This window comes from Brienomyrus brachyistius, chromosome 1 (genome assembly GCF_023856365.1).
Source record: "Brienomyrus brachyistius isolate T26 chromosome 1, BBRACH_0.4, whole genome shotgun sequence".
NCBI lineage: Eukaryota > Metazoa > Chordata > Actinopteri > Osteoglossiformes > Mormyridae > Brienomyrus > Brienomyrus brachyistius.
This window is the reverse complement of record NC_064533.1, coordinates 26,540,725-26,829,082: the sequence shown is the minus strand read 5'-3', so window position 1 is coordinate 26,829,082 and position 288,358 is coordinate 26,540,725. Positions and strand designations below refer to the sequence as shown.

Below are 288,358 nucleotides of genomic sequence, written 5' to 3'. Positions count from 1 at the left end.
GAACGGAACCGAACCGAACCGAACCTACCCGACCGGTGCTGTTAGTAGCCCAATGCAAGCTCGTCTGTCTACAGCTTTTCAGCTTGTGCTAGAAGAAAGCTGTTTATGCCGTTAGGCAGTTATGTAGCTTCGTGACGGAGCTGCGGTTGCGGCTGGCTCCAGGCTTCCACTGTAGCTATAACACAGTGGGACCGACTAGTCATTTAAACGTTTTTTAAAGCCTTTATACGGGGTAGGTAACCAGTTTGTATGTTTGGGGAAGAGCTTCGGAACAGATACTCCGCGGGTATCATCATGGTTCCGCGATCAGATGTTGGTAGGCTTCGACAGATACGGCAACTTATCCGGTCACCGTTAGGCCGTGATAAGGTGCCGTTTATGCTGAACGGCTGCTACGTCATTAACAGGATTTAATGGTTTTATTTTGATGTCTGTTTCCTAAATACCGAGACTGGATCGCCGCTGGGTAAGGCTTTCAGTCGCCTGGGCCAGGGGCGGTCGGCAAACGGTCCAGCGAGTCGCCCCATAAGGAACTGTGGTGTGTGTTAACTCCGTTTGGCGGACGAAACGAGCCTGAGTTGATTTCCCGGCTAAATCCTTCCCTATTCCTTCCCAAAAATGTCTCAACCCGTCCAGGCTGGCAGGCGTTGATATAAATGAAGACGCGAGTCTTAATATTTGCTTGATATCTGTTAGTGCTCAGTGAGTAATGTGACGAAAACACAGCGACCGTGAGCGGGAAATACATATTTATTTAAAAAAATAATCACCTAGCATGTGACATATCACAACTGATAGATCTTGTTCATGTGCTAACGTAAGTTCCTATGTCTGTAATCTATATTGATAAATGTGACACATTTCGTGCTTGCGTGACAAACTGTTTGCCCTCTGTATTTATGCGAGACAAAGTACTGGCTTGCATACAAACAAAAGACTTCTCAAGTATCTTATGCAATGAACTGAACTCCTGAATTATTACGCCCTTAATAGATTTTTTTTAGTAGTAAAAAGGAACCCATGTAAAAGTTTGTCTTTCTTACACAGGCATAAAGTGCACACACATGCTTTATGGCCTTATGTTATTTTTATTTTTAGACAAACAACTTGTTTCATTACTTTGCATGACCTTGTATGTGGCATTTCTGGGAAGAGAGCCTTTGGAAACATGTGTAAGTTAACTCAACTAAAGGCCTTTTCTTTTCCTATAGAGCCATTTGAACATATAAAGCTCTTCCCATTATTTATCTCCCACGGGTAAGGTCCCCGTGACCCCGACGCAGCGCGGGTGCTAGGTAAGACTCCCGTTTTCCCAGTGTGCAACACGCCTCTGAATGACAGCCATCTTTTCAGTAGAGCCGACCCGCTTGAGTGTGTTCTGTTCCAAAAAATACATTACTGGACCAAGTTTAAAAAATCTTGTAGACTGTCACTTAGCAGTTGCTGGAGTGCAGTAATATTGTGTAATTTTCATTTTGACTGGGGGTATAACTGTACATAAAATTCAAGGATCGGTACTAACCTTGATTTTGGGTTCATGGTTCTTTGTGATTTAGCTAGAGCAAGGAAAATGCAAGCTGTTTTGAAATTAATTATTGAAACTGCAAACACAATTAGGAACAGTTGTAAACCAAAGGTAAAGTGTCTGTTCATGTGTCTAAATAGCAAAATTTCCACATTGTAAAAATAAACACATGAAGTAAAATATATCATAATGACAATTTTGTTGTTCTCTACTGTTGAGTATAGTCATATCTATTTTGATAAACTCCTATATCTGTAGTTTTTTTTTTTTTTTTTTTAAAAAAAGCCCTGTCTCAGTTCATTGAGAAAAGCGCCTAAGATGCCATGGGGAGGCTAACTTGCCATAACTGTTTCTGCCTTGTTCAGGTCATCCACATGTCTTCTCTAATAAGTTAGCAACATATCTGAGTTTGGTATAACAGAGCCAACTTACATTCTAGCAACACACAACTTACATTCTACAACTTACATTGTCTGCAATGTGCCTGTATGGAGAGATCCTTAAGTGTATGATAGTGTGTGTTCTGTGTGTATTCTGTCTGTCAGTTGCAATTAGGACTGCTACTAGTGACTCTTTCTATGGATTAATCTTAGGGGTGGGCTGATTCTCATGGTTTCAGTTGCAATCTGATTCTGATATAAGACCTCTTTTTTTCTTTATTATATAATATATATACACATTAATATTTTAAAGCTAGTTAAATACAGATGGAAAAATGGATGCAATTTTATTTATTTTTTTTGCATTCTTGAAGCATTTTGCTGTTCAATCTGAATATCTTCCAGGAGAGTATACACAACTGTCGAATGCTTAAAATGGCCCACAATGTTTCTCCCACTGGCAACAGTTTGTAATAGCAGCCACCTTTGTATCACAAGCTGTAGCCAGTGTGCAAAACAGCTCCAGGTAGCGACTCCCAAATCAGCCATTACTTTTTTCATATTACTCACGTTATCGTGCACAATTGAGTGTGCTTTTAGTGGGATTTCCGACTAAACTACTCCCACCTCTCAAAACTTTTTTACAAAGACTGTAAATCACTGTGCTACTCATTGCTGTTAAAAGCGTAACATTCTTCCAGATCATGATTGTCTTATCTGATGTTATTATGCTCCTCGTACTCCAAAGGGTATTTGCGTGACGTCACAGCAAGTGGAAATCACAGCACCCCCACCCCCTGAGTAGCAACAAAAATGAGTGCAGCGTTAGCGTTCAGCTTGAATGCCGCAAAAATATGTCTAAAATGGGAAAGAGCTGTAGTGCAATTGTACAACTGGATTTAGTGTGTAATAGGAGCTACCTTTTTAAAGATTGCCAAAACCTAGATGAGTAAGTCACCGATATCAATCCGAATATCAGATCAGTGCATCTCTAATTAATCTATCGACTATTACTGATTGGTTGACTAACCCAAATGATTAATTTTCCTCCAGAATATCAGCTTGACCGTTTAAGTTCATTTTATTTTCATAATAAACTGTATGTCACTGCATGGATTTAGATAATGGACAATGACTTTTCTGCACTATATGGGCATTATTTTTTTGACCACAATTCGACAAATAGATTGTCTCCCTAAAATAGTAATGAGGTCCGTATTGTGATGCCCAAAAGTTAGTGATCTGCATAAATTCGACGTATCCTTATGCTTATTAAATTTGGTTAGCAGAGCGAGCCACATGCTACTGTCTTGGTAAATCATGGAAGCAATAAACACTGAAGTGGCAATGAAGAAGTGGGCATTTTAGCAGCCGTAACTTTTAAAAGTGGAGATACTGTAGTTGAAGGTAAAAGACGTTGGTGGCTGATAGTTTTCATTTTTATTTCAATTCACAAATTATTTTTTATTTGGTGTGCGATAATTAGTCCCAACAAGTCCATCAGACACAAACTTGCACCGTCAGTTAACATAGAATAAGTTCAGATTTTAGTGTAAATATTTTCAGATTCATTATTCAGGTGAAACACTAAGTTAGTAGGCAGACAGCTTTACGGCTTTAATGATGAGTATGTTTAGTAGGTAGACAGACAGAAGATGTTTAAGATGTTTAAAAACCTTTTGCCTTTTCTGGCTCATTTCCTCTTTAGGTGCTCGGGCGGAGTGCTACCGCTGTGGTATGCCATCGAAATTTTGCGCAGTTTAAAACCACCTTTTTGATTTGTGATAATTTGAACTACTGCCATAATTATGTAGTGATATTACAGGAAAACATTTGTTATACTGAATTGAAGTGGTGCATCTATTTAAAATATCAATGTCAACCTATTTTTAGCGTCAACGACTACGTTGACTATTCGCAGCAGCCATAGTTGCAATCCTATCATTTGTAGACACATCTAAAGTTCTTTTCTCACCCTAATCATTTTTGACATGTTGGTTAACCGGCAAAAGCAAACAGAAGGTAGTGCCTTGGATTTCTTCTTCTCTCCCTTTCACACCCTTGTCCCAACATGCCAGACATCCCCTGTTTGGCAACATATCGGCATGAGCAACATGCCTAAAAAGAATTTCACATCGGTAATATGGAACTTGTTTGGATTTAAAAACCTGACATAGTTACTGTAGAGTAACTTGCAGAATAGTTTGTAAACATGAAAAAGAATCAGGATAAGACCGCAGATCATGAAATCTTGATATTTTTGCAATATCGCCTACCCCTACCGCTGGTTATGACTGCCATAGCCATAACCGACTCCGTCACAATTAGAGTAATGTTTTTCCATGTTGATTGTAAACTTAGGTTTTCAATAAATGTATCCATTTGTTTCATTGTGCTTTCTGAAACAAAAATGGTGTACCGAACGGTACACAATGAATATGTGTACTGTTACAGCCCTAATTCTGACTGAAACATTTACAGAATTAAGCAGGCAAGTTTCTGGGTAAGATTGTTATGGGGCAAACCTTATTACAGCATGAGAAAATATGTTGCCTGTGGTTTTATATACAGTTCATGAGGAATATGATGAACATCTTTTGGAAGGCAGGATTTGCTGTAAGGATGTAACGATTGTGTTTTTCGCTGCTAAACCTTGTATCTAAACGGTCTCTCTACATAGGCACTGTCACCCGTATTTATTTCCAGGGCGGCCGACACAAAAGTAGCCTCACTTGTCAATTCTGTTTAAGATCCTGGGCCACTTTTATGTGGACCACCCTCTATATAATATTGCTTTTCTTGTATGTATTTACAGTATTTAGTTGCTTTTTATAATTTGTGTTGCAAATGTTGGCTTTAATTTTATGATTTCTTGTAATGTGGAAATGCAAAATTGCTGTGTGTTAATGTGTTTATTTTCTGTTGGACTTTTATTAAAGTGTTTTTCAGATTTTTTTTCTTTAAAGATTCATTGCATAATAGGCATATTTGCAGGACTGTTTTAATGAACTGCTGTGAATGGATTATTTGCAGACATTTAAGCTGTTGGGTTGAAGCACAGTTAAAAGAAAATGTCTGGATCAGCACAATAGTGAGTTGTTTGATGTGCAACACATGAAGTGCCTCTCTGCCTTTATGAATAACCGGTCTGTCTTTATGATTTCCATGCATATCTGTCTGTTATCCTGATGCCTCTGCCCACATCCACAGGGGGGCGAACATCTAACCATGGAGAATGGACAGGGCACTGGTGCCAAGCTTGGCCTGCCTCCTCTCACACCAGAGCAGCAGGAGGCCCTGCAGAAGGTGGGAGCTGCTGCCGGCACTGTCCCCTCCTGGGCTGTCTGCCCCAAATTTGCGTTGTTTCCATTTTTTTATAGGCCACCGCTTCTCGGGGTAACTTGTCGGATTTAAGGTAGTATGGACAATGTAAGTCAACGAAAATGAAGTTCATTTAAACTGGGGTACCTTAAATGAAGTTGTCTAGCGAACCAGCAAATCTTGCTTTGTGATACAGCACCTACAACATGCTACAGACACTTGTTTTCTCGTAGCCATCCATGCATGACAGACTGACAATATGTTAACATTTTCCACATGTGGTTCTGTAAGTTAGGAGTCTGTGCTTGTGTCCCCAAAGTCTCTGCCTAGGTGACTGGCAGAATAACTGTCATTGCTGTGCCTTTCAGTTTCAGCTTAACCCTAATAACTGGTACTGTGGTGCCGGAAGATTCCCTGACCCTGCAAAACGTCCCCCGGCTTTGTCTCAGCAGCATAATGTGTTTTATAAGAGAGCAGGCTGGCATATGTGAAAATAAAGAATTCCTGTGCACTTGTACAAATGGTGAATAAATAATCATTATCGTATTGTTTATGCCCTGCAGCAAATGGGGAACTTCCAGGGTCAGAGTCTGGCTTCAGCTGTGTTGTTTTGAAGAAGCATTCTGTTCAGCGCTCAGTATATCATCATGCAGTCAGCGGAGTGCTTTGTATGGCACTTCTGGATGGCGGTCTTCACTGATTACAGTAAAGGAGAAATGATAAATTATGAATGCAGTCCTTTTTGGCTTTAGGGGAAAAGCATTGACATATATCTCATGGTGCTGTGTGTCTACAGTCCTTTAAAAATCTGCATATGTCGATGGTGATAGAATTGTTTCACTGCCTTCAGCCGATATAGCAAACTCTTAAGCTAGTAGATTAGTTTGTAGTTGCTGGTATGTTCTATCTTGTAGTACTTGACTATTAGTCTGTGTGCGTCATCAGTTATGATGCTACATGCTGTCATGTTTCCTCATGTTTGTTACTGTGCCATTACCTTGCAGATAAAACTTAAGCTCGTGTTTCCCTCATTAGCAAGAAAATGAACCAAGTAGCGTAGTTCAGTTTTGTTTGCGTGTCATCCCGAAACTGGTGGGTCCTTTTGGATTTTACTTATTTAGCAGATGTATATCACTTTGGATAAAAAGCATGTTTCAGAAAACAGGGTCAGCTTGTCCCTGGAGCAGTTGGGGTTAAGGGCCTCGCCTAGGGGTTCAACGGTAGAATCACTCTGGTGACCCTGAGATTTTAACTGGTGGCCTTCTGATCACAGGCACAGCCTCATAACGTGAGGGGCCACACACCACCCCAATTGTTAGCTAATCATCTGCACTGCGGCCAGTTTTTTCATTTGAATTCTGTTTCTGCCTCGTCTCCACAGGCAAAGAAGTATGCTATGGAGCAGAGTATAAAAAGTGTGCTGGTGAAGCAGACCATCGCTCACCAGCAGCAGCAACTGACCAACCTACAGGTGAGTGTGCACCACAGTGCTCCCCCCATCCCCCATCAGCTACAGCACTAACCTCTTAGGGCTGTGGGCTCTGCCTCCCTCATCTGTCGCCGTGATGCAAGTCGACAGAGAGTAATTGAGTTTCTCTGCCACATTTGGATAATCTTACAGGACCGAGTTTAAAATGGTTCTAGATGGATGCCCCGCCTTCCACGTAATTTGTGCAAAAATGCCTCAAATACCAATGCAGAGAGGCTGAAACACAAAAGCATAATGTTTTATGTGTGAGATGTATTTGGGAATGGCTTGAACATTGTCTAATATATCCCTTTTCATGGGGGAAAAAGCAAGGAGTAGTGATAACTGCAAAATATTTAAAATGGGGAGTAGCTTTTGTTACTGAAACAATATATGTATAATTTGGAGCTCCAATAGTCCATGTAGCAAAATCTATGTACATGTGCTGTGATTGCTTTATTTTGTATGTTAGTTTGGGTAATGTACTTGTGAATGGTGAAGGTAGAGAAGATGCTGTACGTTACACTGCATTAACTGATTCAAGGTTGTTTGACCTTTGACAGTGCTCTCCTTTTTTGAAGTGTTTGTTTTGGGGCAGTAGAACAACTCAAAAAGAGAAATGTGTAACTTGTTTGCCTTGCACCCCCTGAGCTCTTGTGTTCATGGGGAAAAAAAATGTGGACTCTGGAGTTCAGGGGGGTGTGGGTATGGGTGGGGGGGGGTCTCGTCATATTAGATGGAGCTGAAAGACTGGTTTTTGAGAGAGGCAGTAGCAGCAGGTTTGAATTGTGTGTCTGAGTTGATAAGCAATGAGCTTTTAAGAAAGAGATTATCTAACCTACTTTTCAGCACTTTTCCATCTTTACTGTCTTTCAGATGGCAGCAGTGACAATGGGCTTTGGAGATCCTCTCTCACCTTTACAATCGGTCAATAGAATATTAAACTTTTTTCTTTGTGCGCACTCCTGTTAAAGGGACTGTTACCCTTCTTTAAGTGGCCAGTCAGCCCGGAACCTCGTCCCTGTTGAACTGATTAACAATGCTGCATATTTAAAAAGTAGACATGGCTTTGTGTGTGGTGGGAGAGGGGGGAGATGCACATACAAATGCAAAAACTACTGAATGCGATGAAGTGGTAAGTGCAGTTTAATTGCGTGTATTTCCAGCTGAATGGGCAATGATTAAGTTTGGCTTAAATTGGTCCCTGTGCCCTCATTGTGGACTATTTACTAGTCATATTGGCTGGACGGGAGCACATGGAGTAATCTTGAAAGTTGCCGGTTTAGTCGGGTCCTGGTGGGATGTGAGAATTTGCTATTCCTACAAAGTCAGGGCCACATGCAACCAAGTCAAACACCAGTGTAATATGCACACAATTTAGGAGGGAAACTCATCCTAATTTAATTGATATCATACTGATACCGATTTACCTTTATTTCACACGTAAGTCCAAGAATGACAAAGTATTTTCCAAGTCCAAGAATGACAAAGTATTTCTCCCCCCCCGAAATCTGTCCAAATGATGAGATTAGCACACTATTGGTGAATCTCAAGGTTAAGTCCAAGAATGACTTAACCTTTAGCACACTGTTGGTGAATCTCATCTCCTCATTTGGACAGATTTTGGGGGGGGGAAATGCTTTGAATTATCTGCATGAGAATTAGACTAAATAGCCAGAAGCAGTGTTGTGGGTTTATGGACTGTTATGTAATTAATGGGCCCGTCTGTCATATCAGTTTCTGAAGTTACCATGGTGATGATGAATGTAGTGGCAGGGATCCTCATGGGAAAAGTGGGCTACTTTGTGAGCATCTAAATAGGATCATGGTGGTGTGGCTTTTTTCCCTGCTGTTCAATAGCAGACAGCAGGCATTCATTGAAATGGAAACTGTTTAAGGCAGAATAATAAGACACTTGCTGGTTGCTCATTCACACCACAACAAGCAAAGAGGCGTTGTTCAACAACTCATTTGGCCATGTTCTGCCTGAGGATGGCAGTCAGGTGTGCTAAGGGTTAAAAAGATTATTGCATAAACCTGTATTTATTAATGTTTTTACGAGAAAGATGAGGATCTATGCTGCACAACATACCATTTAACCAGGGAGAATCTCAGCGCTTGACATGAAAGAAACATTTGAACAACAGTGTAGCAACTTTCAACCCCTTACGTTCCTGTGGGTTCTATCAGTAGTGGAGCTTTGGACAAAACTATTCTTTCGTTTGTATAAAATACTATTAGTTTCAGAGTTTGGATTGTGACGTGTCAGCTGATGTGCTCCATTCAGTTAATATGAATGGAAAAGTCATTAAACTGTTCAGCTAATTTTTGCTAAGTTCACATTATACGACTTTTGGAGTCATCATATCATTGTACTGTTCACATTACATTACTTATCTTGTAATCAGGGAACTTGGAAGTCATTGTGGTTTGCACACTCTGACTGATCAGCGACCGGAGGTCACAAATTCTGAGATTCTTTCACCCGGAAGAATCCTCAATGAGCGTGTCTAGTGTCCAAGCTATGCTTTGTGTCAGAAACATGCGAGAAATGACACACTACAAATTGTTAAAACACTTGAATCAAATCACAACACATGATCCACATTTACAAACACCTGCCAAATGAACCCTTGTATACATAGGACTTTCAGGAAACGCTATTGTATACCTCAGGTCTTTAGTGACCCGGCATATCAGGTCACATATAACTAACTTTTACTAAATACCTCTTCCCTGAACACTAAGAGCAGTTACTAGACAAATTGAACTTTTCACATGTTTTTAAACGCCTCTCCCTGGTTTCCTTTCATGCTGTCTTGCACTCTCATGGACTGTAGCATGTCACCACATTCATTGCCATTCCACATCACAACACTTTTCACTCTACTGGATTTGAGGTCGCCAACAGGTCCAAATATATAGCCTGCTAGATGTCTGACAGGTATCTCAATGCATCAGCTAATGTCAGGTCGTGAACAGTTCTGGAATCGCAATTGAGTGCCAGTTTGCCAGAATTGAGCAAATGCCTGTTTGCCTCTGATTGGAGGCTTTTGCCGGCGATCTCCAAAAACTGTTGGTGAGCAGAAAATCGTATAATGTGAACTTAGCATCAGTTAATGTTAAGATTTGTGAAACATGTCTTTGCGGGTAATGAGGTCTGGATTAGTTGGGCTTAGAGGATGGTCCATGAGGGCTATTAGCAATTCATCCAGAATCGTTGGGTGGGTGGGCTGGGCTGAATGTATTGCTGCTGTGAACTTAAGCCCATGTCTTCTTTATAAATATGTGACCACTTTGGAACAGGACAAATGGGTAATATGATCCTTGGCTTGGTATTAAAGAGGGCTAGCAGTCACTTTAAACCATCCTAAATTACAACACTGCTCAAACAGGGACCTTTTGTTGGCTATGTTGGTTGTTTTGGGGTAGGCCAAGCAAGTCATTTTTTTCATGTCATGGATGAACACTAAAAATTTTTTAATGTGTGTAGAAGCTTTTGGACTTCAGTAAGGAAGCCAAAAATCAGCTCTGTTTTAATAATCCACCCCACTAGACTCAAGCAAAACGTAAGTTCGACTGTTTTTATTGGGCCACTTTGGTGTCTAGATTGCAGCTGATTTTAGAGCTCTCACCTTTTCTGCATCTCAGGAGTGCCGGTCAGCTTCAGAGCCGGACAGCAATGAAGGGTGTTTAGCCCGGCCCCTATTGAAGTAGTAATGTATATGACACACTTCAGAGGCACACTTCAGATGCTTGATGTACTGAACCTAATCCTCCTCCATATTAATCATTAAATACATACACATCCTGAATTTTTGGTAAGAGTACCACTGCTTAGAAGCCCTCTCCCTTTTTTCCACGCAGATTTATTCATAATATTACACACTAACAACTACATTATGCCCCGTTTCTCTGACACTGGCCTTTTCGAGAGACACGGAGGACTTAAGGCGCCCTTACGTGCAGGAAGGTAGATGTAGCATTTACAAGCTGCCCCCCCCGGCCCCGCCCCATACACCCATACACATGTATATGAGCTGCTTGTGTGTGTGTGTGTGTGTGTGTGTGTGTGTGTGTGTGTGTCCGGCTGTGTAAACGCTAGTGGACATCTCTCCTCGTTGGCAGGTGGCAGCCCAGCGGCAGCGCGCGCTCGCCATCATGTGCCGGGTGTACGTGGGCTCGATTTATTACGAGCTGGGGGAGGACACCATCAGGCAGGCCTTTGCCCCCTTCGGACCCATCAAGAGCATCGACATGTCCTGGGATTCTGTTACCATGAAGCACAAGGTCAGAATTGTCCTTCATTTTTCTTTCTTTTTCTCCGCTTTTTGTTTGTAATATATTGTTCTTTATACAAGCGTCTCGTAAACCTTCACAATACACATCTGAACATTTAAATGCATGAACCAGTCCTTGCTGTAATAGCTGAATTTTACCTGTCTAGGGCAAATAATATTAATAATATTAATAGTAATAATAATAGTAATAAATAAATATGAACGCCCAGTGTTAGTCTGGTTATCATACAAGCATAATCTGTTTTAGCTCAAAATAAAGTACTGCAGCTGAATATTATATTCTGAACAGAATTAACCTTCCTGAGAAGAGGCTACATTCTCAGCACTGTTTAGCCGTCACACAGCACTGCAACATATTGATTAAAAAATTACGTTTTAATAGTATGCATTAGAATCCTTTTAAATTGCATCATAAAATATTACGAGTGAATGAAATTTGTAATGCGTCTATTAGATGGTTTTATTTTTTTTCTTTGAAAGGAACCTGTTTGTGGAGCGGTGGACTGCCAGTAGACTCCCTCAATGATGAGCCTGCTACTTACTTGCATGAATTAACCAGCAGTTTCCTGTGTTTCTTACATTACCCCCCCCCTACCCTGAAGAGCGGCACTCCTGGGGCAGCTGCTCTTCTCTTGTCGTCCTGCCTCTTTAGCCTGAGTAAGAGCCTGTTCACCTCCCCTGCAGGGCTTTGCCTTTGTGGAGTATGAGGTACCGGAGGCCGCACAGCTTGCCTTGGAGCAGATGAACTCGGTAATGCTTGGAGGGAGGAACATCAAGGTGAGGAGCCAATGGAGCGGCCCAACCCCCACGCTGCTCACGGGAGACTTTGAACCAGGACCCCTGGGATTGCACTCACCTCAACCCCCTTCTTTCTTTAAAGCTGGAGAAGGAACCTGCTGGAACGTCCAATTGTTCATTCTGACATTCAGTGTGTGTGACTGAAAATGGCACTTGTCTTTCCCCTCACATGCATTCCCAGTATGTTTGTTTGTTTCCCGATTCAAACGTCCAAATGCATGGTAACTTTGTGTGTTTGCACCGTGTGTCAGCCGGGTGTCTCCCTTCTCCATGAAATGTTGCTGTGCTGTCCACATGACCCAAAACTCTTTTAGAGAGAAGGTCCTTCTGGGATGCCCTGATTTCTCGATGTCCACCCGGGACAGCACTCCGCTGACTGGCACGAGCTCCCGTTGTGCTGATGATGGGCTGCGCCTGGCTGATGCTGCTTGGCTGCCCCACCTGCAGCACAGATACTGTACAAGTCGTCAGCTCAGTAGAGGAAGCTTGATCCAGCCTGGAAGGAACTTCTAACTTAAAGATAGATGCGCTGTGAATGCGTTGAGAATATTTGGCAACGCTGAAGCTCTTCCTGCTTCCAGGATGAGCCACTTTGGTTGTTTTTGGCTATACTGCCAGTGACTAAGCTGAGGGAAAATTCAGTCTGAGCAACTATGTGAGCGTTAGCTTGACGCCCAGAATATACGTGGCATGATGTTGCCTTGGTGGTCTGAGGCGTGTTGTAGCATACTATGAGATAAGTGTAGAAAATCTAGAGTTTCTTTTGCGTGACTTACGAACAGATCAGTTATACCGCCATAGATTTTTATTCTTAAGTACGTTGTAGGGTTATGAAAGGTTTACTTGAATAAATCACACTGGAACTGGAATCATAGTTGGATATAGCTGATTTTCATCAACTTGGGTGTTTACTCAAATTAGTTTTGCCTTTGCCATATCTGTATTTGTGAAGAATGATAGGAGCAGCTTTTTAGTGATATTTTCATATAGCAGTCTTAAGTTGGTTGGTATTAGTGTCTGACTTTATGAATTCATAAGAACCATCTCTGACGTTATTTAACGTCCAGTAGTGCTTCTACAGATAGCTAGTTGTGCATACTAGGTTCTTTGTGTGGGACTGGTAGGTGTAGGAGCAGCTATGTCAAGCTAGTAGGATAATTTGCTGAGATTTGTCAAGAACTGGTGATGTGAAGTTCCTCATGGGTGTCAGGAAGTTTGAGGTGCGTTGTTCAGTGTCTGTCTATGACACACCTCCATTGAGTGGCCCTGTGCTGGTATCTGTGCTGTAGGTGGGGCGGCCAAGTAACATCGGCCAGGCGCAGCCCATCATCGATCAGCTGGCAGAAGAGGCTCGCGCCTTTAACCGGATCTACGTGGCGTCCGTCCACCCTGACCTCTCGGACGAGGACATCAAGAGCGTCTTCGAAGCCTTTGGGAAGATCAAGTCCTGCACATTGGCCAGGGACCCTACTACAGGAAAGCACAAGGGCTACGGCTTCATTGGTGAGCAGCAGTGCTCTCGTGGTCCCTACACCGTCATGTTGGTGCATCGTTCCAGCCCTTCAATCTGGTCTTGCTCCCCGGCAGAGTATGAAAAGGCCCAGTCATCCCAGGATGCTGTTTCTTCTATGAACCTCTTTGACCTGGGTGGCCAATATCTACGAGTAGGCAAAGCGGTGACCCCACCTATGCCCCTCCTGACTCCCACGACCCCAGGTGGTCTGCCTCCCGCAGCTGCTGTGGCTGCTGCTGCCGCGACTGCAAAAATCACAGCACAGGTAAATATTTATGTGGAACGCTGAATAAATGTATAAAAAGTGCAGGAGTAAAAACAATATGTACAGAACTGTGGAAGATGTACAAACAGTGCCATAAATACAACGAGCAGGTCTGAAGATCTGGTCATGAAAAGACAGTCTTCCACTATATGGAAATATTAATATTCCACAGAGATACGATATTGAGTAGAAGCAAGTGATTTGTCGGCCCAGCAGTCTTTGCAGGCACTTGCAAGGCACCACTAACTTATTTTCCAGAATTTTGTTTTTAGATAAGTTTTATTTAGCTACATAGTTAATTTTCAACTCCTAAATAATCGCAAACACTTCAAATATTGCATTGGGAACTTTTGCCCGTATTGTTCAGCCCTAACATACGTTCACAAAAAGTCATCATTAATTGGGTATATGTACCGCATTATGTACAAATATCAAATAAAAATGAGGCTGTGACTGTGCTAACAGTTTTAGCAGCAATAATCTTGACATACAGGAATCACAGAAAGTAAACTAAGCACCAAGAAAGGCTAACCTACTCCTAGAGGTTAAATGGTGCATATCTATGGCTAACCTTACATTATTGGGTGAGCCTGTCAAACCTGAATGTCATCTTTTATCATGTATTTGCATTGCAGTCGTCCTGTGCTGATTAGTTCTGCTTCGCAATACTGGCTGATGGTTGCATTGTCAGTCACTTTTAATGTGAAGTGCTTCCATGCACATGATTCTTTCGCTCTTTATTTGGATCCTCACGGTTTGTGGTGTCTTCCTTCCGCCATATTGCAGAGTAATCGATTTTTCTCCGATGCATTTTAACAAGTGTTTTGCCCATCGTCTGAAGCCCAGCTTTTTTCTGCACATGTACGATACAATATCAGTGTGACATCACCCAGCCTTAGTTTCAGTAAAATCTTTTAGGCATTGAACTTTGAAGTTGTGGTTGAGTATCTGAAGTTTGCAGCATTACTAAAATAAGCAGATATTGTAGGCAGTTGTGACCTTCCAATGACATACAGGCTGTTGGCAAAATTTTAACTGTTGGCGCTTAGTTAATATCAGACATATTGCATACGTATTGAAATCTAGCATTTTTACAAAAATGGGGCCTTATACCCAGTGTAAGATCTTAACTGGGAACTTCATGCTTTGTTTGCTCTGTAAATATATTGCCTTAGGCACATGAGTGTGTTACAGCTATAGTTGGTGACAGTGGTCAGCTGACTACGCTCATTTCCAGTTAATTGTTACTCTGCCCAGTATATAGTTTCACGCTGAGTTTCAGAGTGAGAGTCAGTGGAGACTTCACTGTGTTGTCCGCCCTGTTCCATGCACCAGCTCGCTGGTGCTGCCTGCTTAACCCCAGCTCTGCTCATCCAGGAGGCCGTGGCGGGAGCGTCGGTGCTGGGGGCACTGGCCTCACCCCTGTCCCTCAGCCAGCAGCTCAGCCTCCCCCAGGCTGTCATGGCTGCCCAGGCACCGGGAGTCATCACAGGTACGCCAGGGAGGGTTCTGTTGGGAGTTTTAATTAATCATTTGATTTATTGATTCATTCATTCATTCATTGCTTCATGGGGGGATATTACATATTAGCAGCAGTGTTTGTACATGTGCATGTCGATAAACAGCCATGATGGATGCATGCATGAATATATGGATGGATAGCAGATCGAGAGAGCCAGCAATCCTGAAGGAAATTGCAGGTTTACAGTAGCAGAATATATACATTTAGATAGTAAAAACATTTAGACATTAATATGCCTGGGTGCCCCCACCAAATTGCAGCAACCCGTTTTGTGGACCCATTTTGGCATTGCCTGGTAAGCTTATCATTCTTTGAAAACAGCAGCAGCCACACAAATGGACATCAAGATGTTGGTATTATGTTTGTTACTGTAATTCTCTTTAATGTCAGTGATCTGTATTGAACAATGGAGTATCTCTGTGATGTACTGGAAGGCTATGTAGCCTTTGGAAATGATCTGTAGCTGATCGTACAGCCAATAGTACAATTTAGGATTAGGGCTGTGAAATACTACTATGTATATCAGAAAACGAAATAAAACCATCATTTCATATTATACTCTATTTTGTGACGTGGCAAAACTCACTGTTTACAGCAGCATTTTTTTCATTTGGATGATCCCTTGGTTTTCCAGATTTCTTTATGGACGAATTATTAATGTTTTGCTGGTTATGTTTATACTACACGTTTAGTAGCCCCACTGTCTTGTTTACAGTCACTGGCAGTGAATGGACACAGTGCAGTTGTTAATAAATTCGTGTAAAAACACGTATATGAGAAATACATAGTATGCATTGTCCCCCATAGTTTAATGCTTAAGGCACACTTAACTGGACATGTCTGTATTGTTTAGATTTATACCCATTTGTCCATTAATTCTGTTTACTTTAAATGGACACAATTCAGTTGTTTAGTAACAGAAAAATATTACGAGGGAATGCAGAACTATTGTGAGGGAACTCAAAACTATTTTTAAAATATTTCCGCAAACCTCTTAGGGAGTCTGTATACAGCAGCTGCTCTTTACAAAAACATCAAATTCATCACTGTCAAAAAATGTTTCTTTTTTTTTTTGTACAAAATCAAGTCCACAAAAATAGGGAGTGATGTGTGTACAAAAGGGGTTTTACATATTTCTGAATCACTTCCTGTCTATTTGTGGATCACGTTACATTTATTTCCCCCCTCTATTACATATGGTGTGATCTTTACATTTGAAACAGGTTTTTCACATCTGTGGATCATTTCCTGACTATGAGGATCGCGTTACATTTGCCACCGTGCTCCTTTTTATTTGCAGATTTTTGTCCAATTCGTACCGCATCTGATTTACAGAGGAAATCCATAAATATGAGGTGCATCTGCGATGTATGTCATTAACGGGATATGAGATTTTGGTCATATCACAAAGCCTACCTCAGGACTACGTAATTCAGTCTGAAACCTGTTACCACACAGTGTCTACAGGAGACCAGAAAATGCTTAAAGCATTAGGCTTATGAGGGAGTGATACTGTGATAAGTACGGTATTGCTGTATATGTGAACCATTTGACAAGACATTTTATCGCCTGAAGGTGCAGGCTGGTTCACAAAGTAACTACTCTTAAGCAGGACTGAGAAATGAGGCTGTGCCTGGGGCCTGGTAATCTGTTTTTACAACCACATATCACCCTCTAGGGTGCTGTAATACAGGTACTTAGTAAAATTTCAGGTTTGTACCCCCTGAAATTCATTTAGTCAATTTGCTCCCTCCTCCCACCTGGTAAAATCTATCAGGAGACACCTACGTGGACCCCACCCCGAAATGTAGTTCTGGTAATGGGCCTGGAATATTAAGCTTCTTTTTGTTTTCTCTTTTTTAAAAATACAGGTCAGTTTTTTTTTTTTTTTTTAAATAGGTCCGTTTGCCGTATGTTTTAGCAGGTCTGTTTCGTTTTGTCGCGTTCTGAGTTTTCCATCGGGTTGCGGCTAGATTATTCTCTACTGACCCTTTTGAGGTCCACATTGGCAGAGTTGGACACGTTTGGACCCATACAAGTTTTAGCAGGAATGGTCAGGTTCCAAGATTTAAATCGAGGTACAAGTCGAAAGAAATTCGACAGACCCGTCGATGTTCGAGTTAGTCGAGCTGAGAGGTGTTTGAGTTCCAAGGTTCTACTGTACTTGATGACCATGTTATGACGGCAAACTTAGAGACATGCATATTTTCAGTCATTTTTACAAATGATATTTAGCCAAACTTGGAACCCCATGCCCCCTGCAGGTGTGACACCAGTACGGCCAGCACTTCCTGTGCTGCCCCAGGTCGGCCTGGTGAACCCAGTGCTGGCCTCACCGCCCGTGCTGGTCACGGCCCCGGCTGCCACCCAGGAAGCCAAGAAGGAGGAGGAGGAGGAGGCGTCCCAGGATGGGGCAGCCCAGGAGATGCTGAGCGAGCAGGAGCACATGAGCATCTCGGGCAGCAGTGCCAGACACATGGTAATGCAGAAGCTGCTGCGAAAACAAGAGGTGGGTGTGGGAGACACACCCAGCCGCTTTCACCAGAGTTCTGATACTTAGGCCGTACCTGGGAGCGATGGTGACGCTGGTGTGCCAATAGGGGGCAACTCATTCTGCTCTTCATGTCTCTATAAAGATATTCCACCTCATTTCCTTATAGAAGTTGTTTAATCTGTTCACCAGTGTGTGTGTACCTAATAGAAGCACTCCTGATGCTCTCTCTCCATGCCTACAGTCTACAGTAATGGTCTTGCGGAACATGGTGGGGCCCGAGGATATTGACGACGACCTGGAAGGTGAGGTCACAGAGGAGTGTGGCAAGTTTGGCACAGTCAACAGGGTCATCATCTACCAGGAGAAGCAGGGCGAGGAGGAGGACGCCGAGATCATCGTGAAGATCTTTGTGGAGTTCTCCATGGCTTCCGAGATGAACAAGGCCATCCAGGCCCTGAATAACCGCTGGTTTGCTGGTCGTAAGGTTGTCGCTGAGGTTTATGACCAGGAGCGCTTCAACAACAGTGACCTTTCTGCATAGGACTCTGCGCCGCCTTGTCCCCCACACCCACTGCGATCAGTCATGCACGGCCCTCGCCTCTGCCACTAGTGACCTGGGCCTCTTTTAAACTTGTAATTACTTTTTTATTGATGTTGATATTAATATTATTAACCATCCCTTTTGGGGATTTTGGAAAAACCTCATGGAAGCCCCCCCCCCCCCCCCCCCCCAAATTCTCCTGTCACCTGCTGTAAAAGACTCTACTTTTTTTTTTTCTTTCTTTTTGCTATTCGAAAACGTCATGAGCTGGTTATCGTTCATTTTGCGATTTATTATTTTTTTTTTTTAATGATGACCAAAGGTGGCTCCTGTAAGGACTTGAATACCTTGCTCCAGAGCTATTGGTACCAGTTGCCCAGAACAATAAATTCTTCAATAATGAAACTTTGCAGTGTTGTTACTGTGTGTTGTTCAATATTTAACATGCATTAGAATTTTCTAGTAAATTCTTAAATATACAGTTATGGGAAACATTGAAAAATGCAGAACTTTGTAAATTTACAACATGGGTTACTCGTTAGCTGCTCTTCTGTACATGTACTACAAAGCCTGAAGATGATCTTTGCTTTGCTCATTGAGGGCTATGGTGCTGACTTGTTCTCATCTGCTACCCCTAACATAGTCTTGCGTGCTTTTGTGGTACCAGTATTGGTCTACCGAGAGAATCAAACCCAGTGGTGTAACTTGGGGGGGGGGGGGGGGCAATCCTAAGATTGTATACTCCCTGTTTGTGCGTGTCACCTGTTACCTAGAAGAGTAACTAGGATGAGTGAGTTTGTGTTTTTTTTTTTTTTTTTTTTTTAGTCTAAGTATTGTCAGCGTAGGTTTCTGGACCTTCTGGGGAAGTAACGTCTTGTTTTCTGACCGTAACACCTATACCCAGCAGGGTGTGCCACCGCACCGTGGGTGGGATATGCAACAGCCTGCAAATGGCCTCCGAAGCTTTAGGGGTCGCTGTCGTTTGGCCGGCCGCTTTATAGCGTATGCAGGGGGGCGGTTAAAAGGAAAGTAATAGTCCACAGCGACGAGGCGGTGCTGGTAAGCGGCGGCAGACCCCCTCCTCCTTTAGTTGTTTGCTGTGCGCCCCTGGGTGCGAACACTGGAAAATCCCTCCCCAGCTGAGCGGAAAGTAGGCGCCTCACGTCGGCTGCTCGCTGCCTGCATGAGGAAGAGACCTGCAGGGCGGTACGAGCTTTTCCCGGGAAGCAGACGAGCGGAGAGGCAGGCACAGCTGGCTGGTCCCTTTGGTCCCGGCCTGGCGCTAAGAGAGGAGCGAGACTCCATTTGGACGGGATTTTGCTTTTAATCCATTGATTTCTACCCCCAGCTCGCGGATTGAAAGGGCGCTTGTATCGTATCGGCCCCCGAGCCTGCTGTGTAGATAGTGCCTGCTGTGTACCGAGCCCAGCGACGGAAAGTCCGGGCTGGCCACCGGCACCAGCGCCGAGCCGTGAACGGGGCATGGCTGCGGGTTACGGTGAATGGGGGATCGTCCGCCGCAGTCTCTGCCTTACATCTCCCTGAGGAGCGGGGCGATTGAACAAGTCATCTAGGCGACCTTACAAAGGAAAGCGGTTTTTAATAAGTCATTTTATTATAATTGAATGGAACTTCCAGCTACCCGGACAAGCCACCAGCTTCAAAAGTAGAGCTCTGTTCATATTTTAACGATTCTTTTAAAGTTATTTAGCTCGTTTCTTTTAATGTACTAACTTAGTTACTTGCACAGAACAAAAAAAAAAAAACAGAAGAAACGTGGGGGGAGTGAAAAAAAATCACTGTTTTTATTTAATGTGACATAGCTGTGAGAACTGCCTTTTGATGGATTGCAGTATTGCAAAGGAAAGCTTAGATGAAAACCAGAGCTGCTGAAGACAACCGGGAATATTGCTTTTTACACACTTTCTATTTTTCCCTGGATTAATCTTCCTTTTTGAGAATTGTTCTACCCGTTGGATTTTGTGCGGTTTCCACATTTTTCTCCTGTATCGTTGTTTGTGGATATTGTGTTATCGCCCATCTGCCCCTCCATTTCCCCCCCTCCCCATCACCCCTACCTGCCCCCACCCGGTCACCCTGTCCGATGCGGAGTACCTGAGCGGCCCCAGCGCCCTTCGCCCTGCCGGACATGCTGAAGTGCATCCCGCTGTGGCGCTGTAACCGCCACGTAGAGTCGGTGGACAAGCGACACTGCTCCCTGCAGACGGTCCCCGAGGAGATATTCCGCTATAGCCGCAGCCTGGAGGAGTTGCTGCTCGATGCCAACCAGCTCCGGGAGCTGCCCAAGGTAAGCCAGCGCAAGCAGGGAGCCGTCCCGTGCCATCTACCGGAGCGACTTTATCCAAGGGGTGGGGGAAACTGTGGTTAAATGTTTATTTTTATGCAAAATATTAAGCTATCAAAATAATTAAGATTTAAAAGCAGTGTCATTTTTGGAGAAACGTTAATCACGTCCTTAATAAATGCCTGATCTACCCTAGTTAGTTCTAGATACTCGTTAAAAAAAAAAAAAAAAACGAAATGGCACGATAAAACCTGAAGGTGCGGAGACTGTTGGGTTGTGGGATTGTGTGGTGTGATGGGTCGCTGGAGCTTGGGGCACCCAGCAATACAAAGGATCAAATTATAGATGGAGAGGGGGAAGTAAGTGCTGAGCAAAGACCACCCACTCCATTTTATTATTGTTGCAGTTTTCAAACCGAAAATACCAACACCTTCATTCGATTAGTCCGCCTTGACACTTTGTGTTTTCCCACAGCTTATAATATTCGCTTTCCTGCGTCTTGTATTAACTGGGTCCGTTTGCTTATTTCCGAAAAACTGTCTCCATGAGAGAATGCGATCTTATCACGTATAGGACTATTTCATTTAATTTCCCAGATCGTAACATTTTCGTGAAGGGGGGGTCTCCGTCAAAAGGGGTCGATGCATTCCTTCTTTAAATGCATGCATTGGACGCGTTGCCCAACCGGCTTTAAAACCGGCGATTTGAATTGAAACTGTAGCACATAGTAGTATCAGTGGTGAACCCAGCGGAAAACTGCCAACAGTGAAGACGCATGAGATCGTTTCATCCCGTAGAGAAGGGCGACAGCAAAGCGTCCTTTTGTTGTTTACTTTCGGGGGGGGGGGGGCTCCCCCGGACGGAGCGTCTTTGTCCCGGTCCCCTGCATGCGGTTGTACAGAGACCATGAAGCGAGGTCGTTTGCCACTGCCCTGGCGATCCCTTACGTCTGCCGGCTAGAAAAATAAATAAATAAAATAAACAGATTGGGGTACTTTAGATGATGCTGTTGTGCCTTTCTGGGATTAGGCATAGGAATTTGCGTTTGTACAAAGTGTGCAGCGTTTGTCCTCTGCCTTTTTTTGTCTCCTGCTCCCCCTCCCCTTCGCGTACGACTTGGCCGCTATCAGCCGGTTCTGCCAGCGCTGACACAACGCGCTGTTTTACCGGTGCACAGACGCGCGCTTGTTTTATATTAAATCCCCCGCCCCGGCGGCTGGACGGTGTGCACCGGTAAGATGTAAAACCGGTTCCTCCCCAGCTTCTGGCGTTTTCACTAGACTCGACAGACCGCCACTTGCCAGCCGTCGGGCCGTGAGGCCGTCCCCTACGTTGTCCAGACGCTGAGTGATATAATTTGATATAACCTAAGATATTTTTCTCTAAAGTTATGTTGTTACCTTCCGTTAAAATGTCATTGAAAAACATGTTATTTCATTTCATCCTTGTCTGTTAACCTATAGACAAGGGCATCCATATTTCATATTTGTTTGAATTTGCGCCTTAATTTCTCCTTTAAAACCATATACTTCCTACTTTCCCCTCATCTTTTGTTGTTATAGTTCATTTCTTCTCTGTTTATTTTGGTTTATTTTCATGGCATCCTGTTTTATTCTTTATTTTAACAAACCTTGCCAGGAGATGACTCCAATACGCAGCGCTTCCTAAAATCAGACGCCGTCTGGTAGCCTCATGAGTGATGCCGCGTTTCCACCCCAGCTTCTGACGCTTCGCGAATTTTCCTGGTTATCCGATTGTGTGCCGCAGTCAGAGCTGGATTGGTTGACAAAGAAAGAAATTCTTTTTTCTTCCGTACAAAAAGATATCTAGAGTGACATTTCTGGACAGAGAAGTCATAAGTTGAATCAAGCGTTTTGGGCCAGTTTTTGCTCCCGTGGATGTGCTTACCGACTGGTACCTGGACGAGATGAACATGAGCTCTTGTCGTGTCTTTCTGTGCCAATCTTATGGAAGAGACTGCAGCCGCGAGGCCTCCCCTAACGTGTCAGCTGGCACTCGTTAATTTCCCTTCTCATGGGCCTCATGTTTCTGGAGGAACCTGTGGGTTTTTCACCGAAGTCTGTCACTGCACATTGCATTATACTGCATGTAAGTCAGCTGACTGTCGTTTCCAGCAAAAACGGGGCACTAATTAAGACGTATGTCAGAACCTGTAGTAGGCCAGACTTCTGCTTGAAAGGATAACATTTGCGATTTGCGTAATCTGAGCTCAGCCAGAATATATTGTGACTTGGGTGGGGGTGGTTGACAGAATGTCAGATAGATGACACGGGCACTGGGCCATTACCAAAGACGGCCGGGTAGCTGGACTCCCCGCTGGTGTCTCAAAGCTCTCCAATCCCTGTTGCTCCTCCTCAAACATTCATTTCGATAACAGTATATCTCGGGTGATGGCATTAAGCTGGGTCTTCTTGGCGGTTCATGTGTTCTGCTGGTGCCTCAACGCTAACTCAAGGTCTCCTGTCCCTCACTTTATATGTTTCGGTGGCTTGTGCACCTGGGGTCTGCGCTGTGTGAATTGCACCATGCAATGTGAGCAGAGCCTTGCTGGTGAGATGTACATCAGAGTGCTGCATTATAGCCTTTGCTTTATTTAGAACTTAGGAAATCGCTGTTTTTGGTTTTGCTTCAGTTGCGGATTCACTTTGAACTCTAGCACCTCGCACCTCTCATCTCCAGACGTCCTTCAGACCTTTTGAAACGGTGGAAAAATGGTAGATTCGGTAGGATCACACCTTCCAGGTTGTAGGTTTGAATCCCGCTCTTGACTCTGCTTGTGGAGTTTGCAGTCCAGAAAACATGGGGCTGGGTGAAGTGGTGTGTTGTTGTGCTGCAGATGACTGCCAGGGTGTCTCCTGACTCGTACCCCGTGCTTCCTGGCAAAGGCTCCAGGCTCTCTGTGCCCAGATACTGGATAAGTGGCGTGTCAGATGGTTGGATGGTTCGGACTGTTTCCAGTCGTTGGAACCCTATTGCTCAGGCAGTTGACAGCTTTCAACAAAGAGATGACCAGCAGAACATTGCAACCTCTCAGAGTACAGACTGAGAGCGCATGTTCCGGAGTTATGGTGAAAAATAAAGGCATAACAATGCCCCCCTTGTAATCATGAAATAAGTAGTTCTTGTCAAGAGGCCAGTGTTCCAGCGGCTGCTTGTTTACAGAGGAACTCTGCAGAGATACAGCTCTGTTCCTGTTGTAAGGGCACCAGTTAATCTGTGCTGTTCCTCATCGTTCCGTTAGAGCAACCGTTGAGTAATTTTCCACAGGCCAAAAGCCTGGTTGTGTTGGTAACAGAAACAAGCTGTTCCAGGGTTTAATTAAAACGCCGGTCCGAAATGCGGATTTGTTCTTGAACCTAACGGGACCTCCTCAGAGGCCTGGAGAAGGTTGTTTTTCAGGTTGAAATTAATTGCATAGTAAGTGTATGCCCTATGATTGCTTACAGGGCGGTCTCCTGCATTTAAAGGGTTTTACTGCTTCCGGAAACTGCCGTGGGGGACCTTTTTTTTTCTCCCTTTGTGGTGGTGTATGTTTATATCCTCTGACAGTCCCTTTTGAAGCCATGACAGGTTACAGTGCTGCTCATCCGCAGCACGTGCTGCACCTTTCCTGCTGCTCTGTGTATCGGATGTCCCTGCCTGTGCTCCCTTTCCTTCAGGGTATATCCAAGCACCTTCTAGTGTTCCAGGCCATAATCCAGAGTCACTCCCCCCCCCCCCCCCCCCCCCCCAAGTTTCTCAACCCAGTCCTCTGGGACCCCCAGACAGAAAACACTCTTGCTCCCTCCCAGAAGACCTCAACCAAACAAACATGAAGAAACCAAATGTTGAAGAGCACCGAATACCCGGTTTAGCTGTGCTGGGAGTGGCAAAAATGTGGACTGTCTGGGGATACCTGAGGACTGGGTTGAGAAACACTCAGTTGGAATAAAAGGGCAGGGGGTAACCTTTTTAGCCCCTCAAAGGTTAATGCCCCCCCGGAAATGCCAGCAAAATTAGTTCCTTAGCATTGAGTGAATTGTGAGTATGATGCCGGCGATGTGCAGCTGAGTCTTTTGGTGTGTTCGCACATTCCTTGGGAATCATGTGATTGTAGAGAATTCCTCTCCCCTGAATTGAAGAAAGTCCTGTACTCTTACTCACCCAGCCCAGCACTGAGTCTCCCATTCCTAAGGTCCACGTGTAACAGGAAAAAGGGTATTAAGTCACCCATTTGGTTAATATTTTACATTGTTAGTTTGTTGCGCAGGATCTGTAGTTACACCTCCCAGTTTCTCAGTGGAGGTTATGATCTTTTCTCAAGCCTTGTGTGGAATGCACACTTTGACACATCAGTTGAAATGTATGAAATAATCCTGTCTTGTATCTTTTTTTAATTACCTCTGTGACTCTGTACCTGTGACAGGAAGGTCGCCCGCTTGAGTTTGGACCTAATAGAAATAGTCACATTTCTATTGGGCCCTTGAGCAAGACCCTTAACCCCCTTCTTCAAATGATCCAGGCATGCCGGATAAGTGGCCTGTTCCCGTGCTTGGACTGCGCGAATTGCAAATGAATGATCATTTCTCTCTCCTATAGCTGTGCAGACTGGGTTCATAGCTTTAAATATCAGTCATGTTCTTTATCCAGGCCTCCAGGAGAATGTGGTTCTGTGTTGTTTAACTGCTCAACACTGTAAAATGTATTTTTTCCCCCCTTATTAGGATATTAGCCTAATAATGACAGACAGCAGTAGGATGGCCATGCCTTGCATGTCTGTCTGTGTGGGTTGTTTTAATGCTGGAGATCCATCACCTGGCTAAACACACCCACCTGGTCCTTTAATACAGGCTTGTAAACCGTAACTGGTGCCCTGTTGCCTTGTAAGGTTGGGCGTGGCATTTGTGTTTGTCAGCCCCCGTTATCTTAAGTCGCTTTCACTGCAACACGCCGTCCCTGGCAGGCTGAGTGTGTCAGCCTTTGGGGGGGGCTGTTTTCCAGGTGTGGGTCACTGAAGACTTTCATCAGGGTGGGATCTGCGGCAGGATTTGTTGTTTTCTGGTGACGTTATCGTACACTGAATTTAGAGAGTATGAGAGAGAGTGACATGTAGAATGTGTTATGAATGGCCCATTTTAATCATTAGTCATAATGCTTTATTGTAATACCAAACAATGACACGCATTTTAAAAACTCACTATTTTTTAACAGACCTGATGAGTAGGGACCTCACTTTCATGTGCATGACCGGTTTAATAACGCAAGTCAAATACTCATATGTTTGCTCATTATAAATGAGTCGTGACGCATCTTTTATCTAAAGTAGCGACTATACTTGGTCATGATTTGTTAATGATTTATGCTTCAGTTGTAACTTAGTAATAGAGTCATTACTAAGTATTGGTGGCCCCTCGAGTAAAGATTTACCAGTTACTTTTTTATTCAGTTTTCCAATTTTAATATCTTTCAACAAAAGCAAGCATCACCCCTTGGTGTTCCAGATTTCTTTACAGGCAAATTTTATTAATATTCTAGAGCTTAGCCGTCTTGCTTACTGTCACTGGCACCTATGAGTCCAGCACAGTGCAGTTATTAATCGATACGTGTCTCACACACGTTTTTGCGAGATGCAGCAAAAGTCCATGTGTTTTTTTTTTTCCCCCCCCCCTCCATGTCCCTTCCGGGACTCCACTGAAAAATTGAGGGTGAAATTGGCCAATATTTTAGCTGAAGGTTAGAAAGTCATTGCATTTCACTGGATAATTTCTCTGTGATTTGTGAAAGGAATATCAATAAGGTGTAGGTTGGGAGAAGGAATAAGAGAGATCCTTTGTTGCGTTTGTGGGCAGTTTAGAAATAATGGGTTGAATCTGAAGCATTTCTACACTTTTCTCCAACCAATGTGCTAACGTGCCTGGAAATACTTTTAGTCAAATGAGTGATCTCTTGCGCTGCTCCTTCCCCAGACAGTCTGTGCTGGATGAGTGGATGGAAGCTGTCTGGAAGTGCATATTATGCAAAGGATTCTCCTCTCCTCTCTCTCGTCAGCCCATTCGGTTTGTTTCGTTACTTCCTGTGTTTACGGGGAAGCGGAATGGAGCCGCAGTGTTTCCCATGCGGGCCGGCCAGCTAATTGCAGCTCGCCTTCCCTCACGCCTGTCCGGTTCAGCTAGTACCCCTTCTGACCGGGGCAGGGGGTACCCTCGGAGAAGCTTGGCGCTGTGGGTTTGGCAGTGTGGGGGGTGGGGTGGTACAGTGCCGGCCTGTTGCTGGACACACTCTCACGTCGGAGGGGGATTGTTACCCCATAGCTCTGGGCATCTCACATTGCTTAGAAGCTCCGGCTCACGGTCATTAATTTAGTCATTTGACTGGTGCATGATACATTTATTACTGCTGTCTTTCATGGGAGGTTGTACCTCCTGTCCTGCCACCATGATCCTTGTTTGTGCATCGCTGCTCTTTAAAGGTCCGTCTAATCAGTTGTTTGGTTTGTTCTTTGTTTGTTTTATGCTTGTTTGTTTGGTTCAGGTCTGTTGGGAGGGAGCAAGGAGGATTGTCAGGGGTTCCCTGAGGATTAGGCTGGTTACACCATCACAAATTCCGGCGTCCCCCTTACTGTGGTCTTCCTAGAGCCCCTCTGGAAATCCGAGGATTTGCTGAATTGAAAATAGTCCTCACATCCTGATTTCTCTCTTAAAACGCTCCATCCGCATGGTGACCCTGCCTGCATTGAATGACGCGGGTTGAGTTCACTGGCGTGGATGGGGGAGGGAGGAGGAATGTCACCTCACCCGCTCTCTTGAACCTGCTCTTCTGCCAGAGGCTGTTTCATGAAGCTGAGCTATCTGCCTCCCCCCCACCCCATATCGTCAATACTTTGGTTTGCCTGTGGTCTGAGATGCTGCCAGTTTCCCACGCCAGTCAGCCCGGCCCAGACTTCCAGGGATATGGGGGGGGGGGACACAGGAGCTCTGACCACAGGCTGCCCTGCTTTGCCTGAGCTCTTTAAAGCCAGTGAGGCATGTGGTGTTTCAAATCTGGCTCTTGGTTCCGCATGTCTGGTATCTTTTCTCTAAAAAGAACGAGGATGTAGGTGCATTTCCTGAGATCGGTGCCCTTGTGCCATCGTGCCGCTGTGTTTACATGTCAACCAGTGGCTGGGATCCGGCCGCACCTGCCTGTGCCCGTCTGTGCTCACAACACTCTGATTTGTCACGTGGCTCGTTGGCTCAAGAACAGAATGCATTCTGCATGTGACGTCCGACCCAAACTTATCAGCCAGTACTTAGACCTTGAACACTAATAAAATATGTCGTACCAGATCTAAAGACACAACTGTTACAATAATGGACATGATTACATTAGAAGATCGGCTATTGTATGTTTGACGCCAGTTTGACCACGAGTCAAAAACGTTCAGCAAGATGGAGCACATAGGACTTTAGATCCAGATGTTTTAAAGCTTGGGTGACTGCACGGTTTGGGGTTCTGTGAGGGGGGGCAAGTTTGCTATATGTGCATCTGCACGTGTGTCCTGTGTCCAGAGCCTTCTCATGTACAGGAAGACAAAATGATGGGTACGGCAGAATGACCTGCTGTTTTCTGCTCTGGGGTGTGGCTACACTGTCTGCCCTGTTCCTGTATGCTGCGGCCAGGTGGGGGTAAGATCCTCACACTCGCTTAGAAGTGCCCTTCACTGCACTCGGGGGTCGGGTGTGAATGGCATCGGGGCTCAGGGCATCCCCAGAAGGGCAGTGTCACACCCTCCACATTGCTCTCCTTTCATACTCCCTTCATACCCATGGTGCTTAGGCTCGGAGATGATCGGGTTCTGTTTGGACGTAGGTTTATGAATGGTCATAAAAGACCAGTGAAGCCCAGCAGTTTGTTTCTCTTGTCATATGAAGTGTCCCCCGCATGCCTGCATTAGAACGGCTGCATGTCTTTGGTCAGCAGATCTGGCTCCTGTCCAGGAGGCTTTCGACATAGCTCCATCGATGGGTCGGGTCGAGTCTTTGCAAGCAGCCAATGGGAGTATGAGGGGGTTGGCGGTGTGCTGTGATATGGGAGTAACAGCGGGGCGGGGTGGGGGGTGGTTGGTGAATGTGAGCCTGTGTTTGTGTGTCGGCAGTGGGCGGCGGGTATGTGTTGATAAGAATTGCTGATATCTGACTTTCTAGCAGTGCTTGTAATTGGACCTGTTGATTACAAAAGTACGTCATTTCCATGAAGTGTTGCTGTTGTCTTGGTGAGCCGGATGCCTCGTGTGAGTCGGCCCAGTTCTCTCCTTCGTTATATGGCTGCCTGGGAGATAGTGTGCCACTGGAGGAGCCGAACGTAGCCTCCCCATCGCATGTGGGACCCCCACCCCTGTGAGAGCCCTGCGTACCCACCTCTCCCCTGCCTCACATGCATGAACCCTCTGCGAGTGGCTCTAGTGAAGCGATGTCTCTGATTAGCTGGGAAAGTTTGCCTGTAAGTTTTTGTTTACAGTCTCTCAGTCAGTCGTGACATGAGCCCCCTGAGAGCAGAGGCCTCGCCGGCGGCGTTCTGCCTGTGACACTGCGATAATGGGGGTGTCTTCTGAGCTCTGCGCCAGCCATCGCCTTTGAGGGAAAAGACTGACTCTCCATTTTGATTTTGTAGATTTTTTTTTTCCTTTGCAGTCTGCTTCTTATGCCCCATCAACATTTAAATCCATTAAAGTCTTCCCCAAATCTTTTTTAGTTTCAATTACCATTTGTGTCTTAATGGAGACTTTACTCAGGATTTCTATAGGCCTTGGGTACTTAGAGCTATCAAATAACCACCCTGTCAGCGAAATCTACCAAGGATGACCCCAAACCCCCTGACTAATTTTATCGGGGGCAGTTGACCTTGACTTGTAACTTTTGGAATTTGGACCTTGGGGGAAAATAATTCAGTGCCCCTGCTTTAGGCTGTCTGTCTGCATCTGTTTTTTTTGTAATTGCCGATGGCCTGTAGGTTATCCTCTGAACCACCTTGGGCAGCAGCCGAGGCCTGCGGTTTGTCCCACAGCCTCACCTTTGGGACTCGGGCCTCAGCCCATGTTCCGTCTCATCGATCTCTGTCCAGCTCCTTTTTGTTGAGAAAATTATCCCATTTTTCCAGCACGGAAGCTTTTTGCGTTTCTGTTCAAAACGTAACAGTGTCTTGCTTGCCATACCTGAGAAAATAGCTTGTGTTTGTACAACATGCTATGTTGTTTTACTGCATGGCATTCTTTCCTCTCAATGACATCTCAACATACTTCTGATGATACTCTGTGTCTCATTGGCATGTTGAATCAAAAGGCATGTCTGATGTTAAGCTTCCCGGGGGACAATTTGTCTTGGGTCCCAAACCACTGCATTCCATAACATGCATTGCATTCAACAGAATCTCACCATACAATATACACAACATACTTCATACATTCATACTTATACGCATACTGACTATAAAACAACCTGTAAATAGATCCACTAATAATAAACAATAAATTGAAAAATTAAGACCTAACATACTGTAATTTGTTCTTATTTAGCATCTTAATGACAGATGGAATTAATGTTCTTGTATCTATTCACTCCACAATCTGTCAGGTTGCTATAAGAACAGAGAGGGGTCACAGTGCCGGGTTTACCTTTGGAGTCATTGTCTGAGCATTTTTAGATTTTGCTCTTTGTTCTCTCCTAACATTAGTTGATTGCACGCAACAATAAAGGTAGTCTGCTCAGGTGAGGTGGGCATTAAAGCAGTGGGTGGGATTATTGAGCTGTAAGTCACAGGCAGGTCTGCTTTTGTTGGTACCACTGGTTGGTTTTGATCTCGTAATGAATAATTTCACATGACGTCATACTGTTTTGGTGCGATACAGACAGGTTATGAAACAGTTGTTATGTCTGACTTTTTAGTCTCGAACCAAATCCAGCACTAAACAGGATTCATTATTTACATAGAGCTTCCTTCTCCGGAGATTTAGACAAGGCGATGTTGGCGCTCCCCAGTGACCTCTGTGCAGGAAATGTAGATCAGCCTTATTCACCGCAATTGCGGGCCCAGGTCCCCGCAGTCTTTCCATTCATTAATGCCATGCCTTTTGCCGCAGTCACTCTTCCTGTGAAAGAGCACGTGGGGAGGTTCAGGGCTCTTTGAATCCTACCAGTTATGTTGCTGTTAAGCCACCAAGTGTCTCTTTAAGTGGAAAACGCTTTTTGGCTTCCCACAACATTTTGACATTTGGCTAGTTCTGATTACAACTAGCGCTTAGAGTTATCCGTCGTTCGGTCCACCGTGTTCGACTCTAAATCGTTAACCTAACCAGATTCAAAACGGCAGGCAGCTGGGTCTGTTCAGGAGCAAGAGCATAAAAATGTGCAAAGCGCTTCACGGCATCCTGGCATGCGCTTCTAGGTCTAGCGTGTCTACACTCTTTGCCATGTGTTACAGGATATCTTAATCCATCAACTGCCACTGTGGCCACATCACTTGTGAGTGGATGTTGTTCTCCTTGACCTTCCGATGAACCCACTCATCCCGTTTCCCTGCCCGCCCACACTTTGCCCTTCCTGTTGGGCTGGTGGAGATCTGGCTCAGCCGTATTTGTGCTGTGAGGTCCTGCATGGCTGGGTTGCCCCTTGTGCCAATCAGTTTGGTCTGCTCTGTCCCACTGAGTTCTTTTGCCCCAGTGTCCTTCAGGAGTCTTTTCCATTGCCAGCCATTTGTTTTGCATGGTTGGCACATGCAAGCAGCAGTAGAGTATCCTACTGGTGGGTGGTAGAAATGGAAATGAGGTGTTGAGACTTGGTTAAGGGCAGAGGGCTCATGGGGGAGAGGGTTATGCCAATAGAAAAGTACGTCATCGTACAAAGTAGCCTCTTGTGTGCTAAACTTCATGTCCAGGACTTCCGTGAGGCCAGGCTGAGGCAGCCTTGAATTATAGATTATTTCTGTGGTGCCTGCAGAAGTCAAGAAGGGGTCCAGACGGAGTTTTGTGGTCCATTTATTAACGGATGGATCAGGGTCCCTTTACGAGCAGAAGAAACTGTCACTTTATTAGAAGAATGTCTGTAAGAGGGCAGGAACTTTTCTCCTTTTGGGGTGTCAGGCTGTATGATGTCACATTGCAATGTGCAAAATTTCCTCAAGTAACACTGATATTTACAAAACAAAAAAGATTACATTTCCTGAAATAAAGTTCTACTGGGCTATAGTTACTTATGGAGTGTGTCAAAAAAAAGACGGTGTTGCCACAAGTTGTGTCAACAGACACAAAACAGTGCTGACAAATCTGATAACTGTGTATGCGCATATTGCAGTGACAATGCTGGAATCGTATAACGAAATTCTTTAGTGGCTGGAAGAATCGAGGTCCCTCTAGGGCTGGAAGAAGCCCGAACAGAAGCCTGACGCTTAAAGGGTCTTTGGCATGGTCGCGGTCATCTCAAACCGCTGCTGATAACTCGTTCATTTTTTAAATGACAGGATTTGTTCAATTTTAAATTTTGCACAGTTAAGAGCAAAGTTTGTTTCTCTGTATTTGAAATTCAGCGCAAATACCATGTCACCTGACTTGGACATTAAGTATCACTTTGAGTGAAAAACTGCATCAATGGATCTGTCTCTCCCTGCCTTTGCTGCTGATTCCCTAATATATTTGTGGCTCATAATCATGAGCACTGAAGTGGTCTGATGTCAGCTGGGCCTGGGATAAATGACCCTGAACTCTGACATTGTGGCTCTAGAGTAGTTTGAGCTAATTTTGACCAAACGGTTTTGTTTTTTTGTTTTTTTGTTTTTTTTTTTAATCATGCAAAATGAAATCGGCTTTGGTTTTTCAGATATTCAGATAGTCTTGTGCTTGTTTGATTTTTGTCACGGGTGACCTGGTGTGTCCTTTTCCAGAATGATGCGTTTCATTCTAACAACTCATTTAGGCTATGTGCTCCATCCTGTTGAACGTTTTTGACTCGTGGTCAAACTGGCGTCAAACATAAAATAGCTGATCTTCCAATGTAATCATGTCCATCATTTTAACAGTTATGTCTTTAGATCTGGTACGACAGACCTTGAATTGGGGGATCACCATTGATGGATGACCAGCCATTAGCAGTGACCGACCAACTGCAAAGCTGACTCGGGAGGTTCAGGCTCAGTATTTTCAGAATAGCAGCCGCAGATCATCGTGAGGGCCAGTGGTGGTTTTGTGGGATGTGACTCCTCCCACAGGCAGGGGCTGAGGACTCTTATTCCATTGTGGGTAGGTCAGGTCGATGCTTGCCTTAGTCACGGTCCTTCCCTTCTAGGAGACTGTATGGAGATCTCATGCTGCGTCGTTATTTGCTAATGTGCTGTCCATCATTTTGGTCTCTCTGCGAACCGCCTCGATGTGCTGCTGGTCACCTCGGAGATGGCTGGTTGCCCAGCAGCAGGAGGGGGGAGGAGTTAAGGAAGAGTCTGTTGCTGCCATCCTAGGGCTTGATGGAGACCACGTGCCTTGAGTGACCAGTAATACAAACGTTCTCTGTTGGTTACTGGGTTATGAGGAAGTGTTTGTACTTGATCTGTGTTTGTCCTTGACCAAGCAGTGGTTTTATTGATTCTTGCGTTTCCCTTTCTCATTTCCCGTATCGGTTTCAGGTCAGGACATTTTGATATCTGTAGTGTAATTAACCGTTTAAATGTTTTTTTCATTTCCTGAAGATTGGGGCGTGGGGGTTAATTAGATCTATTGATGATTCTGGCAGTGGCATGCTCACGCTATTCACACCCTGACATGACCCAAGCGCTTCATTCCTCCATGCCTTAGGTGCAGCTGCCTGATCCTGACGCCTCGTTTGTATGGCTACTGGCTTCCTGTTTCCTGTGTTTAATATACAGACCCGCTTTGCTTCATCTTCCTGTTTTAGTCTCTGTTCAGGAGCGTGGATATGGAGAGAGAGAGAGAGAGAGAAATAAACCACTGATGTCTTAAGTATAAAAAGGAATCATTTAGGCTAATGTTTGCTTCCTTTTTTTTTTGACCGCAGGGCAGCACTGGCAGCTCATGCGGGGGGCCTGTCATCTGCAGGTGTTTCATCCAGGGCATCATGTCTTGTTTGACAGTGTAACTAACAAACCTTGGTGATGAGAGCAGCCAGTGGGTCGTTGTGGACTAAGGGGGGGCAGATCCCATGTTTTTCGCTTGATATGGCCGGGATAACTGCGACATTCGTCCCAGCAAGTTGCGTGTGCAGTGAGCCTGAGGGGGAAGTTACCTGATTGCAGGGGAGTAAAACAACGCTTTGCAAACTTCCTGTCACCCAACTTCAGTCGAGCTCTTGCTGCAATGTTTTAGTCTAGTACCAGCATCATGCTGATCCCTGCAAAGTCTGTTCTCTCATCAATGTTTCACTGGTTAGTTCAGGAGGAATTTTTTTTCCTGACGTTGCATATCGAAGAAATTTTGGTGATTTATTCTCATGGTTTAACACAAACTGTATTCCTGTCTATCAGTGCTTTGGCCCAGCCCTGTTCTCTTCTGCTCTCATTTTCATGCCACGAACGTCTGGCCGCTAATGAGCTGCATTAACCCCGCAGTGACAGGAGCACAGGATGATTTTAGTGAAAGTGTGTGAAAATCTCACGTGGCGTCTGTGATATGAGGATGTCTGCAAGATAATGGCTCACAAAAGCAGGAGTCAGTCTCTCTCCATTCTGGAAACTGGAGATGAAATCGTTTTGGTTCCTATAGCGGGACGAAGCAGTTTCAGTGGTTTGGTTTGCGTGACGGTGCTTCACCGCATCGCACGTCGATATGCGTCATGCACACGGCTAACTCTGATATGACTGGAGATGTTCTGTCCAGATTTGGGTTTATCGGTCACGCCGTAATTTTGTGGTCGCATCCTCTCCCCGACTTACCAGGAATCTGGCCAAGCCTTTCCATTGGCCGTCGGTTCCCTGCCTCAGACGGCTCTGACGTGTGAGAACTGGATGCTGTTGGCGGGAATATGGTCCAGCGGGTGCCGGGTGCCACACAAAAGCACAGCTTGGGCGCTTTCAGCATCCATTCATGCAAATGGGCGTCATACCGGAAAGCGGTCAGCTCTCAGTTGGACATAAGCTTAAGAGAGTCTGCGCTTCAGCAAATGAAAAGGACACTGTGCATGTGATCAGAAGGTTACCGGTTCAAATCCTGTGGTAATTTACCTGTTGGGCCTCTGAGTAAAGCCCTCAACTACCAATTGCTCCAGGGACTGGCTGACCCAGCTTTGCTGGATAAAAGGTTCTGCTAAATAAATTAAACGTGAATGTAAATTTCGTGTAGCAGTTGTGCGTCTGTATTCTCGCTCCCTTCCCAGCCGCCACTGGGATCTCTTCACAAACAGGCAGTGGTCCAGGCTGTGAAAGTGAGCTGCATTCCTCTGCTGTGCTCCGGTTGCTGGCCCACCCCCCGCGCTTCTTGGGCAGCCCTGGAACGCGGAGGCAGCCTCCCCCTTTCCCGGGCACATGATCCTCCCAAGACGGACAAACGATGCTTTGTCGGCCCTGCCGGCCTTAAATGCACGGACATCCTGCAGGCTACAGCACCGCCTCCTTTTACATACCATTCTGCGATGCTCCGACCCAAAGCCAGCAGACATGGAGCAGCCCTGCTGTTTTCCTCCTGGGATTAGGCCACTTGGAGCAGCTGCTGATTTTGGTATTTAAAAGCTGCTTACATTTTTAAGGAGGTTATCATGGCCTCCTCATCCCCTACAGATGAAATATAAAATTTATATGGGGCTTGGCACAGATTAAATGCCTTCTGGGTGTTAATGGAACTGGGGACTGTTTTGTTTTTTTTTTTTGGGGGGGGGGGGCTTTATCTTCCTGCTGAGAGAGATGCATTGTGGGGGCACAGGGTCCAGGTCTGTTTTCCGTTTTTCCTGTTTTTCCTGTTTTTCGCGTTAGCCGTTCAAGGAAAGGCTAACCTTATCACGTGAAGCTGCTTTAAAGTGTGCATGTATGTGTAATGGTGCATTCATGTGGCTAACTGCAGCAGTGGATGAAGAGGCCATTTTGGGTGTTCCTTACTGGGACGCGTCTTCCGTCCCCAGACAGGATACCCTGCAAATGAAACAATGCAAGGAGTGGCCATGTGCCCTGACGTCAGCGGAGGGTCACCATCGCCCTGTCGCATGCCGGGTTTGGGCCGTCTGCGGAAGAAACATCCAGCTTTTCCCAAAACAATGGGAAGGTGCCTCTGAGCCCCACCCGTCGAGAGGCTGTCTGTGACAGGGTGGGCTTGCTTCCGGAAATTCCACCGCATTTCAGCGGGGTCGTTATTTCACACGAACCTGGTGGTTATTGATAGAAGAGCCATCCCTCTTGCACAGCAAGCGCGAGCACATTAATCCTGGGAGCTTTCATCGCAGACATTGTCTTTGGCCCCCTTAGAGGCCCCACACCCTAAATAACCTCTGCCCTCGCATGTGAGTCTCTCGCTGGCAAACAGCACGCTGATCTCCAGCCCACGTGGATCCTCTTTAGTGGTTTTAGGGATCCACGACTCCCCCTCTCCATTCTCGGAGCAGGAGAGAATCTTGCTCACAGTCACCATCCCCCCCCCCCCCCCCCCCGCAGGTAGGCTCTTGCACTTCGAACTCCCACGCTGCTGTTTGTCTTGTAGTACATCCAGCAAGTTGGCTGTTTGAGGGAAAAGTCCCTTGAATTCTTCTCCATGAAGGTAGCCAGTAAGTTCTTTTCCAGAGATGAAATAGACTTGCAGATGTGAAGCCAGCTAAAATGCCAGTTGCTCTTCGACTTGCTCTCCCTATCCTGCAGCTGGATATTTCACTGGAGCTGATGTAGGACCCCTCCAAGGAGCACTGACTATCCTAAGGTTTGCTGGTTGCAGCTCTGTGAACTGCCTGCTTATATGCCAGACATATTTGTAGAAATATAACAATGAAATATAACAAGTCACTAGTGATCTGCGTCTGAGTATGATTACTGTTGCTTATTAAGGAGTTTTACCATTTACAGACCTGCACTTTATGTCACTTTTGTTGAGTGGCAGCAGTCAATGATCCAGCCAGTAATTCTTCTGTGAAGTCCAGACTCTTCTCACCAATGTCTGCTCTGGTCAGAGGTCAGATGTGGAAGGAAGGTTACTTTCTAACACTTCTTATTCTTCTTATTTCAGGAAAGAGAAGCCAATTTGGCAACAACCATGAGTTTGGGTTGAAGGAACTGTGTTTGGTGTGCATTATGTGATTGATGTGGTCTGTTCCATGTTAATTTCTAATGGGTGAAAGAATAAATATGAATAAATTCCAAAGAGCTTTGTTTTGCCTTATTTCAAGGCCATATCATGTCATGCTTACATAAGACCCAACCTGACTCTCTTGGTCCACATTAAGGCAATCAAACCCATCCAGTGTCAGACTTTTTTGTTCCCGGATGAAAGGATCGAGTGAAATCTGAGCCAGCAGGCTTGCCTCGGAAACACTGGGCTTTCATGGGCCACTGTTGAGGGAAGGAGGAGGGGGTCGTGTCATCAGGAGCTTATTTTTTCTGTGAGAGTTTGCCTTGACTCAGCTGGCACACTCTGTGCCTTGCCAGGCCAGGAATCGGACATGAAGAAAGTCACTGCAGGCTCAGTGTTGGAGAAATATGTGGACTGTGGCATGAGGCAGCCTCAAATAAGGGTTTTGGGGACCTTGTTTGTCAATAGAGCCTGTGAAATTCTGTTAATCCATTCAGTGGTTCACTGCCAAACGTGAGGGAATGGAGGGGATGTTACCAAACTATGAAGGTCAGGCTTTGAGGACCACCAAAGAGGCACTGGTTAGACTCTTCTGCTAGTGGGTCAGCTGTCAAATGGCCGCGTGGTCCCTCTCTATCCTAACGATACTTTAGGAGGATAGAGAGAGACCTTTCAGGGTTGCATAGTGATTCTGCAGCCAGACTCGGAAATTCACAAATCCCTGACCTAATTAAACTTGTCCTAAGATGGCGATACCATTATTCTGAATTCATGAGCTTAAACATTCATATGAATGAAGTGATGCACTAATTTAATTTGTGTTTTTTTTCCCAATGGTGGAGGTTTTATTAGGAGGAAACCTGTGGGTTTTTAAACTTACCCCTTAAATTTAGGTGTTGAATAACCTTTCTTGGCATTCCCAGAGTTAACTTCTAAAGCAAAGTCTTGATTTAACCCATAAAATGGAGTGAACATCAGCACTCCCCCCCCCCCCCCCCCCAAGCCCTTAAGGCCTAGGGTAATAAAATGTAAATGGTTGCCTATAAAAGAGTACTAACTGTAGGGAAAGTGTGTTTAGACTCTGGGAGGTGGTGGGGGGCACACAAGCAGCCCACCCTAAATGTAGAGAGAACAAAACGACTGAGTACTGTGGGACAGTGTGGAGGTCCAAGGACGGTGTCTTGGTTGGCCAGTCATTAGGACCTTAGCCTGGAGATTGGCCATGCTTAGGGGGTCAGTGGAGTGCGTCGTTTCACCATCAAGGAACCAACATCTCTAACGTTTCTTGTGTTGGTTCAAATCTTGTAATTAACTGGGGCTGTGTCCCAGGATGTGCTGCTGGCCTTGGCGGTGATCCCTTTACCACACCTCAGTTTACCGAGACCTTCCCCCTCCTAAAAGTCTGCTTTTTCATGCATGTGCCTTTCCTAGTTTAGTTTAGTTTGGCCATTCATAAGAGTGCTTGTGATTTGTCTCTGTACACAGACAGGGACTCTGAATGGCGTGTTAGGGATATATGCAAGGTCTGTTAAGGGTGTGCAAAGCTTATCTACTTGAATAGTCAGGTCTTCCTGGTGAGCAGCCAGACCTGTAACTTAGGTGCTGACCGACTTGCAAGGTGCTGGTAATCTGCTCCGTTGACATCAGCAGTCTAGGCACTCTGGCTCATCATTCCACAGCCCCATCGTGCTTATTTGGGCTTGCTGTCATTTCTGTGTCATGGCTGTGCTAACGATGACTTTCGTCAGCAGTTCACATCGGCGTAGAAAATTTGCTGTGTTAGCCAAGCTAACCGCTTGCTGCGATTTAGCTTAATTCTGAGGCAAGCAGATCCAAAAACAAAGCTGTGTTCTGTACAGGATACATGAAGGTTTTTGTTATTAATGGCTTTGAGTTGTCAACCGCGTTGTCTGTAGAGGCAGAGGGTGAGATTAATTACCTCACGTGGGAGGAACCACACTTAAAATAGGAACCTAGGGAACAATGGTGAGGCCAGGATCTTCCAGCAATTTTTTTTAATACCATATAATAAAAGTCTTATTGTTTGTATGCTTATTGAGTTGATAGAACTAGACATAATTGTCCCACACATGGCTAATTCATTAATTTCTCTGCAATTCCTAACACATGACACTTGAGAGCAGTGTTGTTGACAAGTAATTAAAACCAAACCTAATATAAAGGTGAGATTGTTAATTTGAGAAACGTTGTATAAATGTTGACTTGCTCCTTGGAAAGTGATTAACTTCCTCTTGAGTTTGTTCTTAACTTCCATTTGCGTGGCAGACTAGAGATGGTGGGGTGGAGTGTGACCCCATTCTCTGTAGCAGACTGGCTGAGGGTGGAACGAGGGACAGAGCTGAGCTGAACCTCCCACCCCCCGCCCCCCCAAACCAGGCCTGATTATGAGAAGCCTGGCCCATCCTCCTGGGCTGCATGGTGCTGCGTGTGCATCTGCTAGCCTGTCACGTGCAGCACTGCCCTCAAACACACGGACACCATGCTGAGCTCACAAGTCAACCAGCCAGCTTCTTGAGTGCACAGGTGGTCTGGCGAGTTGAAAAGAGAGAGCAAGGCCCAGACTGGACCACAGAGGCACCACGAGTGGAGGCCCCATCTGTGTGGGCCTCGTAGAACCGGCCCAAACCGGTTCAGCTGGGCACCCTCCAGCAAGCCCCTATGGCATTTGCATCATCCCCCACCCCCCAAAGTGCTGCTCTGTGTTTTACCATGTCGCCCACTTTACAGAGCACTACCTCTTCTGCATTCAAAACAGTCCGCTTTTCTGTGCGCTCGGAAATCCTACCCCAAGCCAGCACCCACCCCCCCCACCCCCCGTCTTTGGTGACTGTGCTCAGTTAGAGGCCCAGCTTTTGTGACTCTGCTTAGTCAGTAAGGGGCAATGCCTGTGGATGTGCCGGCTGGCATAGCGTGCAGCCTGCAGCCTCTGAGAGCTCCCCCATTGTCCCCATTGCTGATCAGACAGAAAGTTCCTGTTCCTCTGTTTAGACTCTGGACCTGAGGCTGTCACAGTGAAAAATATTGTCTGCGGCTTTAAGTGACTCTCCATAATTGAGCATGCTTTGAAAGTGGACTTATCGTAATGGGGGTGTACTTGAGGTGAACCTTTTTTTCCCTTATTCTTTCACTGTATCAACTGGATGGTGAATGGGGTTGGGGGGGGGGGGGAGGTCAACCATAACACCATGGATTGGAAATGCATTAATAGGAAATCGTTTCTTGTTTTTTTTTGTTTTTTTATGTGAAGCAGTCAGAGATGAGTGTGTGTGCGCCTGCAGTATGACTTGCTCCCAGACCCTTAAGTCTAAACCCGCCCCCATTCATGGGAGGCTCGGTGGGGATGGGTGCGGGACAATAGGCCAAGAGTCCATCAGCATGACGTAATGCCGGAACCATGGGCTTTGGTTGGTAACCTTTGCCTCTGCCGAACTGCATGAATAAACCCCCCACCCCCTATCTCTCGATCATACGCTCCCCCCACATTTGAGCCCCATAGTTTCTCCTTTTCTCAGATGCCTTTCCACTTGTTTTCTCTCTGTTCTGTTGACTCTTCCCTCATTCGCTTGTATTCCTTTCCTGTTATTGACTCTCCCTTCCATAGCCTCACTTCTCCCCGCCCCTGTCATTGTTGTCATTACTCTTCCACCCCTCCTCCCACTCCCTTTCTCCACTCTGCCCTTCTTCCTTCGGAGTTTAATGGAGAGGTTGCGCAGCCTCGACTAGGGGCCAGCGGGATGGTCTAGTGTTGGTCTTGCATGACTGACAGCCCTGTATTGGGCTCTGTGCCAACCAGCTTTGTTCCTGCGCCAAAGAAAAGATGGGGGGAAATTAATGGGGGGAGGAGGCAGATGTGGAAGCATTCAGTCCACCCCCCACCCCCCCCCCCCCCCCACCCCCGCCATTCAAGGCATTATTGATGAGGGATGGACACTGGGAAACAAGCCTCACTATTTTCATATGCCAGAGAATAACAGTGGTCATGAAATAACAATATCACCCCCCCTTCGTTAATTATCTATTGTACAGTCCATTGAACAGACTAGAGAAAGGCATTGGGAGCATAGCCTTGGAGAAGTCAGTGGAGAACCAAGGCGAGTCCACAGACAGTATAGTGATGCAGTGCACGGGTCCTCTGCCGTTTACCAATGGTGTCTGCTGCTTGAGATACTGCCTGTTTTCACTCCAGGGTTTCTCCCCTTCTAGTCTGGAAGAAGAGCCTGTTTTTAGCCGACTTCCTCCCCCACTTGGCTCACTCATTAGCTTGGCTCCCTCCCCTCCCCTTCCCTTCCCCCAACCATCCTGTGTTCCCCTTTTATGATAGGGGAGGAAGAATACAGCTTGTGGTGTTGGATTGGAGAAGGGGACCTGGGAAGGGGTGGAGAGGAGAGATTAAGAACAAGGACTGTGCCATCTTCAGTGTCTCTCAACCAGGGCTAGGCAATTAATTGAAAATTAATCAAATCCGACATTCAAAACTTCTAATTGATGTAATCTTGGCCATGTCGGTTACTTGATTTTTTTTATTCTGTTAATATTTAAGCAAATCAGTTAATACTGTGTGTGTTCATGTCCTGTCCCCTTAAATACTACTGCGTGTGTTGTCATGTGACTCCGCCCTATCCAGTCTGTGACGTGGAAGCAACATGGAGGATGAGAACTCAAACACTGAGCTGACTGACTGAGCAACTCAAGCAGCTTGTACCAAAGAAAAATGCCATATCCATCGTTTGGACACATTGTGGCTTTAGTGAGGAAGTCACCGAACAAAAAGAGGTCAAATGTAAACACTGTGGAAAAAAATTACAGCTGCCAAAGGTAATACTAACAATTGATTTCAACACTAGCAATATTTAAAATACAGTGAAAACTGCTTGTCAGTTATAGTGATCAACCACTTTTATGGATCAAAAAGCTTGAGACAGAATCATTCCTGTACAAATATTGTTTAAATAATTTGCTTATAGTAATCAAGTAGTTCACTTACAGTGTTCATTTTGGGTCTTTTTAAACATACATAAAAATAAAACTCTGGTAATTCTTTTTTTACTTGTCTACTTTGCCTTACGGTAACCTGTATGCTTCTGGCTAGCTACCTGAAGCATTTTAAATAGCTGTGCTGTATTTTGAGAATCAATAAAATTTAGTAAATAGCGACACTATACATTTTATTACCTTATATGCATGTAATAAATATACCACCTAATTCACATTTGTAATCTGCCTGAGAAAGAAATTTCAGATAATGATTATCTGCTTTTAGTGATCAGTTTCTCCCAGACAGACGTGATCACTGTGAAAGGTTACCACTTATTTCTTTTGCAAGAAATGCAAATTCTTTATATTTTACTTTTTAGAGAACTTGCTTTTTACATTTAAGCTAAAATGTGACCTTTTTCATAAGATGTTTTCATTTCAAGCAATTTGTGCGTTTATTTTGACTGTTCAGAATATTCAATAACCACAAATGATTCATCTGTGTGTGTGTGTATTCTTCAATTCTTGTAAAATCATGTAAAATGCTCAATCAATCGTGCGATTGATTTGAGGTCATATCACCCAGCCCTACTCTCAACAGCTTAAGAGGGTTATGTTCACTTAATGGTGGGTTATGTTCACTTAACAGCTGAGTCCTGATTTAGCATTAACAAGGAGGCTCAGATGAGTGGAATTTGCTGTGCTGGTGCTGACTATGAAAATTCAAGATGCAAATGACCGGGTGGCTGTGTGTTCGCGTTGTGCCTCCAGGTGCCATGTTGCAGTGCTCGGTGCCCATTAATCCATGTTGTCAAAGGGCAGCTGGTAGCGTAGTGGTTAAAGGAGCAGACCCACAATCCAAAAGTTGCAGATTTTTCAGAACACCGCACCCATGACAAAGATGCTTAACCATTACAGTGAGACGCAAGATACATCTAAGCCTCAACAAGAGGCTTTGGTGTAGAATTTGTACTTGTGACTGTGTTCATCAGCTATAGTTTGAATGGTGTTAGTAGGATCTCATCCTGCAGCTGTTTGCTGTTGTCTGTTGGACCAGACCCACTTTTACATAGACTGTGGACATAAAAATAATAGTATCCTCGTGCCAGTTCATCTTTTGGCGTGTCGTGTTTTCGGTTTCCGGCAATCCAGTACCACATCCTTGCTTAGCCAGTACCAGTTTGTGAGTGCCCGGGCAGCCCGGCCGGCAGCTTGTTTTGAGAGCAGTTGGTGTGTGAATGGAACCGCTTGACTGTGACGCTCTGGTCCCACAGCGCTGCCACTCCATGATGCCCCTTCCTGGTTCTGAACCAGAAGGAGGAATGTTTCTGAGGGCATCCAGTGCCACTTTGAATGAACTAGTGGCCTCTTGCTTCTGTGCTTTCAGCACATCATTCGGTGGTATATTTAAGTTTAACTGGTATCTCTTCTACAGTGTGCCTTGTTCTCTGTACTCCAGACTCATTCCACACAGGGATGGATAGATTTTTGATTAAATATTTGCATAGATGGAATGCAGACATGCAAGGAGTTGGATGAGGTTCCAGTGAGTGTTTAGTGTAATTTGAAACATTGAAATCATTGATGAACTTGATGTCTGTTGATTGTTGACATGTGATAGTGCTCTTGAGTTGCTGCGATGACCTTGTGGTTTCCAGAGCAACCTTATGGTAGATCCATTGTTTTTGAAGACCTTTCTCTGCAGGCCTGGGTCCTTTGTTCTTCTCATACAGTCACATGAATATCTTTGGATGGCTTGTTCTCTATCAGGCACACGCTATTGAGATTCCTTCCCTTTTGTCTTTTCTTACTAGGGCCATTATTGGTTTCTTTAGAAATACGAGTCAGGTAACTAAGTAAACTTTCAGGATGTTCCTCATGTTTTTAAATCCATCCTGAAGGGGGAGCTTGCAGGTCATTTCATATTAAACATGGTAACACTGGACGTTCCCTTACACTTCAAGGCGTTTCTCAATTTTATTCCCTCTGGGTTCTCCTTCCTTTTCTGTCAACACCGTAATTGTGATTGTTTATTGTTTTCTGTCATGGCCAGTCCTTGCACTTGGTTTTATATTGTAAAATGGCATGGGTGTCCCCATGGGGCACGTTTTTTTTTTTTAGTACGTTGTCCCCTGCCATAAAATTTTAAATAGCCTCCATGCTAACTCCTTGTTGCTTTGGATGACAGCAGCTGGCAAGCGAGTGAACACTTTGCTGGCAAGGAATCCAATAAAACCGACCATCATGGAATGGACGAGATATGGGGTGAAGTCAACTGCTGGGGATGCAAATAGTCATGGTGAGACATCAGTACTGCAGTATGTGGCATTTTAGAATGTCCCTCAGTAAAAACGGAAAGACATCTTGGGTAGTCCACCCATTTCAGGCAAGCTTGCCGGCCGGCCATGTGAATGCAATTCTGAGCTCGTCAAGGCTGCTCATGATAGCATGTCTCCCAAGTCCCCCACAACCCCCCCACCCCCATCCCACAGTGAAAGGCTCCTCTCTCCCGAACCACTTTACGGAATAGGACTGACCTATTTTCCATCTCCCAAAATAGGCTTCTTGGTCGAGAGTCAGTCCACACACCGCAGCGGGTCGTGGGCCACCTCTCACCCATTTGCCTGCTCCCCACTTGTCGCAAGGCTTGAGAAAACATGTGTGCCGCTTAGCACCCTAGCGAGATGCGATGAGGGCTTAAGCATTCACTTGATGCATGCCCGACTAATGGTTACCTACCAGGCTCTGTTTACAGAGCTGACAAACATTTACCATCAGCCAGGCGTATTACGAGGGCAAGGCTTGTCTTATTTGTAAAGATGAGACCACGGTTGTACGTGAAGCTGTGAGAGCCTCGGTATGCTTACAAACCTGCCGGCTGTTCAGTAGCTACACAAGTTCAGTTTAATTGTGCGCTATGCGACTCATCAGTCCATGACGGTGCAGTTTAGTGACTCAGGCTAGTTGTAAGCAGGCAGTGAGTAATAGGATAAAGACAGCTGCTGTGTGCACGAGACACACCCATACTTTGTTGAGTGGTATTTTTAAGTGTTTTGCTCTTGTTGTGAATGTGTTTCTGTAGAGGTTGCAAAATGGTTTGGAGTAGACCCAGTATGGTGAACCAGGTTACTTGCATGGTGGTTTGAGATCATGAAGTATAGGAATATAGAAACCCTACATATATATTGGGGGGGGGGGGGGATTTATGGGTCTTGTTGATAAGCCAGCCAGGGAAACATTGAATTGTACTGTACAGGCTAAATTTTATCAACAGCATAGAACCAAGGACTGGCTCAGATATTCTTCTGTTATACTGGTTTAAGTTAGGCCAAACCTTTGATACTTGTACACTGGATTTGTCCAGCAGGCTGCCTATTGAGAAGGAGACTGGCCAACTCGGCTGACGTGGCCTAATTTCAGCTTGAGGCATCCTCCTTTACACCATTGCATTCCTTTAATAAACGTTGGTCTTGCCATGCTACTACTGACGTTAGCTTGGACACTGTCTGTGAACCAGCAGGGAAGTCGGCAAAAATAAAAACTGGTTGAGTAAACAACCCCTTCTTCCTTGTAGGTGGTAAGTGGGGGGAGGGGGGGGTTGGTGGCTGGCTGCATGGGAAGATCCTTCAGAATCTGCTGAATGGAAGCCTTTGTGATGGCCTCATAATCCACCCTTCTCTGGGCTTATTGCATTACATATGCGACGGCTGAGTGGGGGAGGGGGGCTGCAGCTTTAGGAAGAATTAACGCAAGCTGACCAGCTAATCCCCGACACAGCAGCAACTGATGGGAAGCAGTGGTGGAGGACCTCGATGCACCAGCTGGGCCTCCCTTAACGGGCCCCATTCTCGTTGGCACTTGAGGCGAGAAGGTTTACTCTTAAAGTACACTGTTACTGTAGGGGGAAGGCCTCAATTAGCATGTGGCAGCACAAAAGTCTTGATGTCTGGAATGAAGCGTGTTCTCTTGATGTGAAGCTCTCATTTTGCTTTGGAGCTGCTGTTCCCTTTCCTCCCGCTTTCCTTGTGAAGGTGACAGTCTAGACCATCATCTGTTCATTGAGCTGCCCTCCATCTCCACCCCACTCACTAGAGCCTCTGTGAATGTGCATGTTTGTGGACTCCCTTTACCCAGGTTAGCTTTCTCCTCAGCGGTGTGCTGAAAGTTCCCCCTCCTTTGAAAAACATGACACGCCTTCCTCCATCAGCACTGCATCGACCCAGGTCAAGCCGCAGGGCAGCCATGGGGCACCTTTTCCTTTCCCAGAAGTCTGATCTGTATCTCCTTTCCGGCGATACAAGGACAGTTAAGATAGAGTGGCGGTCACCTTTCACAGTCGGCGTGGCCTGATTCATAAAAACACTCTACGTCCTTCTTTTCCCACTCATTTCCTAGAGCTCTGGTTTTCAGAAACCCGGTGAAGCACGGCAGAATTTCAAAGAACAACATGCATGCCAATCAGCTAACAAGCTCCAAATGCTGGCTTGGTCAAAAGGCTCTGGGAATGTGAGCTTAAATCCTGATTTTGGTGCAGGAGCAACGTGATCGTTCCTTGCAGAGCGCCTGGCACGCTGCAGCACATCAGCCTCTCATACCCGCCGCTGCAGCGTGTTCCTAAATTCCGGTAACCTTGCAGTCCCTCAAAGGCGTCCCTTATTCTCCACATTCCTCTCCAGCATTTGAAGTGAAATCATGCTAGTGATGTGCATTTAGTTTCTTTAGCACACTTGGCAAAAGCTCAATGTGTTTCACAATAAAAGCAAGTTTACTGGAATTCCTGCTGTTAGTGGGGCACTGATGTGAGAAGTTTCATAACTGCTGATTACCAGTATATGTATTCTTTCTAATATTACTGATATCGATAACCGCCTGGCCTCTAAGCTCCACAAATCTAGTGAAGCTGTTGATGTTACTTCCTAAGCTCTGTGAATGTATTTTCGCCATCACAAGAAATAGCACAAGCAGTGACACAACATCAAAGTAGCGTTGACTTGGAAGGCTATAGTGAAGTTCTAAGTAGTGAATGAACCAACAAAATCCCTTGTTCTCCCCTACAGAAAATGCCTGGTCATCCAATGCAATTATCTCCATTATTTTAATATTCATATCTTTACCTCTGGTGCTTACTTTAAATTTTGGTGAAGTTTAAATATCGACTAGCAATATCGACCAAGAGTGACACATCGGACTAATTTTCTGAAGTTGACCAAACATCGACAATTTCCAATATTTTAACTGACATACCATGCATCTCAATCTCTATCTATAGCTAAATCTTGTTTCCTTGGATGCTGCTTGTCTCATTTAAACTATAAGGTTGTTCTATTAATGAGGAGGATAAGCAGAGGTACAGTCACCTATAGTGCATAATTTGGTCCTAGGAACTTATGTCAATTTGGACCGTTCAGGTCTAGAAGGACACGTCATGGTTGGTATATAATGGAAGTCACATGGGTCGGTGACCCAGTCCCAGCAGGGGCCATTGAGAAGAACCTCAGTTCAGTGTCCTCTCTCTCTCTCTCTCTCTCTCTCACTATCTGTAGCCCTTCTTCAGGCTGCTGAACCTGCGCAAGCTGTGCCTGAGTGACAATGAGATCCAGCGGCTGCCCCCAGAGGTGGCCAACTTCATGCAGCTGGTGGAGCTGGACATCTCCCGCAACGGTGAGGACGACGTTGACACCTGCTACCCCACTTTTTTTTTTTATTTTAAAGTTCGCCATTGCTTTTCAGCTAACTCTGCTAACGCAGAATTTAAAGAAATGCTTAATTACCTTGTATATTGATAACAATTTGTCAGAATATAACTTCTCTAGCTTACATATACACAGATTTACCCTACATCATGGCTGCACGATTCTGAAAAAAATGTGAACCACAATTCTTTTTCTTGGAATTGATCACGATTCTCTGTAATGTTTTTTTTTTATTTTATATATATATATATATATAATATATATATATATATATATATATATATATATATATATATATAATTATTAAACATTTATTGCATTCCTGAAACTGCAAAAGGAAACACAACAAAACATGACTGTCCCAAAGATATGACTGATCCAGGACTAGCGTATCAAGGAAATGTTCAATTAGCCATTCATTTCGGGTAACCTAAACTGGTACACCGAAATTTCCAGTATCAAAAGTGCCAGTGGGGTATTTTTTTGGTACTTCAGTACTTTCGGGTCGGACTTGAAGCCTGCTTCTTAATTGCAATACAACCGCCGCATTGAAAACAGTTGCGAGCTCTGAAAACAACTATAAATGAAGTAAAAAAAATTTAAATAATACTCGATGTGTGGACAGATGAAGTGGCCCAAGCTTTAAGTGCAATCTGGTTGGAAAAACCAGCAATCAGGATAGCATGAAAAGAAATAAAGTGTTTTGTATAATATACTAGGACAGCACGGTATTGGAAAATTTCTACATATTGCAATGTGATTTTGTGGTAATAAATATTGGGGTATTTATAAAACAAAGTTCAACATAAATTTTAGAAAAAACCTATCTAAGAGTGATTTAAACAGCAAGGATGAAAATAATTATGATGTCTCTGAGAACGCACGCAGCAGTCATGCAATAGCAGCAGAAACTTTAAACTGAATTTTAAACATATACAGTAAAACCTTGGATTGTGAGTAACCTGATCTGCGAGAGTTTTGCAAAACAAGCAAAATTTAAAAATAAGTTTTAACTTGATAAACGAGCGAGTTCTTTCAGTACGAGTATTATGTACATGCTTTGTCTGCCTAGTGTCACTTAATCACGACTGAGCCGATGGTGGTTCTCTCTCTCTCTCACTACGGGATTGTGGGTAATTGTCTCCCATGCTCGGTCTCAGTCGGCGTGCTTCACTCTTATAGAAAAAATTTAGTAGAAAAGCACCACCCGAATAAGGGCGTAGCAGTGCGAGCGATGAATCTGTTTAACGACAATGCAATGTCCACATTTCTGTTGTGGAACGAATTATCTGAATTTCCATTATTTCTAATGAGAGAATTCGCTTTGATATATGGGTGGTTTGGATTACCATCATGTTTCCAGAACAAATTACGCAAACCAAGGTACCACTGTACTAGATAATCTTGAAAAGGAATAATAATTAAAATTGCAAAACTTTACTTTTTTTTTTCTCTGACGGAGTAAAAATGTTTCAGCAAACTCCCTGCGCTATAATGTCCGTATACAGAATTGAAAATAAGAGAGGCTGGTCTTCATCTAGCTGACCGGCAAAGAAAGAATTGTACGTGCACAACATGCGATATTAGACTTAATATCACACATCAGCCAGCCTTATAAAATACAGCCATTTTTCGAATTCAGTACAAAATACCCCGCCTCGCGCCATGATGTCATTCAGTACTAGTACTGGTTTTTACTCCAGTGGAAAACCAACACTCTGAAATACCATACTTTTGGTATCTTCTTGAAGTACTAAAAGTAAGGTACCTGGTGCGCTGGAAAAGCACCCTTTAAAGACAATGCAGAATTATGGAATGCTTGAGCCTCTGGGGGGAAAAGTAGGCTTGTTTTGATCCGTTGTCATTCAAGACTGAGATCACATAGATCACGTTTTTTTTGTTTACAATTAATTGTGCAGTCTTACCCTATATTTCCCACTGATTGCGTCTTCATTGCATACACACACACGCACACACACACAGAGGCGTACGCACACAGTCTCTGTGTGTCCGCTGTTGTCGTATGACTAATCACTTGGGGGTCTTCTAGGATGACCCGAGTCCCTGTTAAGAGGCCTCAGGCAACTTGATCCATCTTTGTTTGTGTCCCTGTTGGCCAGACACAGTCATCTCTGTCAGCTTCTGTACTGTGACAGCCAGCGAGAAACTTCTGGAAATAATTTCTGGCCTGCCTTTAAGGGTACTGGCATAGCGGCTTTTTATCAGTGCTTGACTTAATAGGGCACCATGGTCAAAGAGCAGATCACCAGGGTCCTGCACCACCAAGTCAGACGCCCGTGATTAGAAAAGGTATCACTTGGCACCTCTGAAGGGACAGAATCACTAAATATGAAATCACAAAGGATGCAGCTGTCACATTTGAAGACTTGCATCATAAAAGTACTATGGTCTGGATGAGTGGTCACTTAAGGCATCAATTTCAGCACTTCAACAGAGGTGGAGAATATTGTCTTTTGTCTTCAGACAGAGCTCAAAGCTTGAGTCTTTGCTCAGTTAAATTTTTTGCTTTAAAGCCTTCAAATCGTACACGAACGTAACGTTTTTGGAAGAAACTAGCTACCACCTACGTTTCAGACTAGGAGACCTCCTCCTCACTGATTGGATAACAGGGTGCAAGCCTAGCTAGTGGTGATTATGGAAATCACACACCCCCAGTGAGGCAAGAACCACGTCATGGACTCTTATCTTGCCAGCACAAAACATTTCATTTTGTGGTCTTTATCAGTTTGTTCTTCAGTCAGTTATGGCTACTGTGCTACTTCCTCAAGCCAAAGAGGAAGCAGGAAGCAGCCCCTGACCCCTCAAAACACCTACAGTTTGAGTCGTACTTCATTCTGGATCAAGTCTGCGATCCATTTGTTGACAAACGAGGCTTAGTCATAATCCCTTGTATGCGGGGAGTTTGCATGGTGTCTCGCTGCCCGACTTAAAGGGCCCCCCACCTACAAAACAACTTGCCATGTATCCCAAGTGAAATCTCATGCTTCCTCAACACATTTTCCATAGAGGGATGAGGGCGATGTAATGCCTCATTGGTTTGGGACTGTGCCTATGATCCAAAGGCCGTCGGCCCAGATCCCGGGGTCAGTGATTCAATTCTTAACTCCCAGTTGCTTCAAGGATCGTGTGACCCTGTTTTCTCAAAAAATTTATGTTTCTCTGAATAAAAGCATCTGTTAAATAAGTAAGATAATTAACAGCTAGCGGGGGCTTTGCTGAGATTCTGAGTTTGTCTACACGGGAAACATTATGGGGAATCACGCTTGGGGTCAGACGCTTGCTGCCAGTTCCAAGATTGTCTCAAAGTCCTTCCTTCTAGACCATCTGGTGCCTATTTAATGGGGAGCCTGAACACGTCTGGCGGCCCTGCCCCCCCTACGCACCCCTAGTCTGTAAGCAACCTGCTCACCACATAATCCCCCCTCTTCTGTTATAGACATCACAGAGATCCCCGAGAGCATCAAGTTCTGCAAAGCACTGGAGATCGCCGACTTCAGTGGAAACCCCCTCTCCAGGTCAGTGTCATCCTGCTTATGTGTTTGTGAGCTATGGGGGGGGGTGGGGTGTTGTTATTCTTACAACTGGTGGAGGGTCTTGTGAGCAGTCGGGTGTTACTGGCTCAGTGGGGGAGACAGCTGTTTTGTTTTAGCGCAGTAATTAATCACGGCAGAATGTGTTTTCTTGATTTAGCCATGCACAAATTGGCGAGTGGGGGAGGGGTTTTTTACCATGCTGCCATTTGACCCCATCAGGAATGCGATGTAGGGAAGATGAGATGGTTCAGCTTTCTCTGAACCGGCTAATGAAAATATAAAGTAACAGACACCGTCTAAGATTCCTCGTTTACATTGCCGTGGGATTACCGGTCACCTGGTGCGTTACGGTATTTAGCCCAACTGTGCCTGAGCCACGGGGTGGTAATCCTCTCCGTCACGGGTAGGACTGCTGGGATGGGCCCAGGATGGTGACAGCACTTTTCAGAGTTTGGGGAAACTGACCCGGGGCTCATTTTTAGTTTGTTTTTTTAGCTCATCAAATTTAAATGGATAAAAAAAAATAAGACAATGCCTCAATAGAATGTTTAGCCCCACCCCTGAGGCCATCCCATTCACATGGGGGGGGGGCGGCGGCATCTGCAGCTTCCAGGCCTGCATGCTTTTGTAAATGCGCTGTTGTGCAAGGTGCCTCCTTCCTTCCGCTCCGCACCCAGTAACAGGCTCCCACCCTGTGCTGGAAGGGGCTGGCCTCCAGGGGGCCCTGGGGTCCCCCATGTCTGTCACATTCACATCCCTCGTCCCAGGAAGGCACCCCCAGATATGGTTCAGTTTAACTGACATTTTATTTAAACCGTTTCATGTGCCTTTAGGCCATTTGTATTAATAGTGAGCTGAGGCTTTCGCCATCCTGACATTTGACTCTGTGGGGAAGACGAGATGGTTCAGCTTCCTCTGAACCGGCTAATGAAAATATTAAATAACCGACACATCTCTGCTTCCTCACTCACATCGCTCTGGGATTCCCAGCCACCTGGCGCATTGCACTGTTTGGCGCTGTCAATATTAATAGTGAATACTTGTGCCTGATACTGACAGTTTTGCTCCTTTGTTGATTGTTGGGGGGGGGGGGGGGTGGAGGTGCCCCGGGCTTGTGTCCGGCCTGAAAGGGTGGGTGGTGTGTGGCTTCTTGCGTTTGGAGAATGTTCCAGTGGTCAGATAGTCGCTGGTTCGAATTTCAGGGTTAGCAGAGTGGAGTCACCATTGGGCCCTTTAAGCAAGGCCCTTAACCCCAATTTCTTGAGGGACTGCCTGACTTTTTATTTTTTTTTTAACTGGTGTATCATTTTGTATAAAAGCGTGTGCTGAGTAGTCAATCAACATAAACGTCCCTCTGTCTGTCTGTCTTCCCCCCCTCCAGACTGCCCGATGGCTTCACCCAGCTGCGAGGCCTGGCCCACCTGGCCCTGAATGATGTGTCGCTGCAGGCTCTGCCCAGCGACATTGGCAAGTGAGTGCCTCGGGCGCCGGGAGCCCCCGCCTCCTTTACAAATGCCACTGCCACTTCGGCTTTCTGCCCCATCCGGAAAAATCACCCTTTGGGTTTCTCATCCCACAGCCTGGCCAATCTGGTGACCCTGGAGCTGCGGGAGAATCTGCTGAAGTCTCTGCCCACGTAAGCAAGCCGAGCCCCACCCCCGAGGAACACCGAAATTTCACGAGATCAGGGAATCCCGACTGACCAAGATTGCCAGTAATAGGAATGTTAGGAAGGATGCGTGTTATTTTGTCGGATAAAGCCTGGGAGTTTGGAGGGGCTGTGATTCGTCCAGAAAATATCGCATAAATCACAGGTTTTCTGACTTTCTGGGTCTGCAAAGTAGTGGGCACATTTGTGTCTGGGCCGTCCTGCCCAAGGCTCTGCCCCTTATGTGACCTGGTCATGTGACAACAGTTATGATGTCATGAGTACGTGACTGGCTCCTACACCCCCTCAGTCCAGCTTGCACCACAGCACTGACACGGTTTCATCTGGACCCCGCCGTACAGTCCTGTTGTTGAGCTTCTTGAATGTAAATGTGCAGGACGGACACCTGACCAGGAGAGCCTGAAACGCTGAGAACTGAAGCCCTGAATGAATCTGAAAGATCCTTAAGTGATTTGTTTAACACAGATGTTACAGCCATGTCTTCAGTCTGACAATGCCCTGCATCACAGCAGTCCTTATCTGGGACCCTGTTTCCCATAACGTAATAAAGCCACCATCATAACTTCAGAGAGAGAGTATTGTAGATGCTGGGCCTCAGACAGATTGGGTCTCTGGGTTTTGGGGCTACGCCCTTTTTATCATAAGACCCTAACCACACCCCTGCACCTGACTGTCTACAGCAGACAGCCATGTTTGTTTTGAGCCTCGTCTCAGCTGCTGAGGGGGGTCTTGTAGCTCTCCATTCATGCTGAGCACTTGGCAGCCCCCCCCCCCTAATTCCTGAGACAGTTGTCACAACATTTGTATAGCTCTGTATCTCTTTGGTCGAATCTTCAACCATTTCCTGCTGGTCCTGGTCGTTGGGGCAGACGTCTGCCCGTCTATGAAATGGAACCGAATCGAACTAATCGTTGCACCCAGAATGGGGGTGCCCACGGGCCTGCCAAAGGAGGCTTAAATCACTGCTAGGTGGTATCCATTTGCTGATTGTGGTGTGGGAAGCAAGAGCAATGAGGGTTGGGGGGGGCAAAGGGTGTCAGCAGCAGCTGTCAGTGGAGCCTAAAGCGCCCCCCACCCCACCTCCCATGCTGACAACTGTTAATTAAGGTCTGCTGTGACCTGTGGTCCTGAATGTTTGCATGCCTGAGGAGCATTGCCGCTTGTAGCAGACCCCCTGAGGACCCACCCCCTCTTCTGTGTTTGGAAGGGGGGGTGTGTAACTGAATGTGGCTCATACTGGCTGACCATCCCTCAATAAACCCAACCCTCCTCGCAGGTCGCTGTCCTTCCTGGTCAAGCTGGAGCACCTGGACCTGGGCAGCAATGAACTGGAAGTCCTGGTAAGAGCCTGCCCCAATTAACCGTCGCACTGTCAGTTTCTGCATGGGTGTGTGTTTACTGGTATGCTCACACGAACTTGCATTGACCTTTCTGGAAAAAAGCGTTTTTGTTCTGCTCTGAATATTTTTGTGTAAACGACAATGTGTGTGTGCGTGTGCATGTGTGCCTGTGCCAGTGTGCATGTGCATGTGTGCGTGTGCATGTGTGCGTGAGGCCATTGACAGTATGGACTCCTAACAAGGCCCAGTGAACTTCTCCCTCCTTATTGTACCTGTGGGCTCTTATTCTCCTTGAGTTCTACAGCCCAGCAGAGGTGTCGCCCAACGGGTCTGACCACAAACATGCCTGGGTCATTTCATTGGTGTTCGTTGCAGATTAAGGAAGTTATTTTTATATTCGATATATTGGATGGATAGCGGGGGTGGGGTGGCACAGGTGGTGGTGCAGATTCAGCTCAGAGATGTACGAGCTCTGAATCCCAATGCTGTTTTTCAGAGAAAACACACTCAAGGGTGAAGGTGTCAATGGGCAGTCTCCTTCCGGGGCGACAAACCCCACTGATGTTTAACGAGGGCGGAAGGGAGGACTAGGCCATGGGGGGATTTTGAGGCCGGATCTCGTGGGCAGTGAGGCCCCTGTTCGGCTTTGTTCGTCCGGATTGGATCAGCAGCAAAAACTAACTGTACAGAGCGAGTATGAAAAGGCATAAATGGAGTGGATTAGTCTCTCCCTAACGACATCACTCAGTGTACCGCCTGCCCCAGGGCCGTTTGGCTCTCCTCCTCGTCTGCTCAACATGCCGCGGTTTTCATATGCAAACGATCGCGCCAGCAGGTCCCTCCCCGGCATTAGCCCATTATCCGCCATTGCGCTTTGTGTTTAGAGCGCAGCCGGAGCCCGTAATTAGTGCTCGTCACTGTGACTCAATAGCTGTTTTCACGACTGTATAAGAGCCTCTGTCTGACAGTGTCGCATCGTTGGTGCTGATGGGCCATTGTTTTGATCTGCCGTGTGTCCCTGTTTGGATGTGCGTGTGTGCCACTCGTGTGACTGCTGTATGAACTCACTGGGGAGTGACAGTCTTGTGTCTATGCTGTGTGTCCTTACTGGGGTATATGTGCTACTTATGCAGCTATGTTGTGTGTCCTCATTCCTTCCCAAGCCTGACACACTCGGGGCCCTGCCTAACTTACGAGAGCTGTGGCTGGACCGGAACCAGCTCTCTGCCTTGCCATTGGTCAGTATCAACCTCTCAGCGCCTCCCCTCAGTGCACACTGGTCTGTGGACTGCTTTCAGCGAAGGCCTTTTTGTGTGCGTGTGTGTGTGTGTGTGTGTGTGTGGGGGGGGGGGGGGAGGGGGGCGGTGTTTCAATTTGTCGAGATCAAATATCCCCTCAGTGTGGTAAAACCTCTTACTTTTTATCTTGTGGGGAAATTCTTATGGTCTTCACAATATAAACATCAATTTGATGAAAAATGTGACTGCAGTCAAAAAACAAAGTGAAAAGTGAAACCAAAAGTGTTGCATTTTCTTTGGCTACTAGTGGTTTAGGGCTAGGTAGGCGTTAATATTAGCATTAGGGTTATGCTCTAAGCAATGAATGGACTGTGTGTGTGTGTGTGTGTCTCTGCCTATCTGTGTCTGCCTGTCTGTTTGCGTGTGCATGCACTCATGTTGAGAAACCATATAGTTTACATAAAGACCTTCCTCGCCTTTGGGATTTCAATGGCTGCTTTGTTAAGGTTGGCCAGCCACCTCATGCTCCAGTAGACCTCAGCTTGATGCTGATGGACACCATCTTGTCCCTCCCATCTCCAGGAGCTGGGCAACCTGCGTCGGCTGGTGTGTCTCGACGTGTCTGAGAACCGGCTGGAGCAGCTGCCGGAAGAGCTGAGCGGCCTCCTGGCCCTCACCGACCTGCTGCTCTCGCAGAACCTTCTGGAGAGCGTCCCCGACAGTATCGGTGAGCGACCCACAAAGGAAGCTTCCGGAACCAATGTTGTATTAGTTGTTGTTGTTGTTGTTGTTACTGTCTCTGATGTGGTACCTTAGTATTATTGAACTGTAATGGCCCATTATCAGACCATTATGGCCAATTCCAGCAGGTCCCACACAGTAATTTGGGGGAGGCTTTTCGCCAGCTCACACACCCATCGGTGCACTGGGAACATGCCCAGTATGCCAGATGGCCAGTCCACCCCAGTGTTCCGGCCATAGATTCTTCCATTCAGACTGAGTGACATTGATAGTTTCATTTCATTGGTAGCAAGGGTTGACCGACTGAATTCACTGACGAGGACCATTTTGAATGAACTTTAATACCTGAATAACAGTACTTATTTTGGCCTGGAAACTACCTATATTTTGGCCGCAGAGAAATGATAATCCTTGCTGTCAGTCCTATAGTATGTTGGGAATTTCCACCTATTGGTTGCTGGAGCTGGGTGTTGTTTAGGTATCATAAGGGGAAACCTTTGTCTGGGAAAGGTTGGAAATAATGGAACTGAGCCATAAGTTATTGCATGCTACTGCCCTCTGCTGGCAGGACTCAGCCATTGTAACCATTCTGCTTACCATCTAATCAGAAAGGTTCTGCGTACATTCTGACAAGTGCTTCTGCACTCAGGCTCCCTGAAGCAGCTGTCCATCCTTAAAATGGACCAGAACCGGCTGACCCACTTGACGGAATCCATCGGCCAGTGCGAGAACCTGTCCGAGCTCATGCTGGCAGAAAACCTGCTGCAGGTAGATGCTCAAATGCCAGTCGCCCTTCCCACCTGTCGTCCTGACCTTCCGTTATGTCATCTTATGACCTGCATGAGAATGAAACGGCTTTCCATAAACCTTGCCAACCATGCAGTGCCTTAGCCGCGATGGGATGCCCCTAGCACCTTCTCAACTGGATAAAAAGAGGAGAAAAGGTTGTTTTCTGCTGGCGGCTTGTAATTCAAGACTGATGAATGGATTGTTTTCCATTATGTCATTTTCGCTGTTATGTGTTGCATAGGGGAACCTTGAAGCTGTGTGTGTGTGTGTGTGTGTGTGTGTGTGTGTGTGTGTGTGCGTGTGCGTGTGCGTGTGCGCAATATCCCCCCTCCCTAACAGTGTACCTGAACTTGGCCTCATGGAAATCCTTTTTGGACGGTTAAAGTGTTATGAATGTGACGTTTAAACTGTTGTTGGCAAACAAATTATATGGACAAGCTTGGTATCAATGAGTCAGTCTCTTCGCATTATGCATATAGACAAATCCTTAAAATTCATGTAGTGATTTTCACGTTAAAAATACATAGCATTTTATCAGCGTTTTATATCTCTCTCATTACATCCTGCCATCTCCTTTGTCGCATTTTCTTAAACTCCACCACAACCCTGTCAGACGCTGCCGCGCACAGTGGGCAAGCTGAAGAAGCTGACCAACCTGAACGTGGACCGCAACCGGTTGGGCGGCATCCCCGTGGAGCTGGGCGGCTGCTCCAGCCTGAACGTGCTGTCGCTGCGGGACAACCAGGTGGGCCGGCTGCCCAGTGAGCTGGCTGGAGCTTCCGAGCTGCACGTGCTTGATGTGGCTGGCAATCGGTGAGCGCCCCCCACCTTCCCGGAGGCCATACTACCTCATCTATTATACTGGCGATACAAATTATTATCTTGTTTGAGATGTTAACGTAAACCCTGCCCTGATAATTGGAGACCTGCCTTTCACTTCCAATAAGAAAACTGAGGGTGAAATTTACCTATATTGTTGGTCAATCTGTTGAAAATTCATTGAGTTTTGATGGATAATTTCAATGTAGTTTTTGAAATAACATAGGCATAGGTTGGCAAAAACGATAAGACATTATGTTTTATGTTTGTGAAACTAGTTGTTTAAATGTGACATTTCCGGACAGAGATGGAAGCTGAAGTGGAGATTTTTGGGCGCTTTTTACACTGTCCTGTAATCAATGCACTGTGCTGCGGGTACCTGCTTTTATGTTCTTCGGGGGTGGGGAGTGTTTGGTAAGTTGTCTGGCACTCCCTGGGTTTTGTGACAGCAGTGGTTTAAAGGCAGTCATCTGTTATGGAAGGAAAACTAACTAGAAACCAGGGAGACTGAGTCTCTTCCCATCTTTCCATGCATGTTCGGGATAATTCCGTGGAACTGTGCTTGATTTCCTGATATCTGCCCCAGGCTCCAGAACCTGCCCTTCGCCCTGGCCAACCTGAACCTGAAGGCTATGTGGCTGGCGGAGAACCAGTCGCAGCCCATGCTCAAGTTCCAGACGGAGGATGACGAGCACACGGGGGAGAAGGTGCTCACCTGCTACCTGCTGCCCCAGCAGCCGTCTCCCAGCCTTGGTGAGAGACCCCCCCATCTCATTACCTGCCTCTGACAGCTGTCTCCAACAGCTACTACAGCCCCACCCTGGGTTGACCACATGTCCTAGAAAAATGTAGAAAGGATACACGCATCACTTCCCTGTCAGCTGTCATTTAACGATGGCCGCTAACCTCCACTCCCGCACCCCCATCCCACAGAGAACCTGCTGCAGGAGAGGCCCGACGACAGCTGGACAGACACCAACCTCAATCGCGTGTCGGTCATCCAGTTCCGGGACGAGGCCAAGGAGGAGGTGGAGGAGGTGCCAGAGGAGCGCAAGGCAGGCACTGTAAGTGAAGATGGATGGATGGATGGATGGATAATTGCTTACTTACTTGCCCACTTAATTGCAAAAGCTTAAGCAGCACAGTACGTACATTTAAACGGGATAAAACACATTTTTTATATTAATTGGCATATTTAGGATACACTTTTGCCCAAAGCAACATGCAAGTTAGGATAATAATGGACAGTAATAATAATTAATGCACAATAATTAATGCAATACACAGTCCATTCAGCCAGTTGGTCCTGCCCGTCATTGGGCGAGTCTTTGTAGTGTAATGGTTGGGTTGAATGCATGACATTCACAATGATTCGGTCCGTCCATCTGTCTGTCAAAGGGCCTGCAGCGGCGGGCGACACCACACCCCAGTGAGCTGAAGGTCATGAAGAAGGTGATCGAGGAGCGGAGGAACGAGGCATACACAGCCAAGCCTGACGGGGATGCAGATACGCCCGAAGCAGAGGTGGGCGTCCGCAAACGAGGCGGATCGTTAGAGCTTACAGCTTCAGGCGGGCACTGCTCTGTGACTGAATGGGTCTGTGAATTCTGCTAAGCTAGTGGGACTCTGGAAGCTCTTATGCTGCTCAGCTGCGGAGAGTTAGGGTATCGCGGTGTGATATGGAGCTCCGCCCTCATCTGGCAGACGTGCTAGACCCTGCGGCTTCCGGAAAGCCCCTCTGATCGTATTTCTATTTGCTTTCCTAGGAGAAACGTCTGAGCGGCCTGTCCAGCAACAGTCACAACTCCCAGGCCTCCTACAGTACGGCGTCTGCGGGTTCTCATGAGGAAAGGCGGGACCTGCCAGCTGAGGGGGAGGAGCCAGAGGATGTATACACCCAGGATCAGGAAGAGGAGGGGCTCGATGAGATGGAGGTGGAATATATTGAGGTTGGTCCTACATTTACGGAAGTATCCAAAAAAAAATGTGGGGAAAAAATACTCATCACTTAATGATGAGTCAAAGTACAGCAGGAGGGACCTGATTAGACTTTGTTTCATTTCTATTAAAACTTGTAGATTTGAGGTTGATTTTGGTAGACAAAATAATTCTTGTTTTCTGCTTAACTATATTACCAAAAAGTTAATACATCTTTGCCTCTCAGCCAACAGTGCACTTTGCCGATGAACCCATCATCCGTGGAGGGGACGACGAGGACGATGAAGACGAGGAGGATGGTGACAGGGAGCGTAGTGATGAGGAGGAGCTGCCCGCCTTACCTGCCGAGCGGCAGCGGCTCATCCGCAAGGACACCCCCCACTACAAAAAGCACTTCAAGATCACAAAGCTGCCCAAACCGGAGACCGTGGCCGCCCTCCTGCGGGGCTTCACCCCCGACGGGGTTGGTGATGGGGATGACGAAGAGGAAGATCAGGAGGGGCCAGCTGATCCCAAGCTGATCGCCACACTTCAGGCGGAGAGCGAACTGCCAGAGTCTGTTGACAATAGGCTGCTGGACAGGATCACCTCCCCCTTGCAGCCCATCAAGGTAGGGAGACGTGTGAAGGGAGATACCGGCCGTCCTCTGTCCTCTAAAAACGCTCAGGGATCAGTCAGAGAAATGGAGCTGCTGCACACCCCAGGTAGTGTTCTGGGTTACCACGTGTGGATCCATTCTCCCTCAACGTCAGCATTTTGGATGTTTCTTCTTCATTCTCAGGATTTCCAGTCTCTCGAGTGCCGGCCAATATTTTGCACCCAGAAAAGCAGGTCACAGAGCTTCTTGAGGTGCCACGGAATTAACACCTTCTAATGTCATGTCCTTCATCATGCCATTTTAAATCTCTTTCAGGCCTGCAGTTTGGAGAAACCTATGTGTTTTAGGTGCTATTAATGTACTTCACTGAGAACCGCTCTAACGCCTAGATCTCAGACTTTTTAATGTTCTCCAGAGCTAGAGACTAGGGGTGTAACGGTACACAGATATCACAGATCATTATGTACCTCAGTTTGAAGTCACGGTTCGGTATGTTTGGGTACAGCGGGGGTAAAGGTAACAAAACATAAATAGCTTATTTTTTCTTTAGTAAACAGTGGCTTATTGAACAAAGTATGACTGTCTTTCTTCAATAAAAAGTCTCTGTCAATACCGCTGCAACCTACTAATATAAGTAATTTACTTAAAAGAACATATTTTTTCAAACAAATATCCATTAAGGTGCACATTTACAAAACTAACTGTACCTGATCTGTACTGTGTTCACATCAGCAGCTTTCAGTTTCATATCAGAACTTTGAAACACAAATATTGTCTCACAAAATACAAAGCATAATGAAATAAATATCCATTATGGTGCAGCATGTAAAAATACCTGGGCTGTACTTGTGTTAACATTAGCAGCCTCCAGCTTCGCATGTGTAGCGGCGCAGATTCATCCACCCCTTTCTGAATGTTGGTCGGAGGAAACACGCAAACACACACAGGTTCCGCGTTTGCTGCATTTGTTCGGTACATATGCGTACTGAACCGAAAGACCTATACCGAAAAATTTTGGTATGAATACGTGTACCGTTACACTCCTACTAGAGGGGTTTTGTCTGTATACTGTCCCACCGCTTATGGTTGGTGTCATGCTGCAAAACGTGGTTTAGCTATTTACCTGCCAGGGTGATGAGGTTGGGGTTAGAGTCCTGAGATTGTTGTAGGCATGGTCAGTTTTGGTCAGGCTCAAGTTAGTTTGAACAGCTTGTCTCTTTGTTCCCTTTCTGCCAGACACGGGGACTCAGGATACATCTATGCCCCTTGGGGCACTAAAAACTTTCAGATCTTTGAGACTTTTATAAGTTTGTAGAGCCAGGTTTACAACTTCGGCCGTCAGGGACTCCTCCTTACACCTCAACCCACGACAGTGGATTCAATGAAACTGTCTGAATGAACGTTGTAGATGTATGGAGAACCATGTCTTCTGCTTGGTCTTGCCCTCAGTTCCAAGGTAGACTCTCCTCACTACCCTGCTGTCAGTGTCCCTCTGACCACTCCCAAAGTCGCTTGATGTCTTTTGTGTTCTGTTTTAAATTTTCAGTTGTAAATGCCATTAGTTGACCTTTCTTCTGCTTAACTCGGTGACCTCTGAAGTCCACAGCAATTCAGATGTGATGTGAACTCCTTGTTTCTGCCTCTTTGATTCCCTTCAAGTGTTTGATTGGCTGCTCTTCTCCACAATTTCTACAAGCACCTCACCTCCAGTCTGATAGCTTCATACCTGCTATGCCTCCTGTCTAGATACTCATGAGATTCAGATTGGGTACTCAGATGATGAAAGTATTCACCAGGTGCTCATTGCAGATCATGAAAGAATTCACTGGCTACTCACTAGAGATAGTGACAGAGTTCAGTGGATACTCACTGCTGAACTGAGCTGAACTACAGAGCTATTCTAATACAGTCTAGTATTCAGTAGCTAAATTCAGGTGGAGAGAAGGTGGTGAAGCATTGAGTGTCAGGGGGTGGGTCTTCACTAGCAAAATCCTTCCTGTTCTGCAGAGTGGAGCTGCAAGTGGCAGGCTTGCCTGCCCACCCCCACCCCCCCAATGCGTGCGTGCGAGTGCGCGGTGTTCATTTTTGCCCCACTAATCCGCATGCTTCTCGCTGGTTCCTGTCCTAACAGGGGGTGTCATTTGATCAAGTCAATAATCTGCTGATTGAGCCTGCTCGAATTGAGGAGGAAGAGGTCTGTACCTACTCTTTCCCACCCATCCATCCATCTCTGTGTCTCTCTTTCTCTCTCGCTCATTTTGACATAGCAAACACCTTAAATAACCCAAGCCAATCACGAGGGATAACCTCTAAAGTTTGCCTTGGAGAGACTGACCCAGCTTGGTAACACCTTCCAGAAAGGCTATTGTATTTTTATGGGATGCCTTAACCCACAGGCTTGTTAAAGATGTCACTTGTCAGAATGTTATTAGCCTTGGATATGTGGTCTTGGGAGAGCACCAGCTTGGTCAGTCAGTCCTTTCCATTCTTTTCTGGTATCTTCACCCCGCTGTAACTGGTCCACTTCTGGTTCACTTGACTTTCAGCCTCTTTTCCCATCCTGCCGGGTTGTAGCCTCCCAGGCTCATAAGATGGGCTGGAGGTGGGTGTAAATGCTAAGAGCTGTAAGTTGTCATCACGTCCTTAAGGCGAGTGTCAAGGGCATTTAGGGGGGATGGAACCACAATGCCCTGAAAGCTGATTGGCCCCTGGAGTGCCCCCTCTCCTGTCACTCACCAATTCTAAACATATCATTGGGTAATTAAGGTTAGCCCCTCTGTATGAATTACTGCCCCTCTTCAGCCCCTACGAGCACCCTGGCGCTGTCTTCTGTGCAGTGATACGATTGGTGTGTGGAGTTTGGTAGAAGAAACTAGTGCCAGCATTTTACCGCTGACTACAAAGTTTGTGAATTATCTTGCGTAACCTGGTCATGATTTTTGGTAAGAGACTCCGCTGCTGGATTTTTGGTGGTTTAATCACCACCGATAGAATGTAATTCACTCCATTGTATTCCAGACCAACATTTCTCCAACCAATATCTCCAACACTAGGCAATTCCCAGCAAAACGACCCAGATAAATAGATAGCACTAAAGCCCCCTACAACATATTGTTTTCCAGTTTTAGGGTGAACTGCCCCTTTAACGTCTTAAGAACATGCTGTCAGAGATATTAATCGCCTGCTCTGTTTTTGTTTCCTGTAAAGGAGATGGGTGCAAGAGACATTACTGAAAAAGAGTTAGGCTGATGGAAGGGATGGGGGGCCACAAGGGCACTGTCTCCAGCTGAAAGCTGATTGGTCCCTCGCCCCCTCCCCTGTTACTCACCAATTCAAATATACCATTGGCTATTGCTACGGTTAGCCGCTATGCGTGAATTATGGCCCCTCTAATGTCCCCCACTTTAAAAAAATTCTAGAATTGCCCCAGGAGAAGGTGCAGAAACAGCACTGTAGACCTGTGATATGTGTAGATCATCTGGCTTAACAGTACAAGACTTGCAGTGCGGTGCCGTGAGCCCGTACAGTATTAGGGTTAGTCTGTTAGGGTTGGTCTATTACATTATTACGGCAGGAAGGTAAACTATTGCATGTGTATGATTTCTCTCCTCACCATACTAAATTTTCCATCTGCACTAACTCCGATCTGCCACGGCTTGCCTCACTAACATCCACGCCTCGGATGGGGTCCCGATAGTTGTGTTGTGATTTATTAACACCCCCTCCTTAGTCGTGTTTTCATGGTCTCCCGGTTCCACGTCGTGGTTTGCAGTAGCTTCCCGCACGTTCTCGTGTGTGTGTGTGTGTGTGTGTGTGTGTGTGTGTGTGTGTGTGTGTGTGTGTGTGTGTGTGTCTCTGTGTATGCAGAGTTGTCTGTCTAATGCACCTTTTACAGGTCGTCCTGCATTCTGAGGACCTGCTCTGTTCTGCATGTACTCTGAGGTGCCCTCCTGTGGCACGGATCAATCCCCCTGGATGGGGGGGGGGGGGACCAGCACATCGTTTCGCCTTCTGGCTTCTCCGGGCCCGGATGCTTCTCACAAAAAGAGGGGAAAAAAACCCTCCCCAGCTTTTTTTTTCTATGTCGGGGACAAATCATTCTTTACAGGCCTTTCCAGAATGTCCCCTTTCTACATTGCTAGTCACCACCTTTTACCCAGAATCTCTCCAGTTGAATGAACCCTCCCGTTTCCCCCAGACCTGGTCAAGCCATCCTGTATCCCAACCCATTCTCCGATCCCATCCCTCCCATCAGTAATGTGACATCTTAAGTTTCAAGGTATAACAGAATCTGAATTAGCTGCCCTGCTCCGGGCCCCCAGAAAACAAACGGCAAGCGTTGTTTTTTTTCCCTGGAATGTTCTTGCCTGGGACTTTGCCTGTGTGGTGAGTGCCCCCTGGTGGCCGGCCCCACCAGCCGTGCTCATCCATCTCCTCTCCTTCTAGCTGACGCTGACAGTCCTACGGCAGACGGGTGGCCTTGGGATCAGTATCGCGGGGGGGCGTGGCTCCACGCCGTACAAGGGAGATGACGAGGTAAGGTGGGGGGGGGGGGGGGGGGCTACGGAGCATCCAGAGCTGAAGTTCTGTGCCGGTCTCTCGTAATCCTGCCTTTGCATTGGCAGTTTGGAATGGATAGGGGGCAGGTCGTCCAAGTGATGACCTTTGTCCAGTTGGACACCCTAGCAGGGGCACAGGGTCTCACAACTGTGGCGCTCCACCCCCCCAGAGGCCTGTGGCGAAGTAGATGGTATATGAACACACATGTCGGGCCGCATTTTACCTTCATGCAGTAGGGATACCCTTCGCCACGCTGGGGTCATGCCGTCACAAGGGCCATCATGATCATTCGTCAATATACAGCATGATTCAAGCGTTATTCCTCTCGGGGGACAAAACACTGACCCATTCATTCAATACATCTATGCCATTGTCATCTATCCTTGTGTCACATGTGAGCCTTGAGGTCACTCTGATCAATGCTGGCCAGTGTCCACTGGCCGATCAGTGACATTAAGGATCGCCAAGGTCTCGCCGCTAATGGTACTTGCTCTCCCGGCTTCTCCGGGGAGGGTGATGCAGATCACTGTTCTCTAACAGGCCCCCGCTTTGTGTTTTTAAAGAACTCTGAGGATCAGTGAGTACCGGAGCTTGGACATACAGACTGGAGTAAACAGATGTGGTGTCTGATTGGAGCAGTGTTCATTTTTATCTTAAAGAATATGGGCTTCTCAGAGCTCTGTGGTCTAGGGTAAAGCCCCCCCCCCCCTCGTTCTTTGCGTCCTTCACCAGCCCCTTAATGGAAAGCTTGATTGCAGCAAGGCCTGATCAGCCGCAAATGAGTCTATGGTATAACTGCAGACAGGTATCCCCAGTCTCTTGGGATCTGTGATCGATTGCTTAGGTTTGCATTATTCCAGACTTTCTGTCCTTCCCCGCTCTCTTTTCTTATACGCAAGCAATATTTACTTTAATCGTGTCTATACCTGCTGCCCTGCAGAGTACGGCGTCTTTAACAGTCTGTCCTGAAAGTTGTAGGTAGTAGGACGTGCTGTTGTACGTTTAGTCAGGATATGTAGCTGAAATTGAAAGGAAAAATTATAACTCATGTCAAAACGGTGGCCTGTTCAAAGCAATTGTTCCTATATTTAACAGCTCTGAGTGTGTCTCCCCACCCCAGGGTATCTTCATCTCCAGGGTGTCAGAGGATGGCCCGGCTGCCCGCGCTGGGGTCAAAGTGGGAGACAAGCTGCTGCAGGTAGAGAGAACCCACAAGTCTTGGGCTGCGTACACATGCGTGTGTTTGTGTGCTCGTGTGTTCGTTTGTTCCTATGCCTGTGAATGTCTGTCTAATCGTGACATTAAATAGGATTGATTAAATAACCAATCAGAAATGGGAATGTGTCTCCGTCATACATTAATATTATAACCACCCTGTAGATATGAAGACGAAACAGCTGTTAACTTTATGGTTCTCTTTAATCAAGTGACAATAGCCAGTCAGAAATGGAAATGTCTTCTTACATTAATAGTAGAACCATCTCATCTTATTGAAATGACAAGGCTAACAGCTATAAACGTATAAATGGGGATCTTTAATTATATGACACTTAATAACCAATCAGAAATGGGAATGTCTCCCTCTCATATTAATATTAGAATCACCTAAGCTTGATATGATGAAGCCAACGGCTATTAACTTTGGGGTCTCTCTAATCATGTGACACTTAATAACCAATCAGAAATGGGAATGTAGATGTGATAAAGCTGACGGCAGATAACTTTATCAAATATTGCAAATTTGTATTGTGAAATAGTACCTTTCAAAGGTCCAACAGCAGGCCCTAGCTAGACTTTTTGTGTGCCCAGGTAAATGGTGTGGACCTGCAGGGGGCAGAGCACCAGCAGGCAGTGGATGCACTGCGTGGCTCTGGCACTGCTGTGTCAATGACGCTGCTACGGGAGCGCATGGTGGAGCCCGAGAATGCTGTGACGACCACGCCACTGCGGCCCGAGGACGACTCGTTCCCGCGTGAGCGGCGCGGCAGCGGCCTGCCCTTCTGCCTGGAGCCTGCCGCCGGTCGCCAGCGCCTCAGCGCCTGCCTCATCCGCAACGACAAGGGCCTGGGCTTCAGTATCGCCGGAGGGAAGGGCTCCACCCAGTACCGTACCGGCGACACCGTACGTCAGCTCGCGTCTCCTTTACTCTTAGCCCTACTTTACTGTCGCATTTTATTTATTTATCAGACACTTTTATTCACAGCAATTTACATTTTTGAGAAAGCAGGGTCAGCCAATCCTTGAAGCAATTAAGGGTTAAGGGCTTTGCTCAAGGGCCCAAGAGACACCATTCACCACTGACCCTGGGATTCACTACCCAGAACCGTCTCGACCACTGGCCCAGGGTCCTAACCCGCTAAAGTAAACTTTACTGGTTTGGTCACTAAGGTATTTAAAGCACATTGTGTGGTTGGTCCTTAGCCATGTACCTCTTGGTAGTAGGGGAGAGGCCAGGCACCTGGCTGGTCAGATCTCTGCGCACATGAACAGGTAGGGGGCGCTGTGTGTCTAAGTGGGTAAAGACTGTGGCTGGCAGAGTGATGTCGCTGGCCCTGGCACTGGCCCTGGCACTGGCCCTGGCACTGGTCCTGGCACTGGTCCTGATCGCTCCAGGGACTGGCAGCCCCTGCTCTTTGCTCATTTCTACATTGCCTTAGACAAAAGGTTCTGCTAGCTAAGTAAAGCTAGGTAGGTAAATACGAATGTACCATGTGAATGGTGCAGTTTCCCAACAACCCGAGGCTGTGGCTTTTGTGTGAGGCTGTCCCACTGTGCCAGCCAGGTGAGTCACGAGGCTCTTCCGTGACTGAGTGACGAGTCAGCGCTGAGTCAGAGTGAAGAGACCTCGGTCTAAATGTGAGAACGCTGTCTTAACCACATACCCTCACCCCCCGCTGGATTCCCGTCCGAACGCCACCTGTTTTCAGTTTGGACGGGTCGCCGTGGCAACATGGTTATGAATAGCAGGCATGGACACACAGTCAGACCCCCCAGTGGTATTTCGGGGGCTGGTATTTTTTTTTACCTCAGTCCCCGTGTCCTGTTAGACTGGGATTCAGCCGGTGCGGACCAGCACTGCCTGATCAGTACACGCGTGTGCGCTCTCTAGACCCGCTTCTGGTAAGTTCTGCCTTGTACAACTTGCGTCACGGGAAAGCTTGTGCAGAGGGCCGCTCAGGATTGCCAAGTGCATTCTGATCATGAACGCGAGCTTGAGAATTAGCGGTAGCAGGAAACGCGTTTCTGACTTGGATTTTAAAGGCCACCGTTAGCTACACCGTCCTCACCCAGGCTGGGGGGGGGAGGGGGGGGCTGTCGAGCGTATCGCAAACGAAATGTCGTCCATCAGCGATCTCTCTCTTCGTGACTCAGGGTTTAGTGGGGGGAGGTGGCTTTGCATCACAGCTGTGTCCAATGGTTAATGTATCCAGTGACAGAATGAGCAGCCCCCCCCCCCCCCCCCCCAATACGTGGCCTTTCTCTATAAGTCCCAGGGATTGGGGGGGCGGGGGTGTTTCGCTGTCCTGGTAAAACATGGGTAAAACGTGGGTCGCTGTGATACCTTTTGCATTCTCTTGGGGATTAGCAGGATACGGCATTGCCTGCAGCACTGATACAGTGAGACCCTGAGAGGGTCCGTGTACCCAGAAGAGGGCGCTGTATCAAGCATGTGTCCCCTTCCATTTTAGACCCCTAACACCCTTTCTGTTCGGTCTTGTTCCTGGGGTCCCGAACATGAGTGTCACTGTGGCAGCCCAGAAGATGTTATCTCACACCCCACAGTAATCGCCCTTCTTCTGACCACCTTCAGCTTCCTTTCTCTCCTTACCACGTGTTTGCGTTGTTGGTCTCTGCAAATGAGCTCATGACCCCAAGCACGGTAACTTAACACATTTGTTGAAACACTGCGATTCATTTATAGGGGAGTCTGTATGTTTACAGCTGACTGTGCAAATGTGTGTCTCTGCCCTTTGTCATTTATAATTACGTAACTGTATGCCTGTGAATATAAGAAACGTGTCTGTAGTCTCTTGAGCATTTAAGAGTTTAACTGTCCTTAGCTACTGAAATTAAACCCTCACACCCTACTGGTTCGCTCTGTCACCAGTACTTAGTTCTGGGGTCTTTCTCTGCCAGCAGGGCATCTTCATCTCCCGGATCGCCGAAGGTGGGGCCGCCCACCGTGACAGCACGCTGCAAGTGGGAGACAGGGTCATCTCCGTGAGTACCACCTCCTCCTCCACCACCTCCTCCTTCACCTCCTCTTTCCCGCTGTATATCCCTCCAGATCCGATATTTAATTCTGTTGCTTACGGGAGTGAGCCGGCCTGTTTCGTTTCATTGCTGATCTGCTCAGGGCTCTGACCTGGGCTCTGCTTCTGCTCCTCTCTGTCTCTCCCCTTCTCTCCTCACCTCTCCTATGGATCAGTTTATACCTTGTATGGCAGTCATTTCCCATAATTCCCTTCGGGTTACCCTAGCACTTGCGTACTGTTAAACTTCACCTGAAATAAGTTTTACTTATCATGGGCTTATCTGAGTATAATCAGATCTGGTGGTGAAGAGGGCAGAAAAACACAACAGGGGGCCTTGCTTAGGGAGAGGAGCTTTAAATCATTGTTGCCTGTTGCCCCCCACCCCCAAGCCTTATTTGGGATTGGCAGCTACATCCCCAGCCGCCAGTTTGGGAGTCACTGCACCCCTGGTTTCCACACGTCAGTGCTCACCTGTCTGGTGTCTGTTAATTTTGGGTCTTGAGTCGTGGCTTATTGAGCTGTCAGGGAAGCTGCTGACTTGGATATTGGGTGTAAAATGATTATTTTAGCCCACAGTGATGTTTTCATCCCATTAGAAACACAAACATTATAGTTCAGCTGTGATTTTGTTGGGTCTTCTAGGGGGTGCAGTTGTACTTGCTCGTATGACGTGTCTGTCTCTTCTACTCCAGTTTTTTTTTTCTTTAATCATTTCACTCCCTCTCCTACCCCTTGCTCGTTTCCCATGTCTCCTCCATACTTGGGTGGTGGGTGTGGTGTTGGGGGAGGTGGGGCCGCTGCCATGGAAACAACACGCCGATCCGGAGATAAATGCTGATACTGGGTGGTCAGTGCTGACCTCTGTCCCTGCTGTGAGACGCCCTCAGTTCCCCAGTCATTCGCTGGCCTCGGTTCGCTGCTCCATGACAGGTCGTTAGCGTGTGGTTTTCAGCTGTCTCACACATGTGATTGAATGGGAGATGCTTGATTGATGCTGCTGTGATGCAGGGAGCGTTTGATAGTTCTGACTTGGTAGACATTACAGAGACAGGCCAACCAGCAGGGAGGACACATTCCCTTACATAATTTGTATTATATTTTGCTAGTCTTATGGTTTTTAGTCATGACTTTTCTCTAAGTGTTTGTGCTGGGCTCAGGAAGAATCTGGAGGCGATACCGTGAGCCGTGTGCGCAGCGTTTGGGAGCAGGGGCGGGGCCACAGGGGCACAGGCCCCAGCTGAATGCTGATTGGCCCCCGGAGTGCCCCGTCCCCTGTCACTCACTAGGTGAAAATTGCACATGCCTCCAAACACATTAACATTGGCTTTAACCATATATACTAGTGCATCATCTTGTTGTTACACATGGGTACTGTATGTATAACATTCATATATAGGTTTATATATGTATATAAAAGGTATGATGGATGGGTACAGTACTATCACAAAGGAAAATCTCCATGGAAGTCAATGCTGGCCTGTCTGTTGGTACCGAGGTCAGTACTGAGGTTCTCTCAGTGTACAGACCACACAGGCCTCCCCACCCCACTCACCTGCCCCTTCCTCAGGTGGTAGGTCCTCCTCAGTTCCCCCTGAGCACTCTGGCTTGTCTGCACTGTCCCAGACTGGTTTTTGTGTCCTCAGTCAATTGGTCTGTTTGTCTCTCCCTGGCTGGTCTGTCAGTTAGTCCCCAGCCAGTTTTGTCTGTTACTTATCTTTCTGTTCCCATCTGGACTGTCTGTCTATCTCTCCCCAGTTAGACAAGAGACGGGAGACAGTCCTCCTTCTCTCAGCTGGTCTGTCTGTCTGTCTCCACCCAGCCAGGCAGTCTGTCCGTGGTCAGTCATTCTGTCTGACTCTCTGTCACTGGTCTGCCTCTAGCTGGTCTGTCTGTCTCCACCCAGCCAGGCAGTCTGTCCGTGGTCAGTCATTCTGTCTGACTCTCTGTCCCTGGTCTGCCTCTAGCTGGTCTGTCTGTCTCTCTTGATGTTGGCTTGTTTTTTTTGTCACTGAGCACCTCTAACCTGCACCCTCTCGCTGGCCTTAATGTGTCTCTATGGAAAAGAGACCCTCAATCACCCGATCTTCACCTGTTCACAATTGATAGTCATTATAGCATTATAGCATTTTTGAAATTTAGATGTATATAGTGCTTTAGTTTAGGTGTGTTTGTGGTACAACAATACACACAAAATCTTGAAGGGAATTACCCCCCCCCCCCCCCAAAAGGATGGTTTCCTTTTGTTTTCCTCATATGCGGCTGCTCCACAAAATAGACAGCCAGGCAACTTAAAAAGTTGCTACAGAATATGTTCTTAGGAAACTCAGGTGCTGGCCAGATATGAATGTCCATGGTCCACTCGTCTTTTGGGAAGTTGGTCAGATCCTTGTGCCTTTAATTTAAGCACAAAATTTATTTTCATATCCTATTATTTTACTTTCTTTTTTTATTGACAGATTAATTCTTTGGCACTAGTAACTGTACTAGAGACTTCAGTCCAATTCAGTTTTGCTTGGCCGATAACCTCTGTTCACCAGCAGGTGGAGCCACTGCATTCAATGTTCCATTCACAACATCTGTAATAAATGCCTGTAGTTTTATTGATTTCTATCTGTGTGTGTCTTGCTGTAAACTGCTTTACATTTGCGTATTTTGTTCTTAATTGTAATGATATAAGTACGGGATAAAAGTACATGTGAAGATTTTGGGGTCCTTTTCAAATTTCAATGTTTCTTCTGGGTCTTGTTCTGTCACCATAGAGACGTGTATGGAAGTTAAAGTGGACCTAGTGCTGCTTAATGCTCGCAACCGAGCCCTGAATACTGATGATCAAATACGTCTGCAAATCACATTAGCAAGAATGCCTGTAATGGCGGAGAGTTCTCTCTGGGTCCATATGTCTTGTAAATGCTCAGGTTCATTTGTTTCAGTAACTGAATTGTGCAAATTTTTTATTCAATTGTTAGTTAGCGTTATGTAATCTTCAAAGTATTAGATTAATTGAAGGAATGGCCACTGTGGCCCAACTGAAGGGGAGGAATGTAGAATAGGCCTAATTCCAGTGGCCAGCAGGGGGCGTCTGTGAGCCGCGTGCTGTGGCTCATTTCTGTCTGGAGGCTGACGCACTGATCTGTCGATCCAGATCAATGGTGTAGACATGACAGAGGCCAGGCATGACCAGGCAGTAGCTCTGCTCACCACCGCCTCCCCCACCATCACCCTGCTGGTGGAGCGTGACCTGGCCGAACCCCGGGCCCGCCCACACTCCCCCCCGCCTCCTCAGCCCACCAGTGCGGCAGACCAGGAGGACCAAGGCGAACAGTCGAGCCAGCCAATGGAGGACGAGTATCCCATCGAGGTGAGAAGTGGAGGCGAGGATAAGGAGGGAACGGCCTATAAGCAGGAATTATGATAATGTCTCTCATTTGCTATTAAAACAATAGAAACAAAAAAGATGATTTCGTTTTTATTTAAAATGAATTAATCTACCAGAGAGAGTTTTTTAGCGAGGGAGATGCCATTATAAAGATAACAATGAATTCTGATTTCATCCTGTCATAATTATAACCGTTACTTCCTGTGCCAACAGGAAGTGATGCTGGTGAAGGCAGGCGGCCCCCTTGGGCTGAGCATCGTCGGAGGCAGCGACCACGCCAGTCACCCATTTGGCGTCCGTGAGCCTGGAGTTTTCATCTCGAAGGTGAGCCTGAGGAACTGAGCAGCCGGATCCTGTGTGGAGTTTCCCTCCCCTGTCACTCCCCGGTTCACAGCTCATCATTGGCTGATAAGGTTTGCTCCTCCGTATGGATTATCGCACCTCTCGTGTGTCCAGGTGATCCCCAATGGCCTGGCCTGCAGGAGCGGCCTGCGGGTCGGCGACCGCATCCTGGAGGTCAACTCCATCGACCTGCGGCACGCCACCCATCAGGAGGCCGTGCGAGCGCTGCTCTCCAACAAGCAGGAGATCCAGCTGCTGGTTCGCCGTGACCCCGCCCCGCCCGGCATGCAGGTGCGGACCTCACCCTAACTCTGACAAAACCGGGCCCTATGTGTCTTTGATTTTATGCAGCCATTGTTGCAGAAAAAGGTGGCGATCAACAAACGGGAAAGAATCATAATATTAAAGCATATAAATCTGTGTGGAGGGGGGCAGTTGGCTGGAGTTTCGTGTACAGATGCACTTCCTGAATGTAAATTGGTCCATACAGTGCGTTCGCTTTCCTTTCTTCACATTATTTTATGTTGCAGCCTCATGCTGAAAATATTTAAATTCATTTTTCCCTCCTAAATCTGTAATCAACACCATAATGACAATGTGAAAACAGGATTTTAGACATTTTTCCAAATTTATTACAAATAAAGTTCAGGGATCAAGATATTATCTGAATGCATTGTGTGATTGGTAAATATGGGTAAGATGGTTGTTTAAGGTGAATCTTGTGTTGGCTTGTACCCCATTTTGGGTCTTTGAAGGAATACGCTCAATATTCAGCTCAGTCACCCCAAGTACTTTGCTCTGGAAGTGCTTGTTTTTAGGGGTGTAACGGAAAACTGATTTGAATCGGAAATCCCAGCCCAAATGTGTACGATATGCCAAGATCAATTCAAAACCCTTACTGTCTGTGTCTGATTTAGAAGGAAATCAGTCCCAAACCAATAAACCATTGCAGATCAATACACCTGTAACATCATCGTTACTGTACATCACTTCCACATTAAGATCTTAGGATCAGCTTCAGTGCCTTAGTTTCTCCGTTTTTTGCTCTTTAAAATTAATTTGACTTGTTTAGAAGACACATTTTAGATGTGTTTTTATTGAATAGTGGGACTTTTCATATCGATCATAGACTGCGTGATTTTACAGGAAGGCATCTGTGGCTGTAGAGCTGGAAGGCCTGGTCCTAGATGGGAGGATTCTGTTCTGGCAAAGGGTCTGCTGCTTTCCTGATTTAATAACCCTCCTCCCCCCGCCCCCCCCCACAGGAGATCGTCATCGAGAAGTTCCCCGGAGAGAAACTGGGCATTAGCATCCGTGGGGGGGCCAGGGGCCACACCGGCAACCCCTTTGACCCCACTGACGAGGGCATCTTCATCTCCAAGGTGACCATCGTGTGGGAGGTGTTCCTGTTCAGTTGCGGATTAGATCTCAGGGGCGGGGTCCTGACCTCTTGCTGCCATGCCATGCTTTTTCCAGGTGAGCGCCGGCGGGGCAGCTGCGAGGGACGGACGGCTGCGGGTAGGCATGCGCATCCTGGAGGTGAACGGCCACAGCCTGCTGGGCATGACGCACACGGAGGCTGTGCGGGCCCTGCGAGCCACAGGAGACACTCTGGCCGTGCTGGTGTGCGATGGCTTTGACCCGCAGGATGCTGCTGCCATCGAGGTGCCAGCAGACCGCCAGAGACCCGTCCACACTGTACCTGTGGTGCTGTCTTCTTCTCTTCATATGTCACCTCCTCTGCCCCTTTCTCTCCTCTTTTCCCTTCTCCTGTTTTCTCCTCCTCTGTCATCCTTGTTCTCCTCCTGCATCTCCTCATATGTGACCTCATTTTCTTGTCTTAGTCATCTCCTCCCCTTCTCCATACTTCAGTTCCTCCATTTTCTTCTCATCCTCCTGTCATCTTTTTTCCTCCTGTATCTTTCCTCCTATGTCGCCTTCTTGTTCTCCTTGTTGTCGTTCTTTTGTCCATTTCTTCCTCTCTTTTTCCCTTCACCACTTCCATTTTCTCTCCCACGACCTCCGTCATCCTATCCTCCTCATGATACCTTCTTTTTGGTTTTCTTTCTTGTCTCCTCCTGATCCTTATGCTGTGTTCCATTTGAACTCGTAACTCATAAATTCCTTGTCAGAAATTTCCACTGGAAGGCCCCCTCAGGCTGGAATTCTGACTCGTGAACTTGAAGGAAATGACACAATCCCAAACTCTGAATCCAAGATGGCTGCACCCCTTTTCAGCAAAAGTGAAAGTTTCATACTGTTTATTTAGCACTTGCGTCTTAATTTGACCAGAACTGTGTGCACAACTATCTGTGGACGTGTTCCTACAGAGTTTTATACGCAAAACACAACGTAATGTGTCAACTAATATTGCTAAGAATGGCTAACAATTAACCGGGCTAGAACTGGATTTCATGTTAGTGGGGTTATTTGTCGGATTTAACATAGTCTGGGCTAAATGTAAGTGAACGACGGTATAAGGCCATTTAAACTGGGATAAATTAAGTCCGACAAGTTATCTGGCTAAGCTTTTTGAAACGGGTCCCTGGTATTATGGCTGGTAAATGGCTTTTCTTCTCGCTGTACTGGAACGCATTTAACTTGTGTGTGACGCCATTCCAAGTTCTCTCCTCTGATGTAAATGGAACACAGCATTATTCACCTCCTCCTTTCTTCCCCTTCCTCTCCTCCTTTGCGTCCCCCTGCTCCCATTTCTCCTTTGTCATTTTGTCTCCACCTCTGGCGGTTTGTGCTTTATTGCTAAAGCTCACTTTTATTTGTCTACCCAGAGCAGTGGATTCTTTTACCTCCTTGGCGTCTACGTGCCTTAATGTCTACACTCCTGCTCTCTTAGGCATCCCCTGGTATCATTGCCAACCCCTTTGCTGCGGGCATCGTTCGCAAGAACAGCATGGAGAGCATCTCTTCTATCGACAGGGACCTGAGCCCGGAGGAGATGGACATCCTGCAGAAGGTGAGCCATCTTCCCCCAACAGAACAGCAGACGCAGTCGTTTGCTGAAATAAACACATAATAGTCTTTAGATAACAGCCGAAACATTTGTCTGGATGCCGGCGTTTTGTTACTATATGGACACGTACTTAGGCCCACAATTTGGTTAGCAGATTAGTAGGGCATCTAAAATATGAATGAGAGTTATATTATGACCCCAAAAGTTAGTGATCTGTATAAATTTGTCATAGCTTTTTTTTAATAAACATGCCAGACTATAAACTGTTAAAAGTACCATCACACCACACACATCTTTTTTACCTTGCTTATTATCTCCTCTTTTAAAATATGTTGTGGCTGCTGAGCTGTCCCTTTCTTCACCACTGTACTTCTCACTTTCATGATTTACCAAAACAGGAGTATGTCACATGCTCCACTAACCAAATTTAATAAACATAAGGATACATCGAATTAATGCATATTACTAATTTATGGGGTACACATTAATTACTAATCTGTTTGCCAAATTGTGAGCGTAAGTAAATGTCCGTAAAGTATTGAAAAGCTGGCGCCTGGACAAATGTTTCGCCCCTTATCTAAAGTCCTGGTGATTATTGTGCATGCAGCATATAATCGGCAGTACATTGTGATGTGATATCATGCAGGCCTAATGTATAATAACTTTGAACTTCTTCCTCGTGGGGATTAATGAATTATAATAGATAATAGGAATAATAAATTATCAAGTAATTTCATGGATTCTTTTTATCAGTAAAATCTGCATGTGATAGATGTTCAGACTAAAACCCGTATTCGGAGACCACTGCTGTCTCATCACGACACATGTCTGTTTGGGTAAATGTCGTTTGTCTATGTGCAGGAGGTGGAGATGGTGCGAGAATCGTCCCAGTGGGAGAAGGAGGAGCTGGAGAAGCTGGTGAGTGGGAATGGTGGCTAAAGGTTTCTGTGTTTGGCTCAGCATACGGCAGCTCTGAGTGTGCAGGTATTTCATTGTGTCGTAGTGATGATCTGCTAACCCTTAGCATCGCTTGCATCGGATGGTCACGTTAGAGCGGGAGTGTTAGTGTCTACCCACCCCCACCCCCCCCGGTCCTGCTGTGACCCACTGTCCTCTTCTGCTGCCTTTTTGTGGGAATATTCAGTGGGACTACCTGTCTTCTAACATGTGTGGATTCTCTTCTCTACCTCTCTCTCTTTCTCTCTCAATCTCTGGTGTGTCTGGGAATCCATCATTTCTCTACTTAATTCCCATGGTTCCCTTCACCTTTTTAATTTTTTCACCCACATCATTTTCCCCTTTGGTCTGTTGATCCTCCTCTGACATCATCCCCCTATCTCCTGCATGTATTGTTGCGTGATTGGGTACCCCCTCCCCTCCCCCATTTTATGGTGCCCCCCTCTGGTGAAGGAGCGCATGCGCATGGAGCGTGAGGAGGCCAATCGCGTGCTGGAAAAGGAGACTGAGGTGAGGGCTCCCTTGTCCATTCTCCACTTCTGCTCGTGGGCTTGCTGGACAGTCAGTAATCACAGGAACGGCCTTGGCTTGTTAAGGCATGAATACTCAAGTACAGAATCATCAGCTTGGATGGCAGAACAACTTCAAGCATGGTTTTTCATGCTGCTGTCTCAAAAAGTTGCTCACAAAAATCATCATACCTTAAGCCCTGATTATTGTCCCTATTCCGTGTCCTGCTACTTCCATTCTTCTCCAGGACCTGGACGCTGGGCCCCTCAAACTGGACTACAGGACATTGGCTGCCCTGCCCAGCTCTGCCGTGCAGAAACTCGGCCAGGTGAGCACCCCGCGCTGGTACCGGCGTTGACCTGTGTTGTGTCCTATTAATTCCTCACAGGGCTTTTCTGGGTTCCCAGCCTTACGGTACGGACACTGAAGGACCTCTCCTCTATTGAATGCTTCAGCTTTGTTCATTTATCTGTTAAGACATAGGTGCCCATTAGTATTGTGCTGGGGATGTGTTCAGAGTCCCGATGGATGGATGGATGATTTGTTCGTTGGTTCATTTATTGGTTTGTTGGTTCATTGATAGGTTTGTTTTTTGGTTGGTTCATTCGGTGGTTCATGTGTTACTTCATTCAGTCATTGGTTCATTGGTTTGTGATTCATTCGTTCATTGGTTGGTTCGTTGCTTGGTTGATCGTTGCTTCTTTGGGTGTGTGGATCACTTGATTCGTCTGTTAGTAGATGGTTGGTTATGTCTTTGGGTGTGTGGATGACTGGTTGGTTTGTTCTTTGGTTGGTTCGTTTGTTGGTTCTTTGATAGATGGTTGGTTCTTTGGATGTGTAGATGACTGGTTCGTTTGTTGGTTGGCAGATGGTTGGTTTGGGTGTGTGGATGACTAGTTTGTTCTTTTGTTCATTGGTTCGTTTTTTAGCTTGTTAGTTCATTGGTTGGTACATTCGTTGGTTTGTTTGGTTCATTGATTGGTAGATGTTGGTTTGTTCTTTTGTTGATTTGTTGGTTCATTTATTTGTTGGTTTGTTCATTTGATAGTTGGTTCGTTCATTCTTTGGGTGTGTGGATGACTAGTTGGATAGTTCTTTAGGTATGTGTATGACTTATTGGATAAATGGTTCATTAGTTGGTTGGTTTTTTGATATGTGGATGACTGGTTGAATAGATGGTTCGTTGGTTGTATAGTTCTTTGGTTATTTTGTTGATTAGTTTGTTCTTTGGTTCATTCGTTTGTTGATTCATTTGTTCGTTCATTCATTGGTTTGTTCTTTTCATGGTTGGTTCATTTGTTCATTTTTGGATGTGTGGATGACTGGTTGGATTGATGGTTCGTTGGTTGGATTTTTGGGTGTGTGGATGACTGGTTGGATCAGTGGTTAGTGGGATTGTTCTTAGGGTGTGAGGATGACAGATTGGTTAGATGGTTGGATGTGTTTGCGGCTTGTTGGTTGGGTTTATGGATAGATGGGTGGGTGGGTGATTTGAGGAATGGTTGATTTGATGCATTATAATATGCTTAGGCTTATAAACTCGACTCGTGCTTTTGTTCGCTTTAGATTTATCATATTTTCTTATTGGCAGCAGATAACTTGGCAGGAGTTTTGCTGTCTGGATGTCCTTGTTTCTACACAAGGTGCAGAAGCTGATTTTTCTATGCAGTAACAACATAAGTAAATTACCAAAGTTTAAGGATAAATTCTTTGGGTAGAAAAGATAATTTCCTGAAACTTGAGAGCTGGACATAAAGCATTTCTGGTGTATTTTTTGATCTGATACTAAAAACCCCAAACATGAACTGCTAATCTTTGTATTTTGTCTGTGTTCTGCGGGCACACCCATACCCTCCCTCATCTGAGAATAGCATTCCTTCTGAAATATTTTTTTTCTCTGAGGAATCTTTTCTTGGACCCCTGACCTTTGATCCCAAGCAGGTGCTTCTGATAAGTGGAATGCAAGCCAGTGTTTCCATCCTGGGTTCCCAAGCAGTGCCTCTCAATGATGGGATAACCAGAGGTTGTGGGTTACGTTTCCCGGGTTCCTTACATTCCACTCGATGCAATGAAACTTACTACTACCCGCCTGTGCATGAGGAGAGGGGCAGCAGCCCATTGTGACATTACGCATGCATACGCGCTGGGTTTGTTCAGAGTGCCTCCTCTATTGAAGTGTACCTGAGATTCTAAAGCCAGACTGAGTTGAATGTCCAGGCAATAAGAGAGTCAGCCCTGTTCAGTGCATCTCACCTGCAAGAAAAGCATCTTTAAATACAGAATCAGAATCAACTTTATTTGTCATGGACAGCGCAAGTACACGGAATTTTGCTTTGGTGCCATTGGTCACATTTAAAGTACAATGAAGTACATGATATTGTGTATTAACATAGAACAAAAACCAACCTGCAACAGAGTATACACAAGTAAGCAAAACAAGATGTCCAGTGCAGGAAATCTACTAAAAATGTATATGGTACAAAAAAATATTTAGGAGTATTATTTATATATATATATATATGGAGGATTAGTTGTCCCACCAGTGGCACCATCACAAAACGACGCTAGCTAAAAAAGGATGCAACTCATGCATCATTTGAGCGTATCTCTTGTGATTCTGTTGTCATCCCATGAGCGCTCTTTGTCCTCCGTCCAGCCCTGCATTTAGGTGCAGTTCAGGATACTGCAGGACATGATCTGTTGGGGAGGGGGAGGGGGTGCTCTCCATGCCCCAGAGGGCCCTACGAGTGAGGTATTCAAGGATCCGGCGCCCCGTACGTGGTGGACAGCTGCCAAGCTCGGCTGGCACTTGGGGGGCGGCGGTTTATTTTTAATCCCTTTCAGGCAGTGGTTTGATGGGCTGGGGGTGGAGCTCTGCATGTAAGACTTAGAGGCTTAATGTTCAGTGTCCTGAATGCTAGCCAGAAGGACATCCCCCTGCGCTCGGTCCCACTACCGCCCCACTGTGAGTGCCATGCTTCTTTCTCTCTTTCCTTGCTGTCTTTTCCTGTTCTTCTCAATCCATTCACTCTTTCTTACTGCTCTTCGAAGTTGGGAGGTTCAGCCTTTCTTGTGTGTATATTTGAATGTTCTGGGCCACATGGATGTCGTCATTGGTTAGTAGCTTAGGTTTTTGCCATTTTTGTCTTCACGCCACAGCCCTGTTGCTCTTTGCTTTGAGTCTGGGTCCCTGTTTTTTTTTAAAGCATATTCCCATCTACTGTAGGTCAGCACAGAGTGATGTCAGGGCTCGTACAGGATGCTTTAATCGCCCATGAGATCTTTTTCTGGACATCTTTAATCTACCACGGCTATGCAGCTGTTGCTGATGGTATTCTTAGGTTACATACAGCAATGTAGACTAAACTCAATCCCCTGGTAATCGCCGTAGGATTTTGGTAGTGCTTGATTGGTTAAGGGTTTCTGTCCGTTAATACTGATAACTGGCGTTTGTGGTGTGGCAGATGATAATCGTGCATTGTTCATGAGCAGAGTGCATTTGCTCCCTGTATTGTACTGCCAGTGCCTTACATGGTATGTGCGTGGTAATGCCCCCTACCCCCACCGAATGCCTGGAGTAGATGCAGTGGTGCAGTGATTGTGTGTGGGGGAAGGTGGGGGGGATGGGGGCATATTGGCCCTTTGCTGCCCTCCCATAGTGCTTTTGGTGCTGGCCCTTATGGCCTTATATGAACAGGTCAACACAGGATATTAATGTAACCCCATTCTTGTGGTACTGAATGCCTACCCCCCTCCCCCCCCCCAGATTCAAAGGCTGTTTGAAGTCAGTACTGCTTTTTAAGCCAGTCACTGCCCCAGCCACTGCTATTTTAGAATGTGAATATAATGAGCTGCGCCATGTAGCTTGAAGGCCCAGGTTTTTGTATGGTTTATGTTAAATGGCACGTTGGTCGTGTGCTTTCTGAAGGCGTGGTATGATGTCGCTCGATCTTGGAAATAACATAACGGCCTTAGTGTTTTGATGGGCAGGGCACCATTATATAACATTGGTGGGCACCTGGTGTTCAACCTCTCCAGACTTGGAATGTAGGCAGGCGAGTTCTAGCTGGCTTTCAGTCCAGGGCCATTGGACTTGTGGAGTATGGGGGGATTCATTGGACCTGGCTTAGACATTGTCTCCTGGTTTTATGCTTTAGTCTTTAGTGCCTCTTCTCTTTATCCCTCCATCCATGAGTCCTCTGTGTGCTCCTGTTTCTGTCTTCCTCACCCTCCCCATCCCTGTCTCTCCTTGCTCCCCCTCAGTTCTCTCATTCCGTCACTCTGACCGTCCCCATGGAGGCGCCCCTACAGGCCCATCTCGTCGTTTCTCTGGAGTCTGTAGGCTCCAACCCTGCAGAGCCCCCCCAGGTCAGCCCCACCCTGTCCCCGGCCTCCAGCCTGGAAGCCCATATCTTGCGGTGTCCCCCTGCCAAGGGCTCCCCCCTTTGCCACAACCTCAACAGTTCCCCGTCGTCGCACATATCTGGGCAGGAAGCCACGCCCCCTGCTGACCAACCCGAGGAATCGCTCGTGGACTGTAAGCCGATCCTCTTCAGTGAGAACCCTTTCCTGGTTGCCAACCGTAAGAGTAGGGGCTGTCCCCCGGAACAGCAACCCCTGTCTGGGCCACCTGTGGGCTACGGCCGGCAGGGCCAACTGCAGACCTCGTTGTACAGCAAGGCAAGGGGCCGCGTGACCCATCGGCATGGTTATATTTGCCCTAACCCGACCGGCACCTTCCCCTGGACCCCTGGCTTCAGCCACCTCTACGGAGCTTGGATGATGGCTTCACCGCACCCGTAGTGTTAATGGTTATTGCAGCTGCTCCCATGGTGATAGCAGGGGTTCAGAGCGTGCCTCTGTATTCCTCCTATCAGGATGCTGTTTATTACTGCCTTATTGTTTGTGTATGTGTTAGTGCGTGTGTGCACGGGAGCCCTTTGATTTGTTAGCATCCCACTGTCCTATGCAAGACCTAAGGAATTCACCCCCCCCCCCCCCCCCATGTATCTGACCTCACAGCATGCCTCTGTCTTATATAGTCAGCAACAATGTGATCCAGTCTAAGAGTCATAATTTAGCTCAGAAAAACCTCCACCTGAACCTGTGTTTATACCCAAAGCAGGGTCAGACAATCCCTGGAGCAGTTGAGGGTTAATGGCCTTGATCTAGGGCCCAGCAGTGAGATATGTCAATCACAACGAGTGTCCATAACCCACTGAGCCACATAACATTATAGTTGTTTATTATTATTATTATTATTAGTATTAGTAGTAGTAGTAGTAGTATGAAGATTTTCTCTATTCATCTTAAACATGCTTCAGCAGTATTAAGACAGTATTTAGGCAAATTGCCCCATGTCTGAAATGCTGGGCTCATGTTTTGCTCACTGTACTGATACATGCATTACTGAGTCTGCCACCGGCCATGCAGACTCCCTGCTCTTCCCCTCCACGCCGGCCAGCTGCACCGGTCCCGCTGCTCGCCGTGCTGCTGCTCTGCATCACCGTCACGTAACACCTCTCACCTCAGGTTATACATGCAGCCTGATGCAGCGCAGCTGTGCCCACTAACTACACTCAGACAGTAACAATTTGCTGTTCAGCAATAACCTGCCACATGTAGGTGTGTTCTGGGAGGGGGGGGGTCATGATGATCGTCCCGCTGTTTAAAGAGCGTCCTGAGGGCACGTTTGTAAGTTGTGGGTCTGATCCCTGTGCATGTTTCTTTGTGACAGTACCAGTCTCCGTCAGTTGACACCCCCCGGCCGAGGAGCCCCAACAGAGAGGCCCCGTACCCCCCCAGCCCCCTGCCGGTGAGTACATGCCAAGATGGCTCCCCCCATCCTTTCATTCATCAGTTCCCTCCTTACTCTCCTGCTCCCCCAGAATGAGGAGCTTATTTGACGAACAGTATATACCTTTCCACCATCTACCTTTTCATCCTCGTCCCCCATCCCCCAGTTTTCTTGCTCCTTCCGGGACCCCCTCGCCCTCAGGGGGGAGACTCTCTTCGTAAGTGGCCCGTGGGCCTGCTTGCCCCGGCCCAGTGGGACGGAGACCCCAGGGCAGGCTCTCTAACGACAGTTACAGGCTGCCTTGTACTATGTCGGCCGAATTCGTTAACGAGGATGATGGCGCTTTACTTAACTTGCTGATAAGCTTAATCGTAACTCTGCTCAGACCACAGTCACAGGCCCCTTGTGAAAGGTGATTGGCCCACTCTCTCATTCAGAATGTTTCATTGGCTAATGATATTGTTGCTTCCTCTGTTAGGGTTAGGGTTAGGGTTAGCCTTACGGCCTCCATTCTTAAAAACATCCCAGAATCACCACTGCAGATCAACAGCACATATAACCAGACACAAGAGCATCTTCTGCAAGCACTGGATGTTTATTCGTTATGTTAATGCGTACATTTTAATACTCGAGCACTGCTCAGGTTTGCTTGCTCATCCCCTTGCTTGGATGGGGTTTCCAGTGGAGTTGAGCCGAATCACACATGGTTTTCCCAGCCTGTCACTTGGTGCTTTCCCTCCATTCTCCCTGTATCGCTCTATCGCTTTCAGGCCTGTTAAACTCTCCTCTTTTTTCCATCTTCCTCAGGCAAGCATTAACTATTCCTCCCATGTTACACCCAAGGACAGCGTCCCTGTACGTGCCCTTTAATGTCTGCTAATATGCTGCTCTTCCGGCTGTAGCAGTACAATGTTAAATGTAGTATGTTTAGAATAGAACAGCTCCTCTTAAGGCTCAAGTGTGATTTTCGTGTAAAGAATATTCTCAGTATCCATGTTAAGTTCAGTAAGACATGTTGGTGATCTTTTAGTAAGGCCCATCATCTCAAAGACTGTTTATCTTCCCACAACTCTAAGGGTTCATTGAGGAGTAGAAACCATGAATGGTTTGGGAGAATTCTCCTTTTACTGTAAATATCAGAATATATGGTTACAACATTTTGTCTTTGTTGTACACACAGACTGAGTATGCTGTAGTGATGGCAGTATCAAATGTACCTAAATATCTGAGACCATAATGTAAATGGAAACTTTCATATTTGTCTCTTGATGCTCATTACCTATCGGTTTTACTTTATGACTGTTCTTAGTGATAAGTTTTTGGGTGGAATACCTCACTGAAGAGGTGTGACCTCATTTAAAAGTAAAACCAAGGAAAATAAACCATACCCCTCCTCTATGTTTCTGTCTCGAAGACAAAGCCTGGAACGATCCAGCCCCTCTCTCGCATGCGGCACAGCGGCTCGCCCATTAGCCTGGATGGCCAGGGCAGTCCCAGTGCGGCCCCCCACCGCGCCTTCCTCCCCGCCTCCTCCCACACCTCTGTAAGTGGCAGTGTTACTAACACACTCTGCCATTTTCGCACTTCATATCACAACCACAGTCCCATTCGGCCTGCAATGCTCTCAACTTCAATCGGTTTCAAACCAGCCTCCACTTGCCCAGAATCCTCCTGTGGATTAAATCCCATGCTCACATTCCCTTATTCCTTTCTGACTGTTACACTGTGGCTTAAAGGGTGAGACCACAAGGGTATTGGCCCTACCTGAAGGGTGATTGGCTCCCAGAATACCTGCTCCCCTGTCACTAATTCAGATCATATCATTGGCTAATGATATGGTTGGCACCCCTGTATGAACTATGGTCCCTCTTATGCCCTCCACCTTAAAAAATTTTAGAATCCGCCCTGCTGTTGTCTTTAGGTGGTCTTTGTATCCCCTCACATTGCATGACATGTTTTTAATTGACACCAGGTAACCTGTGTTCTTCACTGAGACCCTCCCTACAGGGTCTGTCCCTCGCTCTCCCACCCATATTCTGGCTCCTCCCCCTGGGCCTAACCCTGCTTCTCTGTCCTCCTAACTATTTCCTGTCTCCCTTCCTGTCTTTCTGCCTCCCCCCCGCCTCCACAGCCTCGCACCCCCTCTCCCTTCACCCCCGACGAGTTCCCCATCAGTGCCAAGCAGGCCTACAAAGCCTTTGCTGCCGTGCCGCATTCTATGGCAGTGCTGGAGCTGCAGCAGGTAGGGGGCGCCGTGACGGTTCGCAGCGGCGCACCTGCTGGTTCATCTCCCTGACCCTTGGATGTGTACAAGGGTGGGGCCACAGGGCCACTGAAAGCTGATAGGCCGCTAATGATAAGGTTACTCCCTCTATGAAATATGGCCACTCCTAGGATCGTCCCAGACCTAAGCTCTCTGATGCCTGGTTTCTCTCTCTATCTGAAACCCTCTGTCACCTGACTATCTTATCTTCCTATACATTTGGACAGCTTGTAGTGAATTGAAAATCTGTCTTGCTCTGGAGACTGCAGAATGGCAGTTAGTAGGTTATACACAGGCTAAACAGAAAATAATAATATGGTAATGACAATATTTTAGTAGATTCCTGATGAATAGGAATGCCTATTTTTCCCCCTCAGTAACAAACGGATGGTAAGTGTTGCTGTTTTTCTTTTACCAGGATTCCTTCAGCCAAAGGAGCCCTGACACACCCAAGCCAGAGGTGAGTCCAGTGTCTGAGTGACCGACGTACGAAAGAAGCGCTAATGTAACTGCTGTCAGCTGCCATCTTTCCCAGTTAGGAGCTCCTACTTTATTTTGTATTGAACTAAATTGATGATAGGATAAGGACATGGCTTGTTCCAATAGCAGCCAATGAAAATTTGCCACTCAAGCAGTTTGCTTTTAAAACGGTGCTCTCGGTGTCGGATCTGCCGGCGCCCCCTACAGACGCCCACATGCAGCGGCAGCCTGGAAGTCCCAGAGCAGCGTTCCTTTAGAGACAGACAGAAGTACTTCGAGATGGACATGAAGCAGCAGACCCCCGACAGCAAGCCCCGCCCCCGAGTGTGTCTGGTGGGGGAGGATGACCTGAAGAAGATGAAGGAGGAGGAAGGTGAGCGGCGGTGGCTGGCTGCTGCTTCTCGCCACGTTTCTGCGGGATACCCCTCTATGTGGCTTTCCATCCAATAAGCGTGTTAGGTTGGATTTGGCCTGTTAATAAATTCTTACGGTGACGTCTTTTTTAATTTTAATAGTCCTTACCAGTCAGACCTGCCAAGCCTCACGCATTTCGCAAGAAAGACTCCGTTCACGTATTTGGAATGATATTCTCACAAGCCCTTTTTGTCACACATCCCTGTTTCACCATAAGCAATTAAATTAAGTTCTACTGTTTTAGTGCATTTCTCTATCACGGCAACATGGTAGAGGCATCTACTCGTTAAGCTTTTAAACATTTCTCCTGCCTAATTCTTCATGACCAGTCACGGCTGTTTGCTGTTGAATATAAGACCATGCTTGGTTGATTAATAGATAACCTTCTTTTCAATTTTTGTAGAAGTGCAGTGGTAATTATTTTGTTCAAAGGGCTAAATCTTGCCTCAACAGTCCCATGGAAACCAAATTCTGAACGTCAGTTTTTCTATCAAAAACAAGTTTGCAAAAAACAGTAATATACAATTACTACATGCAACTGTTAAATGTTTTACCAACATATAATTAAAAGAATAAAACTGTGTATGCTTACAAATTAAGTATTTTTTGTCTTCAGTCATTTAATCGGCTGAAAAAAATGCCCTGGAATCAGACAGTTCAAAAGAAAAATGTTCAGAATTAGGAAGCATTTGGAAATTTCAGAATCTCCGGCACGGTAACTCCTCAAAAAGCCAATTCTCCAGCAAAGTTTAGCCAAACTGCAAACTGACACAACACCCCTGCAGGTCTGTTCAGCGTTTTTAAACCAAAATAACATTACAGGCCATATTCAGTTTTTATCTTGGTACCGTCATCCCTGATAAAGTATTTTACATGCTGATTATGTAGTGTATATTTATTAATAAGGTAATTAAATGATTGGGATAAAACTGGCCTTAGTGTTGGGCCTCCAGGAGCATGACTGGGGTCCACTGTCCCAAGACAGGCATGTTCAGTTAGGGAATCTCCTTTTAAAGATACAGCCGTACGTGTTTGAAATGCGCTGTCGAACCTCACTGTCTGTCATCACACGCCAAAAGCCCGGAAGGTCGACCAGCGCCCCCCAGAGTTCCTAATGGATGATGATGAGGAGGAAGAGGAAGAGGACCTTGCTAAGCAGATGGCTGACCTGAAGGCGCAGGGCAAAGTGGTGCTGGATGGAGTGGAGTATAAGGTCGAGAGTGTGCGTGCTCCCTCTGGCTCCTCCCCCCGACACTGTGCCACGCCCCCAACTTCAGGGTAATGTTCGACTCCTGTCTCAGCGTTAAGCTCTGTATGAATGTTTTCCAGGATTTAAGAGTTTTATATGTAATATGATAGGGTACCAAGTAATGCTAGGCAGACATGCTTCGCTGATTCGCTCAGTGCGCAAACATCTTCACACCTCAAATACTGTAATTATGAGATGAAACGGAGTGTGATGAAAAATGGTATGTAGTGTGCATGTCAGAATGCATTGCCATTGCAGGACACAGGTTAAGTATATATGGACGGTACGTGTAAAGGATGCATGTGAACATTCAGCACTGTGAAGATATGCATGAGTGTGGTTATGGCGATTGACGGCCGGGGCGGCGGCTGTGTGGGTTTGAGCGCCCCTTATTTGTAATCATCTTCTGACAGGAGGCCAGACTCTCAGAGGAACTCCCTGGAGGACACCTTCAGGCTGGAGCACAGGCCCAGCTCCATCACCGGGTGTGTTCCATGGGGTCTCCTCCCCGTTATGCCATCCAGGAGCGCGAGTCCCAGCTTGCAGTGAAGGTGCCTCAGCTTGCTAGCTGACGCCATTCTCCTTGCCTCTCCTTCCCCCAGCCTGGTTCCGGCATACCCCGAGGGATCCAGCGCCCCCATCCGCACGGCCAAGGCGGAGCGGCGGCAGCAGGAGAGGCTGCGCATGCAGAGCCCCGAGCTGCCTCCGGGGGGCGATCGTGAGCTGTCCCCGGCCGAGAAGCGGGCGTTAGAGGCCGAGAAGAGGGCCATGTGGAGAGCAGCACGGTAGGCGAGGCCCCGGGGGGGGGAGGGGGGTGGTAGGATGTGTATCTGGAGATGGCGTTGTCTCTCCCCCACCTCTTCTCTTTGTCTCTCCTGTTGGTGCTAAAGGAACTCCCAGAATTCTTTTATACAGCTTTTATATACTCCTTTTTATAAGTTATGTAGTAGTTAGTGGGGGGGGGAATAACATCAGTCGAAAAGATGTCACCTGCTTTCTCTAAGCCAGTGTTTAACCCGGTCCATGAGGGATCCATAGACAGTCCAGATTTTAGCTCCCTCCCAGCACGACCTGGACCAACCAATGAATAGCTGGTACAGGTGTGCTGGGAGCTGTGAGGGAGCAAGAATCTGGACTGTATGAGGGTCCCCAAAGGCCGGCCACTTCAGCAGCCACCTTGCTCATCTGCAGATGAACAGTACTGGTCAGACCCGCTCAGGTTTTTAGGAGCTGAGCTCTCAGCAGTTCTTTTACAGTCCAGGATTCTCCAGGAGTTTCTTCCCAGATTCGGAAAGCAGCTCAGACTCCGCTCCTGCAGACGCTGGGTCTTCTGTCTCCCCCTGGTGGCCAGCTGCGACCTCCCTCTTGCTGAACCTCCTCGTTTCGGTGTTTCTGTTGCTCCCTCTCTCTCTGTCTGTATGTAACCTCCTGTCCTCTCTATTCTGAACTCTTCCCCCCGCCCCCCCCGTGGTCCCCCCTTCCCTTGCTCCTTGCGGGGGTCAGGCCCTATGGGTTAGAGGAGGACGTTAGGCAGTATGAACAGGACCTGGCCAAACGGCTCTACCAATCCCGAGTGAGGGCGTCTCAGGCCTGCACCCCACCCCCTCAGCCTGCCGGTGCCAGGTTAGGCCCGCCCCCCCCCCCCCGTCCCGCCTGCCACGCCGCATTCTGGGGGTGTGCTTGGGCACGGAAGGGGGCTGTGAATGGCTTTGCAGAGCTTCACCTCTACACTGTGAATGCTGGCCTGTGTTCTTCTGCATGCCTCTGCTACCCTTCTGCAGTAGGATCTGCTCCTTCACCTCCTTTCCATCTGATCCCCTCTTTATCACTCCTCCTCCCTTTTTCCCCCCTTCCTTAACGCCCCATCCTGCTCTCCCCGTGTGTGTCACTGGTTTTTTTTCCAAAGAGCATGCGGCTTTTTGCAGCTCTGTGGATGGCTAACACGCCCCCTGGTGGGAGAGAAGGTTAAATCACCAGGCGCTCAGATGCCAGTGTGGACCTCACGCCTCCGTGACCTTTATAGGAAGCCCTGTGGTCTCTACAGGAAGTTCCTCCACGGTGTGTCTGTGTCATCATTCCGAAGTCCACGGCAAGCATCAAGGCCCCGGAAACCAGGGCGCAGACATGCAGAATGGTTTTTGTAGGAATGAGAAGCTTCCGGAATATAACATAAGCCAGTCATCAGTTGTATTGTTCCTTTTCAAGTTTTCACTCCTGTAATTTGCTATGCCTCTATATTCTCTAAGCTCATAGCAGCATGTTGTGCATTTCTCCTGATTAAAAATGTGATCGGAAGGTTGCTGGTTCAGATGCCATAGTGGGCAGAGTGATTTTACCATTGGGCCCCTGAGCAAAGCCCTTAACTCCGATTTGCACCAGGGTCTGGCTGACCCTGTTTTCTCAAAAAATGTGTGTTATTTTCGATAAAAGAATTTGTTAAATATGTATGTTCTCTTAAATAAAAAAGAGAAACTCCGTGTTCAGGTTTGGAACATCCTGGATTGATCTGAAAGTTAGATACATCCTCTTCGGGGAGAAAAGCAATAAAACTAATGGTCTAATTTCAGCTGGTATATGCAACATAGTCAGTGTCTGGGGGCATTGTGTGGCTCAGCAGGTTAGGATGTGATACTAGCATTCAGAAGGTTACCGGTTCAAATCCCAGGATTGACAGTGATTTCACTTTTGGACTCAACTCCCAATAGCTCCAGGAACTGTGCTCCTGCTTTTTCAAAGAAAATGTATATTGCTTTGGATATAAGCATATGCTAATGCAATGTAAATGATTGGGAATGTGAAATAGTCATAGGTCTCATTGGTGGGGGAGATGTGATTGAGATGTTAATGGCAGCTGTTAATGCCTGGTAGCTCTGAAAAGCTTAGGTAGTGGCTTTTGAATGTGAACCTGCGGAGCTGCATGTTGTGATGTAGCAGAGCGGCTGGAGAGTCTCGCTGTGAGGAGCAGACCGATGTAGCTCAGCCCCGTCTCTGCCCTGGTTCCCCAGCCTTTGTCTGTCGCTTTGTGGTTCCCTACTGTCCTTGCTGCCCCTTTTGCTCTTTGACAGTCTCCCCTCTCCCACAGCATGAAGTCCCTGGAGCAGGATGCCCTGAAGGCCCAGATGGTCATAGCCAAATCGCGTGAGGCCAAGAAGCGCGGAACACTGGAGCGGCTGACGGAGTCGCCGTCCCCCGCCCCTACGCCATCGCCCACTCCACTGGAAGGTCAGTGCGTCGCCCCCCACCAGGCGACTTCGCGGCGTGTTAAAGGTGGCCCTGCCCCCCGGCTGAGCTGTCTCTCTGTGTGGTTCCCTCCCGACAGATCCAGCCTCCCGCTGTGTGACATCACCAGGCAGGCTGGTAAGGACGGCAACACGGCGGTCCTGCAGTGAGCCAGTGTGACCTTTAGGGGGTGCTGCGTAGCTGCGCATAGGCCCATGTGCTCATTCTCATGATATTCAATTGAATTGAAAGTGCTTGGCTATGTGCAGGGCCAGAAGTATAATGGAATTCTTGCATGGGTTTTGCAATCAAGGGTTGCAATCTGCGACAGAAAGAAAGATGCATTCAGAGTTTTACTATAAAAATAAACTTAGATAAAAGATAAACAAGGTGTTTGAGTGATGGATAAATAAGCAGCCTTGAGTGTCAGAAATGGGTGGCTGGGTGGGGGAATGATGCAAGACTCCAGTATGACAGCCATCGCTGTGGGAGTGCGGGTACTTCAATTTATTCAAACTTGTACTACAAGTTCCTTTTAGTCTCTGAATTACTTCAGGTCCTTCTAGTAGTACAGGGCTGCCTAATATGGGATGGTCTGCTAATACAGCTGGTTTAATTTGTCGTGAAATTTCTCTGTTAAATGTGACTCGTATTTGGGCCTATAGGCTCAGAATTAGCCGGAACAGATTATTTATCCTAAATCGTCGTCCTCCTCAAATAAGATTCTCTTTATATTTCTCTTAAATGCTAAACATGATTTCATTGGTTCATTTTTGGGCTTGTAGGCTTGGGATGAACTGAAGCAGACTACTTCTGCTTAATTTTCCTTGTCTACGAAATGCCTTTGAACGACGTGTTTACTCTGTAGATAGTTAACAGTGGTCTCCAGTTTAGTATCTTGAATGCTGCCTCCTCCCCCAGCCTGGGGCTCCAGAAGGTGGCACTCCCTATGCAGGGCTTCCCCGATCTCCCCCCACTCCCACTCTCCTCTCCTCCTCTCACCGCAGTCTGCTGTCCTTTTAGTCCCTGTCGCAAAAGAAGTTTGACTACCGGCAGTTTGCAGCAATCCCCTCCTCAAAACCCGTATACGACATCCAGGTATCACCAGCTGCATGCTCAGATCCCAGACCCCCCCTGCCACCCCACTCCAGCCCCACTCACCCCCTCCCCCCCCCCACCCTCACGTGTCCCACTGGGAGAGTCCCGCCACGTGTCTGATGTGTGTTTGGTGGACTTCAGTAACATGGTCACATGGCTCGCAAAGAGCCCGCGCTGCAGACACCCAGAACGTTCTATGGTGCCACCATCAGCGATGGGCTGTGCCTGGTGTGATGAGGTCTCTCTCTCCATACGTGAACCGTAATACACCAGACTGAATCCGCGATTATTTATAAGACCGATTCTTCAAGTCTGAGTAACCAGACCAGGCTCAATGCCCGTTGTCGTCTTCTAGCCCAGTGCTGAGAGCGAGCAGCTCTCCTTGGGTCTGGACTGATCTGTTTGCGCTAGCTCTGTCTGTAACGGCGTCCTGTGTCCTCTGTTAACTCCCCCTGGGTATGGGGCTCGTCGTAGAGCCGGCCGCTCCTCTGTGTGTTTGTCTGCCTGCCATGGATGAATCCACTGTGTCTAACCAGCTGTGTGTTGAGTGACCTCCTGATATTCTTTAAAGTGCATCTTTGAGCATGTGGGGCACAGATGTCCTGCAGTGTCACTGAGATGTTCACATCTTTCTCCCCCCCCTCCCCCTTTCAGGTGTTGGAGCTGTCAGACAAACCTTTAGAAGTGCTAAGTTAGACATCAAATTCTTCGTTAGTTCAAATAATTAGAAAAATCTGAGAAAAATGGGATCCTTACACCCTATTGTTCAATGTTTTTGCTGTACATGAAATTAGATGGATGCATAGTACAGTAGAAGGTTCATATCATCATATTCATCTATATTCAGCTGATGAATTTGATTGGCAAAAGGTTAAACACAAGTATTTATATTGTTTATCTGATGCTGTTAAATGATAGATACATGATTGCATGTATAGCTGTGTAATTTTTTTCAGGATGTTCAGCAGGACATGTTGCTTCATCATGTCAGCATGGTTAGGGATGAATCTCTAAGAGATTCTCATGGGAGGCTGGTTTCCTTAGATGAACTGATGAGTTTGCGATGGACAGACAGTCCTGGTAGCGCTTTGAGTGTCTGACCCCAACCCCCCTGCCCTGCTGCTGGCTTATGCTCCCCTCTTGCCTTCTAGTCCCCGGACACTGCTGATGACGGCCACATGGACGGTTCCAGTAGCCCAGGTGAGGGAGATGCGTCGACACTCAGCACTTGGCTCAGAGAGCCTGGGACTGAATGGGCTTACAGAGCTGGAAGGCAACCAGTGCTCCGTGACCTTTAACCTGGTCCCTACTTTGACCTTTGATTATGCTCACTCCAGGTCACTTCCTGGGATAAACAGCTGCCACATTTTGGTAGGATACCCGTGTGTGTGATAAATAAATAACGGTGATTCTGCTTTATTGTGTGCTTGGTGTGAGATTCATTAACAGCCTGCTCAGTGGTTTAAACCTAATCTTACACCTGATCTTGGGTTTTACTAAGCTGGGGGTGTGTCAGTGCTCCGCGGTGCTTGTTCTCAGTGTTGTGCTCCAATCTGCTTAGGCAGACTGAGGTCTTTGCTAATACTCTCTGGATGTGAATCGCTGTGGGATGCGGTCTGTGTGGATGTGCTTCCTCTGGATGTTAATCGCCTTGGGATGTGGTCTGTGTGGATGTGCTCCCTCTGGATGTGAATCACTGAGGGATGAGGTCTGTGTGGATGTGCTCCCTCTGGATGTGAATCACTGAGGGATGAGGTCTGTGTGGATGTGCTCCCTCTGGATGTGAATCACTGAGGGATGAGGTCTGTGTGGATGTGCTCCCTCTGGATGTGAATCACTGAGGGATGAGGTCTGTGTGGATGTGCTCCCTCTGGATGTGAATCACTGAGGGATGAGGTCTGTGTGGATGTGCTCCCTCTGGATGTGAATCACTGAGGGATGAGGTCTGTGTGGATGTGCTCCCTCTGGATGTGAATCACTGAGGGATGAGGTCTGTGTGGATGTGCTCCCTCTGGATGTGAATCACTGAGGGATGAGGTCTGTGTGGATGTGCTCCCTCTGGATGTGAATCACAGAGGGATGAGGTCTGTGTGGATGTGCTCCCTCTGGATGTGAATTCTGCTGGTTTCATGTCATCCCTCAGAGGTGGACCATGTAGCCATCCGCCTTTTTCTGGTCTGTGGCATTGCTGGAGTCTGCTAGACACCACGCTTTAATCGCCTGCGTGGAAATTGCTTTGCGAGATCGGGTTAGCAGGGCCGGTATGTGGTACAGCAGGTTATAAAACTGTTCTGTACTGTACTGTAATCAGTAGGTCACCGGTTCAAGTGCCAGCTACATAGAGTAAGCATAAATTGTTACTATCGGTTGTCAGACGTAAAGCAGCACTGGCAGGATGGTGGTAGGCTGTCACCCTGAGGCTGAGGGTGTCCCACAGCCTGCCAGGCACAGCCCTAAAGTGCAACTAAAGTACCCTTGATATTTGGGGCAGTGCAAGACCAACATCCATGGATTTTTACCGTCCTCCTGTACTTGTGTTCTTAGATGTGGAACTAGAATGGAGAATGGGTACACAAGTGAAGTCAAGTACGCTTATTGAGATTCACCCAAGCATTCTGGGAAAATGTATGGGCATTAAGAACAGCTATCCAGCCTTCATTGATGATTCAGGACAATGTATTCCACTAAGATCCATTTAGAACATTGTCTTCCAGTTAGCACTGATGTAAATTCACTGATGTTCTCTTCATTTCCCATCTGTGGTCACTCCCTATGCAGCAGCAGCACCCCCTGCAGACCCGGCTGTAGAAGTGCCCCCTCTGCTGCCTGTGTCCTCAGCCCTGGAGGAGATGGCACTCTACAGCAACAAGCGCAAGCTGAGGCAGGGCCGCCGCAGCCTGGAGACCGCCGTCCCCACGTAGCTGACGCTCCCGAGGACCATCGCCAAGACACTCGCTCTCTCTCTCTCACGCACACACACACACGCACACACACACACGCACCAGCAACACGAGCCTCATCGCGAGCCAGCCAGAGCTCCGCCACAATTCCACCACAGAACCCATCTTCTGGAATCACATCAGCTTCCTCATCAATGTCCACTTGAGGACATGAGACATTTCCATGAGAGAGTGATGACACTACAAACGAGATACCTTAGAATCACACACGTGGGGGGTGGGATGTACAAGCGGCACCCCGCCAAATGGATAGAGCAGGATGGGTGGGGGGTCCGAAGCCTTTTCTTTTCTTTTTTCTCTTACACTTTTTCAGTTTGCAACTTAACTGGTGACTAATCCTGTTCGATTCCTGCCACTCTGGTTGCTGTAAAAAAAAAAATGAAGTAAAAATGAGATGAATTGTAGCAGTTTCACTAACTAATTTTTAATTTGGGAGGTGTTTTATTTGAATGGCTTGTAAAATTCAAGGGTATCACAGAGCTTTGGAAAGAGTGTAAATAGGGCTTAAAACTTCTGCTACGCAAGCAGCCACCCGAACACATATTTCAGCATTTGTTCTGCAATGTTTGTATATTGCCCTACCCCTACTTGTTGTGTAGGAAAAAAACTTTTTAAAACTGATTTTAGAGTAACTTATTTTATCAGTGTATCCCCAATACGTCTCCATACATCTCTGTATTAATCCGAGTGTGTAAAACGTGTTTGTTAAATAACTGTGTTCAAGAGAATTCATCTAAAGCAAAGATATGTGCATTTCTTTGTATTGTGTGTTTTATATTTATGTCTTCGGAAACAGAGGTCAGTCACCTAAATACACAAGACGAGTTAACAGAATTTTTGGTCTTGAAGATTAAAATTTCCTTCACCAAAAATGTTGCACACTATCTGGTGGTGTAAGAGGCACGATCAGTTACACTCAAATTGTTTCATTCAGCAATTAAGGCATAAAATATCAAGGAATTTTATATTACCAAAATTTAAGGCATGAAGATGTACTTTGTCATTACCTGAACCCTTTCCTGAAGGTAGTAGCATGTGGCATTTGTCAATCGAAATTTAGCAGCTGCAATACACACTGTTATATTGAACAAGACTACACTGAGTTGATACAGGACTGTGCACCCAAAGGGTACCAATGCCAAAAAGTTACAGATTTGTGATTTTCTGCTGCCTATGCAGGAAAGGTGAACATGTAGGTCTCATTACCTGTGGTACCATTCTCCCTACTCTTCAAAGGCATGTGGATGATCTATGTATGAGCTACAAACCGGTTAGCAGGTGGTAATAGTTTTTTTTTTTTTTTTTTTAAATCGGACACCACTGAAATCTGTGAATAATGTACATACGAAAACGAAAGAAGCAATGTCGAGGTCAAAGCTGAGCCGATCTATGCAGAGACCCCAGCTGTTCTGTTTGCTGGGTGCTGTGTGCATGTAAATTGGCTGCGTGAAGGTTTTTCATAAGATATATTTGTAAGTCCTCCCAATGTCTTTTGTATTCTCAATGCACTCTTTCTTCCTCTTTTGATCTACTGTTAACAATCTGAATTGTGTAATAGCTTCTGTTATTAAAATACTAATTATAGTTTTTTTTAATTGACTGAAATTCAGTTTGGATAATTTGTGAATGGATGATTTTTTTTCTCTCTCTCTTCCTGTTAGATAACGTCCTTTCTGGGATTTACCAAACAGTGGGTTTTAGACAGATGTAGAGCCATTTTTTTTTCTCCTTTTTGTGGGAACATATTTTTCCAAAAGGGTGGGAGGGAACGGAATGAAGTCATGGGGTTATAGCAACACGCCTGTAACTAGATAAGGTCATGGGGGTCATAGCTCAAAGACTGTAACTAGTGAATTTGTAAAACCAAAGAAATCTATTTTGTGGTTCAGGAACAATAAAGTTTACTTTGCGTTTAACTGATTTACAATTTTGTGTTTGCAGTTGAAGACACTATCGATAAAATCTTTGGACAAAGACTGTGGGACATTGACAGGTTATCTGGGTCACAAATTCATTGTGTTTCTAACATCACCCATCTGCAATAAAAGAATTTGCAACACTTAGCAACTGAACTGCTGTTTTCCAAAGTGCCTTGAGTCAGAGTCAAATTACTCATGAGACAGATGCTTGTTGATTCTTTTTCAGACATATAGTTAAAAAATCCAATATAAGATTCTTGCACTGATGTTTATTGCAGTACAGCTATCAATTAGATCAGTGGATCTCAAACATTTTGGTCCAAATACCACTTATGATGAAACCAAAGCAGGCAAGTACCACATGGGGAGGGATCACAGTAACCTGAATCACAGAAAGAAATGACCGATCTTTTCTTGGGTACCACCTGGTACTTACCAAAATTTGAGAGCCATTGAATTAGATGAGAGATGCCTTAACCAACATTAATCAGGTTTATACAGTGGTATCTTGGAACACAAACTTCATTTATTTCCAGAAGGCTGGTCGAGTTGTGATTTGGTTGAGTTCCAAGTTGATTTTCCCCATAAGAAATAATGCAAATGAATTTAATCCATTTCAGACCAAACAAACAATTGCCTATGTAAATGTATCTACCTGCCTAACGACAAAGAACAATCAACATAAAACCTAATACAGGTGTCCCCCGTTTAACGTCCATTCGAGTTAACGGACCTGGCCTAAAAAATTAGCATGAAAATTAAAATCTATGTAGTGATGCCAGACATAGCAGCTGCTGTTTTGTAACCCCTCTATCCCTCCTCCTCTTCACCTGCCCCTTCCAGTATGCCATCAGCTCACCTCAAAACAGGTAAAATGCTCAAAAACTGTCCTTTACTTCAGGTTTATTGCTATTGTATGTGTGTACAGGTATTCCCTTGTTTACCATCTGCATTACTTTGTGTAGAACAGGACGTTAATTTGGGCGTTGATCGAATTAACAAATATCCATAACTAAGTAAAATATGGTTGAGTTCATTACAGCACTGTAGCATAATATACGTCAGCCAGCGCTGTACAGTACAGGGTCTTTTTTGGCTGACAACGCGCTCTACAGTCTGCCTGCTCTACCTATTGCCCGCCCACGCGTTTTCTTTGGAAGGGGAGACGCACCTATATCCGTACACGTTTTAGCAGGTCTGTCTTGTTGTGTTACAAGTTCTTAAGGTTGAGTTGCAGCTAGATGTTTCTCAACCGACACATTCGAAGTCCAAATTTGTGAATGACTCTCGACCCATACAAGTTTTAGGAGGGACGGTCAAGTTCCAAGACTTCAGTCGAGGTACAAGCTGGTTGAGAGCCGTTCAAGTTCCAAGGTTATACTATAATTAGACAGCAGTTTTAACTTCACAGTATGCTATGAACAGAGTTTATCAAATTTCAGTTCAAGGTCCAATGAAGGACACATAAAACATCCTGTGTGTGATTTCTTCCTCTTCTCCCTTTTCTCTCATGTGGCCAGAGAAACACTAAGGTTTGGATTCAAACCTTAATGTTGGATTCAAAAGTAGATATTTTAAGTATATGCATTTTGTTTCATATAGTTAATAGTGGGTACAAGAAAAGCCTTCTGCAGTTGTCTTGCAGGTGTAACATGGATAATAAATATTTCCACTTGCCACTGTGCGCATTTTGGTTTAGTGTTTGGTAACTTAAAAATATTTGGGCCCAAAATGATGCACTTTACGTTTTCCTGTTTGGAACTGCCCACACAAGCGGTCGGTCGTGCTCATAATTGTGTCATTTTAGAAAATTGTTTATTTTTATCGACGATTTTGTTATATTATAGTATGTGTACCTGGACAAGTTTAAATATGGACAAAGTTTTGTGAGGTTGAACGACTGTATATCCATTCTATCTGTTCTGCGATCCTCGGCCCTCAGGCTATGCACCAGCCACCAAGTTATGTGTGTGTGGTAAAGTGAGTGTTTTTGTATTTCCAGAACAGTGCTGTGATTGCAGTGTTCATCTTTTCACAGTTACATATTTACACTGTAATTGATATTGCTATCCTTGCGCAGTTTGGAACTGCCCGCGCAAGCGAACAGTGCTCTGATTGCAGTGTTCATCTTTTCACAGAATAAACCAGCTCAATTAGGAGTCTTGAGTTGTGGTGCATTCAATTAACACAACGCAAGATCGTGCCAGTTACACATGGAATCAGATTTACGTGTTTGTCCACGTTGGACTACGAGAATTGTGAAATCCTTCCACGCGGTGTCTTGGCTGGCACCCCTTTTAGGTCACAGACTGGCTGCCACATTCTTCTCTGGCTCCCAAATTCCTCATCTGTAGGTTCGCTGTGTGGATGGGAGGGGACAGTCTGTTGAGTGTCTGAGTGAAACAGGAAGTGCTTAAGTTGGGGTGACCTACCCTCTGCAGCACCCTGTTGTGCGCTGTGTAGTAGGGAAGGGCCCCAGGTTCGTCTGCCAGCAGCTCACGGCGGAGGTGCTCAAAGGGGTCCTGCCTGTCATTCTCCTTTGAGATTACAGTCATGTTAGACAAAGCACCATGTACCTTTATTGGGCTGTATCATTAATGGACATTGAAGGACGCTCGGCACTCAGACTAACCATATTTAAGGCCTTTTCTACTGGTATCAGTCCTGGTGGAATTGATCCTCCTGCCCTTAGTACAGCCTGGACCTCTTCAGTAAGCAGGAAGGACTCGTTGTACCAGCTTTCAAACTCTATACCAAATCACAAAGAGATGTCAGTCTTCTTGGTCTATATCTTACCAGTGAATCCAGACACACATTTCAACTTGATTGATCCGAGGGGGAAATTCTTGTGCATACAGCAGCAAGGTACATAGATGTACAGCGCAATGGAGACGACATGGGGAGAACATGCAAACTCCACACACATGTAACCCAGGCGGAGACTTGAACCCGGGTCCCAGTTGTGTGAGGTAACAGTGCTAACCACTGCACCACCATGCCACCCCCCATTCATTACTAATGAGTTACAATTAGTTTTATTTAGGTCATTATTAAGACTTCATTCCTTATGTAAAATGCATACATTAATTTCTTAATGTTCAGAAAAGATCAACAATATGTGGTTGAGCACATCATGTGGCAAAACACGAGTCTGTGACTGACCATCCCTTCAGCTGGACTTCAAAGCACAGTTTGAGGAACGCTGGCACACAGACTGAAGTGAGGTAAACAATTACAATGTAGGTACTTTATACATATTTTAGGCAGTAACATTTTGTAGAATGAGTTGTACGTTATACAAACAAGTAGGAAGAAAAAAACCTGTTTTTCCAAAATGAAAAAAATGCCAAATACCATCGAGAAGAGTAGCCTATACGTCCCAGTTAGTCCAAAAAAAGCACTGATCATTTGATGAGTAATGACTACTAATAACTACTAATGAACTAGTAGTTATTAGAACTAATCCATAGTTAGTAGATAATTCCCAGTGAGACCTCCAATACTCAATAGTTCCTAATGAAGTACTAGCGAACTACCATAATAATTAGTTCACTATACCTATTGAATAATTAAGCATAACTCTTTAGTAGTAAATAGTACTAATTTAGGTGTTAATGAAGCACTACTCTTTTGTTGCTACTTACTTCCTGCATATTTACCTGTTAACTGCAGAACAGTATTATAATGTGTTACCCAGTACTGTACTCTTGCGTGCACTGAAGTCTATGGCATTTCGACAAAGGCGTAAGTTTATTTAATGCATATTGCTTTATTTAAGCTGTGTAAATACTTTTGGTGTCTACAGCTTTTTAAGTTAACCATACATAGTTTTACTCAGTGATGTAGAGGTGATCAGTTAAATTTGGATGTTGTAAAAACAGTGACTGTTGGAAACCATTTTAGAAAAAATATTATTTCAAACTAATTTTTTGTAGTTTTTGTATTAACTGAGACAGTCTACATATACAAGTACGGGCTACCTGTTAGAATACATTTTAAAAGTATTATTTTTTAATATTTTTATTTTACGTAAAACTGAAGGTATGGGGTCGTACGTAATAGAGTATGCCGTTACATTATAGAGGAAATAATAAGTTATGAAGGTACTCATAATATTGGAGATCATACTGCCATGTAGAAATATAATTTCCCTATGAAACAGATATTTCATGTTGAAATATTGATATGCAATATGTGCCCTTCAGAGGTAAAGTGGGCTATGCCACATGTCAGTCAAAAATGAGTTTAGTGTCCAGTATTAATTATTGAGGGTCAATCAATCTTTTAAATATACCGAGATCTGTGCTACCTGTGATATATATCAATTGTAGGGTATAGGCACACTGGTTTTTTGAAAAAATGTCAACTTTGGAGCTCATTTTCTCAAAACTTTGTTTTTGTGGGATAGCCCACTTTACCTCTCAAGGGCACATATTTTATGTTAATGACTGAGTGTCCAGGAATTTTACAGGACTGGGGTGGCAACCCTAATTTTCAAAAAAGAAGATAGCACTGGATTCTTACAGGTGAGGGTGAGGAGTGACAGTATAGGCGCCCAGGGCCTGTTTCTGGCCTCTCGAGCCGAAAATTGAAGCTCACCCGTGAGCAGGCGGATCCTGCACTGGTCCACCAGGTGCTGGCAGTAGTTGACCTCAGACCTGGTGCTGCCCAGTTCTTCATGTTGCTGTCGGTACTGCACCTTCAGCTCCCGCAGCCTCAGTACCAGGGTCAGCTCCTCCTCTTCCATTACCGGCTGACCCTCCACAGTCACAAATATTCCTGGATGGAGAGTTATGGGGGTCACGGCCGCTGCTACAGATGTGCAGGGGGAGGCTTATTAATATTTGTGAAGAAGGTACTACACACTGACCAATCAGGGAGCGCGCTCTAGAATATTAATCAGCCCCCTTCCACTGAACTCATGAGTCAGTCAGGTACCACTTCCTGTACGAACATTAATTATCCTTCCTCTAGCATCCTACTCCCCGATCAACGAAGGGAAAGGGAAGGTCTGCTACAAAAAGCCAGCATACTTTGGTTATTGGCAGAAGGGTGTCCACAAAAGGAGGAACTTCCTGTACACAAAAGGAAACTGGGCAGAAAGGATTGTGGGTAGACACACCGTGACGCTGTTGCTGGAGCTGCAGGGTGCTACTGGCGAGGTCAATCTCCCGTTTTGTCGCGTTGATGCCATCCCTCAACTCCCTGAGTCGTTGCTGGCGGTCCCGGAGCACTGCCTTGTTCTCCTTCAGGATGCAAGTAATCTCACTGCCATGCTCCGCTTTGAAGTCCTCGAAGGCCTCTGCTTTTGGGGGAAGGGGACTGGGAGAAGAGGAGCTGTGTCAGTGAGTGAGTACCAAGTAGTCATGGTCACTTCTGGATACCAGTATTGAAAGCTATAATGCAATTTCTAGAATTATGTTAGGTATCCTGTCACACACACAGAGCAGAAGGGGATAGGGCTTAAATAGTGGCTTTTGTGTGTTAGTAGGTACTGGCAGGTAAGAACATTGACTGGAGGTACCCTATTTGGCATATCTCAAAACCATCCATTCATTTTCTACACCCGCTTGTCCTATGCAGGGTCTCCGGGGCCCGGAGCCAATCCTGGAAGCTAGAGGCATAGCATAGGCAATAACCCAGGACCGGGCAGCAACCCACTGCAGGGTGTGCAAACACACACCATTCACACACCTATGGGTAATTTGGAATTTCCATAATGAAAGATAATGACTTGAAAATGTTTGTCTTTATTTGGTTCAAAGATAAAATATTCTGACATTAAATGTGACCAATTTTCAATTATTACCTGTCAGTACCTAGTGTTAGCCTAAAACACAGACAGTGGCGAGAAGACAAGTAGCTATGCTCCCTAATGATGAGGCCTATTGAAGAGCACAACCTGGCAACCGTAAAGCACTGTTAAAGGTTCAGCCATTTGCTCCACGGAGCTGGCAGGACCAGGTTTTCCTGAACAGAACAGGAAGTGACGTGTCGGTTGCTGGTTCTCTGTACTCTGTTCTGAGGAGGTTCCCCTGGGATCCCTGGTTCTGTTCGTCCGAGTTGAGATCCCTCTGGGACACCAGGAGGGGATTGCTTCTGTCCAGTGCTGCGGTGTCAGCCTCTCTGCTGTAGGTGGGGCTAACCGCTCCTTCCTTCCTCCCTACACTGAGGAGGACAGTGTCAAGGCTTTCAGCATAACAGAACGAGGCAGAGTCCTCTTTTCAGGGTCCTAAGCAAAACTTTATTTAACCAATTGTCCTTTGACACCCTCCTTCCCATTCTGAAGCAAAGAAGCCACTTAGTGGGCTTATCCCTTGGGCCAGCCCTGTGTCACATTATTATGCTAGATACTTGGCTCACACATCCTTTCAGTTTTCTCTAGTTTAGTGCTTCTCCATCTTTTCAGCATTTTTTCCTCATCAGTTACACACCAGGGCTTAATAAAGTAGCTAAATTATATGGCTTGATTTATTTTGAAAAAAATTTAAAAAGCTACACTAATGTGAAATAGCTGTGTTTAAATATGTACACACCTGGAATAACAGTAGCGGTTTTGATGCTTATTTGAACCCCAAATATCATACATTTGATTGTTCTTGCTAGATCACAAGCTCAGTAAAACACCCCAGTAAGTACCGTCTACTCCTCTAACAGGAAGTCGTGCACCTCTCCTCTTACCTCACATCCTTTGCTTTTTTAGGTTTGGTCTTGTGCCTCTCTGCCCCCCCGAAACCCACTGCTTCCGCCTCTCCTACAGGGCCCTTCTCTCCTCGACGCTGAGACAAGAAACAACACAAGCCAGTTTTCTCAGAAAAGGTGCCCGTCTCCAGCAACAGGCCAGGCTACTAGGGGAAAAGTAAAACGCACTGGTGGGTTTGGCTTACTTGTATATATTCTGTGTTACTGGTTGGTTATCGCGTGTTACTGTTGTTAATGCCTTATATTTTGTATGTTAATACCTTATATTATCCGTATATATGTATGACAAGCGGTTTGGAAAATGGATGGATGAATGGATGTTATCTTCGTAGTTTATTTTAGTTCATCAAAAATTCCTTGTACCTGGGCACAGTAAATAAATTTGATTCTGATAACTGGTATTTAGCGAAATTGTCCCCAAATACACACTGAAGAACCTTCATTAGTTAGACCTAGAAACAACCAAGCCTACATATTCATGGTTCCCATGAAACTCATTAGTTTTCTTGCTTATTAATTAAAGTTGGTGTGCATGTGTGAGTGAATGGTGTGTGAGTGTGCCCTGCGATGGGCTGGTCCCCCATCCTGGGTTGTTCCCTGCCTCGTGCCCATTGCTTCCGGGATAGGCTCCGGACCCCCCCCCCCGCGACCCAGTAGGATAAGCGGTTTGGAAAATGGATGGATGGATTAATTAAAGTTTATGCAGTTGAAATCATGAATGAATAGTTCTCAAATGGCAGCGTGCCACAGGTTCAGTCGCTGGTATAGAAATAAATGCAGGATGCTTCCATGGTCACACTAACCTGGGACCTGGGACTGCTTTCAGCAGCTGGGGCCTGAGGTTTCTCTACCAGGCTATGCTTCTCGGTCAGCTGGGATCTCAGCCTCTGCTCCTGCTGCCTGGAAAAGAAAGCCAACATCTATTGGCTACATACTGAAGCTACGAGCATGTCGTAATACGTATGCTTGGATGATCGTGTATTAATAAAGACCTTGTACGTAGTGCAAAGCGTCAACTTGAAATGCCAGCTGAATAACGACTTACTGCAGAGCGAGTCTGAACTGTGTGAACACCTCTTGGATCTGTCTAATGTTTATGATCTGAAATGGAAAACGGGGATCAGGATTTGGACACATCATATGTATCCAGCAGCTGGGTGACCTCGGCTATAACTGAAGGCAACAAAAAATTGTCAGCCATCTTACGTCAATCTCGTTGCTGGTCCCATCCAGATATTGCCGAACTTGACGCTGAATTTCTGCCACCTGCCTGTCAGTCAGTGTGTCATAAGACACCCTCATCCGATTGGCCTGCAGGAATGGGGGGGTGGTCATGGGCATTTACAAATACACACTTACGCGAATAGACCGTTCTTCAACCTTTTATGTGAGTAAAAATTTACGCATGTGGGATTCCTTATTCTTTCCCACCATTCAACAAAGCCTAGCCTAGTATTTACCAACCCAGTTCTTGGGGACAGTCTACATTTTTGCTCCCTTCCAGCTCCCTATAGGGAGCAAAAACGTGAACTGTCTGCCTGGGAAGGAACAAAAACATGGACTGTCTGGGGTTCTCCAAGGACTGGGTTGGGAAATACTGAACTAGCCCACCCTAGTTGCATATAGGACACCCAAGCCCTACCGCGAAGAAAGACTAGTTACAGCACGGTTCCAGCTTACTTTCGTTTTCCCCTGCAGAAGGGTTGGCTAAGTAAAGGCATTGCCTGGTTTGGGGAGTGACAGTGATGTAAAACCGAAGAAGTGTTCATTTATTGTTCACACATAGTACATCATGATTTACTATGTGAAATTATTTAGTTTTTTTTTTTTTTTACAGTGTGCTAATTTCTGCTACCACATCTGTGAGAATCGCTGTGTTATGCATGCATCAAACACTAGCAGAATTAGCATTCACTTGCATAAATTTGCATTATGAATCTGTTCTGTTCAGCTATTCTATAGTACTTTTTTAAGTAGGAGGTTGGAAATTTTCAAGTTCCGAGGTATCGCAAATGCTTCAGTACATTGTGATGTGCAGTACTACTAATATTGAATAATATATAGAACATTTGCTTTTTCCTTCAGATAATCCATGCGCAGAACACAGGTATCTCCATGCATTTAGACCAATCAGATGGTGTTAACACAACCAGCACAGTTTGGTCACGCTTTTGGCCCTTCTAGGAAACAGGTCCATGTTAGCGTAGGTACCGGTCGGGTACAGCCTGGGTACGGCTCGCATACTTTACAATGGATAACTGCCAGGTCACAGAATGGCTCAGTTCCTGGTGGCAGTGGAAAAGTGCCATAATTAGAACAGGTGCGTTCACAGCACAGAATGTGAGAACTAGCAGGAGACACTTGCCTGCATTGTCAGGCTATGCCAGCTTGCACTTTACGTACTTCAGATGCTTTGCCCAAGTGCTATTCATAAATAATGTGTATGGTGGGAATTTCTTATGTAATTCTGGATTTACACATGTCAAATTCACTTAAGCTGAGGTTTGTCTGTATTGCAATACTCACCGTCTTAAAAAAAAAAATTTTCATTAACCTTCATTATGTTCATTAAGATTAACATAATTAGACTGTGGGACATGTTCCTGATGTTCTAGAAATTACGTGTTCTAATTCATAAATCACATTTGGTTGTTTTAGATCAGTATTTCTCGGCCCGGTTCTCAGGAGACCCCCAGTCAGTCCACATTTTTGCTTCCTCTCGGCTCTCAGCACATCAGAACCAAACAACCAAGAACACAGATTACCTGTCACAGCTGTGCTGGGAGCTGGGAGGGAGCAAAACTGTGGATTGTGTGAGGGTTCTCTGGGACTAGGCTGAGAAACACTGCACACTGCTTTTGGAGAAGCAGGAGGTGGGCATGTGGGCATGTATGACCTCTACATCCACATGTGGACACTCACCAGGGAGTCATGGATGAAAAGCTCCTGCTTCAGCAGCTCGACCTCCTTCTGCAGCTTCCTCACCTGAATCTGCACACATGGGCGAGATCAGAAGGTTCACTCATCATGTGATCTGCACACAGCCAGCAGTGGCCATCTTGACGTGCCAGAGATCCATTGTTATTGTTATCATTCCATCCATTTCTTTTTCAGATATCAATAAAAAATCCCTTGAATCACCACCCAGCCAAGCCTATACACCATAACCAATCTCAGTGCATTCGTGCTGTTCTCACCACAGGATCAACATGCTCGTTGATGGCCGGCTCCGTCTGCACACGTTTCATCCTACCGGCGAAACGCAGGGTGGACAGCTGGGGAGCAGAGCAGGCCAGTATGAACTCAAGACCTAGATCTATAAACACTGTGGCTGTGGTCCCAGAGGGTACTGGCACAGAGACACTCTTTCTGGCTGAACATCGCCGCTCTCACCGTCTCCTCTATCTGACCAGCCTCCCCGTAGATGTTTGCCACCAGCACTGTGTTGCAGTTTCCCCCTGTGGTGAGGAGGAGGACAGTCACAATCATATTCCAATAGAACAGTCTAAACCAGTGTTTCTCCACCCAGTCCATGGGGCCTCCCAGACATTCCATGTTTCTGATTCCTTCACGATCCCAGCACAGCTGAATTAAACAATCAAAAACATGGAATACCTGGAACCAGTGTGTGTGCTGGGATCTTGTAGGAAGCAGAAATGTTGATTGCCTCTGAGTCCCGGAGGACTGGGTTGAGAAATACTGGTGTAAACACTATGAAACTATATGTAACTAGAGGCAATATGTCCCACTTGTCTAGCATCACTTCTGCTGACCTGTTAGCATAGCAGCATAGGTGATTCAGGGATGTTTTAAGGTGGGGGGCATAAAAGGGATCATATTTAATACAGAGGGGTCAACCTTATCATTAGCCGAAGATATTTTCAGAATTGGTGAGAGATAGGGCATGGGGCACTCCAGGGGCCAGACAGCTTTCAGCTGGGGCCAGTGCCCTTGTGGCCCCATCCCTGGAGAGCTGTAATAATGAATGATATCTAGCATCAGATATCTAAACTGCACCTGCTCCTTCAACCCCTCTTGGAGATATTCCAGTCAATTGCAGGTCAACAGTTGGCTGCTCCACAAGGCAAACCAATAGCCTGAATGGTTCTCACATTCCTGCCCAAGCCGTAAGGTACAAACACCTCTGACTGCCCCATAAAAGGTGGTGAATCTTGTGTTGCAAGTCAGTGCCCCCTCACACTGCCCACGGCCCTGCTCACCCAGACAGTCCTTGAGAGCATGTGTTAGCTTGCTCTGCCTGAAAGGCACGTGTTCCCGCCGCCGGTCTGCTAGAGCCAGGATGGCCTGCTCCAGGAAGGACAGAGACTTGTTGATATAAGTAGCCTCTTTGAGCAACTGGCCCTCTGACTGGCCGGGGGAAGAGGAGAGAGAGGGGGACATCATGAGACCATTATCACAGTACAGCTCTTAAAATCACTGTCTACAAAACCTTAAAACTCATATCGAAATCAATAACAGGGAGGTCACTGGTTCAAATCCTAGAGTTGGTGGAGTGATGTCACCACTGGGCCCCTGAGCAAGCCCCCTAACTCCCAAGTGCTCCAGGGACTGGCTGACTAAGTTATTTTATAACTAAAGGAATTCACAGAAAAGGAGAAAAGAATTCATGTTTCTCCAGAGCAAGACAACAGCATTCAGAAGGGTAATGGATGCCATTACTCACGCCACTTTTGCCTAATCTCTCTGAGCCAGCCAAGTCCACCAGGCTCAGCTTGGAGGTGAGAAACTTGGCTTCTGATAGTGTCCGTGCGCGAGACTGAAACACAGAGTCCATTAAGCTAAATTACGGTGCACATTTGAACTTATGACAAACAGCTTTGATTAGATGTGTCAGATGTACAAGTATAGCAGCATAGAGGAATAATATTCAACATGCAAGCATAGCATAGACTGCAAGCAGGACTCAGTGACTCTTTAATCATTTGTGGCCGTGCTGTTTGAGGTCTTTCTCAGCTCCCTGTACCTCGATGTGGATCGAAAGGATGCAGTGAGATCTAGAAGAGTTCCTATTGAGGGTGTGAGCTCCTATGATCCGGTTCATATCCCCCTGAAGATTCCAGAATATCTTTTACTTTTACTTAATATTAACATTAAGTAGAACAACAATATTTAAACAAAAATCCATCAAATTAGCAACTGATACATATGCAACAGGGGTCAAAAAAGTACAAATAAAAATTACTCGCCAGTGAAATCCTGAGAGCAACTGCATGTACCATCGTTAGTAATTTCACATTTTGACAGTATTTTTAATAATTAATCTTAATTTATTTTAAAATACCATTTCTTGTATTCAATTTATTAAAAATGTACCTTAGACATACAATAAAAAGGCATTTTATGCATTTAGAAATTCTCAATTTAAGCTTAACGGTGTTTGAGAGTTTAATAAATTTACTTTGGGATATTCATTATGTGTATTATTTTATTCCAAAAAATTTACTCATGAAATACCACCAGACAATTCAGACAGCAACTGACTGATGAAAACTGTCTTTCCTACCTCAAAGAGCAAGTTCAGGGCCTCCTCCTCACTGTGAACCTGGTGAAGAGACAGTCCTCGCACAAACACGCCTCCCCCAGCCTCTTCCACAATGGACATGCCTCCAAGTGCTGCGCTCTCCTCAAGTGGGACAGAGGAGAGCAGGTCCACCAGTGTCTCATTGTAGATCTCCAAGAAGGACAGGTACACAGAGATGGCGTGGTTTGTGCGCTTCTCCACCTCCCTGAACACCTGCATTTTCCACAGATGCACAGTGAAAGGTTTACATGATAGGACATCTGTGTCGACTCCGCTCAAGAGTCCTTCTTAATGGCAGCCAGTAGTAAATGTTTCACAACACAATCCCCAAAGACCCCCAGAAAGTCCACATTATAGCTCCCTCCCAGCTCCCAGCCATTCAAGAACATCAAATACTTGCTACATGTGAGTTGGGAGCTGCGAGGGAGCAGAAATGTGGACTGTCTGGGGGTTCCCAAGGACTGGATCAAGAAACACTGGGTTAAGCAACATGGGTATCTTTGAAACAATGGCGTTGTCAAGGGCAGAGGGGGGCAAAAGGAGCCACGGCCAGCCTAATACAATCATTGACCCCTTCAATGCCCCCCCCCCCAGCGAAAACAAGTGACTACATGGAAAATAAATTAACTGTAAAATAAGAAACCAAAGTATATCCTTAATTTGACAGTTTTCAGCTAGTCTATATACTACAACAGCATGATAGAGTCCCTGAAATTCAGTTATCGATTTTGGTTTTGGTGTACCCCTCAAAAATTTTCAGTGGCCCCATATGGCCACCCCTATGAAAAATTTCAGAGGGCGCCATTGCTCTGAGATATACATGGTTCAAGAAACTGCATTTCGAGGTCCTGGTGGATCAGTCCTCTACCAAACTAAGCGTAATTTGGAAAATCACCATGAGAAATAAAACCATGTTACCCCACTCAGACTGGGAAGACCGGGGCCTTGCCCTGGAGCCAGGCCTGGGACGGGAGCTCGAGGGCAAGCATCTGGTGGCCGGGCCTCCACCCATGAGGTTTGACCGGGCATGGCCAAGAAGTAACATGGGTTTACCCCCCTGTGGGTCCACCACCTCCAAGGGGAGGCTTGGGGTTTGGGTGCAAAGGAGATTGGGTGGCAGTCGAAGGCAGAAGCCTCAATGGACCGATCACTGGCTACCAATTAGCTCTAGGCATATGGAATATAACCTCTCTTGCAGGATAGTAGCCTGAGCTAGTGCGGGAGGTAGAGGGATACTGACTAGGTATAGTCAGGCTCGGACTCTGGAACCAAACTCCATTATTCTGCTGGGGGACTTCAATGCTCACATGGGTAATGACAGTGAAACCTGGAAGGGTATGACTGGGAGGAAGGGCCTGCCAGATTGTAATCTGTTATTGGACTTCTACGCTAATCACAGTTTATCTATACTGAACACCATGTTCCAGCACAATTGGTACTCATACTGCACCTGGCACCAGAGCACCCAAGGTCACAGTTTCAGGATCGATTTTGTAATTGTACCGTTGGATCTGTGTCTATATGTTTTGGATACTCAGGCGAAGAAATGAGCTGAGCTGTCAACGGATCACCACCTGGTGGTGAGTTGGATCCAATGGTGGGGGAAGATGCGAGATAGACTTGGTAGACCCAAATGCATAGTGAGGGTCCGCACCTACGGCATAACTTCTGTTCTATCCCAAGGGAGTCAGGAGACATGGGGCCTGAATGGGCCATGCTCTGGGACTCCATTGTTGAGGTGGCGGTATGGAGCTGTGGCGGTAAGGTTGTTAGTGCCAGTCGTGGCAGCGATCCCCGAATCCAGTGGTTGACGCCAGCGGTAAAGGGAGCTGCCAGGCTGAAGAAGGAGTTCTTCAGGGCTTATTTAGCTTGTGGGATTCCAGAAGCAGTGGACCAGGCCAAGCGGGAAATGGCTCTGATGGTTGCTAAAGCAAAAACTCAAGTGTGGGAGGAGTTTGCTGAGGCTATGGAGAAGGATTTTCGGTCTGTCTTGAAAAGGTTCTGGCAACTCAGGAAAAGGAAGCAGGTCTTCCCTAACGTTAGTTATAGCAGGAGAACTGTTAACCTCAACTGGGGAGACAGTGGAGGAAATATTTCAAAGATCTCCTAAATCCCACTGATACACCTTCCTTGGAGGAAGTAGGGCTGGAAGACTCAGAGGAGAACTTGCCCGTGTCTGGGGCTGAGGTCACTGAAGTGGTAGGGCTCCGGGGGTGGATGAGATTCATCCTGAGTTCTTGAAAGCTCTTGATGTTGCTGGGCTGCCTTGGCTGACACACTTCTGCAACATTGCATGGATGTTGGGGACAGTGCTTTTGGATTAGAAGACTGGGGTGGTGGTCCCAATGTTTAAGAAGGGGGACCAGAGGATGTGTTCCAACTATAGGGGGTCACACTCCTGAGCCTCACTGGGAAGGTCTATGCCAGGGTACTAGAGAGAAGGGACCGTTCTTTGGTCGAACCTTGGATCCAGGAGGAACAATAAGGATTTCATCTTGGTCGTGAAACACTGGACCATCTCTTCACCCTCAGAAGGATCCTGGAGGGTTCGTGGGAGATGAAAATGGATGGATGCATGCATGCATTTTTAATAAATAGAAGGAAAAAAATTGTCTCCAGGCACCTGCTGTACCCCTGTTATTAAGATCAGAATCAGCTTTATTCACAAAGCACTACACAGGTACATGGAATGTCAATGCTCTGCTTAATACTGCATTCAAGGAACATATAGTATGTACATAGGAACAAATACAACAGAAAACACTGAGTGGACACAAGCGCAGCTACACGAGGATGATGGGAGATGTAGGCAGTCCATGATAGATTGGGGTGGTTGGCAGTGAGATGTTCATCTGTATAAATAACACTAATAACTTGAAAAAACAAAGTGTGTGCTGCAATAAACCTCAAGCAAGACTAGTTTAAATTTACAACCAACTACAGGTATTTTCAGGGTTTTTTGCATGACAATTTGAGAGGGCTGATGAGGTTGTGGAGGATGTGGAGACCAGCCTTGTTGAGGAGCAGGAAAAGATGCCGTACCTCTTGTAAGGCCCTGGGAATGATCCCTCTTTCCTTGTAGTTCTTAGTGGCTCCAGTCATGGTGTAGGTCTTGCCTGCCCCGGTTTGGCCAAAACACATGACCGTGCCTGATGTCGAGAGACAATTAGAGCAGCTCACCTTGGGGATTAAACTCAATGGGCTAATATTTGCTCAAGTAACTGCAGTTGGAGATTTCGCAGTAGTACATAAAATGAAAATGAAATTAAATGTTTCATTTGTCATTTCCACAAGTACAGGTACATTGCAGTGCTTCTTTTCACATATACCAGCATGGTCTCCTTTGAGACACACACATACACATACACTGATCAGCTTTAACATTCAAACCCCTTGCCTAAAATTGTGTAGGTATCCCTTGTGCCACCAAAACTCGGACTCATCGAGACATGAACTTCACAAGACCTCTGAAGGTGTCCTGTGGTATCTGACACCAAGAGGTTAGCAGCAGATCTATTAAGTCCTCTAAATTGTGAGGTGGAGCCTCCTTGGATCGGACTTGTTTATCCAGCCCATCCCACAGATGCCTAATCAGACTGAGATTAGAAGAATTTGGAGTCCCAGTTAATATTTTGAACTTTTTTTCATGTTCCTCAAACCATTCCTGAACAATTTTTGTAGTGTGGCAGGATGCATTATCTCACAGAATGAGGCCCCTGCCATTAGGGGTACTGCCACCATAAAGGGGTATATTTGGTCTGCAACAATGTTTAGGTAGGTTTCACATGTGAAAGTAACATCCACGTTAATGTGAGGACCCAAGGGATCCCAGCAGAACATTGTCCAGATCATCATACTCCCACTGGCTTGCCTTCTTCACATAGTGAATCCTGGTGTCATCTCTTCCCCAGGCAAACAACACACACACACTTGGCCAACCACAGGAGAAAATGTGACTCATTAGACCAGGCCATCTTGTTCCTTTCCTCCATAGTCCAATTCTGATGATACTCATAAATCTATTTTAGGTGCTTTCAACTTCAAGAACTGCCTGTTGACTTGCCTAACTGTCAGGGTCAGCACCCATCTGTATGAGTCTTTCATGTTCTCCTCCCCGTTTGGCCAGCAGATGTCACTGGCCATCCTGTCCTCCCCGTTGTCAGTATTTAGTGTGTTTCCTTTTTCGCTTCAGATGGCCGCATGGCTCAATGAACTGAGTATGCAGCTACCTGTAAACCCCTCAGTTGTGTGTTCAAATACCCCCTCCTCTGTTTTTGTATTTTGTTCCCTAGTGTTTCATTTGTATCGGTTTTTCTAGTTCCTGTCTTTTGTGATTTGTATTCGGATTTGGTTTTTTGCTTTGTGCCTGTGTTTGGTTGTGTTTTACCTGTCCTTATTATTCCCCTTGTGATATATTCTGTTTCCTAGTTTGAGTTTCGTGATTTGGTTTATTAGATTCACCTGTTGCCCGTTTTACCATCCTTTGTTAATTGTTCTCACCTGTCCTCCGTTATTCTTGTTATCCCCTGTATTTAAGTTAGTCTTTGTTTTTCCCTATTTGCTTTTTGACCCCTCATGGTCCGTTTTTGTTTTGTAGTGTTCCCAGTGTTTTTCCCTTTCTGTTAATAAACCCCTGTTTTCCTGTGAGCCACAAGTGGATCGTCCACCTTCCTTTTCCCCACCTGTACGATGCCCCACCCTCGTGATCGACACTCCCGAGAGTCCCTGACACCTAACATATAATGGCACCTGTCAAGAAGGTCAATGTCATTCACTTCACTGTCAGTAGTTTTAATGTTATGGTTGATCAGTATATATATTATATATGCATAGTTGAAAAAAAAAGCTTGTGGTTCTAAGCACAAAGTCGGCCATTTATCCAGCACCCCTAGAGCATTTGAGGGGGGTTAAGGCAGTTGAAGTTCAGTTGTGCTGAAGACAGGATTCAAACCGGTTGTCTTCCAATCACAGGTACTGAGGCCTAACCCACTGAGCAATACACCACCATAGTAGCAACAACACCAAGTAACAACAACAAAAATTCCCCCCACTTTTAAATAATATTTGAGGGAAAGGTAGAGCGTTAGAATGGGAAACTTGCCGTTGTAACCATCCAGTGCCCCCAATACCACGCTGCGGGCTACACTGGCATACATCTCCTCCTGGGACACATCATGGAAGACCCGGTCCATCCGGAATGACCAGGAGCACAGCTGGTTATTCACAACCCGCTTCCGAAAGCCTTTCCTCAGATGAATGTTTACTGTCTGACAGACAGAAATCAAATGGTGATTATGGATGAAAAGGTGAAGATAAATGGAACAAACAAAAAACTATTAGAATAAAAGATCTGGAATGCTGCTTGTGTCTATTATATGAGCTGTCAGCTAAGCTTGTTTTTGTACCAGAGACATTATAGAAACATATAAAATTATGTAAAATGAGACACAATACAAAACAGAATAAAAAAAAAACATACACTATATGTTTATATTTGGCATTGATGAGAGATAATACCTGCCCATCTGGTAAATACTGAATAAGGTCTTTTGCAAAATTGGCAGTGGGTCTGGTCCGAATGAATACCTTCACATCACTGACATGGGCACTCATCGCCCCTTTATGAATATAGAAGAAAAAGACAAAGAGTGAGAACTGTGGGAGTACAAAAATAATTAGGCTGCTCAGACACCAACGGAAAATCTGGGTCACGGGGAGATTTAAAACTATGTTCTTAATTTAAGAATCTTAAAGTCCTGACCAGCGTTTAGGCTGCATGTTTAAGGTTATATTTTAACAAACGAGCATGAGTGATTGTGAATTAGACTATTAACAGCTCCTAGTGAGATCACTTTGGACCAATATATTGTCATGAGTAAAATGGTTAAATTGCAAAAACTGCATTTTTATTTGAACTTGTATCTCTGCTTTTCATTCATCAGGTTATCTGATTAACTTAACCAAGTAGGAGAGAACGCAATACTACTGTCATATTTAGCTGCTTGTCTAAATTGCAAGATTCAAGACTAAACGACAAATCATTTTCGTATGAATTAAAAGCAGCATGTTTTTTCTGAAATGTTTCTGCAAGTTGTATCAATAAATGAATTGCAAAAAAACAACGTTGCGATACATGTTATATTGCAGCACTCTCCTGCAGTATAGACATACAGCAATCCACATTGTCACAAGTGGGTTAACGTTGCAAGATTTTTGATATTTTAAGTTTGTTATACATAGTTGCTTAGCAACTCACAGCAACTATTGTAGCCTACCGGTAATAAATCGTACTCACTGTTTGTTCTGGTGTAACTTAATTTCGATAACTACGAAGTACGATGTTTTCTGGTATTCGAGATGTCTGCCTAATATAATTGCATAGTAGCCTATCCACTCAACAGCTTGAATGTTTATAACGCTCCCAGGGAAACCATGAACTGCACCGTAACATTTATAGCGACAGTGGTGGATGACGTCACTTCCGATAGCGAAGTACTTTCCAAAATGTTGTTTTTAACTGAAGTAAATCATTGTTCAGCTAAGCAATTCGGCATAACTATAAATATAACCCATATTTGACCACCCCAACCAGTGCTAAGGTATACTAAGAAAGGATAAAACTTAAAAAATAATCTAAATTCACCAGGACCAACTGTATATGTTGGTCTAAATACGCCGTAATTCCTCAAGACTACAGTGAACATTATACTGAGTTTAACATTTATCGTTCCAAAACACAACCTTCGAGTTTGCTCAGTTTATCTTGGTGAGGAGTTTTTTTAAATTTATTTTAAGTTGACGGCTGTAGTATACTCAAAAAGTGACAGAAATACTCAGGAAATGGTTTGCTGTACATGCTGCAATCTCACATAAAATCCCGAATATAGAATTTATCGTGTAAAATCCCGTACAGAATTTGCATGCACGAATTCCATCCATCCATCCATTTTCCAAACCACTTATCCTATTGGGTCACGGGGGGTCCGGAGCCTATCCCGGAAGCAATGGGCACGAGGCAAAGAACAACCCAGGATGGGGGGCCAGCCCATCGCAGGGCACACTCACACACCATTCACTCACACATACACACCTATGGGCAATTCAGTGACTCCAATTAGCCTCAGCATGTTTTTGGACTGCGGGGGGAAACCCCACGACGACATGGGGAGAACATGCAAACTCCACACACATGTGACCCAGGCGGAGACTCGAACCCGGGTCCCAGAGGTGTGAGGCAACAGTGCTAACCACTGCACCACCATGCCACCCCCATGCACGAATTCATCCAGTCAAATATGCTTAGCAAACAACCTCGAGTTGGAGCTATTTGATGAAAGTGTTGTAACAGCCTGTTTGTGTAAGTCTGTTTATGTACCATGCAGACCTTGGTGTGGTCATAAGGTACAACCCTATGCTCTCCAGGCAGTACAACAGATTTTACTCCTACAGAAAGATGAAGAGACCGTCGCTGCTGCTCCTGGCCACCCTTTTGGCCTTAGCAGCTGCTGCCCCTCGTCCGGACAGACCGAAGAGACAGGTGAGTCTTTTTAGGAAATGGCAGTGGATGTGAACAACAGGCCCGGCAATCATATTCGAAGCTGTACAGACTTATAATATAATCGGATCGGATCGGAAACTAATTGTCAAAGCCTTTTTATGGTGGAATCAATAAGGTGGAAAATTGGAAATGACCTAAGGTATACATTAAGTTGCATATATTGAAATGATTTTTCCATTATGAAAAACATATTCGGAACGGCGTATTAAGGTGTGTGTGTATGTACATATATAACATGTTTTCCAATTAAACAATATCTGACGTCTTACAAACCTTTCAAGCTTATTTGCGACGCTGATTTAATATGATCCGTCAGGCCAAAAAATTCAGGTTTCAAGTTTCATTTAGAATATCAAACACTGCACAATCGAATCAAATATTTCTCTGCACTACAGTATGAATGAGGAAAATTTGTATTGAATCGAAAGCAAACTTCGCCAAACTGAAATTAAACCCAAATACTCCTGTTATATAATCAATAGTTTTTATAACAAATCAATAAAAAATAAACACATAAATGCTGCTGTGGTTTTGTATAACGAAACATACCAGCCCCCCCACCTCCCCCAAGAGAAGCTGAAAAACCTCACAAACACACTTCAGCAAATAGTACAGAATGTTAAGGAATGCCTTGTTATTCAGTACTAGGGGTGACGGAGGGACATGAATATCCTAGCTGATTCAGGGGCCCCAGCATTTCACAGGGGCCCCTGAATACAAAATAGCAAATTCTACCATTGGGGACCCATATATTTCTTCAGACTGAAAGCGGAAAACTTCTAGCTTTGCTCCTGTTTGGAGCACTAAACCAGGTAGTCTTATGTGTTACCCTACATTAACTGTTTGGCTTCAACTGTTAATTGATGAGAAATAGGATCATTCTCAATTCTCAGGCTTTACTTTTGGTTGTCCTGTTCTAATATTTATCGATTTCTATCTCTATTTACTCATTTAATCATTACAGAAGTAAAACTTTCAGTAATCTCAGGAGAATCTTTGATGTCTAAGTAATAAACCACTAGTTTAGTATTTACCAAATAGAGCCATAATACATTCCTACTACAAAATAAAATGTACAAATCTTTCCTAACTGAAAATCTACATTAGAATTTGATGAACATTACTTGTTATTTATCTATGAAATCCTCCCCATTTGGCAAGCTCAAGGGCTGCTTTGCAATGTGGGCAGTAAAGTTTGTTTGCAGTTTTTGTTTGAATATAGGTCTCTGATCCTGCAAGTTCAAAGTCCAGGTTTGTGGAACAGGGTTTCCTTAGCTTCTGGTAATGCAGCTCACATGGAGAGATGTTTGCATTTCATTCTTACATGCGTGGGATATTGGGACGAATTTCATAACTTGCATATCATTTTTAACACTGACAAGACTGAAGGCCTTGAAGTGTGTGTTTTTTAAGTGTTCAAGGAAGACTGGCCCCCCATCCTGGGTTGTTCCCTGCCTCGTGCCCATTGCTTCCGGGATAGGCTCCGGACCCCCGCGACGCAGTAGGATAAGTGGTTTCGAAAATGCAGTTATTCAAGTACTAAAATTATTAATTTACTAAAAGAGTACTAAAATTATTTATTTGAATATGACTAGCTTATTTCAGAACCTACAGCACTGCATAAAGTAACTGCTGGTTGCAAATAAATGCTTAGGTAAATATTTTTTCTTGCTCACATGGCTTCTGTTTGCGAACTATTCCGGAGGTTAAGGCTCCATAATATACGGTTTGAGATTTCCTTCTTGTAGCAGTAGAGAGCGTCCTCTTGTGGCTGAGTGAAAACGATGACAGAAAGCCCTGTATGTCTGGTACTTTCAAATGTACAACAGCAAATCTCCCCTCAGGGCCGGAACTAGAACTGGTTGTCCAGTAGCTCAGTTCACATTTCTTAGTTTGCTTCCCGGAATGCCGAATTAATTAAATGTATTTAAGATGGTGTAACATGGCAGAAACTTATTTCCAGCCTGAGCTGCTACACTGCTGACATACACTGACCTGTGTGCTTTAAGGTGGGGCATAAGAAGGGCCATAATTCATAGAGGAACCAAATTTATCATTAGCCAATGATATATTTTGAATAGGGACGGGTGGGAACTCTGAGGCCCAATCAGCTTTCAGGTCTGCCCCTCTATACACCCCTGGTGGAGTCACATGGAGTAGCAGTAATCACTGAAGATGAAGCAAGGACCTTCCAAGCTTCCCAGCCTTGATGTTTTATGCTCTGGGTTTGACACGAGTGGATGTTCAAGGACATCCATCCCCTGGTGATTAAACGTGAGCTTCAGCAGATCTTGTTTGCGATGAGCAGGTGAATACTTCTCTCAGGTGGAACCAGGCCTGAGTTTAGCAGTCCTGCTTCCTTCTGCTGTGAATGGGCATGTGACAGAAGAATGTTCACGCAATCTGGGTCTCCCCTTCTGCCGCTAGGCCCATTTCCTTGGAGATCCATGGAACTGCAGGATGTGCCTATCCAGCCTTAACGTAGAGGATGCAGCCCCAGAGGATAAAATACAAAAGGTCAGTAGTCGCAGTTGTTTTCCAATTAAAATGACATCTGCAGACTATTCACAAAATTCACAAACCCCAAATTTCAATTATTCACCAGTTATTCTGTCTATCCCAGGCAGTAAAAGGCAAGGGTTCACCCTGGACAGGATGTCCAGTCTTCGGGGATCCCCAGATAGTGAAAAATTTTGCTTCCTCCCAGTTCGCAGTACACCTGTACCAAACAAGAACACCAAATACATGGTGCAGGTGTACGGGGAGCTGGGAGGACTGGGCCGAGAGAAACAGATCTAACCAAATGTTATTCATTCCAGATGCAGATCCAGATCCAGGACATCAGGAAAAAACTGATCCCACAGGTGCAGGAATAATATTCTTTAGTAGGGAATTACACATCTAATTATTGTTTGAGAACTGGGTTGAGAAATATCGCTCTAAATGAACTAGTAAAGCTGAAGATGAACCACTCGCAGACCATGCCATGTGTCAGCTTTCCTGCCAGATGTCTCACCATGTTCACACTGAATGTGAAAATATTTCATTCATGTCAGGGTCAATTTTTGGCTCTCAAACAGTTGTCCTTCACAGGTTATAAGGAACCACCTTACAGATGATCAGAACTGGGTTGCAGAGATCTTGTTTCCCATGGAACCAAAGCCCACTTCTAACCTTGGATGACTTTGCTGTGACAACCCATAATCAGCCAGTACACATGCTGGGTGATTCAACTGAGAACAGAAAAGATGCAACTGGTTGGATGTGCACCACTGAAAAAAAAATCAATACAGATGGTGATATTTCCTTGCTGCATTTTCATAGTCTGATCCATTTCTTCTGAAGACAACCTTGCAGAGATGTGAGATTTGAATAGTGAGGTGCAGGATGTGATCACATCTCTCACACACAAATTACCAGCTGATGAAACCACTTTTGGCACCCATCATACCTCTATATGAACCTGTCCTTGCAGCAGTTTCAGACGAGACCACCTTTCTCGTTATTGGCTTAACATGCTTTAGTCATCAACACACGTTCATTTTAACCAAGTTTCCCAGCACTACCACTGTCACTGTCAGTAGTGTTTACATACCACAAATTATTGCTTATATTATTTGTTCCTACTGACGTGCTATTTTCTTTACTTGGTTCTGTCACAGAAATAATGCACTGCTCTCTGACAAAGTTTAAAAGAACTCAGATCCACACATCTACCAGAAGGCACAGAAAATGGTAATGCCAAACTAATGCGCATCCCGTCCTCAGATCCGTACCATCCAGACCCAGCATGCCACCCAGACGTAGTTCTTCCTGCTAATCCTAATCAACAAGTTAACATCCTCAAAAATCTGCCCCCCTCTCCAACCCCAGCCCCACATATTGTCATTGGAAGCAATCAAAATGTAAGGACATCCACACTTCTTTACAACTTTATTATTATATATATATATATGTTTTCATTTCTCAACTGTTGACAGCCTGAATATGTCCCTAATAGACTGTACAGAACAAACTTGCACCACTTGCATAAAATTCAGTGATTAAACATATTTAAAATAGAATGCGTCTCATAGGCACTTGAGAACATTTGCTTCAGGGGATGACTGGGTAGGTTTCTTTGTAGAATTATCACAAACCTGGACAAACCCAGTTTTTCCCCAACCATCAACTCTCTTTGCATCTCTGTTGACCCAAACAGGGTTCTAATATCAGCAGTACTGAGGAGGTCCCCTGCTCGGTTTACCCACCAAGTCGTTACCAGCTTAGGGAGACCCTCCAGTGTGCAGATACAGCCACTCCATGAACAAAGAAGGACAACCTCCATCGCACCGTTAGAGCTTTCTTCTTCAAATATCAACAGGAATTGGGCACCAGACCACGACAGACAGGCACAGATTTCAGAACGAGACATTTTAGTAGTGAATTTGGTTAGAAAAGGCAAGTTTAATGTTAACCAAGGAATCATCAAATAAAGCCGTGAAATAAAGGGGGGGAGGGGGTCCAGACACACACCATTTTCTCGCTACTAAAACTAAATATGCTATGCAAAGAAAGTTTAAGGGAAACGCTGTCCAATGCAGATTTTATCAAACAACCGAATACCCCACAAAACACAGAAGGACAAAAAGTACAACTTCCTCTGACTAATTTTCATAGTTTCCTGTATTAAGGCTACTTTAAAAAGTCTCGGGTGAAGCGGAGCCTTAACCACTTCACTGTGACAGCTGGCAGATTCCCTCTGTGGAAATGTTCTATTCCAGTCTGATGGGCCTGACGTTGTTCGGGGGGGGGGGGGGGGGGGGGGATGTGACAGAACCTCACTCCAGTGCAAGCCCGAGGGAGAATGGGCATCACAGCAAGAGGATGAGCAACCCAGGAAGCCAGGGTCCTCAACGGCGACCCCAGCAGCTGTCTTCAGGCAAACTTCAGCCCAGTGGCCATGTTAAACAGCATATAGCCAACAGCTGTGTGCAAGTTCGTCCCATACGACAAAAAAAAAAAAAAAACCACAATACTCAGCTGTTGCTGCCATGCTCAGGACCGGCAAGAGCCAAAGGGAGATCGTTCTTGCAATATTGTTTATAAGGGTAGGTATAAACTGATATTAGGTCGAGTTCACTCATTGCAGTTGCCCTTGGAGTTGTCATGACGATTGGAAGCCCTTGCCACCTGTGTGTGTGTGTGTGTGTGTGTGTGTGTGCGCGTGCGTGCGTGCGTGTGTGTGCATGTATGTGTGTGTAGGGCAGTGTTGATGTCAGTGTCTGCGAGAGGCACAGAGTGTGTGTGCAGTCTGTTTCCGGCACCATCAGCACTGTTAGGGCAGCAGTACCCATATCTGCAGCACGTCCCACAAGGTGGAGCAGGTCCAGGCTGTCCCCACAGGATGCCCTACTTGTCCCCTAAGACAGCATACTGGTTGTCCAGTTGCAGTTCCTGTGCGGAGGCCCCACCCACTTCCTCCCTGGCCCGGTACTTGTGCTTCACCACCTCGAAGGTCCTCTCAATCTCTCGGTCCCTTAAGAAAAAGGGGGGGGGGGGGTGTCATTTATTACACCTAGGGTCTCAAAGGGAAATCCAGAGGACCAGAGGGTCCTACTACTATATTAAACCCATGAAAAGTCTTTTCAAGCCAAAAAATCTTCTTAAAGTAACATAAAAACAATATCCATCATCATTATCGTCATCCCCATGAAGACACACCTTCGCGTCTCGACGTGTTTGGCCGTGGCGGACAGTGAGGGAAACTGGGCATCACTGAAGATCTCCGGAGGACCCTTGGACGGTCCCTTCCGATTGGATGTCAGTCGGGCCCCTGGGGGCCGATATACCCCCAGTGGCTTCTGCTCGGGCACCTCTTCTTCCTCTGTTGGGGGAGGGGGGGTAAATCACAAATTTTAAACCCAACGCAACAAACTAATACCTGCTGTTCTACATTCGGCCAGTTAATCAAATACTCACAATATCACAAACAATAGTCTCATTTACTCACCAACAGGGGGTGCCACAACAGGCACAGCACTAGACTTGTTCCATGGACCAGAGACTTTGTCTCCACTGACGAGAATGATCTCCCCATCCTCACCGACCTCATCCTTCTCATACTCCATGTCCTCCTTGTCGTCACTGAACACAAAACACCCAGTAGGGAGAGAACTGAGTCTCACAGGATAATACTCAATGTCAGAGTGTCCTTACCAGATAGGGGACTTACCTTATTTGTAGAGCCTGCAGCCTGAGTCCACTGTAGTCAACTTCTTTCTGCTCAAACTCTTTCCACTCTTCATCCTCCTGAAATAAGACATCAGCAGCCTATCACTTCAACAGTGAATATAAACCCTCTACCAACTTGCGTAATTATGAATCATCATCGCTGCAACGAGGCATTAAGAGCTACCCTGTTTCTCCCCAACAGAAAAGCAGACACCGGGGGTGACATAGGACAATCATCTCAAAATCTGCGAGAGGCAGCAGCCCGTCGGCCTGCCGCTCCATTGCCCCTCTATGCGCAACTGTTCCAACAAATGCTTGCAATTCTGTTCTAATAATTGTAAATTATTGTAAAATCATGGCTCTGCATCGTGATAAATTTGTAGACAATGAGTCCTTTCAAGTTGTCTGCTATTTGAATTTCTCACCTAATGAACTCCACAAGATTTTAAAACTAATTATGAGCCAACCACTACTACCAGTTTCCTTAAGAATGCAATGTCAGTTGTCAAAACCTTTTTTATATAGTTTAGCTTTGTTTCAGTGCCACATTTTGTGTGTGTGTGTGTGTGTGTGTGTGTGTGTGTGTGTGTGTGTGTGTGTGTGTGTATCACGTTTCCCATCCATGTCCCACAGCTGCCAGTTCATCACATTTCCAACACAAGTAAATTCAATCCAGCTACCCCCACCGCTCCCAAACTTTTATTATTGTGGCATAACCTCTTGTAACTTCAAATAAAATAGCCACACTGCACAATTGATAATGACATACTTACTTTCCAGAAAGAATAGCATTAAACATAAAACATAGGTGGCAACTGTAAGCCTATATATTCCCAGGCTATCTGAATCATGGATGAACTGGATTGTTCAGCCAAACAGTAAATCCATTTTTAAGATCTATTACTATTAAATCCAGACTCAAAAAATGCTCCTCATTAAAATTCTGAAATTGGAAACAGACTTTGCTTAAATGATCGTTTTTGTTAAACCTCGACGAATTATGCAGCACCAAAACACTTATTTAAGCAAAATGAGTAGAGAACAAACGATCATTTAATTTATATGAAATGTATTTGACCAAGACAGCAACTTTCTCGGGCTAATGAAACTGACAGCGGCATCGAGAGTACACATTCAAAGTTTCAAACATCCACATCTAATGCGTAGGACATCAAATCTGAATTTTCCATTAATATTGGCTTGTCCACGCCCATACCATGAAAAAATAAATTGTTTAAAATTTAATACATTAAAAAGTAATTACATAGTAATTTAACAAATTATTATTTGACAACTGCATGCAATAGGTTACCCACCCAGCTAAATGAAACTGCCAGCTGTATGAACTGTGAGATCAAATACGTAACACACTCTCCAAAGCCTTTTTAGGAATCCTCACATGGCTCATGCTTTAAGGTTTGGTTCAACAGCGGCTCTTGGTAGAAAAATCACTCGCCGGTCTGTCGATAACACATTTCTAGCCAAAGTTACCGAAACCAAACCCGGGTTTTATTTTAATTCAAGGCGAGCCATGGCGGTGAGGTCAGCTGTATAAGAGCTCATCGTTTTTTACGATCACGGCAGTCAGAAAATGTCAGAAGCTTACTGATGCAAACACAGTACATATACTGGGGGCAAAGACCACGGACGGATGACATAAATCGGCGATCGCAAGTAGACGGCCCATTACATCAATGATTTTCATATGATGACTTTCAGTAGGCCGGCCTCACAAAAATGACATGCACATAAAACATGGATGCTGACCAGATTGGCCGTAAATCCTCATCAGACAGTTAATGACAGCAAACTGACATTAAAGAGGCGACAGAATCGCCTGCAGGAACACACTGACTCAAGACCGTGCAATTACGGTCCGCGATACAGATTGCTGTCGACAGGCGTTTATAACTTTATAACTAAATAACCAAGTTTGTCAGTCTGGCATCCCAACCAGGCCGAACGTTTCTTTTATAGAAATAACACGCTAGTGAATTTCACACACCACCGAATTGCTTCCAGCTGTTAAGTAGAGTTTGCATGTCTGCCCGATATGCGCCCATCCCGCGCGGGCACGCCAGGCAGCGCGTGCTTAGGCGGCGCGTGCTTAGACAGCACCTCCATACCTTCTCCACGTTCGTGTCCGGATTTTCGTTCTTCGTCTTCTCCCTTTCCTTCTTATTCTTCTTCATGGCCGCCGTCCCCGGAGTCGGCGCCGGCTCCTTTCCTTTACCTTTCTCCTTTTTCTTCTTTTTATCGCGCTTGGCAAAAAAATCATCCAGACTCTTCTCTGCACAAGTCGTTGCAACATCCGCCATTTTTCCCTTAAAAATGAAGGACAGCTGCTTAAGTGTCACTTTAAACTGTTAAATTACTAAATGCCAATGTAGCCGGAAACTGTAATACTCCACATTTAACTCTGGATGCTATTGCAACACGTATAAATAAAAAAAAATAACTGACACTCAGAATGACTGATAATGAACCTTAAGTTCGACAGGCGAGGCGATTGACATGCGCTCTAATATAACCGGATGTACAACCTACCGCGTGTGCGTCGCAAGGTGTGCTCTTGTGTGATTGACAGCTACTGTGGCCAAAAACGACGAGACAAAAATACACGCCGGCCAATAAGAATATCGCGTTTACTGGAGCGGATGTAAAGGCTGGTCGACGCTCAGGCACGAGTCCGTCATGCTGCGGATGTGTCGGCGTTTGCTGCTGACTTCTTATTGTAATGTGCAAACTTACATCTGCTCTTGTAACAACGATAAAATAACATTACGATAGTCTCTCGTTACAAAATATGTTTTAAATACTGGCGATGAATTGAGTCTCAATATAATGCAACATGAAAACATTAAAATGTATTTATATTGCAGGCGCCTTCATTATAGTCTAATGAACATTATAGTCTAGCATGGTCTTAATACTAACTGATGATTAGCTGCAAAAACGAGAATGTAGAAATAAAGCAGATCCTTGCGTTTTTGACCATTACGTTTCAGGGAATTTACATCACTTCCACAGGCAAACTGCAGATGGCACCCGTGCACTAATTTGGTTGAAATTTTAAATCTAGTAAATTAGATCAAATTTATCCTAAACATAATAATAATGATAAAATAGCAATGCGGCGTGCTTTAGATAAATTTACAATATGTTCACCATTTGAACTCCTTTATTAGCAAGAAATTCTCACATCAAAGTAACCATCTCTAGCAGCTATAACAGCAGAGAAAAATCAAGGCATTATTTCTACAAGGGACATTAAATGCTACTCTGCTTCATGGGATGAAACAGCTAACTAGTGCATTTAAAATTAAAGGACAGCCTAGAATTTGACTATGCCATCATCACACAACCAGTTAATAGGATGTCAGACATGCAATGTTCCATACTCTTTCCATGTTATAAATTAAACTTGTTTTATTTGATATAAATTTTCAATTCATAATTTATTCACACTCAACTTTCCAATGCTTAACAAGAATAAAAATCTGAAGTTTACTAAATAAGTCAGACATTTGTAAAAACCTGTGAAATAAAACTTTTGACTGGTAGTGTATACTTGGCCTTATAGGATTGTGGGACTGTTGCCCCCTTAAATTAGATAAACATATTATTTTATTAATTTGTTAGCAAATTATATTGAGTGAATTTTAGCAAATGTTAAGTTAGGAAATGTAGAAAATCTCAGTGCGTGCAAAAACTTTTGAGTGTGTGTAGCTGATTTTATGTGGTTTATTTCCACACTGCAAGAGATAGAAAGCCTTAGAACCAGATGGAATTGAGGAACCACATATTGGTGGTAAAGAGACTTATCAAAACCTACCAGGCTTGTGGGAAGCTATTCTTCAAAAATGCTGTCCTAGGGGGTTATTTGTACAGCACACAGTATCTTTTTGTTATATGTCTTTGTTGGGCTTCAGTCTCTAGCTACCTGAAACTGCATTTTGTATTGAGCTGAGTGGTCAAGATTATTATTGAAAACAAACGGTAGGTGTTAACTAGTTGGAGACACTGTCTGTTTATGAGATATCTCCATTATCACAATATGAATATTGTGTCATTTATTTGCTGTTAAACTGTCACTATATGTGAAACTGATTTTGTTAGAGATTAAATAATTTGATTGTAAACTGCCACACTGCTCTTTTAAAAATACTGTAGTATTCTGGGAATATGCTGTATGTATGATGTTTTACTTCTTCACCGCATGTTGACTCTCCCTCTTTTCTCCTCCTTTTTTATTAACCTCATTCAGTATGTGACAACATGACTAATATATGTGAAATTTTCCATTTTCCATCCATATTACCACAAATACTATGGGGTGTCACATGCGATTTTCCATTGTGATAGGTGATTCGTAATTTTGGGGTGTGCTTTGGGTCATTATCTTTCTGAAGAATGAAGGATTGGCCAGTCATGGGCTGGTAATCCTGAAGGAATGGTATGTCTTCAAAGTATGCCATACTGGTCAAGATTTTCATGGATTTGGGGAAGATCACAGACTCTTTTACCAGCAGAACAACACAGACCCTGACAATTCCACCTTCACGCTTGACAGCGAGAACCACATATGCAGAACCCCTTAGCACATGCTCTTTAGGCAGGTGTACTCAAACTTATGGTTTATCTCAATGAGGTTTGTGCTGTCAGAGACTGACTTTGTTTTGGTGTGGTCTTCATACATATCATTTATGAATATCTGTGAATCCTTTTTTCTACACCAAAGAAATGGCATTTTATGAATGGATTTTATGAACACACACACAGCGCTTTCTTGACAGTTATGGTAAATAATGAATTACCCTTCATTCTGTCTGTAATGTATTATTGATCTTGGGTCACTGACTGTGATTCAACAAGCACTAAGATAATGTTTCTAGGACAGTGTTCCCCAATCCATTCCTCTCGAACCCACAACAGTCCATGTTTCTGCTCCCTCCCAGCTTCCTGCCAGACAATCCATATTTTTGCTCCAACGAGCAAAAACATGGACTGCTGTTGGTTCGAGAGGAATGGATTGGGAAACACTGTTCTAAGAGAATGTTTATTCAGATCTGTCTTGGGGTTTGTGCCCTCCATGCATAAAGGCCTTTGCTTCTTTGTTATGTGTTTATAAACTGTGAGTAAAGCACTTACTTTCAAACTGAGGAATAAACCCATTTATCTGAATTTTACGCTGCGATATTGCAATCCTCTGAGTCCTTGTCACCCACCCTTTACAGCCACAGAGGCAGATCGTTTTACTACATGGTGCTTCAAGAAAACTAGCTGAAGTTACATTTTTTGCATTATACTGCATGGTTCGTAACATACACATAGTATTTGATTTGCCAGGTAACATATAACAGTATATTAAATAAGTGTATTCAAATAACATATGATACAGTGCTAAAATCTTAGGCAGTCAAAGGAAATGTTTAAATTTGTTTATATGAGCAGTAAGTATATGTGCTCAAAACAAAAAAAAACTGAATTTAATGTTAGAACACATGCAAATTAAGAGTTACACAATAAAAACTAACAAGAATTTCTTCTGTTCTTCAAAAAGTATCCTGATACCTTGTTGGCTGACAAGAAAAACTTCGCTTTAGTTCGGAAAGCTCTCCTCAGAAGCACCTCAGCCGATCCATGTATTCATTACATTTCACCACCAGCTCACTTAATTGATTAAATGAGTATAAACAGCCAACAAGGTAGTGATTAGCCAAATAAGGAGGGGTAGTGGTAGAGTCAAAAAATACATTGGTGTTTTGGAGGGTCACTGCAAATGCTGGGGTTACATCAAGAAATGTCTTGAAATGGTTAAGTTGACACATTGACCAACATGAAAATCATTTAAACATCATTTTCTTTGCCTGTCTAAGACTTATCCACAGTACAGCATGGACCTTGCTTTGGCATGCATAAGACATTTTGGACAATTCTTTGCTTCCAACTTTGTGAGCCCTTTTCTGTTCTACACTGACTGCCCCATTGCACAAAGATAAGTCCATAATGATATGGTTGGGTGAGTTTGGTGTGAGAGTACTTAATTGGCCTGTACTGATCTCTGATCTTTACCCCATTGAACACCTTTAGGATTAACTAGAATGGAGATTGCGAGCCAGGCCTTGACGTCCTGCATCAGTGTGTGACCTCACAAATGCTCTTTGGATGAGTCAACAAAAATTCCCATAGACACACTCCAAAATTTTGTGGACAGACTTCCCAGTAGTGTCAGCTACAAAATGGTGACCAACTCCATATAGACTTCTATGACTGTCATTACAGTTCCTGTAGGTGTAAAGTCAGTTTTCCCAATACAGTGGACCCGCTTAAATCACATCATTAAGTTTGCAGACAACACCACTGTTGTGGGACTCATCAGGAACAACAATGAGACAGCATACAGGGAAGAGGTGCAACGGTTGGTGGTCTGGTGCAAGGACAATAATCTGCCTATTAACGTTGACAAAAGAGCTGATTATCGACTTCAGAAAGACCAAGACTGACCATCAACGGTGCCGCAGTGAACAGAGTGAAGAGCACCAAATTCCTTTGTGTTCACATCACAGATGACCTCTCCTGGACCTGATGACCTCACCAAAAGAGCCCATGCAGCAGCACCCTTCAGCGGATTGTGCAGACCGCCGAGTTCATCACCGGCAGCTCTCTCCCCAGCCTGCAGGACACCTACACTTCCCGCTACATCCATAAGGCCACCAGCATTGTGACTGACCGTTACCATCCCACACATTAACTGTTTAGCCCGCTTCTATCCAGTAGAAGATTCTTATTGAATTTTTAAACTGCATAAATGAATCAGTTAAGTGAGCTGGTGGTGAAATGTAACAAATACATGGAATGGCTGGGGTGCCCCTGAGGAGAGGTTATGGAACTGAAGCAGTGTTCATCTAGCCATCCAACAAGATATCAGTAACTTTTTGGAGAATAGAAGAAATTTTTACTATTTTTTTATTGTGTCACTCTTAATTTGCATGTGTTTTTTGTTCTAAAAAAATGCACTTACTACCTAAATAAATAGTTTTATACATAGTTTATATCAAGCAATGCATAATCATACAATAACATAATAATAATCATCCTCATAAGATAGTGGACCAAACTATGGTACTATTGCTAATTTGTGCTTCAAAAAAAAAAGACAACTGCAGGCAATGCATAGAGATTTTGTACTAGATTGTACTAGTTGCAAACCAATAATCAACACTTTTATTACAACATTTTAGGAAGCTGAAAATGTGCTGGCTTCTACTGAAAGACAGGTAGACAAGTTCCGAAAACGGCTAAAGCGAAGATTATTGAAGTTTTCAAGATTATTGAAGTTTTCAATTCGACAAACAGGACACATCAAGCTCCTCAAAGCTTTTCTATTTTTATTGCTTGGTAGTAAAAAGTACAGTGTTCATACTACGATACAAAAAAGGCTCGCTGTTGGATACATGTGAAATTCTTTCCCAGCTTCTCGGGTCTGCAATACATTCCTTCTTCGTCTTTTGTCTGACAATCCAAAAGAAAAAAAAGTTTCATAGACGTCATCTCAAATGCAGAGGCACGTGGGTAAACCTGATCCATAGCATTGTGTCAAGCAAATGGGCAACAAAGAAATGAAAAGAGTAGAATTAAAAAGAAAGAAAATCTGACTGCAATACAAAACTAACAATTTTACTTTTTTTTTTCATTTTTTTCTTTTTGTCTTTAAAATGATGTTCAGTATTCTTCATGTAAGTACACTCTGACTTCACTAACAACAAGGTAAACCATAGTGCAACACAGTATACTCCTAATCTCAATTACCAGTTCCTCTGAGCAAAAGCCACCCTTGTTATTAGTGCATGAAACACAGTGCTGTTCGTACTGGTAGTCTGTACACCAGTCAAATCTCTGGGAGCCAAACCCTATAGTAAATATGAGCATAAATATATTATGAATTCTTTAATTGGTCAGTTTTACATCTCTACCTCTTCTCTCTCATTGCTTCTTGGCAAACAATTTTTCCAGGACGGGAAAATGGTTATTCTGGGTCCCCGTTTTCTCACAGTACAGTACAGAGGGTCCCCTGGCTGAGTCAAACCAGTCTTCTTGTTCAAACAGAGGGTGCTGGAACTGAGCTCACCGCAGGAGCTGAATGCAAAGCCCGGACCCAGTCTCCAGGCCAGAACATCAGAGCCACGCACACGTACAACGAGCAGGAAACTGAACCGATGGTGAAAGGTAGACAGACACAAGCACATACACACCAGAAGACGCTAATATAGATAAGCGGAGACAATGTAAGACAACGGACTTGACAAAGGGACTAAGACATTTTAAGCAGTTTGTCTGGTGCTCCTCAGACTAGTGTCATGGCCGACTACAATAAATCTACATCCTCCATCTGTCATCGATTTCCTATGTCTGTTTAAGGCTCTTTCAAATGCACAGCTAGATATTAGTTGCTAGCTCTGCAAACATCTCTCATGGTCATATGCAGAATTCAAGCTCATCAGACGTTTCCTTGGAGAAAAAAAAAACACTGTAATTTTGACAGACTATTTTCATCCTAGTGCTCAGGTACTTTCTTGGAAAGACAAACCAACAAATGCAGACAATTCTTCTTAAAAATACATCACTCCGTGCCACAAGTACGCAGCTGTAAAAAATGTACACCATAAAAATATCCCACACCCTCACAGTACTGTAAATAACATCTTTTTACATCTTTATAATTATATTTTATTTATGAAGACCAGTCTCTTAGAGTTTATTATATTTATAAAAACAAGTTTACAACCTTTGAAAAAAGGAAAAGCTCTCCTGGTCATTCTTTCTCCTTAAGTGGCAAGTGGCAGAAAATTCTAGATATCATCTGAGGCCTTTTCCCTGTTGATGAAGAGAGTCTCTTGGCAAAAGGGATTCACCAGCACCACTCCGCTGCTGGTGAAGTCTCCATTGGGGGGCAGGCAAGCCTCCTGTTCCTGAAAAAACAAGGCACAGCTCAGCGTGGTTCCACTGAGTCGAGCTACAAGCCAGGAAACCTTACCAACACTTTTCTCAGATAGTACATAAATGTCTTTCAATGTCACAGCGACCTTGTATAAATGTGATGGCAGAATGCCCAAGGAATTATCTATCACTGTTGTGCAGAGGAGATCTTGATTTATTTTCGCTTTAAATGTTAAGTACTTCATACTTAGTCAAGGTTCGTCCACTATTAGTAATCTGTCACTTTGACTCACTGACACACACACAGACCTTTAACTCAGTTTCATCATCGTTCTGTGACCCATTAAGCGTTGGGTAAATTATGAAGGAATATCATGTCATGCCTTAGGGACAGAGCACACACACGTAACCACTAAAGAGGCCAGGGGTGCAGATGACAGGGGGGATGGAGGAGACATGCCCCCCCCCCCTCCCTCCCAGTTATACAGAGATCCTTATCCACCCCCCCACTTTTAAGGGGGAAAAAACTAAACTTTAAGTAGCATAACTAAATAGGTTGGATATCTATATGTATAAACTAATCAAACTGTGTCAGTCATCATGGTCTACGCACAGCGTGTGGTGGCTGCTGATAGACATCCTCTCACACATGTGTGCATCCCCAAGGTTGCACACATGGATTCCTACTATCCCCCTTTTATCTCTGTTTCTAGGCAGACAGAGTAAAGTGCACACTTTCCTATTAGTCTACACGTGGTTTTATTATTATTATTATACCTCCTCTATGGTGGGTGACATTGCTTGAATAAGAGAGAAGCAGAAAATACCCACAATGCCAGGGCAGGCCTGGACTGTCAGTTCCTCCTATTCAGGGAGAAATTCAGGAATGACAAAGAGAGTTTTGTACCTGACAGGAAATGCGTGCCAGGGAAATATGTGGCAAAACGTTTTGCAAACAAGCTCAGAAAATGAACTTTTGTTCAACAGTGGATTTAAGGCACAAAACTGGTAAGGTCTGTTGCAATATGTGTGTAGAACATACTGACATTATGTCCAGAGTAAGCTGACCGATGAGCTGTACCACTCTGTAACAGCAGAGGGAGCTGCAGATTGCTCCAGCAACACCAGTTAAGAGATTATTTACTGTTAACGGTGGTTGACCCCAGACTTTCCAAGCAAGTCTCACACATTCACCTTAGACCGGAAAGATCCCAGTTTGACTAATAACACCAGACATTCAGAGGATTTACAGATTAGCTCCAGTTCATCAATGGTTCCTAATCTGATAATGTAAGATGCTACAGCTCACTCTAGTGTTCAGGCAATTCAAGATCTGGACTGAAGAAGCAGGTGAGAAATGAACGGTGGGCCAAGATTATGATTGGGTGGGGATCCGGGCCTGGTGGAATTTAAAAGTTTCTCTCTCCCTCACAAACGTGTGTGTATGTGTATGTGTGGGTGGTATATATTATGTATAATATATGGTACAATATTTCCTCTTGTGAGGACCAACTGAATCTGCAATGTAAAAAAAACTTGTCATTTTTACATTGTGGGGACCATTTTTTCGGGCTCCACAAGAGGAAACTCAATTTTATAAAAATCTGTGCAATAAAAAAAAAATAAAAATGTCAAAGTCTTCTGTTTTGTTTGGTTACTTATAGTTAAGGTTAGGGCTGGGTAGGGTTAAGGTTGTTATACTTGGGATTAGGGTTTTTACACCCCATAGAAATGAATGGACAGTCCCCACCAAGATCAGAATATAAACATGAATGTGTGTGTGTGTGTGTGTGAATGCGTGCATTCGGGCATCCCATCCATTGTGTCTCCTGCATTGTGCCCTGTGTTGCCTGGGATACTATGACCATGTAGTGATACCTGCTATCTGAAGCGCTCTCACCCTGACCATTGTATATATCAAGCACAATGGCATATGTGTGTGAGTGATGACTATATGCAGTTTATCTGGATCTCTGGGTTTCAATACATTGCAGAAACAAAGGAAGTGACATCATCACTGTCAGAGCTCTACAAACTATTGATACAATAGTACATTTATGGGATTACTGACTGCAATGCTCAGGAGTTAAGGTTTACCACTGCAGTGTTTTTGGTCTTTTAGTGTGTCCGCTTCTGAGTCATCCTATCCCATAGTATTTAAAAGGGTAGGATATTCACTGACTCATAGCAGCCTTTTTTAAATAAGCACTGCCAAGTCCTCGTTTTAATGATTCAATAACCCAACGTGGTGGACAAAACAAATTTCTCTCCACAGCAGGGAATGTGGATTAGGCTCTCATAGTGTAACTGCATTAGTGGGTGGATCGAGAGAAAGACATTTACTAGGTCTCACATTGCCAACGGCTTTTCAAACTCTGACAAAACTAAGCGGGGATCTGAAAGTTTAAGTAGTTCAGTGCAATTACTTCCATAAGCAGCGTCCTTTGAAATACCTTTCTCTTCCAAGAGAAAATCACAAGTTTCAGTCAGAAAATCACTTGGCAACTAGAAGTTCTTATGAAACAGCGGGATCATGTGACATAGCAGTTCTCTTCCCATGTATATCTCTGAAAGTTCTTAGTCTGCATGCTTACACATGATAAATCTATGACTGTGCATGACTTTTCTGTAACTATGCATCACTGTTCCATGTCTATGCATGACTGTTCTTTATGCATGACTGTCCCTATTCCATGATTATACATGTCAGCATTATACTGTTATGCTATATCAATATAATTCCACACTAAACCCTTCCCACATGAATTTCATGGTAGCAATGAGTATCCCCATAGGTCCATTTTACTAAGATCATGTCTCCACAGATAAACATCTTGGGTAGATGCTTGTTTGTTTTGGGTTTAAGATCTCCCCTGACCCACCTCAGCCATCTCCAAGGACTGAATATTTCTGGGAAGGTCGACGGCATGCCGGTTGAAGTAGTCCATGGTGATGGTGTCGTTCCAGTAGCTCACGTTGTTCTCCTGAATAGAGGCCTTCTTCTTCCGCTTCATGCAGCAGACCGTGAGGAGTACAGCTGTGTGGATTTTAATGCATGATGGATGTGAGACTTATGTGAAACCTTGGTAAAACTTTCTGGTTGACCGACACCATTACCAATAACCAATTAACCTCTGAGCTCCACAAATCTGTAGTGAAATTAATGTCAGTGACATTACTTAAGATCTCATGAAAGTGTGTAGCAGCCACATCAAATAACGCAAGCAGTGAGATAGCAGTGAAGCAGGGCAAACTTGGGACACTATAGTGAGGTTCTAATGTGGTGAATCAGTTCACAAAATCCCTCACCCTCCACTATGGAAAACAGCTGAAAATGTCATTGTCTCCATTATTTTTGTAGCTCTGTCTTTAGTTCTGGTGCTGCTAAGTTTCAGTATTGACTAAAGTCACAAGTTAAGTGATAGATTAAGCAGTTTTTTTCCTTTACCCACATTCTACATAAGGACCCATATTAAACTTTAATGTGATTAAAATGGTAATTAAGATGTGAAGTATTCTACCAGTTCAGCTTCCTGTTGATCACCAGGGAGATATACTCACAGCAGGATGAGACAGGCACACTGATGGCCAGTATGATCCACACGATGTCCATCTTGCCCAGGCAGATGGTTCTGCTTGTGTATGGGGAGTCTAGCCCAGGGCTTGAGTGGTTACCAGGACTTTGGAGAATGTGGGTAGGAACAGGGACCAGCCTGCTGTAGAAGTTGCTAGTGGCTGTGTAGGGAGCTTTGGTGGTACCGTTCGACTGCCTGGGAGAGTTGGAGGCCAAGTCTGTGGCGAACTGGGGCCCGGGGTTTGTGGTGTTGGCCTGGGACCAAGCAAAGTCTGAAGCATCGGTGGCAGACATGCTGGTACTGTTAGCGGAAGTGAGTACTGAAGCATTACTGATGGGGTTTGGGGAAGGTGGTTCGGGACCAGGAGAAGCAGAGAGGGGGTCAGAGGGCAGAGTGGAGGGCAGGGCAGTGGGAGAGGCAGCAGTCTTTGTGGATGGCACAGCCTTGTCTGTCAGGTCCTGTAGTGCAGATGTTTCCCACTCATTCACCAGCTCAGACTGAGTGAGATTCTCGGGGGGGATGGACTCCACCGCCCGAAGGGTGATGGCATGAGGCAGCGCGAGTTCAGGTGTTGTCCGGAATCTCTGCTGTAGAAAGGAGGAAGAGGAGAAGGAAGGGGAATAGACTAAGGAGAGGGAGCTGGAGGGGTGCAGCTCAGTAGTGAGCGAGGGATGGCTACTGTCTGTGGGCTCTTCCTGGCTTAGTGCTTTAGCTAGCACGGCCTGAGCAGGGTTGTGCATCAAGCTAGCCAGATTAGCAGTAGCGGACAAGCTGACATCAATCCCAGCTGCGGCGCCAAGAGTTGCCATAGGCTGAATCTTGTGCATGATTGGGGGGCTGCTCTGGATGCGCCATTCCCTGCTGCTGGAGCTATCTTCTCCCTCTGCAAAGCCTCTGAATAAAGCAGACGATCGACTCTCCATTGACACGACGACAGATTCCTGAGACGTCCGACTGGGAAGGAGCTCCTGTGACAAGGACACTACTCCCACAGACCCTGCCAGTAGTGTTAAGACACCTGTGAAGAGGATGATTGACTTGGGTTAGCGTAGGTAAGGTCCCAAACGCAAAGCAAGCATGTCGCACTTGCATCTTCCAACCATTAATCCAGGTTCTGGGGAGCCGGAATCCTATTTCAGGAAGCACAAGACTCAAGGCAGGGGACACCCTGGATGGGATGCCAGTCCATCACAGGATGCATATTCATACACCAAGGGCAATTTAGGAGACCATTGATCTAAACCAGTGTTTCTGAACCCAGTCCTTTTGGACTCCCAGACAGTCCACATATTTGCTCCCTCCCAGCACAAATGAACCAAAAAATCAAGAATGACCTACACAATTAGGTTTGGGTTGAGAAGCCTATGTAACTCTAAAAAATGAAACAAAAATATTGTAACATTCATTTTTGAACATATGGGCAGTTCACTTAGGAACTGATTCATTTGGCTAGCTAATAATATTTGGCAATATAAATAATATTAACAAGCTCCTCAGATTGGCATGGTAAAATAAATGTTGCTGAACAAACATTCTTTAAATTTGATTAGTTGGCATTCCAAAACATACGAAATAACATTTGAGAATAAAGTTCAATAGTTTGTTTCATTAAGAATCTTCTTAGAAACTTTGTAACTGGTTGTGATTTAACTAAATTAAAAATCATCTGCATTCGTTATTGTTCTGCCTATAATTACTACGTTGCTGATATGACATGTGATTCTTGACACATTCATAAATCCTACAGATACACTCAGTTATGCATCACGAGGGGCGCCAAGTGCAGTAAACTGAACAAAAACTTTCTCTGGAAGAGGTGAAGTCGACTAAGGACTTCCTGCAGGGCGTTTAGCAACAGAAACTGTCTGAAAAATAGATTTCTTCGGTTTGCTGTCTTAATAATTGTTGAAATGGAGAAGGAAAGTATGAAAGCCCTGGGACATAATTTTTCACATGTCACTCAGATTACTACATATATAAAACCAAGTGTGCATGAATCAAAATAATAAGTACTGCAATATAATTAAAAAGTTTTAAATGCTAGGTACACAAGAGCTGAATGGAAAAAAAACGCTCTTCTGGCAAAAGTACTTAATGCAGTAACTTAAAGGTTCCCGGTAGGATTATATTAATATGAATAATTGATTACTATATTACACAGAAAATTGATTAGATAGGACTTCTAAGTAAGAATAATAGAGGTCCTTATGTAAATATCACTGAGTTTTTAATAACTCAATTGATCCCATTTTGGTGGGGGTTACTGGAGATTAGTTTTCTACTGCTTGGGGGAGGTGTTCTCATTGGCGCCCCCTAGTGTTGGATGAGGTGCCGCCTTCTCCCATTCATGACCATCCTCCACCAGTGACTCTAAGTGCATGTTGTGGAAAGTAGCTTGGCACGGGTGTGAAATGATGCTGCTGACCTTTGCCTCTTGGTACATGGGGTGCTGGGCTCAAATACACATTTTGAAAAGTTATTTCACTTTTTCAGAATCCAGCCAAAAGATGAAGGGCTTGGCACTGATGAAATGTCACCTCTCAGACTTAATGCTATTTTGCCACATGGAACAACACTAAATATGTAATTTCTCATAATCTTGGGATCCTTTAGTGTGTGTGAAGATAAACACAGCCCAGGAGACTAACTTATATCCTTGCACTTTATACTAATCACCCATCCCCATGCATTTCCTGTATTCAGTGTTGCAGGGGTCCGGGACCTATCCTGGAAGCAACGGGCATAAGGCAGAGAACAACCCAGGATGGGGCACCAACCCAACACAGGATTTTACTAATAGACAAAAAAAAACTACATCCATGTCTGAAATGTCCAACTGAGAGCCAGCAGCTGGTTATTTGCCCATTACCTCTTTTATGGTCTTATTCATTAAACCTCAAAACTGCCTAATGAACTTAATTGCCCCCACTGTGTTTTTTACATTACATGCTTTATTCAAAGAGGCAGTCTGATTGATTTACAATGGTAAATGAACATGTAGTAAATGGACCAAGTGACTTGATCAGCCTGTTGCGTTTCATTGGTTTACGGGCAAGGACAAGGGCCCAGCAGGGGCTGAGGGTGTGTAATGCACGCATGCACATACACACACACGCGCACACACACACAGGTTTGTAATTATTTCTTTGTGGGGACTCTCCATTCATTTCTATGGAGAAAACTCTAACCACAACATGATGACCTTAACCCCTACCCATCCATAACCTTAACCATAAGTAACCAAACAAAATACAAAACTTTTTCCATTTTTACTTTTCTGATTGCATTCACAGACCTTTATGGTTTACTTTCATGTAACCACACACCCAGTCATAGCTTATGCCGCTTTTATGGCTACCCAGGAAATCAGTGGATAACAGCACTAAACGTGTATATACATCCATGGGAATGGTTAGTCTCAGCAAGGGTTACTATGGCAACAATAAACAAGTTAATTTATAACTGGCTAGCTAGATAGCGGGAAAGCTATTGACTGATTAACATCAGCACCTAGATGCTCACAAGGCTCTTTGTTGTAATGATGACACATTAACATTAAACCTCACAGCAGCATGTTGGAATAGGATTCGTAAAAAAAAATTGCTTTCACAGATTTTTTTAAAGGTTTATAAAGGTTATCTATCCTTTTATAAATGATAATTACAAAAAAAATTAATGTTCTTGTTTATTTTGTGAATTGCAAATGAATGAAAGCATTTTTGTGGGACAGTATTCAGTACGGCTTGCTGTGTAGTTACCAGTGCAGGCTGCTTTCTTGTCATTTGATAATTTCGATTAATTCTTACGAGTGACAAAAATGTGAAATGGATGGGAGTACATCGCTATTAAACTGTGATGAGGCCTTCAGAACCTGAACCTCCCCCAGGCAATACAGCTACGCATTTCCCTTCTAATGCTACTCAAGTACAAATCAGGAACAAATAGAGTAACTCCATGAAATATATGAACTGCTATGATTGATTAATGATGAATGAACACTTAGGTTCTGGTTAATTAATACACTAAGTAAAACTATGCTACTACATTATTTGTGCCCCCTCATGTAGTGTTAGCTATATACTTATACCACTGCGCTTTTGCATTCTCAAATCTGATTGGTCAGAAGGATTTCATTGAATTGTCTTTCACTGCACATGTAGTGCCAGCGTGTCAGAAGACAGCAATAAATAAATGTGCCATTATAATCTTTAATTCTTAAAATTGTTTTAAAAAGTACAACACAATTCAAAACGAATGGGAAATACACACGAATGGTTCATCAATGAATAAATCTGCAAAAAAGTAAGTCTACAAATAAATGTATTTCTGGCTTGAAAAGTGAAAATAATGTCTTTAGGTACTAACATGAAAGCCATAAGTGTCATATCTGAAGCAGGTTAATGTGCATTAATGCCTACATATATAAATATGTTACTGACATATAAACTCATATATAACAATATACAAGAGTGAGTATATAAAGAAATGGGGAGCTAATCTGTCTACATTCTGCTGTCTTGAAACCTGGATATGAGCATATCATTAGTGACCTATATCTAGCTAGAGCTTTATCAAGTGTGTCACAAGCTCAGGCATGAAAAGAGACCTAGACTGGAGATCACTATCACTGGCTCTTCTCGTTCTTCTTTTAATATCTAAGCGCAGCAATCTTTAACACAGGAAAAGATACATTAAAACCATTCATTATGAGACAGACATTTAGAGCAAACAGAATCCAACCTGGGACAGAGATCAGTAATGTCTGCCAGCATCAAACTCCCTTAGCCCCCCTCCCCCGCCTTTCGGCAAGTGGATCGCGGAAATGAAACTGGCGTGAAATCCCGATAAAACCGCAGCACGGGCACCTTACTGACCTCTAGGATGTCTGACAGATTCCCAATAAGAGGGCTGCTCAATAACAGGATGGGGGGCATATTCAACATGTCCCCTCCACCACCACTGCCTTATCTGGCTCCACTGGGGGCGGGGGGGGGGGGGAATGAGGCACATGGACAGCCTTCAAGAGGAGCTCAATGGTGTCTTGACCGGTCACATCGCACACTCTTTCGAATAATTCAAATTAATTCAATAAAATTTTAAACTGTGCCCTTCCCAAGCTTTTACGCCAATGACATAACAGATAATGTTATAATGGTAGTAAGACACATGCGAACATCTCAGTTTCGTGCACTGAACTGGAGCCACATCCACATCAGTATTCCTATCAGGCTGGATACAAGATAACCTGGAACCGGCAACATTGGCTTCTAATGTGGGTAGATTTCACTTAGCTGTACTGCACAGCTTGTCATGCAACCTTGCCTTCAAAGTCCACAGACACAATTATACTCAGGACAATGTGTAGTGAAATACATTGTTGCCTAGCTGTGATCAGGAGACATACATTTAAGGGACACAAGCACAAAGGGGACATAATACAAAGAGATCAGACATAGGATATGAAAAAGTAAATGTCAAACAATCATAAATATCATTGTTAAAACCTCCTGCCACTAGGGGTATGAATATTATGGGGTTTTGGGTGTTTCTCTATACCAAGAAGGTAAAGATCATACTTGTGGCCTTGGCAAGACATTGGTCTTGCTAACATGCCTTCCAAGAAAGAACTTGGAGTGCAATGAATCATGGGATTAGTCTCATTCGGCAAGGATGCTGCCAATGTATCCTTGATGTGAGGGGTAGAGCACGGATGACATCCAGGGATTTTTACTTTCCTCTGCACTTGAGCATTGGAACTGGTCATCAGCAATGGAAGAGAAATTAAAACAGGTACAAGTACACATATTGAGAAACACCCTTTGTCTTCCAGGGAAAGACACTGGACATGCTTTTCCCAGCATGGGAAACCAATCGAACCGCAACACCTATTTTCACTTGGTTATAAAGTGTGGACCAGCTTCAGCACTGCGGCGGCATGGACAGCCCAAATCCTTCTTAGATTGATGTGTATCGACTATGTGTCTGTACCTTTTGTCTTCTGAGCACTTTGTAGGGGTTCTATTTTCTCCTGTTTTGTTAGTTAAGGAGGCAAGTATTATATGTTTTGTTGGGGTTTGACTGGTACGTTGGTGTTGATTTCTAGTTTGGGGGATTCTGTCTGTTTGTTGTGCAAAGTTCACTCTGAGTTGTGGTATGGGGCTCTTAGCTTATAAACAGTGTATATGTTGTAAATATCTCACTGTAAGGCACTGTAAACAAAACCAGTGAGCTTATTGTTGCACTCCTACTGCTGAAATACTGAGGCTGTAACAATTATGAAAATTTGCAATTGGTAGTAAAGTGGCAGGAAGTGCAAGGGTCTAAGAATAAATATTTAAGTATAAAATCAGTTAAAAGTCTGGATATACATGTTTTTAATGCATTTGTCTCTATTTTAGCAGTTTTAGTCTCAATTTGAGCATTCCTTCAACCAGTTTCCAGATGTAGCCACCTGGGATGCTTCTCCAACAGGCCTGAAACAGTTTCCACTAGTTCTGGGCACTTGTTGGCTACTTTGGTCTTACTCTTTGATCCAAGTCAAACTAATGCCGTAGGGTTTAGTTTGGGGGATTATGGGGGCCAGGTCATCTGTGTCAGGACTCCATGTCTTTCCTTGTTTATAAGATAATACTTACTGCATAACCTTAAGGTGTGCTCAGCATTGTTATGTTGCTGAAAGACAAATGATTACCAGTAGGTGTGTCCAGACCACTGACTGGTGCTGTATGTATACTGTACACATGTAAGTTAAGTAGGCTGGAACACTGTCCTCATTAAGGATCCAAATTACCTGGGGTAAGAAGTGCCTTACTGAGCCAGGCCTTCAAGCTCATTTCATGGTAAATGCAGGTATAGCCATAGTTTATTATTATTCTCTTTCATAAATACGCTGTGAACACATTGGACTGGAACAGACTCAGAGCCATTACAGAGACTCCGGTGTTGCAGGCTGCCTCATAAAGGTGCTGTTTTTGTTGCCATGGCAATGCAGCATTCATTCCTAGGGAAAAGGAAAGCTGCATAACGGGTGAGATGGGAGCTATAGCAATCCATGTACAGTACACAACACCAGCCTATAACCTTACAGTATATCTCACTACTGTCCTTTCACAGCTCTACCGAATGTGATGACACTGTAGAGTAGGGGCATCAAACTGCAGTCCTGGGGGGCCGGAGCCCTGTGTAGCTTAGCTTTTTCCCTGTTCCACCACAAATGATTCAGTTCAGAAGCTGTGTGGTAATTAGCACATGGAAGTGCAAGGAGTTGAATCAGGTGTGTTAAATGAAGGGAAACCCAAAAATGTGCAGGGCTCCGGCCCTCCAGGTCTTGAATTTGACACCTGTGCTGTAGAGGATCAGGCTTCTACAACTTGTGGTTCTTTCCATTAGATACATTAGATTCCATTAAATGGGGTAGTTTTCAAAGACTCTCAAAACGTCGAAACAGCCTGCATAGATTTCCAATATCCATGCTAAATTTCCTAACATTTGCATCAGTGCTTCCTGGCCACCTGCTGTCTTACTGCTCAACACCACCGTTACCCAAAATGAGTCACATTCAAACGCAGTCATAAAAATAGCAATATGGCTGATGCATTATTAAACTGTCCAAAGGGCAGTGAGATGTTAAATAAATATAAACATACATTGTCTGCTCCCTAAAGTCCAAACGGCATGATTTTCAATCCAAAAAAGCCTAAAATCTTGCTCTCCCAACCCACAGCATGTGATGATCCTTCAACTGAAATATCTGAGACATGGACCTTTTGTAGGTGTAAACAGTAACTGTCTAAGAGAGGAAGTAACTGCCACAAATCCCATGGTCTTTACATAAAGGCAGGCAATGGGCTCAGATGTAGATGGACCGCAAGTGTGAAGCCGCAGCAGCGGATTTCGGTTTGCTAACCTGCTCACGTACACAACGCATAAACCACATACCCACTGGTAACTGCCAGAGAATCCAGACCACTGGTAATTTATAACCATACCTACTTGATATTTATTCTCTGAGACAGCCCCCCAGCCCCCACAGTGGAGCCCAATGGGTTCCTAACGGCTTTTTCTCTTAAGTACTTTCAATATGCCTGACCTCTCTGCCAGGTACCAGTGCGATTGATTTCCAGACAAACTCTAGGGGGGGGATGTGTGTGTCTCTGCAAATATCAAATAGCTAAGTTGCAATACAAATAAAAACCAACACCAAAGGACTGCATTGAAATATAAGGGGACTGAGGTCAGCGGTGTGTTTACCACCACTTAATCCACGTAATTGTGTGGCACTCTGTTGGCTACAAACAATCACTGCATATTACTAAATGTCCGATAAATATTAAATAAGCTTGTTCCTTATTTAGGAGATGGTGAAGCAGCATGCTCTGCTAACCAGCTAGCGATGATCTTCAAATTATATTTGCTAGCTATCTATTTAGCTTTTGAAACATCTGAGTGGGGGGCCCAGAAACAATTAACCCACCCCCAGTTCAGACCAGTGGTAACACAAGAGCTTATTTCTGCCTTTTGTCGTTCTGTAGTGACCCTCCTGCAGAGCTTGCGAACGTTATGCAGTGCAGTGTTAGTTTCAATAGTTTATCGTCTTCCATTATGCACGTAAGATAATGGGTGTCTATTACATTGCCCTGATTCAGTACAACTCCATTTAGCTAGACATTGTCTGACGACTCTGTATTGTTACAGCTACTTGAAAACAGTGAACTAAATACTTATGGCTAAACCTACCGCTAATGCACCAAACATAGCATGCTCCCAAATCTGTGTTACGGTACCCAAAGAAGGTCACTAAAGATGATTAAAAGTGAACGAGCCTGCCGGGAAAGACAACTGTGGTGGATGGCCAGCAAGGGGCGCAGGCCCACCTGCATTGTTTAAAACACAATAGTAACCAGCTCTAAATGAATAAAACATGAACATGAGATCACACAACAAAGAGGTACAATTACTATCAAAGGTGAGCCCCCCCCACCCCTTTCCTCATCTCAGAAATACCAAGTCCAAACAATAATTTGACCATTCCACCTCAATCATCTGATGGCATGCATTTGCAGAAATGAGAGCGAGAGCTTTTTCAAAAACATTAAAAAAGAAATACTCATCAGGGGCTTTTTCATTGGCCAAATGATGTTCTTGTAAGCATCTGATCTGAAAAAGTTTAGAGCAAGTGACAACTTTGAAGTTTGTCATCAAAAAGTAATCAAAAGCATCCACACCAGTCACTGAAATATTTCATTTTGCTACTTTTCAGTATTGTACCATTGGCTTTTGATGCATAATTAGTAATATTTGTGTTCTGGCTATCAATCACGACAACTGCAAATCCCAAATGTGTTTTATATATATATATATATATATAAAAAGCAAGATTATGGTATCTTAATGCATTTACCCTTTCATACCATTGATTTCCCATATCCACCTGAGAGATCTTGCTGTATGTCCCTTCTTCTGCCTTGTTGCTTGGTCCGTTTGCCATGGCCTTATCAGTTTTGTCAATCCATTACAGGGAACTTTGTAGGCTGAATTTAGGGCCTCTTTTGCATTCCAAACCCACTTACATTCAAATGTTACTGCATGCCGGCATTATGTGGCCGGAACTGATATGGGTTTTTGCTGTTTTAGTCCAAACTCTGCTAGGAACTGATAGCCAATTATAAAGCCAAACCTTGTGGAGACCAGGATCATATAAATGTGGAGACTATTGGTGCTTTTCCACTGGCAGAACAGAACCAACCCATACCGAAGCCGTACTGAGAGACTAGTTAAGGCATGGTTCCAGGTTGCTTTGGTATTTCCACTGCAGAAGAATCGGCTCTGTAAAAACGTTGCTGGGTTTGGAGAGCTACAGTGATCTAAAACCGAAGAGACACTTTACTGTTCACACAGTGTACTGTAAGCGTGATTTACCTTGTGCTAATTTCCACTAGCAAGTGCCTGAGAATCGGCATCTTATTTATTTGTTTCTTAGAATCACTGTCCTCTGTTAGCATCAAACGTTAGCACAATTAGCATTCACTTGCATAAATTTGCGTTCCATTCAGCTGTTCTATAGCACTTTAGAAATTTTGCGACGTGATATTACTAATAATGAATTGTACATAAAATATACCCCTTTTTCCTTCAGGTTGGATCTTGATTTCTATCCAGGACACTCTCAATCCCAGATACACAGACTCCTTGCTCAGTCTTTCAAGAATCTCAATTAGCCTCCATTGACTCCCTGAAGATCACAGAATCATCAGCAAAGTCCATCCATCCATCCATCCATCCATTTTCCAAACCGCTTATCCTACTGGGTCGCAAGGGTGTCCAGAGCCTATCCTGGAAGCAATGGGCACAAGGCAGGGAACAACCCAGGAACTGGGAACACTCACACACCAGTCACTCACACATGCATTCCTATAGGCAATTTAGCGACTCCAATTACCCTCAGCATGTTTTTGAACTGTGGGGGGAAACCGGAGTACCCGGAGGAAACCCCACGACGATGTGGGGAGAACATGCAAACTCCGCACACATGTGACCCAGGCGGAGGCTCGAACCCGGGTCCCAGAGGTGTGAGGCAACAGTGCTAACCACTGCACCACCATGCCACCCCCATTAGCAAAGTCAAGATCAGTAAATCTTTCTTTGCCAACAGATGCCCCACAACTGTTGGACCCCACGACCCTGCCCAATACCCAGTCCATGCAAGCATTAAACAAAGCAGGAGAAAGATCACACCCCTGGCAAACCCCAGAATCAACTGGGAAGAATGCATAGGTTCTCCGTCCACTCTGCACAGCATTCACAGTGCCAGTATACAGGACTAGCTATGATGTCCAGCAACTTCGAGGGGATCCCGCAAAGTCTCAGGATGTCCCACAGGGCGACTCGATCAACTGAGTCATACACTTTACGAAAATTAACAAAGTCTACAAAGAACCTCTGCCGATATTCATGCTTTCACTCGATGAGAACCCTCAGTGCCAGGATGCAGTCGATGGTAGACTTCTTAGGCATCAAAGCAGACTGCTCCGGTTGCTGATAGGTGAGCAAGTGATCACGGATTGTGTTAAGGATGACCCTAGCAAGAACCTTACCTGGCACTGAGAGCAGTATTAACCCCCTGTAGTTGCTGCAATCCAGGCGACCAGCCTTCACTTTCCAGATAGGGACTACAACTCCCATTTTCCAGTCACTTGGGATGACACATGACTCCTAAATGGAAGCAAAGATTGCCCGCAATGCCATGAGGACAGCCTTACCACCAGCCTGGAGAAGCTCATCCTGGATACCACAGATCCCTGTGGCCTTCCCTACCCTCAGCTGATTCATCACACATGCACTCGCAATGAGATTAGGTGGTTCGCAGATGATGGGAGGATCAGCCTTAGGAACTGTTGACCCACAGATGCTAAATGTCCTAGCTGAAGGATCAGCTTTAAACACCTGCTCAACCCGTCCTGTCAGCAAGTGTCCGAGGAACAGATTCAGATGTATGTAATGCTTCAATTCCTCTCCAAGCAGGATGTGTGTTGCTAGACCACAGATGGTGTGTCACCTGCTCACAGATTCATCTAACAAACTCCTCATGATCTGCCCTCAGAGCCTCACAGCCGTCCTCCTCAGTTCTCGATACAGACTGGACTTGCCACCAAGTCGGGTGCTGCGACTCCTATCTATAATATCCAGGGTGTCCCGCGAGACGTCACATCTCCTTCTGGAAACACGGGCAACACCAACACAACCCTCGGCAACCTTCAGGGTCTTATCATGGCAGGTCTCCCGCATCACATTAGAGTTAGTAGTCACACCCAAGTCTGCAAGATTCCCACACAAACTGCATGCAAACTTATCAGAAACAGCTTGATCTTGGAGTCTGGCTAAGTCCAGCCTCATTCTCGTAGTAGGTGGTAGCCTGCTGGATCTAAGCTGAATCTTCAGAGTAGCAACAACAAAGTCTGTAGTCAGAATTCACAAACTGGCCACTTCTGCAGACCCTGCAGTTCTGCAGGAGCCTCCAGCATCTGCCCACGAGGATTCGATCGATCTCCTTCACCACACCACCAGTATTGCAGTACCAAGTCCAATGATCCGGCTCAGGGTGCTGGAACCAGGATCAGAGCAAAGCCAAGGAAGATGGAGCCACTCTCACCCCAGTCTCCAAACCCATGATGACTGACACAACCTCATAGCCAGCCCTGTCAGTGCCAGTGATCGCAATGAAGTCATCTATGACCAGAGGAGTGTCACCTCATGGGCACCCATTAACCATCAAGCGAAGTGAGACATTACTCACTATGGTTGCAACGTACACTAAGACAACATACAAGACACCAAAAGAGTGCCTTTGGCCTAAGTTTCATAATACACTTGTTGAAAGGAGTGACATCCATCGCTATTATGAGGAGCTGATCCCCCACAGCAACAGCTACTCCCTGAGTATGGTAGCCATTAGACTGACCAGACCACAAGTAGGTGTATCCACCTACAGAGACCTGACCACTCTGTACTCTGCATACCTCAATGTGTACAATTGTGTACAATTCAAGTGCTGCCACTGAAATGTGGAGTTTACAAAGTTCCCCCAACAGCAGGGGAAGATGGTCTTCTTGCCAAAGAGACAAGATGTTCCTACCCAGATGGGCTGCCTCCAACTGGGGTCCTAGTGCCGCCATGCAGCGGGCGATGCCTCAGCACCACACCAGCCCCGATCCCCAACAGCCCTGACCCTATTAGCTCTCCGATGGTTTCGACTCTTTTGGGGACTACTAGCGATCTATCTCCTTCAGTTAAAGGCAAACATAAAATTGCACACCCTGTTAATTGAAATATTTACTAGTTGCTCAGTTTCCCAAAGACTATTAATTTGGCCACCTGGTTTAAGCATAATATTTTTCGCTGTCATGAATGTTATGTTATGGGGGCGGCATGGTGGTGCAGTGGTTAGCACTGTTGCCTCATACCTCTGGGACCCGGGTTCGAGTCTCCGCCTGGGTTACATGTGTGTGGAGTTTGCATGTTCTCCCCATGTCGTCGTGGGGTTTCCTCCGGGTACTCAGGTTTCCCTCCACAGTCCAAAAACATGCTGAGGCTAATTGGAGTTGCTAAATTGCCCGTAGGTGTGCATGTGTGAGTGAATGGTGTGTGAGTGTGCCCTGTGATGGGCTGGCCCCCCATCCTGGGTTGTTCCCTGCCTCGTGCCCATTGCTTCCGGGGTAGGCTCCGGACCCCCCGCGACCCAATAGGATAAGCGGTTTGGAAAATGGATGGATGGATGGATGAATGTTATGTACAAATTCGAAATACTACATAAGATGGATTTAAATGCTCCAGAATTTAAATGGTGCATAATATATCAGCTAAAATGAACACACCAAAACTTGAAATAATATAGAGATAAGAAATCCTTCCATCATGGGGGATTCACAAATGTAAGGAAATGCACAAAATTATAACACTCACACTAACGCACAGAAAGTCAAGGTGTATGTATTTAAAAAAAAAAATTATAAAATTCAAGAGACAACCCTGCCAGAATGGGATTCCGATGATAACTCAGAAGATTCTGGCATGGTCCGCTGAACACGGTGGCCCTTTCACACCAATTTAGTGCCAATGTTGGTCCGCGATGATATAAGAGGTGAGCCTGATTGATCCCATTGGCTCAGTAAGTGAATCATGTTCCTCTCATAGAGATCGCTAAGGGTGCGAATTTGATTTCCGGTTGGGGGTACACACCATCACGCACTCAAAGGATGTCTTGACTGCATGTCTGAATATGCTATGAAGATCTGACTCAGAGGAAGCCCCACAATTTCCTGCATATATAAAATAGAACAGTCAGCCAACATGTTCAGTCTGTTACACGGCTGATGGAAATAGGAGACCGATCGCTTGGACAAAAGGAGAGGAAGAGGTCACTTCATTAAGCGACCTGCTCTCCCATCTCGTTTTTTTTTTTTTTTTTTGTGAAGGGACGGCGAAAGAAGACAGAGGAGAAGAAACGAAAGTCTCAGCAAGTACGGGGATCCTTGTTAGCACTCGTTTTACTCCTGGGCAGGTGTGCAACGAGCAAAGGATGATGGGAGACGAAAAAGAAAAAATGGGACAGGAAGAGGGGGTCAGAGGAACGAAGATGTAAAGTATAAGAGTAATTAAGAAAGGAGGACAAAAACACAGAACACATACACAGATGATGTAAGAGGTGTTTAGTTTAGCTTCCAACTGGATTTAGCATCCAACTGGATGATAATATGAAGCCAAACCTGACTCATAATGCTGGACGCGACGATTGCATGTGTTCAGTCTCTGTACTTATGTGTGACTTTAATGTGCGGGATTGTAAATGATATTCTTACATTATGTATATGGCTCATAGCTCATATATATGTAGTTTATTCTTCTAATCAAATAATATTACAATAATCTTTGTATTAACTAATATGAATTTAATGCTATATAAAAATATGTGTAGAAGACAGTCAAGGATTTTTTTGCTATATATTTTTATTCCATGTGAGGGCCAGCATACATAACGAAGATCAATCTTGCATTTAATGTTATGTTATTGTTATATAGTCTGCCACCTTGTAATTCATCTATTTTATAGTTTGATTATCTCAGTATTTGCTTACTTTTATGTATAGTTTATTGTTTCGTATATGGTTTAAATCCTTTATATACAGGATTATTGACATCATATTGGTATCGCGTCCACTTTGGAGGTCACCAAGTTAATTTTGTTGCATATAACACAATGACAATGAAACCTCTGAATTATATATCTTAAGGTGATGATGCAACTTTTTGAGCAATGTTTTTGTGCAGTTGCCAACCGGATGAGACAAAGGGCAACTCATCTGGATCTGGATTACAGTGAAAAATCAAATAAAAGTTGTTCAAAAAGAAATTGAAATATCAATGAGAAAGTGTCCGAGCAACATTTGTCAGCAGCATTGCCTGGCAACATTGCTCAAGAAGTTGCTCTGTATATCATCAACCATATTAACAGTGAATAGACTGATGATGACCGGAGGATGGAATGTGGAAATTTTTTATAGATGCATCAGGTTATAAATAATAAGCAAGCTGAACAACAATGTGAATAGCTGCTTTACTCTAGAATAAACCCCCACTGCCAGACCATTAGCATTAGACCACTGCTTCAGACCTCTGCCTCTTGCTCCCAAAGCAAAAACATACTTTTTATGATTAACATTTGTTTACAGGTGAGTAGAGGGGCTTGTTTTATAAGCTAACTAAACTACAACCTGCTGAAATACCCACAAGATTCCACAGGATCCCAGTAAGAGCAGACCAGAGCGGAGCAGTTTACAGCTCAGGTAAACTGAACTCAGTGCTGGTCCACCCATTAGGCGACATGGGCCTTTGGCACCAAGTGCTGAGGGGACACTGACTTAGCAAACCAGCTTGACTTTAGCTCGGACTATAAGCACCAAGACAAAGGGTGACCCTAGAAGTGCTTCTGCCCTCCGCAGTGCCGACACAAGTCAGCCACACAATGTGGAGGGGAGGGGAGAGGTGTTATTATTGTTGCTTATTATATATCGCTGGCGGTGAAGCTTGCCTAGGGAGTCACATGAACTCTGATTGGCACTGACTGACGTTAAACGTGCCGCTGGTAATCCTGACACTGCGGGGGACTCCCTAAGATTGTGGCAATCGGCAACTGTATGTTTGTTAATGTGGCCAAGTGATAGTTTAAATGCAAAAACTTTTTGTGATATGGTCCTACCAGATGGCTAATTCAAAAGGAAATACTGAGGATAAAGTCGAATGCCTGCCTAATGATGCATTCTATTTTGATGTTTTATTTAGAGGTGTGTAGACACAGCAAAGTGGGCTGTTAACTGATTATTGTGTATTGATTGACTAATGAGCTTCGATGATTATATGCTATGTGCCAACCTAAAATGTGCCTAACACATCACGACACAATCTGTGCCAAGGAATTTTTTTGTTTGTAAGGAGTTACTGTATGTCTGTTCTTTATTATTATGTTCTTATTGTTAGGGAAATTATGGGTTACCTTCAGGCATGAATAAATCATTTATTGTCTGCATTAGATGATATGCTGATGCAATTTGATATGTATTGTCGTCAGTTCAATTGGATTCAGTTTATTCGTTTATACCCAGCCACTGCATAAATCCCGGTTGAGGAGCCTGAAGGGCTTGACTGGTGTAACTGAAAGTTAGTGGTTTTACAGGGGAATTTATAAGAGAAATGGCTGCAGTTGAATGCTGACTGGCCCCTTGAGTGCCCCCTCTCCTGTCAGTCATTCATTCAAAACATATCATTGGCTAATGATAATGTTGGCCCCAAGGCTTGGGCGGTATGTTGGTATTACAGTACACCCAGATATTCAGAAATCCCGAATGTATAATTTTTAATGCAGTGAAACATACATAGAAACTTTCTATTAACCTGATATGCCCATGCTATATTAGAGGGAAAGTGATTCATTTTCATTGGTGACACACCATAGCACAACAAGAAAACAAAACCTGTTCCCCGCATTAACCTATGTGTCACATCAGGGGGCACCTAATTCAGCAGTACCTTGCTGGTCGGGGGTTCAAACCAGCAATCATTCAGTTACAAGCACACACCCCTAACCATTAGGCCACCACTGCCACAGTGGTAGATGGCTGAAGTATTGCAGTGCACAGTGTGTGCATGTGAATAGAGTTACCTGAAACACAGGAGTGGTAATCTTTTTACTGATGTAAAATACAAATCTATAATGAAATGAATTTATTACAACAGGGGAAGTAGCCAACAGAAGAATTATTTGGAAACAGAAAAGAAATTTTCTTGAGGAAACCATTTGCACACAGGACTAATATTTAATACATTTTGCAGCGATCTTTCCAAGTTCTTACGTGTTTACATCCACACTACTGTTAGTAGATTGGATAACTACGTTTCCCATACACCCTGGGGGTGGTCACATGGTGTGTTCTGCAACATGAAGAATTGGTGCCAGTAGATGAAGGCTGGTGTTTATAACTGTTCAAAAAGGAGTCTCGTTTCCATCACCTTCCACACTGATAAGCCTGTTTAGGCTATCTCTGATTGCGGAGTGTACAGTAGCCTACATATTTTCTTTTATAATTCTAGACCAGGGGTGGCCAATCTTATCCGCAAAGGGCCGGTGTGTATGCAGGTTTTCATTGCAACTCCCTAATTAGGTCACTAATTAGAGGACTGACTGGCTGAGGAGTCCTCACACCTGGTTTTGAACAGCTGACCCAAGGTTATCTCAAAAACCTGCAAACACACCGGCCCTTTGCGGATAAGATTGGCCACCCTGCATCTGTAGAAGGTATGACGGCGTGTAAAAATAGATACGGCCCAAACCTATTGGCCCTTCTGTATGAATTATTGCCCCCACTATAAAAAAATCCTTTGCAATGCCAGCACAGATTTAAAGCCATCCCTTCATCGTCTAACCACTTATTTGGTCAGGGTTGTGAGTTTCTATATTGCTCTGATAAAGGTTAAATTAGTTTCAGGACAGTCAAATTACTTTCTGAGTGACGTGTCCTAACCCAAAATCGTGCATCTGTTAATGATTTACGGGAGTTGAGATTTTGCTACGAAGTGGTCTTGAATACAACTGAAAACCACAGGAATGCATTTAAGTCCTCTGAACAAACAGTCATGTAGCTGACTGTCCTTTAAACTCAACGTCAGCTTCCTCAGAACCACCACAGACTGCTAAACGTTCACTTTGGGTTATTAAAACAGGGCTCTGAGCTGAGGTCCTGCACACAGGAACCACAAAATCAGACATTCATTTAGGGCACAAAACAAAAAATGCACCAGCACACCTTACACACAATGTCAGGGATGGTGTGTGGTTCAGTCCCCTGTCATCCAATGGGCGTTGGTTCAAAACCCATCCCCAGCAGAATAGTCTGTTGGGTCCATTAGCAAGGCCCTTAACCCTCTGAAATGCTTCAGGGGTGTCGGATAGATGGCTGACCCAGTGCTACAACCCCCAGCTTTGCTCTCAACTGTATATATGTGTGTGTGTGTGTGTGTGTGTGTGTGTGTGTGTATCTCAAAGGAGAGCATAATGGGATATGTGAAAAGAAGCACTACAATGTACCTGTATTTGTGAAAAAGGCAAATAAACCATTATTTCAGTCACTGGGGAACATAGGTGTGAGCTTTCATCCCACATAACAACCACGTGGGACCAAGCTGGACCAGGGAATCCGCTGAGGAACCCAATCCTGAACTGGTAGCATCTTAAGGAGAATTAATATGTCAAAACAAACAAAACCTTAATGGTGGGGACTCAAATTTTCATATTGCTCTGGCTAGTGAGAAACATAATCTCCCAAAGAATCAGACGTTTATAGGACCCAAGGCAAAATGAGTAATATGGCGCAAACAGCATTCTTGAGGCAATCGCTTAACTTGTATTCTCTGTAAAATTAAAATAAATAAAAAATAAAATACGGAGCCAGAACATTCCAGATGAATGCCATCTTTGGTCATCACGAGTAGACATTGACATGGCAGTACTTCATTACAACAATAATAAATAGCAAAAACACATACACGATTATTAACATCCATTTCACTGCCTCAAGCCTGCCAAATGATTGTTGTTTCAATCTGTCCCTCCTGACCAATATAATGTCATTGATTCCAAACAATTATCATTTGTCCTCTGGCTTTTTGATACGTGCTCAGCCGGGGAAGCTAGTTCTGTGTTTATGCACAGCTGGACTGTAAGGTGTCATTGATGGTTTGCAGGAAAACAAAGAGGTCAGCACGAATAACGCCCACCTTGATGTTATAGAATCATTATTTTTCTGGTTCATTTAATGATGCGTTTCTTTGTGAAAGGAGTGGTGCAGTGGGTAGCATGGATGCCTGATGTTTCCAGAGTTGGGGGTTTGTGCACAGATTTGCACACCTTTGCAGTGAACTGACTTCCCATCCAGGGTGTTTTCTGCCTTGTGTCCTGTACTTCCTAGGATGGCCTCCAGGCACCCTTCCACAACCCATTACTGGATAAAGAGTTTGAACCCAGTCCTCAGGGACCCCCAGACAGTCCACATCTTTGCTCCCTCCCAGCTCCCAACACCAGGTATTGAGTGATCTTGTTTATTTTGGTTCGTTGATTGTCGGGTTTAGGTTTTCTTGAAGACGGGAGGGAGCGAAAATGTGGACTGTCTGCGGGGTCCCAGCGCACTGAGTTGAGAAATACTGAGTTATAAAATGGACGGATTATTAAAAGTTGATCCTTTGATTCTTTTTTCAATTTCACTGACACTGGGCAGACACAAAGTTGAATAGAAGCTTCTAATCATACAAAACACGGGAGAAAAATTTAAAAAATCCTGATTATCAGACTACAGATCAAAGGATATCCTTTCATGCAGTCCTCCATCCCTGCATGCAGAGTGTACGATAAGGAGAATATTCTGCTTTATTTAAAATAACAACAAAATAACCTTAAATTGTCTAGAAAAGCAGGAAACTGGCTGTTCTCAGTGGTATTACAGCATGGCCTCATGGGAATTGAGCTTGTGGCCTTCCACTTACAAATGCCTGCTTTTAACTGCCATCCCATCCTTTGTTTCCATAAAAGGAGGCAAGCATCTATGGAGAGTGCAAATAGCTCTCAAAGGAAGCGGGCACTTTCGAAATTCTAATGAAAAATCCTTCTTTGTTAACACAAACACTAAATACGCTTCAGAGAGAGACAGAAAGAGAGAGTCAATTAGAATATCAGCAGCCATCTGCTGGCCATGTTATTTATGCCAATCATAGCTATTTGTATATAACAGGACTAAAATTTTACTCACAAAATATTGTATGATATAATTTCCACCAAAATTACCTCTCAGTGTTTATATACATAGCATCATTGTGGGGACAGTGTGCGGCTCTGCGGGTTAGGATGGTGTGCCTGTGATCGGCAGCTCAAATCTAATGACTAGCAGAGTGATGTCACCATCGGGCCCCTGAGCAAGGCCCTGAACCCCCATGTACTCCAGGAACTGGCTAACCCTGCGTTCTCAATTGTATGTCGTTTTAGAGAAATATGCGACTTAGCATAAGTTCACGTTTATGGTCAGTGTTGCACAACTGTGTTGGACAGAGCTGAGCACTTTGCAGTTGTTTTAAAAAAAACAAAAAACAAATGAAGAGATACCATATTGTGTATTTTCTTTCCAGAATAAAGCCCAAGATAGCAGCAGCAAGTCTTGTGACATTTGTCTTCCTTTCTGGAATCTACACGCACGACACCATGGACCCAAGGATAGAAACTCCATGAGATCCTGCTGAAATCTCACAATGACAAGGACATCTGCACCACCTTTTTCCCCCATCTTAACGAGCTTTCACCTCCCAACAGTCACGGGTAATGCTCTCCAAAAGATTCAGCCAGAATGGAGGGCGAGAAACACATTTATGTAATACTTTGATCGAAGAGACTTACAGTAGGAGGAAAGGCTTGAATGTATGCATGCTCCCTGGGATTCGAACCAATGGCCTTTGTTCTACCTGTTGAGGGGAATAAACCCCTCTGTGCAACTATGCCTGATTGTTTTGAGTACGAAGCTCAGGCCTTTGTGTATTTATGCCACACTTGTTAAATTTAAAGAGCAAAATGGAAAATTAGAATGCAACTCGGATCTTTGGCCGGTCTCACACCAGGGGGTACTAATAAATTCCCTTTCCATCGGCCGATCCCCGTGGTTTGTTCAAGGTCAAGAAAAACCAGGAGTTTTACAACCTCATTGAAATTTCAGTTAATAATCCCCTCCCCTTTATATCGGACACTCCATAATGCTTAAAATATAATTACCTATGATTATTCAAAAAGACACACAATATGTTTTTGAATAGATTCATTGTGAATCTCACATTAAGGGGAGCGCTGCTGTTCCATCTAATCCCCCCCCCCCAAAAAAAATAAAAATAAAAAAAAAAATTATTAAGATGGAGACATCCACGTGTCCACAGCCTAATAGCAGGGATTTAATTTTTAAAATTAAGACATGGGGGTGAGCATATTACTGGTGTCCCTGTGATCTAGAATTCTATATATCATCACCATAATGTCCACTTTTCATCAGCGACTCTCCTATGCAGGCCGGCCCGTGGCATAGGCAATATAGGCAAATGCTAAGGGCGCCGCCCATCCAGGGGGCTCCACAAACGGAGGAAGAAAAAAAGTGCAACATTCCACTATTCTTAAAACTCGTTGGTATTAATGTGTCTTAATATGAAAAGAACAAGCCCACGTGAATTTACCTGCTTAGCAAAGCCTATGAAGTAGTAGTAATAATAATGATACGTAACTTTCCTATGAGGCCACTGCTGCCCCCCTTCTAACCCCCCTCAATAACGAACACGAACACAAGTTGATCTCTGATCACGGGCGTTTATTCGCATATCCATCCAGTCGAGCATGCGGTGAGAACTAGATAAAATAAAACACATAGATCATAAAATTAATCAGTAAAAACACAGGCATTTTCCTAAAAATAACCAAACACAAACATAAATATAGCTCACTCACGCCATTAACTTGCAAATTGCAAAATGGACATAAAATCTCCTACCTCATTGGCCGCGTTAATTCAAGAGTTAAAGAAAGAAAATTTATGATTGCAGGTTATACAATAACTCCAATCTCCATGAATATTGACACTTATAAATTAAAACACTTTCTCAGCCGCATAACAAGTGCTGCACTTACCTGAGCAAAACGAAAATGTTACCAACAAAACTGACCAGACCCCAACCCAAACGCAAGATTAGTTCCGCTACAGAAATACCAGAAAGATCCTTTCAAACATATGCCTTTAATTATAATTATGTTAATTATTAAATTCTTCATTTAAATCAAATAATTCTGCAATTTCAGTTGTTTAAATTATTCTTATATTTAAATTAATTAAATAAACTCAGGGCCGGTCGATCTTACAGGAGACAAAGGCGGCCGCCTAGGGCGCCAAGTTCTTAGGGGACGCCGACTTGCCAGCCAATTTCCCTACGCCTGGGAGGGGGGGTGCTGGGGCTGATGCCCTCCTACGGCGCCTCATCAGCTAGGACCGTTACTGCTCCTGTGTGTCAGGAGCCAGGGAGTGTGTGGGCCCCCTTTGAAGTGACGTTCACAGGTGTGTGGGCCCGTTCCCGGAAATTGCTGGAAGCTGCTGGCCATTTCCTTAAAAGGACTAAGCCGGGTGCAGGGATGCACATGTGCTGATGGTAACAATGGCCTCGGCAAACACAAACATTCCAGTCTCCCAGGGAGCCATCGTGCACAACGCGTGTTGAAATCACCGAGAGCATGCGAATTGCTGGGCCGTGAGTCATACAATTCCCCCGCCCCATCCTGGGCGTGGCTGGGCGTCTGCTAGCTACGAATGTGTCTTCTGGGGGAGATGGGACAGATTGGAGTCTTCCTGTCAAGGGGGTGGAACTGATGTGCAGTAAGAGATAAGGAGCTGTTGGTTACCAACAGGGGTAATGACTTCCTGTTTTGGGGGAAATGTGATTGCACTCACATTACAGAAACTTTAAACACGTTTGCTGGTGCTTGTAGACCTGGTGGCCTCTGGAAGAGACTAGTGACGGTATGGATGTAGACAAAACTGGAAGGTATTAACAGGAAGTGTCTGCTTGTTCTGTTTTATTATTTATTCTGTGGTGTACTGAAGAGATACTGGAGCGTGGGAAAATGATCACACAATAATGGGTGAGGAGTGTTTAACGTGAACATTCAAAAGAGGGTCAGGCAACCAAAGGCGTTGAAGACCGCAAATTAGCTGGTCATTATTCCTGCTGAGTTGTTAAGTTCACGACCAAATGGCTGAATGTACTGTCAAGTTCGACTTTGACTAAACTTCCTAAGAATGCAGGGGGTTTACTCCCCTAGTAAAATATAATTAGTTTGAAATTATCAGTAACTTAGGAATTGCTGTTAGTTCTTAAAATATCAGTGTAATATTATTGCAAGCTGCTATCTTACACAGAACTTAAGTAGGGGACAACCTGGATGTAATGATAGTCCATCACAGGACACAAGGGAAGAGACACCCTGGACAGGATTCCAGTCCATCACAAGACACAAGGCAGGGGACATACTGGACAGGATTCCAGTCCATCGCAGGACACAAGGCAGGGGACACCCTTTTCAAGATATATATGCAGAACATACAGAACCAGTGGGTAGAATCAAGCTTCAGTGAGGCCCACTGAGCCACCATACTGACCCAGCAGAATTAAAACAATTGAAACAAAACCATGGCACTTGGAAAAAATAAATCTTTTTTACCATTACAAGTAAGAAACAGCTGATAGAACAACACTGAAGAATGATACGAAGTTCTCAGCTGCTCAGCTGAATTACAGCTGTGTGCAGTCTTCCATGCCAACATCTAATCAAGGTTAATTAATTAAGAGAGAGATGAAAAACCCCTCCGGCCCATATAAGTATAGAACTGTCCATCATTCTACAGAGAATCTGTCCCAGGTGTTACATGATATTGCATGAAGGTCGTTTAAATTCCTCTCTGAAGAAGGATCTAGAGAAAAAAGCACCAATCCATTGCAAAACATCCACTATACCGGTTTTCCTGGCAGCCACGACCATGCCTTGACCAGTCTCTGTGCTTTAATTAAGTGGAAACCGGTTGGGGTTGGGTGGGGTGGGTGGGCATTGCAGACAGTATGCTGGCCAGACAGTAGGCCCAGAAAACCTGCACTGCCAGCTTCCCTGCAGGAGGTGTGTTTCTAACTGGCCTGACTTTCAGCTGCATGGCACAGTGGGGCCATTGTAAACAGCAGAGCTGGCCAACACTACGGCAAAACATCGCCATTGTGTGATTAACACCGCAGTGGAAACTCCAGAAATGGTCAAAATGGATCGAAGCAGTCTGAAAGAAAGTTGCTGAAATCAGCACCAGCCCAGAGACAAATACAACTGCCAAAATACAAGAGGCTGTGTGATTTTTAGGCTGGCATCCATCCAGTGGGACCCACGCATCCTGGTATTGGCTACAAACTCACTGCGACACAGTGCTTATGAGAAATGAATAGAAGGACAGCTGGACTTCGTGTTTTTGACAAAAAATTTAACATAATGACATGATGTGAAGCCCAAGGACAGGAAAAAAGTTTTTTTTTTTTTTTTTTCCCGTAAAACAAATTCCTCACAAATGACATGTTTTCTTGGGATTTATACCTTTGGATGAATCTGTGGCAAAACAAAAAATAACTGAATGGGTGTTCAAGGGTGCTTTGATGCATGACTTTGCCCAGGCTGAAACCCAAGGGTTTCTGCCAAAGAGGGACCACAAAAATATGCCCCCAGTTGATATCTATTACTATTGTCACCCCCCTCCAATTAACAACTGTTACCACCCCATTGCCACCCTCACTACACTAAGAAAATAGTATTGGGCACCTATGGCAATTACTCAGACTGACCAGGTGCGTCTAACCATGTTTATGTGCCATTACTGTTGTCACAAAATTCACATTGTTCTGAGGGATTATCTTCCCATAATGCAGTTCTTCTTTTAACTAGGGAAAGGAGTCTTTCAGGCTAAGAATTTCAGGCATGAAATGTTCCATTTCATGGAACAATTACTGGGTTTCAGACAGAGGTGGATAATTCAGGTGCAGGGAGTAAAAGTCCAGACAAAGATTTTCCTTCAACCAGTTGAGTATAAAGAGTCACAGTCACCAAAACGGAACAACTGCTAACTGGAGTTTTTTTGTTTCAGAATGACACCCAAGTGCTTTCTGCCTTCATCAAATACCTGTTGAATGATTTGACTTCTAAAACCAACTTGAAAACTCACATCAACATCAACGTTTGTTTATCCGACATCAGCATTTATTCATCATGCGTAACAGGGAGCATAACAGCAGCACGTTATTTATTCACGTTAACTTATATTTTGTTTTTGCTGATTTTTCCTTACTCATCTTTTTTGCTCATTTTTGACTATTTCACCTTTACCTTATTTACTTCCTTTGATGCCATAATTAGGCGCCTGAAGCATTCACGGAATAAATTTCCCCCAAAACAATTTCTGATTATAATACTTTTGAGAGATGAGATGATAGACAAGCAAAGCTTTCATACCTCAGCTAAACGTAACAGTCATGATCTGCGATGATGACACATTGCATACAGGGAACTAAAGAATGAATGTATAACAAAATATGGGTATGGCAGTTTCTGTGGAATTATGAGGAAATTATGTCTTTGAAAGAATATAAAACTTTGAACAATGTTTTTTTTTTTTTTTTTGCGGAACCGTCTCAATGTTTTCATTCTTTTTAGTTGGGGCATATCAGCACCTCCCACCCCAGCCGCTGTCCAAAAGCACCAGTATATCCACATAAAAGCATCATGCCTGAGTGATTAGATGATTAAAGACCTTCCCCTTTAAGACGAGTGACCTTTATGACGTGAGGATGCAGCATCCCTGCAGTCAATGTGACCAACTGCCAAGTGGGCAAGTTTAGCCCAGCAGAACAGTGAACGGAGGGTGTGGCATCACTGTTTTATTAACACTGCAGGTACGCTGTGGGGCCTTCCTTTCTGGAGCTGGTCAAAAGCCAAGAAAATGGAGAAACGCTACAGCACAGTGTCACATCTTCCGAAGATGGGATGTTGTACTTGAAAAAACTAGGGGCATAATTCAAACTGAGGGGTCATTGATATCATTAGCCAATGATATGTTTGAATGGGTTAGTGACATGGGAGGGAAGACTCCGTGAACCAATCAGCTTTCAGCTAGGTATAGTGCCCCTGTGGCCCCATCCTTGTATATACCCCTGGGAAAAAAACAATATTCCCTAAAGATCCAGTCTGATACAGCTATATAACTGAGTATAATGTAGATATTAAGGTACAACTATGTAACACACTTTAGAAAATTGTGTATCCACGGTCTCAGAAGAGAAGACTGCTCTCCATTCTGTCCAGACTGTGTGGTCAGTGACTGAGAGCCTCTTGGAAATTGCCTATGAAGCAGGGTGACCAGCAGAGGCTGCCAGGGAGATGTGATGGCCCAGAAAGAAGGGGAGAGATTGAGGAGAAAATTGGAAGAGAATGTGGGCCGACAGGACCCAACCCACGGTGATGGAAGCCGCACATCAAGATGAGAAAAGAACCATCTGTACTGAAAGGTGTGCACACACATGAGTGCAGTGTGGGAGGGCACAAAAAAACTGAATAAAACAAAGGTGGAAATCATTAGAGCGACCTTTAGATGACAGCAGAGCAAGCAGACATTGTTCTACTGATGACTTTGGAATGTATGGCATGACTCATTTACATTGTTTAGCAGATTCTTTCATCCAAAGAGCAGAGGGAGAAATGAAAATGAAACAATAGGAAGAGAGTAGCAGGAAGTCAGAGCAGAATATTCTGAGGAACTTCTACCTGATTGGGTTAAAAGGTGTTGAACTTCCTGCTTTTGTACAATGAGCTTCCCATGCATCAACACTAAAGACCACAATGGATAGTAAAACTAATTAGCTTGGATGTTTACCATCAGCCTGTGCACCATTCGGATAGCACTTGTAAAAGGACAATCGGCACAGCAGATGAGGGGGTTTAGAATTATGGGCTCCGAGTCTCCGAAATCTCCTGGCATTTTATCAGAACTCTCAGATTGTGAAGGCTGTGTTGGGGTGTTTCAGCCCCATTCTTGGAGCATTAATCCTACAGTGAGCAAGCCACTTGCCTGTATTTTATTCTATAACATAAGATGGTATGATATTCTAAAGAGCTCTAGTGAAAAATTCCTTCGAGTCACTGCGAAAATTAAATTGTTCCTTAAACAAAAGCCAGAGGCAACAAGCAGAACCGATAAGCTCTGAACGCTGCTCATGGCTCCTGCGGAAATCTGTAAGCAATAGAGGTCAGGGTTCAAATGGTCGTTCCACAACTGTATGACTCAGTCTGGCGCACTGAGAGTCCAACTGTGTTTATTTAAGTGTGTGTGTGTGTGTATGTATGTGTGTTTCCACTCTGCATTATACAAAATTACGGAAGGATATTTCTGAAGAGCTAAATGTGAAGTACTGACACCAAGGCTACAATCATGCAGTGTCCCCTTAAGAACATTCTGGAATGTGCAGCCATTGTGTAGGGAGCTGAAACTGGGCCGCTGGGCTTCTGGCAGGATTTGAATTAAATCTTGCAGCTTACTGTGCCTCACAGTAACATTTAACCTTCGCAGTCATTCTCTAACCCAATCAGATTTGGGAGAAATGTATTCTGGGAGCTCGTCACTTTGAAATTTCGTAGTCCGTGAATAAATCTGTAGGTGCCTTGTTTTCTCCATGTTCCACACCCAAGATCCCTTTAGACCTGCAGAAACAAATCCTTATGTTTTACAGTAGCATCTCTGAGCCTGATGGAGTTTGGTTTGAAACCAGGTTCATCAGCAGACCATAATCTGTAGGATTACAAGATGTGTCATGCTGAGACTGAGCGGGATGTAGAATGGGATTATCAGGACCATTTTTCCACTGGGTGACGGTTGTATTTCTGTTGACCTCCCTGAAATCACTCAATTAAGCCTCCTGTTTTGCCAGGTAGAAGGATGGAGATGTAGAAGGGGATGTAACAGCAAAGCACCTATGGCAATTACTCAGCAAATCCAAAATAGACCTTTGGCTAATGTCTGTTCTTCTGATTATGCTGAAGGTTACCAAGGAATAGAACCCACTGTTTCTCAATCACACACCATTCTTCAGGAAAACAGTAAAACTTCCGACCACCACAAAGCTCAATGGTAACACCAGGCAGTGGTGAGACTTTGACCATGACTCATGCGGGAACGCAGGGTCCGGACAGGCTCTCACCTCATGGCCTTAGATTTTTTTTCATAGTTTTAGATATTTTTTTACATTTATTTATCATACACTTTTTTCCAAGGCGGCGCACAATTGAGAAGCCAGTCTCCCTAGATCAATTGAGGGTAAGGGCCTTGCTCAAGGGCCCAGTGGTGAAATCACTCTGGCAATCACAGGATTTAAATTGGTGGCCTTCCAGTCAAGGGTACAGCATCCTTACACAAGGAACTACTTGCCAAAGTTACGTGTTCATCATTATGTGTTAGATCATCGCTGTGCTATTCAGAGGAGAGAATGGTACATACTTGGGGTTGGTCAAGATGTGTTACCTTTACAGCTCCATGTAAAAGCACCATTTAATCTTCTGCCTGAGCTAAAATCACTGTCAAGTCATGGCCAGTGTTTCAGGAGATAGTCCATTTAGTCTGGGTTCAGCACAGATGCTGTTTCATCCCAACAAATGAAAGTAGGCCTGTAAAAACACTTGGAGGGCAAGGATGACTTACTCAGCAGCGGGCAATGCAGAATCTGTAGACTTCTCTTCATGGTATACTGTGGTCTGGCTCCTCCTCCACTGTGTTCATGGTTCTCTGTAGGACACAAGGCAAGTACCAGTCAGGAGTGGCACCAGCCAGAGAAGGCCTTCAACAAGGAGAACAGAAGACCATGTACAAGGCCTTACCCAAGCTCTGGATATCAGTTGAGTGCCTCTCTTTAAGTTTTCACTGCAAGTTATTTGAAACATGTCTAACAACTTCAGATGTTTAAAAGGATTTCTCAGTTTCATTATCCTGGATCAGTCACAAAGGCTGGAGTTTTCGGCTTACTAACTTGATAGAAGACTGCAGTCTGATAAGCTTTAATCTGCATCAAATAATCATTGGCCAATTTAAGCCGGATTCTCCAATCAAAGGGGATTTCAGAGGGCACAGCTTTCCTAGTTGACAAACTTGTCATGTCACAACAATCCTTTATATCAACATAAACCTCTGCCTTAAGATATTTACCTGAAAATATAACCCAGTTGAAAAATGAATAGATAAAAATGAAGAATCAATTAGGGGGGTCTTTCCAACCAAAATAAAAGAAATATCTGGAGGTTCAAAGACTGCTTTGCCTCCGTTTTGGCACATCTGATCAGCAGAGCTAATTACCTGTCTGGAGAAGATTTCGGCACTTACAATTCAGCCATATACAGTAGGTGAGGACCCCAAACCCCCCCCCCCCAAACCCCCAAAGCTGAGGCCATGAGGTTAATTACAGTAGCTAAGGGAGACAAATGACTGGGGGAGGGACACCGGAAAACAGCAGAACAGCTGGCGGGCGAAGACTAATTCAGCAAACTATACAAACGGGAAGTCTGTCAAATGATAATGTCACTTCTGCATCACACTCTTATAAGAAAACTGCATGGAATTCATAGGAACAAAAAGCTAAGAGATATCCCCCACCGACTGTCGTGCTCAGTGCCGGTAAAGCCCAGGTGGAGCCCTAGGAAAACATCACTGCCACCACAGAGGGTGCACATAGATAGCTAGGATGAAATGTTGCCCTATTTGTAATTTGCACAAGCACAGTGGAATCCTTCTTTCTGCATATCCCATCTTGTTCTCCTTTGAGACATACTCATGCATTTATACCGTGGAGGGCAAAGCCTGGGATATGACCAGCACTGATTGCTCTCTTAGTCATACAGCTGAAACAGTGAATTTAAGAAAATGGCCGACAAACTCTGCCACAACTGGGGCCTTTAGCTTGGATTGCAAGTGCAAGGAGGATCTGTCTTGATTGCTTTAGGTGCTGACTTAATGGAGTGAGAATTTCTTGTTTGATTGGCTTGGCCTAATGATGAGTCATAAACTGGCGTGGAGCTTGGCAAGATTGGAGCAATAGGTACATTAACTTGAACCATGTGAGTAATGAAATCCATAATATACCTCGGTACTATCCTCAGCTGACATGAAAGGACTATAACTTCATCACTTATATATCAGAGATATATGAAGATTATAGGAGCAGGTTTCTGTCAGTTACTCTGGTTTCCCCCCACAGTCCAAAAGCATGTGGTTAGGTGCACTGTCTCTAAACTTCCTACTGTGTGTGTGTGGGCCCTGTGATGGATGGCATCCTGTCCAGGGGGTACCCCATCCTTCTGCCCTGTGTGCCTGGGATAGGCTCCAGGCCTCATGCAACCTATAGATAAGCAGCTAGAAGACAGATGGTACAAAGATGAAGGCTAAGACATCCAAGACACTTAATACACACCGAAATCTATGAAATTAAATGTCTGTCCTTAAATGTAGCTGCTCTGCTGGTGCTGTAATGTAAAGGGACTTGTGATGTTTATCCACATAAATACCTGGATATTATACTTGAGCAGCTCAGGATAAGTACTTCATAAATGGTATTTCAGCATGGCCTCTACTGGGGGTCAAATCTGAAACCCCCAGCTTATAACTCACCACACTACATGAAGTACTATATTTGCCAAATATTCTGTTATGAGGTCTGTTATGTTGCTAGATAGGACAATAGGACAAAGCAGGTGACATTCTGTCTTGTTAATGAATACTTTTGCCTTCTCAGTTTAATTAAGTGATCAGTGTTGAGACACCACAGCACACAACAATGAAATGTGTCCTCTGCATTTAACCCATGTGTCACATAGCAGGGGGCAGCTAATTCAGCACCTGGGGAGCAGTGTCTTGCTCAGGGTACCTCAGTAGTGCCTTGCTAGTTAAGGATTCAAACCTGCAACCTTTCAATTACAAGTGCACATTCCTAACCATTAAGCCACCACTGCCCAATAAGGAATAGGAAATGCTCTACAGTATCAATTGGATCATAAATCCCTCTTCAACAGAAATCCCCTTCAGAGAGATGGACCCAGTGGAGGTCCTCTCAAAACATTCACTTGCTTTGCAGACATGCTCCCAGTGTAGAACCCACTTCTTTGCACAATAGTCACATAATCTTGTACAAATTTCATGTTCCTGTACAAATTTCCTGCTAATCAGGGTTCTGAGAAATAGGGTGGCATGACCTACCATGATGCCAGATGTTTTTACACATATCCTTGACATAAAACACAAGGAGGATGTAGATGTTTCAGGGTAGGGGTGAAATGGAGGAACGAGCTCCTCTATTACCTGTAACTGATTAAATAAATTTATGAAGCAATTTCACATTATATGCGTTAGCGGAGAGCCTATAGCAGGGGTGTCCACACTTTTTCAGCTTGCGAGCTACTTATAAATTACTTACTTATAAATAAAGTCAAAATGCTCTACCTACTGTAAAAATGCAAAACATATTTATTTATAAATATATAGAGTATTCTTTATTATTATTATTAATTTCCCTTTGGGATAAATAAAGTATTTTTGAACTGAACTGGGATTTTAGTTCCTTCACCTTTCTCTTTCTCAGCTCGGTTTTCGGAGGGAAGTTAATGTCGTAGTTTTTATGAACAGTCCGAAAACGCCGCTCCACTTTTCCCGTCTTCGGAGCAGCAACGGTAGACTGACAGATGAGGGAAATGCACTTCGAATATGACATTGTGAAAAAACACCTCCCTCCATTCCATATGGAGATGGCAGGTTTCTGGCTTCTTACTTGGTCCAGCTCCCCCATTCATTTTTATACCCTTTCTTAAGTTTAGCAGAAATCAGTTTGAGGCTGACTAGGCAACTCGGTAGCTTGGTAGTGATTTGCAGCAGCTGGCGCGGTTGATCGCGTCGTCGATCCTCTGTTTTTTATGCCATGCGATCTACCCACTCTACCTTTGCGATCGACCAGTAGATCACGATCGACGTATTGGGCACCCCTGGTCTAGATGGTCCTTCGTATGGTTCTTGTGACTTCCTGAATTTGGATCATTTAAATTGAAGAGCCAGACAGTGTTTTGTAACTTTCTCAGTTTTTCTGCCAAAAATATCCTGATGGTGCTGATAAAATCATCCCAATCTATCCTGCAGTCTTTGTGTCCTGCAGGTTTGCTTGGAGTCCAAAGAATCATGTTTCCCATAATGAATTCCATAAAATGTCGCCAGGCTGACAAAGCTCTCAATGACAATGTTAGTGCTCCATTGTTGCCTGGCAGTATAAATTGTTATTGTCATTCACAAGAAATCAAAATGTAGTCACGACTCTCACACACAGACACTGTCAATCAAAACTGAGCAGGAAACACCTTCTCTGTGTATCCCGAAGTCTGCCACATAGCTGTGATTGTGGCAGATGGGTACTGTCAATCAAATCTGTGATGGAAATGCCCCCTGCTGTGACATGATATCTGCATCTTCGCAACTACAAAAGAACACAATACCCATGTGCTTGTACCCCTAGGGGGAAAACTGGTCTCTAATGAGCAAGACCCCAGTAGACACCGTTAAATCTTACACATTCAATACATGGACACCAGTGGGAACTTGCTGATACTCAGCAAATCATATCACACTGATGAAACCGCTTCATATCACCTAATGAAAGCTCACCGCTGCTCTCCGGAATGAATTATTAAATAGTGTGAGGTATAAACGTAATATCATTACCAGAAACAACTGCAGAGCCTTTTCATTATAACAGGCTATCGACCATCGTTGCTAGACTTTTTGACTCACCGTTTCAAACACAAGAGAAATTCATCGGCTGTTTGGCAGCTTGTATCAAACCAGAAGGTTTATTTTCCATCAGTTAATAACTGTGCAGAACACAGAAGTGTCTGGTCTTTTACATCAGTCCCTAATAAATCTCTTCATTCTTGAACTCGACAAAACCAAACACAGCAAGAAAAACAGTAGTGAGTTAGGGAGTGCATGGATGTTCTGGGGGAGGACAAAGTTAGCTTACAAGCCCATTCAACTGCATCCACACTGCCTTATTACCATTCCAATAATACTGGCCATTTCTTTTGGACATGAGCACGCATCCAGATGCTGAATGTCCCAAACCCGATAAAGATGAGGTGCCAACAAGAATACAATGTGTGAGTTTGCTGTTTTATTATTCAATATGCCTCCAGTGATGAAGGTACAATTCAGTCAAGCTTCAGTAATTGGTCTGAAAGTTTCTGAACATCTTGCTGATCTTAATCTCCAGTGACAGACACTAACTGCGGGATGCGTAAGTGATAAACACACACACATACACACACACACACACACACACATACAGAAAATTGATAGCTACCATGGGAAACTACTAAATCGACGAACAAAAAAAAATCAACAAACAAATAGATAAAGCCCCCCTTTAAGCAGAGAATTTTCTAGAATTGATCAGTAATGGCAGTCACAGATGGGGAGTTTTGTTAGTGTTACACATCCATTTGAAGTGCTCCACTTTTCCTGCTGCAAGAATCATTTTCTGTTTTATTTTTGAGCATTTAATTGCTTCCAGCAGTGACAGGACGCTTAGGCTCTCAATGGTAAAGTGTGTCTGGTAGGTGGCTGTGACCATGTAATGAAATAAACCTTTGAGTCACACTGTCCATCCAAGGTGCTGCCCAAACTGGTGATATGACACGCAAAACAATGAACTTCCATTTGGGACTCTTCTTGGACTAGATTAACATGAATAGTTGGTGTATTCAACTCATAGCCCCCAGAAACCAACGTAATATCCTCCTAATACATTTATGGTAAAATTCACCTCAGTCTGGGTTAAGATCAATGTTACAATGTTGTAAAGTAATGCATTTGAGTGGCACTCCATTTAAATTGGTATCAGTACAGATGGGTCTCAACTGACAAATGGAATATGGTCTATAAATCTTTGTTCTTAATACCATGTATTAATACTAGCTACACACCAAGCTGCAAAATGGCCAACTTGAAAATGCCAACCACTCAGCACTTGCTTCTTAACTCAAGAAAATTGTATTTTTGCATCTCAGCTAAGTGCAACTTCATCAGAGCAAACAAAAGAAAATGAGAAAAAAAAGTGTTATTTTGCCAGCCCGCAGAGATGGGTAGGGAGTGAGAAGGCATCAGTGATGATGACATCGTGATGTCTGATAACTCTTTAGTCATCTGGGAGCTGGATTAAAAATAGTGCCTAACACAGCTGTGGTAAAGGGTTAGGGCAGAACGTACAAAGAACAAATTTCCAAATCTCACTCAGTCCATTTTTCGTTGTTGATGAGTAAGTCAGGTTTCCTCATCATGCACTACACTACTGGGAACCAAAACTCACCCGGGCCTCATGTAATCCGACCAAAAACTTTAATTAAAGTTCTAAATCTCACTAAGTCCCCAGGAATTTTCTTGAAAACGTATCTCATCGCCTGAGTGACTTTTGAAAATTTGCTCATCATACAGAAAGATCAATCACTGGAAGCAGAGATGGAATAAGAGATAAAATAAAATACTATTCAGAAATTTGTCAGATATCATATAGTCATATGAAGAGAATGATGATTTGGATACTAAAAGGAGCTCAGTGCACATATTTTCATTAAGAAAAATATGGTACCAAGAAAGGCCCACGAGGAACCATCTTAGAGGAGAACAGGTATGGTAAACAGGCACCCAGGGCCTCACTATTTACAAATCTCCTGGCTGGCCATATTCTTCTGTAAAATGGGCCTTTTCACTTTTAACATCCTCACAGCAATGAGAGCTCAGACCTTCAGTTTCACTCACAAATCATTTTCTTTGCTTTTCTTCTGGTGAGAATACTGGGATTTTTCTTTGGAATATAAATTTCCAGATATCTGATTAACACCACTTCAGTGAGTGTGTTTCAGCCTAAATTAAGGGCAGCATTTGGAATAAGTGCTCTTTGCTTGATTATTTTCTTTTTGGCAGAAAACCCTTCATACGCTACTTGTGTTCCTTCGACTGAGAGAGAAACCCAAAGGCTGGATTTATTTGTGTAAAAAAGAGGATGTGATTCATGGGAAATACTATCAGATAGATGGACAGCATGAGACTGGTGCATAGTGAGCCTTATGGTGTTTACGAAAGGACTAATGAAACTCGTGGAATTAGGGAAGGTTAGATAAACAGATTCATACATGACTGCCAGGATGGTGCCTAGAGACCCAGCTTCAGTTAGATCAGAGAACTGAAAGCAAGGAGGACTTAATTGGTTAATCCCCTACAGCCCATCAGGGAGAGGCTAGCGATGCCTATCAGCATCCTTCGCCCCACCCCCTTCACCCCCAGATGACTGCCAAGGACTGTCGTTGCTTCTCAGCTTTTCTCCTGCCTCACTTTTTGATGGAGATCAGCAAAGAGGCTACCCTAGAAGTTCCTACAAGTTTCTAGAGCGGTTCTTGGTGTGGCGCCAGTCTCACTCTGATCATCAGACACTCTGTCAAATTAAAAGAACCTTTAACATGTGACCCCTTTGGTCTTGGTACATGACCCAGGATTTAACCTGCCGCTACAAATGAGAAGACAGCATTAGCTAACATGTCTGGTTACAACCCCCGGAAGCACTTTAAGTTTCTCGTTAATCCCAATGGCAGCTTGTAAGACATCAGAGGACGTGGATCCTCCCACGAATGCAGTTTATTTAGTGGCATCACGTTATAAGACTCAGTCACACAAATGAGATCAAACAGCAAGTTCTGCAGAACAACACTTCCAATATTACACTTCCAGTACTTCCTAATACATACTACAGATATACTACATACAGTACATAGCTGTATCCATGACAAATTCTTTATGACTTATGTTGCCTATTATTTACCCCTTGAAGTACAGAAGATGCTAGATCTGCAGCAGCTAATAAAAGGATCCTGCTCAAAGCAACCGTGACATTTTGGCTCATGTCTTAGTAATGGCATGCAGAAGAGTCTATAGGCAATTTATTACATCAGATGATGCCTGTTCATAGTTAACCTTTGTGTCGTATTTGATTTATATAGGTTTGCATTATGCCATGTTTAAAACATTTAACATGCACTTGTAAGCATATATGTTAAGTCTATAGTAAATAAATAATAATTAATAATAATTAGCAATTTAATGTTGCAGCAAATATTAAAAGCGAAAGGTTTTAAAGACAATGGTATATTCAAGAATTCGTGTTGACTTTTAAATCTGAAATATTTGCAATGTTTTCTGTTTTCAGATGATTGACTACTTATAAATCTGTAGCACAACAAAGTCACAGCTGGTTAATTTCCATACTGGTACACAAACGGCTACATAATTTCCCATTCAGTGTCACGCTGTAGAGCCTTGCGTTAATTTAATATTGCAGTTTCATATACCGGTTGTTCAGTTTTCCTGAAACTGCTGATTAATTTTGTTCTGCGTGAGATGAGATGGTGTATGCTAACAGCATTAGCAGGCCAATGGCATTAGCAGGCCAATAGCATTAGTAGACTGATGCTATTAGCTGGTTGATAACATTACCAAGCTCTCTGCACCACAGCACTGGACTTCTGTTGTGATCTGTGTGTTTAGTCTCTTGCTTCTAATCCATCACTTTCAGATGGGGGAGGAAGGCAACCAGTAAGTGTCAGAGTAAGCATTGCATGAACAGCACCCTCGCCACATAATGTTTTGTTTCATCCTGAACACGAGAAGGTGGAGTAGACGCTGTACTTAAGACCATAGTACATTGTGCATTTTTAAATTCTATAATACTATATATACTACAGTGTATGTGTGTGAGTGTGTGTATATATGTAATTGTGATACTTCATTGACCCCCAAGATGGGAGATTCTCTTTTTGTCTATCCCATCTTGCTCATCGTGAGACACACAGACATGTATACAGGTGAAAGCCAGCTTGATGGTCACTCTTGTAATTAGGAGTTGTGGGCTTTGATCAGGAGCCGAGTGGCAGCATCTGTTGGCCAGCTCTGGGATTTGAACCTTTTAATCATGAGCACCAAGTTCTAACCTATACTATGCTGTGCTATACTGCACTATACTACACTACATTATACTACATGGCACTACACTATACAACACTACATTATACTATATACAGGTCTGGATCTAGCTATAGACTGAATAGGCAATTGCCTAGGCCCCCCGAATTACGTTCATTGCGGAGGAAGTGAAATAATCATCAGTTTTCTTGGTAGGGGGGCTCCCAAGTAAAGCTTTGCCAAGGACCCTTGAAAAAGCAAAGCCAGCCCTGACTATGTGTCCTGTACTATATACTATAATATGTGTGAAATGTGGGAAGAGACCCAAACTGTACTAGCAGCTAGACTGTGGCCATGCACTGAGGAAAGAGCATTATTCTGAGAATGAAGTTGCGGGTAAGGCACTGGGAAACCTCACTGGGAACCCTCACTGGGTATCCCATTTGGGAACCAAAAGTCTCGGAGATCCCAGCCACTAGCTGATGCAGTTCCAGTGCCCATGTGCCCCTGAGTCACTGGCTGGATTATATCTGCTCAAACTGTCAGGTAGCAGGTGTTCAGCTTGCTGCCACCATCTGTGCTCCAAAAGCTGTGGGGCTGGGGCCTCTGGCCCGGCCATCAATCAACCAGACCACCTTCCACGCTGTGCAGACACGAAATCAGATGTAGCAGGCTTGGAATCATTATGTATACGTTTATATCCCAGATAAAGAGACCTAAACACATTGTTCGGTTCCCAGGGGCTCGACACAGGGGCGTAAACTCCGTAAGGAGATGTCGATGTCTGTGTTCTCCCACAGATTAAAGCCATGACAGATATTCTCATACAAAGCTATACCTCTTCAATGCACAAATGAAACATCTCAAAAACCCTGTCCTTTAAATCATTAACAAAGGTTGCCAACATTTTGAGAATGTGTTTGGAGATGCGTTCATTAATCTAGTAATTTAGTAACATTGCACTATTCTGCTTTTTAAACACTAGTAGGACTACTGGTTTACTGCAAGTCAAAGTAATATATATATATATATATATATATATATATATATATATGATCTGCTTGGTTGAGCCTCAAAAAAAAGAATTAAAATAAAGATTGAAACATAGAGAATTATTGGTGTGCAAAATGACAAGTTTTTCCTCTCACAGAAAACATACATTTTAATATTATTTGTTTTTTAGACTTAGTCATTAGGGATGTAACGATACACTCAACTCACGATTCGGTACGATTCACGATTCGGGAGTTCACGATACAATTTTCTCACGATTTTTTAACAGAATGAGCTGCAGACAAATAAGACAAAATATTCCGTTATCTTTCTAATCTGCAAAATGTATCCTATTTTTAGTGCAACTGAACTGAAATTGAATAAAATACTGTTTTTTAAAAATCCGAAATCAAAATTAAAAAGACGGTAATGCTTTACATTAACTGCATCTTCATAATGCTTTTATATTGCATTCATAAAACGTTCATTACACCGTTCATAATTTATTCATTAAGTATTCAGAAATAATTCATAAACATCATGCATGTATACCTTTACATTCTGACATCCCTTAACAGCTGTAATATACATTAATAAACATTATATAATAATAACAAACATTATAATTTTATAATTATGTAATGTTCGTTATTAATGAATATTAAAGCTGTTAAGGGATCTTAGGATGTTGAAGTGTACTTGCATGCTGCTTATGAATGCATTATGAAGGTGCACTGAATGTTCTATAAATGCATAATGAATGCAATATGAAGGTGCACTTAATATAAAGCGTTACCAGGTCAACTAAGGCTTCCATGTGCAGCTTTTTAGCCTGGTTTGCCCCTTTAATAATCTTTGCTCTGGCGGTGGTGAATTGAGCTCACTGTGGTGACCGTGGACATGCTGAAGCATGTTCGTTGTGCTATTTGTGTATGTTATTAGTCTGTTACAATGTTTGCACGCAGTTTTTGTCTTGTCTGTGCTTTTCTCACCGTTTTAGTTTGCGATTTCCGGAAAGCTAAAGAGCTGCCACACCGCCGATTTAAGATCGGGGGGTGCATGTACAATTTCAAATTCGCTCGCCATCTCGCGTTTGGTCAAAACCAAAATCTGACGTCCGACGTCGACGTGAATACGCAGTGACATCTGACGTCGAACTGACGTCGTGAAATCAAATGTACACCAGTTTCTCTGTTAAGTAAAGTACCGTGAAGTACTCCTAAAGTAGCGATTCATTTTTCACCTCAGTCGGATTAAATCGTCATACATTTACATCAGTTTTTAACCGATTCGCAATTCATCGTTACATGCCTATTAGTCATGGGTTACAGGCCCGAGAGAAAGTGTAAAAAACATTGGTTTTTAACGGGTTTTACAACGTGGGAGTTCCCAGTTCTGGTTTGACGTACATGCAAATTTTCATGTTGACCACTCAAGCAGTTTAGTTACTGCCTAGCCCAGAAATGAATAAATAATAACAAAAATTTGTGTTCAGTATTGAAACAGTAAGGTAAGATAATATGCAGTCCTCCGGGACCAGTGCTGACTGCCCTGATACAGAGTTTACAGAACAGACTGATAAATACCTATTATGTCCAACCACGCACATTCCCTAGGTTTTATTTTTCATGAGATTAACTCTGGCACCCCTTTAACACCAGCAAGATGCGGCCGAGCTACATTACATAAATGATCTATATCACACTCCTTAGATAAAGCAGAGGGGCAAAGACTATCATGAATTTTACATTACTCCATGTGCGAGAGAGCGTCTTGCTTGAGAGCGTGCCCAGTCAGGGACGCCGGAGGAGGAAATCCTCTGGAGACCTTCCCTCCCCCGCCTAGCAATGCTCATTCATCCACATCCCAGCAGGCAGTGGTGGAGAGCAGGGGGTACCCTTTGTGCATGTGCACGGTAACATATTGGGGGAAGGGGGGGACAAAGATAGAGCCTCTTACCACGTGACACCCAGTCTGACGGAACATTCAACATGCCATATAAACCACAAATGACAAGAGTGCTGATCGCTCCATATTTCAGTGGTGGGGCATATTATACTAAGTACTGGGGCTCTACCATTTTTCTCTTGGAGTAAGTAAAGCATATCCATCCATTTATCCATACTGTTCTTATATCTGATGATGGACAATCATGTGATGAACCCAGAGATGAGTGGAGGAAGTTGCCCTTGGACTCCGTATAAGAGGGTGACTTTGTGGCCAGGACTGCACTCCATACCGCTGCAAGACACACTGGCTGTATCTGGAGCCTGTATTACAGGACAGATGGGCGTGCTGAGTGACAGGCTGAGCATCCGTCACACAGCTTGATTGAGGGACGATCTGGCTGGCAGGCTGACTTTGGATGGTGACGGGCATAAACAATTGGTTAATGTCATTTAAGGTGGTCTGATGAAGACCAATTGCTACAATACCAATTTAGTACACGTAAATATAAATTTGGTGAAGGTGGCAAATATGGACTTATTAGGGAACTGCGAGAAAGACTGACACACCTAGCACGACTGGCTGGCTGTCTTAATGATGGACTGTGTCTAATTTAAAATAACTAGCCAAAAGCAAAGTTGACTGACTGACACAGCTGTCTGTCTTGGGAAAGGGGAGGGGGGTGCCTGTTACTGCATCCAATCAGAATAGCAGCAGTTCTCTACAACTGGAGCCCTATTGGGTATCTCCTCTCTGTACCTAACAGATAAAAAGGGGTCTTGATTCTGATCTGGCACAGGGATCCTCATAGTACCAATGGTGACTGACTGTTCTCTTACACTAGGCCCTAGGACCAGAGCTAAAGCTGCCTTCTGTAACTGACTGACTGGGTGGGAGACAAGGTTAGACCTTTGTCCTAATGAAAAATCATTACATATATAAGCCACTTCTACAAGCAAAGCTTTTGCAAGACTGACCTTCTCATTTGGCATCTGTCACCAGTCTTCCATAACTCATCCTGGCATGACTTTTACAGAGATTTGTGGTGCAGGACCTTTTGTCAGGTCATGACACCAAGGCTGGCCTTCTCAGCTTCAGTCCTATGCCCCTGCCCCTCTTAGGAAGGGCACAGGAAGTCTCTGTCTTTCCTCCTCTAAACACACATCCCACTGTTCACGTCTGCTAAGTCCCCAGATGACTGGATGATCAGTTCCTGTCACTGAATATGGTACCACTTACAGATTTGACTCCATCACGGCGATGAGGAAAAGAAGCATGACAACTAAGCAATTAACTCTGAAATATCAGAACACTCCTGAATAAGGGAGGGTTTGTGAAGATCACAACGTAATCTTCACCCTTAAATAAAGAGTCAAAACATCCGTCTGTTTTCCTGACCTTGTGTGATGACGTCCTGATAGTTTCCCTGCAGTAGTTCATGCTTTTTTGAATGGGTCACCATCAACAACCATATTAATTAGGTATGTTACTCAGGGACCAGCAAAGAAGTAACTGTTGCTTAACCCAGTCCTTGGGGACCCCCCACAAAGTTTACATTTTTGCTCCCTCTCAACTCCTATCACATTTGTACTAAGTATTGTGTTTTGGATTGTTTGCTTCATTCAAGATTGATGGGTTTAGGTGTACAGGGAGCTGGGAGGGAGCAAAATTGTCTGTTTGGGGGTCCCCAAGGACTGGCTTGAGAAACATTGCCACAAACCAATAAAACCACATGTCCAAGAGATAGAATATACTGTAAGAAGAGGGAATCCTGCTCAGACCCAAGAAGACTCACCAGAAACCAACGATTATAGATCAATCCAGCATCCTGTTTGGCCGACCACCATCTCTCACCAGGTCCCCCTGCCCTCATTTGCACTGTGGGCCTGATATTAATATTAATCTCCGATCACATGTTGCAGCGCCTGTCCCAGCAAACTCCCGCAGGAGCTACTGGATACATAAAAAATAAATGGCAATGATAAAAAATGAATAATCCTCTTTCATGGAGATTAAACGGTGACGGCTGCAGACAGGCACCCCGCTGCTCCGGCAGTGCGTCGGGGTGCTGGTGCCGTGTCCAAGGGCTCTGACGCACGTGTCCGCCTGGCTCCGCCACCCTCGGTGCCCAAGCTTGGCACATCCGAGCCAGAGGAGGATAGGTGTGCGGTAATCAGAAGGCAGTAGCACCACCGAAAGAGGGAGGGTGATGAAAGGAGGTAAAGATGACTGACTGGTAATATGGGGGAAGAGACCCAAGGCATCATGTAAATCCTCAAGTTCTCCGCTATTAACCAGATCTTTGAATGATCTTCACTACCTGACAACAAACATGGATCCATCCACCCATTTTCTGTACCCACTTGTCCTATGGCAGGGTCGCGGGGGTCTGGAGCCTATCCCGGAAACTGCACAAGGGAGGGAATTACTCATGATGGTGCGGCAACACATTGCAGGGCACACACAACATTCACACCTATGGACAAATGGGGAACTGCAAGAGAATCTGGAGGAAATCCTACAATGCAAAGAACATGCAAACTCACATGGATACTCACACCCTGTGTGTGGTAACAGTGCTAGCTACTGCCCCAGAAACAGCTATGAATGACTCCACACGTTTAGATAGAGCAACATTTCACTCACCCCCCCCCGGTCCACAGCTGGTCCACATAGCAGATAGTCTCGCTGTCTATGTCAGTAATAGCCTCAAACGCCATCCTGATGCTCACATTTACCCACCATATCACAAACGTTATGATAAAGTGTATTGGGGAGGGGGGGTCAGGATGGCAATCACTGTTAAAGATTCATAAGATGCGCTGCTCCCTGCATGCTGCTGGGAGGCAGATCACACACGGAAAACAGTGTGTGATGCAGAAGCCTGGGGTTTTAGCTGCAGTGGATCTGTGTTTGGCTTGACTATGACTCATTCATGGTGCATCTCCCTTCTGAAAGGGCATCTCTGACAACACCTTTCAAAAGTGGGAACTAAACTTTAACTAGGAAGCCTCCTTTCATTTTCCTCTTGCTGTAGGAGCATCAAAACAACTACAGTAACTCTTTCTTGCTGGAGGTTTCATTCAGCAGATCAACGTTCTTGAAGAGTCTGAACTGTGTAGCTGAGATGACTTGTCCTGCCACTCGTCACATCTACGGTTCAAAGGGGACGATGTAAAATGTGCCACTGTGAGGCATCGTTATCCGTTTGTGGCCTTGTGACGAAATGAATGACATCGTGGAGCTCAGCTCTGTCAACTTGCGCTCATGTTGACATGATTATCAGGCCACGTAAAAATGGTGCGTCTGCACTAAGGTCCAGATTCAGACAATCATTCTGGCTTCTTACCTACCTGATGTTTAAATGCTGTAGGAATGTGCCTAGGTTAGTATATGGACAGTGCAGGTGCTACAGAAGTGGACAAATTTGTTGTAACCCTTACAGCTTATTGAAACAATGCTCCTAAAAAGTGATTCAATTAAAAGCAACTGTCTAATGTATACCTGCATACCTTTAGTATGTGACAGAGTAAAGCAATAAAATTGTGAAAAGAAATGATTTTTTGTTTATTTTACAATGATATGCTAAATTAATATGGATAGATTTGCTGGTACCGCTAAAGAGACTAGTTATCCTCGCATTATAGCCATGTTTCAAACTAAGTGTTTGACCTTAATTAGTATCACGGGTGTCTTCCAGCTTTTCATCAGCCATTCAGCATATTTAAAGGGAAAGAACTCGTACTGTGTTGTTTGGTATCATTGTGTGCATCACACTGAACATGGACCAGAGACAGCAAAGGACAGAGCTGTCTGAGGAGAAGGAAACCATCCAAAACCATTCAAGCTGAGCTCCAAGGTCAAGGTGCGTCACCTTCTGATCGCACCATCCGTCACATTTTGAACAATAATGGGCTCCATGGAAGAAGACCCAGGGGGGCTCCACTATTGACAGAAAAGCATACAAAAGGCAGAGTGGAATTTGCCAAAATGCATGTTGAGAAGCTCCAAAGTTTCTGGGAGAATGTCCTTTGGACCCATGAGATAAAACTGGAGCTTTTTGGTCAGGCACATCAGCTCTATGTTTACAGAAGCTGTAAAGGAAATGAACACCATACCTACTGTGACACATGGAGGGGGCTTGGTTTTGGTTTGGGCTGCTTTGCTGCATCTGGCAGAGGGAACCTTCAATCTGTGCAGGACACAATGAAGTCTCAAGTCGACCAAGCCATCCTGGAGCGAAACATACTGCCCAGTGTCAGAAAGCTCAGCCCCAGTCACAGATCATGGGTTTTTTCAGAGATGTTTTGTTTTTTGTGGAAGGGTACTACTACTTTGTCATGGCCATAGCCCCTCCCCCACCCCGCCCCCTAGTGGTCTGAAAGTTCATTGTACAGCCGCTGGGCTTGATCCAGCTCTGGATCAGCCCCCTGGTTGGGGAGTTCGATCTAATGATGGATAGCAGTCCCCTCCAGTTGCCTGGCATCACACAGTGGAACATGAATGGGCGAAGGGTATTTTTAGCGCTGAGTGGGGGGGGGCTGTCTGGAACATTTTGACGAAATGACGATAAATCCTTCTGTTTTGGGAGGGGGGGTGAAGACAAGCTTGGGAGGGGCGGAGGCATGACACTGCAGAAGCGCGACTCCAGGAGAACCCATCAGAGGACATCAATTTCCCAGATCGGTCGCCATGGGCAACAGTTGCCGAAAGCAACTCCTACCACCTATTACACAAACCACCATTCAAAATGTCATCTGTTTAGCTTCTCAATTTGAATAATAATGTGATCTTTCTTTTAATTCCTGTTGTACTTGTCTCCATGTCCAAAACATGCACAGAAAACTTGGGGCTTGAAAACACAGACAGCCCACGGGAATAGTGCATGCACTAAAGTTACATTACTGTCGGAGAAACCTTTGCATTCCAATTCATTTTTAAATTATGCCAGAAAAAAAGTTGTTGTGTTTTGGGAAATATCAGGTTGAGAGATTAATTGCATATGGAAAGCTTTTTATGCAGTGCGATTTGGTAACTTTGTCCATGCTGAAATTGAAGAGCAAATTTCCAAAACTCCCTCAATCCACGGGATACATTTTCGAGAAAATGAATAGGAAATGTATTTTTAGTAGTTTTGGAACTGTTATGAACGTTTTTCAGTGGATTAAATGAGGACCGAGTGAGTTTTGATTCCCAGTACTGCGACACATTGTGAGAGGAAGACTGACTTTAGGTCTTTGGTGGTAGGAGGAGGCACAATAGGGGCCAATCAGCTTGCTGCCCGTGGCCCCGCCCCTAAAGACATGTCCCTATGCTTGACCCCTTTTAAACATGGAACTCTACCATGCAGAGGCCCTGTTGAGCATTGGTCATGTGCTGTAGCTATCACTTATCAGTGGCCACTGGAGTGAAAACAAAACACTACAAATGTTGTAATCTACATAGGAATACACATCCAAAAAAGCCAGATCCACAGATTACAAGAAGGGATACTGAAAAACACAGGTTTGTTGTTTTGGTCATATAGCTCTCAAGGGTCCACTTTCCCCTTTTCCCATTAAGAGGTTTATAAAACAAAAGATGCACAAGCTCACGATTTGCAGTCTGCAGGGGCACGAATGGGCAGAGCTTGGACCTCAGGTTCCGCCTCACAGTACCAGTCATCGGTGCTCAGCATGGGCTCTCGATTCCCATTTGATGCTGCCGGTACAATCTTCAGATCTAGTTATCAACTATTCAGACAAATTGTGGGAACCTTCACAAAACAGCCTCACCTAAACTCCTTGTTTCTCGACCCAGTCCCAGACAGTCCACATTTTTGTTTCCTCCCAGCTCTCAACCCAGCTACACCATTTTATTTTAAACCAGGGGTGGGGAACCTGTTCCATGGAGGGCTGGTGTGGCTGTGGGTTTTTAGGATGACCTCTCAATCAGCCAATAATAAAGCAGCGATTCTCAACTCCAGTGCTGGGAACCCACTGTTATTGGCTGATCGAGAGGCCATCCCAAAAACCCACACCGGCCCTCCATGGAACAGGTTCCCCACCCCTGTTTTAAACAATCGTGATCAAGAACAGCAAATACCTGGTATCAAGACAAATGCTAATATGAAAAGCGTCGTTCCTCCAGATGGCAAACAGATCCCCAGGACACAGGGATTTCAGGATGGAACAGGATGATTTTATCAGCACCCCAGGCAGGCGAACTAACCAACAAAACAAAACAGCCACATGAGTTTCTGTCTTCAAAACCCCAAGATCTGGACCATCACTCTTGGGTGTCTCCTAACACTTTGGAAGAGGGGCTTATCCCCTGACCTCTACCGTCCCCAAAACCTTCATGCCATCCCCATATTTCCAGGTTACTTTTAGTTCTTGATTGTTGAGTACAGAGGAGAAACCCTGTGGTGTTCCAAGCTAATCCCCAAGCCACAAATTCCAATTTTAAAATCTCAGAAACCCAGACTTCATTATTGAATGGTAATATTGAAGGAGTTTCTCTGCATGGGATTTTTTCTATGCTCTTCATTGACATTCAGTCCAGAAACACCACTGCCCACAGCAATGGAGATGCTTTGAACCGCAGGACCCAGGGCTGGACTCCGGCTGTGGTTTCTAAGGAGATAATGACACTTAGCTGAGTAATCCCACTCTGTGCTCATCCAATAGTAGAAGTGCCTGCGGTTAAGATTATTCAATAACAAGAGTAGAGTGAACGTCAACAACGTTTACGGTTGAGTATTTGCTTGTTCACTGCCAAAAACTATGTTGCTTTGTGACGCCCTATAGCCTCAAACTGCTGCCATTGTAAGCTGGGCTGTAGCACTGAAACAGACTAATGCCAGGTCTGTTGGCATGTTTTGGGGTATGTGGAAGACAAAAGACAGTCAATCATGTCTTAGCTATGCGTTAAAATGGGTCTAATCAATGGGCCGTATGTCAAAACATTTTCCAAGCATGTCTTAATCATGTGTCAAAACATGGTTCAAACACGTCTCAGCCAAATCTTTAAAGAGGTCCATGTATTAAAGATGTCCAAACATGTGAAAATGCATTATTAGGATGACGTTTCTTACACTTAAAATGTTTCTTGCTATCAGCATACAACACACTGAAAGCTGTGAGGAACGGCATGTGATCTGAGACAGACGTTTGTTCTGTTTGTACGGGAGGCCTGTCTGGTTTTCAGGTATATTTCTGCCTGCCTTCCCACCTGATTGATAGTCAGATCCTTCTGGTCTAATCAGGTTCATAAATCATGTACGAGGTCCGCATTTCCTAAGAGAAAATTGTCAGACACCCAGAGCCTCGATCCACCAGAAGGGGCCAAAGACAGTTCTGCTGATACTCTCATTTATACTGGAGAAGTTCATGCGTGCATTTATTAACAGCTAAAGCATCTGACTGAGATCCCATTAATCTCCAGTGAAGTTCGTGAGGGATCATTCTGTACACAGAAGCTCCTTCCTACGTTTAAAAGCCACCAAAAAAGCTCATTGAAGGTGACAATTTCAGCTATTTCCACCCTAGCTTTAATTTTCAGTCTAAAATATTTAATAGATATTATCCGATATGGAGCTTGATATAAACTTCACACGAATGTATGGGTGGATTTAAATGTGCAGGCCTGAAAATGGACACTTCTCTGGAAATGATATTCTAATAGTAGATACAGCTGATTGTCTCTATTCCAGTGGGTGCCAACAGGGGGGTCAATTTATTACATGGTTTCCTTGTATGTGTACAATGACAATATAGATATTCTATTCTATTCTATAACATAAAATATCCCAAAATAAAGAAAATATCGCAAAATTACCAACATATCCTCAACGTATTATTCATTAAAAATGAATCTGTGTATATTAATGAGTTGAGGACATTAATCTGACAGCATACGAGCCTGTGTTTATTAAACAGCGTATTCAATTCAGAGATGTTGTGGCATTTTTGTAATTATTTATATGGAATGACGTTCAGGAAAATGACACGGCAGTTTGTTTTGACTTCCTGCTCCACCGGCCTTGGACTCGGGCGCCACAGAGAAGAGCATCAGAGATGCCAACAAACCCAGGAAGCCCGACGTTTGCCAAACACGCGCAGGCCAGGCTCATCTCGGACAATGGCAGGAACGGGCGCTTTGGGAAGGAGCGTCTTCTGGGGGAGAGCCACACTTTGGGGGCTTCCTGCTGCGGCATGGGCCTCCAGGGGTCACACGGGGTCACAGAGGTGCCGGCTCATTGGCTTATAATGTGGCGGCAGTGGTGGGGGAGGAGGAGGTGGCGGGGGGACGTGCTTTTGTGGTTGTTGAGGCTGCTTTTGTTACCCCCTGCTTGTAGCCCCCTAGAAACAGGCTGCCCCCAACAAAACCAGCTCATGTCCACCAGCACGTTTTGTTAACTTGTTTGATTGATTGTAAACTGTAAAGTGATTAAGACTGAAAGCTGAGGTGTGTGTGTGTGTGTGTTAGGTGGACGAGGGGGGGATTATTGTTATTATTATTATTATTATTATTATACCACCCTTCTGTTAGTGCTATGTTATCATTGCTGTTAGCACCTATGATAGTGCTTTGATATTATTATATGTACCATCCTCATGCTTGCTCTGTTGCTTTGTTACTATTGCTATTCACTGTCCCCTGTCAGCACTATTGCACTTCCGCAAACCCTCCACAACCCCGGACAGATCCCCAGCTCCTCTCAAACTTGCACAATCCCCCCCATCAGCCCTTTCACCGCCAGGTGGGATTTAGTCCAGCTCAGAGGAGAAACATTGACAGGTTGCTAACATAAACTGTACAGTTGGAACCTTTCACTCGAAGAGACGCTGCTGCTCTGGAACCAGAGGAAACCCGAAGGGCTGGTACTTCTGCAGGAGTCAGACTTTATTAAATCCAGCCCCGAGTCACATGGGCCTTAATCCTTGGGGCACCAGGGTTAGGTTTTCTCAGCACTCAAAACAAATATGAGGACGTACCATGGATGACTGGTTCTAATTGGGAATGAGGGAGTTTGTTTTATAAAAACCCACAGAGTTCTGCTGGAGGGGCAAATTGCTGAGGAACCCGGTTGGACCTTTTACTGACCTCCTGAAGTCCTGAAGCCCACACCGCACTGGTAGGAAGAGCGATACCATCAAACTGCTGGTGAGCCCCGCTATGGGGATGAGCACTGTGATTGGGACACCGAGAAAGGGCTCCTTCTAATCAGCAACCTCTCAAAAAGTACAGCTCCAGGCATTGGACTCCCTTGCTCTCCTGCTCCTATGCAGTCTGCTGGGACATCCTTACTGTGCGCTTCATTGGTTAAGCAGAGAACAGTCAGAGATGCATCACTCTTCCCTCCTATTTAAGGATCAGTGGTTTAGGACACCGCGCCCATGGTTGGTATGTTGCCGATTCAAATCCCAGGACTGCTGCTGAGCCCCTGAGAAAGGCCCTTAACCCCCAGCTCCGGAAGTGCTGCAAGTATCTCTCTACTCTATCTGCAGGTGCAAGGTGTAGAGTGAGCAAAAAAAGCAAATGGTGTGACACTGATGTTGGAGTGACATTCTGTTGTTAGATTGCCTTGTTTTGTGGTGATGCTCTGGATTTTTTAAGGTGAAAATGGCCTAGAACTATAGCTTCTCAATGTAAACTGCTTCTGGTTCATGTATCTGGGCCATCGAAAGCCTTCTGGAGCCTTCAGGATTTCCAAGTATATTAATCATTTTTCTAGCAAAAGCCATTTTAAGAACTATTGATCTCTGTGGCTGGAAATTTCTCAGTCCAGTATCACAGAAAAGGTGACACATACCGCAACGGATAATTTAGGTAGAAAGAAACAACAAAGAATAACATAAGTAAATTCTAACAGTAAATATTTAAAGAAAAAAACAATAAAATTAAGCTTTACTAGAAAAATATCCAAATGCAAACCGCTTTGGTAAATACGGTGGAAAATGGCTGTTGTGCAAACAGCATATGTACATTCAATGTCCATTTGTAGTACAAGTGCCTTTAGAAGAGTCAGCATTGTGCATTTGTTTGATGGTGGGTAAGAAAGAGCATCGGTAGCACTCAGTTTTGTGTGGGGGGGATATTTACTCATAGAAATTTGACTCTGAGCAGGTTGTGCAGTTACAAGAATCGATGGAAGGATGTTATTTACTGTGTGACTGTAATAACTAATTAGCCACCAGACTGTAATGCCAAGGCATCTTGTCCACACACACACAGCAAGTGTGGAATTCAAACCCACAACCGTGCAGGCAACTGTCCTACCATCTGAGTCAACATTCCCTGCTTAATTAAATATAGAACCTCTTACTTTATGATACGTGACCTTTAAAGAAAATCAGAATCAAAAATAACTTAAAGCAATTAATAAAATACATTTAACCAGATGTTAACCAGAAGGTTTCTTTAACTTAAAATATAGCCGCTTCCATGGGCTGCTGTTCTCATAAACATACCAGGCCTGTGTGATTCCTAACCCTGCCGCCCATTATCCGGTCTCTGGGTGCATCTTAGTATAATAAAAGTCACGATAATAATCGCTGTGATAATGCTCTTCGGGGAGTGCTTTCCTTGCCCCTGATGTGTGTAAACACGCAGAATACAGAGTCTGTCTCTGCATTCTTTCTGGTAAACCTCCCAAAGCGTGACTTCACTTCTGATGCTCCAGAAGGTGCTGTGCGACAGCTGTGGTGTTTACCATCGCTAAAACCATGCAATCGCGTGGGGGCCACAAGCAACAAGCCTGCCCCTAGTACTTACAGCTGAAAGACTGATTGGTCAGTGTTAACTATTGGGACTGGACAAAAGTAAGAAGGCAGAACAAAAGAAACCAATAAAATTTGCTTTTCAAAGCAACACAGGAAAATGTTCTTGGTGCAGACCACAAATTTACGCCCACACTAAATGCATGATGTCACAAAATCACAAAACCGAAATCAATATGCAAGCTGGTAGCGTTTCATTCTTTACATTACTTTATTTAGGAAACACTTTTATCCAAAGTAACTGGCAGAGCAGGTGACTGGGTTTAAGGGCCTTGCTTAAGGGCCCAGCGATGACATCACTCTGCCGGCCCCAGGATTCAAGCCGCCCGCCCCTTTTAAATTCAGACTGACGGAAGTTACTCACGACTAAGTTATCCTTTAACTGCACTATCAATTTATCTTTTAAAATAACAACAAAATACCGATATTTCAAAGAAATTTAAGTGTTACTTCTTGTAGACAATCTTCTGTATGTTTAATATAAATATATCAGTGGTTTAATTTTAATGTGGACATGGTATTCTGAAGTCACAGCTTTTCTAAATGACTGTCCCCATGATTTAATTCTATTGATGTTTTAATGAACTGAAGTTCATCTTGTGTTGCACACTGTTCATGTTCTTAAACTTCTCCAGCAAAAGGCAGTTTGGAAGCTGTCACTGAAGGACTTCTCAATTACCTTTTTATTTAAATCAGTGTGTTGAAAGCAAGACCAGTTTCTTCAATGAGCTCAGCTCCCTCTAACCCAGTTTTTCTCAACCCTGTCCTTGGGCACGCTCAGACAGTTCACATTTTTGCTCCCTTCCAGTTCCCAGCTCTTAACCAAATACCCAAGAACAAATCATCAACCAAAATCACTGAATACCTGGTACCGGAGTGCTGGGAGCTGGGACGGAGCAAAAATGTGGTTTGGGGGGGTCGCAGAGAACTGTGTAGTAAAACACTACTGTAAGCATATAATGCCAATGGTTATATAGTTCTCTCTCATATATGATGATGTCCCAGTGGTCGTTAGGATATTGCTTATCATCCAGTAGATAGAGCTAGACAGCAGAAGCGTCAACAGGGAGCCACAAGGTAAATGTTTGACCGAGAGAGAGAGAGAGAGAGAGAGAGAGGCCTGCGGGGAGTCCCACTCACCTACCCCCAACCTCATATGTACCCCCCAGCTAGGAAAGAGAGGATGGGATGGAGGGGTCCATATGGGTACAGATGGACAGATAGGAGGGAGGGACAAAAAGCACTACAGGTATTTCTGTGGTCAGTATGAGGAAAACACAAGAGCTGTCAGGCCACAGAAAGGGCAACGATGGGGTGGATACAGGGGTGGGGCACAGAGCTAAAAGCTGATTCACCACAAAGTGCCCCCTCCCCTGTTACTCATCAATTCAAAACCTATCATTGGCTAATGGTAAGGTTTACCCCTTTGTATGGAAAATGGCACCTTTTATGCCCCCCGTCTTAAAAATCCTAGAATCTCTCCTGGGTGTGGGGTCAAGGATCAGGCTCTGGGGGCATTTCCTAGGAACCAAGACAAAAAAGGGACCTAATACGTTCAGAAATATGTTACAGGAAAAATTAATAGATGTTCCTGACTGCCCCCCGCCCCAACCTCGGTCAGATCTAAATGTCACTGAAATGCAGTTACATTAATATGACACTTTATTTAATGGACTAGCGCAAATGCTAAATGGGAATAAATATTAACGTACCTGGCAGCACACAGACATCTTTTAATAGCCACCCAACACGGGGAGAATACAGATGAAACCATGACATTTTGGTCATTCTCTTTAAGCTTAGCTGTCAAAAATAAAATAGCCCTGTAAGTGTACACTATCAGGTATGCTAAAGAGAAGAACCGATGGCGGCAGGCAAAGGCCGGCGTCCACAGCCCCGGGGAGTCAGGAACCTGCCAGGCGCTCTGACAAATCTGTAGCACAAGCAGGAATGACGCTCACTCTTTCTTGCTTTCACTTCATCCTTGACTCCCTGTTGCATTAGCGCCCAGGAAAGCAAAGAGGTGCTATTATTAGAGTACGAGAAGTAATGGCCTCCATGCCCAGTAGATGGAACTGGAGGAAAGCCAGGGAATCCGGGAGGAGCTGCCACGTGTTTGAGAGAATTCTGTGGTACGAGCCAAGCAGGAGCTGGATTTGGCCAACGGGGAACCAGAAGTCTTAGAGCTGGTAAAGAACCCAACACTGTGGTAATTGATCATCAGACTCTCCTAGGCAACACCAAGAACAGTCTCACCCATCCACACGCCCAGGGAGCTGACAGCAGGGGTGATCCGCTTCTCACAGACGAGATCCAACAGCTCCTTCAGGCCTGACAGCTAAGCAGAGTCTCCCAGTACCAGCCAGCCAAATCACCTTGAAGTGGAAGTTTTACTTGTCACTACTGCAGTACTGCAGGCAACCTCATGCCTTCCTACTTCAGATAACTTCAGGGGAGGCAGTATGTGGCTCAGCAAGTTAGGATGCTCTGCCTCTGATCACAAGGTTGCTGGCGCAAATCCCAGAGCTGGCAGAAAGACCCGTGAGGAAGGCCCTCGTTCCCCAGTGGCTCCACGGACTGACCCTGCTTCCTTAATTGTACGTTGCCTCAGATTAAAGTGTCTGCTAAAGACATTTTGCAGCTAAAAACTGCAAAAAACACACCATTTTTTCCCACAACGCTCTATATAATTACAGTGACTGACGTTCTATACATTTCTGCAGATCTGCTTTATATTGAAATATAAATTAATTACTTTAATTACTACAGTCCCTGTTTAACCGGCAGCCTGGTCCCTTCTCAGGTAATTGCTTCACTCCAGTCACTTAGTCTCATTAAGTACAAGTGATGGCATCCCAGGAGCTGCAGAAGTGGACCCTTCTGGTGCTGATTACACCTCATATAACCGCGGCTGTCACATTTTCTGAGAGTGTGTTGTGATTGGCTGGGGTAGAGCAAGGAGGAGTGTAGGGAGTGTCCATGGTTGGGGCCCCCTGTGCTGTTTCAGACGATTTCTGCATGTTACTTAGTGCTCACAGCCCCGTCCTACCCACCCCCTCTCCAGAGGCAAATGCCACTTGTTTCCATGGTGATGCTGCTGGAATGAACGCTGCCCCACTCAGACCCCTGCCCCCCAGGAGCAGCGTTAAACTGTCATTTGGCAATGTCTGGATCTTTATACTACTGGTGCTTTAGTCATTATCGCTCAGAAAATTAATTTGCAACCTTGACACGCCTCTCCATCTTATTTTATATTAATACCGTCTCAAATTACTAGACAGCTCGCACCCCCTGGACCTGGAGGTCCGCATGGAGAAAGAGACACTGAATCAGAACCACAAAACACTTTCCAATAGGCACAAACAAACTACATAACCTTGCATGGAATCTCCCAAGTTAATATGCAGGGGAATCCAACAACAGCAAAAAAAATGGCAACATTTTTCTGCCGTCTTTCAAGTAAACAGCGGTGCAAAGCATAAATGTGGAATAACACAAGTCTGCTGATCTCCTAATTATCCCCCTCCTGCCCTTTTCATACCTCCCAAGCTGCCAAGTTCATGAAACAACTTAAAAACACCTTTGATGGTGCTCTGTTCAAGTTCAACAATAGGCTCCACAGGGCTTATAATCCCATAGAGCAGTGTTTCTCATCTCAGTCTTTGGGGACCCCCAGCAGTCCACATTTTTGCTCCCTCTCAGCTCCCAGCCAATCAAGAACACCACATACAGACATGGACAAATTTGTCGGTACCCAAAAACAGCCTCATGCAGCCACCTATCCCGCGTCTCACATACTCACATGGTACTAATGACACTAAGCATGAGTGGCACACTATGTGACTTCTCCACTTACAGCCCGGAAAGAAAAGCAATGTTTCTGTCTAAGGGGGAAGGGGTGGCTCTGGATCCAGAGGGACTTCCTGATCTGTCAGTGGCTCAGAAGCCGGACAGTGATAACCATCTGTCGTTAAGCGTCTGGCCTTCGGCGAACAGGACAGCAATTTTTCATTTCCTGCCGTCATTGCTCCGTTCGAACAGTCGTAACATGTATGCCCCACCTTGGAGATGCCCAGCCTTCTGAGACTGGCCTGCAGGCTTGGTCATCCATCATAATCTTCCATTTCTGTCAAATTGCTCAGCACAGGATCAGCCCCCATTATGGGCTGCGTAACCAATGACTGTGGCCAATCAGATCTAGGGCTCTTCCCCAGTGCAGGGCCAATCAGCTTCTGGCCTGTTCTGCAAATGTCATGGAGGCAACTGACCCATTCATAAACTTCACCGGTCACTTCATTTATACACGTCTGAAGGAGAGGCTTGATGTATGAAGGAGAGGCTCAATGTATGAAGACTACACCACAACCACTATACCTCTAGAGGGCGCCGTCTGCCATTCCATTTAAGGCATTTCCAGTCAGCAGCAGTGTAATCAAAATGATAGCTCCTTGAGTCTCTCAGCTCCACAAAAATTCAACTTTGGCTAAAAAGATTCATTACAACAATGAGTAATAATTAGAGATTCAAACAGAAGTCAAGTCATGTACAAGTTAGACATTGACCCGCCATTGAAAGTGAAATCCACAAAGCTAATGTGAAATGTGTTAAGATGCAGGTTAAGACCTTACAGAGAAAACCAGACATAAAATCCTGCCCTTTAAGCTACACCTGGAATTGAAAACAAAAGAGGAACTGGCAGCCCTGCCAGAGGACGGCTAACCTGCATCTATGGGGTTTCTCTGTTCTTACTGTCCAGGCAGAATATATTAAATCCAACTCTTATGAACTGCTGAGGGTTTTCAGCTCTTTAGTACCGTACTACAAACATCTATAAGATGATGGCAGGGGCCCCATTTTTGGGAGTTAGGCAACAAATAAATATATTCAGCCCATATGCATTTCTTATGGATCTTGCTTGATTATGGGTGGTTTTTCTCGATCACAGTCATGCCTCTGAATCGACTGCAGCTTAGCATTTGCATGACATAAAAACCAATTAACTCTAATTACAGTACCCTCTGTTCCCGAACTCTGCATCTTGCTGCAGAAGCCTTTTTTCATACTGACTCAATCGAAAACTGAGCTTTCCAATCTGTGCATTTCTTGACTCATTAATAAATGCTTGAGGGATTTTTTCTTTTCCCAATTCAGAACTAATTCACTGAAATTTGTTTCTACATAAGAAAAAAAAAACACTCAGAAAAAATAATGGAATTTGAATGTGGAATCGAGATTACAAAGATTTAAACGCAGGGTTATTCTAAGATATTTTTAAGGTGTGGTGCGTAAGAATGTCATAATTCATAAAGAGGGGTCAACCTTACCATTAACCAATGATATTTTTTGAATCAGTGAGTGACAGGGAAGGGACACTCTAGGGGCCAATCAGCTTTCAGCTGGGGCCAGTATCACTGTGGCCCCTGTATACTTCAATGCAATCAGAAAGCAGACACTGGAGACCGTCAGGAGGCCACAAAAAGGTGTTTTATCCCACAGCAGGTGAAGAAACTGGCACTCATACAGGCCGTTTGTGTGCAAGTCACTGGACATTGCCAAGGAAACGGACCTGTTTGGTCCAGGCCAAAGAGGGGCTTAGGAAACTGAAGATTGTGAAAAGCTAGAAACCAGACTAGCAGAAAATCGTCCTTTACGTTGCCATGCAACTTATGTAACTTTCTTATGGACAAGTAGACTTTTGCAAGAAAAACTATAGGAACGAGCGATGGCCCAAGAGCTGAAAGAAAAGTTGCATTGTTGTCTTAACATAAGGGAATGTCCTATGTGCTTCAGTATCGACTACTAATGACTATGCCAGGGTGATTTTGGGGGAAAATATGTTAGACTAACATGTAAATGAACCTGTAGGGTCGACTCCTATCAACCTCATGAACCAAAGTTTTGATATACTGTGACTTTGGTACATTTAGTGAGGTGCGCATTCCAGGGGGGTCGGAAATTGGGGGAACATGTCCTCCCCCATATCCTTCCCAATTAATAAATACACACATCATCAGCACCTTGGTCCTTATCTTTCATTATGAATCTGCACATTACTGAGGCCAATTCATTACGCATTTAGAGAGCAAGGACGAAACCTAACAAAGACCGCAGTCATGTATTAGACAAAATCATTTAATCACATGGATCAGTTATTTTTTAGTCAAGTGATATTTGGTATTTAAAACTGTATCCTTAATGATGTTAGTCTTATTTTAAAAGAGCAGTATGAGCCGACAACACAGATAAGAGACAGCTAAGAGAGGCTCAGACCAACCTTACGAAGGAATATCCTATGGAAGATATACTTAACTAAATGTTTTGGGAAATACGTTGGAGTGTTAAGACACAACTTAAGGTAGAACTTACGAACAATTTGGTATTAAGAAGGGAAACCGGGCCCTGATCATTTACAGCTTTTTTGCCAAAATATCTGATCTCTTAATTGCCAAAACAGAAAAACAGGAATCATTCCGACTTTATGTGAGCAAATAGGCATGAAAAGCCGGCAGAAAACTTTTTGCAACTATAAAAAATATCTAAATTAATATGTGCAGACTTTCCTGCAGACAAATTGCAGTTCTTGGGGGGAAAAAGCCTACATATATATGTATGTGTGTATATAATCTCACCATCTAAGTAACTCCGGTTACAAGCATCTGGTAAAGCTTTAACCATGTTTCGTATACATCATGATCAGTGTGATGAGCGTTACCTCTGTATGAGCCAGGAATCCCACTGAATCCTCTTTCTTGACTCTCTGAACATCCTAACATCCATCTACAGCCATCTAGCTGCAAGTTTTGTGGCTTTTCTCCATGGGCGATGCTGTGATTTGTACTGCTGGCACCTAAGCTTCCTCACAGAGGTTTGGGCAGTTAAGTCCACCATAATTTTCACTTGCCACAACAATTAGGCTAACGCTCTGTGCCAAGACATGCTTATAAAGTAAAACATAAGGGAACGACCTTCAGTGACTTTAAGCAGCTAATAAACCTACTCCCTTTTAGAAGCATTTCCCTTTACTGGAAACAGTCTCCTGACTTTGCCTTTGAATTGTTCCTTTAATGGTAAGTTGTAATCTTCAGTGGACAGCCTGTTCTCAAGGTCCAGGTGACACACAACATAATTACAGAATTTCTTAGACACTTTTCCAGAATAATGTACATGAGACAAACTTGTTTTCAGTTTAAAGAGTCAAATCAAATGACCAAAATGCTTACACAGAATAATTTGCCTTTACGGGACAACACAGTGAACACTCTTGACTCTCAGTTTGTGGCATTTATTTAATGAGGCAATCACAAGTGGTCACCAAGAAACCTGCTCCCAAGGAGAAGCTTAGAGGTTCCAAAAAATGGGCCCCAAGGACTGAGCCTGCTCCTGCCACTTGCAGAAGCTGTGTCTTCTTGGCATTGAGCCATTCATTGAAACAGGCCAAGGTTAATAATTCCTGGCATTTTGATTAGAAGCACAGAAAAAGAGGCGGAGCTTTCTGGCCAGTCCTGTCGTCTTAGGCCTGTGTTTCATGAGATCTCTCTCCCGGAAAAGGCGCAAATTCAAAGACCCACATAAATTAACATAGCTATCCCTTCAGTGGACCTCAGACCATGGAAGACTTCACGTTTCGGACTCTTAACATGCATTTCAATAACACTTTACACAAACACAACCTGGAACATACCTGTCCTCATTCCAGCCTAAAATCAATCAGTCTTCTATATGAGCACGAATCCATCACCGAATGTCTAAAATAGACTGAGCTGAGCTACAGCAATGTATATAGGGGCTGGACCACAGGGGCACTGGGCACAGCTGAAAGCTGATTGGACCTCGGAGTGCCCTCTCCCATCACTCATCGATTCAAAACATATCATTGGCTAACAATATGGTTTGCTCCTCTTATTCACCCTACCTTAAAGAAAAAAAACCCCCAAAACTGTTGGGTGAAGTTGCTCTTTAATGGAGTATTGTATGGGAGAAAAGATGTTTTGACAGTCCATACATTTCATCAGATCTCAGACCATTTCAGCAGAAGTTCCTCTTTTAGAATGTTAGCTTCTCCCTCTCACATCCTACACAGATATTGTGGTAAGGTTTTCTGCCTTAAAACACATATTAGATGACTGATATTAGATGACTGGAATTCTTTATTTAATTTCCTGCTCAGATCATTAGTAAAATACACATAGTCTAAAATTCATTTTATTTATGCACAGGGACATTGTTAGAAACCAAGATTTTCAACCCGACAGTCTGTAATTTAAGTCCCATGAATTCTCATGAAATTGCACCTTCAAACAGCATATTATTATGAAATTAAAAGTTCTTCAGTGAAGTAGACAATCATATTATATGTTGTTTTTCTTTTATGCCTTCCTTTTCAACATTTTACAAGAATATCCCTGTTACTCAAAGATACTCATTAATTCAGAAGCAAAACGAATTTAAAAAGTCCCATGGACCCCATAATAGGTCTATCAATTCAAACTGGCAAACGAAGAAATACAATGCTTTGTGTTAGGATTAAGATTCCCGTTGAATGTTTTTTTTTCTTGAGCAAATTGATCCAGTGATCCAAAAATAAAACACTAGACATGCGCCATTCGAATTCCTTAAGTTTATGTTAAACGTAAAATGCTATTCCTAAACACTTACACCAGTATATCACCATCTCCAGCTACAGTCGCTGCATACAGAACGCAAGTTAATACAAAGTACAGCGAAACAAAAAAAGTCATTGGTCCTACCTTGATATTAAGATGGAGAAAAAGATGTTACTGTCTCCAACATTATTCGAGCACAGGAATCCTGCAGTATTTGTTCGATTTGGGTCGAAAACGATTAGGTCAAACTGGAAAATGAAACAGAAGTGTATGTTAGTGCCGTGGACGAGTGCAGAAAATGAGAACCTCGTACATCCTAACGGAAGAGCAAATGCTGTTGAAAATAAAAGAATTTAATAAAATGAAAATAACCAACGATTTAAGTAGCGCAGATAGGTAAATCGGCACAACACAAAATATGAACATTTTTGGATCTGGCGTATTAAAGGATACGAATCAAACACTTTGTTTTAAACAGCAAAGAGTTTATACGTTTTATTCCAGCCTGGTAAAATCTATGCAAATTGTCACCTTTCCATTTCAAAAGGATGATTAACCGAGAATCACTAGAAGCGCAGGACACCGGCGAGGAAACATGAAGCTAATGATGGGAATAATTTAAATCACGATTCACACAGGTGTCATAAATGCTCACGCGTAAGCCGAGCGATTCAACTGCGGATAAAATCACGATATCATACGAATAGCTGACAAATGCAGCAACCGGCAGTGTGATGCATGTTCTTGCGAATCTCCTGTGTCCTAACACCCAACGAAACGTATATTTGTGTATATGCATGGCACTTATGTATTTAACATTTTTAACCAAACGATAAACTATATACGCGATGGAAGGAAATCGTCCGGTTAAATAAACGTATTTTAGCAAATACGAAAAACTCGACCGTCGTTGGTATATTCCTCTAAATAATTGAAAAGCCCCGATTTACCTTTCAGGCCGAAGCTATGACGGGTCCTTCGTAATCCGGAACGACGTGAGCCGAAAGCCGCTATGTCACAACTCCGCTGTCACCCGGGGCCTTAAAGCACATGTCGCCAGCGAGCTGTCACATGAGCTCGGCGTCCAATCCACTACTGTGCCCAGCAGCACCAACTCTACCTTTCGGCAGCATGGGAAAGAAGTGGGTCCCCCACGCCATCACACCCCACCCAGCACAACTCAAACCCAGCCCCCCGATCCGCAGACGGTAACACTGGCGCTCCTGGGGATCCGGCTCCGGCGACCGGCAGTCAGAACTGGCGGTTCGCATGGTGCCACCCCGGCGCAAAGGGGATCCTGGATCCTGCGAGCGGCGCACGGCCGCAGAATAATAATGAGGACATTCTGCTGCACCAGCAGCGACAGATTTATTTTTATAGGTTATTTATTTATTTGTTTTAATCCATACTCAGGTTATAAGGCAGGTTTTCGGAAGTCCCGGCCGGTTTGCATTAATTGTCAAAATTAAGAAAGGCAGCCCTTCTGTAACTCTAGTAGCTAGCACATATAATCAGAAAATGATTAACATTCAGGTTTAACGCCATATGAATGAAATCCAAGAGGATCAGTGAACAGGCTGTTGTCACCATCCGAAATAATATCGCAAATGAAAATGATGTTGAAACACGTTGCAGACCTTTATAACATGTTCTAAATAAACCTGCCATTGAAATGAACCTATAAATTTTCTTAGTGCGGCCGCGGCGCAACTAATTTATAGTTACGTGACCATCCTTATTAAATTAAAGGAACAAAATAATTTAATGTAAAAATAATTGGTACTTTTTACTAAGAAGTTGTTATTGTACACAACAGAAAAACAGTGTATATACCCAGGGCATTGCCTAATTGCGGTAAGTTTCGATTAGCATGTAAATCTCAAAAGAGTTTTATTTTTTAATTTATTTTTCGCCAAATGTTCCACAAAAATCTCGGTTTATAATGCAGATGTTACTATACATACAATTGAAACACTCATTTATAGGCTTTAACCTACCAAAATACAAGAAATCTAAGCCCTGTTATATGGAACTATACACACAAAATAATTAACGGCAATTTCTTAGAGCTAAATTCGAATAAAACGTCCACGCCTTTTCTGTTTTTAGGAGCCTCATATCGAACATTATTCCGAAATAAGGTAAGTAAACTGTAACCTTTACAGTTCAGCAAACTTCGTGAGTAATGTAGGACAGGGGATCGCAGAGAGGGTTAGGACACCGCAGTTATACCCTTGAGAAAAAGTTCCTGAACTGTTGCAGTAAAACGGACAGTGGGTAAATGGGTAAAACTGGTTAGTCCGGTTGGCCACACCACGAAAATAACTTTAAATGAAGAAGTGACAGAAAGACCGTTTCAGATCCAGAAATAATGCAGTGGAAATGTAGAAAATAGTAGAGAGATCATTTTCGAAGGCTTGAAAGAATAATTTTTGGGTAACTTGATTAAGTATAATCCAATGGCTCCTGCTTGTAAGGATAATATTTCAGTACCTCTGTGGAACCACAGCGACTCCCTGTTAAAATTACCGGGAAATTGCACTGTCATAAAAAACATGGTACAGCTCTGGTACAGTTTTGTACCCCAAGGTACAAACAACAATAAAGTGCCCCCAATGATACAAAAAAGTTCCTAATTTTTGTCCATTTCTGTACCTTAAAGGATAGGGTACATTTATCTACACCTAGGGTACAATTGGCAGACCCTTGACGGTACACCCTCACTGACAAGTAATTGTACCCTCAACGGTACAAATTGGCACTTTATTCTGACAGTGTGGGTGTCGCAGAAGAGCCTTTTTTGATGTCGCCTATGTGCGCTTCCAGTATACGTGTGTCCGCTTGAGGCTTATTTCACCCACCGGCAATGGTATTAATTTGTAATCACAAACAGAGATTTAGCCACAGCAAGTGGGAACGACTGGCATAGCGATGCTGTTGCAAACCACTTACCTCTCCTTTATTGTTTAACAGAGACCACATCCTCTGCTCGACTGTTCCACATGGCGCAAAGCTTATGAAAGAGTGGACATTGTATCCGGAAAAGAAATAAATCGTATATTTTTTTCCCCAGAAAGTACTGTTGATATAGGTCTAATGATATGAAATATTGCGACCCCAGAGTTGATTACTTTGCGGACGGTCAACACCGCAAATATCAGAGCAAATGACAGAGATGGTAACCTCCAGGGCACCTGATTACACGATCGATCAGTCCGTTTCAGTTCTGCAGGGGGCAAAACTGTCCGAAATTCCTGCCTACACTGAGCCCCGAGGAGGATCTTCGTTCAGGAGGAACGCGGGCGATTTTTTTCGCTTGATCGCTGCAGTGGCTGGAGTTTAAAACCACTTTTTGATTTAGGCAACATATTCGTTATTTTCCTATCAGTGCTGTACGACAACGTGACCTTAAGACATGCTGGGTCCCAGTTAGGAACTGCCAAAAAGCGATGACCTATAGGTCTAGCGTCAGGAGACGGGGGCGAATGTCATCCTGTTGGGGGGATGATGATCAGGATAAACCCGAGGTGAAAGACGATGATTTTTAAGTGAGAACCTCATTGTGGGTTTCACATCAGACAGCTGCCAGCCCAGCACTGCCGTTGCCATGGGTAACAAGGCCAGCGCGAGATGACGAAATTAAACTGACAACTGATAACAACGCAGATCTTGTAAACTAACGACCAGCGCGGTGATTACTGCTTGCAGTTGCATAAAAGACACTCTAGAGCCTACAAGTCAATTCATGCTGTTTTTGTCTTCCTACGTTAATGACAATGTCGTTATTCCATTCAAAATATTTTATTTCTATTGCCTCACACGTAGGCACATTAAGAGTAGCTTAGTCATCAGTTGCACTTATCTTTAGACTGTGGACGAATCATTTGGAAAGTGTACATTCAGCACAAATTACTTTAATTTGACTCCATATCGTTATTATACTGAGCCCTTATCTTTGAAATGGTCACAGACTCATCAATAAGATCTAAACACATTAAAGCATGCTGCTCAATCATTTACACACTCATGTATCTTTAGAAGTAGTTTCACCACAGTCAAAACCTAACTCATGATACATGGGGGCATGGGTACCAATGAGTGTTTGGTTACTGGTTTGAATCCCATCCTTGGAAGAATTGTCTCAGGTTAAAGGGGTAAGGCCCCTAACCCCACAAAATGCTCCAAAAGTGTTGGATTAATGGTTGTATGTATGAAGCATTCTAATGGACCTGTATTGGTACAAGTGAAGCTTCATGTCACAGACTAGGTAAGTGCTTACAGCAGACAGGTAATGAGTATGTGACTATAGAATGTTTGAGACGCATGTCTATATGTAACCAAGTCTTTTCACCCTAAGCAATCATCAGTGTAATTTGACAAACCATATACTGAGGTACTTCTACTGAGCACAAATTCTCTGTCCTAATATATAATCTCCCCAACTGCATGTGTACAGAGCAATTTAGAGGTCACCACAGCACTTTTGCATTAAATGATTCATTATGCTAGACTTACACTGGTGATTCATAAAGAATGAATGCTCTTCCTTACACTATTGGCTTGAGAACCACAATGACTCCCTTCCACTGTGGTTATCATTAGGCCCATCACCAGGGCAGAAGTGTGTTTTCTGAGGTTTCCCAGGATTTATAGAACAATTTTCAGGTTGAATGTGTGACTTCACATCAGCATTACAGAGCTGGAACCGAATAGAAGAGCTGTATTAATAGTAACAAGGAGCTCTGAGGTGATGTGAGACATTGCTGTTGGCCAGACGATGCCTGAGTGACTGAATCTCCAGTATCTTAGTCAGAACAGGGTTAAGTATGGACAATGACTGAAGACATCCTCCATTATGCAGTTTAAAGAAAGGTGAAAGTTGGGGAAGAAATTATCCTCTGCATTACACCAACTACAAGCAAATTAGTAAAAAAAAAACTTAAGTTTCAAAACCCAGTCCTGGAGCATATTAGTTATATAACTAGATGCAAAATTGCTCACTCATTTGTTCCAGGAGCTTAAAATTTATGACTATTTGTTTCAAATGATCTCCAAATTACTGAAATATAAAACAGATTTTCCTATGCATGTGTGATAATCCATCAAGCTGCATTAAGTGGCTGATACTGGCAGCGCGCTGTAATGTGCCAAAGCCACCATTAATCATAACTAAATACGGAAATTCATTGGAGCCTAATCAATATAATGGGCTTAAAGTATAAGACCAAGAGCTCACTGTGAAAGTCCCTCATGCGTATTTAACTTAAGCAGAGCATGAGTTACGCGTTAACGGAGGTTGCCGGGGAGCCCACACTACCCATTAAGGTGACACCCCCGCTGCGTATGCAAGCGCAGCCGAGCTTGTGAATGGACATCCTTAGCAAACCTGGATAATACTTCCAGTTGCTCAGAGTAGCACACGAGAATGCTGCCAAAAGCCATTAAAATGGAACCATGCAGATGTACATTTCCCTCTTGCGGATGGTGTGCAGAAATGCAGCTTTGAAGGGCATCAGGTTAGTCACTGCCGGGTGGTGTATTGTTACGCCATTTCTGTCACACAGCTCTTGTACCTTTATGTAAATCAACAATTAAAGCTAAATTTTAACTCCACTTACTAAATACAATATTAATACCCAAATGAGGGTACAAATCGACTGAGAAGCCTCTGCTCTAAATTCTTATATGAATTCAAAGACAAATTTAATTCTATAATGATTTCTATGTAATTTTACACGAGATATCGAATACTCACCATATAAACACAAGCAATCCCTCTTCTGGCAGCAATATTATTCAAAACAATGTTGCTTTCATTTTATTTTTCATACAGCATATTTTAGAATATATTATCTACAATTACATTCACTTTTCAAATATTAAGAAAGGTAGGGAAAGTTCCACAGGTAAATACTCCATGCTAAGGTGTTGTGTCAAGTTAGTCTGGATTTCTTCAGCACGGAGGAGTCTCCGGAGGCTTTGCGTTTACGTGACAACATGGATGTGCTGCCCCCCACTGAACTCTGCAGGTACTGCACAGCTTGAGGGAGGTAGTACGCCTCAATCGGTGGTGAAGGCTCCTAAAGTCAGTAAGATAAAGAGAAACTACCGTAAAAAAGACAGCGGCACATAGGCTGGGGGTTAAGTAAAATACCCTGAGGTGGTGATGGCATTCAGTGCCCTGAATTCATTCAAAATTGTATAAAGACTAGGGTTGTAATGATACATATTGTTCATGGTGTACCGTTTGGTATGCACAATGAAACATACATTACTTGACATGGACACAACCTAAATTCAGAAGCAGATGACCATACTCTGTAGAAGGAAACACAGAATCTCAATGGGATTTAATTCATTATGATTGCCAAGTGTTATTTTTGTATTATTATTTTTACAATATGGAAATTAGTCTTAGACGTAGGCACCATGCCTTTTGTTTGGTTTACAAATGTTTCTAATCCTAATTTAAAACCAAATTCTGTTTTCCTTGCTGTACTGAACTTGCACTGAACCTGTAAACGTGAAAACCAAGGTTTGTACCAACCTGTGAATGTTGCATGCAAGACAACATTTTACACTGTAAATGAAAAGACTGAAGGGCAGACAGAACAATGCCTTTTCAAGTGAATGGTCAGTAAAAAGACGGCAGAAATGTCACAAAAACGATACAAGCCCATAACTGGCATGTCCTGCACTGACCTGCATAAGGTAGTCAGCGATGTACTCCGGTCTTAGGCACCTGGTCCCCTGTGCTGTGGCTTCTACCACATCCACGCGGAAATCGCCTGGCTTGAGCCTGCTGAAGTCAGCAAAGAGGTGTGTGGTGTCCTTATACAGGGCTGTCGAGGGGCTCGGCAGGACCTTAAGACAGGTGACGGGGCATTTAGTTTGAGCATGATGAGGCGAACGGCACATCCGGCGGAACACTACCGTCTGACATTCACCTTAGCACCGCCTGACTGCAAGAGACGCCGGAAACCAGCTTCCCTGGCCTGGTCAATGTTCAGCATTACGGTCCAGCCGCTAAACGCTCCCTGTGGGAAGGAGGGGGTCTGTTGGGTCAACTGTTTTGTATTTGAATTTCTCAGGCAGACTAAGACATTCCTATTATCTTATTTCTATAGATATTTTGATTCAAGTTATTTTTCTTTAAGTTTTTATATTTTACTTTGTATTATGTATTTCCTTTTGGACACATTCCAGGAAGCAGGAAGAAAAAGCATTTCACCACACAGACATACAGAGTAAGTTTATGTATGCGACAAAACTTGAAAGTAGGTACTCGCATCAAATTCATTTTATCGTACCACATTTATTTTTCCTCAAAATATCACTGCACACATTGATATGTATAATCCCTGTATAAATTCTTAATAGGCGATATCACAGTTGCACTGCATGTTATTTTTATAAGTGTTATGCCAATCAGGGTGAACCCAGTCCTGCGCCCCTAGCTGTCTGGAATAGGCTCCACAGCCCCTCCCACCGCCCTGACCGGGATAAGAAGTTAGAAGATGGATAGACAGTGTAATGTCATGAGATGCAGAACACAAGCCTGAACACTGATCAGAGTTCAGACTGCCGTCACGCAGCAAAGATCACTCGCAGGCTTCTATGCTGTACCTGCTGGTCCTGACGATCTTGAAGGGTCTTCCTCCACCTCATGGCAGCCAAAGCCAGCCGACGCTGCTGGGAGATGATGGTGGGGAGGGCATCCAAAATGGAGCTGCTGCCCCACTCGTACTGCTCCTCCTGGGACATGTTATATGGGCAGCGTTAGTGGAGGGGGGGGGGGGGGGGGGGGTTGGGGCTCTGGCATCAGACAGCGTCATGGCAACAGGAAAAAGGGCTGACAGCATCACAGAAACGAAGGAATTTTGACGGCACCACGGTCATGCCCCACCTCAATGAAGTGGCCGACAGCACGGCATGCCTCCAGGTACGAGCGGTGTAGGATCCACTTGCCGGCCGCCATGGCGGCCAGGTATTTCTCATTGCGCAACGGCTGGCCGACAATGATATGGGAGCAGCTGGGGTCGAAACACTGCTTGTCCAAGACGACGCCCCCTGCAGGCAGCCAAAATGAGTCTGAATATCCTAGGGCCTCTACATCACTAGAGACAGACTGGAGAAGTGTGGACTCACCTAACTCCTCTATCAAGTGACTGTAGTCGATGCGCTCTTGAGGGTTCAGGGACGACAGCTGGAAGCGTGGGGGCTCCACCTCTGCCTCACTTTCGTCCTCGGCCTGTGAGACATGGTGTCAGCTAACAGGAATGAGTGGGATTTGGTGCCAGTCGCAGTGCGGGAAGGGAGTGAGTCTGAGGGTACCTGAGTCTCCTCTTTAGCCTGGGGCAGGACAGAGGGTTTGGTGATGGGAAAGGCGATGCTGGGGGCCTTGGGAGTGAGGACCTGGGGCTCCATGTCTTCCCTGGGGGGTGTCAGAGTCCTCCTTCCCATGTGCTCGTTAATGACGTCGCAGGCCACTAGGTAGAAGCAGAGTGACAAGAAACAGGCAACTTAAAATCAATTTCAGCTATGACACCACTCACGCATCTGAAATGATGTTATAATGTTACCCTTGTAATATGACTAGAATCCACCTGACGATTTTCATCGCTAAAATTTCAAAATACTGGAACAGCATTGCTTTTGAAAATCCGGTCAAAACAGCATATACTGTTGCATGGTGTCTAGATCAGGGGTCACCAACCCTTTTGAAACAGAGCTACTTCACGGGTACTGAACCATATGAAGGGCTACCAGTTTGAAACACCCTACTAAACTTATCTAAACTTAAAATTTAGATGCTGCTCACTGGTGAGTTGTGCTATTTTTAGAACAGGCCCACGGGCGACTCATGTGGTCCTTGGGGGCATCCTAGTGCCCGCGGGCACCATGTTGGTGACTCCAGATCTAGATGGTGTGAAAAATTAGCTGCTACCCAAGCCTAGTTTGATGTGGCCTAAACTGAAGGAGGCATTTTAAACATATATTTTATACACATATGCCTATGCTGGCTGCCTAATCGTGGATATTTTAATTTCATGCTACAATTCCGATGGCTTTTTTGTTGTAGCTATTGATGTGTCTGTCCTGTGGGTAGCTAAATATGTTTATTTTTTGTCTCCTCATACCTTTTCCTCACTCAAGACAGTAGCAGCCTAAAGCTGCAGGTTTTAACTTTCACAGTCGGTTGCACATAACTGGTTACTGTGCGATGATGGGCTGGGTGTGTAGTATAATTGAGAAATTCATATTCCAGTTTCTTGGATGAACAATCCGGTATAAAAATCTGAATGCCTTTCTGACAGGAGTTTCTGAGCCCTCCTCCACAACGGGGAAAAAGAAAAAACCCCTGCTGGCTCACATACCCATTTCCACCAACTCGGAGTCAGTAATTGACTCCTTTTCGTGGCGTGAAAACTCTGCATGGCCATTGAGCGCCCCCTCATGGTGAGGAAGAGGCTCTGAGTGCTGGGAGGGGCTGCCAGGCCACTGCAGGTTGTCAGCCAGTTTAGCTCGCTCCTCCCGTGCCGTGGGGTCGTCCCAGACGATCTGTTCGCTTTGAGAAGGTTCTGTGTTGATGTCCACAGGTACCTGCCGGGAATGCCTGTTTGAATAGGTCAGAGGAAGGTTGTTTGTTTAGGGCTCATGAGGACCTAAGGGACTGTATTAAATGTGACTGTCATAAGTTATGACCCCATGTTGTTTCTTAAAAATACAGTCTCACATATTTTTACTGGAGGAGAGCCAGCTTGCATCATACAATTATTTCTGCAATTCTGAATGAGAAAGAACAAATTTATGTTGTTCATCAACGCTCAGTCTGTGTGTGGATACGACCCAGACCTCAGGGCCTCAAAGGTGCGGCTCCTGCTGACTCTTCCGGCTGAACCCAGACTGTCAGGGGTGTTAGGGTGAGAGTCTAGGCTGCTAGATCCAACCCTCTTCAGCCGAGAAGAGCGCCTCCCAATGGTCATCTTAGTGGCTGACATGATCTCCTGCAGCTGCCTCTGCAGGTTCTCCCTCATTTCCAGGGCCTCTTCCAAGTCTGAAACGGAAGTAGCAGAGGTTCATTCATCACAGGACAGGACAGCACAGGATTCAACTCAGCGATCTTTTTATGCCAACACCAAAGATAACTTCTTGGTCCTCAAAGCAGCTTGAATCAAAACAGAGAAATAATACACATTTTAGCAAACAAAACTGAATAAACTTACAACACTATATAAAAATGAATTTATTATTTTTAAAAAACGACTAAAATATAGAACAGTGGCATCGAAACCATTGCGTTGAATATAAATTTGGCCAATGAAAAGAACTCTGTTGGACTAAAAGAAAGTGAAAATAATCCAAGCCTCCAATAAAGAACAACTTTTTCACTGCCCCAGAGACATTTGGTAGCTTCTCTGTTTCCAGGATGGCATGACCAACTCAGAGTGATGCTCCTGGAACACCCAAACTGCAAATAAGTATATCTTGGTTGTTTTTACAACACATAAAATTGAATGGGCACAAGTTAACTTTCTTTTTTTTTTTAAATTTTAATTTAATTTTTTTTTTTTTTTTTATCAATGCCGATTTAGTTTTCAATGCCAGGCTGATTTATTCCCATAAGAGACGGGGCTTGCGCCTGTTGGAACCGCTCTGAGACGTGGCCGACAGGTCTGAGTGCACAGAAAGCCGAGAAAGCATCGATACTAAATGCGCATTTTGCTCAAAAATCTTCCATTAAATTTAATCCCCTAAATCGATTTGCTCAGTAACTATTAAGACAACAATTTGGCAAACCGTGATTAACTGAAAGCCTAATATATGCAAATTTCAATCATTTGTAAACATTTTGAGAGTGATTTTTTTTTTTTTTTTTACAACCAGTTAACCCTCTGTGCTTTTTTGTGCTAGGGATATTTTTTTTTAACCTGTGAACACAAGTGCTATCATTTACAGTAAGTGTACAGCCTGCAACCCCAATGCCTGGATGGTACACTAGATTACTACAAAAGTGTAATCGGGGCTACCCTATTTCGGAAAGCTCAGTACACCATATGCATTCCCAAGTTGTATATATCGGAAGTTATGTAAAAATTTTTTGTTATGAAACTGCTTTGAGCGTGTAAAAATTCCAAGGAGTTGAAAATAGAACTAAAGGTTTGTTCTGGAATACATATTTTATTGTTCTTTTTATTTTAATGAATTTTATACAACTGGTAAAAAAATAAATAAAAAGAAATATATATATTTCCGGAACCAGTACCGAAGTTAAGGTACTGGTGTAAAAGAGTTCTGAACAATATCCAGCCCTAGATTAGGCTGGCTGAAAATGGTCCAGATAACGACGTGGAAAAAAGTAACCCCCTGGACAACCCAGACCCCCATAAAAAGGCACACCTCTCTTCTGCATGTGCTCCTGGTTGTCCTGCTCTGGCTCCCCGCGGTCATCACACCGAATTTCAATGGCATTATCCTCTGTGCTGGAGTGGGACTGCAGGATGGTATCAGCAAACATTTAAGACTAAATTGTCATTGATTGATTGCTAGGCTTCTGTAAACTGAACTGGCAGGCTGTGGACTACATGTGCAATCATAGAAAAGTCCAGCAAGGGAGATCTTCTCTGTTCTGTGACAGTAGACTGAATTTCTCCAGGTAACAAGGACCAGTTCCACTCACAAATTTCACTCACACCTGTTAGTACATCTTCTAAATATTTCCTTGTTACACGCAGAAATCCAGCTTACCACACATAAGGAGATATTAAGAGAAAAACATCTGCAAAAATGGAAAAAATTTCCATAACAGTAATAAAATGTTACATTTCCTAGAATAGGAATAGCTGCAGTTGCACAGCCTGGGTGGGAGGGTGTCCTACCTTGTCTGCCAACTCCTCTGTAAGGTCTTGTGGCTGGAGGTGTGGAGCAGGCGGTGACCTCAGGCTGCTCTCCGGCATCTGGCTCAGGTTTAGACTCATCTTGGGGTTGTAGGTGAAGGGGTACAGGGACTCTGGGACACGCTTCTGCTCATTCGCACACTGCAGAAGAGAATCACAGGGTAACAGCCAGCTATATCTCTCAGCAATTACCCTGAAGGGCTTACTACAGAAGCAACGGAGACGCACCGCATGGAGCCAGTGCTCGGATACCACGTGCACGCCCCTGTCCTTCAGCGCGCGGTATTCCCGGCTGCTGTCACCGGCACGGCCCTGGTAGATGTAGTGCGTCACTGTGTCGTCACAGGACCACCTAGGGAGTAGACGAACCATGATGGAATCTAAGCTCATTGTTACTTGGGCTTGTTCAATAAGCTTTAAAACTACAAAAAAAAACAAAAAAAAAAACCTAAATTACATCCTGTAATAAAAATGTAGTATGCAACAAGGGTGAATGCACTCCAAATAGTGCATTATGTGTTTATAAACGGCTGTGGAGGCAAAGAACTGAATAACACGAAGTGGGGAGCATTTTAAAACACATAATGCGCAGCCGGCTTGGAGTGCATTAATGCTTATACCATGGTTACCATGCATTTGGTTAACGTTGGTACATAAAGACATTATTTTCAGATTTACAAGATGAAAACATTTATTACTACAACTACAGCCGTCCGTCAAACATTTTTCATTAATTTCAAATAGTGTTCTACATTTAAAAGTAACGAGTTTAGGTTCCAGAACCCGTCGCGAATGAGAAGGATTCACGGATGTTTGGTAGAGCCACTAAAATGGTAATATGTGCTTATTTCTATAGCTTAAACCCTAAATATGATCCCAGTCATGCTCCCAAAACACTAATTTTATTTAAAAATTCTTAATACATTTCCTTTAAAAAATAAAAAAATGTTTGATGTAAAAATAGAGTACAGTATCGCCTAACGGATATTTGTCACACTAGCACATTTACAGTACAATATACTAATGTTACCTCAACTAATTCACAGAACACGGCTTTGGCTGCCGTTTTCTTTTGCATTCACAGTAAGGTAAAATGAATAAATGAACGGCACAGTAAACTTGACAGAAGTCATATACGTAACCAAGGTACAATTCAATAAAATACATAAAGGAAATGTACTGTACGTACAGGGTACAGGTATTCAATCAATTAAAAATTACATACAGATGAACAGAAATAAGCTGTAAAAAATGTGTGCGCTAACCACGAAAGAGAGAGAACAAAAATACACACACATTAAAAATATATAATAAAAAACAGTAAAATGAAATTTCCGTAGATCTGTGAATTCGCGAATCATGAACCGCAAATGCACGAGGGCTGACTACTACTGTGATTTCTGTGGATGGCACTACATGTAGTGTTATAAAAAATTAAATCAATACCCTTCTGACGAATCAGATTCAAGTATTCAATAGAACTGTTGACTGATTCAAAAACACTAGCATGCCAAACAGAATGCCCAAAGGAAGGGAGATGATGCCGCTGGGGGGGTGTGTGTCGAACCTGAAGTCAGCGCCCAGAGAGGCAGCAATGGCGTTCAGCTCACTCTGATTCCTGCTCAACTTCTTGGTTACGCAGATGACCACACCCACCAGAGGGCCAGGATCCTTGTCCTGGACCTACAGGAAGAGACAGAGCTCCTGAAACACGGTGATGAAAGAAAGACTACCCGGAAATGGTTACCAAAGACAATGCAAGACATCATATATGCAAGCAACTTCTGGAAAAACTAGCTGACATGGAACACAAATTGGGTTTCTGTATAAATCAAGACATAGTAGTGAGTATGTGTGTTTATTTAAGACCGACAGAAATGTAAATGTTGAGATGGCCCACCTTGACTGTGTCCTTGCTCAGCTGAGGGCTGGCAGTCAGGGCAGCTAAAGCCGACGCACTGTTGCGAGTGCTGTTTGCCAGCGCCACCTGCAGGTTCCTTCCGATGACCTCCGATAGCGGGGTGTTGGTGGACCGGCCCTGCTGGGATCCTCCCCCAGGGGTCTCCAGGGCAGCCAAGGCATCCTGGGCATGGAGCAGAGTGTAAGAGATACAGACTACGTGAATTACAGATACAGAATCTACGTGAACGGCGTGTACACAGCTAAATTATTCGGCTCACAATCAGCAACCTCTTACAACTTGTACTGCCACAGCTTGATTAGACAGAACTATGCAATAAGGCTAAAAGCAATAAATGAACGATTTCCCAATTTGCTACTATCTCTCCTGCCTTCTAGATCAACATTTCTCAACCCTATCCTTGGGAGCCCCTCAGACAGTCCACATTTTTGCTCCCTCCCAGTTCCCTGCACACCTGTTCCAGGTATTTGGTATTCTTGATTCATTGGTTTGTTCCTGTTTGCTTGCTTCAGGTCATGCTGATTGAGACCAGAGAACAGACGGGAAAGTCAGAGTCCTTTTACCCACAGTGTGGTCTGGATCTAGGTGCTGTGAGAGAAGGTCCTCCGGAGCCCAATGCTTGGCAGGGCTGGGGACTGGGAGCCCTTGGGGGGCCTACACTGTGGGGCAAACCCAGGAAAATGTGGACTGTAGGGGGTCTCCCAAGGCCTGGGCTGAGAAAAGCTGGTCTAGATCATTAACTGGACCCAGACACCGGGCTCACAAACAAGGTCTTTGGAACGGAACATGTCATAAAAATAATTCAGAATAGCAGAGATGGACAAGCTGAAGCAGCACCTCACAAGCTGCACAGATGCTGCCCTCACCTTGACATTAAAAGAGGGTCTGAACAGCTGGTCCCTACGCAGGAAATGCGATGGTGTGTCCAGCTGCAGGGGTGACTCTCTGGGGAATTCTCGCAGGGCCTCCTGCCCCGGGGTGCAGACATCCTTCTCCTCTTGCTGTCTTTTCTGCTCCAGCGCAGAGCGGAAGGCCTTACTCTGGAAGCGACCCAAGTCCAGGGGGGTGACTGCGGCCCCCACCTGCGGCCCCATGATGGGGATCTCGGGTGAGATTACAGCAGGCATGGTTGGCTTCTGGGAGCCACCCACAAAGCTCTCCTCCTCCCTTTCTGAGGTGACACAGGAAAGAAGGCATGATCACCAAGATCCATTTTTTTGCAACTATTCACAGCCTATGCAGCTAAATCGACTCCTCCAAGACTACAAGGGAAGCTCTGCTTCCTCTAAAATGTCACGAAATTTTTTTGTTGAAAATTTTTTCAAAAGACCTCCTGCCACCATGTAGGACCAGAGTCAGCAAAGAAGTACTATTCAGCCAAATGGTTCAGTTCTCTCTGAGAATTCAAACAGCCCTTATAGTATGATCTATGTCCACCTGATACTGAACATCAAAACTAATCTAGTCTACCACAGCAAGCTAAACGATGCATTAAATTACCATTTCTTCCAGTAAACAGGCGTCACAGAAACCAGAAGGACTAAACACAAGCCAATTCATATAAAGTAACAGACTAGAACACATACTACAGAGTCACAGAAACAGCTACAGCCCTAAATGACACACAAATCCCCTTCAGCAGATTAAGTGAGGACAGGTGCAATGAGTGTTTCACTGTCCCCCGACAGCTGACCTGGAGTGGGTGGCCGGTCCACAAAGAACTTGCTCTCACTGGCGCGACGCCCTGTCTTCGCTGATGCCAGCACCCATCCCATGGACACGGCTGGAAGGCCCCACTTCTGGGCTGCCTGGTACTTGGTGCCCTCTGGGGTGCTCAGCACCAGGTGGGTGCTGGCCAGCATGCCTTTCTTTTGGTTTGCCGCCCGCACAAAATAGTCCTGGACACTGTGGACAGAGCAGCAGAGAACATTGAGCCAAGACATATTTAGCCAATGAACACCTTGCTCTCCAATGGTAAGGACTTCTGAAAGAACCTAAGTACCAAAACTATAGAGCACAGTTTTGATAAATATATGACTAAAGATATAGAGAGGGGCATGGTTTGTGCACTCGCCTGGCTCCCAGGTGTCTAGCCAGTTCTATGAGTGACTCGCGCTCCGCCCCTGTGAACTGGCTGACGGAGAGCACACAGCCCCTGAGCGGGGTGCGATTTTCCACCACAGCCAGCGGCATGAACATCGGATGGGAGCTCAAGTCCAGAAGGCACTGCTGCTCGACACACATGGCCTGCACGCAACAGAGACACTGTAAGGCCACTGAAAAACATTGCTGTGGCAGATGATGCAGCTATACAATTCACTGTGATTTACACAATGCAAGATTATTAAGGCTGTCACTATCAATATCAATAATTGAGTAATCCACCGATTAATCTGACAATTCATCAAGTAACGCTTTATACAAAATATATACACTGTAAGTTGCACAAGGCAGGAACCAACCAACCATTGCAGGGTGAACACACAGTTACACAAGTGATAAATGAACTGGCGTGCCAGAATTGAAGTTGCATGTTTTTGGATAGGGCAAGGAAACCAGAGGATCCAGTAAAAAGCCAATCACACACGGGAGGAACATGCAAACTCCACACACAGCGATACCCACTGTGCCACAGCGCCGCTAGGCTTGGATGACGGGTGATGTTAAAATATATATGTGCATGCAATTCTTACATTACAAGTATACATGTCTGCTGGATTCAATCCATCAATAAGTTGTGCTAAAACATTTTTACTTAATCATGGGAAACAAAATTTAGCAAGCTTTGCAATTTTGATAATTCTTTTTCAACATTAGATGAAAATGAAGATCTGGTCACAAAAAGACATTCTTCTTCCGCTATATGGACATATTTTGTATTTCAGAGACAATATAGCAAAAGCAAGTGATTAGGGGGCTCTGCTTTTTGTCTATGACAACTCGCGCGACATTATCAATTTAATAGACAAATATTGCAATGTAAACCTTTCCCAGTATGGTTCAACCCTACTCAACACAAAATATGTTTAGAAATATTATTATATGGTTATCATATAATATATATCATTTATATTATGCAAGACTTTGTCTAAGGCACAGGGCTAACCTTCTTTTTGGCAGAAATTAGTTGTGACTTTAAGTCTGCTTTGCAAAACTGACACATGACTGCGTTTTCATTCACTTTTAATGTGAAGTGCTTCCAAACTGGTGATTTTACTTTTTATGTGAACCTTCATTCACTATGTGCCATCATCCTTGTGCCACATTGGTACCTGCCAAGGAAAATTATAATTTGCTCCATTTCAATAACTAAGTTTAATCAAGTAATTGTGACAGCTCTACACATATTTAGGAAAACAATCAACGAAACTAGAATAGCCCTGTATAGCCAAAAAGGTTAATAAGCAGCGCTGTAGCCATGCAGCAACTATGTTTTTCCTGGCCAGCTTCCATATTATCAGGTAATGTTCTAGTTAATTGCCTCTAGCCGACAGTATTTCTGCACGTCTCACCAGCCAGGCATCCGTGGCAACGTCCCCCACGGTGGCCTCCACCTCGCAGCCCAGCAGTGGCACAATGGCGTAGTCTGCCACGGCACGCGTGTGGCCTGCTAGGACCCGGCCTGCATTCTCCGTCACCAGCAGCAAGAGGTGGGCCTCTGCCTCGGAGCCGAAGCCCACGAGCAGGAAGCGTTTCCCCGAGAACAAGCCGCCCTCTAGGTCCCGAAGGGTAGAGTCCTGCCTTGGTACCAACTCGGGGTTCAGAGGTTCCAGATCCAGCGGATCTGGGAGTAAAGAACTCCGTGTTCTACTAGTTTGAGCTACTTGAGGAATTTCAACTAGAAAGTGGACAAAAATAAGAGACGACAGATTTATTAAGGCTATAACAGCAAATCAGACATAGCAGCTATGTATTTACAATCCATCTCATCGTGACATGACATCCTGAAGGCAGGGCGCCTTATTAGACAGCTGGACTCCTGTCTGCAGTTCCCCAACTGGCTGTTAGGTGGCACTCATGCCTGAATCAGTCCCTCTCAGCATAATACAAAACACATCCTGTTCTGCCAGTGTAATGGGCAGGAAATGTGCCCTGAACCAGAAAAAGCATTAATTATGATAATAAATCTCTTTCTTAAGATGTCACCATTATATAAGGGCTTCAATCTGCCTTCAAGAAGACAAATGGTCTGATGGAGACCAGAGAGCAGATGGGAAAGTCAGAGGGTTCTCTTACCCACAGTGTGGTCCGGATTCAGGTACTGGGAGAGCAGGTCCTCCTCAGCGCTGTGTCTGGCAGGGCTGGGGGCCGGGGGGTCCGCGGGGGGTTTCCGGTGTGCTGCAGGCCTGGCTGGGGCCGGCATAGGCACTGACGCAGGGGCCGGTGGCAGGCAGGCGGAGTGCAAGTAGCCCTCTTCAGGGAGCAGGCAGCCTTTAGAGAAACTGTCCAGCAGCCACTGCACTGTCACCACATGGGGCCTGTTAGGGGAAAGATGAAGCTGCTGGGATCATAGCAACAGTGACAGTAGTAACAGGGTACCAGCAAATACAAAGAAGTCAGCACTCATGCTGAATCAGCACCGAGAGACTTGTGATTTATAACCAAACATTCAAAAACAATATTTAACAGCATTAAAAGTAGAGTGACTATGACTGTGCTTCTCAGTTCATCTGTAAAAGGTGTGCATGTCTTAGAAAAGACTATGATGGGATATGAGACAACAAGCATTCTACTGTACTTGCGTAAATAGAACGTCACTTTCAAATTTTATTTTAAATTCTGTTTGTTACGCTGTCATACTAGCACAGGGACTGAGAACCACAAAAACAAAAATGGATCTTTTCCACTCACCGGTGGATGGCCTTCGATACATAGCTGATGAGGTCCTGGTCGGGCTCCCCCATGATGACATGGCTGAGATCCTCACTGGGCTGGTTGAAGCGTAGTCCCCCAGCACTGTTGACTAGACGCCGCAGCTTCTCCATCTTCTTACCCGATACTCCACACAGGAACAGCTATGAAATCACAGAGACCCTAAATAAATACTTACAGTACACCCATAAAAGGCCAGGTACTAATAAACATTAAACATTATTAAAGACAGGAAGTGCAGGCGGGGCAGACAGATCAGGGAGCCAAAAAGCCTATCATCTATGAATCACTAAACAAAGAACTTTGTTGTTGAGCCCATCAAGAGACCCTAACTGACCTTGCAGCCATCCAGAAGGTCATCTGCAGGACAGACCGTGATGTCCAATGTGTCCAAGGGGTCGGGTGTCTCCAGGCGACTGCCCAATGCAGTGGTGAGCACCGAGTCATTGACAGACATGTGGCTAATGTTTGAGATTTGGCTCACACCCAACAGATCTGATGGCCCTGCGGGACAAAAGCACTTAGAGGCAAGCAAGACAATATGGAAAGACCAGCATCACCCTGCTACCCCACACACAAAGACGACAGAGTTGCCCGGTTCAGGATTGACAGTCAACATGGCACATTACTTTCTTTAGTTTACCCTCACTCAAAATTCTACCTGAGTTAGAAGTATTAAATAATCATAATCACACACACAGCTTGCACAACCTGACATCGAAGTGGGTGTGACACAGACTCTAAACCAGGGGTCAGCAATCCAACTGAAGACTGAAGTCACTTTTAGAATTTCTGTTTAAATATTTGAGAATTCCTTACAATTACACCATTCTACTCTGAAACATTTTGAAAATATTGACTTTAGACATAAATGTTGGCAGGTAGCCAGCAGCTCCTAACAATTTGCAATAAATCTATAATTAATAAACACTACTGCTTTTCTGCGATGCACTGGCATCCCATCCAGAAGGTACTGCAGCCTTGGGCTCTGTGCCGCCTGGGACAGGCCCCGAATCCAACTAGAATCAGCATTCAGAACATTGATCGATAAATGGATGTACAGTAAAACCTCGGACTGCGAGCATAATTCGTTCCGGAAAGATGTTCGTAATCTAAAGAACTCGAATATCAAAGCGAATTTTCCCAATAGAAATAATGGAAACTCAGATGATTCGTTCCACAACCCAAACGTGGACATTGCATTGTCGTTAAACACCCTTATTTGGGTGGTGCTTTTGTACTAAGTTTTGACTATACGAGTGAGGCATGCCGACTGAGACCGAGCATGGGAAACGATTACCCACAATCCCGCAGCGAGAGAACCATCGGCTCAGTTGTGATTATGCTAGGTAGACAACGCGTATACATAATACTTGATAAACAAGCGAGGACTTGCTATACAAGTTAAAATTTATTTAAAATGTTTGCATGTCTTGCAAAACACTCGCAAACCAAGTTACTCGCAATCCGAGGTTTGACTGCATTGGTACTTTTATCCCTTAGGCAAGAAAACTGTATTTAGGCTAACTGTATGAATGAATGAATTGTGAGTCGCTAGCTTGGGCTGTTTGCGCACCTGCGACAGCTTGTAATACACAAGGTGAGTATAGTGCTTTTAGTGATGGTGGCGGAGAGACCTAAATGTTCAAAATTATAATTACATCTCACTAGAGTCGATGCTGACAGTGCCCAAGTAACCAGTCTTTTTGCATGTAAGGGCAAAAACACAAGCAATCTGTCGAAACATCTAGTGAAAGTCCATGTCATGCAAACAGAAGAATGCGGTTTTCAACTAGCTGGCTCGTAGTTCGTCTGTCGCTGCTCCAGGTATGTTATGTATACTAGTGGCCTGGAGCCCACACACGGTCTTAACTAAATTATACGAATATGGATTAATGATTAAGAGTAACCATTAGCTGGATGATGGTTAATAATAATTCAGCGTGTACTTGTGTGTGTATTTGTTACATTGTCTTACAAAGTTAGGAAAACAGTATTTAAGTCAAGTTTGCGTAACATAAATAATCTCAGTCTCCTCTCCACAGTGACACATACAGCTTATTAGTTAAACACTGGTATTGGATCAGTATTCGGGACTGGTGATACCTAAAATTATTGGTTTTGGAAATAAATTAAAAAAAAAAAAAAAAAAAAGTTGGATCGGTGCACCACTATTTTCTTTATACACAAAAGGGCAAGCAAGAGAGAGAATGAAGTCACTAATACTGCTATGGTCACGCAGGTGGTACTGCTATATCATGTCCTCAACCATCAGACCATCAGAATGCTGAACTCCAGTCAATGAACCCATTCTGTCAGCCATATCAATTCTTACATTCAGATGGATATTTTTTATTTGTACACTTATCACACGGCTGCATATTGCTATTTTTGCAATGTTGTATTTTTGCCTGCTGTTATATGCCAGAGTTGGTGTTCTTGCCATATAAATGCCTTTACATAATTTTGGAATGTAGTATGTATGGGGTATCCCTTTAAACTTGTATAAGCGGAAACTCCCAAGCAATCTGCATCAGTGTCGGTTTTTGAAATAACTGGCTATCGGTCAGAAATTTCCTTATTGGTGCATCACTACAAATTAGGCCTCAGTACTCACTTTCTTTGCGCTTGTCCGAGGTGGGGGTTGAAGTTTGAGGCTTGCCGGGCTGCTTGGCTGTGGGTTCCACACGATACCGGCTCTCGTCCTGGCAGAAGCCTTTCTCGATGCTTTCAAACAGCCAGTGCAGCGACACACAGTAGACATTCCACTTGAGCGCGCATTCGTACTTCTGTCCTAGAAGCACAAAAATAATGTTCTCATATTGCCCATCACAATAGTCCCAATCAACTTTTTTGGGACACCGATCTGACCCATTTCGTATTTATAGATTAGATTGGGGCTTGGAATCGGGAGATATAAATCTGGTTAAATTAAATAACTATTTAAACATACATACATATAGAGTAGGCATCAGTGCATTCTGCAATGTTCTCTCTTTTGATGTTTCTATAAGCACCTTAGTATATTTTTTTGTATTAACCAGCACTCTGTTGCTACTTCGTCTTAAAAAGAAGGATTTGCAAACATTGCAAGTAGCTGCTGGGTTAATTGAGTTTCCAATTTAAAGAATTTTCAAGCATCTGATATCTTGACAGTTTGAAGTTACAAGCCATGTGCCCCAGGTTTACTGCAGAGTATGACAGAACCTTACAAATAGGTGCAACTGATGTAAATTAGCTTGATGTTGCAAATATAACAGCCTGCAGACTTCTGGGAAGGCTTTCCACAAGGGTTGAGTGTGTTTGTGCGAGTTTTTGATGCTGGACATGGAGGTCTAGCACTTAATCTCCGTTCTAGTTCATCCCAAAGGTGTTTGATGGGGTTAAGGTCAGGGATCTGTGCGGGCCAAGCCAGTCAAGTTCTTCCACACGAAACTCACCCAACCATGTCTTTATGGATCTTGCTTTGTGCACTGGGGCAAAGTCATGCTGGAACAGAAAACGGCTTTCCCAAAACTGTTTCCATCAAGTTGGAAACATAGAATTGTCCAAACGCCTTGATATGCTGAAGCATTAAGAGTTTCCTTCACTGAAACTAGGGGCCCAGCCCAACTCCAGGAAAACATCCCCGTGGTGCCATCCTGTGACAGTACCATGCTTGAATTCACTGAGCTCTTCAAAATGACCCATTCTTTCACAAATGTACGCAAACCTGACTGCATGGCTGGGTGCTTGATTTTATACAACTGAGGCAATGGGACTGAATGAAACATCTGAATTCAATGACGGAGTTGTCCCCCAATAACAGTCCATGTAGTGTAGATCAAGCTTTGGATTGGCGTGCGGTAGCTGATATTGGGATAGGCCAATCTACATTATTTCAGTCCAATTCAGATACACAATTGCCGAAACGAATAGATTCTGATACAAGAGTTCTCTTTAAGTCAATATTTTAATATAATGAATATATATGTTCTTATACTTTATTAATATTTTAAACTAGTAAATATAGATGAAAAAATGTATGCCAAAAAAACTTAAATTAGGCACTAGAAACATACATAATGTACTGTTCCACCTCATTTGTACACCTTGTTTTAAGCATTTTTGAGGCATTTACAGTCCAGTTGGAATCTTCCAAGAGAGTTTACTCAATTGGCGAATGCTTAAAATACTCCACAAGTTTTCTCCCATTGGCAACAGCATCATTTGCACTTCTTTACCACAGCAGCCCCTCGTGTATCGCACGCTGTAGCGAGTACGCAAAACAGCTCAAGCTAGCGACTCCAGAATCATCCATTGCGTCTTTCATATTATTTGCACTGTCTCAGACAATTGTTTGCATTTTAATGGGATTTTCCACTAAACGCTACTACCGCCATGTCATGTATGGCCAATACCCAATCCGTCAAACAGGTCTGGATCAGTGCCGATACTGATCCGATTTGGATTACTGCATCTCTAGCTAAGACCAATCAAATATAAAAAGAAACGCCTCCATAGGCCCTGATTCTGATCTTTGATATTGGCTCAGGACATCAATGGATGGAACTCTCAATGCAGTACCAATTCAGTCTCAGCTGCCACTAAGCATTAAGCAAAAAGTGGCATTTCCATAACCATGCTAATGCACACAAGGGCAACTGTGCTCCCAGCTGCCAGCCCAACTCCATCACATGGCACATACTCTGGGCAATTTAGACACAGTAAATCATGCACTTGTGTTTTAGGACTGTGCAAGGTAGCTGGAATACCCATGGGAAACCCACATAAACATAGATGGAAACATGCAAACTCAGTCATCATCCTGCTGGCCTAGGGATTCAAACCCACATAAACATAGATGGAAACATGCAAACTCAGTCATCATCCTGCTGGCCCAGGGATTCAAACCAGCATCTTCCTGATCACAGCCATAGAGTCATAGCCTACTGAGGCAAACAACTCCCCAAATAACTCGTATTCGGATCAAGTTGAGGGTCATATCACATCCTTCTAATCTGGAGTGTCATGAGCTACCGTTGTGTCCTTAGATCCTTTACATTCAAATTGTGCATTTGGTCATTTTTTTGCATGGTTGATTCTGATGGACCAGCAAGGAATCCAAACTCTCTGCATTAACACAGGGTGAGCTCCAATGTGGGGACATACCTTTGGGTTCACTGACGATGAGGTGTGTGCACTCGTTCATCTTGAGCTGCCCACTGTACTGCGCCCCATGCTGACTGCAGAGGCGCTGCACCTCTTTGCGCTCGGCGCTGGACAGCCCCGTTACACATACGGTACAGCCGCGCAGTACTGGGCATACGTACTGCTCCAGAGGCAACTCCGAATGGTGGAACAAACTGCAGGAGACAACTGCTGTGAGCCCAAACTTCACCTTTCCATCACCACAGGCAATTTCACAGTTTAATGTTCTAATTACAAGACCAAAATGCAAAGCAGTGCAATTGCCAGTACAAAAACAGAGTGTTGAAATGTAGAGAACTGAATAGAAGAGTGATAATTTATTCATCCCCATGGGAAAATTCTCATTTACGTCATCGGGCATGCAACACTCCAGGAACTGGGGGTTAAGGGTCTTGTTCAGGGGCCCAACAGCGGCACCAGTAGGCCATCTTCAGGATTTGCAACCCGCAAACTTTCGATTAAGGGCATAGAGTTCTCACCCGCCAAGCCATAGACTACCCCCATGCGCTCATGCGACTCATTGCAGAAGGAAACTAGCATACAGCGAATAGGTTACCTGTCCTGAGAGCTCTCCCAGCACGTCTTCACCCAGGTAGGCAGTAGAATGGGTTTACCAAGGCTGGCAGCCACAAGGTACTTCTTGCTGCCCACCTCTCCCGCCACCAGGTGTGTCACGGACACATTGAGGTCGCGGTACACTCGGCCGCCCATCAGCTGCACCAGCTCCATCACCTCTGTCTGAGGAGAAAGCACACGCCCATCTGTGCACTGAAAGTGGCATGTTACACCTCCAACCCAGGAAAGGAGCCACCATTAATTTATGCGATTCAAGCTCACACTGATCCCTGGACACGATAAGCTACACTTTTGTGGTTCATTTTATTTATTTGCCAGATACTTTTATCCATTGCGACATACGGGATCAGGCACTCCCTGGAGCAACTTGGGGTTAAGGACCATGCTCTAGGGCCAAATAATGACATCACTCTGCCAACCATGAGACTTGAACTGGCAACCTCTCTGTTACAATGTCCTACCCCTTTGAGCAACACCACTCCTAACCTCTTCCATTAAATGTAATCAAAAATGACAAGCTCACACCTAATAGTTTTGGTTTAAAAGGATTCTGAATGATCTGATTCATGAGATTAACGGTTTAGCAATTAATCAATACATATAAACTTTACAAAACAAGCTCTAGCACCTGCAAGGACTGACATCTTTGGTTTAATCATTCTGTCAGGGTATTGCCAATCATGACGATACAGAAGCTTACAGATGTAACCAACTCAAAAGATAAAGTACACACTTTAAAACATTCCCCCATTCAAACTCTAGGATTTAAAAAAATCATTCTGAATAAAATTGGCAATAAAATTTACATCAGTGAATAACAGACAGCCAGAATGACACAATAAAGGATAACAATTACTGAATGTGTTTCAGTGGCACAAAATGTAGATTTGAAAAGAGAAAAATGTCTAGGGTGTGGAAAGCTAGAGCACACCAAAACAGAAGGGGCAACAGAGCAGCAGAGTGTGTCAGAGTGGCACAGAGTGGGTACGACTGCTCACCCGTGCAGCCTTATCCAAGCTAGTGCACGAGACAGTGACGTTGGCCATCGCCATGTTGTAGATGGGCTGCTCGGCCTTGGGTACGCATCGCTGCCGCTGGAGACAGAAGAGCACTACCAGGGGGCTCACCACACGGCATCCCAGCTGAAGATGAAGGAGCCATGAGAACCAGTCAGTAAGACCGCAAACCACATTTTAAGTTCTCAAACTTGAAATGTGGGCAGGGTATCATGAAACCACATTTTAAGTTATCAAACCTAAAAATGTGGGCAGGGTATCATGAAACAAGTTTCACCCCAGTGAAAATAAAATAGAAATACCTGTTTCCGGCTTTTTGCTCAGTTCTTGCAAGATGACTTATGTAAATGGAAAAACCCATTCCCTCTAACATATGGATATTATGCAGAATTTGAGAATATACAATATGTTATGAATGAGTCAATGATTTTTAATTTGTGAAAAACACAGAAACTGGAAAAATGGACTCAATATATATTATACCCCCCTTATATCTACATTATGTGTGCTTAAATGTGTATTTTTGGCTAGTGTGGCTGTTCTCATTTATTCTTATGCCGAGAGGTGAGAGGGATATTTTTAATTATTAAAATTATTGAAACTACTCATTCTACCAACATGTATGTACTTTGCTTTGTTAATCAAAGGCACCAATTTCCCATCCTCAGTAATAGGTGTGGGAAGTATAAGCAGGGGGGTGGCATGGTGGTGCAGTGGTTAGCACTGTTGCCTCACACCTCTGGGACCCGGGTTCGAGTCTCCGCCTGGGTCTCATGGTTGCGAAGTTTGCATGTTCTCCCCATGACGTCGTGGGGTTTCCTACAGGTACTCCGGTTTCCCTCCACAGCCCAAAGACATGCTGAGGCTAATTGAAGTTGCTAAATTCCAGTTTCCCCCCACAGTCCGAAGACATGCTGAGGCTAATTGAAGTTGCTAAATTCCAGTTTCCCCCCACAGTCCGAAGACATGCTGAGGCTAATTAAAGTTGCTAAATTTCCCGTAGGAGTGCATGTGTGTGTGAATGATGGGTGAGTGTGCCCTGCGATGGGCTGGCCCCCCCCATCCTGGGTTGTTCCCTGCCTCGTGCCCATTGCTTCCGGGATAGGCTCTGGACCCCCCACGACCCAGTAGGATAAGCGGTTTGAAAAATGGATGGATGTAAGTATAAGCAGGGACACTGACCTTTCTGCAGTGGTGGAAGGCCGGGCTGGAGAAGCTGCTGAACACGTACAGAGACTTATCATTGTGGCTCAGCTGCAAGGCTTCCTGTTCACTGATGGTCTGGAGGTATTTCTCGGACTGGAGCTCCAGGACAGCCTTACATAAAACAGTTACAGTTTAACAAAACATACACACCATACAGAATTCTGCTTGTATTTATTAACTGAAAAAAGGCTCAAAAATAGAATGAGGGAATTCCAGGCAAAGCTCTGTTTGATGTAACAACCATAATGCTGATAAAATGTACAATGAATATGTGAATTTGGACAATCGATCTATATTCAACACAAGAGGCTACATTAAAAGATATACAAACTGACAGAATTGCCAGAACTGACGCATTTTGTTTGTCATTCTAAATGTCACATCCGTAGTTCTGCTACTGCCCAATGAGCAATGGGAGTTAGGTTTAATTTTTATAAGAAAGCTCAGTGAGCATGATAGATTAATACAGTATGGGCCGGTATGTGTCTGTAAAGCCCAGCAAAGTGATAGCGGTTACCTCGTAGGCCTGGGACGCCAACTCGGACCGCTGCTCCCCAGCCTCTACGAACTTCACGATGAACCCGGCGCCGCCCCCGTTTGACATCTTCTAGTCTGAATTGATGAAACGTTTTAACATACATAAGTGAGCGTCAACATGGAAAGCGCTTGATAAATGACTAAGTACTATCTAAGTACGGCTTTCATCATTACAATGTTGATTACTAATATACACAGATGCATATAAGCACGACAGATAGAAATTGACATAGGCAGCTAACTTTAATCTGCTATAACTACCCAGTCGTCTAGACTAACATATCTAACCTAGAAATTGATATACTAACTGATGTTATTCTAACGACTCGCTACAAGTGCCAACTGACCTTTAATACAGAAAAATGCGAACATGTCGTATTCCAACTAGGTACGCTGAACAACTTACTAATTAAAGGCTCTTATTTGACAGAATTTCATGTTTTCGAAAACTTACCCCTTTCAAGCCCAGATTATTGAACGTCCCAGCCTTTGTCGGAGCCCACCGACGGCTCGCGCTGACTCCCGTGGGCTGCACGCAAACAGCAAGCTAAATATTTAAACTACACACCCCTCCGAAACTGCGAGCCGTTTCTTCACATAAAACATCGGCAGCGCTGTACATGGAAGCCCACTTTTCTGAGGTGAAAATTCGACTCATACCAACAGCAGTCACACCAGAAGAATACAGTAACTACTACTGCCGGTTGGCGCCAATGGCACGCTAGCGATAGCGGAAGGGGAGCTTGACACGTGCAGGAAGCGGGCGTGTCGTAGGTCGCCATTGGGCCGCTCTTTCACGTGATCAGTACTGTACGCTCTGAACCGTAGGACTTGCTGGGTTTTGAGAAGCACGTTTTTTTGTTGCTGTTCTAAACGAGAGTGACGTCCCCGCTTGCAAGACCTTATTTCCCCTTCCTACACAGACAAATGATATTTAAATTAAAATGATATCGCGAATATATATGGCAACGCAGGCACAAATGCAGAAACAACTGCACCTAAAAAAGAGCTTTCTGGCGTTTTAGATGGACTATAATTATCACAGGGGGAAATTATTTTATGGCTAATATACAAGTACTGGTACTTTTTCAGTCCATGGGGAGCAGTGTATCAGTGCATAATAAAGGAAAATGGTTATAAAAACATGCAAATAAAAAGTTTAGCTTATTAGGTTCCTTGATAGATTGAGATCATAGTGAGTGGGGTTAATGAATCAAAGTGCTCGTATGTACATATACAGATGCACGATTACTTTATAATGATCTAAATCAGCCACAGTTGCAGCTGATGAGCTACTCCGCTGAACTGAAATCTTACTTCTACTATTAGTAAATAATTGGAAATAAAGTACGTGAGTCTCTGGGAGCGCTCTCCAGTCAGTGAGTAGTGAAAAAGATGCGATCGTAATCGGCACATTGCGAAGTAGTTGGATTAGGAGACCAGGATACAAGTACATCAAGTTATCATATAAACTGGCCACAATGAAAGAAATAAATGTATTAGAGTCTCGAAACTAATGTAAAACGAACTGGTGTAATGTAGTAACATAAAAATAAAAGAATAAAACATTTTTTTGTGAAATAAACCTTGGGATTTGAAGCGGCTGCTCTGCATATGGTTCGGATCGGCCCTGGGAGTTATTATATATTCAGGAAACGCGGTAATGATGCTTTCCTGTGCTGTTTCTGGGAAATCAATATTATCATATTAAGTGTTATGTTACACATCAATATCTTACATTTACTTTCTTATTTTAGGTCCATGGGAAAAAAAATGTTTTCAATAGATAACTTGATTTTACGCTAAACAGTTTCTAATGACTTTTCTGTTTTCTGTAGCCTTTGTAAATTGGCATTCAAACGTTCTAGAAAATGTGTCAGGTAAATATGATCCCTTTTACCACAGAACCTGACAATGATGAATAGAATTTTTCCACTCGTGTCCAACAAGAACAAGGTTGGATTAATATTCTTCCAATTTAATCAGGAACCTGGGCTTTGACTATAAAACGAAAATAGAATTAATTTCTATCTATGCAAAAAAGTAACTTCTGCGCCAGTCAGTGTATTATATTCACGTTATTTTTTAAACTTCAGATACTGACAAAGAGAGACATAAAACTATACCTCCAGGGCATTTAAATGCTAGAATTAAATATGCCATTACCACTTTTCTGTAAAGACGAATGTCAGAATTGTTGTAGCTTTCGGTACAGTATGAAACACATTTGATCTGAATCAGATTATTATTCCAGAGTCTACTGCTTTACACATTAAGAAAAATAAACATTTTCCTGTGTATTCCCTTTGTTTATTCTTAAAATTTTATGTACAGTTTGACTGATTTTTTTTTTTAATGTACATTCAATATAGAAAGTTTACATACGGAATATTACATAGGCCATTTCACAATTGCACTAGTCTTTCACATACTTTTATAATCAGTTAATATTCTTTCTTTTCTGTGTCCTTAGGAGCTAATTTGACTTTGTAAAGGCAGTCGTTTTTGTTAAGTCTGAATATACTGGTTTTTGTAGTCTGGGGGGTGGGGGATGAGATTAGGTACAAAACATTTCAGACGAGAACAGCAGAGAAGCAGATTCCTGGAGAAGGTAGAGCTGAAGGAGCCACCGTCATGCCCAGCCGAGCAGATACCAATTTGGTGAGACATCCAGGCCAAGCAAGCCGATGTACATGTCTGTTATTCCCTCCCATATAACACTATAAAACATCATAGAAAAACAATAGTCTGTATAGTCAGGATCACAGTCTTGGAAATCAAAAAAAAAAAAAAAATAAATCACGTTTTAAACCATTATAAGAAAGGTGGGGGAAAAAAAACAAGCCACAGCCATCGGACCCAGCAGAGCCGGGGGAGGGGGGGGGTCTCCTCCGTTGGGGTTTGGCTGGTATTTCAGACTAAGGGTCAGGGGGACAGGATGGGAAGGGGGATGGAATAGACGGTATAGCCTCTCTCTGGTCATGTTCATACACAAAATGAGTAAAAAAAACAATTATATATTCATACAAAAGTAAACTATACTCGTCTTGCCTGGGAACAAATTGAGACAAGAACCAAGTGCACAACTTTGCCAGCACACAAAAAGACGTGTTATGGATTTGTTACTGATTTAAGGAGGGAAAAAACACACACACACACACACACACACACACACAAAAACCTTGGATCAAGGTGAGTGCTGTTTGGAATCTGGAGGACATTAGGGTGGAGAGGTACAAGAGTCCATGATCCATCTCTGTCACCCCCCCCCCCCACCCATCCTAACGCCTCTCTCTCTACTGTTCAGTTTGGTAGAGCTGTAGACTGCAGCTGCAGGGGGGTCTTTCTGCCCGGGACGTAGGCACCGCCGTCGATCGGTCAGCACTGCTCTCCGACGTCGTTGTCTACTGGTGGGGGCATGCTTGGCATTACGGTGGAGGCCGCCCCAGCGGTCAGGTAGCCTGCTACTCCCGGACCTTTGTTAGTCGAACAGGAAGAAGAAACCGTCAGATCTGGATGCTCCTGACAGGTGATTTCTGTAGGAATGTGGGGGGGGGATGGCATGGGGAATATACAAACTCTACACACAGAGACAGGGTCTCTGGTGCCAAAGATGTGAGGTAAGTGTTAACCAATGTGCAACCACGCCGCCACAAATCTGTATACCAAATAATGGAGAGAAAAAAAAGTGATGAGCAGCATTTTTGTGCTTTATTCCCAGGCATGTGGATCACAGATATTCTCATGTAATCTCCAGTGAGCACTTCCTTGGTACCTACAGCACATTATGCTTTTTCCGGGCCACGGGTGTTTATGGAAAACAGGACATGAACAGCCGACCCAGTATCTTTATTTAATGAAAGACTTTTCAGAAAACCAGCCATTTGTCAGGTCATAGTACACAAACCCATTACAATCCATTACAATCTTTTGCGTCAGTTTGAGTTTTCCTTTTGTTGACAAACTTCTACATTCATATTTACTTGAATTTGCATTTATTGAGCATATGTACAACTGAGAAATCCTTGGATCGATGGGCCAAATCACTCTGTCAACACTGGGATTTGAACCAGCGACCTTCCGATCATGGGCAGAGACCTGACCCACAAAGGTACACATTGCCCCATGAGGAAAGGCAGTTACCTTGCTTAAAGAGCTGTAGTCAGGTAGCATAGTGTGTTGTTAAGAGGAGCTAACTAGCCTGATGTCCATCTACGAGAAAATTGGTGGTTCAGACTTAAAACTTACCTTGAACTTCAAAGTAAAAACCAAAGCTGAAGGTCGGCAAAAGTAACAAAAGCATCAGGCGAAAACAGAAAAACCCAGAAGCGGGAAGCAAATGCAGTGCCAGAGCGACAGAGGAGGGCGCAGGAGGGCCAGAGAGAGACCGTCTACCTGCGTCAGAGTTAGAAAGAAGGGGGCAGAGAAGCCGCAGATGTGGCGTCTACAGCCCGCTCCGCAGGGGACTGCTGGCTGCCAGGAGGGAGGGGGTGGACACACCTGAGGAAGAGAGAACGCGGTGGGGGGGGGGGGGGGGGGGGGGGTGGTCAAAGAAGAGAGGGAGGCCAGGAGGGTGGGGGGACAGACGCTGAGCCACAGGGAAGGAGCCAGGTGACAGAAGCAGCATGCACAGGGGAGGACTTTTGTGTTGCAAAAAATTTTTTTCCCAGAAAGCATTTCTTCAGATATTGTGTGCTCCCTAATTACATTTACTGTTCTGCACTGGAGTGAACTATTAACTAATGTTTTAGCTGCCTTCAGTTCAGAAATCAATATCTGTGATGTACGTACTGTGCCAGGGAAGACATAAGAACAGTCTTCATTATAAGGGGTAACCAGATATGAATAGTTGGAAGGATACACGTAGATGAAATAATATAATATAGAAAGTTGGATTCTACCGTCAGTCAAGTTTTATTTGCCGTAATACTGGAATGACACAACTCTGTAAATATCACGCTATCTCAGACTACCTATATCCCTTCTTTGTGCTCAATTAGCCCTATAGGGGGCAGCATTTGTGCTTGTGTGTGTAAAAGCAAAGTTACCTGGAGATTGCAGAGTGAGCAGAGGTAAAGTTGGAGCAAAGGGCAACAGCAAAGGGAGATTAAACAGTGTCCAACTTAACTGAGCTGCATCACCCTCCCTTATGGGTCATATGACTGCCAAATGGACGGTTTACAGCTGACTGAGGTGGACCAAAGAGAATGAGAGGGAGTGGCCTGAGCACATACCTGTCAGGTACCCCGCCGTCTGAGAGTCGGAGATGAACAGGTCGTGTTTCTGGTCCTTGAAGGCACTCCACACAGTGGAACGGGACAGGATTTCACTAACCTGAAAGAGACACACATCCGTCTGTCAGGCGGCCACCGCTCTGTTCACATGTGATCTTTTTACTAGTCCCATGTGTTAATGGCTAAGCCCTGTCTTGCCAGAGACTCATTGCTACCTGATCTCCATACTGCAGGCTGCGCGACATGGACTTGAGTGCTTTGACTATCTGGGCCTTGGTGGCAGAGGGGTTCTCCAGGGTCTCCAGACCTATGCCCTCCAATAGCCTGAGCAGGTAGGGCACCAGGTCCACCTTCAGGGCCTGTGTGGACACAGATGTCATACATAAATAAACAGAGACATAGCAAAGAAGGTGGTCATGAATCTACAGCAGGGGTGTATGCATGGGTGGGGCCATAGGGGCACTGGCCGCAGATAAAATGTTGATTGGTCCCCTGCTGTGTCATTCACTGATCTAAAACATCTCATTGGTTAATAAGGTTGGGCCCTCTCTATGAATACTAGAGTTAGGGCAATTTCCAAACATTAACATAAATGGGGGGGTACCTGGGCCACCAGGTCAGTCTGCTCTTTCTGGAACATTCTGTTCAGCGCCTCGCACGCCAGGCCCACCATGTCAGCCCGGACCTTCATCCCGCTCACGAGCGGCCCGATGGTGTCCAGGGAAGCCATGGAGCGTACGCAGAGCTGTAAACAGGTACCAGTTAGGAGGTCAGGAGGGTCGTGGACCGTGGACCATGGCTGCCACACGCAGTGCTGAGATGCCATGGCCTCACCTCATTATCGGAAAGTACGTGAATAAGGCGGATGGAGCTCTTAGTCACGGCGTTGTTCTTGTGATTCATGGCTGCCAGTATTCGGGGCAGGTGGCCCAGAGGTGGGACCTGGTCAGCAAGTTGGGTCTGAGTGCTGAAGAGGCAGACGGCCGCTGTGGTAACGGTTTCGAGGGTCTCACCCTGGAGAGGATGAACAGAAGATAATGATGCCTTTTTCTTTGGCTTCATGTGGCTACATGGGCAGCGATAGTGGCAGCAGGGACATGGGAGGGTGGGGGGCCAGCGTGTCACTCACGTTGGGGTTTTTCTTCTCCAGAAGCTCAGTAAGGGTTTCTAACAGGGATACCAAGAACTCCCTGGGTTTGCGCAGAACCCAACCGGGTTGCGCGATGAAGATACGGAGGAAGACGCCACCCACTGCCAGTTCTCCTTGCCCGGCACCGTACATCACCGTAAAATCCTCTGGAAGCTGGAGAAACACAGACATGCAAATCTTCAGCCGGATGAGGAGCCATTTGCTTCAGAGAGGGGGTGGCAGTCTGACAAATGTCATGCCAGGGGGAGTTAAATGGGGCAGTCTAAATCGACTCAATTCAGCACTAGTTAAAATCTGACTTTCAGATATATTAAATAACCATAATAAATATAAATGGGCTATATTACTTTACCTTTGCAATGTTTGTGTTATATTCTATGGTTCATACTATTAAAATGTTCTAGTTTTGTCAGAGAGCAGAACTATGGATCATGAAAACGTACAGTTTATTCATAAATTTGAACACCTCTTTAAAAAGTACCCCCACCACAGTTGCCATGGATACAGTCTAAATACCATAACCACAAACTCACCTTCCAGTTGATGTCAGGATTATCCTTCTGTTGTTTAAAGTGTCTGTATAGAGAAAGGAAGAACCAGCTATCAGAAAGTTTACAAAACACATGCATAGGCCAACTTTCTTGTATACAATGCCATTAGCCAAGGCATGGGATCTTGCAGGTTGCGGTAGGTACTGCGGGGTGTAAACAATGAAGAACAATGATGAGTAGTGTGAGGGGCAAGACAGAGCCATAGGGGACATCGTACTGGAGCATCATTTCGCGGACGGTAGTGGAGACTGTCTCCCGGGAGCTGTCGTTCCAGATGAGCTCGGGGTTCTCGTGTGTGCCTTCGAATATGTGCACCGCTGCCTCGGGGCTGTCCCTCATAGCTTCCATGAAGACGGAGGGCAGGAAACGCATAAGCGTCAAGCGGACCTGAAAGGAAGGTAGGTGAATCTGTAACAGACCAACCTGGAATGCTGATAAAACCAAATAGAAAGCTTGGTTTAGATATGGAGACACTGAGCAAGTACACAACAGACTGGTGAGAGGAGCAGAGCAGGAGATGGGAGTGAGAGATGCCATCTGGAACAGGACATGAGTTCGTCTAGGTTTACAGCATTCTCCACGTCCTAATAGGGCTATATGAATTCTCACCAAGTCCTGGTACGTGATTGGACAGAAAGGCAAAGTGATCTTTGCTCAAGTTGAAGTTGAAATTTGGTTTTGTTAGACCCACACCAGACCTGGATAACTATTCTCTCTGCACCTCTAATGGTATAATGTAATCCTATATTCAGTCTTCATACAAGATCCAGGACCAAATCCTCTATATACTTATACAGTTATCACTGGACCTCAGTTATCTCAGAGCTCAACAGTAATAGAGCCTTTGCTTCCCCAAAATAGCACATGGAGAGGGCATTACACTTGATGTAAATGATCGGTGGCAAACCTTTCCAGGAACAATATTCAAATTCAAGATCCTCCGATTTGTCACCCTCATTACTTGGCGCAGAGACGGCATCATACACGTCTTACCTTGGGTCCTACTAGCTTGTCAGAGGTCATCTTAGCGAAGAGCTCGGCGGTCTGGGAGCGCACTTGGGGGTGCGTGGAGTTACAGAAGAGGTCCAGCAGGTAGATCAGTGCACCTGTAGATAAAAGTAACAAGGTTACTAATAGCATGGGTGTTAACACAAAGTTAGTTTAGCCACACGGCTACCGTGCTTACCTTTAGCCATGGCTTCTTTAACGATCTTCGTATTGGATGTCAAGGCATACAGGGTTTCCAGTACTAGCTGCCTGCCTGAAACAGGACACAATCATGATGTGAGCGAACGTGACCGAGGTGACTGAAAGGGAATCTGCATTTTACTGGCCGAGGAGGCAAACATCTGAGCAAGGTCTTACTGGAGGGTAGAGAATGGAGCAGCACCAGGAGGTTAGACAGCACGAGAGATTCTGCAATATTGCTCACACAGTCCTGGTTTTTGGTGACAGTGTTGACAACCTGAGGTTGGGAAAGTACAGATGATACAATAAGCAGACTGAAAATGATTTAAAAGAAAGCATTTTAGAATGAGGAATCAACAGTGTCTGGTACCACAGAGTTGGTGTTATATGTGGGTGAAGGTGACAGCAGTACCTCCAGAGCCAGCTGCTGAACCTTGCCTGCCCCATGGACTCGTAGCAGGGAGAAGAGGAGCTTGAAGTGTCCGATGCACTCTGACTCAGACCCTGTACATAGTGGGGTGACAAGGTTACTCAATACAACAGACATGAGGGAGTGGTATGTTTGACATCCCTTCCACACATAGCCAAAATAACTCCACCTGTGTTACACTGAAATGTTGACTGTGCCCTCATACATGTCTACAGGTCATATCGTGCAAGTTAACACGAGTGTCTCTACCTGGGTTGTTTTTTATGACATTGCGGAGAGCCTCCAGGGCCATCTCGGCCCACTTGAGCCTCTGGGCATGCTGCTGGGACTCTACCTTGCTGGCCTGGGTCATAGCCAGCAGGGTGCAAAGGTACTGGGCTTGAGAGCCCACATAGTCCAGCAGACTAGCAGCAAACACCTTGGGGAACTATGGTAGATGGAAGGGGTAGGGGCATAAAGAACGACGTTAATGTTCCGGATAAAACGATTGGTGGGTACTGTTCAAATTTGTCTGCGGCAATGCGTAACCTGTGAGTGTGGCTACTGACCTCCAGAGGATAAGCTGGCTGCTCATTGTAGACCCTCACAAAGATCTCGCCGACAATCAGCTCCTTGCTGTGGTCGCTGAACACAAACTCAGAGCCGAAGGTCTTATCACACTCACTCTGCGTGAGAAACAAAACTACCTTATGTATCTCAATTCAGGTAGATTTAGTTTCTGTGCGACAACGGCAGAAATACAAGTAAACGTTCTCTAGCTCTTACGCAGAGCCATGCCTGTCAACAAGGATACATTCCTCCCCTTACCCTTTTGATGTGGCTTTCCTGCTGGCTTTCCAGAAATTCCACGAGTTCAGCCCGTGTCCCATTGTTCCAGATTAAGTAGGGGTTTTCCGAGTTACTGTTGAGGAGCTTTAAAATCTAGGAGAAAAGACCAAATATAATGGACAGTGAGACCAGACGATGATAAAGTCACCTACAGATTCCGTTTCGGCTGGCAAGGCCCAGTAGGGATCCCTTTACTGTGAGACCAGGCAATGATGAAGCTCCTTTCAGATTACTCTGTAGTCAGACCAATGTAGTGATCCCTCTACAGCCAGGCCTAGTAGGGATCCCTCTATAGTGAGACCAGACAATATGGGTCTGGACAGATTACCATTGGCTGATACCAGGAGCCGAATTTTTCAGAAGGGCTGCCATCATACCAATCTCAAATCTAACGCCTAAACCTAACCCCTAATTCCAGTTTACGACGTGTTCAGATGATAACCTTCCATCTATCCTGCTAAAGTGCCTCTGATCTCAGCCATACCTCAGCAGGAGTGCCAGAGGACAGCTTCCGGGAGATGTATGGGGAGAGCATAGCAGCTAGGCTCTTCCTGATGGTGGGGTTTTCTGGGGGGGTCTCCACCGCACTGTCCATTGCTTCCCCCCCCTCCAGGCCCGTGCTGTAGCCCCCAAGCCGGCTGAGGGCTACCAGGCTGTACTTGGCCAGGCTGTTGGCCACCTCCTGCTGGTGGGTCTCTTGGCTCTTCTGGATGCCACTCTCCTCCAGTGTGTAGTCGTAGTTGAAGAGGTTGACCAGCAGGTGCCAGAGCACACCAGCATGGTAAAGGTGCGTCTGCAGGAAGAAGTCCACGGCGAAGGAACTGACGCACTGCACCGCCAAGGCTGCCATTCGGGGGATGCCCTGCAGGGGGAGGCACGTGAAAGTGATGTGAGACACCAGCCCTACATTAAAATCCGACCTCCATCTTCAAAGGGATAGAGCTGTTCTCACCCTTCCATAGTAGAGGACGTGGCATAGGTCCCGGATGATGTTGGGCAGCTCAATAATCTTCTCCCGGCACTCCTCGAACTGTGCTGCCACGCTGAAGCATCTGCAGATGTGCCCACAGACCTGCGGGAGGCAGAGGTAAAAAAAAAAAAACATGAAAAAAAAACATTCAATTTTGCACAGCTTTCAACACTTTACCATTCATACTAAGGTTTATATTATCTATACATTTTTAATTAGCTTGGGTTTCAGCCTTAGAGTTTGAGATCAGCCTCAGAGTTGGATATTCAGGAAGGGCTCAAAGTTGAGACACTGCTCCTCCCTATTGAAAGGAACCAGCTGAGACGCTTCAGGAACCTATCTAGGATGCCTCTCTAGGGTGATGCTTTAGGCATATCCATACAGGAAGAGACCTTGGGGCAGACCCAGGACACACTGGAAAGACCGACTCTCTTAACTGGCCTGGGAGCATGTGGGTATCTGACCCCCCTGAACGAGCTGGTTGGTGAGAGGGAGGTTTGGGCATCTCTGATTATACTAGTGCACCCACAACCTGGACTCAGATAAGACAATGGATGTCTACGTTTTTGCACTTTGCTATGTCCTTGCGTCGTATTTTTGTGTAGGTGGTTTCCGTTGGACTCGCCAGTGGATCACAATAGAACCAGGGAAGGAAGATGATTGCTGCCTGCGAAAGGTGATGCTTTTCAAGCAAAAGTTGGAAGCTTATCAGGATGCAGGCGGCAGCTCTACTTTTGTGACTGGTTTGTGTGGCCATATTTCTGTTTTCTGAGTTCAGGTCCCACTGTTGTCTTGTAGTTCAAGTGGGGTATTTCAAAATTTGCCTACTTCTGAATATTTTGACGATCACTGTGTATTTGTCCAGAAAACTTATTGTGCAGTCTTATTCATCTGCCCTGCAGGTTTCCCCTACCTTGTGTCATGTTGTTAGACAGTGTTTGTACCTTTTAGGCCTTTGTGCAAATCAGTATTATTACTGCCATTAATCACTCATCCCACAATAAATCTTTGAATTCACTTTTACAGTTTGTCACACTATGACCGTAGACTAGGCTGAAAAAACTAAAGTACTGTGAAACCCCTCCCTTCGTTGCTTGTTGTTTGTATGTTGCACCATGGTCCTGGGGAGGGAACGATATTTTGTGCCACTGTATACCTGTATGTGGATGGTATGACAATCCCTATCTGACTTGACTGGAGAAAAAGATACACAATGAATCTGAAAGAAAGGAATACTGGTTGATCCTCTGGGGCAGGATCAGGCCCCAGCATCATACCTGCACAGCCATGTCCTCTGGCTTGCTGGAGGCAGTGAGTACAGCCACACACCGGGTTAGGGCCTCCAGCAGCATCTGCAGCACAGGCAGAAAAAGAGAAGAATGATGGAGGTGACTGAAGGGGAGCTCATAGCAGATGACGGCAGCGACAGGAGATGACTCACCCGAATGATGGCTTTGATCTCCTAACATCAATGGCGGAACAACAAAACAGACATCAAAGTCAACATCGACACATCGCCCTACCTCAATGCCATTTTCCCGCCTCAACTCTTCGGCATTGAGCGCTGAGCAGTTGACCGTGTGGAAGGCCAGCTCTGTGGCGGCGGGGAGCAACGGGGAGGTCTTCGAGAAAAGCAGCCCATCACTTGTCTCCATGGTGATGGTCTTGATCAGCATGGGATAGCCGGCATACTTGTAGGGCTCCAGCTCTGCAGAAGACGTATGGGAGCCAGCAGATATCAGGAGAATGGCTGCCACACCAGGAAGTGGGCTTGTGATGCAGGAAAATGTATATAGATAGGGTTACCCTATTTGGGATTCATAGTTCCAGCATCTCATTAAGTATAACGAATTCAAAAACTGAACTCTTAATTGGTCGGTGATAAAATGGCCAGGGGGGCAGATCTCATTTATGAGATGGTTCTGGCGGAAGTCTGGTTTAGCTGGGACAGAAGCCAGAACATGGGCAGCTATGGACTAGGAAAAAGAGACCTGAGCTGGGAAAATCCAAAGTGGCAAACGGGACTGACCAAATGGACAGATAAGTGTCCGTGACATCAGTGGCAAAAGCATGACAGACGGAAAGGGAGCTCGGAAGTGCCGGGAAAAGGATGACGAACCCTGCCGGTGCCTGTTGAAGAGAATGCTCTGGGCCTTGAGGATGAGGATGATGTTCTCTGGGTCGGGTCCGTGAGTGATTCGGCCCGACTTGGTGCACAGGAACTCGTAGGCTTTGTTCACCCTTTCAAACATGTCCTGGGGGGTGGAGGAAACATTACACCATGCTATTCATGCGCACCAGAAAAATGTAACCATAATCCGCTCTGTAACACCCACAGTAAAGCATTTTTAATGATATTCCCATAATAGAAAGCAGTCAAATGTTTGTTCCCAGCAAATGTACAGACCTGTGCAAATTCAGTAAGAGTCTAGACAGAGAACATTAAGATGAATGCTTTCCAATTCTGACAGCTGAGAACAAAGCCACAGATGAACGTGGACGTACCCTGCCCTCTGGGTTCTTGTCTGGGTGATACTTCTGGGCCAGTCTGAAGTAGGCCTTCCTGATCTTACTCTCATCATGTCTGCAGAGAAACACCAAAATTGACACTGCCATCTCACCACTGACTTAACACAGACTTTCTATGACAGGTTCTTCAAACATTCATTATTCAATGACATTAGATGACAAAGCACCAATTATACAGAAGATTGCCAAAAAGCAGGCTGTCTGTAAAGCATTTAATTAATAGTTTCTGCCTAGAACAAGAAGTCTAATTAAATTAGAGAGCTTCTGCAAAGACGTAGACGTGACTCACTGTCCTTGTCCCTTGGGCAGGTTGAGGACCTCATAGGCGTCATCTATAGACATAGACGGCGGCTTCTTCTCCACTTCCCTCTTCCAGGCCTCCAGTGCATCCTTCAGCAGCTTCACCTGTAGGGTGACCACAAGTGTTAAAAAATTTAAAAATAATAGAAAGAAAATTAGATTGTGTGTGTTTTATACACACACACACACACACACACACACACACACACACACACACACTATTTTATATATATATATATATATATATATATATATATATATATATATATATAATTTTTATAATTTTATATATATGTATAAAAAAATAAGAACCTATTTGTAAAGAAAAACAATTGAATGAGAATGGAGTTGGATTGTATTTTATGCAAAGTCTTTCAGGTAAAATTCATTCCTTCATTTAATTCATCACTTTGTCCTATAGAGGGTGGTGGGGGCCTGGAGCCTATCCAGGAAACTGCATGCATAAGGCAGGGAATAACCCAGAATGGGGCGCCATCCCACCACAGGGCACACACATGCCATTCACTCACACAGTCAGACCTCTGGGCAATTTGGCAGATCCGATTCACCTTAGCATGTTTTTCAAGTCTGGGGGGAAGCCGGAGAACCCGGAGGAAACACCACAACATAGGGAGCATAGGGAGCACATGCAAACTCCAAGGCGGAGACTCAAATCCCAATCTCCCGAGGAATTAATGCTCGTTTATCAAGCCAGTTTAAAAACAGACAGGCGTCTCATGAAAGAGGGATGGGTGACGTACAGGATCTCGGATTGGCCAGTTGGGGAACCGGATCTCATCACATAGATGTCTGAGGTAGTAGATGTTACAGAAGAGCTCGTAGTCCAGCTGGGGGAAGCTGATCACGGGGATGGGGCAGTACTGGTAGAGCGCCCGGGTGTTGCTCTGCAGCCTGGGAGTGAAGTCAGCCAGATGGGCAGCGATCTTCTCGATCATCAGTCGTCTGTGGACAACACACAGGACATTGCGATGAACGCTCCAAATCCTGGGGCTGTAGATGTTTCCGTCTGTTCACATATGGTGGGCATTTCACACACAATAAAAGGTCCTTGTCTACCAGTGCCAATGCCCAAAGCACTGCCAGACTGTTAAACAGTGTTCTTTGAAAAACTATGATTTTATACGCACAGACATATAATAATCAGTATGTGATACAACAAAAACAATTGCGAGAAACAATAGTGAAACAACTGGAAAGACAACTAAAGCGTGTCGCACCGTAGGCATGCACAGAAACTGATATTCTTATTGTGCAATGCTTTTCTTTGCTATTCTTAGTTTAGTGTAAATATTTAATACAAGTGATATTACTTATATGAATCTAACGGTTTTATACTGATATCTTAGAATTGGAATGCTACTTTTATGCCAGATACAAGTGCATGCACTGTAATAAGAGGTGGGGAGCAGATCTAAAAGTGCATCAGGAACTTTTCACATTTTTTTCTTCGCTTTGTAAAGCTGGATATTTTGACTAGGAGTTTGTTTAATGGCACAACTGCAGTGCCCTTCCCTGCAAAGCTGTGTGGGCATGTCCCTAGTCCGAGTAAAATAAGCAACCCTGAAACACAGAGGTCTCTTTGCACTCGGGCATATGTGCGGACAACCCCAGAAGGAGGGGTCTTGACAAGGACTCCAACATCACCTCATCTCGCTGCTCCAGATGGCCTCTGGGGTGTCGTACTCTCCCAGGAAGATCTCTGCGAAACGCTCCGCCTCGTAGTTCTCCAGGTAGCACACCATGGCCTCTGGAAGCACAGGGCCCAGGACACTGCGCTGGACCACGTCCTGACCTTTGGCCTGACCCAGAGGTCAAAGGTCGCAGAATTGAGGGGTGAGAGTTAGAGCATTGTACCATCGTGTGTAAGGAAACTGCATTGTAGGTCATTGTTCACAAAACAATGACACTTTTTATTATGGACTCTGTTCATGGATGTGAAATACTGTTCCTCTGTGTTTCACTGATGTGCAAAACTGCTTCTATCAGTTTATGGATGTGCAGTACTGTTCCCCAATCAGTGAGGTGCACTTTGACAGTATATTGACTTAGGACAATATTACCCATGTAACAGCCATATTTTAGATATACTATCTGTGCAATAATGTTATGTGGCATGAGAATATGCATAAGGCATATTATGTTTTGTAATATTTAGCAACATATTTCTTTTATTATTCTCCATTTATATTTCTTTATAATTATAGAAGAATTATATAATTAAGTTGTTTGTTGTTAGTGTGACTCATTGCTGTATCAAGGGAATTACCATCCATCCATCAAATTAGGAGACAGACGGATTTATAGGTGAACTCACCTCCTCCGACTTGAAGGCTTGCTTCAGGTGAGTGTATTTCAGGAACCTGGAGGACATGGAAGCACACAAGATGAGCATATTACCGCAAGAAAGTGACAAGATGACAAAACGGGGGAGGATGAGAGCAACAAGGCAACAGGATGCGGGGTATTCTGACGGGTATGCCATATAAGGGCAGCTTCACAGAACCATGGAGACCCCGGATCACTGTAGGTCAAGTGTCAGCTTCTTAAGCAGTAATGACTTTTGACCTCCAGAGTATTTTCCACACCCCCAGGAAAATGGTACAGTCCTCACTCTAGTACAGTAAAACCTCAGACTGGGAGCATAATTTGTTCTGGAAAGGTGCTCGTAATCCAAAGCACTCGAATATCAAAACGAATTTTCCCATTAGAAATAATGGAAACTCAGATGATTTGTTCCACAACCGAAAAATATCCACAGAAAAATTATTAATACAAAGTAAAAATGCATAAAACAAATTAACCTGCACTTTACCTTTGAAAAGAATCATGGATGGTGTAAGGGAGACGAGAGAGAGGAGAAGAGGAAGGTTGTTTTGTAGGACGACTTTCACTATAACTAATGGAATCACTGCTATCTGTTGGCTCACTGGAATCTTTTTCTTTTTTGTGCGACTTTAACAAGGAACCTATCCAATGACAGCTGCTTTTGCCTCCTTTTCGATTTTGCGGAAATGTGGACATTGCATTGTCGGTAAACAGATTCATCGCTCGCACTGCTACGCCGACTGGGACCGAGCATGGGCAACGATTACCCACAATCCCACAGTGAGAGAGAGAGAGAAAGAAGAACCATCGGCTCAGCTGTGATTACGCCAGGCAGACAAAGCGTATACGTAATACTCGTATAGCAAGTCCTCGCTCGTTTATCAAGTTTAAATTTATTTAAAAAAATTTTCTTGTCTTGCAAAACACTCGCAGACCAAGTTACTCGCAATCTGAGGTTTGACTGTATTTATAAGTTAAGAGAGATCACAACACACAAAGGGAAGATATATGCAGATGAACTACAGCGGGTGTCGCTTTTGTTACAGGATTTGTGAAAGTGTTTGAACGGCCAGGTGTGATTGCTGGTTGTTGCAGGATACCAAAGGAATGCGCAAAAGGTGAAATCAAACTCCAAATATGCAAAATCAAACACCAAGGAACTGAGGCTACCACGTCCTTGGGAGCCCCGGAGGGGGGGCATTCTACTCTCATGCTCTCTCACCGGGCTACAGGCAGAACATTGGACCCCGTGTACATCATGATGAAGAAGAAAACTCCAGTCAGGTACAGGCGCTGAAGGGTGGGGTTGTCCTGCATGACCAAGTACATCACGTTGGCCACCTTCTCCACCAGGATGGGATCAAACGTCAGCAGCAACTGATAAGAGCCACAGTAAAAGGGAGTAAGACTACATGGAAAGTGTGATCCTGAACAATACTTCCAAGAACAAAAACCATGGTATTCTCGGGTGATTGTTATTGAACGTAAATACCTGAACAATGTGAGGCAGACAGGTATTGTCACTGATTAACCTCTTGACCCGAGGCAGAGGCCTGATAATTGCATTATCCTGGTCCCTGGTATGATAGATGAACAAATACACCATCATCTTTGTCCCTTAACATTAACAGAAACAGTTTTCTTGTCAGCCTCTCTGCTGTCACATAAAAAAAAGAATAATAAAACTGATTTAGTAACTTATTTGGTCAAATTTAACTTTGCAACAATGCAGTAAACTATTGCTGTGTAAAACTTACACGACTCGAGCTATGGAGAACAGAGCAGAGAGACGTCAAACGACATTCCAGGGGTTCGAAAATTACAGTCATTTCATGGTGAATGATTTATTCATGTCTGTATGTGAATTTTGCACACGCATACAAGAATCACAAGTTAGGGTGTAACAGAGGATTACTTAACCCCGTCCGAAGACTACAGGGCATTCTCGTTCGCATGCCACCTGTGCTTAACTGTGATTAACTGTGCTGCCAGGGTAACTGACAACGAGCGGAAGGGCTACCTGCTGGGGAAGTAGGAGCACATGGTGATGAGCATGTTGAGAATGAGGGTGGCCAGGTCTGTCTCGTTCATCACCGCCTGCCCGCTGGCCAGCAGGCACCACTTCAGCTGCGGGATGGCCTGAAGGGGGCGCCACCCATCCATGCCCTGAGCCCAGCACCGCGTCTTGGCAGTCAGCGTGCCCTGGTTCCAGAACTCCTGCATCTGTGGGGTAGTAATTTGCAACAAAAGCCAGCCATAAAAGCTCCCATATTCAACATTCAAGTAACAGGCGCAATACTAAAATATCAGCATAAAAATTTAAAATTCATATCAAGTAATAACATTATTCTGTTAAAATTTACATTCAAAGAAAAGCATTGCGTAATTCATATGTCAGTTCCTGTGCATAGCCATGGAATAGAAGAGTACAGTAATTTCATCTTTTTATGCACACAAACTAATAATTAAGTGGGAGAAATGTGTTATAATTCAGTGGTTTTCCAAGAGTGGCATTCAACTATGCAGCACTGCCTCAGTTCCGTTATTGCCGGATATGAGAATGTTCACTGGAGCAGGTGATCGATAAGCGTATTCAGTTCGCAGGTAATCAATAAAGAGAGAGAGAAACCCAAAGCATATTGGAAACAGGGCTGTAAAGGTGCATGTAAAACACCACAGAACATGATACAGAGCCAAAATCAGCAAGGCACAGTATTTATATTCATTACGGTACTGATATCAGTCTCCAAGAAGATGAGAGAGCATTCAGTGAGGAAAACAAGCTTAGCCCTGAGGCAGTGTGAGCCTGACCCCAAACCATTTTGTAAGCGTTGCACTCCCACCTCTGAAGTGCAGCTTCAGAAGCCTCCAAACGTACCTCCTCGAAGCTGAAGGGGCCCCGCCTCTCCTTGTCAGCGTTACCGAAGTACCACTCCTTCTCGCTCTCCCTCTTCATGTCGGGAGACGCCTCCAGCACGTTGCTCTGAGGGACACACAGGGACACGGAGAGGAGGACGACCAGTATGAGAGGGAAAACCAGAGAGGAGGTCTCAGAGAGTCAGGAAGATCTCTCTTAACTGCAAGCACAAAAGAAGAGGCCGCACCTTCCACTGTGCAGGTACAGCTTCTACATTTGTATACTTATTAAAGAATTCACATTAGTGTTCCCAACCCAGCTCCTGAGGACCCCAGTCAATCCAGAACACTGAATACCTGGTACAGGTGTGTTGGGAGCTGGGATGGAACAAAAATGTGGACTGTCTGAGGGTCCCAGAAGACTGGGTTGAGAATCGCTGACCTACACAATGATCTGTAACATTAAACATTCTTACACATAACTTGTTCCAACATCAGCACTCCAGTCAGGGTCACGGTGAGCGTACTGTAAGCAGCAGCCTGAGGGGATGCCAATCCCCCCCCTCCCCTCCCAAAAGACGCATATTGACACAAAGTAAGTGCAAACTTAAGCAGAGCACCTCATGGTGAGCATGGGTGGGCGTGCTCTCTGAGAAAAGCGCACAAACACAGCTAGAGTGCAGAGCTGTCGTGTTAGGGGCGGAGAATAATTCACGGGCGTGGAGGTGACAAGCCGCAATGCAGAGGTAAAATACCCCCAAGACTCAACTAAACTTTATATAAAACCCACAGCAGAGAGAGAGACATGCAGAGGCTGGCATATACCTGCAGGGGGACAGTCGCACGGCTGGTATGCAGGTGGGCCAGGGTGAGCAGGTCCACCAGGATGCGAACGCCATTGGAGTCCATTACCTCCTTCACGTTTTTCTGAGAGAGAGAGAGAGAGAGAGAGAAAGCAAAGACATAAGACAACAGTTTTTTGCACTCCCTGATGCTGACTTTTGGATTTGTCTTTAATCTAGAAGGATCAATACATTTTACACCATTTTTTTTTTTGCATTTTATTCAATTTTGATATTAAGCAGACACCAAAGTGATGTACAACTGAGAAAGCAGGCTCATCAGTCTCTAGAGCAATAGTGGGTTAAGAGCCCAGCAGAGACATCACCCTGCTGAAGCTGGGATTTGAACTGGCGATCTTCTGATCACCGAAACAGAAGCCGTCTAACCCGCAGACCCACACACATCCCCCAACAGGCAGACAGCATTATAAATCTCCTTGCATAAACCCTCCCTTCCTCCCTTGTAGGAACCTAAGCAAACCGGAACACACTGATGGGCATTTTACCCTGTGGCAATTATTCTACTCAACAAAAGCTAACTACACCTTGCTTGCCAGAACTACATGCAAATGTTTGTCTGTCTTCCTACTGCAATGCTACTTCCTGTCATTTTCAACCTCATTTTCTGGTTAAGGTCACAGGGCTATTTACGTTCAGATGCTGTACTCTCTGATCTGTCTTGCACTTACTGCATTTATTAGGGGCTACATTCTGCAGGACGAATAAAAGCAAGCATTTCAGCATACTACATACATCTGATGATATAACTTCAAACCTCGGACAAACAGAAGGTATAAAAGATGTGAACATCTGGAGGTCTGGTCCTCGGGGGTCTACAGTACCAGAGAACGTGGTAGAAAGCAGCCCTACCTTGTTGAGAATGAGTTTATTAAGGAACAGGATGAGTCTGTCCCTCTCCAGCTTATCGGTACACTGTCAACAGAAAGAAAGCTTCTATTAAACTACTGTATCACACCGCAATTAATACAATGTCTGGAGGTGTAACTGATATAAGGAAGAAGGAGAAGATCCACTAATTAGAAGTTAGGATAAACTTATGGAGGCACAATAAGGACACTTCCCAGGATCGCCAGCCCCCCACGGCGGAATGGCACTGACCCGATCGAGCATCCCCACGATGTATTTGGTGTCGGTGAACGGGCCGATCTCCTCATAGCACTTGCCGTAGACTATGGTCAAGGCCTGCAGGCACAAGCACTTCATGCTGACTTTGGGCGTTAGCAGGAAGCGGTGGTACAGCTCGTTAAAGAACTCGTACCTGCAAAGAGCAAAGGGTGGGTAGCATCAGACAGGCTGGAAATGAAGGCGGCTGCTGGGAAAAATGCCACACCTATGACAGATTTATTGAGAGTAGCATGAATTATCCATGAAAGCAAGTGGTCTAAGGAAATGCTAAATCTACTCAAATGGCATTCATCAGTAGCTACACAAAAGAGATGGCATGTCTTACGATCTTTTGATGGCCCCCGACTCCTCATTCTCATCCTCTTCTAGTAGGAGACGCAGGTAGTAGTCCCCAATCTTGATCTCGTCAGAAAGGCACTCATATTTCACCTGCGTGAAAGGATATTGGCTTTGGATACAACATTACAGAAGACTGTATACATCTGTTCTCCAGACCACTAAAGAACTTGCTTCTTCTAGAGCATCGTTTCTCAACCCAGTCCTTGGGAACCCCAAGACTTTTTTTGGCCACATTTTTGCTCCCTCCCAGTATGGATCAGGTGGTCTGGGAGCCAGGAGGGTGCAAAACATCCACTGTCCGAGGGGCCCAGAGGACTGGGTTGAGAAACTTTGTTCTAAGACAGATCATACACGTGACTTAGATAATGTAATGAGAGATGAACATATGACTGCAGCAGGATGCGTGAGACCCTCGCCAGGCCTGGCCTACCTCGAACTCCTGGTGGTTCCAGGAGATGACGCTGGCGCTTCCCAGCTCCCGATCTACATTGAAGGCACGCATCTCCCCCTCCAGGGCGTCCCGCAGCTCCTCTCGGGTCTTCAAGTTCCAGATCAGGTTTGATCGGGCATGGTCCAGCTGGAACCTGCAGGAAGGGAGGTGTGGGGGTTGGACGAGGAGGGGGACAGATGTTAATGGAATTAAAAAGATGAGTTGAAGGCCCAGAAGCTGAATTATCAGAAAGCAGCGCGACAAATCCAGGAAAGGTAAAGTACATTACAGGGAAAACTATAGGAATTTCATTAAAAACAGACAATATGAAGATTACAAATATATCTATCCATCAGGGAATCCAGTGGAAACCTAAGAATCACAGGGAGAACATGCAAACACAACATGCAGATGCACACAAGACCACAACCTTGGAGGTACAAAGCAACATTAAATTTTTTTCTTTTAAATTAGCAGACAAAAGTGATGTACATTTCCGAGAAAGCAGGGCCAAAGCATCCCAGGAGCAAATGGAGATTAAGGATCTTGCTCAAGGGCCCAACAGTGAAATCACTTTGCTGAATCTGGGATTTGAACCAAAGACCTTCTAACCAGAGGCACAAGTCTAAACTCACTAAGCCACCCAGATATGAAGAAGAAAAAGAGGAGCTTTGATTCTACATAATAAAGGCAGAAGGATCTAAACTGAGGGGCGGCATGGTGGTGCAGTGGTTAGCACTGTCGCCTCACACCTCTGGGACCCGGGTTTGAGTCTCCGCCTGGGTCACATGTGTTTGCATGTTCTCCCCATGTCGTCGTGGGGTTTCCTCCGGGTACTCCAATTTCCCCCCCCCCCACAGTCCAAAAACATGCTGAGGCTAATCTGACTTGCTAAATTGCCCATTGGAGTGAATGGTGTGTGAGTATGCCCTGCGATGGGCTGGCCCGCCATCCTGGGTTGTTCCCTGCCTCGTGCCCATTGCTTCCGGGATAGGCTCCGGACCCCCCCCCAACCGAGTAGGATAAGCGGTTTGGAAAATGGATGGATCTAAACTGACCTAACAGCCGCGCAATAGATGAGTAAATAATAATATGTGGTAATTAAGTTTTGGAAAGTTCCGGGTTTTGGCCACTCTGATGCAAAATAAATAAATAAATAAAATATGGTGTTGGATATTACTGTGTAACCTGACCCCACCCCTCATCTAACACAAAAACTATGAAGATACACTCTTCCCTCCCTCAGACTAACCAATCAGGTCTCTATACAAAAGCTGTGCATATACTCCAGTGTCTGTCCATAAACGCACAATAAGCGTGGGCAGTCAAAATCTGTGACAGCGAGGCAGCTGACGGTGCCATCAGCTTTAGCATATGCTAAGCGCACACCATCCTGAGCAGCCGGCGGGGAGCACTAGTGCGCACCTTCGGGGAGCTCCTGGGGTGCGTGAAGTGGGCGAGGCCATGTGCAGGCGTTGCCTCTAACAGCACGAGGGAAGTACTGACAGTCTTAGTGGACGTCTGGCTCAGAAAACGTCAGCCATGTTTGAGTAAGTGGGCCAGATCCTTCAGCACAGAAATGTCTACAGACTTTCCTCCGATTCAGGACTGGGAAGCCTGTCACATACCTCTACAACATACTCATACACTAAGGCAGGGGTGGGCAATCTTATACGCAAAGGACCAGCACGTATGCAGGTTTTTGGGACAACCTGTAGGTCAGCTGTTCAAAACCAGGTGTGAGGACTCTTCAGTCGATCAGTCTACTAATCAAATTAGTAATCTAATTAGGGAGTTGCAGTGAAAATCCACATACCCAACGGCCCTTTCTGGATTGGCCACCCCGGCACATTTCAGAAACAGCAATTAGCTCAAGTACATGTTTTTGGACTGTACAAGGAAACTCACAAATGGGGTGAACTTGCAAACCAAACTTCACACACAGAGCTGGGGGGGAGGGGCGAGGGGGCGTCCTCATAACAGGGGTCAATGTGGTGCAAAGACCGAAAGGTTGCAACCCAGGTCCACAGCCACTAGGGGGCAGTACCTGTAGTAGAAAAGCTCCCAGTTGGCTTCAATCTTGATCCTCTGTCTCCTCTTCCGCAGGATGACAGGTTTGTGGTTTGGGTTCTGTGACGGAGCAGAGTTGAGAGGTCAACAGCCGGTACAGTTCACCCAATACCCCACCCCCCAAGTCACCATCACAGACATGGCCGATACCATGACAGCTAAGCCCCAGCTAAAGGTGGGCCGACCGATTAGTCACAACAGAGATGAGGTGAGAGAATGGGACAGGTAAAGCTGTAGTGTAGCTTAGACATCGCATAGCTTAGCCGTGCTCTCAACGCTTCAGATGAATTTATCATCCTTTAAATGTATCATTATGCCAATTTATTAACAGGATTTGCCAAATAAACTGTTTTAAAATGGATATTTTCCTCAGTGTGGCCGTTCACAGAGCGTGATCAAGCGTTAGCGGCTAACCAGCTGGTCCAGCCACAGCACATGCAGCAATCCACACATACAGAGAGTATGGCAAAGTCGGGAGGACAGTGAGGAGGCAGATCCAAGAGCATGGGCCCTCTGATTGGTCGGCACGGAGAGCTACTCACCAGGTTATTCCTGTCCTGCTGTAATGATTGACAGCAGTAAAGCCAGAGGACAGAAAAGGGGAGCAGACAGAGACAACACAGAGAGATTAGCATCCAACACGCCACACGTCCAATACCACTGACATCTCTTTTGACTGCAGTATAGCCACGTTTTCTGAAGACGGAGGAATTACTTTCAAAAGCGTCATGCAAGTGTCTTAATTTGGCCATCGTCATACAAATTACGTTATTTTTCATTTCTGTGCTTTTCCCAGCTATCAGATGTCGGCTGGTCTCTGCTTCTCACAAACAAGTGTTTTAGCCACAATTATGCAGTTAGTGCCAAACCCAGCACTGGAGATATAAACACAGAACGGCCTGGAAAAAAGGACAGAACGTGACTTTAGAGCCTCCGGAATAAATAAAGCACCGACAAAGACAGCAGAAATAAAAACATGCGTGTGGGTAGGGTGGGGTAAGAGGCAATTCTAGGACTTTTTAAAGTGAGGAGCATGAGAGTGACCTTGATTCATACAGAGGGGTCGACCGTATCATTAATGATGTTTCGAATGAATAAGTGAGATAGGAAAGGCATTCCAGGGGCCAATCAGCTTTCAGCTGGAGCCAGAGCCCCTGTGGGCCTGCCTCTGTTTAGTACCTTGGCAGGAGGCAGGGTGGGGGATAGAGAAGGCTGCCTTTGAGGTGGTGGTATCAGTAAAGCCTACTTCATGCTTTACACTTTCCGCGTGCGCTTTCGTGTGCTTCCGAGCTGCGGACGGTTGTCTGCATGGCAGCTTGGGTTCGTACTACATTTGGCTGTGCATGCGGATGGTCACGGTTGGCAGTGGTCAGTTTACCAATTAATGGGTTTTTACACTTATTAAAGGCAGTGCCACCAAATTCAGTGCCCACATATTTGACTCCTAATATCACATGACAACACCAAATGTGGCTGAGTGGAAAAGTGAACTAATTATCATCATCAGTAGTGTGTGTGTATATATACATATACATATGTACACATACACACATACATATACATATATACACATACACACATATATATACACATACACACATACATATATATACACATACATATATATACACATACATACACACGCACACACACACACACACACACACACACACACACACACACACACACACACACACACTCCAATATGTTGCAGGAATGGATTTGATAAGAAAAAAAAGCCAACATTTTATGCAGGAAAATGCAGATCAGGACAGAATGTGAAAAGGGCAGAACAAAAATCAGCAAGGTGGGCAGATGTGGGTGCGGCACGGTGTGAAGTGAGACCTCCTTCACGTTCACTCCTGCAGCCTCAGAGGGGCTTCACTGAACAGCTGAACAGCTGAAAGCGTGTTGGCGCAGATTCTGAAGGCAGCTCTGCTCCCCACCATTGGGACACGAATCAACGCGTGTAGAATTAATGAGCAACGGCAGTGAGTGCAGCGCGGGCAGGGAGAACGGGGCCAGGGCTGAGAAACGGGTCGGCCACTCCTCACTAACATGCATGGTGCCAGGGGTGCTAGTCAGATATGTCGGGGGTAGGTAAACAGACAGACAAGTCCAGACAGACAGGCAGGGAGATTGATAGACATGAGACAGAGAGACAGACAGGACAGAGACAGAGAGACAGACAGGACAGAGACAGAGAGGACCGAGACAGAGAGACAGACAGGACAGAGAGGACAGGCCAGACAGATGGTTCTCACCTCCTTCTGTGCGATACCCATCTTGTCCCGCCAGTGCATCAGCAAGACGTCAGCCTTCTCCTTGGCAAACTTCTCCACCTCCTTGGCTGCCTTGCCCGCCAGCCGCTGCCATTCTGGGACCTTGTTCCGTCCAAACTGGTCCTGCATGGGATAGGGTTAAGGACGAAAGCCCTCAGATGCACACCTATGCTGCTAATAGCCTCTGCAAATCGGTTACTGTGCGCTCGGGAACATATAAACCGCCGCTGTCACACCACACAGTCAAGCGACGGCCTGGGTTACCGTGGCGATTTTCACGTTGTCCCGGATGTGCATCCTGTCCATGTCTTTCTCTGGAACCTGCTCTGTGCTGTCCAGACATGCTAACAGTCCTGTGGGCTACATACAGGCACTCCTTTCATTTGCAGAACTTAGAGATTAGGCTGTGCATTGCATTATGGGTACATCTTGTTCCTCATAAAAACTTTAAAGCCTTTTAAATGGGAAGGTTCTTAAATTATAATAAATATCTGGATGATTCCTGCCATGTGGGTCACCTGAGCGAGTCAGAGGATTTAACTGGACGAAACATTTATCACCTTACAATTCATATTACTTTATAGTGCAAATAAACATGTTACACATATATTCGCCCAATTGGCTTCATGAAGAATGAACCTGTCTCTTCACCCCTGAACATATGACTCTGGACCAAGTGGTATGTGGCAAAGCTCTGATGTCACATTTCTTCCCCCCAAACAACCAATCAGAGCAGAGCGCTGCTTAACAACCCTTCACTGTTCCACAGGCCCTCCTTCTCACCTCCTTAAACCATTATTTTCCTCCAACTTCATATGCTCCTCTTCCCACTTCACTCTGCCTTTCCCATACGTCCTCACCCTTCCTGCTATCCCCTCCACCACCATCCTCCTTCCTCTTCACACTCCTTCTCTCCCACCTGCCCCACCCTATTTTCCATCTACCTTAACCACATCCCTCTATAAATTCTCTCCTCCACCTTCCCATCCCCTTTCTCCATTTCACTAATCTTTTCCCCTTCTGCTCTCCCCTCCACCCTCCTTTACCTCATCCTCTCCACACCCCTTTTCTTCTACCACCTCCACCCACATATCCATTCACCTACTGCTCCCTTACCCCTCATTTCCCTGCACTTCCTCCTGCTCCTTCTCTCCTCCACCTCTCCCCCTCCAGACTCCTTCCCCTCCCCTCCACACTCGATCTCCTGTCTGTCTCCCCCCTCACCAGTATCCTCTTCAGCAGGTTCATGGCGATGGGGTTCTCTGCTGTCCACAGTCCCACCAGATGTCGACTCAGCTGCCTGAGAGCAAAGCGAAACCGTGCTGAGTTGTGCACATTCAGAGCCTCCATATGTGTTCACCACACATTCTAGCACCCTGTACTACGTGTTACTGTGTCAGCATCCCGTGATTAAGCTGCACAATGGGTCACACCATCTGTGTGCACCATAAATACCCAAATACCTCTTAACATAAGTGAGATTGTGGTTATTCTAATATGAATACGAAACTATCATTTATATTTAAGAGAATCCTATCATTTAAGGGCTGTGATGAGCATCTTCTACGTATATCAGCTGCGTATAATCAGTACAACAATGTACCTTCTATAACTCAATCTTGCACAGGAAGAACATGCAAAATCCACACAGAGACTCAGGGCAGGATTTGGACTCACAGCCTTGGATGAGGAAGACTGCAGGACCCACCATACTCATGCTATCAAAGGCACCGACGTGATGCTCTGAGACAGTAATATTAATTATAAACAGTCATAACCCTAACCCCCCCTACCTGTTGGTCAGCATACGCTGGTCGGAGCTGATAGTGAACAGAGAGGTGTGCATGTGCCGGGGGAGGGCACCCTCACTCAGGGCCAGCTCCTGCATCTTGGTGGCAATCTCCTTGTCCCCCTCCTGGGGGCAGAAAGTACGAGATGAAACAAGCCCAGGTTTGCTCTGATTTAGAGAGACGGCGAAAATCCAAAGGATGGTGTGGGTAGGTGGTGTACGAGAACTCACCTCAATGATGGCTTTCATGACCAGGCCGGCTCCCTTCACGATGGCCATAGAGGGGTGCTAAGGGGGACAAATCAATCACTAAGCAATTTACAGTACAGCCTGAGCACTTTGTCAGAAAGACTGAACTGAGGGATTTTGGATGTAACTTGTCTGAAGGGATGACGCAAGAACATTCATGAAAATTATTAGACTGATAAGTTATTCTCTGAAAAAAAAATTCCGCCACACAAACGATGCAGCACATTAATCTGGAGACAGACACGAGAGGGTGCTCTGTTCCATTATCTCACTCTTATTCTTCAAAATATGACTGCCAGAGGCAAACACTTCCCCCCACAATAACTCCCCAAAGATGACATTTAACAAAATGTTGGGTGTGTTTAATCACCCATCTGCAAGAATAGTATAAATGCTAAACCCTGCTCCCCCCCCCACAATGAAAATACTGGACCTAGTCCCCCCCCACCTGGAAAAGCTTGAAGAGAGTACGCCCATTGGCAGCCACCATCTCCAGCAGGATGTCAAACTGCTGGCCCTCGCTGGTCTCGCTGTAGGGGGCGCACAGCGCGAAGGTGAGGAAGTCCAGTAGTGAGCTGATGACCAGGGCCCCCGTGCCATGCTCCTGTGGGGGAGGGGGGGGTACACAGAATCACCCACACCGAACCACGGCAGGCTGAAAGACATCAGACGGGGGGGGTGACTAGCAAAGCTCTTGGGACATGACACCATAATTTGCCTCCCTTACTTACTTCTTGCCTGGGGGGTGCGTGGTATAATTAAGAACTCCATCATGAGTGAAAGTGGCTGGGGAACTGTGCTCGTTAATAAAATCACGAGGAGGAAAATGAGGAAGAACAAGCTGGTTGGTTGTAAAGATCAAGAACAGACCCTGTGGGTACGGAGGAGGGGTGGGATACTGCCACCATCCAGGGTTATTCTCATTAATGAAAACTATAAGAAAACAGTATCATAAGCTCAAATAAGGTACGAAAACAAAACATTAAAAAACAACTAAAAAGCTACAGGTACTGCTTCAGGAACTAACTGAAATAACAAAACAATTGTTACATATAATGACAATTAATAATACCTGGAACATGCAATCATGTAGGATTATGTTGGCAGTGGTGGCTTGATGGTTAGGGAAGCGCACTTGTAACTGAAAGATTGCCAGTTTGACGCCCTGACCAGCAAGGCACCACTGAGATCCCCTGAGCAAGGTACCCTCCCAAGCACTGCTCTTTGGGCACTGAATTAGCTGCCCCCTGCTATGTCACATTGTCACATATGGGTTAAATGCAGAGAACACATTTCGCTGTTGTGCACTGTGTGCTGTGGTGTGTCAATGACAATTAATCACTAAATTCAAAATTCAATTCAAAATCAAATTCTCTAAAATTCAGATGCATAAAATACCTCTACAACTTTGTCTTTCCCTAGGTATAAAAATCACAAACTGAAACCAGAATAGATAACTAAAGAGAAATACATCTTGAAAGTTAGAACTACACTGAGAAATATATACAAAATTTTAAAAACAATCAAGATAATGGCACAGGTGTTGGGGCTGTCAATCGGCAGATCCAGAATGAGGGTTTCTGCTCCTGCTAAAGCTCATTAAAACATTAACAGACTTTGACGCTGCAGTTATTTTTAATCCGATAAAATGTTATTAGTGCATTTCCGTATTTACTAAAACCACTCACAGTTGGGAAATGTATAATTTTTTCAGTGTGTTTCACACTCATAAATAACAAAAGCGTCTGCTTTACATAAACAATGATTAATCAGTTGTTCTTAGCTCCTTAATTCCAACAGAAATCTCTCGTCCTGTTCATATTTTCGCAAGGATTGATTTCTTCAAAAAGCAACAGAGACAGTTTATTTTTGATCACGAGCTTACAGACATTTCCCAACAAGCACAGATATTGGGAAACAATGTGAGAAAGTGACAGAAAGTCCAACCACATTTAGTTCCAGACCCATTCAGCCAATCAAGCTAATCAAGGCACACATACATAGCACGAGCTGAGCAGGAATGAGAGTTAGCACGAGGTCTGGAGGTGCCCACCTTTACTTTAGGCTTCTCACTCACAATACCTCAATCCTATGAACACTCCTACCATATCTGGATCTACCCATCTTTCAGATTTAATCCTCAATCCTTTGGACATATGGACCACCCCCAAAGTCTGGATCCACCCACCCTAATTTAGCCCCCACCCTGACTCACCACATTGCTAATGAACTTCTCCAGCAGGTTCTCCAGGAACTTCTTGGAGGACAGCAGAGACGCCTTGTTCAGCTGCTCCTGTCTCAGGTCGTAGTCATCATGCATGGGCTGTAAGCACAGTACCATTCAAGCTCACAGACATCTTCTGTGCCAATAAAGTTTCCTCTCCACCACTGCATGTTTTTAAAATCATACTGAACATTGCACAAAAAAAGTTCCAAGCACTTCGCTTAATAGCTACAATGGAAAAAGGTTTTCTTGATACAGCAGAAAGACCAACATTTTAAAACTGATGACATCCCCATGATCTTCTCTAGTTTTACGTATATCCATTGCTACCTCATACCAACATGCCTGTGGGAAACTATTGTTGAAGGGTGGTTTTCCATTGCAGTAGGTACTATATTTTTAGAACTTCAAAAAAGTACCAAAAGTATGATACTTCTTTCTGTTCGTTTTCCCATGGCATAATAACTGGTATTGGCACTGAATGACATCACAATTCACAATGAGACAGCAGGGTATTTTCTATTGAATTCGAAAAATGGCTATGGGGTTGTTGCAAATTTCCCTCATACAATTTTCACATTGCAAGGGCAGTCAACTGAATTGAGATGAGGGTTTTCCATGCGCTCATACTGCACTGACATTATGGTGCGGGATGTTTTTGCCAAAACATTTTTACGGTCATAGATTTGAATGATTATTCCTTTTCATGTAATATACATTTTAAAATCGGTTTATCGCCACTGCTTTTCCATGAGCGCTGCATGCGTTCTGAGAGACAATCAATCATTTTAATCCTTGCTGTTTAAATCACTCCTAGACAGATTTATGAGAAATCTGGAACTCTTTTCTGCTTTACAAATGTCTCCATATTCATTACAACAAAATCATACTGGTACCTAAGAATACGAACTTAATAGTTCCAGAAGGCTAGTTGAGTTGAGATTTGGTCAAGGTCCAAGTTGAATTACCCAATAAGAAATAACGTAAAAGAATTTAATCCATGGCAGACCCCCAAATGATTGCTTATTTAAACTTATCTAGCTAATGATAAAAAGCATTAACAATCAATATTAATCTAACACACACGAAAAGCATACATACACAAGTAATAACATGAAATAAACGACAACCCAATACTCTGAAGTGAGAGCAGAAACACATTCACCACATTCTAGTCTCGCTATAATTTCCTTTTTAAGTTCCACAGTTACTCTCACTACTTTCCTCTTTGGTTTGCTGCTGTCACTGCTCACTTTCTTAGGGGCCATGATTACTGTATCACTAAATGTACTGTTAATAAAGCGCAAAAAAATTCACAGCTAACACAGAAACACAGCTTTCACACGTTGAACATGGTCGAGAGGTACTGGGAAACCGAGCGATTCATCGGCATCAGAATCCCAGTATGTCTGTTTGCCTTTGTTACAGCCCATCAGAGATGCGTCTTGATCCATACAAGTTTCAGCAAGTCTGTTTTGTTTTGTTCCAAATTTTGGGTCGAGTTGCAGTTAAGTTTTTCTCGACCTATGCAAGTTTTAGCAGGAACAGTCAGGTTCCATGATTTTGGTGGAGGTGCAAGTGGAAAAAAATCCAACAGACCCATTCAATGTCCAAGTTGATCGAGGTAAGAGGCATTTGAGTTCTAAGGTACTACTGTACTTTAATTTCTTGTCATGGCATCCTGATCTTGTATCTGTTTGCAATTAAAGCTTGGATTTGTTCATTTGCCTACACATTCAAAATTATCACGATATTTTTTTATCGTCGATTTCAGAGTTCATAATGTGTTTCAGAGGCATAAGCAATTGACAAAAACATCACAAAGTAGCAAAAAACTAACCCAGGTCATCTGGTACTTTAGGTACTGGAACTTTTCATATTGGTACTCGACTGGAAGTCAATGGAAAAGGCAAACTACCAAAAATACCTGAAGTGGAAAAGCACCCTATGACATGGCAATCTGCAGCACTCTCAGCACACACCTCAAAGGCAGAGAGAGATCCTCCATCCACCATGTGCACCAACATGGAAACTTACTTTATACATCACAGCTCAGTCACTGGCAAGTACCGAGGCCAGCAGAACAGATCAGTGGGCGGTGCTTATGCAGTGGCCACATGGAACACCCCACCCCCCCTACAGATGACTGGCTACAACAAGGAAAGGTCTGCCCATTTGGAATCCCCAGTCAGATAGATTACCACAGCTTTCAGGACCCAGCCTGCCAAAGCAAGCATCCCATGAAAACTGACTCTTATAATAATGCCAGTATAAATTAAGCTACAGTAATACTACAAAAACACTGCACAGCGGTACTTATAACCCTGAAATGATACAAAAACAACCACTGTACTTGAAGTCGTCAGACTTACGGTAATTCACTGTCATGCTAATTATCTTTGAAATGACGCTAGCATAAATTTCCATGCCATGATTGGCCACCTCTTCTCAGTGATGGTCACATGACAATGGGCAATGAGTTCACACTTACACACATGAGGGCGCAGAGCATGTCGATGGCGGAGTGAATCACACCATTATTGTTCCTCTTTAGAGCCTTGACCGTTTTCACCCCCAGCTTCTCCCGGAACCTGAACTCAGACACACATGCAGGCAGGCGCGCACGCACACGCACACGCACACACACACACACACACACACACACACACACACACACACACACACACACACACACACACACACACAAAAAGAATTAAAGAAAGAATACAAGCAATCACCACAGCAAGTGAAGAACAGCCTTTAGATTAATTTGCATTAAGCAGCAGTTGATTATCACGTCAAGAAGGGCTTTATTGTTACACCAACCATATTCAGGAGAGGTGCAATGATTAGCATGTCTTTGGACTGTGGGGGGAAACCGGAGTACCCGGAGGAAACCCCACAACAACATGGGGAGAACATGCGAACTCCACACACACGTGACCCAGGCGGAGACTCGAACCCGGGTCCCAGAGGTGTGAGGCAATAGTGCTAACCACTGCACCACCATGCTGCCCCTCTTTCCCATTATAGATGTGTTTTTTACGACATCCAAACTGAACGTTAACACCGCCACTCATTCTATTTGCCACTCAGTGGGTGTGATCGCAGTGACTTCCGTCTGCTGTGATGTCATGCGCATACCCTTCGCAGTAGGAGGAGCGTAAGAGCATCAAATAAGATGGTGAAGATCTGGAAGTAATTTACGCTTTTAACAGCAACTAGTAGTACAGCGATTTGCAATCTTTGTAAAAATAAAGTTTTGAGAGGTGGAAGTAGCGTTTAATGGGAAAACCCCACTAAACAAACTGCAAACAACTGTGCGAGACAACGCGATGAGATAACGCAGGCATTATGAAAATGGCAGTGTATGATTCGGGAATCGCTAGCTTGGGCTGTTTTGTGCACTCACTGCAGCTTGTGATACACAAGGGGCTGCTATCATGATGAAGTGCAAGCGACACTGTTGTCAGCTGGAGATACATTGTGGGGCATTTAAATCATTTGCCATTTGGGTGACAAAAACTCAACATAATAGACACACAATGTAATAGTAAACACGGATGGAATGTTTAGAATGGGTAATGATGGAGAAGCAGAATATTATGTAGGAATAAATAATAAATAAAAAAAAACTAAAGATAAATACACAAAATAGCGCAGTAGTGCATTTGGCAATAAAGTGACAAAGTGCTGGTGGTCGTCAGAGTTACATTCAGATCTGTGGGGAGGGAAGCATCAGACAGCTTAAAAGCTATTCTGCTTGCATGCAAACATAAAGGCCTTTGTTAAGGGGCTATAGAAAAGGAACCACTGAAACGTGGTCTACATCACTTACAATGATTTCTCTTATGGTAATCGGAACATCAGATTTCAGTAAGAGGAATGATGAAGACGTAATGTTTATACTCGGGGAGTGGAGGGGGGGAGCCTTAAGCTGACATCAGCATGGACACTCCGATGTTGCCCATTCAATTAATAGTTCCGTTTTTCCCATGGTAAGGAGAGGCACTGCCTCTAGCGGCGTCCAGTCATGTGACTAGACCTTGGAATGACAGGGCATGTGTATCCCATCACACCTAGCCAGTAGAAGAAAACAAATTCCATAGGACAGAGAGAGAGGGGGGGGGGTGCGGGACATACTTGGGCAGCTGGGTGAAGGCCTGAAAGCCGGCCTTGGAGGCCACAAGCCGGCGGATGGCCTGGAAGTGGCTCTCTAACTCCGCGTTGGTCACTGGCAGCTCCGTGTCCTGGGATAGCAGTGCCAGGATGGCATTGTTGATCAGCTTTTCCTTGTTCTCGGAGAACAGGCCCTGTTGGGGGGTGGGGGGACAGGCAGAGAGGCGCTCAGGACTCAGCCAGAAGGGCACGTTAGTGAGCTGGGGGGGGTCGAGGTGAACAGCTCTTACGTCTTGCGTGACAGCATGCAGCACGCCGCTGTAGGAGATGTTGGCATTGAAGCGGAACACAGCATCACCAAAGTTGCCGTCTGTCAGGAAAAGAGTGTCAGGTTGGATAAGACAGGGACTGTACCGGAAGAACCCGTTTCACGGTGTTTGCATTGCAGGACAAAGTACCAAAAATATATTTACTAAAAACACTAAAGTGATTTCTAATAAGGTTCATCAAACCTATGTCTGTGGCTGTCACTTCAAGACATGATTATGTGCCACTGCTTCAAGTTTAGTGTCTCAAAATGAAATAGGTTCCATCAACTTTACAATGCTCCTTGGAAGATTGAAAGTGATCCATCAAATACTTTTACAGTTACTGTGTTCACAAGAATCACACACAGAAAATATGGACAGAGAACGTCCTACCACAAAGGTACATAAACAGGTTCAAATGAGTTGCGAAAACAAGGATTTAGAGACTACATGAGCATGAAAATCCACCTCATAGACAGAGTGAAACAGTTAGTAATGAAGGATGAGACCAGGATCAGCCTGAAAGGGCGTTCACTCAGGCACTTAGCGACGTACTAGGGGGTGTCGCCAAGAACTTGAGGTGCAGGCTCTCCACCTCCTCATCCACAGGGGTGCTGAGCAGCCCCCAGCGCTGACCCCTCTGCGTGGGGACCATCTTCACGCACACATCCCGGTTTCCTGAGGCACGAACCCCATCCAGTACACTGGCCAGGAGGGCGTCCCTGCAGGTGGAATAAAAAATTGTCTAGATGCTGTAGGAATGTCAAAAATGTATTTCATGCCCCCATCCCCATTTAGTTATTACTCCTCCAACACCACCCAAACTCTAATCCCTAGCTGCCTACACACTCTCCCCACCTCTCCCAAATAACCTTTATTAAAAGATTTCATATGACTTGTCTCAGTGTAATCAGGTTCACCAGATCTGCGTCTGTGGCTGTCATTTCATGCACTACCACTTTGTGGCACCGCTTGAATTTTGGTGCAATTTGTCTGAAAATGAAATAGGCCCCAGATCACCATCGATACGATGTTCCTGGGAAGTTTAAAATGGCTCCAATAAAATACTTTGAGTTACTGTGTTCACAAAATCAAGTGTCACACATAGGAATCATGAACAAAAGGACTTGCGCAGTAAAGGCCCTACCCACATGAGTAAGCAAGGTCACGTGACAGGTGCGTACCTCTCCGTGGAGGAGTATCTTCGGATCTGCCCTCGGATGAACTCCACGGTAAACATCTGCGGGTTCTCGGGGTCACATACGAGCGCGAAGACCTTTGGTAAGGAGACACGGAGACAAAAGACAGGATCAGGCTGGATTGGGACAATGGATTGCGCCAACACTGGGGTGGCACTTACATTCTGGGAAACACGGGGCCTTATGGGTCCTCATGAGTTATGATATCAAACTGACATATTATAAAAAAAGGACCAGCAACCAGACAGACGAGTGCAATGGGAATGACAAGAGAGACCATTGTGTCAGACTAAAGGGAAGATACTGTTCAGATATTCGACTAATCAATATTAATGTTCAAGTGTCCAACAACTGCACTTGGTCATCATTGTCACTGATCAAACGTGGAGTACCACAGGGATCAGTTCTCCGTCCTGTATTGCTCCGTCTCTACATGCTGCCCTTATGTAATAATGAAAAAAACATAATTCAGACATCACTCCTAAGTTGATGACACCATTGCTTTAATGAACTTAAGGACTTGGGATGAGTGAAAACTCACTGAATGCAGAGAAAACAATGGTTCTGTTCGGAGGCAAGTCTGCGGATAGTCCTGCTATAATCTCTGCACTCCACTGTGAGGGGCTTTTTCCTCAGCAGGATAGTCCGAAACTTAGGCATCACTTAAGAGGCGAACCTCTCGTTCAAATCACATGTGGATGCAGTATTGAAGGCATGGTTACTACAGCTACATAATATTGCCAGACTATGATGTTTCCTTAGTATTCAAGACATGAGACACTAGCACATGCTTCTATATATACAGTAGTTTAGACCAGTGTAATGCTCTATCATCTAAAATATTAAACACCTTGCAGCGTATTCAAAATGCAGCAGCCAGAATTGTCACCAGGAGCAGGAAGTTTGAACACACAACCTCTGTTCTAGGTTCCCTGCATTGGCTTCCTGCTAGGTTTAGAGCTGACTGCACAGTTCTGCTACTGACACATAAGACACTCAGAGGTCCTGTGCCTGCATACCCAGCAGAACTAATTCAAGTCTACAAGCCATATCACTCACTCAGATCACAGAACGCAGCTTTCCTTGTCATTCCACACATTAATAAAGTAACAGCTGGCCGTAAAGCATTCTGCCACAGGGCCCCTATATTGTGGAAGTTTGCCAGCTCATGTTCAGGATGCCAAATCTCCCTACTTGAAACTTTTTGTTTCCTCTATTCTTCTTCATTGTCATTTAATTTAATTTGTCTTCCCTTTCCCTGCTTTTGAATAAAACTGTACAAATCATGCAGGAATGTATCACAGCATATTCACATGCCTTTGGGTTACTCAGCTGTGAAAGGCACTATATAGAAATAAGCTGAATTGAGCTGACATATGGGTGGAGAGTGTTAAGCTTAACCACACAGATGTGAGTAAAGGGGGCTGGATTAGGTATAGATTAGATTAAATTCTGCTTTGTCATGGCACATAGCACAACCACTCAGTCAGCAAAATGCAGTTGGGAATATAATCCAAGGGAGCAAAATAGTGCTAGGAAGTGCGAGAAACAGCTTCGCAATGTAAGCGTGTGTGAAAAATAAACAGTGAATGTTCAGTAGCATAAATAATGAATACATATTTCATTGCAGAATACACATTGGAATGCAATAAAAGAAGAGAGTTCTGTACAGTGTGTGTGTGTATATACATATACACACACACACATACATATACATATACACACACACATATTATATATATATATATATAAAAATACTGTAGAAAAGTCTTGGGCATACAAAACAAAATTAAATGGCATTTCAAAACGTCTCCTAAAGTCACCACAGTGTTTGCATAAACCGTCCAACACACCCATGAATTTACTGACTCGACTATTAGGACACCATGTTCAATAAACACGTCATTACATCACGTAATTTCACTAATTACTTGAACTAGTGGTCAAAATTTAACAAACTATCCTCTGCATTTAACCCATATGTGACACTGTGGCATAGCAGTGAACAGCTATTATTTAGCACCCAGGGAGCAGTGAGTGGGGGCTGTACTTTGCTCAGGGTACCTCAGTGGGATTCGAACCAGTAACCTTTCAATCTCAAGCACACTTTTCTAACCTTTAGGTCACCACTGCCCCTTAAGGCGCACGGAATGGAGTGACCAGAAAAACCGTGGAAACGGAGTGGAGGCCAGCGGACTGGTATGGAAACACCACGGAACTAGAGCCAAGGCCCACAGACTGGTATGGAAACACCACGGAACTGGAGCCAAGGCCCACAGACTGGTATGGAAACACCACGGAACTGGGGCCAAGGCCCACAGACTGGTATGGAAACACCACGGAACTGGAGCCAAGGCCCACAGACTGGTATGGAAACACCACGGAACTGGGGCCAAGGCCCACAGACTGGTATGGAAACACCACGGAACTGGGGCCAAGGCCCACAGACTGGTATGGAAACACCACGGAACTGGGGCCAAGGCCCACAGACTGGTATGGAAACACCATGGAACTGGAGCCAAGGCCCACAGACTGGTATGGAAACACCACGGAACTGGAGCCAAGGCCCACAGACTGGTATGGAAACACCACGGAACTGGGGCCAAGGCCCACAGACTGGTATGGAAACACCACGGAACTGGGGCCAAGGCCCACAGACTGGTATGGAAACACCACGGAACTGGAGCCAAGGCCCACAGACTGGTATGAAAACACCACGGAACTGGAGCCAAGGCCCACAGACTGGTATGGAAACACCACGGAACTGGGGCCAAGGCCCACAGACTGGTATGGAAACACCAGGGAACTGGGGCCAAGGCCCACAGACTGGTATGGAAACACCACGGAACTGGGGCCAAGGCCCACAGACTGGTATGGAAACACCACGGAACTGGGGCCAAGGCCCACAGACTGGTATGGAAACACCAGGGAACTGGGGCCAAGGCCCACAGACTGGTATGGAAACACCACGGAACTGGGGCCAAGGCCCACAGACTGGTATGGAAACACCACGGAACTGGAGCCAAGGCCCACAGACTGGTATGGAAACACCACGGAACTGGAGCCAAGGCCCACAGACTGGTATGGAAACACCACGGAACTGGAGCCAAGGCCCACAGACTGGTATGGAAACACCACGGAACTGGAGCCAAGGCCCACAGACTGGTATGGAAACACCACGGAACTGGAGCCAAGGCCCACAGACTGGTATGGAAACACCACGGAAGAGAAGCAGAAGCCCGTGGACTGGAAACAGCCAGATAGAGCAGTAAAGCGGTAGTGGGGGTGGGGGGTGACACATACCTCCTCAAAGGGCTTCAGGGTGACAACGTTGTAGGAGGCTGGGTCCCTCTCCACCAGGCACGTCTCCGTGAGGGCCAGGATCCTCTTCACAGGCTCCTGATGGCACATTCACAGCCACATTTAGGGCTGCCACCGAAACCCCCCCCCCGTGATCCAAAACGGGTTCAGAATCGGCACCATGACAGCTAACCAGCCTCAGAGACAAGACGTAGAAAAATATAAAAACTCCTCACCCTACGATAACAACTAACTTTAAATAAATGGAGAGAGCATAAGATGCACCAAAGGCAAGTAGAACCGAGACAGCAGGGTCAGTCGGTCCCTGGAGCCATTGGGGTCTAAGGAACCTTAGGATATGGAGGCTGCTGCTGCTGCTAAGTCACTTCATTTTACTTAATCTGATCTCCTGAATTAATCTTAACCCCATGCAAAACTAACAACCACCAAGCTACAGTCCCACACCACTACACCACCTGCTAGCAGACACACAAAAACATAACCCTGTGTCTCAGTTCAGATATTTCTGGAAGAGTTTTAATTGCTCCAGGAACTGTCTGACCTAGTCTTCTCAATTGCACATTGGATTAAAGTGTCAGATAAATAAAACGAATGTACATCTAAATGGATTCACCTATCAGAGACCAAGACCCAAAAGATACAAGTATCTGTTGTGGTTTTTAGAAAAGGTATGCAATTAAGTTAAGGAAATTAAGGAACTAGCTAGTATTGCGGGCGGGGGAGGGGGTGCTGACCTTATGTCGCGGCGAGACCTTCTGCACCACAAACTCGGCCAGCGAGGTGACACAGTCGTCAGAGCCGTACTTGCCGAAGCGCTCGGCCAGGAAGCCCTCGAAGGCCAGCGCCTCCTTGCGCAGCCGCAGAGTGATGCCGATGAAGTTGCCGGCATGTTCCACGGCACTGCGGATGATCTCATCCCGGTTCTCCGAGGCAAAGAGGTGCTGGGGAGGAGTTGAGAATGTCAGGATTTGCCAACGAGCTAGTGGGGGGTTTAAAGATGGCCCGGGGGACAATGGCGGCGCGCATACCAGCCGGCCGAAGCCCCCGTAGACGATGCAGAAGCCCCCTTGGTAGTCAGAGAGCTCGAGGAAGCCCTCCACCGAGCGGTAATCGTATGAACACAGCACCCGGTTGCTCTGCGGGTCGATCTGGTCGATGCCCCCTGGCGTTACTTCTAGTACCACCGGCCTCCGCGAGTCGCTCCAGTGGTGCTTGTAACAGTTGTAGCGCTGTGAGTGGGGAGAATCATGTGACTGTCACAACTAAACAGAGGAATTGGCAGAGGGATAGGTTACCACAGACCAGCAACTACAGTGTCATGTATATATACAGATATACAGTACTGTGCAAAAGTCTTCGACAGGCAAAGAAAATGTTCAAAGCTATCTCTGAGAAGTTTACAAACCACCGCAAATAAAAAGACAAATAAAAACAAAAATCACAATCTAACATTAGAACACATGCAAACTAGCAGTAAAATAATAACAACAACAATAATAATAATTTCTTCTGTTCTCCAAAAAGTTAGTGATATCCAGCTGGATGACGAGATGAAAACCGAGTCAGTTCCTGAACTTCTCCTCAGGGGAAGCCCACCATCAGCACAATTAACTAACTAACTTACTTAACTTGATTTGGTATTGATTTGCCAAACAAGGTGTGCTAGTGGTAGAGTCAAACAATGCATACATGTATCGGATGGTTACTGCAAAAGCTGGTGCGACTTCAGGAGAGGTTTTGAAATGGTTTAGGTGACGCACTTTGACCGACATCACAGTTTTCTTTGACTGCCTAAGACTGACTTTTGGACAGTACCATACAAATGCACACTGAGGCCTATAGGGAAAAACATACCACTTTCTTAGGATCTGCTGGTCAGATCAGCACCACCAGCTTCAGCATCAGAGACTCATTCACACGCAACCTGAATTCTACTCAAACCGAGAATCACGGGTTAGGCAGCACTGTGCCAAAACCCCTTTTTCATCCCCAGGTTGGTCTGTCATTATTGTGAGACATGGCGCACTGTAGAAATGACAGGACTGCAGAAGGAACTGGAATATTTCCAGAAATTGTGTCACAATTACAGGACAGTGTTAGCTTTTATGGCATAATTAAAAAAAACCTTATTACAGGATAAGAATTTATCTTACTCCACTGGCCCGATTTATGCGACAATTAATATACAGCAATCAGTCTGAAAGAATTATTTAATATACACAACACTTTTAACATTTCGTAACCAAACAAGTTACGAAATATTTTCACCACATTTTTTTTCCATCATGTGCTATGATTACCAGCATAAAGCGCCTTTGATCATTGTAACAGAAACTTCAGAAGCGTCATCTGTCACAGCTAATAGCGGACATCAACTGTATCTGAAGACAGATCCATGCATGCACACACGCACTCAGGACTGGTCAAGCCCCAGGGAAGCTAATGCCACCTAATGGGTTGACCAGCACTGCTCCCCCCCCCCTCTCTCTCATTCTCCCTCTGCATATACCCACCCTGCCAGTGATCTTCCCTTCAGAAAAGTCTGTCCGGAATCTCTGCAGGAAGAGAAAGGGCATTAGACATGAAGCGGCCAAACCTCACGTTACTCACCGCCGTACTGACAACACGTTACTGCGTCAGGGTCTAACGCTCAACTAGTAACAGCGTGTAATGTGAGTGTACTGCGTTACACTGCTTATGCCATATGCAGGAAAGGTTACACTGGAAGCAGGTGAAGCAGGGGGATATACCAGCCCGCCAATAAACTGTATGAATGATATATGATATGACACAGGCTTTTATCCAAAGCCACGTACAATTGAGAATACAGGGTAAGACAGTCCCCGGAGCAATCAGGGGTTAAGGGCCTTGCTCAAGGACCCGACCTTGACATCACTTTGCAGACCCTGGGATTTGAGCCAACAACCTTCTGATCATAGGCGCAGTGTCTTAATCCACTTAATTACACCAACTGGTTGTACTGCAATTTTCTTTGTACTAGTTGCAAAGGGTAATGGGGAGTAGGGCTGGTCTCACCAGGGCTTCAGTGAGCAGCTCAGTCCGGTGTTCTGTGGAGAACTTGAGTGTCTCAGACTTCTTGCCGGTGCCTTTGCGGAAGGTGAGGCTGAACTCGGCCCCCTGGCCCCTCCCCACGGGGGTTATCCCGCAGATGTCCCCGTAGAGCCACTGGTGCCGGGGGAGGGCAGGTGTGTGGGACGCACGTGAGCGTAAACACGGAGCAATAAGAAAGGGGGAGAAGAACAGATTGAAAATCACAAAGGGTAAAGCGTATTACTACTAAATCTGACTAAAAAAGGAAACGTATTCCCTCTCACCTGATTGGTTACTTCTAATGTCGTGGGGTTGTAAGTGGTGATGCCATGGGTGCCCACAGAAAATACCCTTTTATACCTGAAAAAGCAAAAACAGCAAAGGCAGTGAAGGGACCCATGCAAAAGGATAAACTGTCAGTAAGTTTAAAGTCTGTCAAACCACATCTGGTCACAAGACTCCCTCTCCACTAGAGAGGCACCGGTTCCGGATCGGTACCAGCACCGATCCAGACCTTTTTGACGGATCAGGTATCAGCTATACGTGACTAATCCATGTCCAATACGTCCTCATTTAGTTTCTGGCAGTCTCTAAAAAGATAGATTTAACATGAAATATGAGCCATTTGTACAATCAATTTGTACAGCAATGTCCCATTTTAGATGTTTTTTGAGGCATTCAAGCTGAACGCTAACACTGCACTCAGCCTTTTTGCTACTCAGGGGGTGTGAGCACAGTGACGTCATGTGCACATCCTTTGCAGTGGGAGGAGTGTAAAAACATTAGAACAAAAAATAAGAAGGTGAAGATCTTGGGAGTATTTTACACTTTTAACAGCAACTAGTAGCACAGCAATTTGCAATCTTTGTAAAAATTTTTGAGAGTTAGGAGTAGCGTTTAGTGGAAAATCCCACTAAAAGCGAGCACAATTGACAATGAGACGACGACGAGTAACATGAAAAAAGCAGTGTATGATTGGGGGGGGGGGGGGGGGGTCACTAGCTTGGGCTATTCTGCGCTGTGGCGAATGCCTCAGAAGTCGATGCACAAACGAGGTGAAACGGTACATTATGTGTGTCTCTAGTAGTCTAAAGATTTTTTGACATTCATTTTTTCATCTGTATTTACTAGTTTCAAAATATTAATATAAAAATACATTTTATACATTTATTATATTAAAATATTAAAGTGAAAAGAGCACTTGTATTGGAATCGGTATCGGCAGTTGTGTATCGGAATCAGATCAGAACTGAAAAAAAGAGGGATCGGCCCACCATCGAAACCCATGCGTCCCAGGAACACCTTGACTAGCCTACGCCACTCCATGTTTCCTGAATGCTGCACTTATTAGGTTCTTGTTTTGTTGTGGAAAATGCTGCGCTGCTGGTCATTCTCCGGAAACTCAGCCTAGCTGCACATACGCCTAATCGACAGCTCCACAGCAGGTATGTTTGCAACGTGCCGTCTGCCTCACTTGTACATCGCTTTGGGCCACAGCGTCTCCTAAATAAAAATAAATGCAAATGTAATGTAAGATGTAAATGTAGTCATTCCGGGTAGGGTGGGGTGAGGTATTTGACTGGTCACAGAATGACGACTGACTTCAGGCCTAGTTTAGTCCTCATGCCAGTGGACCCCCCCTATCCAGCTGGTGCAAATGCTTGATTATCACTTTATATGAAACTGGAGAACCGTAGTTGTGTTTGCATTACGCAAACCGGTTAGTTAAGGTTAACTAACAACCTACCTACTTAGACAGGTGCCAGGTAGATATATTTTATACGTGTCCATTTGAAATTTTTTCCTTTAATTTAGACTTTGCATGTTTATTTAGCATGTTTTTTTTTTTATCGTAAACAACTTATAGCTGAGAAAAGAGGGTCAGACAGTCCCTAGTGCAACTTGGGGTTAGGGCCTTGCTCAAGGGTCCAGTGGTGACATCACTCTGCTGACCATGGGATATGAACTAGTGACCTTCCAGTTACAGGCACAGTGTCCCCCTGAGCCATACATAAGCCTGGATGGGAATGTTTTCCAGTGTCTATAGCAGTTAATCTCCACTCAACTGCCCGGTCTGTACCTCCCCTGCATGAGAAGTCACTTCCACTTCTTTCAGGCTGCGACCTCGACACAAAGGCATGATGGGAAACAACCTGCAGAGAAAATGGGCCAGAGGGAGCCTGGGCACCCGCTGACTTCCAGAAATACCGTAGCTCCATCAGCGGTCCTGAATAATTGATGGTATGATTACGGCCATGAGGCCAGAGGAGGCCGGACGTGACGGGGGGGAGGGGGTTGACAGGGAGATCACGCACAACCTAGGGTCAGGTCGTACCCAGGCTTCAATCCCACAGCATAATAGCCTTTTTAGGCACTTAAAAGCAAAATGAAAAGCTAATTTCCTAAACTCCCTCAAACCATGGGATATGTGAACAGCTTCAGATCACAAGTAAGTAGCATTTGTGTGGAGTCTGAATTTTGGATATTTAACAAAAGTTCTTTGTTGGATTACATGAGGGAGTTTTGGTTGCCAGTACTGTGACATTTGACAAAGAAGCCTAACTTTAGGTCATCGGTGATCTCATCACAAAAAAAAAACAAAAAAACAAAAATGGACAGAGTGAATATGGCAAATCAGCCTAAGCTTCACCTAGGGTTATGCAATTCATCAAACAATAATCAAACCTGACATTCCGAACCTCTAATCGACGTAATCTTGCCCATGTCAGTCACGTGGGTTTTTTGTTTAATTCTGTTGATACTTAAAAAAAATCTGTTAATACCTTCCCCAGTGTGTGTTCATGTCCTGCCCCCCTAAAAACATACTTCAGCATCTGCTGTCATGTGACTCTGCCCCGTTCAGTCTGCAACATGGAAGCAACATGGAGGAGAACTCAAATACTGAGCTGACTGAGCAACTCTACCAGCTCATACCAAAGAAAAATGGCATGTCCATCGTTTGGACACATAGTGACTTTAGTGAAGTCATCGAACAAAAAGAGGTCAAATGTAAACACTGCGGATAATACCACCAATCAGTTTAAACACTGGCAATATTTAAAATACAGTGGAAACTACTTATAGTGATCACAGTTATAATGATCAATTGCTTATATGGATCAAAAAGCTTAGGACAGAATCACTCTTGTACATATACTGTTTAAATAATTTGCTTCTTGTAATTAAGTAGTCCAGTTTACAGTGTTCATTTCGGGTCTTTTTAAACATAACATACAGAAAAAAATAAAACTGTGGTAATTTATGTTTTTTTTTTTTACTTGCCTACTTTGCCTTGTGGTAACTCATCTGCTTCTGGTTAGCTACCTGAAGCTAATGCTGCATGCACAGAAAACATGACTGGAAAAAGCAAGTCATTTTCTCTCACAAATATAGACAAAAATTAAATAGAAGTTTATGACAAAATGCCAAAAAACGAGCCAACAAGCTGTAGTAGAGAAACTACAACAAGCCCTTATGTACAGTACTCGCTGCATTGTATTATAGTGTATTTGATTTATACACAGTTCAGTAGGTAATAATTTGAGCAGTATTGTAATTAGGAAAGCGTCTGAAACAGCTGTGCTGTATTTTGAAGGAGTCAATATAATTCAGTAAATAGTGACGTGTCCATTTTATTACCTTATATGCATGTAATAAATATACAAATGTCAATCAGATGCTAATCTGCCTGAGATGTACATAAAAAGAAAAATTTGGTCATAACAATCATCCACTTATAATGATCAGTTTCACCCAGACAGATGTGATCACTATGAACAGTTTCCACTGTAATTTATTTTGTTTGAAATAAATGCAAACTATTTTCTGTTCTTTTAGGGAACTTTTTTGCATTAAATCTAAAATGTGACCTTTTCCACAAGATGTTTCCATTTCACGCGATTTGTGCTTTGATTTCAGTTGTTCAAAACATTCAATAAATAATCATAAGTGGTTCGCCTGTGTGTGCGCAATTATTTAAAAATCATAGATTTCATTAGAAAAAAATCCCATCTTTAATAGTTGAGCATATTTACAGTACAAACTTTGTGAAATGAGGGCAAAAAAAAAAAACACAAAATAATTGTTCATTAATCGTAATCGAGGTAGAATTTTGAATTAATCGTGATACATATCGTCCACCTCTAGCGTGAACCGTTTACACACAATCATCAGTCTTAAAGTGCGTTGGATTCATTGAGAGATGGTGGGGGAGGGGCAGGGTACCTCAGCAAAGATGCAGAGACATTACTGCTTTACGTAAGACTATGATTATTCATGGGCCAATACAGAACCGGTTCCAAGAAAGCATCATTGTTCATTATGGTTGATAAGATCACATTAAAATTCACAGGCTGAATAAATGACCCAGACTGACAGAGGATACAAAACAGCTAAGTCATGGATAAATATGTATTTCAGACTGAAGTCAAGTGGGCTTTATTGTCATACCATCCATATACAGGTATATAGTGATACAAAATGTTTCTTCAGAATCACATTCGAACTAAACTATACATAAAAAACACACATGGAATTTTCTGGAAGTTTCTGCAAAGTTTTCAAGGGGGTTCCCTCTGTAGGAAGTCCCTCAACCACATGGCAAATCCCAACATGCCACATGCAGGTGTTGACCAACTGCCAGATGCATCAGGGACACACCACGATGTGCCAGGAAAGGTGAGCTTATCCTCACTTAGCACACCACAGCGAGGATTTAAATTAGCCACAGGGCTGACCGTTTTCAGTTACGCCAATGAACTGCTTTGATCAAGAGGCTTGTGAAGGAATCTCCCACAATGCACTGGTATACACTGCCGTGCCAATCAGTGGAAACTGACTCTTGGATTACCAGCCACCACCCCAAGGCACGGGGAAGCCCATGAAAAGTTCGAAAAGCAACAAATACCCTCAACGCTGGTGTGAGACGTTCCCATTTTAACCGGGGCAACTTTGTAAAAGAGCTGCTAGGATTGTAAAGGGCTCCGACTGAATAAGTCACCCGAAACGTTTACCAGGAAAAAGCCGCGCCGCTTGAAACAAAAGGTGAAGAGGCGACATTGTAACCGGATGCCGAGTTTGTCCACGACTGGGTCACTGAGACCTTCCCCTGCCTCATCGGTAGACGGGCCCTTGCCGGTCCCACAGCACACTGCCAAAGCCACAGGCTCTGGGCCAGTCACCCCTCTTTGGCTCCTCCACCTCCTCCTGCTCCTGCTCCCCTTTTTTCCTTTAACATGACAGCAGGCTCCCTTCCACAGTTTCCATTCTCTCATACATACCATCTCTCCACAGAATTCATGCTCAGTGGGAAAGACACGGACTCGTAACCAGGAGGTTGCAGGTTCTAATCTAAAGATAAACCCAGCAGTGCTACATCCAGTAAGTCAGCAGAGAGCGCCCCAGTAAAATCCCCAGCTATACAAATGGGTTTAAAAAACCTGGTTATATAGTGGGTGAAAGCAGGTACTGGAAGGTGCATGAAGCGCCCAAAATGCTTCAGAATCAATTTATTGTTTCCTTGTCCCGAAAACAAATGACAATTATTGCAATGAAACGTAATGAATTTTGCAACCAGTCCACCAAAAGTACTGATCAATTTCACCCTATGTTCTCTTATTTTGGCCTAGAAGTTGTTAAAAAACACACACTGAACCAGGCACTAAAATACAGCGTGATGAAATGAAGATTTTCCGTGAGATTCAAAGCAAAATTCCACAGTCAACAGCAGAAACTGTGTGGAAATGAAAGTGAGGTCCCCACTCATCAAGTAATGGGTACCCTTGTAACCATATTTAAAAAAAGAAAAATGATTATTTTTTATTTGGTGTCAATATATAATATTAAACTTGATCAGGGCCACTTTCCAATTTTTACCATCTGGTACCTAGTAACTAGAAAGCTGTGGGTACAAATCTCAGGGAAGACCCTGTATTAGTAACTCAAGGCAACTGGAGCAGCCTAGTAAAATGCATAGCTATACAAATGGGATTTTAAAAAACTGTTTTGACTAACACACACCAACCAAGCAACCAAATGCAAATGCAGAAACAGATGCTACCGCAGTATAAATGCAACAAAGGCCTCAGACATTCCTCTGAACTGCAGCAAACATGCAGGCTTTCATCTCACTAGCATAGATTTGCGTGATATAAACTGGTAATCTGGCTTTTGAGTGGGAATACGGATCAGCACCAGCTAATAGGAGCTTTACACGTTTCGTAAAAAAGAACAACTTATTCTGGAAAACTCAATGGCAAGTCGTCCAAAGTAATTAAGCGTAAATATGTGGAACCACAAAATTATCATGATCACCAGAAAGCTCTGTGTTTTTATTAAGGAGATCCTGGACACATGCATTTCTTATCGTTGTGTTCCTACGGTGATTTAAGTTTGAAGAAAAACATACTGGAGGTAAGCTTAGTCTATAGCAAGTAATAAACAGGGGGCGGGGCCACAGGGACTGAAAGCTGGTTGGCCCCCAGAGTGTCACCCCCCCTTTCACACAAAAGGGCATACAAAGAATGTATACTCACAGAAAATACATAAATTCGCACAAGAAATATTCACCTAGAACAGACCAAGTTCTATGAACAAGGAACACTGGGATGTGATTGTGTGTGAATGGCCTTTATTAAACACCCTTGATAATCCCGAACATTTCTGTTCAACACGATTCAACCACTAAACGCAGTCGGGCGACAGCCGAACAACGGCAAAACTTTTTTAATTAAAAGAGCTCAGCTGGAACGAAAACCAGCACGTTTCTGAAACCCTGGAGGACTGAAGTCAGAGGCCACCTCCCCTGAAACAACACTCACTCCTTGGGAAGGAGATGCTGAAGGTCACAGACACATGGAGCCAGAACAAAGCGTCAGCGTGAAGCAGCTACACCACCACAGTCTGAAAGGACTGAAGACCCATAATTCAGCAGGGGATGACCACAGCGTGCAAGGACAACATGCAACAAAACCGCACAGTGCAGAGATGGTTAGATTGCAAGATACACGATATTAGTTAATGTATTGGTACTGGCTGAGAATTGTTAAAATTCAAGATATCAGTCCAATGTGTCGATCTTGGGCGATGTTTAATCTTTATCTACAGCTACTAAAATAATGGGAATGATTGCACTGCATGAGCAGCCATTCACCACTTACATGACAAAGGAAAGTACCAGCCCTCCACATGTCTATGATTCATTATTCAGTCTGGCCTGCAGATCAATCTTTCATGTTCCATAGAGAATAATGCAGGATCTATGTTTACTCTCTAAATTCACAAAACACGGCCCAGCCCCCACACACCTGGAGCGCTAACACTCTCAAACACTAGGTATCACCGTCCAAACCAGGTGCAGATGGGAATAAAATCCATGGATGACAAATTAATTCTGCCAAACAAGAAACCTTCGGTGCAAGTTAAAACACACAGCCTGCAGACCTACAGAAAACTGCTTTGAGAGCCACCCCAGTCATTCTGGCAGCTATTACAGTCCAGTGTCCCAAAATGCTAATAAACTTTTTTCATATTTTAATCAACCATCAATTCATCCATCCATCCATGTATCCTGGTTAGGGTCACATGGGGCCTGGAGCCTATCCCAGGGTTAGGTTAAATTTTATGGAAGTGCCCCTCCTTTTATGTTATAAGTGACTCAGTCAGTCCTCATGTGTCAGTAAAGGCACTGATTCCCTTCTGGATGCAGTGAAGAATGAACACACTTGAATCTCCCTGCCAAAACGTCTACTTTTATCATGGAGAGTCAGCACTAACTGGTAGTGCATCTGATGCAGCGATAAACTGAGCTCCTGTAGAAGGCTGGCCATGACGTTACTTCAACGTCACGTGACTCACGGTTGCCAATGGCGGATCATGCAGGGAATGAGTGATAACTGCCTCAGAACGGTGGCTCAAATATCGGAGCCTGCCAGGACGAAGCTGGCTTGGGTTCCACCCCAAACGCGGCTTTGACCGCTAGGCCGCTAATCCGCGGTGGCTAATTTAGCAGTAAACAGAGCCTGGCACCTCTTACAGCTGGCACCACGATCTCTGCTGGATGGCGTTTAGGATTGGATTTCTGGAGAGGAAAGCATGTAAAGGACAAATGGATCTAAAGCATTCCATGTTCAACAAGACCCTGTCCCCAACATTAAAGGAAGATAAATCCAACACTGGTGAGAGGAGAACAGACTCTGCTCAACTATTTATTTTGTTTCTGAAACATGTGAGGAGTCAGTTTTTGAATGGAACCCCGTGAAACCACAAACACTCCCCTTTGTACAATGTGACACCTTGAATCCCAAAAACCAAACCAAAGGGCATTATAACATTAAATGGGCAGACCGATGGTGACAAACACCTAGAACGTCCCATAGGGAGGAATAACGTTGAATAAAAATCATGGGGGTCAAACTGGAGAAAATTTTCAGATAACTGTTGCTATCTCTGTTTCCTCAGAAAGTTACTGCTGATGCAGCAGGCTTTGATGATCCATGGCAATCTTCCAAACACTCAGATACAACAGTGCTAGATGACGGTTTCCCAAGGATTCCCCCTGAATCTTCTCAAACTAATCATGCATTTTTGTTCTAGGTGAACAATCAAATGCTACTGGAGCAAATCCAGCTCAGGCTGCAGGTGAGTTTGTTTGACTCATTCAAGAATGTTGACGACAACAGGGATTTCCCAGAGTGCTCTGGGGCTTGGCGGAGTGCCACGCCTGAAACATACACCGACATGTCAAGGTTTTCAGTTTGAAGCATGCAGCCTTGCTATTAAAGTAGCGAAGAAAATATAATGTAACAATCGTATACCTTTGTTTAATTATCAATGGTAGTTTCAGATTGCAACATTAACCAGGCCTTGAGAAAGCAACAATAAGTTGAAATGTAACCAAGGAAACCTTTCTCAGGATGGCCAGTTATCACGCCAGTCATCAGTAGGAGAGACAGATGACCGCAGAATTCGGTATGTTACAAACCGATGTGGTTGAAGCATTTGATAACCTAAAAACAGGATCATGTACCAATGACCAAATGACTTCAACTTCAATTCAACGGACTATAAAACCATCTGACTCCTCTATGATATTTCGTATTTCTTAGAGATTGATGTTTGTTGTCCATATGCATTGCAGCCATGGGCAGCCATTGGACCCCAGCATCTAAAGAAAGTTTGACAACCTCCAAATGAAAATCTAATCATTCTAATTAAGAGTCTATTTAGTTTGTCAAACAGGTCATTGTTTAAGAGACAAGGACTCCTTTTATGACGTATATATTCGATAAGTTACGTCTAGCTAAACTGCTGCACAAAGAAAACAGCAAGCTATTACTCGGGAAGCTACGCGGTAATTTATCCACCCTCATTAGCTAACAAGCTAAATCAGTTCAAGGAGGAAGAACCTAGTCATACAGGCCACATAACTGCATTAATAATGCATGCGAGTGTGTGCATGTATCTATGGCAACTCTTGTTATAAGCACAAGGGTGTCCAAGGAAGCTTTTCAGAATCAAAAGGCTTTTGTACAAGTCTTGTTTATCAAAGAGTTCACAGGCAAATCTCAGTCCAGTCAGAAAGTAAAACATTTTACCTACAATTAACATTATATTTATTTATTTTATCTGAAGCGACATACAGTTGAGAAAACAGGACCAGACAGTCCCCAGAGCCATAGGTGGTTAAGAGCCTTGCTCAAGGGCCCAACTGTGAAATAACTCTACTGACCTGGGGTTCTGAACCAGCGACCTTGCGATTTAAAGCCAAGAGTCCTATTCCGCTGAGCCACACACCTTCCCCCCCCCCCGACTGGCCTAGTGATGGTGAATAAGTCCGTCTGAGGACCACGTGTTCAGGAGGCAACTTGTGGTGCAAAACAAGGAGGAGAAATAATCTCAACCTTTGCTGACTTGGAAAGTTAAACATTAAGTTAAATAGCCACTGACCTTCAGGCCTAAGTCTAAAATTGTGGTTCAAACCCCCCCACAAAAAAAAAAACAAGGAATCGAATTGTAAGGAATCGGATTGTAGATATTATCTGTAAATAATTCCCCCCTGGGACCAATAAAGTCAATCTTAATCTTAAATGTGACATAGAGTGTCGATGGCCAAAGAAACCAAAGTACAGCCGAGACACGGACAGAGGACTTACTTTCCTCTCCAAGAGTGTTTGGTGGTATAAAAACAGGCCAGGTCCTTGTTGTCTTTGAGGATATTCATCTTCTGAGAAGACCTAGAGGAAAAGAAAAGACTCATTAGCAAGCCGGTAAGACAGCAGGCCAGCTGTGGTCGCAGCAAGAGCCAGGCTGACAGCGATATCAGGGCTAGACCTGGTGTGCTGCTGGCCGTGTGACCTGTGACAACCCCCCGCCCCCGAGGCCTGGGGTCCCCAGAACGCTGCTGACACACACTTCACATCAGGTGACCACATTCAACAGCCTCCCTGAAAATCCCCAATCTCCCCCCACCAGAAAGCGGCACTGTACCTCTAACGAGATCTAACATCGCAATACCTGCAGACAGACACACGGAGATCTTTGCCGTGACACCGAAAGGGTGACAACACACACAAGCTACCAGCTTTCAATGATGCTGCGCATATTATAATGTGACATTTCACCACTTTGAATGTTCTTGTGCATAAGTAGCCTGAATCAAGCAATAAGCCTGACCAAAGAAAGCATTACACTCCACTAAAAATATTTCAAGAGGCATTAAACAAACACTGATGGTACTATTCCAGTAACTCATTTAACAAACCATAGCCTGACCACTCAAGATATTGCAGTGTAAATGCATTCACATTTAGTCATTTATCCAGATGTTCCTGTCCAATATTACAGCTGTTATATGGGCTATGGGCATCACTCATCCAACAGCAAGATCGCCCTTTACACTAGACCACCTTTAGAGCTTCCACGCTACCTACAGCCCTACAGACTTCCTTGAAAAGACAACCCAACGACCACAAAACAAATTTAATTCCTTTATTTAGCTCGGGCTTTTATCCAAAATGACATACAATTGAAAGCATGGTTACAGAGTCCCTGGAACAGTTCGGGGTTAAGGGTCTTGCTCAAGAACCCAACAGTGAAACAGTTTTGCCAGTGACCTCGCAAACATGGACACAGAGTCCAAAGCTGTTGAGCCACAAACTGCATTCAGACGTAGGATCTCTCTGAATTACACAAGTTCAGATGGCCGTTTTGACTCAGAGGTTTGGTTCTCTAAAAGCAGTGATTATTTTTAGAGGAGAATGCAGTGTCAATACGCGGGAGAGCTGGACACCTAGACCTCAATCCAAAGCCTGCAGTGGGAACCTGCTTGTTCTTTCATACCCAGTAAGTGACCGGGCAAAGGCCAGGAACTGGCTTCACAGGTATGTCAAGTGACGTCGCTTCACACGGAGGCTCGAGCTAAATCAATCACTTATATTAAATCGGACACACTTTATGTTCCTCAATGGGGTAAAGTTTCACAATAAAACAATAGGAAACAAAGTGAAAGCGAGGGATAGATGGAGGGGGAGAAACAGTGCACGAGAGAGAGACAAATTGCGAAGTACAGGCATCCGCTTGTGCACCAGCATAAATGGTAACCTCACTGACAAGATCTAGGAAATAATGGTCTTCTCTTCCTTCCAGCCAAAGAGCTAAGTCAGCACATAGCTGTACAGCACAACTGTTCCACTGGGCCACATGTCCGCCAGAGGACAGCACAGCATGGGCAACTCAGACAGAGGTTTAATATCAGGACCATCTGGCACCATTCGGGAGGGCGGCAGGGAGCTTCCTGCTGGCAGCCGAGTCTGGAAACACAGCTTTAACGAAAAGTTACCCCTACATGTAATCAAATATAGAAGCAACTCACGTGTGACTCAGACGAAGGAAAGATTTTGCACTGAAGCTTAAGCCAGACTCTGTATTTGGGAGGGGTTCTAGTGTCAGGGGATATGTGGGAAATTGTCACCCGTCATAAAAAAAAACACTACATGACCTTTGCTAAAAACATTCAAGAGGTTAAACGGTGTACACCCACCCCTGATGGGAGGTACACTAAACTGAAGCAGAAGGGTGGAATTTACAGTAAAATACACGCCAATCAATCAGCACGTCTTCCAATCAGCACGTGGCTACAGGAGTAAGAGACATGCACACGTTAAAAACAACATGCAATAAACCTAGAAAGCTTCACTAGGAAATAAAAACCTGCAATTATTCAGAAGGCTGACAGACTTCTCCTCTTCAGACTCAGATCAATAGACTTAAAAGCCTTCCAGAGGAGGAAAACGCCAGCCACTTTAATGCACCATGATTGTAGGAGGGCTTTTAAGCTACTGCTGTAGAGGGATCGGCGGCAAGAAAAGTCATGTGACAGAGACGCCTCATTCCAAAAGGCCTTCAGACTTCCTGCATTGATTAATGCTTACTGGTCGCCTGTTAAGCACAATTTACTAGGGAAGAGGACTGTAGTAACCAAAAATAACCTACTTACAAATGCCCTATATTTCCACACAACTTGTGAAAGGATATTTCATGAATAAAACAATAACAACGTGTGATCAAGTAAATATTGACTGGATTTTTTTTCCTCTATGATTTCTATTTATAGCATAACAGCATTTATATAAAATGTTATCCCACACAATACAGGGCCTAAACAACAGTCTAGAAACTGGCATTACTCAATGTCTCGTACATTTCTTGACACTTTATTAAAATATTATTTGTACACTTAATGCCATCTATCATATTCATAATGACATTAGATCTAAATACTAAACATTACCAAAATATTTTCACTTCCTAGTCTGACTTTTAAAAGCGTCCAAATCTTTCCGATCCATAAACCCTATGCCCCCCCCAATTTTTCTTAGGGCTAATCGGCTCGTTTAAAAGCTGATTGTAATGACTGACAGCATGATTAGAGTAGCCAAGTTAAACAACTTTGCAGCATGTTAAATAAAAAAAAAAACACGTCTACATAGCTGCAAGCTAACTGGATCCAACCTCTTCATTCAAACCGAGGTCCCAGTTAACGGGCCGGGGTTTTATTTGGAAATGTATCCCACCTCTCCCGGTTTGCCTGATCCAGAAGCATACACAATGCAACAATACGCGACAGTAAGTCAAATCCTCTTTAAGTTTCGTTTATTTCTTCATCACCTCCGAAACCGGGAACAAACGAGGCGATGGGGTGAAACTGATCCTGCCCCCTCAGGAGTAAAACTAACCCAACTGCGCATAAAGCAAACCTGCGGGCTGTTTGGATGGGATCCACGCATGGGAGGGCAGCCACCTTCCATCCTCCCAAACTTTCCAAAAGAAAGCCAATAAAACGGCGACAGAAAGAAAAGCCACCAGCATCGGACCAAATCCAGGAGGCTGAATGGGCGACTCCGGCCGCTGAGATACGGACGCCAATGAGTCCAACAGCAGGATCCAAATATTAATAATGCATAGCAAGAATACGGTTTTAAAACAGGCGTCATCGTGCAAAGATTTCCTCAGGGGGTCATCGAAGGCTCTGTGCAAATAGGTGCCATCGCAGACATGAACATAACGTGGAATTAAATAAGTTAAGCTAAAGTGTGTGGAGCCGAGCAGGCCGCGTACGGATCGGGCTGGCGGAGAGACGCCCGGTCGGCACCTCAGCTGTCATAACGTGCATTTCAGTCGCAGCAGGGAAGCGGAGAGCCAGACTGCTGCCTGGCTACGCTGTCTGCCGGACAAGAGGCAGCCGATCAAGCCCAGACAGGAGAAGAAGGTGAAGGCAGACTAAGCCGGGAACGGGGAGGGGGGTGCGATGCACAGGGTGAACGCCACGGCATTTTTACCTAGACAGCCGCTACCAGTCGCGATTCGTTTCCGTCCCTGCGGCCCCCCCTCCCTCCGATGTGAGCGGCCGTTGTTTTTAATTTCCCCGTCCGGCGCCGTGGCTCAGTCGATCGTGCGCTGCCTTCACGAGCAGGACGCCGCCATCTTCCTTCTGCTGCAGGCGTACGCAGCGCGCATGCGCACCAGCCCGGGCGGAGCCTGTCATGAGTTAGTCAGCTGATTGGAGACGCGATGGGCGGGTCGTTCAGCCCCTGGCTTGCGCCTGCAGTCAGAACACCGGACCCCCCAGCTCCCATCTGCAACAGCAAGGTCCAAATCTGCACAGGCTGCAAGTCTGTCGGGTGCAACCAACATGACAGCTTTTGCCTGGCAGCTGTGTCAAAAACCTGAAAGTAGTAGCGCCGCCTAAAGATGTATGGGGAAGTGGGACTTGCAAAGCCGCAGGCATGTTTAAAACCGGCTAGGTTTCCTTTAATACTTTTGCTGTATTAAAACATGAATCTTAACCCCAGACACTGCAGTTAAGTGAAGTCTATTCATTAGCATTAGGAATGTCCATATGAAAACGTATGCTGTCCTAACGGCTCATTCTGACACCTTCTTCGTTTAGATGAATTAGGGTGGGGGTGTACAACTGATTTTTCTGTTTTTAAAATCTACAGTGCTGGTGAAGCAGTGCGTGTCAGGGTGGATCTCATATAAAATGAAGCAATTGTGACACTGAGTATGGTTGTCTGAGCAGGGTGTGAGCCCATTGTCCAGCCTTCAACAGGAATTATGGTTGTAGAAACTGAGTGGTGCACACAAAAAGAGCTTAGCCAGTGCAGCTAGACCCCTAACAAAAGCAAGAGAGGAAGACCCACTGCTGGAGGTGGTCAGTCACATTGTGAAATATCTGATGCAGGCCACAGCATGTGCAGCTGGTCATCAACAACCCTGATAATGATGATGATCTTCCTCTTGATCCTACAATTTAAAAATGACAGCTATATTTAAGACCCCCACCTTTTCCTCCATTTTGCAGGTCCACTGTCAATATTTAATCCCTCTTATAGTCAGGAGAAATTTACATGTATGGATAGAAATGATCCTTTGCTAAAACTAATGTGATTATACCGTAGGTCAGTGGTTCTCAGACTCAGTCCTCCCACTGCCCTGCTTGTTTTCCAGCTATCCCTGCCCCACACACTGCTGATTACCTGGATCAGGTGTGTTCAGTCAATCAGAAGCTGAAAGACAGCTGGGACTTGTGTGTGGGGCAGGGATAGCTGGAAAACAAGCAGGGCAGTGGATCCCGAGGACCGAGTCTGAGAACCACTGCCCTAGGTATTATATGAGCATATGCTTTGCTAAGGACATCTATTACTTCAGTATTATCTAAAATGGGTGTCACCCATGGCTGCCAAAAGGGATCAGTGCTTTTCACTGTCACCTTACCCCTTCAGGGTTCTGGATTTTGTTTCCAGCCGCAGTTCTGTGTATGTTTGCGTGTTCTTCCTGTGTTCCCACAGGTTTCCTGTGGGTAACTTTCTGTCTGACTGTCTTGTCTATTTTGCTCATTGCTGGATTTTCAGTAAAACAAAGTTCGGGTCCCACCCGCTAAATGATTACACTCGTATGGGCCTGTTTAGCTTGGAACCAAAGCTAAACAGGAAATTACCTTTTCATCAATATTCAAATTACCCATGAGCCTTCTGGCCTGAAGTTCCATTTAGGGTTATTCATGCTATAAGTTACACTACATTAGCCTCTTATTGTTACATATTTAGGATCACAGAGAATTAATTTTGTTGAGATGCATGGTGGATATTTATTTATTAAACGAACTGTTCAAGAGGTATGACCCACTGTTAGAGAAAGTAGTTATTATTATTATTAAGTGCAAGAAGAAATTGTATCAGGAATGAATTTATTGATTGACACCTAGTCCCTCTATTGGATATATGACTATGGAATATATTGGTTGATTATTGCTGATTATTTTGCTAAACAAATAAAAATCCCTGAAATGTAGACCTGCCACGATACTGTCTAGCCAATGTTTTTTCAACAGCATGAACAATGGGAGCTTATTGTATATTGCTGTATTTATCAAAGTTAGCAATGAAAAGACTGGCCAACACATTACACATATAGGTATGGTGAATTTTGATCCGTATAATTTTACGTGGATGTCTTTCAAACACTGATCGTCATCGTCTGTTGGCTTTGAAAAAGCAATAAGGACACTTGAAGCTGTGTTAATGATTATCGTCTAAGGCAAAGTCTGAGACAGTAAGTATTGTCCATAAAGTTAGGCCCACCTTGGAGGAAACACAGGCAGTAATCCCCAGGAAACTTGTTGAAAAAAGTAAGCAGCATGATACTGACTCTACATGTATGAAGGTTACTATAAAGATACTCTATGTCTCAGGGGATATAGCTCATGCACAGAAAAGCATTTAGACTGACCTACTGAAAACCTGCAATCCCAGAATGGGGAGGAAAGGTTTATAGCTGCAATTCTCCATGCTAATTGCTGTCTAATTTAACTTTATGGTCTGTATTTTCATTGAGTGGCACAAGGCTGCCATCTACTGGTTATTGTGTCATTTTTTGCAGAAGCCTTTTATTCTCACTACGGTACATTACAAAAAAGTATATTGTGTGGGAGTGGGTAGTGTTGACGGTCATGTGACAGTGCAGAACGGCGTCCAGTAATATTTTCTGTCACTGCTAAAAAGTTAAGTCAAATGATACTTTAATCAGGTAAGTTTTTGTATCATACTCGAACGCCAAACTCACATTAGACCCGTGGAACAGTAGACTAATTGGCAGTGATCATCCGATTGATTTACTTTACCATATGCGATTTTACCGGATGTGCAATTGCACCCTCTGCTGGGCAGATGAAAATTCTATTTGAACTTAAGTTCATTTACATTAAATTATATTATAAAGTTATATTTGAAAATGTGGCTTGTGTTAGTCATATCAATATGTAATAATAATATTTTGAAGAGTATTTAATATACACTCAGTGACAAATAATGTTAAGCATCCCGAAGTATTGGTCCGATTTGGATGTTTTTTGTACAGACACATGTACATGTACAGACCAGCGATTGGTATGTAAATGATTTGATTCGCAAGGAGCTGGCACATCTAGTCACCAGTCACAGGGTATGACTCCTAGATGTATTATACAGCATTACAGCACCTGACGACGTTTCATAGGGGTTGCATTGTGGGTTTGCATGAGGTTGGCTGGTCATATTGTGCAATTGCCCTGCATGTGGGTAATGCAGATGTCACAGTCGCCCGATGTTGGAACCAATGGGCACGTGAGGCACCCACACACGTCGTGAAGGTTCTGGTTGCCCAAGACAGACCACACCAAGGGAGGATCGTCGTATTGTGCGCCAAGCATTACAGAACCCTATGACATCTGCGGCTGTTATCCAGACACAGGTACTGGCCTCTCTACGACACACGGTGTCATCCCGCATGTCTCAACGACTAGCATCAGCCGGACTACTGGTTCACCGTCTCATTCGCAGGCTGCTATTAACACCAGCTGAGAGATGGTTACGTTTGGAGTGGTGCCATAACTGGGAGGCATGAACCGATGACAAGTGGCATCATATTATGTTCAGCGATGAATCTTGGTTCTGCTTTACCACGGATGACCATCGTGTGTGTATGGTGGTGCTGAGGGGAGAGGACCAATCCTGCCAATGTTGTGGAGAGACACACTGGCATTACTCTTGGTATCATGGTGTGGGGAGCCATAGGGTATGACATCATGGTGTGGGGAGCCCTAGGGTATGACATCATGGTGTGGGGAGCCCTAGGGTATGACATCATGGTGTGGGGAGCCATAAGGTATGACTTCAGGTCATCTCTGGTAGTGATTCAGGGGACCCTGATGGGGCACAGCGCTACAACAGTGACATCCTACGTCCGTCTTACTCATCCTGAGACTGCATCCTGGTACAGTATATCAACAAGACAATGCCCGTCCACACACGGCATGTGTGTCTATGGATTGCTTTGGGATAAAAACTGTTTTTCAGGCAATTTGTCCTGGTTTTCATGGCTCTGTGTCTCTTACCTAATGGCAGAAGCTGAAAGAGACAGTGAAACAGGGTCTTGAAACAGGATCTTAGCCTGCATCCGATACCTCAGCCAATTAGATAGGAGGTATGATATGTAATGACAGCAGAATACAAGCCAGTTAAAAGGGCACTTTCTGTCTCAGTAAAATTCTGCCACGTTCTGTCCATGAATCGCTCAATTCCTTCACAGGCATTCACTTTCAATGAAGCTTGTGAACGTAAGCAACAAATGCAATGACTTAAATGCAAACATAAAACTGACACATTTTGGAGCATCGCTGTAGAGCAGCTGGAGGTGTAACCTCACTCACCCTGACTGGAGATACAGGGGAACATGTTGGTGGTAGAAGAGAGGAAGAGGAGAGCATCAATGGTTGGTCACATTGTGTTAGGAACTTGGCAAGTCATATTGAGATTCAGTATCTTCACAGGGAGACCATCAAGGCCCATGGTCTTACAGAACCAGTTTATCTAGACAACATCTTATTGGACAAGATTCATTCCACGTCAAAGCAAGGCAAGACAAGTTTAATTATATAGTACATTAATATACGCAGAGGTCATTCGATGTGCTTTACAGAAAAAATGAAGCAGACGAGAATACAGGTAAAAAAAACATTAAAAACTAAACTACATAGTAAAATACACAGGAGTGCAGAATAGAATAAAAATGAAAATAAACAGTAGTGTAGAGATTAAAAAAGCAGGAAGATTTAAGATACACATGTGAGATTTTTTGTTTATTTGAGTATCCCGCTAGAACTGCAAAACCACACACGTTAGTATTCAGAAAGTATTCAAAAACTACCATCCATCCATCCATCCATCCATCCATCCATCCATCCATCCATCCATCCATCCATCCATCCATTATCTTCCACTGAATCCGAGGTTGGGTCGCGGGGGTAGCACTTTCAGCAAGGAAACCCAGACTTCCCTCTCCCCGGCCACTTCATCTAGCTCCTCCGGGGGAATTCCGAGGTGTTTCCAGGCCAGCCGAGAGACATAGTCCCTCCGGCGTGTCCTGGGTCTTCCCTGGGGCCTCCTCCCAGTGGGACATGCCCGGAACACCTCACCAGGAGGCATCCTAATCAGATGCCCGAATCACCCCATCTGGCTCTTCTCAATGCGGAGGAGCAGCGGCTCTACTCTGAGTCCCTCCCGAATGACTAAGCTTCTCACCCTATCTCTAAGGGAGAGCCCAGCCGCCCTGCGGAGAAAACTCATTTCGGCCGCTTGCGCTCGCGATCTTGTTCTTTCGGTCACTACCCATAGCTCATGACCATAGGTGAGAGTAGGAATGTAGATCGACTGGTAAATCGAGAGCTTTGCCTTTTGGCTCAGCTCCTTCTTCACCATGACAGACCGATGCAGCTCGTGAACAAGACCCTGAGATACTTAAACTCCTCCACTTGGGGAAGGACCCCCTCCCCGACCCAGAGAGCACTCCACCCTTTTCTGGCTGAGGACCATGATCTTGGATTTGGAGGAGATGATTTTCATCCCAGCCGCTTCACACTCGGCTGCGAACTGCTCCAGTGAGAGCTGAAGATCACGGTCCAATGAGGCCAACAGAACCACATCGTCTGCAAAAAGCAGAGATCTAATCCTGTGGTCACCAAACCGGACACCCTCAACACCCTGGCTGTGCCTAGAAATTCTGTCCATAAAAGTTATGAACAGAATCGGTGACAAAGGGCAGCCCTGGAGGAGTCCAACCCTTACCGGGAACGAGTCCGACTTACTGCCGACAATGCAGACCAAGCTCTGGCACTAGTCGTACAAGGAACGAACAGCCCTTATAAGGCAGCCCGGCACCCCATACTCCCGGAGCACTCCCCACAGGACTCCCCGAGGGACGCGGTCAAATTCCTTCTCCAAGTCCACAAAACACATCTAGATTGGTTAGGCAAACTCCCACGCACCCTCCAGGACCCTACCGAGAGTATAGAGCTGGTCCACTGTTCCACGGCCAGGGCGAAAACCACACTGCTCCTCCTGAATCTGAGGTTTGACTATCCGACAGATCCTTCTCTCCAGCACCCCTGAATAGACCTTACCAGGGAAGCTGAGTAGTGTGATCCCCCTATAGTTGGAACACACCCTCCGGTCCCCCTTCTTGAAGAGGGGGACCACCACCCCGGTCTGCTAATCCAGAGGCACGGCCCCCGATGTCCACGCAATGCCGCAGATGTGTGTCAACCAAGACAGCCCCGCAACATCCAGAGCCTTGAGGAACTCTGGGTGGATCTCATCCACCCCCGGGGCCCAGCTACCGAGGAGCTTTTTAACCACCTCAGCGACCTCCGCCCCAGAGATAGGTGAGTCCACTCCCAAGTCCCTCATTGGAAGGTGAGTCGGTGGGATTGAGGAGGTCTTCAAAGTATTCTTTCCACCGACCCACAACATGCTGAGGTCAGCAGCACACCATCCCCACTATAAACAGTGATCATGCTGCACCGCTTTCCCGCCCTGAGACACCGGATGGTGGACCAGAATCTCCTCAAAGTCGTCCGGAAGTCATTCCCCATAGCCTAGCCAAACTCCTTCCATACCCAAGTTTTTGCCTCGGCGACCGCTGAAGCCGCATTCTGCTTGGCCTGCCAGTACCTATCAGCTGGCTCCGGAGTCCCACAGGCCAAAAAGGCCCGATAGGACTCCTTTTTCAGCTTGACAGCATCCCTCACCGCCGGTGTCCACCAGTGGGTTCAGGGATTGCCACCACGACAGGCACCGGCCACCATACAGCCACAGCTCCGGTCAGCCGCCTCAACAATGGAGGCACGGAACATGGCCCATTCTGACTCAATGTCCTCCGCCTCCCCCAGGACATGGGCGAAGTTCTGCCAGAGGTTGGAGTTGAAGTTTCTCCTGACAGGGGATTCCGCCAGGCATTCCCAAGAGACCTGCACTATATGTTGGGTCTGCCAGGTCTGACCGGCTTCCTCCCCCACCAGCGGAGCCAACCCACCACCAGGTGGTGATCAGTTGACAGCTCCGCTCCTCTCCTCACCCGAGTGTCCAATACATCCGGCCGCAAGTCCAATGACACGACCACAAACTCGATCATCGAACTGCGGCCTAGGGTGTCCTGGTGCCAAATGCACATATGGACACCCTTATGCTTGAACATGGTGTTCATTATGGATAATCTGTGACGAGCACAGAAGTCCAATAACAAAACACCACTCGGGTTCAGATCGGGAGGGCCGTTCCTCCCAATCACGCCCCTCCAGGTCTCACTGTTATTGCCTATGTGAGCATTGAAGTCCCCTAGTAGAACAAAAGAGTCCCTGGGAGGAGCGCTCTCCAACACCCAAAAAGGGTGAGTATTCTGAACTGCTGTATGGCGCATAAGTGCAAACAACAGTCAGGACCCATCCCCCCACCCGAAAGCGAAGGGAGGCTACCCTTTAGTCCACCGTGGTAAACAGCAATGTACAAGCGCCCAGTCAAGCGGCAATAAGTATGCCCCCGCCGGCTCCCCGTGAGCAACTCCAGAGTGGAAGAGGGTCAAACCCCCTTCGAGGAGACTGGTTCCAGAGCCCAAGCCGTGTGTCGAGGTGAGCCCAACTACATCTAGTTGGAACCTCACAGCCTCGCACACCAGCTCAGGCTCCTTCCCCACCAGAGATGTCACATTCCATGTCCCTAGAGCTGGCTTCTGCAGCCGAAGATCAGACCGCCAAGGTCCCCGCCTTCGGCCACTGCCCAACTCGCACTCGCACTCACAGGTGGTGAGCCCATTGGAAGGGGGACCCACGTGCATTCTTGGGGCTGTGCCCGACCAGGCCCCATGGGTGTAGGCCTGGCCACCAGGCACTCGCCATCGAGCCCCACCCCCAGGCCTGGCTCCAGGAGGGGGCCCCGGTGACCCGCGTCTAAACGAGGGAAAACGTGTGCCCATGTTTTTGTTCATCATAAGGGGTCTTTTGAGCCGCACTTTGTCTGGTTCCTCACCCAGGACCTGTGGGTGGGATCATTGGAACATGCAAACCCCTCCACCACAATAAGGTCTCGGCTACAGGAGGGGTTCAAAAACTACAGTTACATTTAATAAAGCTACCATTAGGAGATGAAAATCACTTTAGTAATTGTATTAAGCACCATGATTTCACAAAGGTCAGCAGAGTCTGCACTCCTGGAGGACTGGAATTGCATGTTCCCACTCTAACATATTACAGATCTGTACCACTTATCTTCTGTGACTTTCAAGCCTTCTTCCAGATCTCTGTTTCCCCAAGGGTTCTTTTGATTTGATTTACCGTCACATCATTGCTATATAGGACAATGGTGGTTTGCCATGAAACTTGTGTAACCTAGAAGAACGGGACGTCCTGGATTGAATTGGAGCAAAGTGTCTTTTTGAGCAAGTCTGAACAATTTCAGTAAAATAATGCAGAAAAAGCTGGATGAGCTTTAGAGGCCACTAAAGTGCATCTGTCTACTCAGCATTCACGTTTTCTACAGCCTAAAGTGGGGATGCAGTCCCACTGGAGGAGAATCTCTCTCATTACCAGGTTAAACCCAAGGATTAAATTTCAAACTGAGGAAAGAGATGTAAGTAGGCAGGAGTTCTGAAGTTGAATTTACTATTATTTACCAGGCCCTTTTTAGCCAATACGAAGTATAATCAGGAAAGTCAGGTCAGACAATCCCTGGAGCAAAAGATGCCATCACTCCATCACCCATGGGACTTGAACCAGTAACCTTCTGATCACAATGACAGAGGTCTAGCCTACTGTGCTACATACTGTAGTCATCTGTTGAAAATATTCAAAGTAACTTATACTGATGTTACAACCACTCTTAAAAAGATTGTACAAGCTCGGTCACAAAGTCAAAATGAAACAAAATCTAACGTGCAAATTAACAGGAATACAAAAAAATAATTTCACTCCCGAATGAAAAAATCGCAGGGCACACTCACACACCATTCACTCTCACACGCACACCTATGGGCAATTTATTAACTCCAATTAGCCTCAGCATGTTTTTGGACTGTGGGGGGAAACCGGAGTACCCGGAGGAAATCCCACGACGACATGGGGAGAACATGCAAACTCCGCACACATGTGACCCAGGCGGAGACTCGAACCCAGGACTGCCTGATCCTCCTCCGCATATTCCGTAGGGCTGCACAGTGCGGAACAAAAACCATATAGGTATTTTTAGGCAGAATAGCAATACACGATATTTTCTGGTAAGATTGTTCAATTTTCAATTTTAAATAAAAAATTGCATATGAGATATAACAGTTTTATTTAAATAACGTGCGGGACGTTGCCCCCTGTGGGACGCAGCACTCCCCTTTTAAAACTGCAACATATTGAGAACACAACATATTTTAAAAATGATTTTTTTATCTTCATGTTTTTGGATTGTCTTAATATTTTTCCTTTGTGTTAGCTTGATGAGTTCTGGGCTTTCAAAGCCACTATAGATAACAATAGAGAATACTGTTAAGAATCAGTCTTAAGAATCAAGTTGGTTATCAAGTTTAAAGATTCTCAATCTAACCAGTGTTAATAAAACTCCTCTCAAAAAGAAGCCACTCAGGTATTTTTTCGGTTACTATATTTCTGAAACGGTAGACTTCAGTAGTCATACTTCAAGACTGGTCCTTAAATTGAATTTGATGTTGTTGTCCAACATAAAACAATCCTGCATACATAGGGCATACAGAAAAAAAGTTATGGCATTTGGCACCTTTGGTGTTCCTTTTTTGGCAGCATTGTGCTAGATTTGCTCATGACCATAGGTGAGGGTAGTGACCGAAAGAACGAAATCGCGGGTACAAGTGACCGAAATGAGTTTCCTCCGCAGGGTGGTTGGGCTCTCCCTTAGAGATAGGGTGAGGAGCTCAGTCATTCGGGAGGGATTCGGGAGAGTAGAGCCGCTGCTCCTCCGCATTGAGAGGAGCCAGATGAGGTGGCTCGGGCATCTGATCAGGATGCCTCCGGGACGCCTCCCTGGGGAGGTATTCTGGGCATGTCCCACTGGGAGGAGACCCCGGGGAAGACCCAGGACACGCTGGAGAGACTATGTCTCTCGGCTGGCCTGGGAACGCTTCAGGATCCCCCCAGAGGAGCTGGATGAAGCGGCCGGGGAGAGGGAAGTCTGGGTCTCCCTGCTGAGTCTGCTGCCCCCGCGACCCGACCCCGGATTAAGCGGGAGATGATGGATGGATGGATGGATGTGCCAGATTTGTGTCAAAACAACCTGATCCTCCGCCAGCTTCCAGCCCCTGTCCTGACCCTCCGTTGGCCACTAGGCTCAACCCTTATCCTTTGGGTCCGGAGCTAACTTTCAGCTCCAAGAGGGGGTCCCTGGCAGATGACTCATTGGAAGACTTCGTGTGGGACCCTCTAGGTTTGTCTCTGAGCTCCATGTTGGAACCCCTGGTTCCTACCCCAGCCATCTATCACCCAGGTTCCCAGGCCAGAAAATGCCTCCACACTCCACAGAAGTCCAAGAGGGGGGTCTGCTGTGTCTGTCTCCTATAGAGGGAGATGGGGCCACACCATCTGTGGCTATCACTCTGGCCCTTCTGGTGTCTGTGTCTGTCCCCATTCCCATTCTTACCCTACAAGTTTCCCCTGCTGTCTCCAGTCCTGGTGGTGCCCCCTCACCCTACTGTCCTGGCAATGTCTCCTGGCCCTTTGGTCCCAGCGGCACTTCTCCATGCCTGTCCTGCGATGCCTATAGGGCCTCCTGGCTCCACATTGGCTATCTCCATGACCTGGCTGGGTCCGATTCATTCCCCGAACCCCAGCGGGAATTGCTCCCTTGGACCCTTGCCGCGAAAAATCCTTGGCCCAGTAGTTACCTGTTCTACGACCCCGTTTTCACCCGAGTCCTGTCTCGCCTTTGGTTTTCCCTGGCCCATTTCGGTCCTTGGTTTCCCCAGTACTGTCCCTGTTGCGGTCCTCTCACCCTGCCCTGTCTCAGTACCTGCCCCAGTACCCAAGCCTGCCTTGTCCACTCCCAAGCCCATGGTTCCCCTTGGTTTGTTTGTCCCTGGCCCTGATGTCCCTCCATGTGTTCACCCACTGTTCTGTATGCCTGAGTCTGGTGTGCCCTGTCTGGTCCCTTGCCTTGCCCCTCCTGGTGCCCATGTTTAAGTTGTGCTCTGTGTATTCCTGCATCATGTCATTGTGTTTCTGTCCTGGTCCTAGTGTTCTGTTTGTACTCCATGTGCCTGCTCTGTTGTGATTCTGGTCCTATCTTCTGCCCACTGGTAAGGTCCTGTTCGATTCCTGTCTCCTGGGGAGTTGGTTCGTGGGGCCCTATCTTGTCTAGTCTTGACAAAACCAACTCCAAGTACAGAGTACAGAAGTGTCCCAGTATCTGTGGTGAATACCTCCCAGGACTTGTTGTGGACAGTAGCGAACACCATATGACTTGTGTGTGCATAAGATAAATTTTAATTTAATTACAATAAGACATCAGCAACAATAATTTGCAAGAAGAATCTAAACTTTCAAATGAT

The 288,358-nt window shown here is 44.7% G+C and overlaps 7 protein-coding genes and 1 long non-coding RNA gene across 36 annotated transcripts in view; 2 read left to right on the top strand and 6 right to left on the bottom strand.

The window, feature by feature from the left end:
* The window catches only part of puf60b (poly-U binding splicing factor b), an 18,877-nt gene extending 344 nt beyond the window's left edge, over positions 1 to 18,533 (top strand). Inside the window, exons 2-12 of one of the 5 annotated variants that reach the window (XM_049005971.1) lie at positions 1,212 to 1,295; positions 5,116 to 5,211; positions 6,608 to 6,697; positions 7,571 to 7,621; positions 10,823 to 10,984; positions 11,680 to 11,772; positions 13,083 to 13,296; positions 13,381 to 13,571; positions 14,949 to 15,063; positions 17,358 to 17,602; positions 17,829 to 18,533. In XM_049005971.1, the coding sequence (XP_048861928.1) occupies positions 5,134 to 5,211; positions 6,608 to 6,697; positions 7,571 to 7,621; positions 10,823 to 10,984; positions 11,680 to 11,772; positions 13,083 to 13,296; positions 13,381 to 13,571; positions 14,949 to 15,063; positions 17,358 to 17,602; positions 17,829 to 18,128 (1,539 nt within the window). In that variant the 5' untranslated portion in view covers positions 1,212 to 1,295; positions 5,116 to 5,133 and the 3' untranslated portion in view covers positions 18,129 to 18,533. Of the gene's footprint in view, positions 1 to 1,211; positions 1,296 to 4,866; positions 4,997 to 5,115; positions 5,212 to 6,607; positions 6,698 to 7,570; positions 7,622 to 10,822; positions 10,985 to 11,679; positions 11,773 to 13,082; positions 13,297 to 13,380; positions 13,572 to 14,948; positions 15,064 to 17,357; positions 17,603 to 17,828 lie in introns of those variants that run through there. The other 4 variants (XM_049005968.1, XM_049005967.1, XM_049005970.1 and 1 more) reach the window with 4 other exon arrangements.
* A 591-nt stretch (positions 18,534 to 19,124) lies between these two features.
* scrib (scribble planar cell polarity protein) lies at positions 19,125 to 96,568 on the top strand. 18 transcript variants are annotated; one of them, XM_049005772.1, is made up of 45 exons: positions 19,125 to 20,436; positions 47,209 to 47,326; positions 50,816 to 50,894; positions 52,294 to 52,383; positions 52,492 to 52,548; positions 53,858 to 53,921; positions 55,085 to 55,159; positions 55,742 to 55,886; positions 56,550 to 56,668; positions 57,303 to 57,502; positions 58,095 to 58,261; positions 58,442 to 58,572; positions 58,907 to 59,032; positions 59,275 to 59,457; positions 59,673 to 60,056; positions 62,176 to 62,238; positions 64,491 to 64,580; positions 65,725 to 65,802; positions 66,414 to 66,725; positions 68,745 to 68,825; positions 72,003 to 72,218; positions 72,450 to 72,560; positions 72,693 to 72,869; positions 73,844 to 73,960; positions 74,055 to 74,243; positions 75,433 to 75,552; positions 76,411 to 76,467; positions 76,960 to 77,016; positions 77,264 to 77,344; positions 81,280 to 81,696; positions 82,754 to 82,831; positions 84,228 to 84,356; positions 84,945 to 85,055; positions 85,495 to 85,536; positions 85,764 to 85,929; positions 87,050 to 87,248; positions 87,633 to 87,704; positions 87,822 to 88,004; positions 88,723 to 88,842; positions 90,302 to 90,441; positions 90,539 to 90,576; positions 91,462 to 91,536; positions 92,688 to 92,736; positions 92,874 to 92,907; positions 94,315 to 94,453. In XM_049005772.1, exons 1-44 carry the CDS (start codon positions 20,278 to 20,280, stop codon positions 92,888 to 92,890), a joined length of 5,682 nt encoding a protein of 1,893 aa, XP_048861729.1. In that variant the 5' UTR covers positions 19,125 to 20,277; the 3' UTR covers positions 92,891 to 92,907; positions 94,315 to 94,453. The 18 variants fall into 18 exon arrangements, 16 of the variants coding, with proteins under 16 accessions (XP_048861729.1, XP_048861640.1, XP_048861755.1 ...); XM_049005760.1 differs by lacking the exon at positions 92,874 to 92,907 and having other exon boundaries at positions 19,126 to 20,436; positions 81,280 to 81,384; positions 81,508 to 81,696; positions 94,315 to 96,568; XR_007390927.1 differs by lacking the exon at positions 92,874 to 92,907 and having other exon boundaries at positions 91,446 to 91,536; positions 94,315 to 94,397.
* LOC125730785 (uncharacterized) lies at positions 20,398 to 22,608 on the bottom strand. The gene is made up of 3 exons (XR_007391081.1): positions 22,342 to 22,608; positions 22,064 to 22,206; positions 20,398 to 21,389 (listed from the first exon to the last, which is right to left on the bottom strand). It is a non-coding gene; the product is annotated as an uncharacterized LOC125730785 (long non-coding RNA).
* A 96-nt stretch (positions 96,569 to 96,664) lies between the features above and the next one.
* kif9 (kinesin family member 9) lies at positions 96,665 to 115,477 on the bottom strand. Its single transcript, XM_049005834.1, has 21 exons — positions 114,955 to 115,477; positions 114,177 to 114,277; positions 113,761 to 113,926; positions 111,702 to 111,808; positions 108,642 to 108,872; positions 108,102 to 108,185; positions 107,802 to 107,894; positions 107,338 to 107,485; positions 106,511 to 106,575; positions 106,315 to 106,392; positions 106,040 to 106,108; positions 104,324 to 104,428; positions 104,163 to 104,218; positions 103,921 to 104,017; positions 103,097 to 103,194; positions 102,431 to 102,583; positions 101,538 to 101,737; positions 101,015 to 101,194; positions 99,048 to 99,163; positions 98,848 to 98,952; positions 96,665 to 98,774 (listed from the first exon to the last, which is right to left on the bottom strand). The coding sequence occupies exons 2-21, from the start codon at positions 114,270 to 114,272 to the stop codon at positions 98,760 to 98,762; spliced, it is 2,262 nt and encodes a 753-aa protein (XP_048861791.1). The 5' UTR covers positions 114,273 to 114,277; positions 114,955 to 115,477; the 3' UTR covers positions 96,665 to 98,759.
* A 4,656-nt stretch (positions 115,478 to 120,133) lies between these two features.
* cdv3 (carnitine deficiency-associated gene expressed in ventricle 3) lies at positions 120,134 to 124,965 on the bottom strand. Its single transcript, XM_049022789.1, has 5 exons — positions 124,557 to 124,965; positions 122,432 to 122,508; positions 122,210 to 122,343; positions 121,921 to 122,083; positions 120,134 to 121,735 (listed from the first exon to the last, which is right to left on the bottom strand). The coding sequence occupies exons 1-5, from the start codon at positions 124,746 to 124,748 to the stop codon at positions 121,609 to 121,611; spliced, it is 693 nt and encodes a 230-aa protein (XP_048878746.1). The 5' UTR covers positions 124,749 to 124,965; the 3' UTR covers positions 120,134 to 121,608.
* A 4,841-nt stretch (positions 124,966 to 129,806) lies between these two features.
* On the bottom strand, positions 129,807 to 197,542 carry tmem108 (transmembrane protein 108). Of its 4 annotated transcripts, XM_049027244.1 has the most exons (7): positions 195,965 to 196,021; positions 194,918 to 195,087; positions 194,112 to 194,215; positions 163,331 to 163,414; positions 134,932 to 135,963; positions 134,253 to 134,407; positions 129,807 to 131,402 (listed from the first exon to the last, which is right to left on the bottom strand). In XM_049027244.1, the coding sequence occupies exons 4-7, from the start codon at positions 163,368 to 163,370 to the stop codon at positions 131,283 to 131,285; spliced, it is 1,347 nt and encodes a 448-aa protein (XP_048883201.1). In that variant the 5' UTR covers positions 163,371 to 163,414; positions 194,112 to 194,215; positions 194,918 to 195,087; positions 195,965 to 196,021; the 3' UTR covers positions 129,807 to 131,282. The 4 variants fall into 4 exon arrangements, with proteins under 4 accessions (XP_048883201.1, XP_048883209.1, XP_048883192.1 ...); XM_049027252.1 differs by lacking the exons at positions 194,918 to 195,087; positions 195,965 to 196,021 and adding an exon at positions 196,920 to 197,542; XM_049027235.1 differs by lacking the exon at positions 195,965 to 196,021 and having other exon boundaries at positions 194,918 to 195,151.
* Positions 197,543 to 199,757: 2,215 nt separating this feature from the next.
* Positions 199,758 to 221,910, bottom strand: topbp1 (DNA topoisomerase II binding protein 1). The gene is made up of 28 exons (XM_049024879.1): positions 221,637 to 221,910; positions 221,163 to 221,257; positions 220,622 to 220,756; positions 219,422 to 219,565; positions 218,404 to 218,585; positions 217,809 to 218,002; positions 215,275 to 215,451; positions 212,995 to 213,161; positions 212,637 to 212,800; positions 212,022 to 212,263; positions 211,298 to 211,623; positions 209,860 to 210,032; positions 209,479 to 209,690; positions 208,652 to 208,956; positions 207,765 to 207,947; positions 207,432 to 207,547; positions 206,093 to 206,216; positions 205,847 to 206,005; positions 205,368 to 205,461; positions 203,823 to 204,024; positions 203,345 to 203,583; positions 202,302 to 202,456; positions 202,116 to 202,218; positions 201,874 to 202,037; positions 201,594 to 201,722; positions 200,915 to 201,004; positions 200,670 to 200,831; positions 199,758 to 200,047 (listed from the first exon to the last, which is right to left on the bottom strand). The coding sequence occupies exons 2-28, from the start codon at positions 221,247 to 221,249 to the stop codon at positions 199,901 to 199,903; spliced, it is 4,575 nt and encodes a 1,524-aa protein (XP_048880836.1). The 5' UTR covers positions 221,250 to 221,257; positions 221,637 to 221,910; the 3' UTR covers positions 199,758 to 199,900.
* A 1,560-nt stretch (positions 221,911 to 223,470) lies between these two features.
* On the bottom strand, positions 223,471 to 276,954 carry LOC125705326 (dnaJ homolog subfamily C member 13). Of its 5 annotated transcripts, none has more exons than XM_048971853.1 (56): positions 276,769 to 276,954; positions 273,085 to 273,165; positions 263,218 to 263,293; positions 262,919 to 263,068; positions 262,396 to 262,437; positions 260,911 to 261,111; positions 260,617 to 260,823; positions 259,865 to 259,960; positions 256,547 to 256,638; positions 255,918 to 256,084; positions 255,345 to 255,424; positions 255,079 to 255,248; positions 253,427 to 253,526; positions 250,927 to 251,034; positions 249,160 to 249,315; positions 248,694 to 248,750; positions 248,467 to 248,588; positions 247,898 to 247,973; positions 246,938 to 247,033; positions 246,656 to 246,796; positions 244,934 to 244,951; positions 244,369 to 244,451; positions 242,322 to 242,475; positions 241,878 to 241,981; positions 241,526 to 241,685; positions 241,277 to 241,339; positions 240,390 to 240,491; positions 239,587 to 239,691; positions 238,729 to 238,931; positions 238,201 to 238,285; positions 237,931 to 238,085; positions 236,698 to 236,743; positions 236,028 to 236,182; positions 235,124 to 235,325; positions 234,352 to 234,467; positions 234,039 to 234,117; positions 233,653 to 233,788; positions 232,811 to 233,241; positions 231,516 to 231,635; positions 231,048 to 231,425; positions 230,543 to 230,656; positions 230,284 to 230,400; positions 229,985 to 230,162; positions 229,718 to 229,809; positions 229,483 to 229,582; positions 229,304 to 229,378; positions 229,111 to 229,223; positions 228,335 to 228,504; positions 228,100 to 228,142; positions 227,546 to 227,719; positions 227,251 to 227,430; positions 227,021 to 227,161; positions 226,632 to 226,775; positions 226,417 to 226,516; positions 225,578 to 225,682; positions 223,471 to 224,658 (listed from the first exon to the last, which is right to left on the bottom strand). In XM_048971853.1, exons 2-55 carry the CDS (start codon positions 273,150 to 273,152, stop codon positions 225,627 to 225,629), a joined length of 6,897 nt encoding a protein of 2,298 aa, XP_048827810.1. In that variant the 5' UTR covers positions 273,153 to 273,165; positions 276,769 to 276,954; the 3' UTR covers positions 223,471 to 224,658; positions 225,578 to 225,626. The 5 variants fall into 5 exon arrangements, with proteins under 5 accessions (XP_048827810.1, XP_048827820.1, XP_048827795.1 ...); XM_048971863.1 differs by lacking the exon at positions 225,578 to 225,682 and having other exon boundaries at positions 232,811 to 232,885; positions 233,057 to 233,241; positions 276,769 to 276,953; XM_048971838.1 differs by lacking the exon at positions 225,578 to 225,682.
* Positions 276,955 to 288,358: the final 11,404 nt, after the last annotated feature.

What these genes read in the sequence shown, in the direction of transcription:
- scrib (XM_049005683.1), top strand. Translation starts at nt 20,278, where the DNA reads ATGCTGAAGTGCATCCCGCTGTGGCGCTGTAACCGCCACGTAGAGTCG. An exon ending in CTGCTGAAGTCTCTGCCCAC is followed by an intron (nt 52,549 to 53,857) that starts GTAAGCAAGCCG and finishes CCCTCCTCGCAG; the next exon opens with GTCGCTGTCCTTCCTGGTCA. An exon ending in CTTGATGTGGCTGGCAATCG is followed by an intron (nt 57,503 to 58,094) that starts GTGAGCGCCCCC and finishes TATCTGCCCCAG; the next exon opens with GCTCCAGAACCTGCCCTTCG.
- kif9 (XM_049005834.1), bottom strand. Translation starts at nt 114,272, where the DNA reads ATGAGTGCCCATGTCAGTGATGTGAAGGTATTCATTCGGACCAGACCC. An exon ending in TCCTTTCGATCCACATCGAG is followed by an intron (nt 107,895 to 108,101) that starts GTACAGGGAGCT and finishes TCTGTGTTTCAG; the next exon opens with TCTCGCGCACGGACACTATC. An exon ending in CAGGATCCGCCTGCTCACGG is followed by an intron (nt 99,164 to 101,014) that starts GTGAGCTTCAAT and finishes GATTTGGTATAG; the next exon opens with AGTTTGAAAGCTGGTACAAC.
- cdv3 (XM_049022789.1), bottom strand. Translation starts at nt 124,748, where the DNA reads ATGGCGGATGTTGCAACGACTTGTGCAGAGAAGAGTCTGGATGATTTT. An exon ending in CTGCAGGCTCTACAAATAAG is followed by an intron (nt 122,344 to 122,431) that starts GTAAGTCCCCTA and finishes TTTTGTGTTCAG; the next exon opens with TGACGACAAGGAGGACATGG. An exon ending in TGTTGTGGCACCCCCTGTTG is followed by an intron (nt 122,084 to 122,209) that starts GTGAGTAAATGA and finishes CTCCCCCAACAG; the next exon opens with AGGAAGAAGAGGTGCCCGAG.
- tmem108 (XM_049027252.1), bottom strand. Translation starts at nt 163,370, where the DNA reads ATGAAGAGAAGTCTACAGATTCTGCATTGCCCGCTGCTGA. An exon ending in TCTGCATTGCCCGCTGCTGA is followed by an intron (nt 135,964 to 163,330) that starts GTAAGTCATCCT and finishes TCCTCTTCACAG; the next exon opens with GTGTCTTAACACTACTGGCA. An exon ending in TGTGCCTGTCTCATCCTGCT is followed by an intron (nt 134,408 to 134,931) that starts GTGAGTATATCT and finishes AAATCCACACAG; the next exon opens with CTGTACTCCTCACGGTCTGC.
- topbp1 (XM_049024879.1), bottom strand. Translation starts at nt 221,249, where the DNA reads ATGTCAAACGGGGGCGGCGCCGGGTTCATCGTGAAGTTCGTAGAGGCT. An exon ending in GGACCGGCCACCCACTCCAG is followed by an intron (nt 208,957 to 209,478) that starts GTCAGCTGTCGG and finishes GTGTCACCTCAG; the next exon opens with AAAGGGAGGAGGAGAGCTTT. An exon ending in GACCCTCTTTTAATGTCAAG is followed by an intron (nt 207,948 to 208,651) that starts GTGAGGGCAGCA and finishes CTCCATGCCCAG; the next exon opens with GATGCCTTGGCTGCCCTGGA.
- LOC125705326 (XM_048971838.1), bottom strand. Translation starts at nt 273,152, where the DNA reads ATGAATATCCTCAAAGACAACAAGGACCTGGCCTGTTTTTATACCACC. An exon ending in TCGGGGGCCATCAAAAGATC is followed by an intron (nt 241,686 to 241,877) that starts GTAAGACATGCC and finishes TGCTCTTTGCAG; the next exon opens with GTACGAGTTCTTTAACGAGC. An exon ending in GTGCGACTGTCCCCCTGCAG is followed by an intron (nt 239,692 to 240,389) that starts GTATATGCCAGC and finishes TGTGTCCCTCAG; the next exon opens with AGCAACGTGCTGGAGGCGTC.